At 41.9% G+C, this 288,358-nt stretch overlaps 5 long non-coding RNA genes across 12 annotated transcripts; 1 reads left to right on the top strand and 4 right to left on the bottom strand.

Annotated features, from left to right (window-relative positions):
- Nucleotides 1–58,737: 58,737 nt before the first annotated feature.
- On the bottom strand, nt 58,738–282,816 carry LOC103562241 (uncharacterized). Of its 7 annotated transcripts, none has more exons than XR_011539870.1 (13): nt 282,423–282,816; nt 277,328–277,436; nt 273,063–273,204; nt 272,563–272,716; nt 270,511–270,706; nt 269,227–269,331; nt 191,860–191,994; nt 189,957–190,058; nt 187,655–187,697; nt 76,142–76,264; nt 75,004–75,094; nt 74,057–74,143; nt 67,113–71,748 (listed from the first exon to the last, which is right to left on the bottom strand). It is a non-coding gene; the product is annotated as an uncharacterized lncRNA (long non-coding RNA). The 7 variants fall into 7 exon arrangements; XR_011539865.1 differs by lacking the exons at nt 67,113–71,748; nt 74,057–74,143; nt 75,004–75,094; nt 76,142–76,264; nt 187,655–187,697 and adding exons at nt 156,634–157,526; nt 157,866–157,957; nt 158,808–158,900; nt 161,259–161,369; nt 169,775–169,834; XR_011539853.1 differs by lacking the exons at nt 67,113–71,748; nt 187,655–187,697 and adding an exon at nt 58,738–58,858.
- LOC139083282 (uncharacterized) lies at nt 127,914–139,827 on the top strand. 2 transcript variants are annotated; one of them, XR_011539890.1, is made up of 3 exons: nt 127,914–128,024; nt 130,123–130,222; nt 131,158–133,699. It is a non-coding gene; the product is annotated as an uncharacterized lncRNA (long non-coding RNA). The 2 variants fall into 2 exon arrangements; XR_011539884.1 differs by lacking the exon at nt 131,158–133,699 and adding an exon at nt 136,939–139,827 and having other exon boundaries at nt 127,917–128,024.
- On the bottom strand, nt 148,991–150,587 carry LOC139083279 (uncharacterized). The gene is made up of 2 exons (XR_011539876.1): nt 149,805–150,587; nt 148,991–149,172 (listed from the first exon to the last, which is right to left on the bottom strand). It is a non-coding gene; the product is annotated as an uncharacterized lncRNA (long non-coding RNA).
- Nucleotides 179,431–185,843, bottom strand: LOC103562240 (uncharacterized). The gene is made up of 3 exons (XR_547644.2): nt 181,061–185,843; nt 180,317–180,420; nt 179,431–179,704 (listed from the first exon to the last, which is right to left on the bottom strand). It is a non-coding gene; the product is annotated as an uncharacterized lncRNA (long non-coding RNA).
- Nucleotides 231,212–233,266, bottom strand: LOC139076086 (uncharacterized). The gene is made up of 2 exons (XR_011527411.1): nt 233,138–233,266; nt 231,212–231,433 (listed from the first exon to the last, which is right to left on the bottom strand). It is a non-coding gene; the product is annotated as an uncharacterized lncRNA (long non-coding RNA).
- Nucleotides 282,817–288,358: the final 5,542 nt, after the last annotated feature.

The following is a 288,358-nucleotide window of genomic DNA, read 5'->3' as shown; positions in this document are numbered from 1 at the left end:
TTGTCAAGCAACGACTTCCCCCATCTCTTTTCACAGGACCCTTTTGTTCATCACTGAGGTCTGCATTTTTTACGCTGAGTTCTTGGGAACTCTCCTCCACATAGTCCTGAGCTATTCAAGATGCCTGGCAAAAAGATCTCCAAGTGTAGGTGCGCGTAATTAGGATCAGGTGAGTTCTCCTCTTTCCTCACCCCTCTTTCCGTCTGTTTAGTTCCTTTCTTGTCGTCTGTCATACCAGATAATTGATTCCAGACTGAAGCAGTTTTTTCTTGCATCTCCCAACCGTAAGCAGAAACTGAGAAACTAGCTCACACTGGCTTTATTTTCTCTCTCTCTATCTATATATATTCCTTTTTATATTATGACCACTGTGCCTCTTTAGGATAAATCAACTATAATCAAAAGTAGGATTTTTTTTGAGTGGGAATGGGGAACCTGGGACAAGGAGAGCACCTGATGGGAAATATTAGCACATATGCAGCAGACCAATTGGAGTATATTGCTTAGCGCCACTCAGACAAATTGAAGGGAATTGATGAAGGGATTCCAACTGGCCAGATCTCTCCTGGAACCCATAAAAATTCAAAGTGACATTTTATGCATGAGCGGAGAAATTCACAAGTTGGAGCAAAAAAGATAGATTTGCAAGTGCAGATTTTCATGGCTGCCGAGTTAATGCTTTCAGACTCCATGCTCTCAGAACAATTGTGCAACGTGGGTTTGTTGTGATGGAAGAAATAAAATGCACAAAGCGCTTGGAAGAAGAGTTGAGCCAGAAGAGCTTCTCAAAGCCCTTATCCCAAGTTTCTCCACATTAAATATGGAGCTCATACCTGTGCTACTAATGTAGCAGAGGATTCAGAGAATTACATAGAGCAACAAATTAAAAATATTTTAAAATAACGTCACTGTACAACTCTAAGGAATTATTACACAGGATGACAAATTATTTATTCATTATTTACACTATTATTTAATCATTAGTCCTTACTAAATTTGGAAATGTCAATACCAAGTAGCATTCATTTAAACATTACCTTTTTGCATCTATTCATTATTAAACTAAAGTCAAGTGGAACAGACCCAGTTCCTTCTCTTTAGGATAATACTATCTAAACTGACTCCAGTGGTACATGTGAACATATAATTAGAACCAATAACTATACAAATAGCTGTGGTCACATAAATAATGAAGTATTTGCAGATTTGTTTCCAGTTTAGCACTATGTTCTAAACTAAAGCAACGTGACAAGTGCCTGCTCCCCCGTCCCCCCAACCACCCTCAGGAGCCCCTCAGCTCAAGTCTTAGATGAGGAAATCTCATAAAGAGGGGTTGGTGATAAGGAACTTAGCTTCCTGGCCCTGTCATACTACGCTGACATTTTTAAAAGCACCTGTAATTAATGCATCTATGTACAAGAAGAAGATTAGCAAAGTAGAACAAATTTAGGTTTCCACTGATGTTTTATTGGTCAAAATCAGCCAGTAAATAATTTCTCATGATTGCTTCTATTATGGCCCTGTAACTTTTATATTTCATTTTCAAATTATGCAAACAGGTATGCAAGTGCCAAATCGCCTCCAAACTATTGGCCAACTGCCCATTTTCTGCCTTCTGCATTACTCAAAGTTGGGTATGGCTCGTCTCACAATTGAGGGGCAATCGTTTCTAGAGTCCCCTCAAAAGTCCTTGCCAATGAACAAGAAGGGTTCCACGGACAGACAGAGTCCAGTAGTTCAGTTGGGTAATTAAGAATTTCTTACTCCACATTATCCACCATAGTTGTCTTTAAACAAAATCGTATCATGCTGGGGCTGGCAGGTGGCAGACTGGTTAAGTTCACGTGCTCTGCTGCAGGCGGCCCATTGTTTCGTTGGTTCGAATCCTGGGCGCGGACGTGGCATGGCTCATCAAACCACGCTGAGGCAGTGTCCCACATGACACAACTAAAGGGACCCACAACGAAGAACATACAACTATGTACTGGGGGGCTTTGGGGAGAAAAAGGAAAAAAATAAAATCAAAAAAAAAATCATATCATGCTACCGTTTACCTTAATATTCCTTGCTAGTTCTAAGAAAGGGTTCAAGATATTCAGCAGAGCATTCAAAGCCCTTCTTGAGTTGGATCTTACTATGCCACCTATCTCAGCTCTCCCTATACTCTCACGCACACCCTAAGCGATGGCCCTATTAAATTGTGTTATCACCTGACTCCTCATCTATTGGCTCCCGTCTGGAGCACTTCTCCTCCACTTCATCACTTGGAGAATACCTACCCACATTTTAAGGCTCTGGTCCAGGTAGCATGCCTTGGTTCTCATAGGGATTGAAATAAGTGCCCTCACATTTGGTACCGTCTTCTCTCATAACTCTGTTTACACGTTGTAGTCATTGGTTCTTTTTTCTTCCTTTTCACTTATCTGCCTACTTCACTAGACTGAGAGGCCCCAAAGACCAGAGCTTTGTCACTAATTTTGGTATTGCTAAAGCTTGCCCTGTGCCTGATGCTGATAAATACTCAATGCATATTGATTAAAGGGCTGAATTAATGGATGGACAGATGGATGGATGGATGATTTATAGAAAAGCTACAGTATCTATTTCCAAACCAGTAACCAACTGCCTTTCATAGCAAAGTGGACATTGTCTTATGATGTGCTGTGGGAAAAGTGACTAATATCTGTCCATTCCCCCACTCCCCCTCCTCCTATCATGTTAGACACCTTAGTTAAGAGGCATGAAAAATCTGAGACCGCAAAATAAAAATCTAAATAAAAATCAAAGCAGTAATTGCTTCAGTAGTAAAAAGGGCTGCTTCTGTGGTAATACTGTCATAAGAAGCAACGACCATTGATGATTTAAAATTCAAAATACATTGTGTACTCCTTTAAATGTTTTTAAATGTTGTTTTTAATTCCCACCTCTGCTCACTTCGCTTATGTGATGAAGACGTAAAACTGTTATCACTGAGTATCTGCCTTGAAAAAGAATGCCAGGTAGCTTGGAACATCTCTACTCACTCCCTCTTTGATGGGCGAATTTACTCTATGGGAACATATATCAAAGTACAAGCCATGTTAACTTTCAGAAGCGATCAAATATTCCCTTGTCATCCAGAGGATAGTTTCATTCCAGTTAATATTTTAGAGTAGCTAACCCAATGAGAATCTTTATTATAAAAAGTGAAGTCAAAGAGTGTTAAGGCTGGAAGTTACATGAACAGTTCAGACAGTGCTTAAGGATCTGAATGCGTATTCCATCCCTTCCAAGCTATTTGACTTCTCTGAGCCTTGGTGTCCTCCTCTAAGGAACTAGAAATAATAAAAGTAACCGCTTCATACGACAATTTTGAAATTGAATGAGACAATATGTGTATGAATGTAGAGTATTTTAGTCATTCCTAGCACATACCAAGCATTTACTAAATTCTAATAGTTAAAAAAAAGGGGGGATGTTATACTTTCATTATATAGGCAAGGAATCCGAGGTCATGAGAAATGATGTGAATTACTCGAGTTTCCAATGGAATGCATCTTAAATTTCCATAGTTAACTCTAGCCTAGACTGCACTTATTTATGAGCCTACAGATTTTTAAAGCAAAACAAATAACAAAAAACTATGGTGGTAATTTAAAACTGAGGACGGGATGAATTGGAAGCCAATTTTAGGCTCTATCAGAATCAGCTTGGCTGCAAAGCCCTATCAAACGTGGAGAAAACCTCAAACAGAAAAAGCAGTTTTAGGAGGTCCTTTCCAAATTCTCAATCAGCGTGCAGGTTATAGCATTTCTGTCCAGTTCGAGAGGGAAAGAAAAAAAGAAAGGCAAATCTGAAATTTCAGAGGCAGGTTTGTAAATACAAACTTAAATGGGGTTATTGTCAGTTTCTGCTGCCCTGTTTTCCTCTGACCTCAACTCAGCCAGTAATACCCTCTCTGGCTTCTTCACGAAGAGTTATTACAAGAATCTATACTTTTTCAGGCCAGAGTCCTCACAGGTCAGCAAAATTGGAGCCTTAATGGCTTTCTTATAAGCTTTCCCACACTCTTCGCCTTGGCTCAAACCTCAATATAGTATCATTTATCATAAGTTAACTATTTGACCTTCAAATCTAAACCAGGACCTGGTAATGCAGCCAGCTACAATGGTAAGGAGAGCTGAGAACCTAGCTTTTCTCTTAAAAAGGCTCGTTTCCAATGGTGCTTAAGTTTCTTTCTAAGCAGAGACAGAAATTAGTTTTAATTTGATTGATATTGGGTATCTCCTCCAGAACAATAAATAGATTGGCTAAATTCCTGTAGCTGTGTTGTGTCCACTTAATATTTCTATATTTTGAGAAAAAGAAGGCTCACCGATTTTCCAGATGCCTGATTAGGAAAACTCTAGATATAGGGATCTGATCCCAGAATTAACACAATCATTGTAAAGGGCTCTTCCTGGGAAAAGAATGAGGAATGAATGAGGTGGCCTGAAAGTGGAGCAGGGTCTACATGCCATCGTCCTCTCATCACACATGCCATCATTAGGCCGTCTTAGCTGAGGATAGAGCCAGCAATGATAACCCAGCAGCCAGGAAGGGACAGGAGAAACTTTCTACTGAGCGGCATGTACTGCTCTGGCAGAACAACCAGGGCTGGAAATTCTGATGCTTGGGTATAAATGTTTCAAATCACAGTCATGGGTCCTAACCTCAAGAGCCTCAGGATCACCTTTGTTCTGGCAACTCATAAGATAGAGGATCTTTGCTAAATAACCCTTCCCACTGACTGCCTGCCTTCTTCCCTCCTGCAAGCATCCTGATTGACTGAGAAGGGCTCTGAAAGAGCAGAAACAGAGTCATGGAAATTGCTTCCTCAAGGGTTGTTGTGGAAATATAATCAGACACCGTCTGTTGAGTGTCTATGAGAGTACTGGCCTAGGGTACCTATGTTCCTGTCAGTTCTCTTCTTGGCAAAGATATCGTGATACATCTTCTGCTGTTTTAACATAAGATAAAATCTGAAGGATTACATTTCTGGGAGGTTGCTAAGGATGAAGTCCACATGAAGCAAACTTCAAGAAAACGTGCTGCATCTCAGACATTTTGTTTTAACTCTGACTATCCCTGCTTTCAAAGAAAGAGCTCTCATATATCTCCCTTCAGCGATACTGAATATGCATGACCTAGATGTCAGTGAATATCTTTAGTTTTTCCTTCCCATCACATTGTTGAATTTACCAGGATCTTCACATACCCGGAGTAAATAAAGCTAAAAAATAGAAGGTACAATTAAACTGAATGAAGATAAAGAAAACAACACGTTAATGAACATGTAATTTACATACTGTTCCGTATGGCATTCAGATGAATAGCAGAACAATGGACATAATAGGAAGATTATACCAAGGATTGAATTTCACATGGATCATTTGATATTCTACGTGTGCTGTGAGCAGGTCATGTTGCATTAGATCATATCCTGATTTCATTCCATTGCTGAATATCCCATTGTCACATCCTCGCCTTTTGCCTCTTCATTACAGGGATGTAATCACAGGATGAACCCCTGAGATCTTGTTGTTTAACTGCCTGTGTATGCATATTTCACAATCTGCCATTGTTACAAGACATTCTGGTTAATAAGAAGATATTGGGATATGCAAATAGCACGTACCCAACGAGGAAGGAAAAGTGTGCCTTCTCACCTTTGCATAAATTCCAGCTGACTTCTTTGTGACCATAGAAGCATCTCATTCTGAGTGATCTATGAAATGTTCTGTGCAGGCAAGAGGAACTGCCCCTTTGCTTTGGGAAATATAGGTAATAGAGTAGTTTTCTTGCAATTTACAGAATCTGGAGTATGAGCAGCTCAGAAGGTCTGAGGACAGGGGAATCTTTTTTAAATGGGCACACTAAACCATAAAATAAAACAAGCCCCACATTACAAAATGTTTACAACCAGCCATAGAAGAGTTATACAATATGATGCCAAAGGCTGAACAACTTCAGGGATGCTCACAAGAGGTCAAACTGGTACTGAAACTCGCCAGAGGCAGACACTATAGTGGTTCAGCCCCAGTACCAAAGAGAATAAAAAGGTGATTTAGAGATTTTTTTTTTTTTTAAACATCAGGAGTTATATGAGTTTCTCTCTCAGTCCTCTCTGGGGCAATGCTCCACTGGACAGGGCATTGTAACAAACCAGCCTATCAACTCACTGTTCTGAAGTAGAAAAATGAGCACAGGGTTTGGAGGGAAAAGATGTGGGTTTGATGGGTCACCAAGACATGTCTCTGGCCTGAGTTTCTTCATCTTTAAATGGAGATAATTACCATACAGCATTTTCACAGGATCACTGTAAGGTTCAAAAGTTGAAATAATTATGGAAACTGTGTGCTGGGTACTGATCCCCGCTTCCTCCTTCTCTGGCCTCGTCACTGGGAGACCCACCTGGCTAGATTTCACGGGCCCCATACCCTCTGGCTTCAGGCTGGGTTTGGCAATGGGGAGCAGAGCAGAGGAACAGAAGGAAGGAGAGTGAGTGTGGGAGTATACTCCTTTGGCTCCCTCCTAGCAAGGCCACTGCAGGCTAGTCATGTTCTTTGACTAGAGGTGGTACCTACCAAGTCACCATCTCCACCGCCCCTTGCCTGTGGGTTTCAGTAGCTGCCCCCACCCCCCCCCCCCCACCCCTTAATGCATAGCTGTCTTCCACTGTGTTTCTAGCCTAGGGTCCTGCGTTATCCTTTGTGGTTTTGCTATATCCTGCTCACGCCCCTTAAGAGGTCTTTTATTAAACTTTACTCAGATTATCTTAATTTGAATGTACTGTCTGTGTCTGCTGGGCACCTCAATAACGCACACTCTAAAAATATTTTATGGGCTAACACATGTAACAGTTCTAATTTAAAATAATAAAAAGAATTCCAAAGCCAACTGTTAAAGTCTCCATTTTCAATTCCTCATTTATAATTCCTTCATTACAGTTAAATAAAATAGCAGTGAAAATGACAAAAAAATCCTGCAGGCCAACAATAATTTGTAGGGAAAAAAATGAGATGAATCATTTCCACTTTCATCTGGTTCCTCTTTAGCAGTCTTGATGCTAAAACAGCTATTACTAAGCAAACGAAGCACACACATCTATCTATAGTTTTCCTGTCATCAAATATTGTCACAAAATATCCCTATAAGGATCAGGCTAGGACCCACAGTCTTTGTGCAGATCATTCGGGTGAAGACACTCCAACTTCTTTGGTCTCATAAGTGATTCCCATCCCCTCCACAGGCATAACAGACCCTTGAGTTACCTGCTGCCTCAATGACAACTGAGTCAAGCTCTCTGTCTAGACAGTGGCTCTCCCCAGCCCCACTGGGAGACCAGAGTGAACCTCTGAGTCTGAATCCATTTTTCCAAAGTCTACACTGGCATAGTTAATGGGACCCAGGCCAGACCTTGCTCCTCCCTCTGCCTGCCTCTGGCTGTAGGAGCAGACAGCTGCCTCATGCCTGAATCTCAAGTTATCAAACACAGCAAATTTGCCCTGTTGGCTTGAGAGCTCAGAGGCCATGGAGATGGAAATAAAAAATAGTGAAACTCAGTCGTTATACTCCACCATATGAGACACGGCATGTTGTTAGCAGTTCTTATTCACGGGCTCATTCGTAACTTGACTTTCACGCATAGACAACTTGAGAATGGAAACACCATCATTACACAGATAAAGAGAGAATATTTTAAATGAGGCAACGGTGGAACATGTCCTGCATTTGGAGGAAAGATTCCTGAGTTTGAGGCCCCAGCTCCCGCTCTGATTATCTGTCACTTTAGGCCACCTGTGTGTCTTTTGGAGTCTTGTTTTCTGAAGTGAAATTTAGAAATACCAACACTTTTCCCAACAGAATCTCCTAAAAGAGGAGTTGTAATTATTAGCAAATGTGATAATATAGGGTAACATTTTGCAAAATAAAATAGTATGCAAATATGTGGCATTGTTATTAATAAAAATGTGAAAACAAGCGTGTACAGATGCATCGAGACTGGAAGAGTCCTCAGGGGTTCACAGTTAAAAGGTTCCGGGAAGGCAGAACCCTTAGATGTTTCCAGCACGAAATACTTAGGATGGATTAGGACAGAGGGTGGTGAAGGTCAGCTCTTCTTCAGGTGGCGGGAAGGCAGCTGGAGATCACCAGGAGGGAAGAACGCAGTTGAAGAATTTAGACAAGAAGGAACCAAATGAACTGCTTCCAAAGTCCCCTATGGGGACCCTCCCTATTCCTAGGGTGACTGAGCTTCCCCACTTGCCTGGGCCTGAGGGGTTTCCTGGGCCATGAGACTTTCAGTGCTGATACCAGAAACTTTCCTGGTTTCAGCACTGAAAGTCCCAGGCAACAAAGATGACTTGGTCACCCCACCGATGCCCACCCAGCTCCAGTGCTCACATCCCTGTATCTTTGATTCTCAGGGTGTAGTGGCGTTTCTTCTGACCTGTACTTTATCTGCTCCCCTTTCAAAGCCTCATTTCACCCTTTCATTTGTCTAATCCTTCTACCAAGCACGCAGAAGAAACAGGGGCACCTGCTGACCTCTGTCCTCCAGAAGGGCAGTCTGCTGGGACCCGTAGAGATACTATTTTTATTTATCTTTTTATTTATTTAACTTTTAACACTCCCTCTCTCCAGTTAATTCCGAAGGAAAGCAGCAAAACAAGCCAGCCCACCCCCCAAACAACAATTTTACCATTCATTACACGTGTTCCCAATAGAGATACTTTTTAGGAGAAAATATGCTTTCGTGTGATTCCACAAATATTATGCAAAATGTGTTCTGGCTTCATAGCTGCTATGGCCTGGATCTGCTGGCTGACACATCTGCTTAAACAAGTACTTTTGCCTGAAGGAGAGTTTGATCGGGTACATAAAAATACTACAGATAAGCTTTGGATTCTTGAAGACTGCTGGCCGTGGCCTCTCCTTAGTTAACCAGCAGAGGACACTGGGCTCCTCCCTCCAGAGTCAACAGTGCATCTGCAGCGGCAGAAAGGAGATAACAGAGCTAAATTGTAGCAATGATCCGTTTTTACTCGAATTTAATTTAACGCCATTCACTTTCATCAGTTTCTTGGCACATACGCTGAGCCCAGGATGCTAGGCATGGATGTTAGGGAAGACCATGCCACAGCTCGTAATCCTGTGGGAGATCAGAGTCTGATGGGGGAAGAGGGGCACGATTAACTGGGTAAGGCAGGTGGTGGTGAGTGCTGTGCTCCAGAAGTAGGGTCCCCAGACACAGCCTCAGCAGCATCACTGGGATCCTGTAGATATGCAGAATCTCCAGCCCACGCCAGACCTAGTGGATCAGAATCTATGTTAACAAATTCCCCAGGTAAACTTGTTATGCACTTTAAAGCAGGAAACATACAGCATTTCTTTAAATTTCATACAAGGAAGGTAAAAGCAAAGTGCTTGGACCCAGAGGAAGGGATGTCAGCGTCGTAAGCCTCCCTGGAGGAGGAGGGAGGGAGGAACCCCCAAAGCGGAGACAAGGCTCCAGGGGAAAACCAGGAGGGTACAGAGAGCAGCAAACTGGAGCGTGGGATTGAGACCGAGAGAGTTCAGGATGGGATCATCAAAGGGCTTGAATGTCAAGCTGGGAATCTGGACTTAGTCTGAAGAAACGAAAAGAGAATGATGGTTTTGAAGAAGAAATGCTCTGATCAGGACTGTGCTTTAGAAACAAAACACTGGCCACCGTGTGGAGTGGGGAAGTGAGAGGAGGAATGAGGATCAATAAGAAAAGTGGTGGGTTTTTTTGAGAAAGATTAGCCCTGAGCTAACATCTGCCACCAATCCTCCTCTTTTGTGCTGAGGAAGAATGGCCCTGAGCTAACATCCGTGCCCGTCTTCCTCTACTTTATACATGGAACACCTGCCACAGCATGGCTTGACAGGCAGTGTGTAGGTCCGTACCTGGGATCTGAACTGGTGAACCCCGGGCCTCCAAAGCAGAATGTGTGAACTTAACCACTGCACCACCAGGCTGACCCCCAATAGGATAAATGTTTTGAAACAGAAGAGTATATTACAGCTACCCTCCATTCCCAGGGAATCTGTTAATAGTGCAAATTCTCAGGGCCCCACCAGACCTACCCTCCAAATGATTCTGTTGCCCACTTATGTCCGAGGACAACTGCCAAGGAGAATGACTCGTGGTAAGGCCAGTATATTGGCTCCTTTGAGAAAAAAAAGTATAATTTCTTTCCCCTGAGGCAACTCTGATTTGGGGAATATACTGTGTTAAATGGAAGCCCCCAAAAAGATATGTCCACATGCTAACCCCTGGAACCTCTGCATGTGACCCTACTTGGAAAAAGGGTCTTTGTAGATGTAATTATCCTGGATTTTATGGATGGACCCTGAATCCAATGACAAGTGTCCTTATAAAAGACAGAAGAGAAGACCCATGTGAAGCGGGGAGGAGGAGGAGAGGCCATGTGAAGACAGAGGCAGAGATTGGAGCCATGCAGCCTTAAGCCAAGGACTGTCTGGAGCCCCCCAGAAACTGGAAGAGGCAGAGAAGGATTCACCCCTAGAGCCTTTGGAGGGAGCATGGCCTTGCTGACACCTTGATTTTGAACTTCTGGCCTCCAGAACTATGAGAGAGTGAATTCCTGTTTTAAACCACCCAATTTGTGATAATTTGTTGTAGCAGTTCTAGTAAACTAATGCAGGGAGTAACTGGAATTTTTGGATTTACATACGCAAATGGGAAGAATACTTGAAAAGTAGGTGTGTAAAAACGTGAAATCAAAACTATCATAATGATAACAGTGGTGAACAACAACTCAAATTATCATAATGGTGTCTATATTTGGGCATAAGATCTTCCTGGATCCCCACTGATTGGCCGTCTCTATCCTGAGTTATTTTCTTGTGATTATATTTTCTATGGTTGTAGAACCATCTATATTCTCTTTCTTTGTTCCTCCCCTAACATATGACTAGTAGCGTGTACCTTTCTTTCACCTAAGTCAGTGTTTCTGACCTGATAGGCCCAGTAATGTATCCCTCCCCCAAAATATGTCCAATTCCCAGAATCTGCAAATAAATTGCCTTGCATGGCCAAGGGATGTTGCTGACGTGTATAATTAAAGATTTTGAGGGGCCAGCCCGGTGGCGCAGTGGTTAAGTTTGCACATTCCACTTCTGTGGCCCAGGGTTCTCCAGTTCGGATCCCTGGTGTGTACATGGCACTGCTTGGCAAGCCATGCTGTGGCAGGCATCCCACATATAAAGTAGAGGAAGATGGGCACGGATGTTAGCTCAGGGCCAGTCTTCCTCAGCACAAAAGAGGAGGATTGGTGGCAGATGTTAGCTCATGGCTAATCTTCCTCAAAAACAAAAAAAAGATTTTGAGATGGGGAGACTATCCTGCCTTATCCAAGTGGGACCAATGTAATCGCAGGGACCTTATAAAGGAAAAGGAAGGGAGGAAATACCATTACAGAAGCAGGGAGTAGAGTGATGTGGGGCCATGAGCCAAGGAATGTGGCAGACTCTAGAAGCTGGAAAAGACAAGGAAATGGCTTCTCCCCTACAGCTTCCAGAAGGACTGCAGCTCTGCTGACCCATTTTGGACTCCTGACCTCCAGGAATGTAAGATAATAAATGTGTGTTTTTCAAAGCCACTAAGTTTGTGGCGATTTGTTACAGCAACAATAGGAAACTAATACACCAATCTTTTTTCTATTCATTACGGTTTCCCTAAGGAAGCTTTTAGACATTTTTCCTAACTATCTTCCATCCAGTATGAAATATTATCATCACTGTTATACTATATATTCGTTTATGTCCTATGTCCCTGAGGAGAGCCACAAACTATTGTAATATCTAAGATTTTTTTCACTCCCCCAAGAACCGATTTCGCTTCTTTGGGGCAACATCATCCCTGCTGAGAATGCACCATCCAAGTCATATCCACCCTTCCCTGCACAGCTGAAGTGTTATCTCCTCCATGAAGATTCTTCAAATAACCTAAACCATTTTGGATTATAGGGGCATTTTAATGATCACCTCCTCTGTTGCCCAATTTGCATCCATTGTGTGCCTTTAATCAGTCATATAGTTTATGCTTGAAGGTCCGTCTCCTTTATCAGGCAAAGCCTTTCCGAAAATGAATGTCCAACGGCTAAGCTCTGTTGGAAGTTTTTTCCATTGGTTGAGTTGAAACCTGTCCTGATGCAGCTTCCACCCGTTGGTCTCAACCCTGTCCTTTTGGAAGAGTGTAAATGCACGTGGTTCCTTTTCTATCCAACAGCCCTTAGTGGAGGATACCCGTCTCCTCCCCAGGCATCCTTTTCTTTCACAGGATGAACGTCACAAGTTCATTAAATAAATCCTTATATGATGTAGTCATAATTTCTTTTATTACTCTGATCATACCACAAATGTATTTTTTACTGAGGATCCTTTTATAGCTTGATATTCTGAACTTGATATTCTCAGAACTGAACTGAGTTGTCTTGGGTATAGTTTGACCAGACAGACAAGAGCTATATAATATTTTTTACACAATATATTCCTATAGATGCAACTTTTGGTAACAGTGTTTTGTCAGCCACATTACACCGTTGATTCATATTAAGCTCACTGTTAGCTAAAATGTTCAACATTTGCCGATGCTAATTCTCTTGGGTTTTGGAAAAATTTCAGGACCTCATGCTTATTCCTATTAATTTTGATTACATTTGTCTCTCTAGCTTTTTGATGTTTATTTAGAGCCAGATGCTGGTATACGTCATAGGCACAGTTCCCTCCCAGCTTTTAAACATCTGCAAATATGAATTGGCCTTTACATTTTTTTCCATGTCATTAATCCCATAAATATTAAACTATCAGGAGACATCTAAGGCCAAACCCCAGAAGTGCACTGCTGGAAACCCCTCTTGAGGTAGACATTAATCATTTGCTGACTTAACTGGAGGCAGTCAACAGACATCTAATAATACAATTCATCAATCTTTTATATATCTCTGTATCTAGTTCATAAGGCTTTAAGCAGATACTGTCCCATGCTGATATCTCCTAGGGCTACTTCATTTTCCTAATCTTTAGCATAACAAATTTCAAAAAGACAGGAGACTAGTCCTATATGATCTGTTTTCAGTGTACCCAGTCTGTCTCCTTGTCATCATGGCTTCCTCTCTCAGTGCTCACAACCAGGACTTGGTATTCCATTTCACAGTCTCACCCAGTAACCAGACAGAAGTATCCTATAGCGAAGTCGTAGGCTTGAGCTCCCTGGGCCACCCCGCTCCCTTCCCCATGTGGCCCTGGGTGAAGCCCTGCCTGCTCTGAACGTGAGATCAGTAGAGCAGACACTCCAGCCCAAGGCCATGGGAGCCATCAGGTCAGCTCTGGAGGCTGAATGAATTGGGAACCAAGCAGGAGAGAAGGCAGCGTGGCCAGCCCCCGAGATGTCCCTCCAGATTTTTTAACCACAGAGCTAAGGTTTCACAGCCTTTTAAGAGCTGTGCCTAACACAGAGATATGAGGAGTTTCCCTGAGAGGCAAGGGATGCCACTGAAAAGGTATAGAATGGAGGAGACGGAGGGTTATGGGTTCCAAATAGCAGAGAGAAAGACTTAAGGTCTTCACTCATGACTTCTAAATCTCCAACCCCAAACTCCCAGACCAGCATCCGAGCTTTCACCCCTTCTCCAAGGTGGGCATTTCAGTTAGGGAACCTCCAGAAAATAAAAATGACCTCTTAGGGGGAAATTATGAGACGTTTAAATAGCCAAGAGCTACAAGAGCAACCTAACACGGAGAAGGGGGCTAACAGTATAGGAAAGGGAGTAATTCAAAATAAGCTCAATAAATATGCTAGAGGTGTTCAAGGAGTGTTCTCAGAAATATGAAGCAGGAACAAACATTAAGAAGAACCAACCAAACGTATTTGCTATGAAAAATATAATTGCTAAAATGAAGAGCTCAGAAGATGTTTTGGATAACAGAATGGATTCAACCAAAGAACTAGAGAGCTAGGGGATTTTCAGGAAACTCCGCCAAAAAGACATTAGAATAGAATTAAGGGTCATCAGAAGAAAAGCAAACTGGATGATAAAAGTAGAAACTTCACTACCCCATTAACTGGAATTCCAAGGTGGAAAGAAAAGGCAAAGTGAAGGCAGGATACACCTAAAGAAATTATGATTGAAAAAGTCCTAGACCTAAGAAAGATTTAAGAACTTGGATTGAAAGGGGAAAAGGGAGCCAGCTGGGATGGATAAGGAAACATACCTTTCGAGAAGCCACCAACAGAGCCACCTTATAGTTCATTGGCCAGAACTGCCCCATATGACATGGGGATGTGAGTCTCTGACTAACTTGGACCAATCTTACCCCATCTAGGAAGCTGGGGGAGGAGTCAACTTTCCATGGGCTCTGCATCTGCCAACGGAATAAAATCAGCTTTCTGTTAGCAAGGCAGGATGTCAAGGTGGGATGAGAATGATATTTGGCTATCGAGCAACAAGCAATGTCAGCCACGGTATTAATTGTAAAAAAAAAGATAATTTATATGTCCAAATTATCTATTTTTAAAATTATTTGCATATCAATCATGAACTAAAACTACTCCAGATGATACAAACAGAGCAAAGATGAGAAGGAGGAAGAGAAAGAAAATGTGATCCTACGCACATTCTGGTCAGTAGAAAGTTTTGAATGCTAATTAGCTTTAGATAGTACACCAGTTTTCCATTCTGCACAACAAATTACCACAAACTTAGTGGCTAAAAATAGTACCCATTTTTATGGCTCACAGTTCTGTAGGTCAGAAGCCTAAGCAGGACTCAGCTGGGTTTTCTGCCCAGGGTCTCAAAAGGCTGAAATCAAGATGTCGGCCAAACCACGTTCTCAACTGGAGGCTTGACTCAAAACCGATCTTTCTTCAAGCTCCTTCAGGTTGTTGGCAGAATTCATTTCCTTGCAGCTGTAAAATCCATGGCCTCTTGCTTCATCAAAGCCGGGCATGGAGAGAGAGAATCTCTGCTGCTTCTAGTCCCTGACCTCTAGATGCTCATTGAAAGGCTCCTCTGATTAGGTCAGACTCACCCAGGATAATCGCCCTTTCAATGAACTCAAAGCCAACTGATTAAGGACCTTAATACAGCTGTTAGATCCCTTAAAGAATCGTGGTAATCAAAACAGTATGATTGGGTTATAGGAACATTCAGAGAAAGAAACTGAACATGTTAGAGAGGCTAGGGCATCCATATATATTTGGGAACATGATAGAGGATAGAGTCTGTATCTCAAATCAGTGAGGAAAGAAAGAACTAGCTTTCAAATGGGGCTAGACTATTTGGATTACCATATGGGAGACAGCGTTTGGAAGAAGGTCTAAGGAAGAAATCTAACAGATGGAGAGAGTCAATCTGGATTAAAGTCCTAATTAGGAAACAAAATATCAAGCTCATAGAATAAAAACAATGATACCTTTTTTTGGAAGGGGTAAGGAAGATTGGCCCTGAGCTAACATCTGTACCTATCTTCCTCTATTTTTTATGTGGGAAGCCACCATAGCATGGCTTGATGAGTGGTACATTGGTCTGGGCTGGGATCCAAACCTGCAAACCCCAGGCCGTCGAAGCAGAGTGCACAAACTTAACCACTATGCCACCAGGCTGGCCCCTGATACCTTTTTGACCTCAGAGAGAAAAGATTCCATAAGGAAGAACTCTAAAATCAAATATTGTGCAAGGAATAACTGATGAGTTTGACTCTACCAAAGTTAAAAATTTCTGTTTAGTCACTAAAGGTAAATAGATGAAACAGACAAAAAAAATTGTAAAAAGTAAAACTAATACGGCAGTAATGTACTTAAAAATTCCTTCAGAATCAGCAGGAAAAATGCAAGAAACCCAGTAGGAAAATGTGCAAGGAATATGCAATTTACAGAAGGCAACAATAATGGCTAACAAAGATAAGAGATAACTTACAAATCTCTGATTATTAGTGATGTTGACACCAACGAAATAGTATTTTATATCCACGAGACTGACAAAATCACAAACTCATAAGCGACAAAGCAAAGATTCAAAAGGCTTTCTATTTCATTCCAAAGCCCAATATTTCCCCATTGTATTATGATATCTAAGAAGGAACGCTGGATTTTTTCCAGCCCAACGAGTAGAACTTGATTCTCCACAGGGGGCTGAGAGTGGGTGAGGCATTCGCCTTGGGCACAAAATTTAAGAGGCTGCCAAAAATTAGTAACCAAGATAAATATTATTCTAATGTAGTATTTTTAAAAACCAAAATTTATGGAAAAAATGTTCACGATGAACAAACTATCAAAATTTTTTAAAAACACAGAAACCAACAGCTCCTCATCAATCTATACTGGAGCCTGAGGAAAAAGGAAAAATGGGCACCACCATATACCTATGACTTTATGTATTTTCAAATGGTTCTTTTTTCCAGAACATTAAAGTCGTTGAAAAATTATTGAAAAATTGAGAAGCCAGGGTATTAAAACTCACATTATTTCATGTTCCAGTATTGATTTAGATCCAGAACAGAATTTTTTGTAACTTTACTTTCTTGGTTTTGATAGAGCAAACTCATTGATCCTATTTTCAACTGAAAACAAGATGAGCCAAGAAGTTCTTTTTTTTGAGGAAGATTAGCCCTGAGCTAACTGTTGCCAATCCTCCTCTTTTTGCTGAGAAAGACTGGCTCTGAGCTAACATCCGTTAGCATCTTCCTCTACTTTATATGTGGGACACCTACCACAGCATGGCTGGTCAAGCGGTGCCATGTCCGCACCTGGGATCCCAACGGGCGAACCCCAGGCTGCCAACGCAGAATGTGTGCACTTAACCGCTGCACCACCCGGCCAGCCCCAAGAAGTCCATTTTGAAACTGTGTGTCTGCCTCTGAGCTGATGCAGCGCTGCCCTGAGGCGAGAGGATGGCCTCACATTTGGTTCCAATCTATGCCTGATGATCTGATCTGTTTGAAATGGGAAGTACCTCCTCCTGGCACTTTTGGGGGCCCCATCAGGTTATACTGATTGCTCCTCAGTTGCTCCTTAAATGGCTTTTCAGGCGTTAAAATTCCAGCGCAGGTGTGCCTCCTTGCTCATGAACTCTGCAGTCCCTGCGCATCCACAAATCAGCATTTGCTTGCAAAACCCTCCTTTTTATTTGTTTGACGAGGGAATTCGAATGCATTGCTCAAGTGGAGGCCACGACAACTTTTGTCAAACCTCCTTTGTGAATCATTTAAATCATCTGGTTAGAAAATCACATTAACTTAACGTGGGCTTTTGACTTTGTGCACGTTCTTCTCATCAAGGAAAGCTGTCTTTATGGCAGTCTCTTGGGCATCCACCAAAGGCTGTCTTCCTGAACAAGGGGGTGGGGGGTGTTACAATTAAAAGTAAAAATCTAGGCACTGGCCAAGAGTTTGGGAGAAGGATTTTAAAAAATTATTGAACCTATAAATTTTCCAATTTCTTTTAAGACAAGAATGGAATTGATTATTACTCCTGTTCTCCCTTATTCAATTTCTCTCTGTTAAAATTCTGCCTGGTCCTTAATGACAGGACTGTCCGCTGGTTGGAGCAGTTAGGCGCTATGGTAGTGGTCTCAAACTTTACAGGCCAGAATTATCTGGAAGGCTTGTTAAACACAGATTCTGGGCTCCAGCTCCGGAGTGTCTGATTCGGTAGGTCTGGGGTGTGGTCAGAGAATTTGCTCTTCTGACCGATTCCCACGAGCTATTGATGCTGCGGGTCCAGGAACCACAGTTTGAAAAGGATTGTACTAGAGTAATCTGTATCATTAGCGATATCTTGCTAAACAGTAATATTTAGCTGAGAAGTAATGAGGATGTCGGTTCCGTACCACAGGTAAGTGGACACTTGTAAGGAAGTAAACCAAAAATGCACACACATACCTCATGCTGCTCTGGTCATTTGGAGTAATGCTTTTCAATCTGTGGTGTGCATTCAGAGCACCTGAAGGTCTTGTTAAAGCACAGAGTCTGATCCAGCAGGTGTGAGAGAAAGCCCTAGATTTCTCATTCCTCATCTGTGGTGCTGCCGGTCCATAGACCACACCTACAGTAGCAAGAGGCTAAAATAAACCCTATTTGATGGAGCTTTCCATTAGGTTCCTTACAGCTAATTCAAAAGAGAAAGTTTTTGTTCCTGTGAACCACTTGCGAAAACTACTTTAAATTTAGAAACAGGGTTTTTTCGTCACTAATATTGTTTTTATTAAAAAACAAATGTTTGTTTTATGGCTTCTGTATTAAGCAACTTCCCTGGGATGGCGGGAGGGGGAACGCATAGTCCCTTCAGAGAGGAAGATGCAGGGAAACACGTGGGACATGGGATAGGAAGAGATGTGGTCTCATTCACAGCTTTTTGGCCTCAATGTCTCCCATATGCCTGTTCTGACCTGGCCCTGAGCACTAGCAACTGTCTCAAGCTGCATCCAGATTTTATAGTTCCAAGAACAGCCTTGATTGGACAGGGTCTATGCAGTACATTACGGAGTACCCAACAACCTCGTAGGAAAGAGTTCACCCCAAGTAAGAGGCGCCATTGCCTTCAGCTGATACATCACCTGTGGTCAATGAAATGTAATTAGGTTTGGCTGCCAAGGCAACCTCATGGCAGACTCACCAGCAAGCGTTTTTACAGCTTCCTCTGTCTAGCGCTGTCCCAAATATACATATATTGGAGCTAGGGTGACCAACCTTTCTGGTTTCCCCGGGACTGTCTGGATTTTGGACCTGAAAGTTTTGCATCCTGAGAAACCCCTCAGTCCCAGCCAAACAGGGGAGGTTGGTCACCAATACGGGGCAGCACAGCATTCTTTGCTCCTCTGGCATTCTTTCTGCTTGATTCCCACCAGGGTGGCAAGACAGAACTCTGTTTGTACCTCCCCATCCTCACCCATGGGGATTTGTTAAAAATAGTTTTATTACTTGACTTTTAAATTTTTCTTTATTGCACTAATTTAGATATAGGAAGGTACAAAGACAGCTCAATGACTTTTCAAAAAACATATTCTATTGTGTAGGCAGCATTCAGATTAAGAAATAGAATGTTACCAGCACCCTAAAAGTTTCCCCATGCTCCCTTCCAATCGCTATTTCCCCAAGGGTAACAACTATCTGGCTATTTTTTAATAGCTTAGTGAATTATTACAAGGCAAACAGCCTTGCAACCACAACCCGGGTCAATAAATAGAACTCTTCTACTCCCCCCAAAAGCCTTCTGTACTAAACCCCAACATCAGCCTCCCTGCCTCCCCTCCAAAAATAACCACCATCCTGCTCTTAAAATATGTGCTTGAATTTTTTTCTTAATTTCACAAAAATTTTCTTGAATTGTAATTTTTAGTATTTGTTCTGTTACTTCGCTCTGGCTTTCTTCTTCAAGAATTTCTGTTATCCCTAAGTTGGAATTTCTTTTCCTCTCCTCTAAACGTGTTACTTTCTCTCAACTTCTTTCTATCTCCTTCATTTCTTTGTGTTTCTAAAATTTTCCTTCTTTCAATTCCAATTTCTCTTAAAGTCTTGTTTTGTTTCTGCGTTCTTCTGTCTCTTCTAGTTTAGTCTTTAGTTCCAAAATGACTTTTTCATTTATTTCCAATTCCTTCTTGAGTTCTGTCCCCTCATCTCTGAGGTTTTTCCCCTAATATCTGACTGATGTTGTTTCATGTCTTGAATTGTTCTCTATGTCTTTTAACTTATTTTCAAATAGTCGTTAGAGTTTTGCTCCTTTTATGAGTGTGTCTTTCTGATGTTCTCATTGCCTAGGGAAATTTTCTGCTTCTCATTCTCTTTTATCTTGTTGCAAGTTTGTATGGGATTTTACCTTCATACTTTTCTATAGTTGTTTTATATATTTAAATAAACTTTTATTTTAGAATAATTTTGAATTTACGGAAAAGTTGCAAAGATATTGCAGAGGTTTCCTTTTTACCTTGTACCTAGTTTCCTCTGGTTAGCATCTAACATTGTTCTGATACATTTGTCACAACTAATGAATAAACATTGATACATTAGCACAGCGTTAAGTAAATCCATACTTCATTCAGATTTGGTTAATTTCTCCCTGATGTTCTTTTCCGGTTCCGGGATTCCATCCAGGATACCACATTAAATTTAATCACCATTTAGGCTCCTCTTGACCAGGACAATTTCTCAGACTTTCTTGGTTTTTGATGACCTCAATGGTTTTGAGGAGTCCTCGTTAGAAATTTTGTAGAAAGTCCCTCAATTTGAAATTGTTTGCTGTTTTTCTCACATTAGACTGGGATTTCGGGTTTGTGGGAGGAAGACCACAGAATGTAGCGCTATTCTTAACACATCATAACAAGGGTACAAGCTATACTATGATTATGATCGATGATGTTAATCTCAATCACCTGGCTAAGAGTGTTTGTCAGATTTTTCCTCTGTAAAGTTACTTTTTCCCCTTTCCATACTGTAGGCTTGGGAAGCAAGTCACTACTTATAGTCCACACTTAAGATGTGGGATGTTATGCTTCACCTTCCCGCAGGAGGAGTACCTATATAAATTATCTGTAATTTTTCTGTATGGGAGATTTACCCATTCTCTCTCATTTGTTTATTTATCCATGCATTTATTGACATCAGTATGAACTCAATGATATTTATTTTACCCTTTGAGTTATAAACTATTACTACTTTGTTTATTTTGTTTCTCAAATTGTTCCAGGTCTGGACATGGGGAACTATTTCCGTTGCTTCCTGTGTCGCTTTCATACGCTCCCATCGCTTTGGGTTTTGAGCATTTCCTCTTTTCCTGGCACTACGTGATGCTCTAGGCTCATCCTGTGTATATTTCCTGTCCTAATCCTAGACTCAGCCATCTTCCCAAGGAGCTCTGACTTCTTGCATTGGAAAATGGTACTGGAAACCAAGATCTGGGTGCTGAGTGTTCTCATTGCTGCTGGGTGTTTGTTTTTGCTTTTGTTTTTAATGTATAGAATTAGTTTCCCTGAGATTTTAAAAGGAGGGTTTGTTCAGCTCTATTTTCCACTGCACCAGAGCTCTATTTTCTATTGTTTTTATGTAGTGCTAAAAATTTTGTCCTCTTGCTTTCTGTGATATCCTGCCTCTGTTCCCTCCCCACCCTCCCACCTTTATTTGGATGTTCTCCTTTCTTTATCTCCATTGTCTCATGGAAACTAGAATGCCCCAGCCTTTTCAAGCCTTACTGGAGTCCTGTTATACTTACCCCCAACCGAATTGGATAAAACATTTTCCAGTTTAAGATGTTCCCAAACTTGTCTGTTCTCATTCCAGAAAACACCCGTTGGCTCTTTTGCAGTTCTGCTGTACTCAAGTCCATCAGACAGCCCGTGTGTCCCTCTGCTTTCTCCCACACATGCATGTGGCTCTGTGGCCATCAGTGGTTTGTTCTACCATCTTGCATTTTGGGGTTTGTTGGGAAACCTCATCCCTATATTTGTTTTCAGTCTTATCCATGAGTTTTTCATCTTGCTATCACATTGTTCTGTCTGTTTTCAAGTGGGAATTTGGGAGAACTCACAACTGCATTGCCATCACTGACTCTTTCCAGATTCCCCATAGCTTTTTTTGAGTCTAATAACTCATCAAAATTTTGTTTTGAGAAAATGATATCAATGAGAGAGAGTTTTGTTTGTTTCGTGAGTTCTCGACTTTCACGAATATGAGTGAGAATGAGAAGGAAAGAGAATTTCCAGGGCTCCCATATGAGACAGTCTTGTCACAGATGGAAAGGCAACCCAGGGAGAATAATAAAGAAACATATCCCCAGCTTTAACTAAGTCATCAAAGCTAACTTCACTAGCCATGGGACAAACTGACATCATGCATCTCCTGATGAGAAGCATGTACCACTTCTGTGTAGTTCTGCCAAAACCTATTACCTCAATCTAATCTTGAGAAAATGCGAAACAAATCCAAATAGAGGGATATCATATAAAATAACTTCCCTGTGTTCTTAAAAAATACAAGATTACAGAACACAAAGAAACCGAAGAATCATTCCAGCTTAAAGGAGATTAGAAAAATGTGACAACTGAACACAGTGTCTGATCCTAGGATGCTTCTTGAACCAAAAACGTTCTCCTCTCTCTCTCTATTTCTCTTCCTCTGCCTCTCGCCCTCTTTTGTTTTCCTCTAAAGGTTATTAGTGGGAAAATTAAAGATGAATAATGTTCCCGGGTTATACAGTAGTATCAACATTAATTTCTTCATTTTGATAATTGCACTGTTGTTCTATAGGAAGATATCCTCATTCTTAGAATGAGTACTTACACAGTGAAGTACTTAAGAGAGAAAGGGCATCGTGTTTGCAACTTACTCTCCAATGGTTCATAAAAGTTAGTATGTACAACACGAAACTATAAGACTCCTAGAAGATAAAATAGGAGAAAACCTAGATGACCTTGGATACGGTGATGCCTTTTTAGATACACCACCAAAACCAAGCTCCATGAAAGAAATGCTTGATAAGCTGGACTTCAGTAAATTAAAAACTTCTCCTCCATGAAAGATTATGTCAAGAGAATGAGAAGACAAATCACAGATTGAGAGAGAATATTTGAAAATACACATCTGGTAAAGAACTCTTATCCAAAATATACAAAGAACTCTTAAAACTCTACAACAAGAAAACAAATAACCCAATTAAAAAATGGCCCAAAGACCTTAGCAGACATCTCACCAAAGAAGATATACAGATGGCAAATAAGCATATGAAAAGAAGCTCCACATCATATGTCATCAAGGAAATGCACATCAAAACAACAAGGAGATACCACTACACACCTATTAGAACGGCCAAACTCTAGAACACTGGCAACACCACATATTGGCAGGAACTCTCATTAATTTCTGGTGGGGATGTAAAATACAGCCACTTTGGAAGACAGTTTGTCGATTTCTCACAAAACTAAACATAGTCTTACCATACTATCCAGCAATCACGCTCTTTGGTATTTGCCCAAAGAAGTTGAAAACTTACATCTACACAATAATTTGCACACAGATGTTCATAGCAACTTTCCATCAAAATTGCCAAAACTTGTAAGCCACCAAGATGTCCTTCCAAAGGTGAATGGATAAATAAATTGTGGTACATCCAGACAATGGAATATTATTCAGTGCTAAAAAGAAATAAGCCATCAAGCCACAAAAAGGAATCTTAAATGCATATTTTAAAAAAAGTGAAAAAAGCCAGTCTGAAATGTCTACATACCGTATGATTCCAACTATATGACATTCTGGAAAAGGCAAAACTATGGAGACAGTAAAAAGATCAGTGATTGCCAAGGGCTGGTGTAGGGTAGAAGGGAAGAGCACAGAGGATTCTTAGAGCACCAAAAATATTCTGTTTAATACCATAATGTTGAGCACATGTTATTATTCATTTGTCTGAACCTATAGAATGTACAACACCGAGTGAACTGTAAGGTAAAAAGGTAAACTATGGACTTTCAGTGATTATGTTGTGTTAATGTAGGTCCATCAATTGTAACAAATGTACCACTGTATCGGAATATGTTGATAGTGGGAAAAGCTATGCATGTGTGTGTGTGGCGGGGGCAGGGGGGACAGGGGCGGGGGAGCGGGGGGGGGGAAAGGAGTGTATGGGAAATCTCTGTACCTTTCCCTCAATTTCTCTGTTGAACTAAAACTGCTCTAAAAAAAGTCTTCATAGAAGAAGAAGATGACGACACAAATACATATTTCACGCAAAAAAGGAAAAAGCAAATGTGTTAAAATTGTAACAACTGGGGAATGTAGATGAAGGATCATCGCTAATTCTTAGTACTGTTCTTGCAATTTTCCTGTAAGTCTGAAGTTATTTAAAAGTGCAAAGTAAATATTTTTAACTATGTGTCCCTTTGCCTCTAACGCCCCTTACTGCATCCTCGCTCCCTTACTCTGCTGACTCACGTTGGATAAGATTCTTCAGTTTTGATCCTCATTAATCTGTCTCAGACGCCATTGGCTCCACCTCAGGAGTTGAGGAGAAGAGGATTTCTACTACACGCCAAGAAACTGGGGAGCAGCTTCCATTTGTTGAGTAAAGTTCAAAAAATTAAGACAAAGAAGCACAAGTCTTAATTCATGACAACATTTGGAAACTTTCTAGCTCCCTGAAAAGTGATTCTTGGTGGTATTCTGTAAGCAAACTTCTTCAATCACATGCTAACATTAGTTGTTGATGGAAAGTTAAACGATCAGATCTCAGCAAAAAAGCTGGATGGGCCCATATTGAACACTCGTTACAGAAGACAAGAAGAAATGCAGATATTAGTCTGGGTTTTCTAGATAAGTTGAAATCATGATACCAGATCTTTGTAAAATGAGAGGCCATTATTTATCCATTCCCTCCAACATCCTAGCAAGCTTAATGAATATAGATGGCTCACCTGAAGTCTGAAATGGCAAACAGCAATCACCCTCCAACAAGATGAATGGACAGCATTGCGGACCTGGACTACTTCATTTGTCAAAGAGGCAATCAGCATTCATTGCAGATACCCAGAGCTTCCATCACCTCCCCGTTTTTCTAAGGTGAAACCAACTCTTCAATGATGTTTCAATTCTTACCATTCAAGAATTCTCTAGCACATTCTCTGGTTTCAGGCTTATTACCTGGATTCTTTGGTGAATTGGTAGGAGGTTGGAGAGGAGAGAAATTACTTCTATTTGTACTGGATGTGTGAAAATCCATCGGATAATCCCATTTCTCAATATATTCCATGCTTTATCTATAGATTAAGCCAGAGAATGGGAAAGCTACGTTAGTTTGTAGAAAACTGCCCAGGCTCTGAAGCACTCCTTTTACTAAGTCGCACACTCGGATCATGCCTCATTGTTCCCTGGGAATGCAACAGAATTGGGGTTATTAAAGCCAGTATCAATTTTATCATAAAGCCATTGTCTTACACACTATGGTGCCTGGCTATGATACTATATAGAGCCACAGATGGTAGCTTTCAGAACAAATGCCAAGAATATTTTACTTTTCTCAGGGACCCATACAAATGAAGATGGTTCTCTTTTGCTTTGACCACTAGGGAGCTCAAAGCCAAATTTTCAATTCAACTTTGACAACAATATATGAGTCTGTGGGGTTGTGGTATTGTGGTCTTATTTACATATTACTCTTCTGATTTGTCTTTTCATTGGTTGCAATTTTTTATTTAATCTTTGTTTGTCTAAGGGAGGGAAGGACATAAAGGAGGGAGAGACAGGGGAAGGAGGAAGAGAAGGAGGGAAGGAAGGTAGGGGACGGAGGGAGGAAATACATTTGTTGAAATAGGATTAGACCGCTCCAGGAATCAAGAAGGATCAACGGATCCTTTTCCCCTGTTTGATGTCACTTGTCAAGCAAACAGATTTGACAATTTTTATTAGCACCAAATTCTTCTTAAAGAAACAGAAAGGATTCTTTAACACAAGCCACATGGCTTGTTTTAGCCAACCAGCCACAGCAGGCTTCACCTGCACCAAAGAGAAAATGGAAAGCTAGATGACCAGGAGAGGGGACCTTGGCCAAAGGGGCAGGAGAGCTGTTCAGCTCTGAGCAGAAGTCACTGTAAAGCTCTCTATTTTGCATGCTTGAGAGACAAGTCACTGAATTGAACAAGCCTTTAAAGCCTTCTCCCAATTCTTAAGCTACCAGCTCTCACACAAGCCATGGAGAGTGAGGCAGCCACAGACAATGCTGCCAGACAGGGTACAGCTCCTTGACACTGCCCACCTCCGCCATCAGATGGGAGCCAGAACACTACAAGGGCGTCAGCTCCCAGCCTGCTGTGTCGTCGTCGTCCTGAGGCAATCCTTCTCTGCGACGTCCTCACAAGTTTAAATGAAAGCAACAGAACCCTAGCAAACATTAAAAAACATAGATTTAGAAACATATTGGGATCAATGAAACAATGAAACATTAGTAGGCTCCTGAGAGGTGTAAACGGAATAAATACTATGGTTTCTTCTTTTTTTGCAGAGATGAGGTTGAGATGGGCGTGAAAATCCCCACGGAATTTGAATAATATCCCTTTGCCTGTAGGATTTCATGGGAACATTCCCACAGTTGTTAGGCTTCTATCCGGACTAGGAACTAGCTAATAAATTAAATTTAAAAAAATAGAGAAAGAGGAGCCCCAGTCCCTGGGTACGGTTGATTGCTACCACTTTGCAAAGGCAGCCACAGCTGCAGGAGGCAAAAGCCAAGAGGAGAGTCAGACCAACAACAATGCTATTCCCCGGGGTCTGCATTTGCTTGTTCCTTCAGCTGGTGCGTTATCTCCCTCAGACAGGAACATAAATAAATGTTGCCTCAGACAGGAACTGCAACATCAAATATAAAAGCTATGTATTTGAAATTAATTGTTTTCTGGCACAATTCGGTCAAAAACTGACATGCTTTCAGTTGAAGTACTTCCATGTAAAGCCAATTAAGCAAGAGAATGAACAACTGGTCTGGGGTCAATAAAGGATGTTGGCTATTGTTCAGCAATGAGACAGGCTGTGCTGGTCACCATCTGTGGAAGCAAGTTAGGACCCCGTTTTCAATAAAGGTTGTCAGAACCTGCTGGAAGCAAGATAACAAATGGAAGGAAATTGGACCCTCAGAAGAAACCCTTCTGTCTTCTAGTTCTGTCCTCTTTCTTCATCAGTCACCTCCATTCTTATGGAATCCTCTTCTTGGGGAAGAATCAGCCATTTGATGAATAGATACACCTTGGTGTGAGGGTACCTCTGGGTTTGTTCTGCCAAGGGATAGCTACCACTAAGCCATACTTGATTTTAACAGCTTAACTAAAGTATAATTTGCATAGCACGGAATTCATTCATTTTAAATGTACAGTTCAATCATTGTAACATCACCAAAGTCTCATTTTAGAACATTTCCACCACCCCAAAAGATCCCTCATGCCCATTTGCAATTAGTCAATCCCTGTTCCCACCTCCAGCACCACTAATGTACTTCCTGTATCTAAATATTTCTACGAGATTTGGACATTTCATATAAATGGAATCACGCTGGGAAGGAAGGCAACTAACAAATATCTGGGGGCCAGGTAAAGGAAAGTCAAACTTATAAAAGAATTCACCTCTCTTGTCTCCTAGAATTGTAATGGATTTTATTTTTCACCTTAAATTCTTTGATCCACTTAAAATTGATCCAGCGTAAAGTTCCAGCTTTTCTTTTTTCCACATGGTGACCTAATTGTTTCAATTTCGTTTTTTTAAATAGCCCATATTTTTTCTTCTGGTTTGAGATGCTACCTGTACTGAATAGTAAATTCCCATGAGTTTTGGCTTTTCATTTCCTATCGTATTCTATTTTTTCTAGCCCATCTCTCACTTCATGTGCCATTGCTACACCTTAAAAAGTTTTCCATGGGGGTGGGCAAAAGGAATAAAGGGATACATATGTATGGTGATGGACAAAAGTTAGACAACTTGGGTGAGCACAATGAAGTGTATTCAAAAATTGATAAATAATAATGTACACCTGAAATTACACAATGTTATAAACCATTATGATCTCAATAAAATCACTGGGGGAAAAAAAGAGTTTTACACTCATTTGAAAATAAAACAACTTTTTTGTATCTGATAGTGCTAGTCTCTACTGTCTGTTCTTTTTAAACAATTTCCTCGCCAATTTTTGTTTTCCTATTTTTTCCCAAAGAACTTTAAGTTTATCTTTGGGGGGAAAGACCTTCATAACGCCAACTCAAAATGCAGAAACTATTAAAAGATTGATACATTTGTCTACATGATAGTAAATTTTTCTGAACAACAAGCTAAAAGAAACAAATAAAAATCACTAAGCAGAGTCAAAAGACAGATGTCAAAATGAGGAATAAATATTTGCAACTCATACTGTAGATAATGGGTTAATTTCCCTAACACACAAGAAGTTCCTAGAAATAAAAAAACCAACAGCTCAAGAGAAAAAAGCAAAAATAAGAGTAACTCACAGAAAAGGGCTGCTAATGACCCTCTGTCAAACAGCCTCACCCTCAACCATGCTCTGCTCTGTCCGTTTCATCTGGAAGTGGCCGTAACAGTGAGAAGAGTAAACAAACTCAACACGCTTTGGGGCAACACTTCTGCAAATTAAAATTGGTTTTCAAAAGATGATACTGCAAAAGGGAAAGGAAAAAAGACAATTTCTATACGGAGGGGGATCTTCGCAGTTATTGCAGCCCACATGCAAAAACCATTAGAGAAAACTACCAATCACAAAAGTACCAATAGTGTCTCAAAATAGGGAATTAGGAAAAGGAAGTGATAGACTGGTTTTAGGAGTTTCAATCAACACCTGGGCAGGGCCTGATCAGGATTTATAAACTGGGTGAATTGCTGGAACAGTCAGTGGTCATATTCAGAACACGTGGGTCCACGTAGAGTTACCGATAAAGTGTTTTTTTATGGTCTAATCTCAGAACACATACTGGTCTGAAGGAGCTGGTGTTTGAACAACTTGAGTTTTGACAGTTTTGTTGCATGTCATCGTTTGAGACATTTTGTCTGTTTGGTGAGTTATAGAACAAGATTACGACCTGTGATTTTTCTGTTTTCATTTCTCATGGTTTATATCGTCCTTCTACATCCACCATAGCTAATCCATTAGATATGTACTATAATATTCATTTTATAGATGAGGAAACTGACCCACTATGAATTTAAATATTTTGTCTAAATTCCCACAGTTATAAAATGGCAGAACTGAGTTTTTAAATCTTGTCTCTTTAGTTCCAAAGCCTGATCTTTGAACATTTCCTCTACATGCCTCCAAAGCGGAGATTCTTTACATGGTTCACATGAAATATCTTCAAGAGGATTCATAACCCCTGCATATTGTATGCTAAATTTTGGATCTCTGCATATTTACAGGGAGAGGAAAGAGAATGCATATACCCATCTGATTCTCAAGGGGGAGGTGAACCAATGAAAAAGGTTAAAAATCTTTGCCCTCAAGAAATTATCTCCCTAACCTAAGACAGTTCAGACCCACCTTAGGGTGGGGAGAAGGCATCTATTTATTTTAAAAACAAAATGGGCAGGGTGACCTCTTTCAGAGTCCTTCCACGGATCGGGTTTCCCATTTTTAGCTTCTATGGACTTAAAGAGTTAAAAGGAAGCAGACAATGATCTTGGATTGAAACTCCACGGAAAAGACAATCCATGGGTTCTATCTAGCCAGTGCAGTCACTTTGGGAAAGCCATGCAGTGCATCTGAAAGTCATCAAGTGTCTCTGGCTCGCTAAATCAAGTCCATTGACCCCAGACAGATCCAAGAGGAAAATGAGTTCAGAAGGATAGCTCTATTCTCTACGTGGTTCATGCAAACTTCAAAAAAAAGATAGAATTTCAGTTTCTTCACAAGATCTCATCTCAGAAGTTTTCCTTTTTAAAATGAAAAAAAAGAAATTTAATTCATAGCATAATAGGTAAGTTTATTTTCCCAGGAACAAGAAAACTTGCTTTAACTCATTTGTTCACGTGACTGGGTTTTTCAGGTACCGATAGCAAAGGGGTTTGGAAATTAACAAAAGAAGAGATTATAGCTAGTGCAGAAAAAAAGAAAAACAACTCCATTGAGTTTCTCCCTTATGGCTTGTTGCAAACTATGCTCTCCAAAGCAAAGTGAATAAAATTTCTTGGGAGAAAGATTTTAAGCTAACAGCAACAGCAAAAATCCCCCTACAGACATAAGGATTTAGCATCATATTTTGAAAAGGGACAGGAGACAAAACAACCAAGCAGCTCACAAGACACAGACAAAGTGAACCAGACAAAGTGAATCGTCCCCAGTTGGTGGAGCCTGACGATTCCTTCTGTTTAGAAGGCTTAACATCAGGTATTTTTTTTCATGTGCTTATCACTATTACAGCCAACCTGCAGCTGTTATGCACATTTCAGAATAAACGTTAAAATGTTAATTTATAACAATGTATTGTTTGTCACAGAAGACAAGGGGAAAATTGAACTCTCTGCATCCATCTGGAGATGCTGAGCAGCTGGTTAAAATCAAGGATTTGACGTAGTTCATTTTCTAAATATCTCACCACCTTAATACATCAGGCCAGCCTTAGCTGTTTCTCTGGAATGCATGCTGGTCTCTATCATCTAACCTTCCTCACTATTCTTCAACATCTGGCTGGAGGTTTGTCCTCACTCTTGGAAGTTTTGCCTCCTGTGAAACAAGTGTCTGAGAATTCACGAGAAGAGACTGTGCCATGCCAGAGCAGAGGTTCTGCAACAGTCAGACTCTGAAATTAACCATAACCAGACTGCATGCATGCCTGAAGTCCAATTATTCATATTATAAGGGAAACACAACAGCAATTTTGTGGTTGAAAAAGATTGCCTAGATCACGCTTGTGGCAAAACCTTTGAAACGTACAAGAAACAAACCAAAAAAAAAAAAAAAAGCAAGTACAAACGTGCTTTATATCCCTCTAGATGTTCAGCTGGTGAGGGGTGACATCCAGATTATATGCCACCGAGAAACTGAAATGGATCTTGACTAGATGCTGTCTCTGAGAGCCAGAACATGAACTAGTAACTTCAGAAATGTGCAAATGGGTATCAAATGAGAGCATTCTAAATTTTGTCAGAGGAAAAGTACTTAAATTGGAGATCTATGTTGTCCCAAAGCTTTAGCATAAACAATGAATTTATTTATTTTACTGTACTGTCACACTAATATACTTAACTTACATTTTCCCTTGATCCACCAGCCAAAGGGGAAATGAATTAGTGAATCTGGATATAAGAAGTAGTGGCCAGCTTGGTTTCTCATCATAAAAATTAGTTAGTCCATAAATTCCAAGCATTCAGAGTTTCAGAGTCATTTCTTTATGGTCATTAGGGGCTTCTAGGTTTGTTCTGTTGTTGTTGTTGTTTTAGGTATGTGGCCCATTAAGTTATAGGGCTATAAATAATTAAGAATCATAGCCTGAGAAATCATGGTGAACACAAATATAGCCAGCCTTTGCATTTCTGGGAAGAATTATTAGAGTACCATTCTAAGACTAGCTTACCAATTTCTACCAAGTCTGAAACAAAGTTAAAAAGAAATCTCAGTGCATCACCCAGGACTAAAGTCAAACCAAAAGTAGACCCAGCCCTGTGAGGCCTGAAACTCAGCCTTGATTGGATCCTGATAATTGCCCAGTACCCTAACTGCCCAACAGAGAGATATTAAATCCTCTGCAAAGGAAGATAACATCATCCAAGGCCTCTAATATAGTTCATAAACAATGCTTAGCATTCAATCGAAAATTGCCAAGCATGACAGCAGCAGGAACAAATGACCAAAAGCAGCCAACAGAAATAGACTCACAAGCGATATAGCTATTATATATCAGACAAGGATTTTTAAAAACTATAACAAATATGATTAAGAAATTAGAGAAATAGATGCAAAATTTTACCAGGGAACTGGAATATTTTAAAAAGAAATCAAAGGAAATTTCAGAAGTGAGAAAATAATTTACTGAAATTAAGAGCTCAGAAGATGGATTGAACAGCAAAATAGAGAACTAGTGAATTGGAAGATAAATCAGTAGATAAATTAGACTGAAGCACTGAGTAAAGGTACAAAGTTCAGAAAAGAGTATTAAAAAGTGAAAAGTTCTAATGTATATACAATTAAAGAACTAGAAAGATGGAGGATAATGAGGCAGTACTGGAACAGAGGACAGCTAAGAAATTTCCAAACCAGACGTGAGACATCAAGCTATAGGTTTGGAAAACTAAAATCAAAGCAAAATGAATTTAAAGACAGCCAAACCCAGGAACTTTGTAATAAAACTTCTCATACCAGAGACAAAGAGAAAGTCTTAAAAGCAGCCTGATTATGCATTTCTATCAAAAATCTACAGATATCATCAAACTAAAGGGTCAAACTTTAGAATTATCTTTAAAAAATGAGGAACAAGATTAGGGTACCCATTTTTCAAGTGTTCATATTTTCCAATCATTTCTTTCAGCCCATTATGACCTTCCAGGTTTTGGGGGTTTTTTTTTTCACATTTGAGATATGGTCTAAGAAGTTAGAATTTCTGAGTCTAGCCTCAGAATCCATGATGAATACAAATACAAATAGATATTGTTACCAATCTATACAGTAAAATAAAACAAACATTATAAGAATTTGAAAGATTGAGATTTACTCTACATATTTAGAGGTTATTGTATGCATATATATATATACATACATGTGCACACACACATACAGAAGACAATCTACTGGTAAAATAGTAGAACCAATTATAGTGAATGAGATTAATATGCCAAACTTGATAGCCTTCCTAAACACCACTAATCCAATAGCTACAAAATTTTTGTGGAAATTGACAAACTGACCCTAAAATTGATATGAAACAACAAAGGTCAAATATAACTAAGATAATTTTACAGGAGAAATACAAAGTGTAGGAACCTGATAACCTAATGTTAATTCATACTACAAAGTATAGTGATTAAAATATGGGGTATGGATAAATCGAACACGGAAGAAAATAGATAGTATTAAAATCAATCCATTCATGTATTAAAATTTGACACACAACTGAAATTAAAGTAAGAAGGCCCACCATGCTCTCTAACATGATGATAGCCTAGATATTCTAAAAACAAAAAGATTTTGGAAAAATAACCAGAAAATGTGGAGACATACTGTATATGTACACACGCACACAAACACACACACACCCATAAGGTAAACAAATCCTTTCATTGGCAAGAAGGTAAATAACTTTTCAAAACCTAATATGGAGTGAAAGCAGGAATCCAAAACAGCAAGCCCTCTTCGAATTTAGTTCTTACCCTGGATTCATTAATTTTGATGAACCATCGTTTTTACTTCCACACTTCTATGCAGCATGGAGAACAGGGAAATAAACCCAGCCTTTTGCAAAGGTTGACAGTCAACCAAGAAATGCATGCATAAAGCTAGGACCGCAAAGGCCTGTTCCCTCAGTGTTCAGGTGAACAAGGGAAAAAAGTCACAAAGCAAAAAGCAGAGCAAGAAATTTGCCAAAGTCTAACTCAGTGTTGGGTAGAGAGAGGGGAGAATTCCCCCAAGGATCTGTAACCCTAAGTCACATTTTATGAGAATATGAGGGCAGTCACACTATCTGAGTCCAGAACACCTCTGGCCAAGAATTCATATTAAAGCTGTCCTCGGTGGTTATTGCTTCATGTATCTGCAAGGAAGAAAGTGCAATTCCTCTCTGGAAGAGAGCGTGCCAGCAGAAAAATAAATATGAATGCATAAAGAACAAAATAGCAGCGTAAAGAATGACCTGAGATATTACAATTAGCAGACACAAAATATAAAATTTGTATGCTTAGTACGTTTTGAGAAATGAAAGAATGGGTTGAAGATATTAAAAAGACATGAAAATAAACACGAGACTATAAAATGTGACCAAGATGACCTCAGAAAAAATTAAATAGATCTTTTAAGAAAGAAAATATCACTTAGCCTCAAATATAAGAAATAAAAATCAATAGAACTACACAGACAACTGATAGATCCTTCAGTATAGTAGAAGAATATAATCAAAACCCTAATGAGCTATCACCTCACGCCTATCAGTATGTCTATTATCAAAAAAAAAAACAAGACAGTAAGTATTGGAGAGGATGTGGAGAAATCGAAATACTCATCTACTGTTGTTAGGAATGCAAAATGGTGCGGCCACTATGGAAAATAGTATGGAAGGTCCTCAAAAAGTTGAAAATAGAACTACCATAGGATCCAGCCATCCTACTTCTGGATATTTAACCAAAAGAACTGATATCAGCACTCCCATATTCATTACAGTGCCATTCACAATAGCTAAGATGTGGAAACAACCTAAACATCCATGCACAGATGAATGGGTAAAGAAGATGTGGTGTGTATATATATATCTATACAATGGAATACTATGCAGCCTAAAAAAGATGGAAATTCTAACAACATGGGTGAACCTTGAGGACATTATGTTACGTGAAATAAGCCAGTCACAGGGAGACAAAGACTGCATGATTCCACTAACATGAGGTTTCTAAAATAGTCAAATTCATACAATCAAAAAGTGGAATGGTATTTGTGAGGAGCTGGAAGAGAGGCAAACGTGGAGTTACTAATCAATGGGCATTGAGTTTCAGTTAACCAAGACAAATAAGCCCTAGAGATCTGATGTACGACCTTGCACCTGTAGTCAATAATACTGTATTGTGCACTTAAAAATTTGTTAAGAGGGTAGATCTCATGTTAGGAGTTCTTGGGGCCGGCCCAGTGGTACAGCGGTTAAGTTTGCATGTTCCATTTTGGCGTCCCGGGGTTCACTGGTTCAGATCCCAGGTGTGGACCTACACACCACTTGTCAAGCCATGCTGTGGCAGGCATCCCACGTATAAAGTAGAGGAAGATGGGCACAGATGTTAGCTCAGGGCCAGTCTTCCTCAGCAAAAAGAGGAGGATTGGCAGCAGATGTTAGCTCAGGGCTAATCTTCCTCAAAAAAAAAAAGAGATCTTATTACAATAAAATAAAATTTTAAAAAGAATATAACATACCTATCTCAGTACTTGTGATCAATTAAACCAAAAAATCAGTAAAGATTGAAGCAACACAATTAAAAACTTGCTTAATAAAAATGTGTAGAACATTGTACCCCACAGAGAATAAATATTGTATTAAAGCACAAATTGATAGTTTATAAGAATTGATCATATTTCAAACCATAAAATAACTCAAAAGAATTTCCTAAGATGCCATACAAACAAAATTCTCTGTCATCCAGTTAAGTTAAAATCAATAACAAGATGATAGCTAGAAAAATACATGCATAAAAAATAAATACACTTTCAAATAACTCATGGATTAAGGAAGAAATACAAATGAAATTGAGAAAGTATTTATGATTAATTAATAACAGAAACACTACATTTCAAATATATATAGTTGAGGCAGTATATATTAAGGAATATATAGTTGAGGCAGTATATATTAAGGAATCTATAGCCTTTAATGCTTAAATAGGAATGGAAGAAAGTTTGAAAATTAATGAGCTAAGCATCCAACTTAGTAAGTTCTTATAATTAAAAAACCGACACAAAGAAAAGAACTCATTTTTGTATCTTTTGCCCAATTACTATCAGAAAAATACATGTCTTAAACATAGAGCTTGATGCATTTTCACAACCCGAACACACATATATAACACTACCTGGGTTAAGAAACAATATTACCAGCACCCCAGAATTCATCTTAATTTTTAAAATCTTTTTATACCTTGGGGAAACAAACACTTTGTGATATATGTTCTTTCAACTTTGCTTAGGATCTTGATGCCATCCAAACTTTTTATGTAACCCTATTAATCAATAATTATTTTATTGCTTTTCATTGTGACACCCATTTGGAAAGCTGTCCTCACACCTCAGTTATAATATTTTTAGTATTTATCTGTAATTCTCAGATTCATTTGGAGTATGGGGTCAAATTTTTTCTTTTTCCTTAGCCACCAAGTTGTCCCAACACCGTTTATTGAAAAGTCAATATTTCTCCCGAGATTTGAGGTACCAGCTTTACCACACGCCGACTTTCCACACGTGCTTCGTCTATTTCTAGAATTCCCTTAGTGTGCCATTGGCCATTTCTGTGCGAAAGCCACACCACATAAACAGGATTTGTAGTAAGTGATAATATTTTGTAAGACCAGCCCCTCCCCAACATTACACTATTCTTTTCTAGCTTTTTTTTTCCTGGCTATTCTTGCTTAAGTATTTTTCCACATGAACCTCATTGTCATCTTCAGAAAAAAAAATTGGCGTTTTTATTGAGATTATATTAAATTTGTATGTTAACATAGAGAGAATTGACATCTTTGTGATGTCTTTCCAATTGTTCAAACCAATTTGCATTGTGATTAGAGAATATTATCTGATGCCAAGTGATTTTCTTTCCTTTGTAAGAACAGCTTTTACTCTTGGAGGCCTCATAAATTTTTTCACTTTATCTCAAAACTATGACATTTTTCACTAGGGCTGTGTCTTGGAGTTGATCATTCTGGGCCAATTTTCTCAAGTATATGGTTGATTCTTTTGGTATGTTGATCCATGGCTTTTTTTGTAAGGAAAATTTTCTTGAATTATAAATGTAAATATTAGATCTATTTCTTTGCATTATTTTTCTTCTACAAATATGCTTATTATGATCTTCTTGTCAGAGTTTTCTGTCTGTCCCTCTATGATTTTTTTAATGAAATTAAAATCAAATTCCAGCTGCAACAATTAATGTGAATTTTCAACTGTCTGTCAATCCCTCTTACCTTCAATTTGCTTTTCATTTTTCTATTTTAATTGCAGTAGAATTTACTTACTATGAAATGTACAGACCTGAAGTGTACAATTTGGTAAACACATGCACCAGAGTAACCCATAGGCATATTAACATATAGGATATTTCTTTCCCCCTGGCAGCTTTCTTTGTGCTTCTTCTCAGCCTTCCAGAAGCAATTTCTGCTCTGATTTCTATCACAGCAGAATAGTATTGACATTCCTATGACTTTGTAAATGGAATCATACAGCATGAGCTCTTATGTGTCTTTCTCTTTTCACTCAATGTGTTTTCAGATTCATCTGTGCTGTTGTATCACTAACTCATTAATTTTAATTGCTAAATAGTACTCTGGTGAATATATGACCATTTACTTACCCATTATGCTATTGAAGATCATTTGGTTATTTCCGTTTGGGATATTATGAATAAAGCTTCTATAATTATTCTAGTATAGGTCTTTTGGAATATATATGTCTCAATTCTCTTAGGTAAATACCTAGTAGTGGAATTATTAGGTCGTGAAGTAAGGGTATGTTTAACTTGATGAGAAACTATCAAAATCTTTTTCAAAGTAGTTGTACAATTTTTTGCCCTCACCAGCCATCTATGAAAGCTATGGGTCTCTGAAATCTCATCAACAGTTTGTGTCTAAGTGTTTAGTCATTCTGGTAGTTAAGAGAATATCATTGTAATTTAATTTGCATCTCCCTGATTACTAAAGATGTTAAACACTTTTTCACCTGGTTTTCAGGCTTTCATTCTGTCTTCTTTTCAAGCTTTTTGGCCATTTTTAATTGGGTTATTTGTCTTTATTATTGAGTTGTAAGGGTCATTTACATATTCTAGATACAAATCCTTTGTCAAATATATGGGCTGTGAATATTTTCTCCCAGACTGTGGCTGGCCAATTCACTTTCTTAGTGATGTCTTCTGATAAACAAAAGGCTTTAGTGTTGATGAAGTCCAATTTTCCAATTAGAATAAATTATTTTTAGTGTTTTTTGTGCTCTAAGAAAATTTTTCTTACTTCAAATTGGTCAAGATACTCTCCTGTGTTTTCTTGTAAAAGTTTGTTATCCTAGTTTTTATCTTTCAGTCTATGATCCATCTCAAATTAATATTTGCCTATGCTATAACTATTACTTGAGGTTCATTTTTTTCATATGAATGTCTACTTCTTACAGCATCATTCGCTGAAAGGTTTTTCTTTGCTGATTTTCATTGGCCACATTGCCCTTGTTGTCAAAAAAATTTTTGATCATATAGATGTGGTTCTATTTCTAGAGCCTATAATCTATTTCATTGATCTGTTCATCTATATGCCAATACTACACTGCCTTGATTGATACAGCATTAAGTAAATCTTAAAAATCGACAGTGTAAGTCTTCAACTTTCTTCTTTTTCAAGATTATTTTGACTCTTCTAGTTTCTTTGCATGTCCATATACATTTTTAAATCAGCTTGTGAATTTCTATAGAGAAGTTTTTGAGATTTTGATTTTGACCATCTTGAATCCATGCATCCATTACTGGGAAAAGATTGTGAAAACAGCTATCCAAAATTATGGATTTGTCCAGATCTCCTCAAGATGGTGGCATAAGCAGACTCTGAACTCATCTCCTCCCACGAACACAACCAGGTTACAACTATTTTTGGAAAAATTACCCTGGATAGAAAACTGAAAACTGGATAAAAAGAACCCCCACAACAAGGGACAGTCCTGACTAAGGCAGAAGAGGCAGAAATTCCTGCTGGAGAGGAAAAAAGTCACCTTTGGGAGCAGCAGAGCTTCTCAGCTGGCCAGGCAGGAGACAGCCTAAGGTACGCAGCCCTCCCTGGAGGAGTGAGGTCCGGAGCAAGTTCGGATACTGCTATAAGCATCCTTCAGACTCAGCCCAACTGAGACAGGGGTCTTACTGTCTGGCTTCGCTGGCTATTAACTGTAGCGAGGATATCCCCAGAAAAGCTATTGGCCAAAAGCTGAAAAGACCCGGGTCTTAAAGGGTCCATGCACAAACTCATTGCAGCAACCTAAAATCACCAGAGAGAAGGCTGACCATCCTTTGGCGAAACAAGACTCGCCTGGTGGGCTCTGAGGGCTTCTTGGTGAAAGGAACGACCTCTCAGGAGGCTGAGACATTGGTGGGGGCCATTGTTCTGAACTGGTCCAGGTGCACTGACACAGACCCCAGTGGGCACCATAGAGGTTATTCACTTGGCCTGTTAGCCCAGGGGTCTGCCACACCCACTAGAGCACAGCTTTAATCTAGTTCAGCCAGGGCAGGCAGCCCGCCCCAGGGACCCGCCCCACCCAACAGCAAGCCTGTAGACTACTTTTCGGCCTGCAGTAACTGGGTTCCTTGATCCTCTACAGGCAGGTGAGTGTTTCTACCTCTGTGGGGCAGGGCCTGTGTGAGGACCAGGTGAACTGTGGGGGCAGCATTGGTAGAGAGGTGGGGACCTCTGCAGTGCGGGGTCAGGGTATGCTCCAAGGGGTTGGGAAGTGTCCACAGAGCAGAACTGTGTTGATGGTGTGTGTGGTCCTGTGGGGGGTGAGGCTTATCAGCGGCAGAAGACTTGTGCTTCACAAATAGCCATAAAAAGGATCAGCCCCACCTTCCAAAGCCTGAAACAATTGAGTGCTCCCATGCCTAGGGCCAGCCCCACTCAGCTGCACTCCTAAGAGAACTGACAGCAGCCTTGTAGGCCTGAGGCCTATGCAACTGTAAGCCCCTGAGCCTAGCAACCAGCTACACTGGGTACCAACCCAATTAAAAGGAAAACTGCAACAGGAGAGTACTGATAGACTTTGTAGCCAATGGTGCTGAGGCTCGCCAAACCAGATTTACAAACAGCTGGCCGGGGAAGGAAAGACTAGGCTCCCTGGGTACCTGCAGTAAGAGCTACCCTGCCACAGCAGAAAGACACAAGTAGCCCACAAAGGGGTCATTCCTGGATCATTTGGACTGCTGACGAGAGGTAAGCACACTGCTGGGCCTCATAAGGCATCTCATACATAAAGCCGCTTCTCCAAGATCAGGAGACATAGCAGACTCACCTAATACATAGAAATAAACACAGAGAAAGAGGCATACTGAGGAGGCAAAGGAATACTTTCCAAGCAAGGGGACAGGACAAAGCCTCAGAAAAAGGACTAAATGAAACAGAAATAAGCAACCTACTCAACAAAGAGTTCAAACAAAATATCATAAGGATGCTCACAGATATTGGGAGAAGACTGGATGAACACAGTGAACTCATCAGCAAACAATTGGAAAATATAAAAAAGAACCAATCAGAAATGAAGAATACAATACTGGAAATGAAAAATTCACTAGAGGAACTCAGTAGCAGAGTAGAGGATGCAGAAGAACAGGTCAGCAAGCTAGATGAAAGACTAGAGGAAATCACCCAAGCTGAACAGAAAAAAAAAACAAAAGAATTAGACAGAATGAGAACAGTCTAAGGGAACTCTGGGACAATATCAAGTGTGCAAACGTTCGGATTATAGGTGTCCCAGAAGGAGAAGAGAAAGACAAAGGGGCAGAAAATTTATTTGAAGAAATAATAGATGAAAATTTTTCTAACCTGAGGAAGGAAACAGACATCCAAGTACAGGGAGCTCCAAACAAGATAAGACCAAAGAGGCCCACACCAAGACATATTATAATTAAAATGTCCAAAATTAAAAACAAAGAGAGAATCCTAAAAGCAGAAAGAGAAAGGCCACAAGTGACATACAAAGGAAAGCTGATAAGGCTATCAGCAGACTTCTCAGCCAAGACTCTATAGGCAAGAAGAGAATGGCACAATGTATTTAAAGTACTAAAAGGAAAAAACCTACAGCCAAGAACACTCTATCCATCAAGGCTGTCATTCAGAATGGAAGGAGAGGTAAAGACCTTCCCAGACAAGCAAAAATTAAAGGAGTTTATCACCAAGAAACCAGTTCTACAAGAAATGCTGAATGGACTTATGTAAGTGGGAAAGCGATGACCACAAATAGAGATAAAAAATTTATCCAAAAAAAAGGCAATAAAATCACTTGTAAAGGTAAAAATATAGTAAAGGTAGCAGATCAACTACCTGTGAAGATAATAGGCAGGTTAAAAGACAAATGTACTAAAATCACCTATTTCAATGATAAGAGGGTAATGGATAGACACGCACTAAACAGGAGACTATGATTTCAAAAACATAAAATGTGGGAGGAGGGGAGTGAAAAAGTAGAGCTTTTGGAAAGAGGTCAAGTGGGGCCGGCTCCGTGGCCAAGTGGTTAATTTCATGTGCTCTGCTGCAGCAGCCCAGGGTTCGGATCTTGGGCTCGGACATGGCACTGTTCGTCAGGCCACGTTGAGGCAGTGTCCCACACCCCACAACTAGAAGGACATGAAACTAAGATATACAACTGTGTATGGGGGTGGGGGGGGGTTTGGGGGGATAAAGCAGAAAAGAAAAAAAAAAGATTGGCAAGAGTTGTCAGCCCGGGTGCCAATCTTTAGGAAAAAAAAAAAAGAAAGAGGTCAAGCTAAAGAGTCTATCAACTCGATATAGACTGTTATATACATAGAATATTAAATAGGATCCTCATGGTAATCACAAATCAGAAACCTCTAATAAGTATGCAAAAAGTAAGACAAAAGAAATCAAACATATTACTAAAGAAAGCCATCAAACCACAAGGGAAGAGAGCAAGAGAAAAAGAAAGGAACTGAGAAGAACTACTAAAACACCCAGAAAAAAAAGTAACAAAATGGCAATAATACATATTTATCAATAGCTACTTTAAATGTCAATGGACTAAATGCTCCAATCAAATGCCATAAGGTGGCCAATTGGATTAAAAAACAAGATCCATGTATATGCTGCATACAAGAGACACACTTCAGAACTAAAGACACTCACTAACTGGAAGTGAAACAATGGAAAAATATATTCCATGCAAATGGCAAAGAAAAGAAAGCAGAGGTAGCAATACTTGTATCAGACAAAATAGATTTTAAAACAAAAACTGTAACAAGAGACAAAGATGGGCACTACATAATGATAAAGGGAACAATCCAACAAGAAAATATAACACTTGTAAATATCTATGCACCCAACATAGGAGCACCTAAATATATAAAGCAATTATTAACAGACATAACAGGAGAAATAGACAGTAACACAATAATAGTAGGGGACTTGAACACTCCACTTACACCAATGGATAGATCATCCAAACAGAAGATCAATAAGGAAACACTGGCCTTAAAGGACACATTAGACCAGATGGGCTTAGTAGATATATAGAGAACATTCCATCCAAAAACCACAGAATACATATCCTTTTCAAATGCACATGGAACATTCTCCAGGATTGATCACATATTGACCACAAAACAAGTCTCAATACATTTAAGAAGATCGAAATAATACCATCCATCTTTTCTGACCACAAAGGTATGAAACTAGAAATCAACTACAGGAAGAAAACCAGGAAAGCCACAAAAATGTGGAGATTAAACAAAATGCTACTGAACAACAATTGGGTCAATGAAGAAATCAAAGGAGAAATCAAAAAATTTCTGGAGACAAATGAAAATGAAAATACGACATGACAAAATCTGTGGGGTATGGCAACAGCGGTTCTAAGAAGGAAGTTTATAGCAATTCAGGCCTACCTCAACAAAGAAGAAAAATCCCAAATACACAATCTAAAAATGCATCTGAAGGAACTGGAAAAAGAAGAACAAACAAAGCCCAAAATCAGAAGAAGGAAGGAAATAATAAAAATCAGAGCAGAAATCAAGGAAATAGAAACTAAAAAAAATAGAAAAAATTAATGAAACCAAGAGCTGGTTCTCTGAAAACATAAACAAAGTCGACAAACCCTTAGCTAGACTCACCAAGAGAGAAAGAGAGAAGTCTCAAATAAATAAAATCAGAAATGAAAGAGGAGAAATTACAACAGACACCTCAGAAATACAAAAGATAATAAGAGAATACTATGAAAAGCTATACGCCAACAAATTGGATAATCTAGAAGAAATGGATAAGTTCTTAGAAACATACAACCTTCCAAAACTGGACCAAGAAGTGGAGAATTTTAATAGACCAATCACCAGTAAGGAGACCAAAACAACAATCAAAAACCTCCCCAAAAATAAAAGTCCAGGACCAGATGGCTTCCCTGGTGAATTCTACCAAACATTCAAAGAAGACTTAATACCTATCCTTCTCAAACTCTTCCAAAAATTTTAAGAGGAGGGGAGGCTTCCTAACTCCTTCTATGAAGCCAACATTATTCTGATATAAAACCAGACGAGGACACCACAAAAAAAGGAAATTACAGGGAAATAACACTGACGAACATCAATGCAAAAATCCTAAACAAAATACTAGCAAATCGAATACAGCAATACATTAAAAAGATCATACATCATGATCAAATGGGTTTCCTTCCAGGGATGCAGGATGGTTCAACATCCGCAAATCTATCAACATGATACACCACATTAACAAAATGAAGAATAAAAATCACATGATCATCTCCATAGATGCAGAGAAAGCATTTCACAAGATACAGCATCCATTTATGATAAAAACTCTAAATAAAATGGGTATAGAAGGAAAATATCTTACCATAATAAAGGCCATATATGACAAGCCCACAGCAAGTATCATTCTCAATGGAGAAAAACTGAAAGCTATCCCTCTAAGAACAGGAACCAGACAAGGATGCCCACTGTCACCACTCTTATTTAACATAGTATTGGAAGTCCTAGCCAGAGCAATCAGAGAAGAAAAAGAAATAAAAGAGATCCATATTGGAAAAGAAGAAGTGAAAGTGTCACTCTTCGCAGATGACATGATTTTATATCTAGAAAACCCTAAAGAATCCACTAAAAAAATTTTGGAAATAATAAATGAATACAGTGAACTCGCAGGATACAAAATCAACATACAAAAATCGGTTGCATTTCTATACACTAACAACCAAGTAGCAGGAAGAAAAATTAAGAATACAATCCCATTTGCAATTGCAACAAAAAGAATAAAATACCTAGGAATAAACTTAATGAAAGAGGTGAAAGATCTGTACACCAAAAACTATAAAACGTTGAAAGAAATCAAAGACACAAAGAAATGGAAAGATACTCTGTGCTCTTTGGTTGGAAGAATTAACATCATTAAAATGTCCATATTTCTTAAAGCAATCTAGATTCAACGCAATCCCTATCAAAGTTCCAACAACATTTTTCACAAAAATAGAACAAAGAATCCTAAAATTTATATGGAACAACAAAAGACCTCGAATAGCCAAAGGATTCCTGAGGAAAAAGAACAAAGCTTGAGGTACCACACTCCCTGATTTCAAAATATACTACAAAGCCATAGTAACCAAAACAGCATAATACTGGCACAAAAACAGACACACAGATCAATGCAACAGAATTGAGAGCCCAGAAAGAAACCCACACATTTATGGACAGCTGATATTGGACAAGGGAGCCAAGAGCATACAATGGAGAAAGGAGAGTCTCTTCAATAAACGGTGTTGGGAAAACTGGACAGCCACATGCAAAAGAATGAAAGTAGACCATTTCCTTACACCGTGCACCAAAATCAACTCAAAATGGATTAAAGGCTTGAATGTAAGACCCGAAACCATGAAACTTCTTGAAGAAAACGTAGGCAGTATGCTCTTTGACATTGGTCTTAGCAGCATATTTTGAAGTACCACATCTGACCAGGCAAGGGAAACAAAAGAAAAAATGAACAAATGGGACTACATCAAACTAAAAAGCTTCTGCACAGCAAGGAAACCTTCAACAAAATGAAAAGACAACCTAACAATTGGGAGAAAATATTTGCAAACCATGTATCAATCAGGTAAGGGGTTAATATCCAAAATATGAAAGAACTCATACATCTCAACAACAAAAAAACCAACTAACCAAATAAAAAAAATGGGCAAAAGATCAGAATAGAGATTTCTCCAGAGAAGATATATGGATGGCCAACAGGCATATGAAAAGATGCTCAACATCATTAGCTATCAGGGAAACGCAAATCAAAACTACAATGAGGTCTCACCTCACTCCGGTCAGAATGGCTATAATGAGCAAGACAGGAAACAACAAGTGTTGGAGAGGATGGGGAGAGATGGGAAGCCTTGTTCACTGCTGGTGGGAGTGAAAACTGGTGCGGCCACTATGGAAAGCAGTTTGGGGTATCCTAGAAAATTAAGACTAGATCTACCATATGATCCTGCTATCCCACTGCTGGGTATTTATCCAAAGAACTTGAAAACACAAAGGCATAAAGATACTTGCACCCCTTTGTTCATTGCAGCATTATTCACAATAGCCAAGACTTGGAAGCAACCTAGGTGCCCATCCAGGGACGAATTGATAAAGAAGATGTGGTATATATACACAGTGGAATACTACTTGGCCATAAGAAATGATGAAACGTGGCCATTTGTGACAATATGGATGGTCCTTGAGGGTATTATGCTGAGTGAAATAAGTCAGAGGGAGAAAGTCAAATACCGTATGATCTCACTCATAAGTAGAAGATAAACAACAAACAAACACATAACGTTGGAGATTGGATTGGTGGTTACCATAGGAGAAGGTGGGGGGAGGGCAAAATGGTTAATTAGGCTCACATGTGAGGGGATGGACTATAATTAGTTTTTGGGTGGTGAACATGATGTAATCTACACAGAATTCGAAATATATTATGATGTACATCTGAAATTATATATTGTTATAATCCAATGTTACTGCAATTAAAAAAATTAAATTAAAAATAATAAACATGTCGTTTTAAATTTTATCTGTAACTTTCACACTTAATAAATATTGAGTGTCAACTATGTGCTTGGCACAGTGGTATATTTATTTTAGCTCAAGGTACGATATGAACGTTTACTTCTCTAAATTATTAATGTTCTCCAAACCTCTTATTGACAAAATGTGTGTGTGTGTGTGTGTGTGTGTGTGTGTGTGTGTGTGTGAGTGAGAAATTGTGAACCATTCCTCTGTATTACTAAGTGACTCTCTGTTCAGTTTCTCATCTCTCTAAGTTTGTGCCAGTCCCAAACAATTTTTGGTACTATTCTTCCAATATGCATTGCTATCTGATAAGATTGCTCCCTCTTCATTACACTTTTTCAAAATTATGTTTACTCTATAAATTTTTCTTCCTGGTGACATTTAGAGCAATTTTTCAACTAAAAGAAAACATGTTGCAATTTAGATTAGATTTATATGAAACATAAATTGATTTGAGAAAATTGATGCTTTTAAAATATATTTTCTCCCACCTAGGATCATGGTGCTCTTCTTCACTTGTTCAAATCTTTATTTATAACTTTCAGTAAAATTTTGCTGAGTTATTCATTTAGATCACAGATATTTCTCATTAAAATTATTTCTCATATATGCATATTTCTGTGGATATTGTGAATGAGATTTTTTTTCCTGTTATAACATGAGGCACTCTGAGAATTGTTGTGTGTATGGAGGGGTGAATTTATCTTCTACCAGGTTGCCTATCAAACTTTTATTAATTAAAATAGTTTCTTAGCTTTATTTTCTTGGGTTACCAACTATGAAATCATACTGCCGGAAAGTTTTTATCACTATTTTCATTATCTCTAATCCTTCCTGCTATCTCATTTTTGCTTTTAGTGAGTAGAATTTCTACAATATTAGTAACAGTGAAACTGGACAAATTTATTTTACTGTGAATATGACTTTTAGATTGAAATAGATGGGCTTTATTGTGGTAAAGCAGTTTTTCACTATTCCTGCATTTTAGAATTTTATCAAAGGAAGTAATCATTTTGAACATTTTTTTCATCTTTAATCCTCTTATGCTAGGTATTATGTATCCTTAGATCATATTTTTTCTTCTTTAATCTACTCATATTAATAGATAGAATATTTTTGTATCTATTTGTATAATAACAAATATTAATAGATATCCTTATCTATTTATAGCACTTTTCCTTGAAAAGAAAAAAACTTAGAAAGAGTGCATCTTAATAAAAGATTTTCCCATACCAAGTTACCTTTGAAATCTAAGAGTCATTAACACTAGGGCACATGTCTCTAGGTCCAGCTTCTAATCACGGCTGCCCTGTTGAAAGTAAATTGTGGTTTTCAACTCCAATCAGAGTAAGAAGCTCCTTTTCAGGAGCCTATGGACTAGCCTATGGACCTCAGAGGTCCGAATTTTTCCAGGAACAACCTTCCCTCCTCAAGCCTTACCTTGTGATAGTGCTTCCAGTCTATTAAGTTGGGGCCACTGAGGGCAGCCAGTATTACTGTTCTGTGTGCTTCCACTCCTGAAAATTACCTCAGAGAAGAGAGAGAATTTGGGGATTCTTTGGCTTTGCTATAAACAGTTACCCCAGTGATCCGCTCCAACTGGCGTGATTTCCAAACTGGGCTCCAGGAGCCCCACGAGTGGTTTGTTGCGAGTATTAACACATAACTAAAGGGTTTGGGTGTTTTTCTTTCTCTCTCTCTCTCTCTCTCTCTCTCTCTCTGGTATGTATCTTTCCATATTCTTTTTTTATCCATTTCAGTGTTGTTGAACACTTGCCTACCAAGATGGCAGGATTGTCGGCCACAAAACCACGTAACACTCCAAATGCTGAAAGCTACAGAATCTATCAAATCCCCATTGCCCCTCTTGAAACATTCAATGGTGTGTCTTCAACCACGGCTGAATTTCAGAATCACCTGGTGATCCTCCCTAACATGCTGATCCCTGGGCCACTATGAATCAATTAAATTAATGTTGCATCAGCCACTCCCTCCAGGCTGGCTGCATGTAGTGAGGTCTCAAGCAGGGCCTTCAACGCTTGCTTGGTGGCCCCACAGGAGCTGTCTTTCCAAGGAGACCAGTCACCTCAGATATAACTGCTGCTTTTCTCTCTTCCCTTCTTAGGATTACTCTAACTTCTTCAGTCACTTCCTTTCAGTTGTGTAAGTGCTGGTTGTTAGTTCATTTGTTGCCTCGGGGGCAGAGGGTTGAGTTAGCCATTCTCCTCAGTTCATAGCACACTGTTATTGTGGTTAATGGCCATTCCTGCTCCTTTTTCAAACTTTTCTCTCCAAGGACACCCCTTTCGCCCTTTTTCCTTAGTTTTTACCTAATGTCCCCTTTCTGGTCCAGAATCCCATCTAGGATACCGTGTTACGTTTAGCCATCATGTCTTTTAGGCTCTTCTTGGCTGTGATGGTTTGTCAGACTTTCTTTGTTTTTGATGACTTTGACAGTTTTGAGGAGTACTGGTCAGGGATTTTGTGGAATATCCCTCAATTTGGATTTATCTGATATTTTTCTCATGATCAGACCTGGGTTACAGGTTTTAGGGAGGAAGACCGTTAGAGGTAAAGTCATTTTCATCCCATCATGTCAAGGGTACATACTATCAACATGACTTGTCACTGTTGGTGTTGACCTTGATCACCTGGCTGAGGTCACGTTCGTTAGATTTCTCCCTTTGAAGTTACTCTTTTTCCCCCCTTTCCACACCGCCCTCGTTGGAAGGATGTCACTATGCACAGCCCACTGTTAAGGAGAGGAAGTTGTACTCCACCTCCTTGAGGGGAGAGCATCTACATAAACTGTTTGGAATTCTTTCAGGGAAGATTATCTCTTTCTCCCCACCTTTAGGTATTGATTCAATTATTTACTTATATTAGTATGAACTCATGAATATTTATTTTATACTTTGGATTATAATTCAATACACTTACTTCATTTTGTTGCTCAAATTAAATTGCTTCAACTCTGGCCTCTGAAAATGCTTTCGGTTGGTTTCTGTGTCCTTTTGACATCCCACATCTCATTCTCTCTCTCTTTTACAACTTCCTTCTCTCTCTCCCTCTTTTCAACCACTTCCTTCCTTTCTGGCACTACAAGATGCTCTATGTTCATCTTGAGTATTTCTTGCTTCAGTTCAAGAATCAGCCATTTCTCCAAGGATCTCTGGTTCTTTCCTTGAAAATGTCATTGAAACCAAGATCTTGCCACAAGGCGTGCTTGTTGTCACTGGGGTGTTGTTCCTTCAGGCCCTCTCAGTTGACAGAGCAAGGAAACCCGTATGTATATACACACAGCTGTATGTACCCATCTGCATTGTACAGATTGAGCTAAATATGAGTTGATACTGATGACTCCAACTATAATCTGTTATCACATGGATCATTCGAGCCTCCTTCTCCTGTTTATCTATAACCTCTCACTCAATGGTGAGAAACCTAGCTGCCACCATCCACAATCCAATTACCTAATTGTCCTGTTCCAGTATACATGTATAGCAATATCAGAATTATTAACACCTACCCCCATGGAAAACAACTTTATCAACTAGGGTACAATGCTATGTTTAGTTTCTTTTGTCTTTAGTCTTCCAGATTTTGTTCATTTCCAAAGTTACTTAGATCAGCACCTTTTTCTCCCACCCCCTTGAGAGAGATTGTTTCATATATTTGTAATACAGTTAGACTTCATTTGTCACAGTCTGCATTCCATCCTACGATCCCCTGACCTCCTAAATTATTTTTCTTTTTTGTTTGTTTGTTTGTTTTTGTTTTTTTTGTTTTGAGGAAGATTAGCCCTGAGCTAACATCTGCTGCCAATCCTCCTCTTTTTGCTGAAGAAGACTGGCCCTGAGCTAACATCAGTGCCCATATTCCTTTATATGTGGGACGCCTACCACAGCATGGCTTGCCAAGTGGTGCCATGTCCTCACCTGGGATCTGAACCAGCGAACCCCAAGCCACCGAAACGGAATGTGGGGACTTAACCACTGCGCCACCAGGCCGGCCCCATGATTTTTCACATTTACATACATTAAGATTCACTGTTTGTGCTGTAAAGTTCTATAGGTTTTGACAAATGCATAGTGTCTCTTTCAGACACTATTGTTTTACAATAAAAATCTCATATATGTTCATCTTCACCTAAAATCTGTTATTCTGGATTCTTACAGGATTTCCCCCACAAATAATGTATTTCTTTATTTAATAAGCACATACATAGCTCTTACCATATACCAGGCACTATTTTAAGTGCATTACAAGTATTTACTCATTTAATCCTCTTAACATTCCTATGAGATGGGTGCTGTTATTGTCCTTATAATACAGATAAGCAAATTGAGGCAAAGAAAGGTTAGATACCATGCCAAGGTCACACAGGTAGTGTGTGTTTATCATCCAAGGTGAACAGCAAACATGGCCTTGTTGTTAGACGCTCATTTCACGTTGATAAGAGGCTGAAGCCGCAGAGATCACCTCAGAGGCCTCCTACACATATGACCCCCAGTGAAGCTGTGCTCTCTGGTAGAGGACTACGGGTACCAGCAAGCGTGAGCCAAGAGAAATGCTTTGAACAGTTTTCCTTCAGCAGCTGTAAAACTGATGACATAGAATAATTTATGTTTGCTTTACTGAATAATTTACCGATCATTCAGAAAAGCAGTAAGATGTGAAATGGGAAAACAGGAGAGAAATGAGTTTGGACCAGGGCAGGATCAATAAGAACTGGCAAAGCTGAACACTGCCGACCAGAGCCAGGCAGGCTGAAGAAAGGCAGGCCCCTGCTGGCCTGGCTTCTGATTCAGGAGACAAAATAGGATAGACTGCCCAGCCCCCAGTGAGGCTGCTGGAGAGCCTGCGTCCACTCTCAGTGGACTCTAAATGTCTTTTTCTCACTTGTCTGTTCTTTCTGCATGAATGTCTAGGGTGTGGAGCAGATCTTAGGTCTTAGGATTTCTATTATAGATTCCACTAGATTCTTGTTGCAAATTACATGACTTCTAAAAATGATCACTTGAGGAACACTGCAATTGATAAAGGATTTTGCATGCTGTTTCATTTAATCCGTACAACTTCTCTTAAGGTCACTGTCACTATCTTTACCTCGCAGGTGAAGAGCAATACACAAGGAGGGTAAACTCTCCTACTCAGAGTCTTAACAATTCAGACTTCTGACTCCAAAGCCCCCTTTCTTTCCACTCTTCTCCAGTTGCCTTAGTCTCCTATGCCACAGGGAAAGAAAAATCGGATCCAAAGTCAAAGAGCTGGCTCTCTGTGATAACCACTCCATTAATTTTAGTCATTTCTGCATTGTTTACCTCATCTATTATCCCACATAGACATCTGTGCAATATCACTTGGGAATCAAAGACATTTCTCTTGCAGTATAACTCCAAGATTAAATGGCCGTTTTGAACGCTCATTTTTCTAATCTTGTTTAGTGCCGGTTCCACGAGCACTTTTGCTGCTCTCTAAGCTTTTGTAGCAACTTATCATAATTAACTAAGGAGAAACTAGGGTGACCAGGCAAGGAGAAATGACGTCAGCTTTAGAATCAACTCAGACAAATAGACAGACTGAGCAGAATTTTCTGGGACGGTCTCGCAGATCATCTCATAGTCTTGTGGGGAGAATTCTAGAGAATTCTATTAGGGACAAAGTCAAGCTTAATTTTCCATTTCTCACAGTGATTTTTGTACCATAGCGGTAATAACTACTAATTTTGTATAGTAATTTACAACTCAAAAAGTGCTAGAGTCAGGATTTGAATGTTGATTAGACATCTCCGACTTCCTTCCAATCCTCATGGCGTGTGCTGAGAGCTAGACTTTCTAGCGTCCTCGTCATTTTACCTAAATAAAAGGGCCACAAGTAAGTGCATCAGATTTATTTGCCCATTTTAGCCATTGAATGGAATTTACCTCCAGTTGATCTGTGTGTTGTAGCAATATTTGAACATCATAAAACTCCCTATCCATGTTTTATGGTTGGTTTACATATATTGCAATGACCATCTAGCTGGATTTTAAACAATTTGGTTTGGGACCAATAGCTCGGAGATATTAATATTGATAAGCTAAAGAATAATCTGATGGGAGCCATTAGAAAGAAAGATTTTGTTCTAAGATAACTGGACCCACTGTGCAAACTATGGGCCATGCTGTGCTCACAGTTTCACAGTGAAGTTAGTGCTGAAAGGAACTCTGATTTCTGTTACAGACGTTCAGAATTCTGTTATCAAAGTTTCAGCAACAGTCAGAGGTCAAGTCCACTGTGGGTCGTTTTTCTCCTTTGGGATTTCCACGGATAATTGGCCATTATTATCAGCCCGCTGCCTTTAACTTTTCTCCAACGATGAGAGCTTAGCAAAGAGGGGGTTGTTCATAATTGTTCCTTTTGATTATCTGAAACCCCGTAGATGAAGCAGCAGTTTCTATATGTTTTAAATCCTTTCCCTTCACTGCTGGGAAGCTGGTCTCTATCTATTAAAGTCCCCAGAAATTAAAATGTTTGGGTGGAAATAAAATTATTGCTTATTTTATTTTAGATTAAGAAATTCTTAGGAAGTTATTCTCTTAATCTCTTAGATTGTGAATGTCCCTTATTTTTCTAAAAAGCTGTTTTATTGTAACCTTGATTGTGAGAAATTAAAATCAGAAGAGTGAATTATTACAGTAACATCCTAATATCTTCTTTTTGTTGCTCTTACTTTTAGTAAGAACTAAGTTTTTTAAATTTTGGAAGGAAAGTCTGAATACATTCTTCTGAAATATTGAGTACTATAAGAGAATAAGACATTTAAAAAGTAGCTGATCAAAGACTATTTTCTCTCTGTCTAGGCTAGATAATGTCACAATAACAACCCCAGTCTAACGGTGTAGAAATCAAAGGTATATTTCTCACTCATGCTACATATCCATCATGTGTGGGCTGGGAGTTCTGCTCCATTCTTTTTTTTTTTTTTTTTTTTTAGGAAGATTAGCCCTGAGCTAACTACTGCCAATCCTCCTCTTTTTGCTGAGGAAGACTGGCCCTGAGCTAACATCCGTGCCTATCTTCCTTCACTTTTATATGTGGGACACCTACCACAGCATGGCTTGCCAAGCGGTGCCATGTCCACACCAGAGATCCGAACCAGCGAATCCTGGGCCACTGAAGCAGAACATGTACACTTAACCACTGTGCCACCTGGCCGGCCCATCTGTTCCATTCTTGCTCAGGCCCCTGGAGTATCTGAGCTGCAGATAACAGTTATTATATCAGAGGGAAAGAAAGCATGGTGCATGATGCTTTGGATTTTAAAGCTTCCACCTGGAAATTATGTAGGCTCCTTGAACTCATTTTTCATTATCCAAAGCAAGTCCAATGACCAGGTCTAACTTCAAGTGAAGTGGGACAGTGCACTGACACTCTGGATGGTATTTGTTGGATAGCACCAACGACTATTGCATTGACTTTCATACACCATACTGCATCTCTCCTCTCTCCATTTATAGATTTTTCTATTCTTAAAACTGCCCAACCCTGTTTGAAATAGTAGGATTTTTCAGTATTCTCTGACATCTGGTGGAGGAAGGCCCTTTTCATCATTTAAAAGTGTTAGGAAGATATTTTGCATATTGATAAAAATTAGAATAATTTTCTCAAGTAACACAAAAATAATCCTCTGAGAATCATGATTAAGATTGCTTTAAATTTGGGGCTGGCCCCGTGGCCAGTGGTTAAGTTTGCGCGCTCCGCTGCAGGCAGCCCAGTGTTTCATTGGTTCAAATCCTGGGCACGGACATGGCACTGCTCGTCAAACCACGCTGAGGCAGCGTCCCACATGCCACAACTAGAAGGACCCACAACGAAGAATATACAACTATGTACTGGGGGGCTTTGGGGAGAAAAAGGAAAAAATAAAAAAATCTAAAAAAAAAAGATTGCTTTAAATTTATAGATTAATTTGTGGAGAATTGATATCTTTCTAAAATTAGGTCTTCAGGAACATGAGGTCGCTACATTTTTTCAGTTCTCATTTAAGTATGGAAGTGAATTTGTAATACTTGTAACTATAAACTTCCCTGTAATTTAGCTATGTGAGCATTTGTATTAGCATTCTGTTGTAAATATTTCTTAATTTTCTTTTTAAACACAGGAGTTGTTTTGTTACTGTTACTAAGTTACTAAACATACAGATTTTTTTGGCTCTCAGCTTATTACTTATTTTTAATTTTATTGAATAAGATCAGAGAGCATATTAGGTGTTATGTCTATTCTTTGAAATTTATTGAGGCTTCCTTTTCTGACTTTATCACATGTTCTATTTCTACTACTGTATATACACACAAAAAGAAATGTACTCCCTGTTTCTTTGCTATTAATTTATTTTTCAGGTCTTTGAAATTTCTTATTTTTCTTCTACTTGGTTTGAAGATGGATATATTAAAATCTCCAGGGTCCGGCTCTGTGGCTGAGTGGTTAAGTTTGTGCGCTCCACTGCAGCGGCCCAGGGTTCGGATCCTGGGTGCAGACATGGCACTGCTCGTCAGGCCACGTTGAGGCGGTGTCCCACATCCCACAACTAGAAGGACATGCAACTAAGATATATAACTGTGTACAGGGGAGGTTTGGGGAGATAAAGCAGAAAAGAAAAAAAAAAAAGATTGGCAACAGTTGTTAGCCCAGGTGCCAATCCTTAAAAAAAAAAAAAAGAAAAAAAAGGAAGATTGGCAACAGTTGTTAGCCCAGGTGCCAATCTTTAAAAAGAAAAAAAAGATCTCCAACTATATTTGATAATTTAACTATGTTTAGCCATACTTCTGTGAGTTTTGATTTTATATTTTAACACTATTTTGTTAAGAACATATCTAAAAAAGTAGAAGTTAATGCAAAGATATGATCTTCAAGCTCTATTGGGGTTTTTTTCCCAATAATGTTACATATTTCTTAATTAGTTGTGTTTATCTTAAAATCTAGTTCTTTTAGATATTAAGAGTGGAAACCCAGCTCCTTTTTGCTTTAGATTTGTTCAACATAGCTTCTTATAGTCTTTTTATTTTTTAACCTGTGTGTTTTTTGTTTGTAGTGTGTCTCTTGTAGACAGTATATTTTTTTATCTTGTTTTTGTCATCCAGTTCAAGAGTCTCTGTCTTTAATTAGTGAGTTTAACCTATTTACATTTATTGTAAATACCATTATATTAGGGTTTATTTCTGCCATTTTATTTTATAAACACTCTCCCCTTTTTATTCTCTCTCTCTCTCTCTTTATATACACACACACACACACACACACACACACATATATATACACACACACACACAGTCACACACCACATAATGACATTTCAGGTTTTGGTCAACAGTGGACTGCATATGTGATGGTAGTTCCATAAAAGTAGTAACATATAGCCTAGGTGTGTACTAGGCTATACCATCTATGTTTGTGTAAGTACCCTCTATGATGTTTGCACAATGACAAAATTGCCTAATGACGCATTTCTCGGAATATGTCCCTGTCATTAAGCGATACATAACTGTATATATGTGTCTCTTTCTATTGAATAGATTGAATTCTCTTCTATTTGTTTAAAGAGTATACATTCTATTTTCGTTCTTCTGATGGCTGTCCTTAGCTTAAAACTAATATCATGTATATTTACCCAAGTAATTTTCTCAAATTAGGGGTTTTCTGGGCTTATGAGTTGAGGGCCTGTTAATCCTTTAGAAAATATTCCATGCCAGCTTATATAATATTTGAAATATCTCTTGCTTAAAGATTTTGTAATATTTTTATTAAAACTCTGGTCTCAGTGTTATTCTTAAGAAGAATTTCAAATACAATTTTACTTTAAAAAATATGATTGTCAGTCTACTAAGGTTTTCTAACATCCTTAATCAGTACTGTATAACATCTGTTCCCTAGGAAATAGCTGATTTTATTTAGATTTTAAAGTTATCATTGGAATATTGGACCTGCCATTTTCTCATAATTTTTAAAATCTTCAGATGTTCTGTATCAATAGAATTTTTCTCATGTTTAGTGCTTTTATTTGGATCTTCTCCCTCTTTTACTTAACGTATGTGCCAATGATTTGTTCATGTTTTTGGAGGGAGGAAGGATACTTTCAAAGAACAAGCTCTTAGGTTTTATTAAACAAGTGTTTGTTTTGTTTCCTATATCATTAATTTTTTTTTTTTTTGAGGAAGATTAGCCCTGAGTTAACTGCTGCCAATCCTCCTCTTTTCACTGAGGAAGACTGGCCCTGAGCTAACATCCATGCCCATCTTCCTGTACTTTATGTGTGGGACGCCTATGACAGCATGGCTTGACAAGCGATGCCATGTCCACACCGGGGATCTGAACTAGCGAACCCCAGGCCGCCGAAGTGGAACATGCGAACTTAAAGACTGCGCCACCCGGCCAGCCCCCTAAGTTAAATTTTTAATAGTTGATTTATTTCTTTTACTTTCTTTGGGTGCTGATTTTCTAACTACTTAGGTTTAATATGTAATACTTATTTGAGTCTTACTTGTTTTATAAGAACTATGTTCAAGGTTACCCTAGTTATCTTGAATAACACTTTGGCCACATCTGACAAGTTGATAAATTCAATGCTTTCGCAGTTGTTCATTTTCAAATGTGTTATTTTATGCCTGTCTTCCTCTTTTACCAAAGAGCGTATTGAAAGTTCCTTTCATTTGCTTGTTTCTAATTTCTACATGGCTGGATATATTTTTGGTTATTCCTTTTTATTATCAACTTTGGATCTAGTAAATGCAGCCTTTTGGAACTTTCTAAATTCTTTTTTGTGGTTTAACAGTCAGGATTTTGGAATGTCCATTTGTATTACTAACGAGCGTATTTTATTTGTTAGATATAAAGTTTTATAAACAATTCTCTCTCTCATGCATGCACGTGCACACACACACACACACACACACTTTTAAATTAAGCTTCTTTGTTTAGTTATTAAACTCTCCTATAATTCTACTTTGTATAGTTTTTAATCTATTTTTACTGAGGGAAGAATTTTCAAATCTGAATTTGTTGATCTCTCTTTTTTCCAAAATTTTTGTCTTAAATATTTATTTCTATATTACTGAAGTTAATAAATATTATAACATTATTTTGATTTTACATTTTATCATTAGAAAATATCTCTCTTTGCCCCAGTTTTTGCTTTTGATGTTGTATAATTTTTGTCTCATATGAAGTTTTGTCTTATCTATTTTCCTTTTTAAAAATTTTACTTTGTTCCTCCTTTCCCATCTTTATATAAATTTTTAAACTTTGTGTGTTATTCTATTTTAGATATGTCTCTCAATAACACAATACTGGATTTTTATTTATTCCTTTTAAAATCTTATTCTGATAGTCACATTTTAATAAGAAAGTTTAACCATTTACATTTATTGTTACTGGCTTCGTATTTTATGCTTTTTATATACTGCGTGTTCCTGTTTCCTTTCTCTCATTTATTGGCCTTTTATGTGGTGTGTGTATGTGTGTGCATGTGTACATATAGTGAAATTGAATGAATTTTCTTAGTTGTAACTTTCTCTTCTGGTTTGGAAATATGGTTTAATGTCTATTTTTGGTACGTGGAATGTTTAAATGTTTAATGCACACTTTATTTTATTTTATTTTATTTTATTTTATTTTATTTTATTTTGAGGAAGATTAGCCCTGAGCTAACATCTACCACCAATCCTCCTCTTTTTGCTGAGGAAGATTGGCCCTGAGCTGATGTCTGTGCCAGTCTTCCTCTATTTTGTATGTGGGATGCCACCACAGCATGGCTTGATAAGTGGTGCGATACATAGGTCTGCTCCCAGGATCCGAAACAGTGAACCTCAGGCCGGTGAAGTGGAGTGTATGAACTTAACCACTATGCCATTGGGCTGGCCCCCCATTAATTCACATTTTAAAGCTCGTAATTTTCTATCATCATTTAAAGTAAGTCATTGTATTTTTCTCTGACCACTGAAAGAACGTGAGGATGCTATTTCTTTTATTCTCTCTACCACGTCATAATCTATCATAATAGTCTCATTTTTATTAATCGGTAAAGATTATGCATCAACTATTATTTAGGAAAAATCATAATTTATTTTGGTTTCATCTTCCTTATCATGGAATTAATTTTTCATTTTTCTGCAGTGTATCCTTGAGTGATTCAAAGCAGGTTTGGGTTAATAAGCCACATGCATTCTTGTAGGGCCAAAATATTTTTTCTTTTTTGATATATATAGTTTTTACCCTTGCACTCATAGGTTAGTTTGACTGTTTTTGGAATTCTAGGGTCCAAGAATTTACCCTTGAAACTTCAAACACATTGCTTCTGATTTGTCATTATTATCTAGTGATGCTGATGGAAAGCCAAATGTAAATTTTTTTAAGCGGCCTCAATTCATTTCTTTGAAAATTTTATGCTTTAGTTGTTATCCATGGAATTCCAAAATTTCACTAGGACACGCTTTATATGAGTCATTTATAAATTTGTTAACTTGTTATTCAGTATGCAGAGCCATGACTTTCTTCACATCAAGAGCATTTTTTTCTGGTATTAATTGATTAATTAATCTCTTCCTTTCATGTCTCTGTGCTTTAGAACTCTTACTAAATGGAAATTGGGCTTTCTAAATTAATCCTCCAACATTTAGCATAGTGCCTTTAATGTATCAGGTGCACTATAAAATCACCTAAATTAAAAACACCCTCAGTAAAGAACACAATGCCTAATTCCATTTTTTATTTTCATAATAGTTTACATCATTGTGAAATTTCAGTTGTACATTATTTATTGTCTGTCACCATACACATGCTCCCTTTTACCCCCTGTGCCCACCCTCCACCCCCTTCCTCTGGTAACCGCCGAACTGTTTTCTTTGTCCACATGTTTGCTTATATTCCATATATGAGTGAAATCACATGATGTTTGTCTTTCTCAGTCTGCACAATGCCTAATTCTTAATGGGTTAATTTATGAAGAGTTTGTAGCATGTTAATATGCCTTGAAGACAGAGGCAGATTGTGATAGTTGGAAAAGAATTTGATGGGAAAGTAATGGCTGGAGCTAAGGTGTGGAGCTAGAGAGGCACAAGGGAAGTTCAGGTAGCAGAAATAGCCTCGCTAGACTAAAGGGTATGGGCTGAGAAGCAGTAAAATTCACAGCTAGAAAAATGAGTGTCAGAATCTAGAGTTTTGAACACTAGGTAAAAAAATTTATATACTTCATGAAGGGGATGGTGAGAAGTCACAGGATGGACTCTGTTCATATGATGCCACAGGAAGTTTGATCTGACTGTGTTGTAAGGGTGACTGGATTTGGAAGAGAAAGCCAAAAGGAGATAGTCAGGGAAATTATAAGTGTCAGAACCAAGGCAAGGGCATTAATCAAGGAAAGGAGAGAATGAATGTGAGAAATGGGAAAGGAGAGAGAAAAAGAGTCGATGATGCCACCTATGGCTGCCAGTCAGGTTAACACAAGGAAAAGTCAGAGCTTAAGAGAAACAGAGGAAGTCAAAAAGAAGACTTTATTTTTGTCGAAAGACGATTTCAATTTTAGATGTATTGAGGTTTTGGTTCTCGTAGACTGTTCAGCTGCTGAAATACAACAGGCGTATAGAAATGGGATTCTAGAAATCAAAGCAGAGAAAAAATCCCTGATTACAGTGTGAAAGATACAGATGCCTTACAAGGTCTAGTTTTTTTCCTCAGTGGGATTAAAATCCATTTGTGAGGTCAAGGTACCATTTTATAGGCAAGGCAACAACAATGAAGACAACATAAGTTAGGGCTAAATTGGGCACGGCATGCTTCATTTGTTGTAGGGATTTAGGCAAAAAGGGAATTAAAGACTTTTTAGAGTCATTGATGACTTGAGTTGGCCTTCGACGGGTGGGGAGGTTTAGTTGGGTGCAAGAGCAGGGAAAGTTAACATTGATGTTATATTTTAGATTAATAGGTACCCGTATGATATGGTCACTATGAGTAAAAGTCTAGATAACCAATTTGTCCTGCTGAAGGGCAGACATGGGGGCCTCATGTATTTCTGGGTTTCTAGAGAAACCGCAGTTTGATGTTTTTCTGTTTCTGTGCCCCAGTTTGATGATGCACATACTGTTATCCACATACTAAATCTGAAGTCGGTCTGTATCTCCTTAGGACTGCAGCTGGCACAGTGTGGCTAGTTTGATGACAGATGCAAAATGCGACCTCGAGGGATTTACGCCCCTGTAAACAGGATGGTGCTTAATCCTTTGGAAAGCAATGCAATGCAAGATTTCACAGTCTTTAGGTGATTTTGTTTCCCAGGAAAATCTCATATAAATTATGCAGCTGTACACCCTCAGGACGGGCATCAACAGATCAAAAAAATGTCCTTTTTTTTTTTTTCAAAGAACAGACTGTAATCCTACCTTACTTTTCCCACAGTATTCTCTCTCTGTTTTCTAGGAAGAGAGAACAAAACACATAATTGATGGATGTGTGTGTGATGTGACATCCGCTAATCATTCTACAGAGTGACCTTGGGAAGCCAGGTTTCTTCCGGTGTTCTCACTGATTCCTGTGTGAAACATTTGGCCTATCATTCCCGCCCCTACTCCCTCTGGAGATCCTGTAAAGGGATATTATGGAACCACTTATTCTGCAGATGGGGAATTGCCCCCATCTAGTTGGACAGCTCCTGCTCATCGTTCATGACTCAGCTCTTGTGTCTCGAATTCAAGGGAGCTTAGACTCTCTGGCCCTCCTTGCCCCGACCCAGGATCTGCCTAGTGCCTCCTTGCTCTGTTCCTTTAGCTGCATTTAAAGCACTGATCTCTCTATCTGTTAATTGTTGGTTGAATTGTCTGTAGACTCTGAGCTTTTTTTTCTTTTAAGGAAGATTAGCCCTAAGCTAACTGCTGCCAATCCTCCTCTTTTCGCCGGGGAAGACTGGCCCTGAGCTAACATCGTGCCCATCTTCCTCTACTGTCAGTGCCATGTCCGCAACCGGGATCTGAACCAGCGTACCCTGGGCCACCGAAGCAGAACGTGCGCAATTAACCGCTGCGCCCCCGGGCCGGCCCCCATCTCTGAGCTTCTTGAGTGTGCAGGATCTGATATAGACATCTCCAGATTCCCAACTCTAAGACCCATGCTCAGCCACTGCAGGCTCTCAACACATGCTTGCAGAGTGCATGGATGGATGGCATTTACACGTGTGCTCTGACACATTTCGTGTCCACACTTTGTTTATCCTCATTCCTGAATGAGCTGATTACTGTTACTCTATGAAGTCTAAATCAGTCTTTGAAACAATTCCACAAAGGGAAAAATAGTGTTCCAACCTGTCAACAAGTTCCCTGCATTTAATCAAATGATCTTACCCTCTCAACCTGATCATAATGTTCCTAGCCCCAGTCCTATCGTGGGGATGAGTCCAGCTTTAGCGATGGTGTAGCATCTGCGCCTCCCTGGACACGGCCCCAGGACAGTGCCAGGAGGGAGGTGTGGCATGATCTGCCATCTGGGTCTCTGTAATAGCTATGCAGCCTTCTGACATTCAGAAAGACTTAGTCCAGAAGCCACATGGAGTGCTCCAGATGAACAATTTGCCTCAAGGCATCGGAGCTGCTTCCCTCCTGCCCAGTGGAGGCTTGGATGATGGAGATGCAAATTTTGAGGACATTTGTCACTCCTATTCCTCATGCAGAAGGATAACGAAGTCACTGGGCCATAAAAGCAAGAAGTGAGTTCCCTGTGTATTTGAATAACCTTCCAGCTTTTCACTCCGTTATAGTCAGAGAAAATTTCACTGCACAAACAGGGGCAGTTAACAGTCCTTACTGCCATTTTCCTTTCTCCCTTCCTTGGAGAAAATACTTTGTGGAACTGTGAGGTGCCATTGGCAACACTGCTTTAAATAGGTGGAGCTTAGACTTCAATATCAAAGGTTTGGCACATGTGCAATATCTTTGTCTGCAAATTACCTCATTGCTGCTGTTTTGTTGTCCTTGAGAAATTCCTGTTTTGCTTTCCTGGGAATGGATGTTTGTGAAGTGGAAATGTGGAGGCCTTTGAAAAAGTCTGCTGTGCCCCTGAGACAGACGCTGTAACCAGCTCCTCTCTGCCGGGTTCCATCAGAAACACGGAGGCACAGTGTGCTTATTATTATCATCAGCAGCTTTGCAATGTGTCTATTCACACTCTGAAAATGACAACCAAGGTTATATTTATCTACGTAACCATCCAGAGAAATATTATGGAGTATTAATTTTGCAGTAGAGGGAGGTGGTATAAGGGGTAAAGAAATTGAAGCTGTATTAAAAGACTTTTCATGGAAGGGTAGAAACAACCAAGACCTTGAATGGATTGAGGCTTTGGACAAGAAACAGAGAGCGTGTGTCGATTTGCACATCTCTCGTTCTCCTCGGCCTAGGATTTCAGACAATTTTTTCTCTTTCTTTTTTTCCAGTTTTATTGAAAATAATTGACATGCATCACTGTATAAGTTTAAGGTGTACAGCATGATGGTTTGAGTTACATATATTGTGAAATGATGACCACAGGTTTGGATAACATCCGTCTTCTCATAGAGATACAATAAAAAGAACGAAGAAGAGAAAAAGGGGAAAAAAAAGTTCTCCTTGTGATGAGAACTCTTTGGATTTACTCTCTTCAGACAGGTTTTTCCTTGACTTGCATGGATTTGTTAGCAAATTTTATGCTATAGAACTATGTATTTTATGCTACAAATCTAACCTTTCGAAAAAGATAGTGTGTCCTTAGCTTATTTATTACGTGGCAGTGCAGTGAGATGATGACACGCAGTAAATGTCAAGTGCTCTGCAACACGTGGGAATGATGATGACGATGATGACGACGATGATGATGACGACGATGATGATGACGACGATAACGACAATGATGATGGTGATGATGATGATGATGATGATGATTTATCAGGAGAAATTCTGGCCCAGAGATATTTTTCTCTCCCTGGACCAGGAGAAAAGAACACATTCAGGACATCAGTCCCATGGAGGAAATGAAGGTCTATAGTCGCATAAATCATAGCAAATCAGTCCTCTGAGTCCCAGCAAAGGAGAAACAGTGTAGAATTCCAACTGTAGCTCGGATTCAGAAGCAGTTCCCGGGGACTGACTAGTGAGAGCACACAGGGACATCTTTGTGAAAGGACACTCTGCAGTCTGCAGTGGGGCCCAGGGCAGGGCAGCTGAAGCAAAGGAAGGCTTGGTTTGCTTTTCAGAGGGTCCCATACATCACTTTCATTGCACAGACACGCCACCCTGCTCTTATCCACCGTACCCACCTTCAGTCTCTATTCATATACCCCACCTTAAACATGTACCCCAGAGGCATACACGTAGCTTGTGCACACACCTCCCACCTGATGTACACACACCCACACCCACCACCCTACAAACATAACCCTCCATATGTGTAGTCTATGCATATCACCTGCATACTCCCACACACATTCTCTTTTCTGATTTCTGCCCATGCCCACAGCCCCACACCCCTTATTCATTCACCCATACATACATCCTTCATAGGTGCATACCCTACACACCCATACGCACTCCCAAATACCCCACATCTAATGCACTCTGACCTGTTCACCCTCCCCCAACATGCATACCCCAAACACACAGACTCATACAGACACACTCGTGTTCATAGTCACACCTACCAACAGTCACCAGTGTGTTTGGGGGTGGAGTGGAGGTCAGGGTTAAAGGGACAAATTAATCCGTGTGTATTTATTACACTTAATCTGTCTTTCTCTTCCCTCCTTTTGCCCTTCCCTCCCACTCCACCTCCTTCCCTGACTTTGTGGAGCAATTATTTTCAGTTTTCATCTACATCATTTGCTTTGCCTAAAAGGCAGGTGTATGGCCTGAATTACCATCTATCTACCTTTTGATTAACTCAGATGAACAGAGAGCTTCTTAAGAAAAAACAATTTGGGGATATTTTTGTATTTATCCAGCTGCTCTCATTACCAGATCATCCAACCATTCTAGAATCTTCAAATCCATTGAGATGAGATTAATGGTCTTTGGATAGTCAAGCGGAGGATGGAATGACTACAGCAAGTAGTGTCCTGTAACCTGCCCATCAGCCTTTTCTTTGGTACCTTCCTCTCCTAGATGGAAAGGCAAAGCCAGGCCCAAGCATGCTGGAACTAATGGACCATGGTCAGGAATGGGTCCCAGCTGCACACGGAGCCAGGCAATCGAAAATATTTCATTTTCTCTTAGCTGAAAAAACAAATTGCTTCAAAGATATTGACTGTATCTCTTTAAGTGTCATAAGGCACATACATTTTGCAATTTCTCTTTAGCAGCTCAGCCACATGAGATGATATTTAAAAACCTTGTGGCAGCCCTCCTGTCATCTAGAATAGTCCTTTGATTTTTACACAGTCATGCAATGTTTAGTTGCTTGCCTCCTTACAATAACCAGATCTGAAGTGCTTTGAGAATACAAAAGGGCCCCCAGTGTCTCGTGAATTTTACAATAGAGAGCTTAAGCCTGCATTGACTATAGAGGATGCCCACAGAACCATTCTGGGTTTCATGCCATAAATGTGAACTCACACCTCTTGAAGACAGAAAAGGCTTGGAAATAAAGCCACTCACTGAGAAAAGAAACCTCTGATTTAGTTTCCTAGGGTATTTACAAGGAGGAACATTTTCTCAGAATCATGGCCTCAGTATTTCACACCAGGAACATGGACATTCTCCTGTGTCGACTGGCCTGGCCTTGCCAGACACACAAGGACGTCAGAGATGGAAGGAGAGGAAAAGGGTGATCAGGCTACACGTGGGGCTGGGAAAGGCAAGTGGACACACCTCCAGTGCGTAATCTCTTGGCTCCTGATTTTTTTCCTTCTAATTTCGTACTGTTATTCCAGTTTTCCCATTAAGCTGGAGAGGCTAACGTATACAGAGGCCACTCTTTGAGTGTCACCGGGATGCTCTCACACCCTCCTCCCTTTCGTATCCCAAAGTTGGCTGCACATCTCATGGTGCAGGAGTCGAGGGCCCTTTTCGATATCTCCACAGATTTGGTTTGTTTTGTTTGGGTGGTGGTGGTTCTTCTCCTAACTCAGTCACTTGCAGCTCTGATATTATCTATCTTTTTACTCCAGCTATTTCTCTTTTTCTTTCTCTTTCTGAACCTAGTTGATAACAATTATTTCCCATTTCTTGAGCTGCTGTCTTTTTCCATGACATTTCACCCCATGGTGGCCACCACCTACCTTCTTGTAATCCCTGCAGCCCTGCTAACACATAGTCCACTGTGAGCGGCACATATTTACTGGAGGTGTAAGGAGTACGGAAGGGAGGAATGTAGGAAGAGGACAGCACACAAATTTGAAATACCTTCAAATTTGACGTTTGATTTGATTGGGAATTGTCATATGGCTGTGTCTCTTTGTAGGCCCCTGCCCAGGGCTGTGGCTACCTTAGGTGGCATTGCCTGAAGGAGAAGGCAGTCATTCATTCAGGGCATATAATTGGCTTGACTTGAACAGAACTCCAGGCCCCCTTGTCTAACCTGCCCCCACTTGCTGGCCATCTTTGTGCAGGACCCCATGTGCATAAGCTTCCCCATTGGGCCTGCCCCTGCCTCCCATACATCTTGGGGGTGCCCCTTATTGACTCTCTCCATCCCTCTCTTCTGTTTATGGAACCCTTCCCCCTGATCGAGAGTAACCTGCAGAGCCACAGTATTCCTCATGCGTTGTTGGGCATAGAAATCTGGTTTTTCCAACGTCTCAGTTCACGCAGCTCTGCCAAAGTGGTATCATCTTCATCAAGCCCAGCTGACTCATCAAGACCAAATGAAGGCAGTTCCTAAACACCGCAGAGACTTATTCTGCCAGCCACACAAATTAGAAATGTCTGCAGTTAGGTTTTTGTATTTAAAGCAATGTCTTTTTTTGGTTAGTCTTTCTAGTTATATAGGAACAGCCCATTTTAGAAAACAAGAAAACAGAAGCTGAATGTATCTAAATAGCCTTCCCAGCTAATTAGGATACTAATTACTACCAAACGATAGAACTGGAATTGAAATTCAAGGCTGAGGGTCCAAGCCCCATTATTTTCCCATTTGCTGCATGGTCTGTTGAAAGACACCAGCTTTGGGCCAGCTGATATCCTAGGCTTGTGCCCACTAGACTTCATCAGCAAAGAGTACTGCTGGGATGACACTGCCCTTGGCAGATGGACACTTTGGGGACATTGGGCTGGGCTTTAAGGGCTGCCTGTTTTCTATAGGAGAAAGGATGAGAGCAAGACTTACCTCAATTCAAACCAACAGCTACCTCTGACGTGGCTTGCCCCCAAGTTTGGGGTACCTACCAGTAGGGCAGCGATGCTCAGGGTAGCTTCCAAGTCAGCAATATGCCTTAAATCTTAGTGGCCAAGTGGCCTTCATGGCTAAACATGGTCCCAGGGAAACACTCGTGTCAATAACTAGGGGCAAAGAAATATGTCTAAGGAATGCTGAGCCCAAAACACATTTGCAAAAGGAACCTGAGAAAGGAACAAAATGAAAAGCAAACAATCTGCCTAGCATTTTCAAGACTCTGCTATTTGGCGCTAGTAGTAAAAAGAAAAAAAATAAGATTGAAGTACTTGGGACTCATAATGAAAGCGGGTGAGCCAGGATGAAATTCCAGCTGCTTTTATTAAAAGATTTTGTAGAAATCCACCGGGACGCTGTTGAGACCATTTTAATTTTGGTTCTCCTCAGATGGCCTCTCATCTCGTCATTCAGTGATTAGTAGATTTCTTGAGCTGTGGAAATGACTTCTTCTCATTGATCTAATACCCGGAGGATGACACTCTCCAAAGGAAAGGACAAGGAATCTATATAGTTCCTTTTGTGAGTGACACAGAAAAGCATGTGAAAACTGTCACTTAATAAATGCTCTTTGATAAAGATGGCTGATAATATTGGGACACACACGTGCTTAAGACTCTAACATAATGCGAAAGTCGTTTTTTGTTTTGTGTATTCACATATATAATTTTAATTGATTTTTATCCTCCTTCTAAACTTTAATTCCCTTACCCACTTTGAAATATTTAAAAATTTCTATTAATGCTAAGATTTTTCCTTTGGGTGATCCATATAGAGTTGTAATCATCCATGATGGAAAAGGAAAAAAGTTGAGTTGTAGGATCAGACGCCCATGGTTTGGGCCATCATGTAACTGATCTGTTTAGTTACTGTGCTAACTTGAACCTTTGTTTTCTCAATTGTAAGATGAGGGTAACAATATCTAATAGGACTGTTTTGAGGATTAAAATAGAAAGCTTATATAAAGGGCCTCGAATACTACCTGGCACATAGTAAACGTTGAAATGGGCATTGTCTTCTCTCTTTGCTACATTGAAGTGCTTATAGGCTATCATTGCCAATTTATTCTTCAACACAACTTTCAGAGAAGATCAGACGCAACCAGATGTATTTTTCATGAAATTAATTTATCTCCTCATTTATTTATTCAATAAATAATAATTCCAGACACAGTGACTGGAGTGAGCCAAAGTAAAACGTATTCACTTGCAATAGTAATTTCTTTAGTCCTGGGATTTAAGTGCCCTTAACTTTAAGTGAAAAAATGCCAGTGTCTTCTGAACATCCAGGACTATTTTTGAGAGTCAACTGATTCAAATGTATGGAGGGAAAAAAGGCTAACATAAGATTCAGTTGTCAGTTGACTGATGCATTTTATTTCTACCTTTGGTGAACACATATCTATGTAGGATGCAAGGTGCTTATCTCTGTAGGAAAAGCTTGCTGGCTTACCTTTGAAATTACATTGATAAGAGTTAGAATGAACATACGTCCTGGGTTTTCTCATTTAGATTTGATTTATGTTTATTGACGACATAATTATTAACAAAACCTTCTTTTACTTTCAAAAGTGTTCCAGGATATGACAGAAGTGTTTGGATGATAAATTACACGGTCAGGAACAGTGGCTTTGTGGCTCCTTTGGAAAGATTCTGGGAAGTAGTTTCATTGACCACTTACTGTCCAGGGTGTGGGATTCCATTGTGAAGGCTTCTGGAACAGCAGAGCCGAACTATCCAAGACATCACCATGATGAATGGAAACTTATGGGGCAGCTATGGCCAGAAGGGTCAGATAATGAATGTCCACGTTTGCAGGATGCACCAATGTTAACAGTTCCATCGCTAACTAATTAAAAGTCAGCCTTGTGAAAAATGTCTTCCCATTTCCAAGCTATTATGAGAGCAAAATCGTGCGAAGACGGATGAGACAATGCTTTTGAGTAATCCTTGATGATGCTGGTTTGAGAAATAAAACCATTTGTCTCTCCCATGCGGCTGGCTCTTATTATATAAAATAGCTATGTAATCATCTTAAACCAGAACGGACTGAAGGGGCCAAGGGACAGAAACTCCTGAGTCTTACGTTTCTGTCATCCACAGCTGTTCATCAATAAGAAAGAAGCAAATGTTCCAACATGCACTTTCTCATAACAATACTGGGCATTCAGGCATAACCTAACCAAAAAAATCCTTCCACGGATTTGTGAGCACTTGTGGGGTGAATCTGGCTCTGTGATTTGCTTGATCAAAAAAATCAGGAGGCAAGTCTTTGCCAGAAGCATGTTGTTATGAATAAGCTAACCCTGGAGCCCAGCTCCTCTCCAATCATTTGACTGTTTACCCTTCAGATCCTTAGTGGTCTAACGCCTAGAATCTACCCTGCCTTCTGTTGAATTTGCCATGTTGATAGTTCAATAGGTTATTAACATAGTCTAAACAACAGAAGGCTTTTTCAGGAGAAAGTGTGGTCAATTGGTAAGGAGTGGGGTGACCTTATTTTCTAGTTTTCTTTGTGACCTTGGGAAAGTCACCTTGCTTCCTTATGCCTCCTTTATATCACCTGTAAACAGGACTCACCTGGCTCACAGAAGGGCTGTGATCCCAAACACCAACAGTTCTTTCCACAGAGCCTTAACCCACCCAGGCACGTGACTATCTATCTGAACTCTCCTGACCGCTGTCCTTTGTACAGAAAGGAACAGTATTTCAAGATGCGGCACAAACATCAGCTTTGCAATGGGACAATCCCTATTCTTCTCCCACGTTCTTTGAAGGAAATGATGTCTGACTCCTCTGAGCCTATTAGTATGTCATCTCTACTCTTTCACGGCAACATCCGTGTTATCACTTTTAAAGTTTTACCATCATTCTCAAGAGCGTGTTGGATGTCCTCACCGGCTGGCTCTGCTGCAGCTTGATTTGCCTGGTTGTCAGAGGCGGACACTTGCAAGGTTTCCTGGCTGTCCCATCCCTGTTCCTCAGCTCTCCTCCCCAGTCACCACTCTCAGCACAATTAGGATAGTGCTTCCTAACTCCTTAATTTTCTCTCGGACCCTTCTGCAGCTCTCCAACACTTCTACTTCTGGCGAGTTTGTTCAGGTCCTCCTAATCTTTCTTGGCTAGTGCGGTTTTCTTCCAAGTTTCCCCAGGCCTCCTGCTAACAACTGTCTACAATGCACCTGCAGGGATCTTTCAGCTTGCCTCTGCTTAAAATCCATCAAGGACTCTTGACTGCCTTTAGTCAGGGCCAGCTTCATAGGTGTGTGATGGTGCACTTGCACAGGGCCCCACGCTTGGTTTAATGCTCTGCAGTCGCCATCTTGAACTTCTCAATAATTTTTAAACAAGAGACGCTGAAATGTTATTTTGCACTAGATTCTGCAAATTATGGAGCTGATGCTGGCTTTGGTGTCAAATCTGAGTCCGGCAAACACCTTTCACAGCTCCTGTGACCACCTCTCCTCGCAGTGAACACCCTGGTCATGGTTCTCTGGCCCTTAACCCTTGTATTTCTCTGCTTCTTCCCATGCATCCTCCCACAACCTTGTCATTTGGTCTGGTTGGTGTCATTTATGCAACAACAATTCATCTTATGCCTAAGGCGTGCCAGAGATTGTAGTTGTGTACCGGGAGTACACAGATGAGGGTAGAGACCTGTTCTCATGGAAAAGACCAACTCTTCACAGACGATGACAATACAATGTGGGAAGTACAGTAAAAGAGAAATGAATAGCTGGTAAGCCAGTTACACAAACACACATATAGGACTTCTGTTTCCTTGATTTTACCAAAATAGAATTGTATTTTACATATTATCCTGAACTCGTACCTATCTTTCACAATTTTCTCCATATTTATATAAGGGTTTTCTCGTTGCTTTTCAAAAATGGCACATGCTTTCTTCTCTGCTCCTTACTTTTCTCATTCAATGCTTCCTTGTGTAAATCACTCCTAAGACAATGATTAAAACAAAGTTTGAATTGTTTTAAGATCCCCTTTTGATCATTTGTTTGTTTTTATCATTAGAATGGCTAGCTTAGAGTTCATTTCATTCCGCTACTTTGGGAAGGAACCTTGGTTAGTGGCTGTTTTCCAACTTGACCTATTTGCTTATTAAAATTAGACATTGAGGTCCACCCTTGTGTTTATTCTTTTTATTAGGCAAACTAGCATATTATTTGGAAATTTTGTTATAAGTGCTGGCTTTCCCTTACGATTTTGTTCTTGAAACATCTGTTTAGGGAGGAAGTCATAAAATAATTCCATAAATAATGTTCAGATGAAAACTCTGCCAGCGCGGTCTAATTTTAGAGCCGCATTACAGATATTCTATTTAATTAATTTCACTTGCATTTGGTCTCCTTTCTCCTGTCACCGTGCTCTTTCCCGGGAGAAATGGGTTTTTCATAATGCTCCTCTTCCTTCCTCCACGTAGCCACGAGTCACTGCGTTCTCTATATGTCACGTGGTTCTCTATATGTGGTCCCCGAGATTCGTTCACACAGGTGCTGCCTGCCTTTCTTCCTCAGCCAGGGGGCAGTTAGCAAATTGAGCTGGACTTTTTCCACTAGATGTGCAAAGGATGGCAGTTTTAATTTAATTTAAATTTTAGGAATTGAAAGTTCTCATGTTTCCTAGTCTCAATTATCTTGGGTAAAACCTGATTTGGATTGGGAGCCTGAGGATGCAGCAGGGAGCAGGATAGATCAGAAAGCAGAACCTATTTGGGCTTGAAAACATAAAGCAGAGGCAGAGCAGCCTGGAGACATTCTGGAATGCCATCCTCCTACTGCTCTCGCCCCTTCTCTCCCTCTGTACATTTAACACCCTTGTCCCCGCTCCACCATGCCCTGTGCCACAGGAACACACTTTCTAGTGGGAAACCATTTTCTCCACACATTCTTTAGGCCTCCACTTAGACCTCGCTCACATTGGACTCTCTCCAAGCACCCAGCATCTTCCTTTGGTAGCACGATCACAAACTGTTACTGCTGATCCATTTGAGAGAATCCTTGCTTACTGTCTGTTTCCCTACTGGGCTGTAGGCTCCCAGAAGGCAGGACCCACCATACAGAACAAAATATGTAAGGACTGATAGAAAGTCCCATAGACACTTCTGCAGTAATGGAGATGTTCTATATCTGTGCTGCCCATTATGGTAGCCACAGGCCACGTGCGTCTATTGAGTATTTGAAATGCAACCAGTGTACCTGAGGAATAGAGTTTTTAATTCTATTTAATTCACATCCATTTAAACTTAAGTTCGAATAGCCTCACGTGGCTTCTGTATTGGGCAGCCCTGACTGTGAACTAGGCTAGTGGGTGGGTGGATGTAACACCACCAATCCAAGGAGATGAATGATTGGATGTGGGAGTAAAGGAGAGCAAAAGTCACTACAGGTAATATTTTTGCACTTTTCTTACTCAACATACACACCCACCCACACACGGACACACACCTGCATGCTCCGCTGGCTGGACTGGCCTGAATGCAGAAGGAAATTTGTGGCCTCCCAAATTGGCTCTGATGTCTTCCTTCGCACCGAGTGAAACCCTACTGCAATTGAACATGGTCTGCTCATACTCAGCCCCGTTTCACCCTTGCACATGGTCCTGTCTTCCCCTAGGCACCAGGAGACCATCAACAGTCCAAATATGCTGGTGTGGTCCCCTGAGTCACCAGGAAGCGGCAAATCCTCTCTGGACGTGTTCCCTGAAGGGGGAGGATATCCTGAACGTGCTATAACCTGAAAAAGCACATGTTTATCTTGTAACATAAAAGCCCTCTGTTGGCCATACAGCACTCGTTAATCCAGGACTCCCTTTAAGCCTGACTCAGTAGGTGGTAAGCAAGGAACCGAATTTATGCTCTCTGTTCCTGGAACACACGTTGACTGCGTGTGTCCTGACTGGAGGCTGGTTTTTGCTTTTCCAGGGGGTATGTTTCCAATGGTACATTGATCTGTGCCTGTCAAAGAATTCCTTACCTTGATGGCATAGAAGGTTACAACCCAGTCATCTCAATTCTTTATTGAGAAGAGCCAAATCTGAGAGGACTGGTTTAGAAAGTCCTCGCTTTTAAAAGTCACGTTCATGAGCCAGCTCAGCGCACTGTTCTGAGTGCCGGCCTCAGCACGTACCTGCAGACCCAGAACGTAAAGGTTGACTCTCAAATATGCCTCCTCAGCCAATGAAATGCTGGTCTCCAGCCCACCTGAGCTAGAAAAGGCTTTCTGGCCTTACTAAACCCAATGAAAATATTTCACCAGCTTTTCTCAGATGTCTGTGTACATGTTCCTGTGCTCTTCGTTCAATCTCGGGGGCTTTAAGCAGTTGGGACATTACAGCCGAATTGTCTCCAGGAAATCTGCCATTTCTATGGCTGGTCTAAGTTATTCAAAGGATGTTTAATTTATTTAGTCAGGGGAAAGAGAGAATTCCAAGAGATGGAGCATACACTATTTTTGTTTTTAATAATGTTGTGGAATAAAGTAATCGCTAAATGCTGTTTTAGTCCATTGAATTTCTTTACCCTTTCAAGTTGCTCCAGCTCTCTGCAATGGGGCCCTGGAATAAATCCATGTGTCGATGTGAATTTCATGTACAAGAAGAATTGCAGGCGCCAGCCCCGTGGCCAATTGGTTAAGTTCACGTGCTCCGCTTCAGTGGCCCAGCGTTCGAATCCTGGGCACGGACATGGCACTGCTCGTTAGGCCATGTTGAGGGGGCATCCCACATACCACAACTAGAAGGACCCACAACTAAAATATACCACTATGTACTGGGGGGATTTGGGGAGAAAAAAGCAGGAAAAAAAAAAGAAGATTGGCAACAGCTGTTAGCTCAGGTGCCAATCTTAAAAAAAAATGAATTGCATTTTGCCTTAGAAGGAAAAATAATGGATTGATATAAATATTTTGGGGGCAATTGGTTATCTCTGTGAAAGAATACGTCACACCACACACAAAAATAATCTAGACTGATTTCAATACAAGCTTTAAAAAAGTAAGCAAGCAAAACACAGTAGCAATTCTAGAAGGAAAAAAAAGATTTTTGCTTGAAATAATTTTGAATAGGAAAGGCTTTCCTAAAAAAATACAACAATTGAATTTCATAAAGAAAAAGATAAAAAGATCTTACCACACAAAACCTCAAAACATTTATACAATGAAAAACATTATAAATAAAAGATAAGCAAATGGCTGAGATATTTTTATCAGCAACAAAAAGCACAAAGATTAATATTCAGAATAAAGAATTCCTATAGATTTATAAGAAAAAGACAGACAAAGAAACAAGCAGATACCGTGAGGGAGCAATTCACAGTTGACGAAATACAATTGGCCAATAAATATGGAAAAAAAAATCAAACTCTGCTAATCAACTCTGCTAATAATTAAACAAATGCAACTTAAAGTAACACTGCTTATTACATTAGCAAAATATTTTAAAGCAATATACAGAGCTGGTGAGGATGTGGAAAATGGGCACTCCCGTGTGACTTGTGGGAATCTGTATTAAAACAATCTATTTGGACAGAAAATCAACGTTATCTATTAAAATTCTAAGTGGACTTGCCCTTTGATCCAGCAATGCACTTCTAATAATTTATCCTGCAGAAATACTTGCACATGTATGAATATATATGGTTATTTTTTGATGTGAAAAATTTGAACCAAGAAAAACGCTATAAATAGGATCATGGTATAATAAATTCAGGTGCACCTAGAAATGGCAGGAAGAGGTCTTCTGCCCATTTGGTCTCCCTTTCATTTCTTTCTGCCTTCTTATCTGCTTTCTCATCTTAATCCTTTGATACTCATGAAAAAATATGACTTTATTCTAATATAGAGTCGAGAGGCATTGTGGCATATAATATCAACAATATTTAACCAAATATTAATCAAATTTAGTTTTCATGTGTGCATATAAAGGCTCCAAATTAGGGACCAGGTTAAGAGAATAACTGTTACTAGTAAGAGTCAAGGCAGGGATTAATTAGTAAAGTGAGATGAGTGAGCTCCCCAAGAGGAATAAGATATATTTTCTGGACCAAAAGACCAAATCAAGAGTGGGAGATGGAGAGAATTTATAACAAACCAAGTTGGTCCTTCTTCTCTCTTTTTTTTTTTTTTTTTTGCTGAGGAAGATTAGCCCTGAGTTAACATCTGTTGCCAATCTTCCTCTTTTTTTGCTTGAGGAAGTTTAGCCCTGAGCTAATGTCTGTGCCAATCTTGCTCTGTTTTATATGTGGGTCATGGCCACAGCATGGCTGATGAGTGGTATAAGTCCATGCTTGGGATCTGAACCCTTGAACCCTAGCCACCAATGTGGAGTGTGCCGAACTTACCCACAGATCAAGTTTTAAACTTGAATTTGACTTAGTGATTAGAAATAATTACAAAGAATGAAAAGAGATTGTTCTAAATCAGAAAGGGACTGAATTACCTTTCATGGTTGAGTAGGGAGGATTTGATTTTGATTTTGATTTTGCTCTCAGCAAAACTGAGGGTCCAGGGCTAGTTGAGTTCGGTTCTGGAAAAAGAAAGGTACATGTCACATGTTCAGTACTTACCATCGTGGAGTGATAGCAAGGCTGGGGAGAACATCTATGCAGTGGCCCCCTAGGTCATTCCAGAAGATCTGCTTGGTCACCATGAGATTGGGCCTTCTCACGTTCTCAGCCGGAGTCCCTCCAGGCATTGAGACCACTGGTTACAGCAGGCAGGAGCGTGCGGACAGGCAGACAGAGGATTCATTATACTCCTGTGCCCATGAAAACTGAAGAGTAAAGAGCAGGTCTGCTACTAGCCACGTGTAACTTCAATTTAAGAATTTTCTGCAAAACATAGAAACCTTGCAACCTCATATTTTGTCTGGCATAATTTCCAGACTCCTATGAGGTAGAACCAGCCGTGTGACAAGTGGCTCTGCCATTCAGTGCTGTTTCTTCCATTTCCATGAAGGAAATGTTTCATGTTTCCTCCATTTTACCCCCCTCTTATTATATATATTGTTATCAGAAGGGTAAGATGATAATGTCTAGGCCACTGAGAAACCTTCATGCTACTTGATTAAGATCCCACTGTGTTCGAGGGCCCCCTCCTCTGCCAGCAGTTGAAACTGCGCGATTCATTCCACACTTCTGTGGCTTCATCCATGTCTTTTGACTTGTACATTTGCCTACATTTTATTTCTATTAACATACCTTTACACGCGCCCTCCCTCCTTTTCTACAGATGCCCCCTTCTGAACAGTCCTGCCAACTCAATACTGTATGTTTGTGCTGACTAAAGTTTGTGGCTCGCTTACATTCAGAACAAATGGAAAGACCTAGTTAGTTGATTGAGGGTAACAACAAGGATCAAAGTTCTTAGAAGTACTTGGCCTCTCACCTCTGCCAGGCCTGTTTCTCTTCCCATGACCCTCCCTTCCCTTCCTCTGAGCTTGTAGAACTGTCGAGCTTGGGGTGACCTAAGGGTGGAGCTGAGAAAAAGCAAATGGAGAAATGACATTTACAATCAAGATGATTTATGGGGTTTCAGGATCATAAGAATGAATGCTGGAAAGGACCTGACAGATTACCTGCTCCCATTCCCACATTTTCATTTGAATAAATTAAGAAACTTAAGTGACCTTCCTAATATCACATACCTAGAGTTGAAACTCAAGTAAAATCAACTGAACCCACTTCCAGAAAGTTCCAATAAGATGTATGCAGTAATCTCTGGAATCAACCAAAAAATAAGTCTCTGAACCGAAGTTTGAAATGAAGGCAGGGCATTGTGCTTCTTTGCATATTATTCTTTATGCAAAATAACAAAATTAATTTATGCAAAATAATAGTGTTATTTTAATTTTATAAGCTGATTTATAGGCATCCAAGCATTTGGTGTAAATCCTTATTTAATATTCATGACAACTCTGTGAAGTCTGAATTATTATTCTGATTTTGCAGTTTAATTATTATAGGTGCATAGAGGTGAAGCGGTTTTCACATTAACACAGAGCTGTTAAATGTTAAAACAAGAACTCAAATATGAGTCACACCACTCTAAGGGTAGCCCCAACCAGAGCCCAAACGGCAAGGGCAATTCTAATTCATACTAAAGATGCATCGCCTAAGGTTTCCAGAAGAATTCAGTGAGGCTCCCTTCTCCTGCTCCGGTGAGCCTCGTTTCAGGGTCCCCCAGCCCTCCTCACTGGTGTGAGCCCAGTTATTAAGGAGAACAGAGAGGATCATGACAGAGCATGTTTCCTTCAACAGCTATAGCTTCAAATATCGAAAATGACAACAGAAGCCAAGAATGAAGTTATACTATTAGTAACTTTTTTTTCAAATGAAAGAGTCCTCCTTCCTGGCATTTTTACTTACAGTAATTAAATTTGAATCAGGTTTGACTGTTAGTTCAGCCAAAATTATAGAATTGATTATGCATTTGAGAAGGGAAAATGTAAACAAAACAAAAATTATTTTCTGTCTAATTATGGGCAATTGTGAAGTTTTCAGGGGATGTGTTGAAGGCTCCTTACCCAGCATCCAGAAGCATCCAGCTCCCCTTTTTTTCTCCTCTTGGGCTAGTCCTTCCCATGCTAGAATGATTCAATTTCGCACGTATTTTTTGCCTGTGATGTCGCGAGGATAATGCCAACCATCTATGTCAAAGACAAAAAGAAACACACTTCTTTTGCTGGAATTTTACAGGTTGTTCCACACAAAAGTTAAATTCCTGCAAAATTGGGGACTTAAGGTGATTTGTTGTGGTTTATAGTTTAAAGTGATCGTAGAGCCGTTCACTTGCACCGTTTTAAGCTGAAGTGGATGGAACAAAGACTCTGAGGGATTAACCGAGATAGCCAGGATTTTCCTGGCAATTTCCTTGAGAAATAATAACACTTAGTGGCAGAACTGAGTCGAAAATACGTTTGTCCAAATCATGTGGTTTTCCCACTATACCTCACTGCCTCTAGTTCCAACGTTAGTTTGTCCCCCACTCCTGATATGTTGTGATATCCAGACAAGCTCATCTTTCTCTGCCTCTCTCTCCTTATCTACGAATTCTGCTACATGGTTTCTCTTTCTAAGAGTGTCACTAAAGGAGAACTTTCTTCCAAGATCCTACTTTTGTACACTGATTTTTAAAATGCAACTTCTTGACTTCAGCTCCTCTTGCAAATAGTTGTTGCTCGTGGGGACAGACTTGTCAATCGCTCCTGAAATGATTACTGACTGACACGTTTTCTCCTCTTCCAGAGCACACATTGCAGGGGACTGTATTGTAGTTTCACATTTTCTGGTCTCTGTCCTTGACTTTGCTGTGTCCACCCACACAAGAACCTCATGGAATATCTGCCGAATCTTCCCACCGTTGTCTGAACCTGCACAGTGCTGATGAAGGATGGCTTCACAGACTCATCATTAGTTTCTAAATAGTAGTTGCAGAGAACATTTGGTGGTGACAGTGCTCGGCTCAAAGTAAACATGTGACATTTACCATCTCATTTAAAGAGGCTCATGACTCTGTGAGATGGGTACTATCATTAGCTCCATTAAATAGACGAAGAAACTGAGGCAGAAAGTAATCTCATTTCCTGAGGTCTTAGGCTGAGCAGTGGACCCAGGATTTGAACAAGCTGATTTTACTCACTGATATTCTGCCTCTGAAATGAAGTCATGGAATCCCAATAAAAGTGAAAGATTCTTTAGAATCTAGATCTTATTCCATTTTTCAATTCCTTCTCCAACATTTCCACCAAGTGGCCATTTTATTTCGGAACGTCTCCTGGTTTCATTTATGCTGTTCCATCTTTACCTGTTAGAAGGGCCATTGTTAGGTTGAGGCCAGACCTGTCTCGTGATCCTTTGTAAATACAGGCTCTGTGTTATGGGGTCACGGAGTACAATCTAACTTTTCTTTCTGAGCACAGATTTCAAAACCCATGAGACTTATTTTTTCCATAATTCATCCCGTTAGTCTATCTAGTCTGTGTATATCAGAATTTTAAGCTCCTTTACAAACCTGCACACCTGACTCTGACATCCCCCATTTGCCTGTGTGCCTCATAATGAAAGCATTGACACCACCTCCCCGACAGTTGAGTATGGACCCTTCCAAAGGCTAACCATGCTTCCTTCATCATAGCACATAGCTTCCTTCATCACAGCACATAGCGCTCCTTAGTTCAAGGATGGACTGTGCTCTGGGAGGTCAGAGTCACTGGTTTTCCTGGAAAAAGAGAAGAATAAGGAGCTTCTTGTCTGAGGTGGATGTTGTCTGCACTTCCAGGCTCGCTTTGTCTCTCCTCGGGCGTACCCACTGCCCCTCCCCAGACCTCTCCTGGCCCTCTCATACCATCCAGTTCCTCCTCTGGCTCTGGCTCTGTGTGGTCCCTGCCTACTGATGCTTGTCTAGTTTGGCCCCTGTGCTCTCGGGTTACCTAAAATTTCAACATTCTTCTATTCCAGTGTTTCTCTTCTTGATAACGGCAGTGGTTGAGAGTTTTCCAGAAACACCCAGAGAGTACTTTCCTTCCTCCCTCTTCTCCCTCTTCCTTTTGCCTCCCTCTCTTTCTTTCTTTCCAAATATGCATACTACCTTCTACAATCAATTTACATTATGATATTTTCTTCATAGAGGTGAAGATAAGGAGCAAGAACACATAGTTAGAAAAATCTCCCCAAGTACTTATGCTATATAATACTCCATGTCATTTCCTTATTTATACTCATTGTCTTGCATTTGAAGGGGGGATATATTTTAACAATGGGAAATCTGGACGTCTCTTAAAATTATATAGTACAATATTCCTATTTTTTAAAAATGGAAACAAAAACTGCTTAAGAGGTTTGAAACTATTTCAAACAATCAAAGCTTTACTGAACTCTAAGCTAGTGGATTTGGGAATGTCATATAAGAATTGCCAATATTCAAGAAGAAGAAATAAAAGATAGCCAAATTGGAAAGGAAGAAGTAAAACTTCCACTGTTTGCAGATGACATGATTCTATATATAGAAAACCCTAAAGAACCCGCCAGAAAACTGTTAGAAAATAATCAACAACTACAGCAAAATTGCAGGGTACAAAATCAGCTTACAAAAATCATTTGCATTTCTATACACTAACAACAAACAAGCAGAGAGAGAAGTCGAAGAATACAATCCCATTTACAATTGCAACAAAACGAATAAAATGTCTAGGGATAAATTTAACCAAGGAGGTAAAGGACCCATACACTGAAAACTATAAGACATTATTGAAAGCAATCAAGGAAAACATAAAGAAATGGAAAGAGATTCCATGCACATGGATTGGAAGAATAAACATAGTTGAAATGGCCATATTACCTAAAGCAATCTACAGATTCAATGCAATCCCAATCAGAATCCCAATGACATTCTTCATGGAATAGAAGAAAAAATCTTAAACTTTATGTGGAACAACAAAAGACTCAGAATAACAAAAACAATCCTGAGAAAAAAGAACAAAGCTGGAGGCATCACAATCCCTAACTTCAAAATATAGTACAAAGTCATAGTAATCAAAACAGCATAGTACTGGCACAAAACCAGACACATAGATCAATGAAACAGAATTGAAAGCCCAGAAATAAACCCACACATTTATGGACAGCTTATCTTTGACAAAAGAGCCAAGAACATACAATGGAGATAGGAAAGTCTCTTCTATAAATGATGTTGGGAAAACTGGACAGCCACATGCAAAACAGTGAAAGTAGACCATTATCTTGCACTATACACAAAAATTAACCCAAAATGGATTAAAGACTTGAATGTAAGACCTGAAACCAAAAAACTCCTAGAAGAAAATACAGGCAGAACACTCTTTGACATCAGTCTTAGAAGCATCTTTTCGAACAGCATGTCTACTCAGGCAAGGGGAACAAAATAAAAAATAAACAAATGGGACTACATCAGACTAAAGAGCTTCTGCAAGGCAAAGAAAACCATGAAAAAAACGAAAGACAACCCAACAACTGGGAGAAAATATTTGCAAATCGTATATCTGACAAGGGGTTAAATCGCAAAATATATAAAGAACTCATACAACTCAGCAATAAAAAAACCAACAACTTGATCAAAAAATGGGCAGAGGACATGAACAGACATTTTTCCAAAGAAAATATATGAATGGCCAACAGGCACATGAAAAGATGTTCAACATGACTAATTATCAGGGAAATGCAAATCAAAACTACGATGAGATAATACCTCACACCTGTCAGAACGGCTATAATTAACACCACAAGAAATAACAAGTGCTGGAGAGGATACAGAGGAAAGAGAACACTCATACACTGCTGATGGGAAAGCAAACTGGTACAGCCACTATGGAAAACAGTATGGAGAGTTCTCAAAAAATTAAAAATAGAAATACCGTATGATCCAGCTATCCCACTACTGGGTATTTATCCAAAGAACATGAAACCCACGATCCAAAGAGATTTCTGCACCCCTATGTTCATCGAAGTATTATTCACAATAGCCAAGATGTGGAAGCACCCCAAGTGCCCATCAACTGATGAATAGATAAAGAAGATGTGGTGTACATTCACAATGGAATACTAGTCAGCCATAAACAAAGATAAAATAGTGCCATTTGCAACAACATGGATGGACCTTGAGGGTATTATGTTAAGCGAAATAAGCCAGACAGAAAAAGATAGGCACCATATGATTTCGCTCGTATGTGGAAGATAAACAAACACATGGATAAGGAGAATAGATAAGTAGTTACCAGAGGGAAAGGGGGTGGGGGAGGAGGGCAAAAAGGAGTAAAGGGGCACATGAGGAGAAAGAGGAAAATGTGAGCCACAGCCAAAAGAAAAAACAGGCAAGTAGAAATAGGCTTGGGTATAAAAGATACCTTGGACTTAGCGAGCAAAGACCTTAAAACAATAATAATATGCTTAAAATTTAAAGGAAAAGGCAATGAATTAACAAATGGGGAATATTGGCAGAAAAATGGAATCTGTAAGAGAGAACCAAGTGGAAATTTTAGAACTGAAATATACAATATCCATTTGTAGATGGAATTAACAGCAGATTGGATAATGTACAATAAAAGTCAGTGAATTTGAATAAAAGGAAGCAAAAACTATATAAAGTGTAGTACGGACAGAAAATGCTGAAAAAAGATGAGAAGGTGTATTGGTGACCCACAGGACAATAACAAGCAGTCTAATAGAGATGTAATTGGTGTCTAGGAACAAGAGACAAATTGGGGAAGAAATAATATTTTAAGAGATAATAGCTAAAATTTTTCCAAATTTGAAGAAAAATATTAACCTACAAATCCCCAAAACTCAACAAACACCAAGGAGGCTAAAAATCTAAGAAAACTATTTCTAGGTACAATCGAGTCAAAATGCTCAAAACCATAGATAAAGAGAAATTCTTAAAAGGAGCCAGGGTGGGGAGTGATGTGGTGTGGAAAATATGGGAAAATCAATCAGAAATACTAAAAACGTCTCTTAAAAGAAATAATAGGGTCCTAAAGCAGTGGAATGACATCCTCAAGATTCTGGGAGTGAGGATGGGGACTATCAACGTAGAATCCAATCAACATGAAAGAAAGACAATCTCAGATTTATAAAACACTGAGAATTTATCAGCAGCAGGCTTACACTGTAGAGAAAACTGACGGAAGTTCATCAGGCTTAGTAGAAATAATATCAAATATAACCTCAGCTCTGCATGAAGAAATGAAGAGAGTGAGGAAGTTAATATTTAAATTTTTTTGTTAGCTTCTTAGTATCTTTAAAGGTATTTTACTATTTTAAATAAAATTAATCATTTATTATGATGTTTATAACATGCAGCAGAAAAAATGTAGGACAAAAATAGTACAAAAGACAGAAGATGATAAATGAAAGTCTGTTATAAGATTCCCACATTATACATGAAGTGATAGAATGTTAATCCAAGGTGGAACATGATAGGTCAATGACGCAACTGTAATCCTGAGAAAAACCGCAAAACAAACAAACAAGTAAAAACAAAGTGATGTAGCTAAAAACCAATAGAAGAGGTGAAATGGAATTATATAAACTTTCAGTAACAGAGCTTCAAAATACAAGAAGCAATAAGTGACAGAACTGAAGGGAGGAATAGACAAATCCATAATTTATTTTATTTTTTATTATTTTTTTAATTGCAATAACATTGGATTATAACAATATATAGCTCTCAGATGTACTTCGTAATATATTTCGAATTCTGTGTAGATTACATCCTGTTCACCACCCAAAAACTAATTATAGTCCATCACCTCACATGTGAGCCTAATCACCCCTTTTACCCTCTCCCCCCTTCCCCTATGGTAACCACCAATCCAACCTCCATTGCTATGTGTTTGTTTGTCGTTCTCTTTCTTTTTTTTTTGAGGAAGATTAGCCCTGAGCTAACTGCCAATACTCCTCTATTTTTTTTGCTGAGGAAGGCTGGCCCTGAGCTAACATCCATGCCCATCTTCCTCTACTCTATATGTGGGACACCTTTGCCAAGTGGTGCCATGTCTGCACCTGGCACCGAACTGGCAAAGCCCAGGCCAGCAAAGCAGAACGTGTGAACTCAACTGCTGTGCCACCGGGCTGGCCCCTATTTGTTGTTGTTTTTATCTTCTACTTATGAGTGAGATCATAAGGTGTTTGACTTTCTCCCTCTGACTTATTTCACTCAGCATAATACCCTCAAGGTCCATCCATGTTGTCACAAATGGCCAGATTTCATCATTTCTTATGGCTGAGTAGTACTCCATTGTGTATATATATCAGATCCTCTTTATCCATTCGTCCCTTGATGGGCACCTAGGTTGCTTCCATGTCTTGGCTATTGTGTACAATGTTGCAATGAACATAGGGGTGCAAGTATCTTTATGCCTTTGCGTTTTCAAGTTCTTTGGATAAATACCCAGCAGTGGGATAGCTGGATCATATGGTAGATCTAGTCTTAATTTTCTGAGGATACCCCAAACTGCTTTCCATAGTGGCCGCACCAGTTTTCACTCCCACCAGCAATGAACAAGGGTTCCCATCTCTCCACATCCTCTCCAACATTTGTTTTCTGTCTTGTTAATTATAGCCAATCTGACCAGAGTGAGGTGAGACCACATTGTACTTTTGATTTGCATTTCCCTGATAGCTAATGATGTTGAGCATGTTTTCATATGCCTGGTAGCCATCCATATATCTTCTTTGGAGAAATCTCTGTTCAGATGTTTTGCCCATTTTTTTAATTGGGTTGTTGGTTTTTTTGTTGTTGAGCTGTATCAGTTCTTTTATATTTTGGATATTAACCCCTTATCTGATATACAGTTTGCAAATATCTTCTCCCAATTGTTAGGTTGTCTTTTCATTGTTGACGGTTTCCTTTGCTGTGCAGAAGCTTTTTAGTTTGATGTAGTCCCATTGGTTCATTCTTTCTTTTGTTTCTCTTGCCCGGTCAGACGTGGTACTTGAAAATATGCTGCTGAGACCGATGTCAAAGAACATACCGCCTATGTTTTCTTCTAGAAGTTTCATGATTTCCGGTCTTACATTCAAGTCTTTAATCCTTTTTGAGTTGATTTTGGTGCACAGTGTAAGGAAATGGTCTACTTTCATTCTTTTGCATGTGGCTGTGCAGTTTTCCCAACACCATTTATTGAAGACACTCTCTTTTCTCCATTGTATGCTCTTGGCTCCCTTGTCAAATATTAGCTGTCCACAGATGTGTGGGTTTCTTTCTGGGCTCTCGATTCTGTTCCATTGATCTGTGTGTCTGTTTTTATGCCAGTATCATGCTGTTTTGGTTCCTATGGCTTTGTAGTATACTTTGAAATCAGGGAGTGTGACAGCTCCAGCTTTCTTCTTTTTTCTCAGGAATCTTTTGGCTATTCGGGGTCTTTTGTTGTTCCATATAAATTTTAGGATTCTTTGTTCTATTTCTATGAAAAATGTTGTTGGAACTTTGATAGTGATTGCATTGAATCTATAGATTGCTTTAGGAAGAATGGACATTATAACGATGGTAATTCTTCCAACCCAAGAGCACGGAATATCTTTCCATTTCTCTGTGTCTTCGATTTCTTTCAACAATGTTTTATAGTTTTCAGTGTACAGATCTTTCACTTCTTTGGTTAACTTTATTCCTAGGTATTTTAATCTTTTTGTTGAAATTGTAAATGGGATTGTGTTCTTAATTACTTTTTCTGCTACTTGGTTGTTAGTGTATAGAAACGCAACCGATTTTGTATGTTGATTTTATATCCTGCGACTTGACTGTATTCGATTATTATTTCTAAAAGTTTTTTAGTGGATTCTTTAGGGCTTTCTAGATATAAAATTACACTGTCTGCAAAGAGTGACAGTTTCACTTCTTCTTTTCCAGTATGGATCCCTTTTACTTCTTTTTCTTCTCTGATTGCTCTGGCTAGGACTTCCAATACTATGTTAAATAAGAGTGGTGACAGTGGGCATCCTTGTCTGGTTCCTGTTCTTAGAGGGATAGCTTTCAGTTTTTCTCCACTGAGAATGATATTTGCTGTGGGTTTGTCATATATGGTCTTTATTATGGTAAGCTATTTTCCTTCTATACCCATTTTATTTATTTTTTGTCATAAATGGATGCTGTATCTTGTCAAATGCTTTCTCTGCATCTATGGAGATGATCATGTGATTTTTATTCTTCGTTTTGTTAATGTGGTGTATCACATTGATAGATTTGCGCATGTTGAACCATCCCTGCATCCCTGGAATAAAACCCACTTGACCATGATGTATGATCTTTTTAATGTATTGCTGTATTCGATTTGCTAGTATTTTGTTCAGGATTTTTGCATTGATACTCATCAGTGATATTGGCCTGCAATTTTCTTTTTTTGTGGTGTCCTTGTCTGGTTTTGGTATCAGGATAGTGTTGGCTTCGTAGAAGGAGTTAGGAAGCCTCCCCTCCTCTTCAATTTTTTGGAAGAGTTTGAGAAGGATCGGTGTTAAGTCTTCTTTGAATGTTTGGTAGAATTCACCAGGGAAGCCGTCTGGTCCTGGACTTTTATTTTTGGGGAGGTTTTTGATTGTTGTTTCGATCCCCTTACTGGTGATTGGTCTATCAAAATTCTCTACTTCTTGGCCCAGTTTTAGAAGGTTGTATGTTTCTAAGAATTTATCCATTTCTTCTAGATTATCCAATTTGTTGGCGTATAGCTTTTCATAGTATCCTCTTATTATCTTTTGTATTTCTGAGGTGTCTGTTGTAATCTCTCCTCTTTCATTTCTGATTTTATTTACTCGAGCCTTCTCTCTTTCTCTCTTGGTGAGTCTAGCTAAGGGTTTGTCAACTTTGTTTATGTTTTCAGAGAACCAGCTCTTGGTTTCATTAATTTTTTCTATTGTTTTTTTTTGTCCCTATTTCCTTGATTTCTGCTCTGATTTTTATTATTTCCTTCCTTCTGCTGATTTTGTGCTTTGTTTGTTCTTCTTTTTCCAGTTCCTTCAGATGCTCTTTTAGATTGTTTATTTGGGATTTTTCTTCTTTGTTGAGGTAGGCCTGAACTGCTATAAACTTCCCTCTTAGAACCACTTTTGCTGTGTCCCACAGATTTTGGTGTGTCGTATTTTCATTTTCATTTCTGTCCAGGAATTTTTTCATTTCTCCTTTGATTTCTTCATTGACTCAATCATTGCTCAGTAGCATTTTGTTTAATCTCCACATTTTTATGGGTTTTCCTCCTGTAGTTGATTTCTAGTTTCATACCTTTGTGGTCAGAAAAGATGCATGGCATGATTTTGATCTTCTTAAAGGTATTGAGACTTGTTTTGTGGCCTAATATGTGATCAGTCCTGGAGAATGTTCCATGTGTATTTGAAAATAATGTGTATTCTGTCGTTTTTGAATGGAATTTTCTATATATATCTACTAAGCCCATCTGGTCTAATGTGTCCTTTAAGGCCAGTGTTTCCTTATTGATCTTCTGTTTGGATGATCTATCCATTGGTGTAAGTGGAGTGTTCAAGTGCCCTACTGTTATTGTGTTACTGTCTATTTCTGCTTTTATGTCTGTTAATAATTGCTTTATATACTTAGGTGCTCCTATGTTGGGTGCATAGATACTTACAAGTGTTATATTTTCTTGTTGGATTGTTCCCTTTATCATTATGTAGTGCCCATCTTTGTCTCTTGTTACAGTTTTTGTTTTAAAGTCTATTTTGTCTGATAGAAGTATTGCTACCCCCGCTTTCTTTTCTTTGCCATTTGCATGGAATATCTTTTTCCATCCTTTCACTTTCAGTTAGTGAGTGTCTTTAGGTCTGAAGTGTGTCTCTTGTATGCAGCATATACATGGTCTTGTTTTTTAATCCAGTTGGCCACCCTATGCCTTTTGCTTGGAGCATTTAGTCCATTGATGTTTAAAGTAGCTATTGATAAATATGTATTTATTGCCATTTTGTTACTTTTTTCTGGGTGTTTTAGTAGTTCTTCTCAGTTCCTTTCTTTTTCTCTTGCTCTCTTCCCTTGTGGTTTGATGGCTTTCTTTAGTAATACGTTTGATTTCTTTTGTCTTACTTTTTTGCTTACTTATTATGGGTTTCTGATTTGTGATTACCATGAGGATCCTATTTAATATTCTATGTATATAACAGTCTATATCGAGTTGATAGACTCTTTAGCTTGACCTCTTTCTAAAACCTCTAATTTTTCACTCCCCTCCTCCCACATTTTACGTTTTTGAAATCATAGTCTGCTGTTTAGTGTGTGTGTATCCATTACCCTCCTATCACTGAAATAGGTGATTTTCACTATCTTCATGATGTCCCTTGAAACACAAAAGTTTTTAATTTTGATGATGCCCAATTTGAATATATTTTTCTTTGCTGCTTGTACTTTTGGTGTCATATCTAAGAAACCATTTCATAATCCATGTAATAATCTTTTGAAATGGATTGTATATCAGTTGGCATATTCAAGTAACTTTCCAGAAAGATTGACTTCCTGGCACAGCTGGATGGTTTCACCAACCATCCTGTTTGTCCTTTTGCAGGTAAATGTTTAGTTTCCCTAGCAAGGCAGTCTTGGGCAGCATCTCGGAATGTAGCAGAAGACAGAATCTTCAGAGATCACAGAGAGGTAGATAAAACCTGACCAAACAAGTACCATTGCAGCGCCTATCAGGAAGGTGGCACTCCTTGTTTTCTAGATGTACCTGTGGTACAAGTTCTAATAAATGTAATCTGAACCCACTGAGCATCTCTTTGTCTCTGTGTGTTCTACCATGGAATATCAGAGTGATTGACTCCTTCAAACACATTTCATCACCAGCCTCACCAAGCCTTCATCTTGGGAACACTGAGCCTGACCTATATATCCAATACTAGGTGGAATTTTTTATAAATATGCTGATGATGAAGAGGATGGAGCCACATGTAATAACACTGATTAGATAACATTAGGTAAGGAAAGGAGATAATCTGTAAAAGTGATTACAATTGTGTCGTGTAAAATATAACTACATAGGGAAAAAAAAGTCTAAAAAGAAATATGCCAAAACCCTAATAGTCATCGCACTAATGCTGGGAGAATAGATGCCTTTTAAATTTTATTTGTACTTTATAAATTACTTCTAGCTAAATAAAACCTGAATTTCAGTAACTTGTACTGAAAACCAGTTACAATCTGGTCTCGAGCTCTATTCAGTATATTTTCCAAATGCTTCCACCAATGATCAAACCACCATTCTCAGGCCTCAGGGAAGTCTTCCCTATTTCTTGCCTTCGTTCATGATGTTCCCCCAGCTTCTAATGCTCTTCCCTCTCATCTCAGCCTGACAAAAGACTGCTCATCTTTCAATGCCTAGATCTGAAATCTTCCCTTATCTCCTTGAGCCCTCCAGCTACAAACGATTATTCTCTCCCCTAAGGTTGTTTATAACTTCACTCTTATCATACTCGCCTTTTTCTACCTTGGTCTGTTATAGATAAAACTGTGATTTATTTCCCCTCCTAGGAATGGAAGGAACAGTGGTAGTGTTTAGGTCATAAATATTTCTGACTTTCTCCCAGTCCTTAGTAAACGTTTGTGAAACAGAATTGGCCACAGAGTAGCAAAGACAATATGGAAAAATAGCAAAGGGAACACAGAAGGTGAAGTGGGTATCACAGGAATATTACGACCATGTGAACTTCTGCATTGGATCATGCCTTCTGCCGAGGAGCTGCTGGTCTCTGCTATAAAGGGCAAGCATGGGCCTCAATTAGGTGGCTGTTAGGGTAAAGGACCACCACTGGCTAGCCTCAGCTTAGTCTGTTGGCCAAAAGGACGCTGTGGCGCAAGCTTATCACCTCCCTCTCTCTGACAGCTGGTCAGAAGCCTTTCCTCAGCGATTCTCAGCAGTTCCTCCTAGTGGAAATTTTTCTGCTGATAACAATAAAATTCATAGTGTTAGTCTTCAGATCAGATAACGCTTTGCAATTTATAATGTGCTTTCATATATAAAGGCTTCTTTATTATTCATCTTAACATTACCATCACTCATGCTTGATAAGACTGAGGGTACTGGGAGCTGTGCATTCCTGAAAGCCATATGTCTCGTCTTTGGTGTGGTCAGGACTCAAGGCCCTGTCATCGGACTCCAGGCACAGCGTTTTCTCTGCTCTCTTGTTCCCGCTTTTAAAAGTATCTTGGGTAATAGAGACTGGTCAGCCTAGCCACATGTGTCATTCAGAGAACCAGTGAGCGATGGGATAAGGAAGAGCCTAGGCAGAGACAGTAAGACATTGTTCTATCTCTCCTCATTCAAGATATATCTATAATCACAGCATCTGACAATGAGGAAAAAGCAGTCTCTGCCAGTTTAAGCAGAATCTCCTCCTAGATTTCAATTCCTGGTGTGTGGGATAGTCTGAGTAACAAAAATGAAAATAATAACACGTCATCAGGCACTGGATCACAGGAAGGAGATACGTCTACAAAAGTACATGAACGTATTTTCTGAAGTGATACTGACCCATTGTCTCTTTTTTTTTTTTTAAAGATTTTATTTCTTCCTTTTTCTCCCAAAAGCCCCCCAGTACATAGTTGTATGTTCTTCGTTGTGGGTCCCTGTAGTTGTGGCATGTGGGACGCTGCCTCAGCGTGGTTTTATGAGCAGTGCCATGTCCGCGCCCAGGATTCGAACCAACGAAACACTGGGCCGCCTGCAGTGGAGCACGCGAACGTAACCACTCGGCCACGAGTTGTCTCTTGACAAAATGAGCTTTCATTGATTCATGCCCTCATTCCTTTAACGAAGATCTATTGACAACATCTACAATGTGCCAGACACTGGACAGCATCTCAGTTGTGTATATAGCTGCAAGAAATTCATGGACCCCAGGTTAAGGACCCTTATCTAGAAAGTGCAAGTATCTTGTCTTCATGGAAGCAGAGAGTAGAGAGGATTCATAAGCACTGATATTGAGTAACAGCTTCATAAATTAACAAGTGGGCTTCTTGCTGGACAGTCTAATCATCCCCAATCGGTTTATTTACATAAGTGATTCTGAACTGAATTAGCTAAAAAGCCACCTTGCAGAGCAGTGATGGGATTGGCTGCAGGACAGGCACATTTTGTTGAAGGAAGGAGTTCGTTCAGGCACTGGTGCTGTGGCTCGGGGCTGATTTATAGCTACCAAACTGGATCGCTAATATACACCCCCGCCAGTAGAATTTCTATTCGCTGTAAGTTGTCCCAAGTACCACCATCTGAAATCACAGCCTGACACTATACAGAGCCAGAGTACAAAACAGCTTATTGGCAAACATTTGGTCCCCAATCTGCAATCACTGACAGGCACAAAATAGTCATTTTTACAAAATGGAATAGTCTACTCCTGTATCTTATCTTGAAGACTTGTCATTGTCATGTTGAAAAACAAAAGATTCATTGCAGACTTCCTCCAAAAGCTTCCTTACCACACCACCACCACACCCCTACCCTCCAAAATTTTCCCCAAATTGATGGACCTGTGGTGCAAATTTGGAAGGAGTAAGCAAGGGGATTGGCTGACTAGAAGTTAAATAAGGGAAAAAAAGAATCATGTGGGAACCTAAGAGTTAGAGTGCAGGTGGGAGCTGGGAAATTCCCAGGATTGACTTGCATGGAAGAGGACAGACCAGAGATCCCATAAGGATGGATTAGGAGAACAGCTCAGGAGAAGGGCTGAGTCCAGGAGTCCTTTGGAGAACTGGGAATAGAAGCCTGGTTCATCATCTATGAACTGTCCATTCAGGGTGTGGTCCAGCCTGAGCTAGGAAGAGCTGGGCAAGGTGGAAGGGACACTGCGATAAAGGATTAGGAAGAATATCTTCCATTTAAGATAATTTGGTCGAAAGAGACAGGAGTTGGATTAAAGAGAAGTAGATTTAGAAGGTAAATAAGGTGCTCTGACATGAAAAAAGATCTAGCCCAAACTGGACATAGTTGGCTTTTGAATCTAGTTGAATACAATTTATATCTTGACAAATATTACATTGGGTTAAAGGGGCGTTGTTCATTCAAGACAGATGGCCAGAGAGAATGGCTGCCAGTGCTTCACGCAAGCACTGGATTTGGTACAGAAATATACCAAGGGTTCATAAAATAGTCATTGATTAATTTTGTATCTGCTAAAAAGGACATATCCGTACAAATGATTCTTATCTTGTGATCTAACGTTCTCCTATTCAAGTATCAAACAAGGACGGAATAAAAATAAAATCAATGTCCCTTTTGATTTTAACCTAGATATTTTAGAATTTGGTTAGCTCTTCTTGCTCCAATTCCTTCCTTGGTAACGCGGCAGATATTTTATGGTGCCTCACTTACGACATATCCAAATTCCCCTTTTCTAGAAGTTAAAAGCTAAATAGTCAAATTCCCAGCCTCCCTTGCAGGTTAGAATGTTCATGTAATTCAGGTATTGCCAATAAAATGCCTCTAGGTGCAGGGGTAAGGCTGCTGTGTCCTTCCTGGGCCCTGGACTGCCACCCATCTCCAGATTTCTTGCAACATGAGAAACAGTAACTCATTTGTTAATTTGGCTCATTGTCAGGTTTTCTATACCTTGCAGCTCAATGTGTTCCGAACTGTTACAGTTAGTGTCTCGGTCAGCTCAGGCCGCCATAACAAAATCCTGCAGACTAAGTGGCTTCAACAACAGAAATTTATTTCCTCACAGTTGCGTACACTGGAAGTTCAAGACCGCGATGCCACCACGTTGCAGTTCTGGTGTGGGCCCTCTCCCTGGCTTTCAGATAGCTGCCTTCTTGCTGTGAACTTCCTTGGTGGAGAGAGAAAAAGAGAGACACAGAGAGAGTGCCCTGGTATCTCTTCTTACAGTGCAATAATCCCATCACAAAGGCCCCACCCTCACGATGTCATTTAAACCTTGCTACCTCTCAAAGGCCTCATCTCCAATGGGATCACACTGGGGATTAGGACTTCAACATATGAATCTGAGGGAGACACAGGCATTCAGTCCATAACATTCACACCTCATGGTTAATTTTATGTGTCAACTGAACTGGGCCACGGGATGCCCAGACATTTGTAAAACATTATTTTGAGTGTTGGCTGTGAGAGTGTTTCCGGAAGAGAATAACATTTGAATCAGTAGACTGAGTAAAGCGGATGGCCATCCCTAATGTGGGTGGCCTTCACCCAATCAGTTGAAGACTGGAATAAAACAAAAAGGCTGAGTAAGAGGGAGAGCGTCTGCCTAACTGATTAAGTTGGGATATTTGCTGTTTTTCTTGCCCAAGACAAGTGAGAATTTTACTGTACTACTATTGTCAGAGAAAAACTGCCTGAGGTAGTGGTGTGCTGGCTTACTGTATAGTCATAAGCTTGATCTCTGAAACCAGATACGGGCTTGCTTTAATACCCTGCCACCTAAAGTGTAACCAATATTGGCATTGTTATTTCCCTCTCTGTGAATAATTTTCCTTGTCTGTAAAGTGGAGAACAACTATCCTCATGAGCTACCAAGAAGCTTGGAGGGAATTCTTCACATGATAATGACCATATTCACACCAATATATGAGGTTTTTTGTTTTCTTGACTCTGATTTTTTATAGTACTTTTCAATTGACCCTATTCTTCAGTTCATTCAAGAAAACGTAAGAAATGATTGAATAGGTAAATATGCCTTTCTATAAATGCAGTTTTTTAATGATCTAGAATTCCAAGGAAAGTCCCCAATTACCTTTTCATATTATTTGGCACAAGAGCAAGTTTTGATTTTGCTCAAAATGTCCTGTTTGTACAACTTAGTACTCATAGCAGCCAATAGGCCAATATGACCACGAGGATGCGTTACGCTTTACATGTCTTGTAGCTCTTTGCCTTCTCACTAAATTGAAACCCCAAGTCTTTCTTCCAGGGTACAAAAACAGAAGAAGTGATTCACTCAAAATCCCAAATGCACCCCCATGCAATTTTTTTCTAGACATTTCTAAGTCAGTTCTGAAAAAAAAAATGCCTTTTGAAACAGCTCGGTTTCAATACTGTTTACATAACAAAGGTTTTGTTCAGGACTGTTGCCCCTTGAAGTCAGAGGAAGTTGCCGGAGAGTGTGTGGGGCGTGTGGGAGAGGGGAAAAGAGAGACAGGTAGAGTAAAACAAACTCTAACGACCTCACTCAGGGACTGTAATCACGTGAGCTTTCAAATTACAGCAAGGTATGGAAGAGGCAGTCCCAAAAGCAGTTTGTCAACATTTCTGTGCTAAACTAATGTGCCCGGGGATTTTTCTTCTTGATTGCAAAGAGATCAAACTTAGTTCAAACAGTGGGTAATTCTAGCATTTTCAAATACACAGGACATTTTCTTGCCTCCCACAATAATATCTAAAGTAGATACACCACAGGTAGAAATGGCCCTGGCACGCAGGAGGTATTAGTGTTAGAAATTACCAGCCATCCCTCTGAACACGGTATTTCAAAGGGACAACTCCAAACCACGCAGTAGGTTTCCAGCTCTGCTTTGAAGTTACTTCTATTTGTTGCTATCATTGAAGCAGAAAGCCTGCAATGAATCACTTTTGTTATTTATCTGACTTCTGTTCAGGAGAGAAAAGATGTACGGCCAGTTACTCTGAATACCACGTTGTTGGCATTCAACGTGAAATCTCAGGTAAACCCTCAAGCAGGTGAGGAAGACGAATCAGGAGAGAGAATAAAGAAACCAGCATCTTTCAGGACCTGCCTGTTCAGACAGCTTGGAGCCACGCTCCCACATCCCCATGCATGATAACCCCACAGGTGCAGGGTCTTCTGTCTTCCATAGCACCTTCTGGGGGTTGTCTCACCACCCCTAGAACCGCCATGCTCCCCACTGCTACAAAAATCCAGAGAAGGAGACGGACCCAAGGAATAATTCCCTTCCAACTCATAACACACGAGGAAGAGCCTCTCTTCTCTTTAAAGATGAGACACAATGAGGATGCCTCGCCATCAGCCCGCCTCCACCCTCGTGGGAGAGAGTAGCGCTGCACATCTCATGTAAGGAGGGACGATGAATAATAACCGGGGGTCCAAAGGCCACATATATAGCGCTGGCTCTGCCACTTGTTACCTTGGTGTTTTTTAGCAGGTTGCTTCCCCTCTCTGAGGCTCAGGTTCATTACATCCAAATTCACACTAATAATAAAAAGAATAGTAAGAGACCTTGTATGTGTTGGGCAATGTACAAAGCACATTCTTTAAGTATGTCCTCTAACTTTCAAAACGATGTTGGGAAGAAACTGCTATTGTTGCTAATTCACAGATGTGGAAATTGAGGCTCAAAAAGACGGAACAATTTGTCCACATCATATACGAGGTACATGTGGAAAAAGGGTTTGAATCCGCATATGTCTCTCCAACTCACATACTCTCCAAGAGTAACATTAGCCTTCCAAGGTATCATTCTTCCTCCATCCCCCAGGTTGTCACGAGAATTACATGAGAGAAAGTGTACAAACTGCTCTAAATGCACCATCTGAGTGTAACATAGCACTGTGGAAGGCCTTTCATGTAACAGGTTTATCAGTAATTGTAGGAAAAAAGAAGGAAGAGGGGAGAGAGGGCAACACATTCCAATACATAGAAAGAGATCTATAAGCTATAGATACATATATGTATAGACATATGAGCAAAGGTAACTTAGGCCAGAGTTGTCCTTGATTCCAAGGATGAGTAAACAATCACAGCTATGGGGTTTGGTAAGGGGTGGTTTATGATCATAGAAACCAAAATCTCGGAAGAGGAGGAGAAATTCAAAGAGACAGTCGTGGAGAGGAGATGCTGAGCGTCGCTGTGGGAAATTGTTTCCAAGGCACAGTGTTCCGTGGGTAACCTCACGGGATCCCCTGAGAGCTCCCTGGAGAACACTGTTTTCAGCTACCCCAGGATGTGACTCCCTAATTGTAGTGAGCCAGTGCCAGAAGGGAAACCCTTCTTTTATGCAAAATTGGCCCAGACTCACGCCCAAAAGGAAAGCTCCCCAACCGCGATAATTGACCTGCGGCTTCTGTTCCCAAGAAGAATGTGGCCTTCAGGAGCCAAATTATAGGGTTACAGTAATTCCCAGCCATAAACATCCAGTCAACAGCTCATGATGAGGGTTTTCCCCGCTCCTGCAAGAGAACTGTTACAAGTCTTTAGTGTTTAGCTCATTGTCCAAGCCTCTGTTTCTAGGAGCTCGTACAAATCTACACCATGTGCCCAATGAGGGAGGGGAGACTGCGGATGGGGGCGGGGCGGGGGGGGCCAGGGGGTGGTCTTCTCTGCATAGTTGGCTTTTTGTTTTAATCTGATGACCTTCCAGGAGGATTTACTGTGAAAAAATGTCTTTGTCATTTTGATGTCATTGCCCCTTTCTTTCTCCGGCTTTGGAATGGTAGTGGGCACTGAATTTGTTACCAATTTCTCACCTGCACTTGAAACATATAGTCACCCAATCACCCAAACAAGAGCCTTTTCTTGGGAATTGACCAAAGAGGCAAGACATTTGTATACCCACCAAACTCTCTCTTGAAAGTCACATGAGAGCAGGAGCTTCTGTTTCCCTTCCTCACTGTGATCCTTCTTGCCTAGAATCCTCTCTGGCACAGAGGAGATGTATAATCAACATTTGTTGAAAGAAGAAAGGACCCAGCTACTAAGGGATGTACTTCCGTAAGAGGAAAACTGAATCCAGGAAGATGGAGTCAGTTCCAAGTAGCAGTGGTGAGCAAAGAAATTGGTATACATATTGGTAAATCTAAATTAGCAACGACTGCAAAATAATAATAACAACAATAGTAATAAAACAACAAATGGGAAGGGTTAAAAAGAAACAATTTCAACCCATGAGTTATTGGACGAAAATGGCATAGAAGCTGTGAAAGGATGATAAGAACTGAGGCAGCCTAAAGTTCTTGTGAATTTAGGAATATGATAGAGACACGGATAACTTGGTATCCCGTCAGTCAGGTATGCATGGTAAAAATCAAAGAGGAAGCACTGAAAAAATAGAACAGAAAGCATAACTTTCAAACCAGCAGAAAAGGCGAAAAAAGAATGAGGAACACTCAAGCAACTCGACAGAAACCAGAAAGAGAGGGAAAAAAGAAGTATAAGGGACAAAAAAGCATAGCAAGTAGACAAGAGATAACCAGATGGAACCAAATCCAAATATACTGTGAATCAGAATGTGAGGAGACAAGAGAGTGGCAGAATATTCTGAGAATGCTCTGGTGTTTACAGGGTGTAGCAGATAATTAATGTCCCTGTTCCAAAATAATGTTAGTGCTTCGGGTCTCTCTTTATCATTTTTAGGCACCCCTTGACTCTGGTGTATTTTCTCTTCCAACAGCTGGCACATTTAGCTCTTTCTCAGAGGAGCCCACTCTGCTCCTGTGGGTGGAAAGCATGCATGCTTGGAGATGACAGACAGGAGCAGGAGTCTGCAAGGTCACCAGCTCCCAGGTTGAGTCCTGGATAACTCTGAGGTGAAGCTTACACCCCAAATTTCCCCTCAAAGCTTAGGCTGAAGTGGACTCTGCCTAAGATTGTATCCTTTGCTGGCTTTCTTGTCCTGCCTCCCTGCCCCTGCTCCTGTGCCTTAGGGGGTTTCCCTGGTGGGTACTTCCTGAGTTAAACACTTGCATATGAAGCCTCAACTCTGGATTCCACTTCTGGCAAATCTAAGATTCAAAGTTCTAACCTCACACACTTATTAAATACAGAATTTCATATTTCTCCCGAAATTAGTCAACATCACAGTGTTGAATGTAAACAAAACTTAGAAAAAAGTGTGAGTGATTTCAACGCACAAGAAAACATACTTAATTGTGAAGGGAGAAAATTTTGGATTATTTTCACTGCTATCTTACCTAACAGGCATTGGGTTTTTCTAAAGACTTTCCTTCTCATATTCTTATGGAAAAACAAATTCTACAGTATGATTTTGGTAGAGAAGACAGTCTACTACTGGCTTTAGTCTTTCTTAGTCCTAACCAGAACTCTCTTGCTCTATGGAAGAAAATTCTAGAGCCTTAGGAGGCAGTGTACAAACCCTGGAACATAAGTATATTCCCACATTGAGTTACTTAGCTATTGAAACATTCTTTTCTTTTGTTCAATATCTTATTTTTAGAATCTGACTTGACTTCCATACTCAGTTTAGGAGTGGATTGTAAAACTGTCAACATGTTTTTAAGGGTGATCAGATGATAGGTTATTTTTCTTTATACCTTTCTGTATTTTGAAGTCTCCTTATATGATCTTTGATAATAATTGCTATTTTTTGGAATCCACAAATTATTTTAATAAATCTGATCGTGCCTATATTCGTTATCTTCTTTTACATTAAAAGAGAATTCACCTTCTACAACATAAAGTGTAGGTACTTATCAGAATGATTGTTTTTCATTATACTTAAGGTATCATTTACATACAGTGAAATGTACAGGTCTAAAGTATACAGTTTAATATATTTTGACAAGTTCATATACTTGTGCAACCAATATAAGATATGGGATGTTTCCATTACTCTAGAAAATGGCTTCATTTTACCCATAGATAATTTACCCAAGTGAATGCCTTCAATTTACCCATAGGTAAACATAGTTCTCCTTTCTTTCTTCATAGTGTAGTTTTTCTGTTCTAGAATTTCATTAATGAAACCAAACACTATGTACCGTTCTGTGTGTGACTTGTTTTTTATTTGGCATACTGTTTTCAAGATTCATCTGTGTCAGTTTGCATGTCAGTAGTCCATTCTTTTTTATTACTGAGTAGTATTTATCAAATGAGTATACCACACTTTGTTTATCCATTCTCTTGTGGATGGACATTTTGGTTGCTTCCAGTTTGGGACTATTATGAATAATGCTGCTCTGAATAATTTTGTACAAGTCCATTTGTGGACATCGTTTTTATTTCTCTTGGGAAAGTAACGTGAATTATAGTGGAGCTATACATTAAACTTGATAAGAAATTACCAAACAGTATTACAAAGTGTGCTTTGTAGCATTTTACAGTCCCTCTGGCAGTACACAAGAGGTCTAGTGACGCCACTTCCTCACTAACACTTGGTATCATCAGTCGTTTAAATTCTAACCTTTATAGTGGGTATGTAGTGCTATTTCATAGGGGTTTTTTCACTTGACATAGAATTGAAATATAACATTATATTAGTTTCAAGTGTACAACATAGTGATTCAATATCTGTAGATTTTGCAAAATGATCACCACAATAAGTCTAGTTAACATCCGTCACCATACATAGCTACAAATTTGTGTGTGTGTGTGATGAGAACTTTTAAGATATACTCTTAGCAGCTTTCAAACATATAATACAGTATTATCAACTATAGTCACCACACTGTACGTTACATCTCAAGACATTTATTTTATAACTGGAAGTTTGTATCTCTTGCCCCCTTCACACATTTCACCTACCCCCAACCCCCATCTCATAGGGTGTTAAATTGCATTTCCCTGGTGACTACTGATATTGACCTCTTTTTCTTGTGCTTAATGGCCTTTTTTGTGAAATGTCTGTTCAAGTCTTTTTCCCATTTTTAATTGGGTTTTCTATCTTTTTATTGTTGCACTGTAGAAATTCTTTATATATTCTGGACATGTCTTTTGTCAGATACGTGATCTGCAAATATTTTCTCCCACTCTGTGAATTGTCTTTTCATTCTTGTAACAGTGTTTCACAGAGCAAAATTTTCGGTTTTGATGAAGTCCAAATTCCATTTTTTTTTCTTTTACAGTAGTTGCTTTCTGTCTTGCGTAAGAATCTGTATCCACCTCAAGGTCAAAGTCAAGGTTTTGTGTTTTCTTCTAGAAAATGTGTAGTTTTAGCCTATATATTTAGATCTGTCATCCATCTAAATTTATCTTCGTTTATGTCGTGAAGTGGAGGTCAAACCTCATTTCTTTTCCATGTGGAGATCCAGTTATTCTTGCATCATTTGTTGAAAATAATTTCCTTTCCTCAAGAAATTGCTTTGGCATAGCACCTTTGTCAAAAATCAATTGACTGTAGAAGCTTGGATCTATTTCTGGGCTTTCTATTCTGTTCCATAGATCTGTCTATCTTTATTCCAATACTACAGTCTTGATGTCTATAGTTTTATAATAAGTCTTGAAATGAGGTAGTGTAAATCCTTCAACATTGTCCTTCTTTTTCAAAATTGTTTTGGCTGTTACAGGTCCTTTGACTTTCATAAAAATTTTAGAATCAAGTAGTAAATTTCTAGAAAATTCTTTATTGGAGCGTGGAAAACCTATAAGCAGTTTAGGGAAAATGACATTTGCACAGTACTAAGTCTTCCTTTTTTCTTAATACTACTCTAAAAATAAATAAAACACTTGGACTTTAAAACTTGAAATAGGAAGGAGATGCGGGGAAAACCTTTCCTAATTTTTAGTGGAAATTTTATTACCTGTTTAAAAACTCATTTCCTAAGAGCAAGGGTTTTGCATTAAAGGCAACCAATTAGAACTCATTGCCAAGAGACTTTCAAATAAATGTCTTAGACTTTCTCTCTGGGTTCGTGCCTTATCCTGCCCTTTTCATTTAAAAAATATTTATTGAGTGCCTGCTCTGTATCAGGCACCACTCTAGGCACAGAAAACACCACTGTGACCAAAACAGACAAAAATCCTGCCTTCAGGGAGCTCACATTTTTTGGTGAGGGCTGTCTGACACCTTTGGAAGAGGTCTCAAGTAATCTACACTGTCCCAAATGCTGTCCAATTTGAAATATTGCATTTGTGAACATGTAAAACATAAGCCTGAAAATAAGTCGTGTGTGTAAGATACACACAGAAGATATATTAGGGTATGTATAAAATTCCCACACTGCTCCCTTATGATTTTAGAATAGGAAAGCTTTGACCTTGGCTCCTTGTAGAAGAGAAAAGCTCCAGTTCATGAAAGAATAGAGGTAATTTCCAGAAACCAACAACATTGGTTCTTTTGCTGTTTTTATGTAGAGAAGGCATATTTATTAGAGTTATTTGCATACAAACATTGCTTTTTGCTACTGGACAATGCTGTTCTGACAACTATTTCTGGTATTCTGTGTACATTAAAAGGAATATAAAATACGAAGGAGCTTTTCACAAGGGCACTAAATCAAAAGAGAAACTCAGCAAGGGGGTAAAAACGGAAGGATGCAGGGCCAAGAGAGTAAATTATCGGCAGGAATCACAACTACTCTGACTCCAAATATCTTCCAGGTCCAAGCCTTCTGCTGAACCACATAAATAGTTCCCAAACTCTTATACACTCACTTTTCTTCCTTTTCTTCTTCAAAGAATATTGTTCTGTTTATTAGCCAAGTGCGAAACAACTATTTAGTCATTATTTATTCATTTCAGGGTGTCTGATCTTCAAACCTTTGAAGAAGATACATTTACTTTACAAACATGTTTGTTCTTTTCTGATAGAGAGAGGACGGCAGGAAGAATGGAAATAAAGGAAAGATTATCTTAGGGGAAAACAACCACCATAGGTTTGCGTACCCCTGCTACTAATAAACTCAACATTAAATATAGGTAATCCATTCTGTGCTTTTGGAAATGAAAAGGAAAAAAATGCCCATGTGTATGTGTAAATTTTCCATAAATCATACACTGATGGGCGTATATTTATAAACTAGACAAGATATGATGATCCAAATCTCAGTCCTCTCTAGCACAAGAAACTGGTATATGCTTTCAATGGAAAATAGTAATACATTTCTAATAAATTGGCTTTAAGCTCACTAATTTTAATTAGACTGTAAGCTCAGGCTGATTGATTTAGTAATATAATGTACTTGGGCTCCCATTTTTAATAATTAATAGTCCATTGTGAGGGATTGCTTTTGGGTCATCCCATCCCATTTTGGTCATCACTTCATTACTGCTGGATCCCTCACATCAATTCCTCATTCATTCCACATGCAGAAATTAACGAACAACTCAGAACATCTTTTATTTTCTTTGGGGGAAATAGTTACTTTGGCAGGAAATGGGTATGAGCAAATGGAACAACAGTCTAGAGCAAAGTAGCCCTTCTCTGTGTGGGATAAAAGACCAGAGATGAATCATGAAATGCCTTGGACTGGAACTTCCGGGGTAAGGCAGCCTTCCAAGGGCCAACGGGGAGGAAACTTTTGACCCTTCTCCTATTGCCAAAATGTAGAAGTTGGAGAAGACAACTAGACCAGAGACCGGAGCATCTTAGGAGCTTGATGCACGCTTGCAGTAACTCTGAGGTGTAGACCATAAGACAACGACACAGGGACTATTTTGGTGTAAAGAAAAAGACGGCACATAGTTACATAAAAGCATTTGAGTGCCAGGGATGACAAAGCATATGGCAAGACAAGCTGAATAGATTTTGCTGAGGCAATGTCTGTCTCTATCTCTAGTTCACTTCAACGATCCACTGGGAAATCAAGGCGGAAGATGGAAACACATCCAGTACACTGCAAGCTACAAAATTAGCATGGACTTTCTTGGAAAAAAAACTTGAAGTCATCTGGTCCAACCTTCTAATTTTACATATTTGTTGAACAAATGAGACACAGAAGAGAGAAGTGACCTGCTTACTATCAGACTAAGTCCATGGCAAAATTGTATCTAGAAACAACACAGATCTCCCCACTATCCTACCCAGGCTATGTGGCCCACTGTAGCAAAGATGAACATGAGCTTCTCAAAATAATCAAGTTATTGAGATAGAATTCACACGCCAGAAAGTGCACATATTGAAAGTGTACAACTCAATGGTTTTTAGGAGACTCTAGTCCCCCCTTATCCATAGTTGCACTTTCTGCAGTTTCCGTTAACCATGGTCAGCCACAATCTGAAAATATTAAGTGGAAAATTCCAGAACTAAACAATTCATCAGTTTTAAATCGCATGCTGTTCTGAGTAGTGTGATGAGATCTCAAGCCATTCCGCTCCATCCCACCTGAGACATGGATCATCCCTTTGTCCAGCTTAACCATGCTGTACACCCTCCCCGCTCGCTAGTCACTTGGTAGCCATCTAGGTTGTCAGATCAGCTGTCCCAATATCACAGTGCTTGTGTCCAAGTAATCTTTATTTCACTTTATAATGGCTCCAAAGCGCAAGAGGAGTGATGCTGGCCAAAGAGAAGCCATAAAGTGCTTCCTTTAAGGAAAAAGGTGAAAGTTCTGACTTCATGAGAAAAGGAAACAAATTGTGTGCTGAGGTTGCTAAGATCTACAGCAACTTTTATTATAGTGTGTTCTTATAATTGTTCTATTTTATTATTAGTTATTGTTGTTAATCTCCTACTGCGCCTAATCTACCAATTAAACTTTATCAGAATTATATACGTATAGGAAAAAACATAGTATGTATAGAATTTGGTATTATCCACGGTTTCAAACATCCACTGGGGACTTGGAACGTATGCCTGGCAAATAAGGGGGGACTACTGTATTCACAGAATTGTGCAACTGCCACCACAATACATTTTAGAATATTTTCATCACCCCAAAAGGAAATCGCATACCTATTCGCAACCACTCCAAAGACTCCCCCTCCCCAAACACCCGGCCTTGGGCAACCACTAACCTACTTTCCTCTGTATAGATTTGCCTATTCTGGACATTTCATATAAATGAAATGATATGGTGTGTGATTTTTGTGACTGGCTTCTTTCACTTAACACGTTTTTCGAGGTTCCTTTATGTTGTCGCATGAATCAGTACTTCATTCTTTTAATGGCTGAATAATATTCCATTGTGTGGATATGCTACATTTGGTTTTTCCATTCATGAGTTGACAAATATTTGGGATGTTTCCCTTTTGAGCTATTATGAATAATACTTCCATGAACATTGTCTACAAGTTTTTACATATGTTTTCCTTTCTCTTGGGTATATACTTAGGAGAGGAATTACTAAATCATGTGGTAACTCTATATTGAACTTTTTGAGGAACGGCCATGCTTTTTTCCAAAGGGGCTGGGTCATTTTCCCTCCCCACCCAGAATGTATGAGGGTTCCAATTTCAACATGTCTGTTTCAACACTCGTTTTTATCTGTCTCTTTATTACAACCACCTTAGTGACTGTGAAGTGGTGTCTCGGTGTGGTTTCCATTTTTATTTCCCTGGTGGCTAATGATGCTAAGCATATTTCATGTGATTATTCGCCATTTTTCTATTTTCTGTGGAGAAATATCTATTCAGATCTTTTGCACATTTTTTAATCAGGTTATTTGTCTTTTTACTTTTGAGTTGTAAAAGTTTTTTTATATATTCTGGATACTAGACACTTATCAGATATAGCATTTGCAAATATTTTCTCCCAATCTGTGGATCATCTTTCCACTTTCATGATAGTGTCCTTTGATTCATAAAAGTTTTAAATTTTGATCAAACACAATTTATTTATTTTTGTTGTTTTGTTGTTGCTTGTACTAGGGGATCATATCTGAGAAACTGTTGCTTAAGCCAAGGTCACAAAGATGTACTTCTATGATTTTCTTAAGAATTTAATAATATGAGCTCTTAAAGCTTAGGTCTGTGATTCATTTTGAGTTAATTTTTGTAAACGGTGTGAAGTAGGAGTCCAAATTCATTCTTTTGCATATGTATGCCCAGTTGTTCAAAGACCATTTGTTGAAAAGACCATTTATTCTTTCCCATTAGATGGTCTTGGCATCCTGGTCAAAAATCAGTTGGTCACAGATGTATGGGCTTATTTCTGGACTCTCAATTCTATTTCATTTGTCTATATGTTTATCCTTATGCCAGAAGTACAGAGTCTTGATTGCTGTAGCTTTGGAGTAAGTTTTGAATTAGGGAAGGATGAGTCCTCCAACTTTGTTTTCTTTTTCAAGATTGTTTTGGCTATTCTGGGTGCCTTGAATTTCCATATGAATTTTAGGATCAGCTGGTCAATTTCTGCAAAGAATCCACTTGAGAATTTGCTAGGGATTCTGTGGACTCTAAACCATGAGCATTTGAAAAAACACTATTAAGATGAAATCAAAAAATCAATAATCCATAATTATTTTCCAGGTTATCCTCCCTTTCATAGCTTATTGGGAAAATTTCAGGATTTTCAAGCTAGTAAAAAAGGGAAATAGAGCTAACAGTCATGGAACTCCCACTTCCTTCTTGTTCCATGGTAAATATTTTTTGATAAGTTTCGTCTCACTGAATTCTCATGATGATCCCATGAGACAGGTGGTGCTATCTCCATTTTGCCTACAAGGCATCAAAAGTCAGGCAAGTTAGGAAACATGCTCAAATCTCCATAGCTGGCAAAAGGAGAAGCCACTTTTCAACCCAACCAAAGCTGTATTAACATGCCCAAGGGCTCCAAGAGCCTTATATGACTTCTAAGAAGAGCCGTGTCTTTCCTGAAAGCACCCCCATGGCTCTCCATGATCAGGCTATTGAGTGGCCTTCCTTCTGGGAAAGAATATGTATCAAGGTTGTGAATTTTCTCAAGAGATTATCAGTTAAACGGCTGATAGATCTGGTTCCTAACGTATATGTTTTACACTTTAATCAATTACGTGACATTCAGGAACCCCTCAGAAAATTCAACCATGAATGTTCACATCTTGCATTTGCATTTTGCATTTGCAACCAGCAGTGGTTGTTTCTGACAAGTTTTTAAGCATTCTTGAAGTTGGAAAGGCTAATTATTTATCCCTCTAGGGTCTTCAAAAGAAACCTATGATCAGAATATCTTAATTAAGATAAATAATACTTTTAAAGAATGTTTCATCAACAAGAGAGTTTGGAAAACAGCAGGCTAAGCAAAATCAGTCAAGTTTCTTTGTTCCAGGGCTTCTCAGTTAACTTAAGGCTCATGTGTATTCTAGATACACATACACACACAGTTTCTCAAACATTAAATGCTTGTTAATGGGCTTCTCATGGAAATAGCATCTCATAGAATACAAGTTAGCCTCAGAAAGTGCCATGGATGTCCTGCATTTCCTTAGATTTCTGAAGCAGTACTTTCTCTGAATAAAGTTAATGTCACCACTACCCTTCCCCCAATCCCTGCTACCACCATCACTATCTAGATTTTTAAATAGACACATGTAACAAAAATGAATTGAAAAAGTTTCTAAATATCTAGAAAATTATATTTAAAAATTCAGTCTGTTATATTATCAAATGTCTCACATATAAGAATCCACATAACAACCATGACCTGAAAATGAACACCAAGAGAAGGTTCACCCCTTCATGCACATGTGCATACTGTGTATACTTCCTTTGCTACTGTAAGTTACATAACACAGCACATTTTTTCATTTTTGCCCATCTTCCAGGAACTTACCTAATCTGGGTGCCTACTCACAGTATCTAACAGCTGTATAATATACTGGTCTCTGAAGCATTTATATCCACTGGTTTTTTAAATTTTATTTGTACATCTATTTTTGCCTTGACTTATATGTTCTGATATTATTCTGCTCAATTCTTTCTCACAATTGGGGCAAAAGGGTATGATAGATAAATCAATAAATATTTATTCATTGAACAAATAATTTATATAGAAGCAAAATTAGATTTTCATCTATTTTTTAATTGCCATGTCAGATGAAAACTCCTGTACATGTTCTTAAAATTAGTTGAATGTGGGATTGAAACTCTGTGTATTAAAGCAAAGAGTATAGCATATACATAAAAATTCATTTTGCAGTCTTGGGAGGGGATGTTGTTTTAAGCATACCCCAGAGTAGTTGAAATTTAATGACAATGACAGACTCGTGTGGCTGTACATCTGTAGAAACTCACCATACGTATTAAGAAACTTTGGTCAAAGCAAAAAACAAACCAAAAATTCTCAATGGTTTTAAACAGGAGTTCCCAATCAAAGTCACAAGGACATGCCAAACTGCAGGCGTGATTTGTGATGGTGTTTACTTGTCACATGGGCAACTTTAAGTGCTGTGTTGCAGAATGAGTCATGCTTTATTTATTGAACAACAGCTAGTGCCTCTCCAGCGCAAATCTAAAGAAGATACGAAATAAGTAAATTAATCACTAGGCAAACAAATAAGTTCTATATGAAACCAATGCATGTTTTCCCTTGCTCCTCAAAGTAAAGCTTAAAACTAGACCTTTCGAGGAATCCTGAGTGGAAAGATTTATGAATACATAAAAGCAAAATTTGCTCTAGAGGTTTTCAAAGTTGTCTTTGAAGAGTGAATTATTTTTCAATCCTAATCTCAAGATTTAGAGACATTCTCAGGGCATTAATGATGTCCATAGTGAAGAAGCAGAGAAGTAGAAACAGTCTTGAGAAATCACGTTCACATTAATAAAAAAAAACCTCACAGGAGGGAAGGTGCCCTGAAAGACCCAATTTTTAATGTTCCTATAGTTATAAATGGTTGCCTTGACCCCATTCCACCATTGTCATTCCCAATGCTAAAGCCCCTTGGAATTCACAGAGGCATTTTTAAAACAGACATAGCTTTATAGTGTGTGAGAACCCACACTTTCTTCCCAAAGAACTGATCAAAAGCTTGTGTTGTACCATATGACCCTTGGACCAAGGGGCAAGCACCCCCTGAAGACTGAATGGAGATGCCTGGTTTGCAAAGATTGGTCTACGAGCATTCCGCTAGGATCTGTGAAACTGTAAACTGAGTGGGAGAGCAGTTTTAAGAGCAAAAACAAAAACACTTTGAAAGATTCCAGACATAGACAGGACCTGAGCACTTATGACAGTCTTTATTATAAGGAAACAAGATAAATCACGAGTAGGCAAATGTGCCCTGGAGAAGGATCAGAGATGACATGGAAAGGATTGGAAGGATTTAACAAGTAGGCTTGATCACAATTCGTGACTATTGTTTAAGACTGTCCTTGGAGACTTTTGATTGGCTGCTCACGTTTAGAACCATTGGTGGAGGAAGAGGTTGTTTGGTTTTGCTCTGAGAGAGAAGAAGTAAAACCAAGCCAACTGTGAGAGAGGCCACAGTCCGTTCTTTGGCAGTTTCTGTCCTGGAGTCCATTAGATTCCTGTTGCACCCACTACAGTGCTCCTTCAGCCCACTCCTCACTCTACCTCCCGCTCCCAAGCATCTCTTCCTCTGCTACACTTATTCACAGTGTCGTCTAGCTTTATTCTCCCAGTTTCTTCATGTCTTGCTCATCACTTTATCCCTCCAATCTGTGTTCCATCCCAACTTTTCCACCGAAATGACACTTGCTGAAATCACAAATAACCTCATGTTGCTAAATCCATTTAATTCTCATTTAATTCTCTTCTTACTTGATCTCTCAGTAGCATTCAACAATTTTGACAATCTCTTCCTTCTTAAGTTTTCTTTTCCTTTGGCACCCTTACCTCTTAGTTTTCCTCCTACCTCTCTCTCGCTCATTTTCTTTCTCCCTTGCAGGGCAAACTTCTCTAAATAGCATCAAAGGTTGGAGTTCTTTGTGTTTTTTTCTATATATCTTCCAGCCCACTTTTGCCCAGGACTTGGATTACCAACAATTACCATCTAAATTTCAATGACTCCTAAATTTACATCTCCATGTAAACACTCTCTCCTGAGCTCCAGACCAACTACCAACCGAACATGTCCACTTAGCTATTTCAGTGGCACTTCTGAGTCAATATGTCTAAACCCCAAGACTTTCCACCACAAACCAGATCCTCCTCCAGGGTTCTCAGTCTCTGACAACTGCTTCATCATCCACACAGCTTGAACAGGAAACAGGCTGTCATCCTTGTCACCTGCTGCTCTGCTCTCCTTCGTATCCAATCAAACAAGACCAAGGCCTGTCCATTATACTTCTGACATTTTATGTTAAATCTGTCTGGGGGCTCCATTGACACCATTGTCTCCCTAGCCCAAGCCACTCATTTAGATTACTCCAGTAGCACCTATCTTTCCTCCTACTTCCAATTCTTGCCCACCCAACTCTCACTATTCAAAACAATGCAAATGAAGGGGTTCTTTAAAACATGACTTTGATCATGCCACTTTCCTGCTTAAGCCATGCTACTCTCTGTTCCTAAAACCAAAATCAAATTCTCAACGTAATCTCTAAGGCTCCATGTGATTATTCAACACAAGAAATATGATCTTTCAAGATATTAAGTGGTAATGTTAGTACATCAGGCAAAAATTTTATATAACAAAATTAATCTTGAAAATTCCTTTACCTAACCATAAAGTGTTAAATTATTTTGTGTACATAAACTTACATATTAATATGTGCACATGTATTCAAACATGCATACATATTTTATTTGCAGTACGAATAGAAAATATGTTTAATTACATAATAATTACGAGAGAGAGAGAGAGAGAGAGAGAGCAAGTCTCTTGGGAATTGCATAGTGATTAATATCAACGATTCTAGAGTCTGATTATCTTGTTCGAAACCTCACGCTATCACTTAGAAACTCTGTTACTAGGGCCAGTTATTTAATCTTTCTAAGCCTCTGAAAAGGAAGGCAATAATAGAACCTAGCCCATAGGTTTTATTTTTAGTTTTCAATTAATTAATTTATAAAACAAAGCTAAAATTATGCAAGATGGATCTCTAAAGGGGAACGCAAATATAGCATACCCGAAATCATGAGTGTAATGCACTTGCTTAGATTCATAGTAACTAGGAAATGAGGTCTTCCATCATCAATAGAACTTCATGTTACATATTTTGAAAGTTAACTCTCCTAAACAAACCCCATGACCCCTTTATATAGGGTAATTCTGGCTTTCTCCTGTCATTCTGGCATAATTATTAACAGTGATTCCTTCCATTCTCAAAAGTTTGCCTGATAAATTATTTGGTAACTCAGACCTTACCAATCTTCAGTGTCAGTCTTCTGTCTTTTTTTCTGGGCAAACACTATGACTGCTTTTGTTTTCAAAGGTCTATGTAACAGCTTTTCAATATATATGTATGTTTTTCTCTTTCCAAATGTGTGCCATTAGTTTTTCCTCTCAAATAGCTCTTTGATGTCTTTTTTTACTTGTGAGCACCAGGTCCCAACTCCTGTGTATCACAAGGAACTCCAAAAGGAGTGTAGGTATTGATACCGAGGCGTAGGGGGGGAGGCTAGTACTCACGTATAAAAGTGCAAAACCAGTTTTCTAAGAACTGGAGTGTGCACTAAGTCCACTTCTGGCTGATGGGTGCACTCTATCTGCTCCCTGCATGAAGATTTTGCATAAGCCCCAAAAGCTATATTTCCAAATACTGAGTCTCTGATCCTTTTGCCACAAGAACAATTAATATCTACAAAAGAGACATGCATAGGACACAATTTGGGGGGTGATAATAGGTCTGCCTTAAAGACTCTGAACATTCGTACAGTGAAGAAACCTGTTGGCTTTGATTTCAACCAGAATTTCCCAGGCTGACTTGTGCACAGACAGGTGTTTTTTTGACCCTTTTTTTTTTTTTTTTTTTTTTAGCATTCTTTGTGCTTTAACTGAGAGGCAGTAGTGTGGTGGCATAGAAACAGCTTACAGCTGAGCTATTAAAAGCACGTGACCTGGAAACCGACTCTAGCTCCAATCATAGCTGCATCATTTATTAGCTGGGTGGCCTTGGGGAGGTTATTTAATCTATCAGCTTCCTCACTAATAAAATGGAAAAAAGCACAGCACCTATGTTGTATGTTGTGGTAACAACTGAGTAGAAATGGAAAGATTTATTTAATAAATAGTATTGGAATAATTACTTACTCATTAGAAGGAAAACATACTGGCCTCCTCATCTCATGCCACATACAAAATATGAATTTCCAATGGATTAAAGATTAAATAAATGACAAGAATAACCACTACAGTAACAAAACTTTACAAGAAAATTCAGGAGGCTGCCCATACAATTTATGGATGAGTGGAACCTGTTAATCAAAGAAAGAAACCTAGAAACTAGAGAATTTTTGACCATATCAAAAGTTGCAAACTTTTGTCTGTCATAAATATATATCAATATGTAAATGATAGAGTTGGGAAAAATATTTTCATGCAAACGACAGATAAAGAGGAAACATCTAGACAGTGCAAAAAGCTTTTACAAACTGACAAGCAAAAAAACAACTGAATAGAAAAACTAACAAAGAATATGAACAGCATGGCACAGAAGGGTGACTGCAAATAGTAATTACAAAAAAAAGATGCATAAACTCATTAAAGATCAAGAAAATGCTACTTAAAGTAACAGTAGGATAACAGTTATACTCATTAAACTCAAAAGATTTATTTTTAAAAAGTTAACATTTATTGCTGGTGAATATATGGAGGGGGCCATGCTCTCACACTTCACTGATTGAAATACAAATTACATAGACTTTTTGGAAAAGCAACCAAGAAAAATCTACTCAAACTAAAAATATGTTTATCTTTTGATGCAGAAATCCCACTCCTGGTTGTCTGTTCTATGGAAATCAAACACTGATATGTTTATATAAATAAACACACATAGTGGCAAAGAAATAAAAACGAAGTCAAGGTTCATCAATAAGAAAACAGTGAAATTAATTATGGTACCTCTGTATCATAGACTATTACACAGCCATTACAAAGAATGAATTAGAGCCTAACCAATTGATCTAGAAGGATTTCTACAAGACGACGCTGAATGAGACAGATGTAGTGAGAAAGGTTTTTTCAGCAAATTACTAATATTTTTTAGTTAAGATAACAGTAAGTGACACTCACGCTCTACCCACACTAGTTTCTTGGCATTCTGTTGGCAAGCATCTTCCTTCTTGAACTATTTTCATCAGCATTCACAATCTGTGCCCACCCCATTGATCTTAGGAGTAGACAAATTGCTATCCACCCATGATCAACTCTTTAGACACAAGTTGGTCTTGCTGTTCTCCCAGAGGAGAGCATCGTGCTTCTCCAATAACCAAGATAACGGACAGTGATCAAATTCCATTTGGATTGTTCTTTTTATTTGAGACACTACAAAGTTGGCTTCTTTGTTTCCCTTGCGAGAGGTGTTTAAAATAGTGGCCATTGCGGCTTATATCACAGAAAAATAAAGCATTATTATCCCAAATATATTAAGAGCTTCTAAAATGGAGAAGAAAAAACAGCAGCTTTATTTTTAAAAAATGGTTTAGAGATAAGAGAGATAGTCCGTGGGTAAAAAATGCAAAACGTCCTGAATCGTACAGACAGATGCTCAACTTTGCTTGTGATGGATTTGTCTCATGCTAACTTAAAGTGGAACTGTGTTTCCCAGAATTCCCCTCACCACATAGCTCCCGGTTAGTGTGCACCAAAAGGGACAGGGTACATGAGCTTTGAAGGATGGAAGACAAGCAGGAGCCATATTCCTTTTATAATCAGGTCAGCGCAAGGCACGTGGTACTGCTGCCGCTCACATACATCGTCTCTTATCTGCTGACTTACCTTCTGCTGGGTCTCCAGCCAGGCTGCAGCAACTCCCACTCCTGCCAGTCTCCACCTTTGGCTTCTCACTCTCCTGGGCCAGATGCAACTTAACTCTGTGTCAAAATTAAACAGTTTCTCCTGCAGCTAACCTGCCACCTCACCACCGCCACCATTCAAGTCAGAGACTTGGAAGAACTGAGAGAGTAACTCTGTTTCCAGTCCAACCTCATGGATTCTGGCTCATCTTCCCAGGTTCCTGCTTATCTTTGCTTCCTCTACTTCATGCTCTTTATTTTCTAAACTGCCTGTCCTGCTGACTTCAGACTCCAGCACTACACACACCAGCAACAGCCATATATAAATTGTTTAACCAGCTCTCACAATGGCATAAGGTCAACTACATAACCATTGCTTATCATATATATTTCCTAACGGTTCGGATTTTTAGATTGAACTCTGATTGATGCCTTGCTCAATAAGATAAGAGAAAGGCAAATTAAAATTTCACTGAGACAGAATATCCAAGAGTTTGATCAATATTTTTGTTTTGGATGAAAGCTGTGGGAAAACAGGCCCAATCACATATTGTTAAGGTAATTAAAAAATACCATTGGGACTGGCTTGGGGGCATAGTGGTTAAGTTCACTCGCGCTGCTTCAGCGGTCCAGGGTTCGCTGGTTCGGACCCCGGGTGCAGACTTATGCACCACTTATCAAGCCATGCTGTGGCAGGTGTCCCACATATAAAGTAGAGGAAGATGGGCATGGATGTTAGCCCAGGGCTAATCTTCCTCAAAAACTGAAAAAATAAAAAAATACTGTGATACCTATGGAGAGGAATTGGATTAACATCTAGTGAAACTGTATATAAATTTCCTCTCAGATCCTAAGGCACTGCTTCTGGAATTTATCCCAAAGAGACACTGGCAAAAATATAAAATGAGGCATGCACAAAGCTATTCATTAAAGCACAAATTTAATAACAGAAGACTGGCAAGAACCCAAATGTACATCAACAGGGAACTGGTTGAAATATTATGATAAATCCAAACAATGAAATAGTATGAAGCTGTCAAAGGGAATGAGGTGTACCTCCATACATTACTATGGGTTAATTCCAGGATATAGTAAATATAGTAGAAAGTGAAATACGCAAAGTGGAAAAAAGTGTGAGTAGTGGGTGTCTACCATTTACCTAAGAATGGGGAATGCATATATTTTCAAATATATATGTGTGTACATATATTTATATGTATATATCCACTCACTGGTGGGAAGAACATAAAAATTGTTAAATATTACCTATGGGAGAAGGAGGAGGTAAGGGATAGAGATAAAAGCTTCAGTTCTCAGAATACTTTTTGATTTCATTTTGAAACCATGATAACATTTTATATTATTGTAAAACCAAATTAAATTCAAAAAGCAATTCCTGGAAATTGAAAGTAAAATGAAATAAATGTACCTAACTGTATATTGAGTAGAGGACATAACCACGCAGAGAAGAATTATTTCAATTGACATTAAAACACAGCAATTTAAGTGTTCAGATCTGCTGTGATACTCTAAGGACAAGAAGAATTATTTTTAAAAAATCTTTAACTGTTTTCTGCAAGCATATTTTTGTTGGTATTATTGGCATTCTGAAATTCTTTTACACATACTGTGGAATAAAGTTACAACTGCTTTTGTGTCATTGAGAATCAGATTTTCTTTCTTTCTTTCTTTCTTTCTTTCTTTTTTTTTTTTTTTTTTTTTGCTGAGGAAGATTAGCCCTGGGCTAACATCTGTTGCCAATCTTCCTCCTTTTTTTGCTTGAGGAAGATTAGCCTTGAGCTAACATCCATGCCAATCTTCCTCCACTTCATACGTGGATCACCACCACAGCATGACTGACGAGTGGTGTAGGTCCACACCCAGGATCCAAACCTCTGAATCTAGGCCACCAAAGCAGAGTGTGCTGAACTTAACCACTATGCCATGGGACCAGCCCGTGCATCAGGATTTTTGACATGGAAAAAAGAGATACAGATGTAAGATTGATGAAACTAAGTTAAAAAATTCTATTTCTAAATTTGAATAGAAGTACTAGAATGAATTTATAATTTATTTTATCTTTAAAAGTAGATTTCCTAGCTCTAGCCTAGAAATAATAACCAACTTAGCAATGAGCACATCTGTACCCAGATTGTGGTACCTGTAGCAACACTGCCATCAGTTGAGAGCCAGCACTCCAGCCAGATGATGAGGAATGGAAGAGAGGACACACAAACTGCCAGTCTCACGAGTGAGAAGGTTGGCATAAATACAGATCATAAAGATATTAAAAAGGTAATAAGAAAATATTATGAACAACTATATAACAATAAATTCAACAACTTAGATGAAAATGAAAAAAAAAATCTTTGAAAGACACAAACTATACAAACTCACTTCAAAAAGAAATAAATAACCTGAACAAGCCTACATCAGTGGTTCTCAACCAGGGGCGATTTTGTCTAACAAGGGACCTTTGGCCATTTCTGGATACATTTTTGGTTGTCATAACTGGTTGGGGGACTACTGTCATTTAGTGAGTAGAGGCTAGCGATGCTGCTAGCCGTGCTACAATGCATGGGACAGTCCCCCCAAGACTCAATGCTTTAGCCTAACATCTGAAATAAGGCAAGTATGTCCACTCTCACCACTCTATTTAACAATATAGTAGAGATTACAGCCTATGCAATCAGGCTACATAAGTAAATTAACAAATTCATACATATGTGAATACATAAACTACATCAGTGCTGGAAAGGAAAACATAAAACTGTCTTCATTCAGAGATGACATGATTCTCTGTGAATAAAATCCTACAGAACCTACAAAAAAGCTTCTAAAACTAACAAGTGAGTTTAGTAAGTTTGTAGGATACAAAGTCAACGCATAAAAATCAGTTGCATTTCTCTATACTGGCAACAAATAATCAAAAATTGAAAATATTTTTTAAATTACCATTTTTACAGCATTAGAATATAAGAAATACTTAGAGATAAATTTAACAAAACATATAAATGGCTTCTATACTGCAAACCTCAAAACACTACTGAGCGGAATTGGAAAACATGTAAATAAATGGAGAGATGGGTCAGGAAACATTTTTAAAGAAAATGACAAGCTGACTCTAAAATGTACATGGTATACGACCAATTCATAGGCAATTTATTAAACAAAAGGCCTATAACAGCCAAAACAGTTTTGAACAAGAACATATTTGAAGAACTGTCACAATCTAACTGAAAGACTTTCTAAAAACACGCACTGTCAGATATTGAAATAAACATAGACAAATAGATCAGTGAAACAGACTAGAGAATGCAGAGCTAAATTCACACCTAAGTGGTTAACTGGTTTTCAACAAAGTTGCAAAGGCAATTTCGTTGGAGAAACAATAGTCTTTTCAACAAGTGATGCTTTACCCACTGGATACAAAAAGAGAGAAAAGGAGCTTCTATTTGCTCTTCATCCCTAAAGAAAAATTAGCTCAAAATAGAGATAGACCTCAATGTAAAACGTAAAAATATAAAGCTTTTAGAAGACAGGGGAGAGCACTCAGAATCCTGGGCTAGGCAAAGATGTCTTAGATACGACATCAAAAGCACGATTGAAAAAAAATTGGGCCCCATAAAAACTCAGAGCTTCTACTCTTCAAAAGATACTATTAAGAAATAAAAATAAGCTGGAGAATGGCAGAAAATATTTGCAAATCACACATCTGATAAAGACAGGTCCAGAATATACAAAGAACTCTCAACATGTCATTGTAAGAAAAGATTTAAAATGTACAGAAGATTTGAATAGGCCCTTCCCCAAAGAAGGCATCCAGGTGACAAATCAGCACATGAAAAGATACTCCACATCACTAATTATTAAAGAAAAGCAAATTAAAACCACAATGTGATGTCACTTAGAACATGTCGAGTTAAAATTGCTGAACATATAAAGTGTTTGCAAGGATATGGTGCGACTGGAACTTTTAGTCTATACACTGCAGTTGGGAATAGAAAACGTCACAACCACTTCTGAACAGTCTAAACATAAACCTACCATAAGACCCAGCCATTCTGCTTGTAGGTATGTACCCAAGAAAAATGAAAGCGTGTGTCTACACAAAGGTTTGTAGATAACTGCTCATGGCAGCTTCGTTTTTCATACCCCAAAACTAGAAACAAACCAAATGTCCGTGAACAGATGAATGGATAAACAAATTGTGATATATCCGTACAATAGAATGCTGCTCAGCAATAAGAAAGAACTATTTATACATCCAACTCGGATGAACCTCAATATAATCATGCTGAGTGAAAGAAAAAAGACAAAAAGAGTGCACAGATACAATGCAATCTCTGTCAAAATTCCAGCAAACTTTTTTTGCAGAAGTAGAAAAACTCACACTAAAATTCATTGAAATTGCAAGGGATCTCCAAATAGGCAAGAAAACCTTGAAAAAGGAAAACAAAGTTTGAGAATTCACACTTCCTGACTTCAAATATTGCTGCAAAGACTGGAAAATAATCCAAACAGTGTGGTATTAGCATAAGGATAGACAAGCAGATTAATGGAATAGAATTGAGAGTTCAGAAATAAACCCATGCGTCTATGTTCAACTGATTTTTGGCAAGAGTGCCAAGAGTGTTCAGTGGGGGAAGGACAGTCTTTTCAACAAATAGTGCTAGGACAACTGGATAGCCACGTGCAAAAGAATGAAGTTGAACCCCTACCTCACTCCACAAGATAAACTCAAAATGAATCAAAGACCTAAATTTAAGAGATAAATCTATAACATTTTTAGAAGAAAACATAGGGGTCAAGCTTCACAACCTTGGATTATGCAATAGATTCTTAGAAATGATATCAAAAGCACAAGCAACAAAAGAAAAAGTAGATAAACTGTACTTGATCCAAATTAAACACTTTTGTTCATCAAAGGACACTATCAAGGAAGTGAAAAGACAACCTGCAGAATGGGAGAAAATATTTGCAAGCCATATATCTGATAAGGGTCTAAAATCCACAATATAGAGAGAACACAAAATTAAACAACAAAATGCCAACCCAATTGGAAAATGGGCAAAGGACTTGAATAGACATTTCTCTGAAGATATTCAAATGGCCAACAACATGTGAAAAGATGCTAAACATCATTAGTCATTAGGGAAATGGACATCAAGACCACATTGAAATAGCAATTCACACTCCTAGGATGGCTATAATTTTTTAAAAATGGAAAATAACAGGTGTTGACAAGGGTGTGGAGAAATTGGAACTCTCACACATTGCTAGTGGTAATGTAAAATGATGCAGCCACTATGGAAAATAGTTAAACATAGAATCATGACATGACCCAGCAATTCCACTTCTAAGTATATGCCCAAAAATATTGAAGACAGGCATTCAAAGAAAACCTTGTTCACAAATGTTCGTAGCAGAACTATTCACAAGAGCCAAAAGGTGGACACAACCCAAATGTCCATCAACAGATAAATGGATAAACAAAATGTGGTATATCCACACAGTGGAATATTATTCGGACGTGAAAAGGAATGTAGTACTTGTACCTACTACAACATGGATATACCCCAAAAACACTCTGCTAAGTGAAAGAAGCCAGACACAAAAGGCCACATGGTGTATGATTCCTTGTCTATGAAATACCCAGAATAGGTAACTCCGTAGAGACACAAAGCAGATTAGCTGTTGCCAGGAGCTGAGAAAAGGAGGAAAAGGAGAAGTCACTGCTTACTGAGTACAGGGTTTCTTTTGGGGGCAATCAAAATGTTTTGTAACTAGATAAATGTGATGGTTACACAACATTGTAAATGTGTTCAATGCCACTGAATTGTCCACTTTAAAATGGTTCATTTTCTGTTACGTGAACTTTACCTCTAGAAAAGAAAAAAACTGTGATTTCACTCGTATAAAATTACAGAGAATGCAAATTCATCTGTAAGGACAGAAAGCAGATCAGCGGTTATCCTGGGATGGGGTGGAGAGTGTGCGGGAGAGAGGGATCGCCAAGAGACACAAGGAGACTTTAAGGAGTGATGAACGGGCCTGCCCAGTGGCGCAGGGGTTACGTGCACACGTTCCGCTTTGGTGGCCCGGGGTTCGCCAGTTCGGATCCCAGGTGCGGACATGGCACTGCTCATCAAGCCATGCTGTGGTAGGCATCCCACATAGAAAGTAGAGGAAGGTGGGCACGGATGTTAGCTCAGGGTCAGTCTTCCCCAGCAGCAAAAGAGGACGATTGGCAGCAGATGTTAGCTCAGAGCTGATCTTCCTCAAAAATAAAGGAAAAGGAGTAATGGATGTGTTCATTATTTTGATGGTGGTGATGGTTTCACAGTGGTATACATCTGTCAAAATACGCAAAAATGCAGTTTAGTGTATGTTATATACAATTTGCAATTAGTCATACGTCAACAAAGCTGAAAAACATAAAAAATAAAGGATGAAGTTCACTATAGATTAAAAGATACTTTGAACAGACATTAACAATTGTACTGTGTGAACATTATTTATATCCTTATTATAAAAAGAAATGATAATACATAAAAGGTACAAGGGAAAATATGAATGGCGACAAATAATTGATGACACGAAGGAATTGCTGTTAATTTTGTGAGTGTGATAATTTTATGTGGTTATGTATTTTAAAGTCTTTATCTTTTGGTGATACACACTGAGACATTTCTAGATAAAATTATATGAAGTCTCATATTTGCTTTAAAATGATCCAGATAGGGTAATGGGAGAGTGGGTAGGTAAGGTGTAGACAAAGCAGGATTGACCAAGACTTGATCGTGGATGGAGTTTTGTGATGGGTACCTGGTGGATTTGGGAGAGAAAGTTATTCTCTTTACCTTTACATACATTTGAAATTTTCTACAAAAAAAGTTTAAAAACAGATAAGCATACAGATGTATTCTCCTCACATAGTACAAGATGTAAGAGAATATCTCATACTTTTATTCCCTTTCCAAGCCAGAAAGGATATCATGGTAGTGGATTTTACTCAGTAGAGTGACTCAAGCCTTGTTCTATCGTGCTATCTTAGTGACAGTTTTACTAAGCCCATATGTTAACAGATAAAGGAGGAATTGACACAAAGCCAATGACCAAGGTCTTGGCCTGCTGAGGTAAGACTGTCTGGGAGTCTCCCAGAATCATATGGAGATAGAGGGTTATCATTACACTTCATTGAGATTTTTCAGTCTCTGAATTTCTATGTTTTCAATACCGGTCATCTCTCTCTTAGCCATCATGGCAAAACACCAAAGCCCCGCTCTGGGGTTAATCTGAGAAATTTCTTTAACACATGATTTCTACTTTTATTTCTGAATGATCAGAAATAACCAGATACCTCCAGGGATAATACAAACAATTTGCCCCCTGTTCTGGGCAGAATATTGGCACTTTTGATGGATGGGAGAAAGTTAAATCCATTTTTGGAGAGAGAAGGGAACTGGAGAAATCAGTGTCTCTAAATGTTCTGGATTGTGCTTTCAAAAGTTTAAGAATTTTTAAAAACTGTTAACTCCTCTAAGGTTTTAGTTATAAATAGAGGTGTGCCTCCCTTCCATTAAAAAATTCTTTAAATATTTCTCATGCTATTCTTAATCTACCCTGTGCAATTGTGATAAACGGATACCTTTACTGAGGACACCATAGACCAAAAATTACATTAAAAGTTTCCAGCTCAAACACACCCAGATGTAAAACTGGAATATACCACAAAACATTGGAATATCCCAAGGAAAATTCTAATTTATATGGATTTGGAACAGAGGTCTCTGTTACAAATGGCAGATGGAAACTGATTTCCAACATATTCTGTCACTTAAAGCATTATCCTAGAAGCAGGTAAGCCAAAGGTTTTGGTTTAGAAATCTACTTCTACTTGGAAGATCGAAAACACATTACTTCAAATCACTATGTACGGTGTCATTTTTACTCATTCTGGTTTATCAAAGTACATAACTTACTAAACCAGGACTATTAATAAACCGAGGAAAGGAACCATATGTACATTATCCAGTCATATTATTCTTATTGGTCTTTGCCAGTCTGACACTGACCAAATTCATGTTAATGATAATATCTCCCTAAAGAAAGATCTGAGATTCTTCCTCCTACCTCCCACTCCTCTTAGCTCTGCACAGAGACATTCTTAATAGCTGATAAATGGACTCTCTCGTTGGTGATGACACCTGTGAAGTTATTCAAACACAAAGATATGAATTCATTTCTTCCAATTTATCCTTTAAGTCACTTTTTTCTACTAGGTCCTTGTCATTTCAATTGTGAATAATAGATCTATTTTTATCATGCCCTCCAAGCCTGTGACAACGACTACCCCTTCTTGAATCCCTTCTTTGGTCCTGACACTTGCTAGATGTGTGTCTATACTAGGCCAATCCTTACAATAATCATGCAAAGTGGATATTACTTTTTAAAGTGAAGAAACTGATGCCCAGAGAGATTAAGCCCAAGCTCACTCAGCAATAAGTGATAGAGCTAAAATTTGAACCTTAGCCCATCTGTCTTTACATCCTGTGTTCTATCTACTACATCTTTATGTACTTCCTTTCCACTCTCTACATATCTCGATGGAACTGTGTTACTGCTTTCCAGGACTTTCACTTTCCTTGATAACTTCAGCATCTAGTTCCCAATATGTAGACGTCTGCCCCATCCAACACAACCTGTGCCTCGAATGGGGAGGTCTGTAACTCCAGTGGTTTATTACTGAGAAGTCCATTTGGCTCTCATTCTTAAGCCAGAGACTGTTTTTGTCACTAATAAGGGTAATGTTTTCTTTTCCTCCTCCCTTATTCCTTTATCTTATTTCTCAGTTGGTTCAAAACCCGAGTGGGGAGAAGAGGTGCTATTTTTTGGGTGCCCTCTATGATCTGACATCCCTATTTTAGAACATGTGCTCCTAAGCCAAGATTTTTCCTTCGCTTATTGAAAAAGAGGGTTCCCCATGCAAATCGATACTGTAAGCGAATACAGTAGTTGTTTAACCTGCCCACGTGCACACACACACGTGCACACGCAGAGAGAAATTAAGTTAAGGACATATGTGTTAATTTGCCTCCGAGGAACAATTTTAATTATAAATGAACCTTTTCTATTCCTTAACTAGGCCCGGTAGGACTTCTGTTTGGCAATACTTACTTTTTTAATTTTTAGCAGTTGGTGAGAAAAGTTCTTTGTAATTGAAAGCAATAAAACTATTTTCATTAAAAAGGGGAGGATTCTATAAATCAGATGGATATTCTCCCCCATAACAATGAATCATTAAGGTTTTATTTAGGCTTCTCTAATTTCTTCCCCTGTTTAATTAATATTGAGACACCTCTCAACTTGCAAGTAGAAAGCAACACATTTGCTGTGCCACTAAAATCAAGAAGCCTTACAACACAAATACAGCTCACAGAATACAGAGCCAAGGAAAGTCTGCCCGGCTCCTCCTGGGTTCCCTTGAGTATGAGTCCCCAGCCAGCAGCCAGCATATTTTCTTAGCAAGAGGAAAAATAGTTCACAGCATGTTCAGTTAGTTGCTCTTTTTCAGCTCTTAAATAATAAAAGTCAACAATCAGCAAAGCCAAAATAGTGACTTTAGACTCATGCAGAAACCACCAGGCTAAGACCCACTGGACCAGGTTACCCATTACTGCAAAAACGGAGAGCAGGTTTGTGATCAGATGGTCCATGGCATTAATTAATAGCTGGAAATGCAATAATCAAGGATTCATTTCAGTGCTTTATGACTCACATGTACATATTAATGATCATATGGAGAATTGGAATAATTGTTGAGAATAGAGACACTGTCCTATAGGAGATTCTCAAGCTTCTGGGGTTTCGCAGACAGCAAATGGGTCATCAGGGACCATTACTACACGCTTCACAGCTCATTTTAAGGTGCATCCTGTGTGTCATGGCCCCAAACTCAAATGCCTGCAGGCTCAAATAGGTAACAAAAATAAGTGAAATGGCCCCCAGGTAGCCAGTTCACACAATTTGCCCTCTAAATTCTCATCATGACTGGCTACATAATTTGCGGGGTCCAGTGCCGAATGAAAATGCAAAGCCTTTTGTTCATAAAGCAGGAAAAGAACACCACAGTATTAAAGGTGCTGAAATATAAAGGTTTTTCCTTCCTCCCCAGTCTCTCGCTTTCTCTGTCTCTCCACTTCCCCAACTCCCTCTACATGTCAAGATGTTTTTTATTTTGTATTTAATGTTACATTTCCTCAGGCACGGGGATGCTAATGATGTGAGTATGAGATCTAAAGTGAAGCGTCCATATTCTGTGCCGCCTTGATATCTGAAGCCAGGAGGGCCTCAAATGGCCTAACCACAAGTTCCCCACCCCTCTCTGCTCCTGCAGATAAGGTCCCCTGGCCAAACAACCCTCCCTACCATGGGGGCCAGGCACAGCGCCTGCTAATTCCTGAGTAGCAGGTTCCAGTTCCCTGGCAGCTCACAGAATTATTCAAACAAGCCAATCCCATCTTCCCATGGTAACTGGGGGACACCTCTCCCTCTTGTTACTACAAAACCTGCCTCCTTGCACTCTGTTCCCAAGGGCAACCCCTTGTGGCCCTGCATGGCATGTGATTTCTTCCTCCCTGGAGCTGGGAGTATATGTGACCAATAAACCACTGTCAACCTGACATGTCTAGTGTTGAGTGCCATGTGTTCGGCCGTCCCCATAATCCCAGGGCAGGACTTTTTCCCTCACCAACAGAAGCGAGAGGAGGCAATCAAAATGGACTCTCATGGACCTCTCCTTGCAACTCCAAGTGCATGTATGTGCACATGCTGGTGCATGATTCCCCATCTTCCAGGATCCCCCTCCAGCAAGCTGCTAGACCAGCACTCCATGCCTCAACCACCAACGAGGAAGACTGAGCCAGGCATCTTCTCTTACCATGAGCTCACCACCTCAACTCACGGCAGATGGGCAATGCCCACGGGTATTGCAATCTCTGAGCCAGGACATGCTAGGTATGCAGACTGGGGGTAGATGAGAAGTTCAACCCTGCCAAGTGACCCACCAACAGCACCCTGGCACTGCTGGCCCATGGGGAAGGTAGTCACTTCCATGCCCTGCTCCAAGGTGCAATAGGACGTGCACGTTCAACCCTGACTCTCCCACATCCATGCCTAGGCCACCGCTAGGGGCAGAGGGTGGCAGTATTCATGACGTGGGGATGGGGTGGGGAGGGTGCCAGGCAGGGCCTGGGGCACCAGGAGGTGGGGAAATAGATGGCCAAGAATCCTTCCCAGGAACAGGGGCAGTGAGGTGCTGGAGATGGACTGAACGTGAGTTGATGCTCCAAACCTGGTGCCTTCTCTATTGTCCCATCAGACCTCACTTACAGAACACAATTCAAAGATAAAATTATTAAAAATTTTCAAACACCAACCATAGAGCATTAAACCCTAAGCACAGAGCTGTGCCTGTGAAGTTGGTTCTGGTTCTCAAACATTCAACACACTAAGTAGCAATGTTTCTAGTTGTTTTATGTTTCTAGTTTATGTCTGTTCATGACACGTGATTTCTGATGCACCTGGGAAATCCTCTTTTGTAAACCTGCTGTTTCTGAAAAACTTTAATGCTCAGAAGACATTTTCATTCTTACTGAATATTACAGCCTCATAATTTATTTTAGATCAAATGTAAAGCCTGTTGAAATTTCAGTAATTTTATTTTCACTTTCGCCCACAGTTCTCAACATTGTTATCTCATAAGGTTGTCTTAAATTATGTCACTTTGTACAGATACAATTGGTTTGCCCATTAGGCACCTAGGAATGTGTTTCGTATCTACAAAGAAGTTTGCTTTCCCCCTTTCTTGCTTGAAACATAGCGCCCTTTCAATGTATCTTTTGTTATTCCAGTTTTGATAGAGATGGTACATGGAAATACTTCAACTCCCCCTTAATTCTATGACATGCAAACAGCGCTGCAAAGACGATTGTTAGTGGCCGCCAACATCAGCCTCGGTGTTGAGGGGCCAGTAGGGTATGGATTGGGGACCACACGCCTGGTCTGAATGGAGCCTCCATCCCCCAGCTCCCAAATCACTGCCACATGGAAGTGTGGGTCCAGGGTTGCCAGAGCTTCCGAATTTTCAAGAAAAGGCAGTGATGCAGGAAAAGGAAACTTATTTATAAATGCTGATAACAGATTTAAAATTGTTTTTAATGCTGACTTGGCCAAAACTGGGAGGATCAAATAAAAGAATGTGTGCAGGTAGCATTATCTGCATCCCGCGTCACACAGCCATTATCTGCTTGTTTGCCCGTCTCCTCCACTAGACTCTAAGCCCCCTGTTGAAGGGAGTGTGTCTGCACCGGGCACAATGGCCCAGCACACACCAGCTGCTACAGAATTATCATCTATCAAATGATTTAAATTCAGTTAATACTTATGGAGAACCTACCATTATCCAGGCACTAACCTGCACCAAACAAACAACAATGGAACTCATGTTCCGTGAATGAATCTTTCATTTTAAAGACTTCCTTCTTCTATCCTCAGTGAGACTTTAAAATCTCTAAGTTCTTTTTAAAATTTCATCTATCAGCAGTGGGTCAGATGTTAGGGTTTTATTCTGCAGAACTGAGCCCTCTACCAAGAAATACATTAAAGATCACCCCTAAGTTTTGGTGGAGATTTCCCCAACATTCCTCAATTTCCTTATTCACGTAATACATTCACGGTACATCACCTGGTGACAAAGGGCTGGAGCCTATATTTGGTCTCCTGACTCTTGTTTTAAAGTTGAAATCCTCTGGGTGTTCCCTATTCCATACGGTTGGGGCAACCACCACTGCTAAGATTACCAAACCACCCTCTGGCCTGCTCCGTTAGTTGGGCTCCCTTCACCGTTATCTACAGCCATTCTTTCAACAATCATTAATTGAGGGCCTAATATGTACCAGGCACTGCATGAGTTTTGGGGGCTACAATACTGAATAAATGTGGTCGCTCCCCTCAAGTTGTTCTCAGACTATAGAAAGACAATTTTACCTTTACTTCATCCAACTTTACTTGCTTCCCTCTTTGCAGGAGAATCAGCTCCATCTGTCCGTCCCCCTCAGTCCTTTTTCCAGTGTGCAGTCCACCAATTTCGAGCATACCATAACATGACAACCGGGGACAAGCCAGGGTGTCCTATGTCCATGAGTTTATAGTGGCCTGTTCTGTCTCGGGATGTGATGTCACGTTTACCCTCGTGGATGCGCCCATGAAGACATCACTACAGGCCCTCCCTCAGACTCCCACCTCTTATTGCACCTGTGACCGACAAAGCCAGACCTGCTCTTAATCTGAGACATTTTTCAACTTTTTTGGATGAAGCTCCCAGAGTAACTACACTGGTACTCTCCAAATCAACCACCGCCTGCAAGCCAATGACCATTCTGCGTTAGTAACAATAATAGTAGATACCATTTATTGACTACTTGTTCTATTTTAGACCTGTCCTGACCACAATGCATACAATATCTAAAGTAGTCCTTACACATACACATAGACTGTCTAAGGTAATCTTTATAATAACCTGGAAAGAAGTCCATTCAGGGAATCTAGGTTATGGCACCAACACTCGTTTGGAACTCACACTGCTTATATTTACATAGAACACAAAATCTTAATTCTCAACTACCTTACAGGCCTCCTGACCCAGAGGGTCTCAGATATGGTCTCTTATATACCACATACGAGTCATGGGAACTGGTTCAGATTCTCTCAGCCTAACTTTCAGAAACCCATTTCTATTTATCCACGGCCACATTATCGTCTTGGTCTGGAGCCTTCCTACCAGGTGGTCCCACCAGAATTCAAACAGGAGGAAGGGCACAGCTAGTAGGGCATCAGTGTCCTCTTTTCCTCCAATCCTTTACTTATGACGTCCTTCCTCAGTCTATCTGCCCCACCTTCCTCCAGGTGGTAGAGCCATCAGTCCCTCTGAGTGACCCCATAGCATTTCCACCCTAGATTTCACTCTCTGATTCTTGCCTCCATTGGCTAGACTCCTCCTTCCCATGATAGAAGAACTTTCTCCCACTTTCTATCTAATGGGACATGCCCTTAAATCTTGTATTTGTTTCTCTCTATACTTTGTCTTGGCTTTTGTTATGTTATGTTAAGTGGTATGAAAGGAATTTAGGCAATCATTTTCTCTTTCAACAAAGCCTAGGTTTCAATGAAGACTCAAGAAAATCTGTCCTGAAACTCTAAAATGAACACTGGTCCCTTTGGTCTAAGCATACCCTGAAGAAATTAATGTTTTAGGTAAATGAGTTGCCGCTTGGACAACTTAATTTATGGAGAATAATATATATTGGTATAATATATTTTTAAAATATTATCCCAGGGTCACTAACACCCATAGTAGAAGGAGTTTGAAGCTATGTTCATTATTTTCTGTCTCAAAAAAGGTTCAAAGGGAAACAATCTTCAGACTGACTAAGATGCAATTTGTCGCTTTCCATCTGCATCTACCTTCCTGGATGCCAACAAGTTGGAGAAGATGCATATAGGTCCTCTACTGAGCTGCCTTCCCCTCCACTCCCACCCCTAATTCGTTCCTTTCTCTGTATTGTACTTTATCTAGGTTGCCTGAGCTCCATTATTCTTGCATCAGGCCATTAGTTAACATTTTTAAGTTAAGAGTGATTGACAAAGCCTCTTATTGTCTCTTTATGACTAATGTCATGCTTATTAAATGACATGTAATCATTTCTGGGCAGTGTTGATGAATCAAATTCTTGGATAATGGGTGTCTGGAAATGTATCTACACTTTCTAGCATTAACTCGTGTCAAAACTAGCCATTATGAGTGCTTTCCCTCAAAAGTATGTTTTCATGGAACTTTATGTTAAGGTATAACATGGAAAGCTCTCTATCTTTGAGACAATGAAATTAACCATCTTACCCCAGGTGACTCAGCTGGTGAGTAGTACAGCCATGATTCAACCTGTCTTACTTCACTTATAATCTATGTTCCTAACCACTAGGATAGACTACCTCCTTATAAATAGGACCCTGGTTCATGCCAAAAGTGCCATGCTTTGGGACAGCAGGAGAGTTTTCTTCTGACCCAGAGTCCTGATACAGCAGTACAACTTATGCCTGCCCCAGAACACCCTGCATTTATGCTTTCTTAGTTGTCACTCTCCTTCAACACATCCTCCAATGTGAAGCCATTTGGAAATGATGATCTGGCCGAATTCTGCAAAGCCCAACCTCCAGACCATTTATCAGCAGAAAAAGAATAACCTGTCACAAGGATGTCATAAGCAGGTAAAGAATCTCTAGGTCAGAGCCTCATCTAGTACCACCTTTAATCCCAAGAATCTCAACAACAAGTCTCTAGGATCCTTCTATGCCAACATTCATGGTATTCAATGATGAGGCTTTGAGGTATGCATTTTGTGTGTTGACTTACTCCTGCCTTCATTTCATTTTCCCATTATCTCCATTTAATATGCTATTATTGCAATTATTATCTTCCCAAAACTGCCTAAATCCTTTTTTTAGAAGGAAGCACCATTTAAACAGTAACCAGACAAACCTAGATTGCTCATAGAAAACTCCAATAGCTACAAAATGAATGTTAGAGTTAGGAACCAGCAACCCACTTGTGTAATGTCCCTACCTTGGTGACGGAGTGCTATGACCCACCCCATAAAACCCAGACCCTTCCTCAGCTGGGAACAGAGCAGGGCCAGGGAGCCCTGGTGGATACAATGGGGACAATGGGCACAAAGATATTGGAAACTGAGCGGAACTCCTGGGGATGACAAGAAGAGCCTTTCAGAAGACCTAGATTGAACACCCCATGGCTGAATCTATCCTCCTTTCTATTGACACAGTCAATGTAGACAGCCTTCCTTCTGGGAGCCAGGATATCAAAATTCCTACATGTTTTTCAGTATCCACAGTGGACTCCTTTTCAGTCCCCAGGAAGCAGCAAGTAACATTGGAAAGACAGGAGATTTGAAACAAAACCCAATATCAATCTTTACTGACCATGTGATCTTCGAAAGTTACTTAGCTTCTCAGAGCTTGTGTTACTTCATCCATAAATTGAATTAGTAAAATCTCCTTGCAGGGAGGTCATAAGCAACAAATATAATAGAACTTGGTTCTGTGTAGAGATGGGTGTTAATAGAATATATTAGAATATGTCTGTCCACTCTTCCAGTGTCCCTTCCTCACAACCTGGCCCCAACCCTGCCTTGTACACCATGGATTGAACGACTTATTATTAACTCTGAGTCTCTGGGTTCCATGTCTACCCAATTTCCACGTATAAAAAGACCAAAATTGGAGAATATATGTATCTTTATGACCACATTGTGCCAGATTGACTGACTAGTTTAAATTCTTTGTGCATTAAGAGGGGATGAGGGCAGTTATGTGGTTAGGTGTTCCTTGAACATAAGCCAGACCTCGAGCCAGAACCTCCAACTTTTGTTGAAGGACCTACAACATGCTGATACTTTCAATATACACTCTCCTTTCATACTCACAGAAACCCCGGGATGCTAATTTTATAAACTGAGGCATAGAGAAGTTAAGTATCTTGCAACAAGAAAATGGTGAACTGGAAAGTGAAACCCACATCTCATTGGCCTATGTGCTTTCCCAGATAATGCTGTTCATTTGGAAATATGCTACAAGAAACTTCCTGATTTTAAACAGGAATGCATTCTCAAATGCATTCTGTTATACTGAGCCATGCCTAAGTAGGAGCTGTTCAGCAAATAAAATCAGAATCGTCCTACATTTAAGGAATTCACTATGTATGTTCCCTTTAAAATAAATGTTTAGAAAATCTACTGGCACCATCAAACATAAAAATGAGAAGACAGTAAGAGCTGCTATGCTCTATTTCCTGAAAGACTCGGAAACGTAAATCTAACAACAAATCTGGTCTTTGCAGAGTTTGTTGTTTGGTTTTCTTTTTGCTGTGCAGGCTAAAGTTAATTTCATACCCAAAAATGTCCTAGATCGGTGTGTTAATAACAAGAATGGTTCTCAAAACTTAACTTGGTAGAAATAAACATATTAATAAATTTAATATTATGGCTACTCTGTTACAATTCACTTTCCCTTGGTAGTTGGAATGTAAAAAGACTGCCAGCTTTATCATCAAAATGATGAAAAGATTCACTCATCTCTTCTTGCATGTGATGTGCTTGGGCAATGAGTTTGGTGCGGGCCAGAAGAGCAAGTAGGTAGGTTGTCACCAGAGTCTAGAGATCAGGCAACAGTTTAAGTCTGTGATTAAAGTTGGGAGTGGTGGACCAGAAAGGCAAAGAGACTATGAGGTCACAAGAGATGCCAAAACCAAGCAAGATGGATCAGAAGCCAGTAGCCAAGGTCTCTGGAGACAAAGCACAGAAGGCAATCACCATGAGGGCCAGCAAATCTTCAGACCAATATCTTCAAACCAGAGGACTGTTTATTCTTCACATCTAAAGGTACTACCTCAAATACTACATTGTGAAAGTTAGACGTGCTGGGAATACTCTGCGTACACTATGAATGATGGCACCTCCAACTACCCCTTATCTCACTCTTCAATTTCTTTTATTTATCAAGTTTTATTAGATTGCCTACCAAATATTTCTAGAATCCCTCCTCTTGCCTTCTTTCTTTCTGCTGTGGTCCTTATCACGACTTGCCCAGCTCTCATTTCCTTATGACCAGACTTCCTACTTCTGTTCCTGTCTACCCTCGCCCAGTACCTCCAACTCTAACCAATTGTTTCTCTGCTTAGAGACTTGGTGCGTACAATCTACAGTCCCTTGTTGGCGTTGATGTTGATGCTGATGCTGATGAGAGGCTATGTGCCTGGTACTGTCACAGGCACTGGGGATATAAAGAAGAATAGGGCAGAGCTCCTTCCCCTAAAGAACTCACCATATTTTGGAGGACAAAATCCAGCTTCATCTCCTGCCATCCATCCCTATTCACACCATATTCCTGCCATAGCATATCAATCCATGATCTTTAATATCTTCTTGCCTCTGTCTGTCACTCCTCTGCCTGGAAAACTCCTACGCCTTCTTCCATACCCAGTTCATTTATAACCTTGTCCATAAAATTTTTCTCAATTCCCTAAACAGAATTTGTCCTGTGTGTGTTGCCGGGGTGCTTTGCATTTCTCTTTGTATAGCCCCAATCCCATTAATTGTAAATATTTGCTTAAAAATCTTTCTCTCTACTAGGCTTCATCAGTTTCTCAAGTGCAAGAATCACATTCTGTTCACATTTGCATTTCTCAAGAGCTAACAGAGTGCTGAAATATGTTAGGCCTAAAAAACATGGTTTTAAAAATTAATTTGTTAATGAATGCATGAATGCCGACAAGGTTTGGGAAGTCAGTTTGAAATCTGACACGAGATAACCACACAGCATCTGTATTTCACTTAGTGTACTGAAGACGGAAGATGGAGTGCCAGGAGAAACACCCAGAAGGTTTGGCAGGTAGATGGGGGATGCTTAGTCTCAGGAATGTAACACTCAGATTTTAAATGACTTGAGAGGAATCTAGTCAACACATAAATAATTTCCTCCAAAATACTCAAGTCATATTTCTAATTCTTATCAGCGAGATCGTCTATTCCTGTCTGTTTAATCTCTTCATTGGCCTGGAGTAAAATTGATTTTAATAGAAAATTTTTCTCTATCAAATTAAAGGCACATTTCAGGGAGGTGGTACATGGTTCAAGCTCTCCTTCATCTCTTGCAGCATTCTGTGAGCATCTCTCAGCAACAAGAGCTCCCATACCAGAGATTGAGAAAAAGTCAATAACTGACAACAAGTAAAAAATCCAAGGCATTGATCAGCTCCTCAGGCTTGGGAGTTGAGACAAAGCCACAGACTTTAACACCATACTAACTCTGCTTGTGCTACAAGAGAGAAATATTTTTAAATGGGTTCAGATTAGAAATGTCAAAGAGATTTTAAGGCAATTTAATTTAACCCAGGGTTTATCCGCACTACTGACGTTTTAGACTGGATAAATTTCTGTTGGGAGTGTGGGTGGCATTGTCCTGCATGCTGTAGGATGTTTAGGAGAACCCCTGGCCTCTACACACTAGATGCCAGTAGCAACTCCCAGTTGTGACAACCAAAAGTGTCTCCAGACATTGTCAAATGTCCCCTGGGGGGCTAAATTGAGCCCTGGTTAAAAACCATTGCTCTAACCCACCACACACAAATAAAAATGCTTCTAACTTGGGCTGGCCCCGTGGCCGAGTGGTTAAGTTCGCGCGCTCCGCTGCAGGTGGCCCAGTGTTTCGTCGGTTCGAATCCTGGGTGCGGACATTGCACTGCTCGTCAGACCACGCTGAGGCAGCGTCCCACATGCCACAACTAGAGGAACCCACAACGAAGAATACACAACTATGTACCAGGGGGGCTTTGGGGAGAAAAAGGAAAAAAAATTTAAAAAAAAAAATGCTTCTAACTCCTTTACAGAAAGCTCCTTTTTCGAATGCGTTAATAATGACAAAGCGTAGAATAGTGTCCTCTTAATATTTAGGCAAATGATGTTGTTTATTACCCCACAGAGATCATCTGTAAACTCCACCAAAGGAACATGGAACAGACTTTGACGTAACCTCAGTCAAGGTCTATTTTGGACAAGAAGTAGAGGCAATTTGCCATGCGGTAAGCTTCTTCCTCCTTGACATTTCTGGAGGGCATGTTGTTGCTTGCTCTGCAGCCAAATCAGAAGCATTTAACGTGATGATTTCTGTTTTAAACAAAAAGCAGAATTCAAGGGAATGTTTTTCCTGACAGAGTAGGCTGTAAAAATCCCCATATTCAAATGAGAGAACTCATCTATCATGTCAGTGACTCAGCCCTCCCTCAATCCAGTTTGCCCGAAATCAGTAAAACCAGACAAAAGGCTGCATTAATATTAATTCAACAGAAAAAGTATCTTTTTAAAATATAATCTTTTCATAACTTCTCCAGGCCTTAATTTCCTCGTGTCTAAAATCAAGTAATTAGAACTGTCTCACAGATTTATGAAAATTAAGTGAGACAATATATTCAAAGGCAGTGGGGGCACATGGTACATAGTCAAAACTATTTAAATAATCAATTCAAATATATTTCTTCAGTCAGTTTCTCTGATATCATATGAGAACTAAGATTAGAATTTGCTTTCATCTCCTGTTGCCTACTGAACAATCAAAAAAGTAAAGAAAAACTGAAAGAATGGGACACTAATCACTTACCAACATAGGTAGTTACCTTTGTGCTTTAAGAAAATACAAAAGATATTGAACAAATGTTTCACATAAAACAACCTTCTGATCCTAATTTCTTAAAATTTAACAAGCATCAGTCTCTAAGTTGGTGGTTGGCCTTTTTTCCTCCTGATATTTCATCTCCTAAAATCATTTGATTTATAGGATGTGTGTTATTTTAAAGTATGGCAATTTTAAACATTGCAAATCACAACCTTCTCTTCCACCAATTATTAACACTTATCAAATGGGTGAAAAATAAATCAAGACCAAGTCTAGAAGAGATGACTGCTAATGCAAAGAGCATCAAATAAAAGTAATCATGCTAAATGGCTCATTTTTTTCAAGCTGTACCAGGCACCAAGCCAAGATTTCTACATAGATCTTTTGATGTTCTATGATGTGGCATACTGTGATCTTATCCCCCATGGCCATTTGTATTACTGCCACTTTACAGATGAGGAAGCTGAAGCTGAAAGAGAGTAAGTAACTTGTTCAAGGTCACACCCCTTAGTGGAGCCAGGACTGGAACCCCGACACTCTGACTCCAGAGCCTGTGCTCCTGTCCATCAGGAATTATGCCTCAGCACCGGTGGAGAATGGAGATGAAGAGACTGAAGGTTTCTCTTGCAGCCAAGTTAACATGGAAGCAATGACTTAGATCAGTCTTATGAAATCCTGCAACTACCCGAGGATCATGCTGATTTCAGTGCCTGACAAGTTAGTCTCAGGCTGGTCCCAGGTAATGAAAAGACAAATCATCAGAACTAGCTTTTCCATAGATAAGCCTATCTGCCCTATGGATAAGTCATCAAGCAAAAAAATCAAGATGGAGTCCTCTTTCTGAAAATTTCTTTTCCATTAGAGATTTCTAAGTGAGTCTACCTCTTGGATAGACTTCAGGAAGTCCATGGACACTTTATGAATATACGCAGAATTTTGCATGCATCAGGGCCCAGAATTTTTGGCAACAAAAAAATTTAAGAAGCACCATTCCAAATCAAAAGAAGTACATTGATCAGAAGCATGTTAAGAAACTTTTAATGCCAGAATCCAATGGGACCTGATTTTAAGATGGCATAATATCTATAGCCAACCTCCAAAGTGGCAGCAGTAACCAATAAATATCAATATGTTATATTCATGGATGGTCAAACCCAAGGGACCTACGTGCCTCAAATTTGAAGATTCATTCCAGACTTTTATCAAAGCACCCACTAGACAGCTAGCAGGCACCATGATGGGCACAAGAAATTCAAGTATAAGTTAAGGTAGAATTCCTGCCTTCACAGCTTATTGTAGAAGATTTTATGAAAATGACTATTAATAATAAAATCACACTGGTAAATATTACTATAAAGGTATATGAAACATTATGAGGGATCAGAAAGGGGTAGAATGATTAATTATTCATGTCAGAGAAGCGTGAAGAGTTACAGAAATGAAATGGCCTTTGAGCAGAGTTTTGACAGATGGAGAAGAGCTTGCCATGCAAGTGACTTAACAGTCCAGTGATGTCTGAGATGGGACAAATAGTCCTACATTCTTAGAAAAGAAATCTATGAAAAGGGCAGGCCAGAGACAGGGCTTGGTATGTGGGCTGAGGCAAAGAAGCAATGACTCAATTCAAATATTTTTGGAAATACTCTATAAATAATAATGAGAAGCATTGGAAAGTATAACTGGGAATGAGGATGATCCTGTCTGAGTTATAATGAGCACTCTGAAAGCAGAAGAGGGACTTAGTTAGAGGCAGAAGAATTTGGGGACAGAAAGACCAATTAGGATGCCCTGTTATGTAATTCAGGAGAGAGATGAGTCTCAGGATACATTCGATAAATAATTGGGGCTGCTGGGAGTTGCAGTAAAAAAAGGGATCAGAGAGAAAAGCGGGTTCCCCACAAGGGAAACTGGATGCTAACTGGCCCAATGAGAAGTGCCAAACATAGCTCCCTACCTCATAAACATACATGGGCCTCATGTATGTCTTCCTTCAAATGGGGACACACCTATTTTAATTCCAATTGAAGACTTTGATGTGACATTGAAGAAGGGCTCTAACACTTGGAAGCATCAACACTACACCAGACACTGTGCCGGACTCTGCACATGCTATCTCAAGGAACATACAAGAGGAGCTCATTGGTGTCCTTGCCCATGGGCATCCTTGCCCACCAGGGAGGCCAGACATCCACCTCTTGCATGGGTCAGCCCTACAGATCTGCCAAGAAAGGCCGGTTTTGCTTCATTTCTCTTGCCCAGCAGCAAGATGAATCACTCTTTTTATGACATCAGCTCTACAAATCAATTTGATGAATTAAAACAGGCCCTGCTAGAAGAAAACACAAGCCAAGGGTGTCAGATCTTCTTTTTTCCCCACTGGCTTTCACAGATCGAAACCGCCTCCAGGATTTCTGAAGCAACCAGCTCAGGCTCTCCCCACCCCCAGCACCACATTGGGCTTGAATGAAGCCAGACCACCCTTGGGGACAGCCAGGATGCTCTTGAAATGTCAGAGGCAGCCCTTCAAGCCTGCGGTCCTCTACCACGTTCTGAGCGATGGGTATTGATTTCAGACACTGTTTCAGAGCAAAACTGAAAGCGTATGCCTTTGCAGCTTGTCAAGCACTCAGGCCTGTCTTTCACAAGGGGCTTTGCACCAGCAGCCTTGTGCCTGGTGCCTTTGAAAGCAGAGCCAGGCCCTCCGAGGCTTGTTTCCTCACTCCCTGAGATTTGACAGTGACGCCGCTAGTCAACATTTTCATTCTTTTAACAAGCGTACACAGAGTGCTCAGACCAGGAGAAAAGGAAGGTTGAAGGGAGGGCAAAACGCAAGGCCTCCAGTCATTGGTGTGAACAAGATGCAAGCAGAATAAAAATGTCAACACACTTGGATGCCTCTGTCTTTGGTACCTTTTTAGGGTCTATTATCCTTTTGAGAAAGTCTGTGTTTATTCAACAGACATTTATTACACATTATGGTGGGCTTTGGGGTGGGAAGAAGAAGATAAATAAGGAAGTCCTTGCCTCAAAGAAACTTGCAATCCAGAAAGGAAAACAGGTATGGATGCAAATGCTATGAGGAAGCAAATCAAAATGGGCGAGGAAATAAAAAGCAGGGGATGTGGTCTGAGCTGCATTGATGCTGGGGTGAGCAAGGACTTTCAGTCCAGCCCCAGATGGATTATTAAAGGGAGAGATTATTAGGATCAGAGAAGAGACTGTTGTTCCGCTGTCTAGTTGATGTCGAAATGCTAATACCAATAAAAGGCTTGAATTAGAACTCATCATCAGATAGACCATCTACCTGAATATTCTCTCCGCATTTTAAATCCAAACACTTGAGTGGTTCTGTTAATCTCAGAGTCTCAAGGTTTAGAATCCTAAGTTTTAAGTATCAGATATGGTTTTGCAAACAATCTTTTCATGAACAGGTGCATAATGTGAGAAGAAAGTAACCTACAAATAGGAATGGGGGCCCTGAGCAGTGAAACTGATGCCGAAAGTGACCTTGAGGTTTCTCTCTTCAACCTCAGAGAACCGCAGGAAGAAAAAGCAAAATTAATGGTGGAAATAAAGTAAGATAGGTGTTTAAAATGGCCTAAAATGCTATCTATTTTTAATGATCTCGGATGCTAGAAACCCGAGGAAGGAAAGTCAGATTTAAAAATAGCCAGTGAGCCTTTACCTGACACCATATTTCACAAAGTTTCTAAACTTCCCTATATCATCTTTCACAATATCTTAAGGGTATTAGTATCCCCAGTGCTCAGGGATCAGACAGGGACAGGGAAAAGAAATGCATGGAGGAAGGCATATAATAAAAGACTGCTAAACGTCAGCTAAGTGAGTAAATAAATGAAGCCAAAGGTCAACCTGCGTGTTTGCAGGACAATCTCAGACCATTTGTTCATGCATTTATTTCATCCAGTCAACAGAACTTTAACAAACCCCTAATATTTGCCAGGAACTGAGCTGGGTGGCTGGTATTCCAGAAGCTTGTCACCTGGTAGATCATTCGAGGAACGTCTATTGATCTAAAATTGTGGATAAAACATCTCATCTTTTTTCATAAATTAAAAATATGTAATAGTCATTCTACTTCTGTTTCTCTCTCATTCATTCAGACAGTCAGTCAATTGCTTATCCAACAGAGATTTAAGCATTTAATCTGTACCAGGCATTTTCCTTGCCTTCGGAGGATACCAAAATTAATAGAATACAGCTCCTGCCCTTAAAGAGATCCAGGCAAAGATTTATAATAATTCCAATAAACTGTGATCAATACAAAATTATTACGTAAATAAAATGCTATCAAAGTTACCAGCAAGAGGTGGGAATGGTGGGGAGGAATTTTAAACATTTTGAGAAAAAAGGGAGATGGCATTTGATCTGGGTCACCAAATATGCATAGGAGTTTCTCAGGCAAAAAGGTAGAGGAAGGACATTCCTGATGGAGAGCAAGACGTGCTAAGGAGCAGAGGGACAGGAGTGCATGGAGAACAATGTGCTTTGGGCAGATGACCTGACTCCACACCACAGAGTTAGGCATCAACAGGAAGATCTTGGCAGCTCCACAAGGAGTTTGACTTATTTCAGTCCACAGTGAGGGTGCTTTCAAACTTTATCAAGCAAAGTTCAGAACATTTAAATCTGCTCCAAGAGCAAGTCCATCAACAAGGAAAGAGCTATTCCATTTTGCTTAGAGAAATAAACACTATAGTCCTCCAGGTTGGGCTGAGTTTTGATTGAATGTTGGAATGTTCGACCTACGGGGATACACAGGCCATCACTATAACGCCATGTTTCAGGTTTGCTTGTCATTCCTCCAAGCATTTATTCAACAGCATCACATCAGTTCCTTCCAAATGCCAGGCACTGTGTTAGACCCTCAGCATATAAATCATGATGCAAACAGACATATAAAGCTTTGACAAAAGAGATGGAAGGCCAGACAATATAAGTGGCGGGTGTTAGAGAAGCTCCAGCACAGGGACCCTCGACCTGGCCTGGGGAGGAAGGGTCTGCGCCTTAGAAATGAGTTGCCCTTGGTATTTCATTCAGCAAGGGCACTTGGATGCGGTCCAAGCAAATCTAATAGCCGCATTCTGCCAAGCAGGTCTCGTCACATGGAGTTGCTGCATCTCCCGTACATGTGCTTCTCCGTCTGAATGCACACTGACAGCAACGGATGCGAGTCCTTCTGCATGTGACAGAACTAATTCCCGAGTCACCATTTTCTCTGTCAGTCTAGAGCAGCCCTTGAATCTTGTCCATAAAACTCTAACTGAAAAGAAAAACAAAGGCATTTCATCAAAAGGCTGTGACTGACTCCATCACTTCTGTGGGTAGATGGGAAATTCAAGTGCAACTCCCGTATATAATTACCCATCATATTTTGAATCCAAATTACTGCTTTCACAGGGTAGACATATTCTACACACAAATATTATAATAACATAAAGGGATAGTTGGACGGTAGATTCCATAAATGGAACAGAGGAGCAGTAGAGACTTTTTTTGGCCGCTATTTTATTTTATGCCTAATGATATTATATACACACTACAAATTTGTAACCACCACTAGGATAGAATTTATATAATGGGTTTATTTTCCTATGATCACAAACTCTCTCTTACCATCACAAATCCCCCCTCACAGCTTCCTGGGGACCTGGAAAGAAGATTGGACTAGGGGTAGGAAAACGTAGGTTATTTCTTGGACTCCGTCACAAACTACTTTTTGTGGGCAAAGTCGTTTAACCTCTGGTCAATGTTCTCATCTACAACACATGAATGATGGCACCTACCCCATTGATCTCTCAGCCTGCTGGGGAAAGCACGAGATTTAGAGTTAAAATGTCGAAGTTTGAGTTTGGTTTTGCCACCGACTGGCAAATTACTTTGTGTAAATCGCATAAACTCACTGAGACCAAGTTAATTCGCCTGTAAAGGGGCCTAATTCCACCTGCCTAGTAAATTTGTCCTGAATAAAGTAAGCCAGAGTGTTTCATAAACCACAACTACTTATGGTAGCATAAGATATTATTAATTAGGATCAAATAAGATCTTATAACCACAGTGCTTTGAGGAGCACACAGCACATATGACATCGACTTTCTTTTGCAGCCAGCCATGCGGTGTATATTTGCCACAATCAATCTTTAACTTCTAGGACGTTTTAAAGCTGCCTCCTTTTATCATCAGCTGGGGAAACACTGGAGGATCTGATGCAGCAGGATGCCCAGGCAGCCCAAGCTGCCTCGCACTGGGCATATCCTAGGAAGACTGGATGATGCTAAGACTCAGAAACTAAGGAGCGATGGCCTGATGCTACTTCAGTACAGGGGAAGGTGGGATGGAAGAATGCGGAGCTCCTTTCTGCCCCAGGAATTCTGAAGTTTAATACCAAAAGGGTCCTCATGTAATCTTCCCCCTGCTATGGTCAAGCCAGTTCAGCCCTCGGACCAACACTTGCTCAACAAGAACCAGCTGGAAACTTCCTAGGCTAATGACATATGAGATTGAACTTCAGAGTGGCTTTTGAAGGAGACTCAGTTCCTAAACCTAAGTTCATTCACTTCACTGCCTCCCTCAATCTGTCAGACATTCTAGAAGCACTCAGCCTTCTCCAAACGGACTCACTGGTACACAGCATGCTTGGCCAAAAAGAGAGAGAACATGCCATCCAAATACCCACAAGTGTCCCCAACATGCTGGACATCTTGACCAGGAACAGTAGAAACAGCATTGGCACCTTTACGCCCTGGCCTGGGTTTGGAGTACTGTGTGAGCAGCGCCCACGGCACCCCATGCCAAGCCAGAGCGAGGACACGGGCATGAATTGTGCAGCCTGAGTTCCCTGGTAAATTTTATAGCTCTGCTATAGTAGTTACTTTTTTAAAGGTCAAGATTTACATGTTTATTTTGACTGGTGTTTCTTGGCCTACTCCAGATTGGGGGGAAAAAAAGAAATTGACACAAATAGATTAATAGTTTGCAAGCGAAACCCACAGCTCATTTTGGGAAATCTCCCACGAGAACCTTGCTCTATTTCATTAAAAGGGCAAGAAAGAGTGACATTTCTGTTCAGCTCGGGATGCCCAGGGGGCCTAAAAGCAAGTCCCAGAGAAGAACATCTGGTTGGCGAACACAAAGGAACACAGCACCTGCAAACTCCTCATGTGTTTACTCTGTGACGGGCTGTCCATTATCCACACAAAATATGTTTTGGGGCTGGAAATGGGCTGTTCGTGCCAAGAAAGTCTGGAGTGATAATGCAGCCTGTTTATCTTGGAATTCTCCCCATCCTAGCATGGGCGGGCCCTGCTAAGCCAAGACAGCCTTGGAACATTTTTCCGCCTAGCGCCTCTTTGCTGAAACCTCTACAAGTTTGGAGTGGGAGACCAGAGAAGCGGTGTTGGGGGCGAGAGTATGGAGAAGCACGGCTGGGCTTCAGATGCGGTTATGATATTATTTATTCCTCTGTGAAGATTTTCTGGCAGGGCTTTTCGTTTCTTAGCCTCTGGAAGGAGTTGTGCATATCAAAAACAACACCAAAACAAACCATTTTAACACCCACACTTACAGGAAACTTTACCCCGGGGGCTCAGAGTGCTTCTAAAGGAACAAGAAGGCCTGCTGTGCACAACGCTGCCTTGGCAGCCATGGTGGTCAGCCCCAAGTGCAATAATGTGTCCTTTGAAGGACTCTTGGTCTAGAATGAAGCATCTCTCAAAGAGATCTCGCGGAAAGCAGCTAATGGTACCCACAGCAGAAGAGTTCCCACCATAAGGCAAACTCCTCCACTACCAGAGGGGCCCCCAAACCCAGCATCGTCCCCTGTCGCCACCCTGAGTCAAAATGGCAGCAGGAGTCTGATGAGTACAATGAACACTGTTGGCTTGGGGACAATTTGAAGCCTCAAATGAAGAGATGAGAGGAAGTATGTGGAAAACAACAGAACTCACATTTGTTTGAGACTCAGCTTAGGGCCAGTCTACACAATTAGCACTTTGAATGCCTTTTCTCATATAATTCTCCCAACTCTATTCCCCTTATTTCATAAGCTAGGGAAAGGCTGCTTAGGGAGGTCAAGCAAATCGCCCAGTGTCATGTGACTCAGCCAAATGGAAATGCTGGGGTTTCAACCCAGGTCTATCTGGCTTTTCTCCATTACGTCTTATGGCCTGCAAAAGATTGACATGCACTGATATTCCTTTGCCTCCAAAATTCTTCCAAAGAGCCAGGGTGGTGCTGAGCAGCTTGTTTGTTTCTAATGGCTGAGCCTGGTCTACACTCTTTCCCTCAAGCCTCCTTATCTCAATCTGAGAACAGGAGGAAGGTGAGGGAATAGCGGAAGGTGTGCAGGACTAAGAGCAGGAAGAGCTGTGTCTAGTCCTGCCTCTCCCACTCTGAGCTTGGGTCCTCAGCCCAGGCTTGTTTCACACAAGAATCGCAGTACATGATGCGATGTTGCGATATATGTCCGCTGTATTGTTTAAGGATGTTCAATTTGACTCTAGAAAACAAGAAAAACAGACCAATGAGGATAGAGGAAATAAAGTAGAGACACAAGTAGCTGGTGGGACACGTTAAAGATAGGTGAAGTAGGTGGAGCACAAGCACTGCCAGTAGGGGGGAAGGATGGAATATTCAAAATTACACCAAGTATATTGGGACACTCAAAATTCACTAGGCCTTAAGTTGGCCACTCATTGGGAACACTGATTTGGGATCTACCTGTCCTCTGCCTAAGACACAAAGATAAATTCCAGCAGGCCAACTGGTAAGCTACAGCTGTGACCAAGCAAACTTGTCTCTATGTCTCACAAAAACAAAGTGTGTTTGCCTCGGGCACCTTCCATATGTTGGCCCCCTCGTTCATTATCAACTCTGGGTCTCCTCATAACCTGTTTGTACCCACGCTAGGTGTGTTAATCCTCCACCTCTTTCCCCTTGCTTCTCACTGTGTGTTTTAAACCAGTTTATTAAAACCACGTGATTCAAACGTCTAAATTCAGCACTCGAGTCTTTATGTTCCCAACCTCTGCAGAGGGTTGCATGATAATGTACTTGGAGGCAGCATTGCATCAAGGTGATTTCCTACTTCACACATGATCTCCAAGATTCAGCCCACCTGTAGCATTTTGTGGTTCTTGGCTTTCAAAACATAGGAATTCCTGGTGGAATGATTCAATGGCAGAGAAAAGCAAGTAAACCCAGGAAGATTAACAAGATTTTTTTAAAAGACAATACATATGAATTACTTCCTGAATATAATCATACCACTGGAATTTGTATTCATTTATTTAAAATCCATTCTGTGTACCTTGGACTCAGCCCGTCAGCAGTCACTTTTACCATTCACAGAGGAGCCCTCTCATCCATGTGGAACCTATGTGAGGATTACACTGACCTTGTAAGGGTCTCACAACAGATACAATTATTCCTATTTTACAAATGAATAAGCTGTGTTCAAGCAGGTAGAGAGAATTGCCTAAGACTAGATAGCTACTAAAAGACGAGTCCAGACCTAAAATCCTAAACAAATATTCAGTCTACTATACTATGTATATCTTGAAACATATACGGATTCCTACCTACATATAGTAGGAATTGAAAGATAAGGAAGATAAGGATAAGGGGGGAGGGAGAGACAGAGAAAGAGAAATAAGATGGATGGTAATGAAAGATATAATATTTATATTCTACATATAAGGCATATACAGTACCGTTTACTGAAGTCCTATTTTAAGTCCAGCAATGTTATATGTGTCTTATCTACGGTATCTCTTTTCTTCAAAGTGCCAGGTGATGTTATCTTCCTCAATTCATGATTAATGAAAGGGAGACTTACAGACGTTCCTTTGGTAACATGCCTGATCACAAACAGAAAACCCAGATTTCCAACTTAGGACTGCTCACCCTAAGACTTGCTTTCTGAGATACAATAGTCATAATTATCATCATTACCAATTATGAATCCATAACCTTTTCAAGATTTTCTGTGCTGAGCAGTATTAAGCATTCTGCATGCACCATCTTAATTCTCCTCACAATGATCCTCAGAGAGTGGCTTTAAAAGGATGTCTCTTTCCCAAAAGAATGAAAGCTTTACATGTTAAATTATAAATGCAGAGCTTTAGACTTACAAATATGCAGTGCAAAGTGATCAAAATATCCTGCCAAGATGGGGATTGTCTTTAATCTCTGACTTTGCCTTCTGATCTCTTCCCAAATGGGGAAAAGAAGAGGAGACTATAAACCTAGTGGTCAGGTTTTGTCTTGGCAGAAGGAATTTGGGAAGGGGGTACGAGTGATCGTGAGGACCAAACGCAACATGTCAACCTTATTTGGATTCGGATACTAACAAACCAAACACTAAAAGACATTGCATGTGGACTGGGCAGTAGATTACATTAAGTAATTACGTGGTTTTTGTTTTGTAAGGTGTGATAATGTCACTATGAATATATAATAAAATATTTTTATTTTTTAGTGATGCATATGTTCGAAGAGAACTATTTTTGGACAAAAGTCATGATTTCTTGGGTATGCTGTAAAATATTTCAGCAAAAAAATTAAGATGGTGAGGCCGGCCCCACAGCATAGTGGTGAAGTTCAGCGCACTCCACTTTGGCAGCCCAGGTTTGCAGGTTCATATCTCAGTGCAGACCTCCACCACCCATCAGCCATGCTGTGGCAGCAACTCATATACAAAACAGAGGAAGATTGGCACAGGTGTTAGCTTGGAACAAATGTTCCTCAAGCAAAAAGAGGAAGATTGGCAACAGATGTTAGCTCAGGGTGAAACTTCCTCAATTGAAAAAAATAAAAATAAGATGAAGAAAATATGGCAAAATGTTAATTCTAGTTCATGGGTATCTAGGTATCCATTATAATATTCTCTTATACCATCCCACTTTTACGTGTTTGAAATTTTTCATATTAAAAAGGAAAAAAGTTATGTTGGTGGCTGAGGGAGTTTGGAGAGGAGGGGTGGAAAAGAGATCCCAGAAGGAAATGATCTGGAATGACAGTGTTGGGGGTGCCTAAAAAGACAGGGAAAAGGATAAAAACAAGAAATGAACACCCTGGGGTGAAGGGGGTTAGTCTGGAGTGGCATCAGGGAATGGAAAGGGCGTGAGCAGATCTTCAGCCCCGGGAATCCAAGGATCGGCTTAAGCAGTGGTGTTGACCAAAAAATAAAAATGGTGCAATTAGAGCCCAAATAAGGATGAGTCAGGGAAGGGAAGGCTAATTGAACATCTAGCATGCAAGTCACTGTGTATACCTGTGATATTGTGATTTATAATAAATATATATTTGGTCTTCATCCCCACTCTTAGAACGGAGCTCCCAAAACCCTTAGAATTTATGTTAATCAGGTGACTTTTGGAAAGCCCCTAGGTAACCTAAGGATGAGGGCTGGTTACCAGGTGAACCAATCACATGATTAGAGGGTTGGAACTTTCAGCCCCACCTCCCAACCAGGGCGGGCAGGGCTGGAGGTTGAGTTCTATCACCAATGGCCAATGATTTAACCAACCATGGCTTTATAACGAAGCCATCACAAAAAAATGGAAAGGATGGGCTTCGGAGAGCTTCCAGGTTGGTGAATGAATGGAGGTGCTGGTGAGTGGCCTGCTTGGGGAGAGCACAGAAGCTCCTTGCCCTTTCCCCATACCTTGCCCTGTCCATCTCTTCGATTTGGTTGTTCCTGAGTTATATCATTTTACAATAAACTGGTACTCTAGTAAGTAAAATGTTTCTCTGAGTTCTGTAAGCCGCTATAGCAAATTAATTGAACCCAAGGAGGAGGTCATGGGAACCTCTGGTCTATCTCTGGTCAGACGCCCAGATGACAACCTATACTTGCAACTGGCATCTGAAGGGAAGGGAGCAGTGCTGTAATATTGAGCCCTTAAGCTGTGGAATCTGAGGCTGTCTCCAGACAGATAATGTCAGGATTGAATTGAATTGTAGGATACCCAGCTGATGTTGGAGAATTGTTTGGTACTGTGGGCAAAAAAACACACATATTGTAGTGCATCATTTCATGAAAACTCATCGTCATGGATCCCGTGAGGTACATGTAATTGTGTCCAAATGACAGATGAGAATGCTGAGGCTCACAGAGCTGAAGGCCATTGCCTAAGGTCCCATCCTGAGTCACTAAGGGGTGCTGATGGGTGGGGAGGAGAATGTAGAGGTCTACAGGGCAGAGATCCAATGGAACGTCTATGAAAGCAACACCAAGTTTTTGCATTAATCTTCATTTGAAGATAGGGTTCTGTAGCTTAAAAAGATAGTCAAAGCTGAATGTATTAGCTTGAAAAACTTAACCTGAAGGTTAATGCAAACATAAAGGAGAGTCACAAATGAGAATGCCCAAAAGGCGCTTTTCAAATTTTCTAAACTAATGTCAAGCTCAACCTCACAGCAATTAGCACTAAGATTTCACCCGCAACTGCGTGCACTTTGTACCCATAAATTCCCTTGCACTGTAATAGTTTGGTTATGAACTTGAAAGTGCTGGGGGATGGGGAAGGGGATAAGAAGAAGGGGGCAGGAAGAGAAAAGATCATTTAATTGTGGAAGGCTGAGAGCCTGCAGTGAGATCTCAAGATGCCAACCCAAAATGCTGCTGCCCCGGAACCATGACCTCTGATTGGGGGATCCTTCAAGTCATGTGCAAAATGATCTTTTAATTGGGACGCATTCTCCTGCTTTGTCTTCTGCACTAGGAAAACCAATTCATACATATTCCTTGAGCCAGATGCGGAGTTCTTCACTGAGGCTCCTTGTGTAAGTTTTCAGTGAATGTGACTAGCATTCCATCTGCCACAACTACAGAGTTCCTATAAACTGTGCAACTTAAAAAAATAATAATAATAAGGTTGCGTTTATATTTGGCTGAACTCTTTGCTCACTGTGTGGCCTTGGGCCAGTCCGGTGACCTGCTTGTGTCCTGATAAGTCAAACCAGCTGGAAAATTGAGTAATGACCAAGGGCCTCGCTGGAAAACAGATTCCACAGCTGAGCTGAACATTTTCTTTTTCAGTAAATAAATTGGGGCCCTTAAGAAGGGAGTGGTGAGTTGTTTTGAACATTCAGGAGCAGTCCAAGCTGAGAAAGAGAGAGTGCTTGTTAGAACCTCTTTCAGCCTGGTCACCAGAGGTAGGCCTTCTATGGTCAACTTGGCTGCTCACTCTGGAGACACTGAGCAGAGCCTCTTGGCACCATTAGGGCCCAGGGAACCGCTGCAAACACGACTGGATCACAGGTGGCCTCCCTTTACAGCTTAACCCTTGAAGTGAAGGTCCTCAGGGATCAAGTGTCTTAAAATATCACCTCATTGAAGCCGTACTGGTGCCTATTGAAAATTGCAAGCCCACTTCACCCCGGCACTCCCTAGTCTCCTCCCATGTTTATTTTTGACCAACACCTTCATTGCTCCCTAGCATCATGTGGATTACTTGCTTCTGCTCTGTCCCCCTCAACTAGAATGTAAGCTCCTCCAGGAAAGGGACTTTGGCCCATTTCATTCTCTGCTGTGTCCCCATCACGGGAGATGTTGCAACAACCATGCAATAACCGTAACTTAAAGGATAAGTTAGGATACCCAAGCGAGCCACTAGTATGCTTACGAAACAATTGGTCTGGTCAATCTTGAAGTAAGTGGAGTGCATCCCATTAGATGTTCTCAGTGTAAGAGGGTGAGATTACAGCAGGAATACACCTGACATCACAGTAACAGACCTAGCAGAGGCCACATCACTTCCACCCAGGTTGCTGGAACCAGACTGGACTTTTACAGCCTTGTTCCTACCTCCAGGCTCATGGTGCTCTAATCCACCTCCAACCTGCCACCAGCAGGCTCTTTCTAAAACACAAACCCTACCCTATGGTTACCCCTAATGCTGCTCATTGCCTGCGTGATGAACTCCAGACTCTACATAAGGCTCTTTTTGATCTGTGCCCAATCCACCTTTTCTGCCCTCTATCCTGCCCCTACCTCCATCATACCCTACCTGCTGGCTTCACTCTCCCCCGCCTTGCACTTTGCTGGACACGCCATGCTCTCCACATCTTCAAACATTTTCTCTGCTCTTTCCTGCCTAAAACTCCTTTCTCAACTGGCCAACAATGGCTGGCCTACTCACTGAGCTCCAACACCAGCTCCTCTCTGAATCCCTCTGTTTATTGCTCCCTGTCCCCTGCAGAGGTCCCTCCTTCCTCTTGGGAGAACCCCTATGATACAGGGCTGCACAGTACTGTAATCACTTGGATGTTTCTCTCCCGTACTACATGGTTAAGGTCTCAGGACAGGAATGGAGTCTCATTTACCTCCACATCTAGCCCAGGGCTGGGGACATGTACAGGCTTCTACAGCTACGTAAGGAATGAAAAATCAAGTCAGTTTCCTTTCTCAGGTTTAAAGTTCTCTGGTTTCCTTCACCTTTATAGATCATTTTAATATATCCAATGGGTAATGAAAAGCTGCTCTAATACTGAAAAACAGATCTTTTTGTGTTTTGTTTTTGTTTTCGTTTTTTTTTTAGGAAGATTAGCCCTAAGCTAACTGCCAGTCCTCTTCTTTTTTTGCTGAGGAAGCCTGGCCCTGAGCCAACATCGTGCCCACCTTCCTCCACTTTATACATGGGACGCCTACCACAGCATGGAGTGCCAAGCGGTGCCATGTTGGCACCCGGGATCCGAACCGGCGAACCCCGGGCCACCGAGAAGCAGAACACGCGAACTTAACTGCTGCGCCACCGGGCTGGCCCTGAAAAACAGATCTTCTGTCAGAGATTCCATCCAGTGTGATATTCTGGAATTCTCAAATTCCCAGATAGGAAGATTAGGAGTGTTAAAAGATAAACCAACCAATAAAATTTTTAGAGTTTATTTGAGCAAAAATCAATTCCAATTAGGCAGTGTCAAACCGGAAATGGTTAGGAGTGTTCCCTGGACAAGAGCCAGAGAAAAGTCTCATATAGAGAAAGTACAGAAGCAAAGAAAGGAAATTATTTGATTGGCTATAGGTTAAAGCCTAATTGACTGTTTATGATTTGATTGTCCTTAGTGTTTTGAGTTTGTAACCTAGAGGCATTTACAGGCTTAGGTTTTGGTTTGCTTACGTGGGCCCCCATAACATTAGCGCCACATCTGTCTAAAGGCCTCCTTGTTGAATTAACTTAACAGGGGTCTGAATTCCTTCAGCTTAAAGGGCTGAATCAAGCAGGTGCTTACAACCAAGGGGTGTTGCTGGAAAGCCCAAATATACAGGTAGGAGAAGAGGGAAAAGGGTCGGGTAGAGAAAGAGAGAGAAGGAAATGGACTGGGTATAACACCCCAGGGGAAAACCAACGCCTGCAGTGGGATGTAGATTTAGCCCCTCCCAGCTTCATGCCTTCTCAAAGTGCCCGAGGGCTATTGGGCCTCCTGGCAGCTTCTGAAGATTTTCCCAGCAATCCTCAGGAGGGTAAAAGCCCACTGTCTGGAAGCAGGAGAAATCTGAGGGTAGTTGCATGCTTATAGCCTATCTACATGGTGAGCTCTCCATTGAGAATTGGCCCCTTTGCGGTCTCATAGAGCATGAGGTAATGCTGAGCCAGGCTTTCATGAATCTCATAAGTATCTACAAGATTCTTCAAGACTCCATTTTCAGGCCTAAGAGGGTACATATTGCAACACATTTTTAAGGGCTGGTCTTTGTTTCAAGATAAATACCTGCTGAGGGGAAATACACTTTCAAAAATTAATTTTCGTCAAGGTGGGAGGAAAGAACCATCTAGAAACAAATGAATGAACATTCCTTTTCAAATGAAATATGCCAAAGAAATGCTTTTCCTCCAGTCTTGGGGCTCACTCACTTCCTTCTCATGCCCAGGGTAGAATCAGCAGTGGGAATACAGACATTGCTATTCAAAGCCCATCTCTTTTTTTGAGAGCTCACCTTTGACAGGAGACCAGGCAAGTGTCTGAGTGGGGAAAGCTAACAATGGCTGCGTGTGAATTCAGAAAAGTACCAGCCAACTCAAAGACGTGGGTTGGGGGTCTTTGTCTCGCCAGCACCCCAAACATTCCCCATTCCTCATCCTCACTGTTTCCTCCCCAGCCTGCTGCCGCTCAAATTACTAAAACATTGTCTTTTCCTGCCTCTGCAAATCTAAGCTTTCCCCCGTGCAGCTCAGGTCTAAGCTTGCTTCTTAAACAATGGGTCCAAGTACATGTGGGCAGGGACTGTGTGTTTTTTAGTCAACCGTGCATGGGCCCCAGCACCCAGCCAGCACCTGGAACACAGCAGACACTCAGGGAATGTTTGTTGAAGAATAAAAGCTAAGCTGTATGGTTTTCTTTGTGATTCCTGATCCCTTTGCCATACTTTCAGGCCAAGAAAGGGTAGTCCAACACCCCATGTGTATTCTTCAAAATGCCTTTGCAACTGTTTTTATCCAATTGACCCTGAAAAAGAATAAACTCCCATGACCAATAAGAAAGAAAGAGAGAACTTGCTTACATGGCTCCAGGGTCAGCAAACCCACTGGCGGAGATGGAGCAACTCACAAATGCCCATCCCAGAACCTGGTGGCGGAGGGATTACTGTTACCTTAGTCATTCTCTTTATTCAGGTGGTAGTTTTCCTTGGGCTGGTTTTGACTCATTCATCTTCCCTGCAGATCATATCTCTTACTTAAAAAACAATCAGAGTTTCCAAGCTTCTTTGACCTGTTCACCTCCTTCTTTCTAAAGGCCTTAATTTGTACCAAAGTTTTCAATATTCACCAGCCTACTTTAGGTCCTGTAATCAAAATCCTTCATAAGTCTTTGTTTGAGTTTTCTTGAGCTGCTGTAACAAAGTGTCACCAATTGGGTGACTTAAACAACAGAAATTGTATCATCACAGTTCTGGAGGCTGGAAGGCTGAAATCAAGGTGTTGGCAGGGCTGGTTCCTTCTGAGGACTCTCTCCTGGCCTGGAGAGAGCTGCCTTCTCTCCACGTCTCTTCACATCATCTTCTCTCTCTCTAAGTGTCTGTCTCTGTGTCCACATGTTCCCTTTTCAGAAGGACACCAGTCATACCACATTACGGCCCAGCCTAAAGACCTTCTCTTAATGTGATTCTCTCTATAAAGACTTTACCTCCAAACACGGTCATATTCCACGTTACCAAGGGTGAGGACTCCAACATATTTTGGGGGGGACACAATTCAACCTATAACAGCCTTTCTGTAGTCTTTGAAGCACCCATATTGAGAGTGAGATGGACAACATGAAGAAGCTGCTTAAAAAAAAAATCCCTATTATGCTGAAAATTAACTCATTGTAGAGACCACCAATTCCTTCAGCTCCAATCTCCAAACTAAACAAACAATAAATACATAAGGACCACATCCCCAAATGCCTAAGTGCCCTATGAAGCAATGCAAGCCTGCCTGCTAAACTTCCCCTCTCCTGAAGGGTCAATAACCCTTTCTCCTTGCTTCTACGTTGTTGGACCAAATTTCTCTAATTTAAGCCTGTGAGGTTAAAGTAAACCAGCAGGCTTGACTATTATTTGGTAAATCCAAGCAAAGAGGAGTGCTTTCCTGACTGAGGTCAGTAAATTAGGCATGAATTGAAGCAGGCAGCTCAAGAAGCCAGAAAGCAGACCCACTCCAAAGAGTTCACACAGAGAGTAGCCAGCACATTGCCTCTGGGCTGAGACACCAGATCCAAGCTAAGAGGGTAAGCTAAGTTCAGTTGTCATAGAATGACATCAACCAATGATAGTCAGCATTTCGAGATCAGAGTCAAGCTCCAACCTTTGCTGGGAGAGAAGTTTGAAGAGGAGCTGTGGGGACATCCAACTCCATCCTGCTAGACAGAGTTCTGCCAGCTTGGGCTGCTCTAAAAGGCCAGTGGGATGTGTCTTTCAGTGGGTGCCAGAGGTCCTCATAAAGGCTCCATCTAGTTCTGTCGTAAGTAGGATAGACAAAAGCTTCTCTGAATTCCTAGAAAAATGGAACCGATGCCTTCCTCTTAGACTTGGAAAACGAAAGACGTTTTCCTAGGAGTCAGACTTTACAAATTTCTTGTTTTCTATTATTCTCCCTCCACAAGATCTTTTTAAAATATTTTTACAGATTGATCATAATGGGAGAATAAGGGAAATATAGGACACGACAAGCAGTTAGGAGCAAATGAACCATGTTCATTGTGAGCTGTGTTCATGCTGACCGATATATATATATATTTATCTATTTGCATTTTACAATTGTTAATTACAAAAACGTGACAAAAGATGAGGTTCAGAACCACACGAGTTTCACAAATTCATTAACTCTTCGTGGAGCCAGTACTGGGTGCCAGGCCCTGTAGAAACAAAAACAAGGAAACAACATCCTGCCCTTGAGAGTTCCCAGTCCAGCGAGCCAGACACACAAGAAGTAGATAGTGACAGCAGGATGGGCCAAGGACTAATAATGTTCTGGACTGCCCAGGTGCATTATTCCTGGACTGTCCAGGAACTTTGGGGTGGGGCATTAAGAACCTAGGGATGAGAAGAGGTCATCTGGAAGACCTAGGACAATAGCAAAAGCCATTCAGGAGCTCAATCTGCCCCAATCCAATAATTTTGTGTGATGCAAACCCAAACTTGATAAACACTTTCCTTGTTCCTTGAGAAACTATCCTATTCCTTCCTTTCCTGGTGCAGCCCAAAGAGGCTGGAATACCAAGCAATTGGCTCTCACAAACATCTGTCAGTGAGGAATAGTCTTCCTTATTTTTAATTGAATTATAACATGTATATATACATAAAGTAAACAAATCTCAAGTGTAAAGCTCAATGAATTTTTTCATAAGTTAATGCCAAGTAAGCACTACCTACATCATGACACAGACATTCCCAGCACCCACAAGGCTGCTTCATGCCTGTCCCAGTGACTACCCACTACCCAGAAATAACCATCATTCTTATTCCCATTGCCATTTATTGGTCTTACCTGTTCTTGAACTTCACATAAACGGAATTACACAGAATATAGTCTTTTGATTCTGGCTTCTTTTGCTCATTTTCAGGTCTGTGAGATTCACCTAACGTTTCTTCATACAATAGCTTGTTGCTTTTATTTTTGTGATGTATTCCATTGTATGCAAATACCACAGTTTGCTGGTCAGCTGTACTGTTGATGGATATTTGGGTGTTTTCTATTGGAGATATCATGCATAATGTCAATTTGAACGTTCTTATGCTTGTCACATATGTACTCATTTCTCTTAGGTAGAATTATCTGATGAAAGGATACAAGTATAGGTAGTTCTAGTAGGTGCCGCCAGCCGGTTTACAAAGCAGTGGTACCCATTGACATTCCCATCCATGGTGTCTGAGAGTCCCAGTTTGAGCATTATCCTGAATGCATGTTCCCCTCAGCATCTCTGTGTATAAACTGGGGGTCTAACCCAGAGAACAGAGAAATTTGCAATACATCAAACAGATTCAACATGCAGCTATTTTCTGACTGACATGCTATGCCCTCCTGCAAGAGGATTGAATGAAAGAAAGTTAGTTGAATATGCAAATAGGGAAGCACAAGCTAAGAAAACAACAAATGGGTATAAAGCTGGGTTCTGCCAGCTGGTCAGCCTGTTGGACCTGGGCTGACAGCATCTACTGTGATGGTCCCTCCGCAGGTTTCTTCTTAACATTGGCTGAGCATCCTCGTTACCACTCCACTAATGGGCTTAAGGACCAGAAGAGCTGACCTGGAATCAACTGGGTGCTGTGCACAAGTACTGGTGGCTTTGGATACCTTCTCTTGGGGAAGTCCTTCTGCGTTATCAGTACTTGGCCCTTCAGCAGCCAGCCACAAGTAAATTGCATGTGTTTGGTGACCCCACAGCTCCGTGGAGGAAGTACCAGGGAAATAGTAAGGGTGCTCTCGAATCTCTCTAGCAACCAATGCGTCAGCACACACTGGGGGAAGGTGTGCCTTTCACATCTATTACAATAACAAAGGTAAAAAGCAAGACGGAAGCCACTAGTCTAACTATCCTTACTGAACCTTCAAAGACTGCTCAGAAAACATTTGAAGATATTGCAAATGACTATTCTTCCGAAATACTAAAGTTTCCTTAAAACAGGGCAGCAGAACACATTTTACAGTGTGTCCTTTAACAGTGTAAAAGATTAATAACAGACAGGAGGAAAAACTGACTGTAGCCTAACACTTTTCACAAATGCTACCCTTTGCTCTTCAGAATGGCATTTTGAATCGAGCAGAGCCAATATCATTACTATCAAGCTACTTGATATATTCCATCACCAAAAGGACTATTTCCTGATCAAAATAAACCCTAAAACAGAACATGCAGACTTCATAAAATTGAAACGATGGCATTATTAAAGAAATTCTAGATGCTAATTTTTTTAAATTTATTTTTACAGTCATAATGAAAATTAAACAAAGGGATACGAGCATGCACATAAATGCAGGCGTTCTTGTATACAGGCAACAATAAGAGTACTTTGAAATTTCACGTGATCTTTCCAGAAATTCAAGATGTTTACCTTAAATTTGACCAACAAGCATGAATAGAAGTCTAACTTAAAAGAGAGAGTCTTGACCTTCTAGAGAGGTGGTGAAATTCTCCAGTGCTCTAGAAACTTCTAGATGACTTGAACAGAGACATTTTCCTTTGACAAGAGCTATTTTTCCTGAAGAATTCCTAAAAAACTGCCTGGCTTTCAAAACTCCGCATTTCTATTTTGAGACTGGGAAAGATGTTTCTATCAAAATTTTCAAGGGTTCTAACGTGGGTTCAAGTTCAAGTGAGGAATCTGTAAGAGAGCAGGAAGGTTTCTGCTTTCCCTGTCATAGAAAGAATTACAGGCAGGCAACAGCTGGGTCTTCAACAAGATGTGTGTGGGTGTCCTGAGCTGGCCTAAAAGGTCTCTCCAGCTTCGCTTACATTATGGAAATAGCTATAGCTTCAAGCTCTATTGCAGTCCTCTCGTTAGAATTATTTACTGCTGCAAATAATTTTTGCAAACATCAGCAAAGCTTGTGTCACCAGGAGCCCAACTCAATCACTGAATACAAATAAGCAGCCTTCTCCCCAAGGGCCAGAGGGGAAGCCCTCTTCCCCATTTACAGAGGAGCGGAGTCACAGACGGACTGAAGTTTTGATGCTCAGCTTTGATTTATGTCTCCTGATTCGGGAAAATGGACTGACCTAAGAAATCCTTGTCTCATTCAGTTGACCACCAACGCCAAATGTATCGGGAAGAAACAGCAGTCATAATGACCACCCTCCCTGTATTAAAGGAAAAAAAAGTGCTTTCTCTGCAAGGGTCAAGCCAAGACCCATTCCAACTATTATTTCCTCATTATTGCCTGTGTCTAAGAGTAACCTTCCAGCTAAACAAAACCAGCAGGGCAATTACATTTCGAACTTCTCTTGGAATCTAGACTCCATGGTAACCCTATGCTTTGAGCTACTGACCTCCTGGGGAGGAAATTGGTGTCCCCTGTTTATGGAGGAAGTGAATTATGCCCCAGAGGCCCTGGGTCACAAGCTGACATTCCATTCTGTTTGTGGGCAAAATGGTTCCATTTTGCTATTGACACCAGTAGGCAGTGATTTCATTGACCTAAAAGTGAAGCCACTAGAATTGCCTCTTTAAGCGGAAAAGATTATCAAAAATATCTCTAAATTATGGTTAGTAAAGAGATGCCTGGCATATTGCTGCTCAACCACAACTCTTTTTCAGCAGGTGGCCTAACCTTCTGTTTAAGAATTCGTCAAGATGCTTGTCAGAATATGCGCCACATATTTGAAACATATACCCTTAGTTTTTTTTTTAATCCCTCCACTCCCAAGTGTGAAGAAAACAGAACTAAACGGATTGTCCTTAAAGTGAGGTCCAACATCCCATCTATGCATCTCATTTTTAGGCCATGAACACTGGCATTGGCTTCAGAGAGTTAACTTTTATTCCTGCATCCAATGACAACTTTTTGATAGTGTTGGACAAGTTATTCTCTCTCTCCATATCTGTAACCAGATCACAAAAAATGATGTAGGAAAACTGTCACAGGAGTCCACAAAAAGGAGGTATTTGTGGTGATTTCTTTTTAGAATAAAGGAATCAAATCACACTGCAAATGGGTGCAGAGTTCCTTTTTAGGATGACGAAATGTTCCACAATTATGTTCACCATCCTGTGAATGTGCTAAGAACCACTCAGTTTGCGTACTTTGAATGAATTGCATGGTATATGAATTACATCTCAATAAAGCTGTGATATTAACAAAAAGAATTAAGTCATGATGATAATTTAATTATCATACCACTATTTTTATGCATTAAGCAATATAAACAGCCACTTTCATAATATGACTACAGTGTGGGAATAAAATATTTGAAAAGACAATAATAGCAGTTGGACTACCTCAGCGATAATCTTTTAAAAGTGGTTCACTGAAACAAAGAATAAAATTTCTATCTGTAGAGGGTTATAGAACACCATATTGTTGTATTATTGTGGTGACTTTATTTAGCCAAGCCTACATGCTTGGCTAACACAAAGTGACCCTTTGTGTCAACAAGGTCAGTTTCTGCGCATGAGACCTGGGTAGTGAAAGGAGCAGCCAGTGCTCATTTGAATGAAAGGAGTCATTGTACATCATGTACATCTCTGCTCCACTTAAAATCTGATTTCTAACTGTTGCAGTGGATCCATTACATGTCAAATGGGACAGGATATCAGCCCAACACTTTAAAGAAGGAAAATACCAATAGGTATAACAAATCCTAGAATATATCCATATCCTTAACCCTGTTGTCACACTTGTAGAAATCTATCCCAATGAAATGAAGCAAAGAACTATGACCAAAATTTTCACACAGCATCACTTCTAGCAATAGACTTTAGAAAATGACCTAGGTATATACATACGGATGTATGTGTAGACATGTATTTCAGAATATTGTGAAAATCCACTTTATGGCATATTATCCAGCTATGAAAAAATTTTTATTATGTTAAAAAAAGATAAATGTTTAAAAATAAAGATACAAAAATTATTCTCTCCTTGAGTATGAGTGAAACAGTGACTTGCTTCTAGTGAACGGAATATGGTAGAAGTGATGGAATGTTAGTTCTTAGATTGCCTGTAGTTTCCTCGTGGGGGTTTAGTGTCTCTCTCCCTCAATTTCTCTCTTCTCTCATCACTCAGTCTGGAGGAAACTGTGCACAAAGTCAGCCCTGCTAAGTGGGAAGGCACCTGCCACGTGAGGACCCTGGGGCAGCCTGTGGAGAGACCACGTGGTGAGAAATCGAGGCCAGCCAGCAACCGCACATGAGTGAGTTCACAAGTGGGTCCTTCCCCAGTCAAGCCTTGCGCCGACTGCAGCCCCAGCCAAAAACTTGATGGCGACATCATGAGAGATCCTGTCAAAATCATTGAGCTAATCAGCTTGGGGAGGCTTGTCCCAGAGAAACTCTGTGAAATAATAGTGTTTGTTGTTCTAAGCCACTAAGTTAAGGACACTCACTTACACAGAGTAGATCACTGACACTCATAACAGAAAAAAATTATGGGAAAATATACCAAAATGCAAACAGAGGAAAATTGGATGACAAAACATTTTCCCTCGTTTTGTCTCTCTTTTCAAAGAATCTATAATTAAAAGTATTCATGACAGCCTGCTTGAAAAATGTTTTCGTTCCTTTATTCCACAAACAGTAGCTTAACTTTTTCCCAAACCCTAAGTATCTGAAGGATGTGAGCTTTACTCTTTTTTCAAATTTATTTATTTTCGATGTAAATCATAATATATTTCAAATTGTGTGTAGATTACATCATGTTCACCACCCAAAAACTAATTATAGTCCATCCTCTCACATGTGAGCCTAATCACCCCTTTTGCCCTCCCTGCCCCTTCCCCTATGGTAACCACCAATCCAATCTCCGTTGCTATGTGTTTGTTTGTCATTGTTTTTATCTTCTACCTATGAGTGAGATCATATGATATTTGACTTTCTCCCTCTGACTTATTTCACTCAGCATAATACCCTCAAGGACCATCCATGTTGTCACAAATGGCCGGATGTCATCATTTCTTATGGCTGAGTAGTAGTCATTATGTATAAATACCACATCCTCTTTATCCATTCATCCCTTGATGGACACCTACGTTGCTTCCAAGTCTTGGCTATTGTGTATAATTCTGCGATGAACATAGGGGTGCATGTATCTTTACACCTTTGTGTTTTCAAGTTCTTTGGATAAATACCCAGCAGTGGGATAGCTGGATCATACGGTAGATCTAGTCTTAACTTTCTGAGGATACTCCATACTGCTTTCCATAGTGGCTGCACCAGTCTGCACTCCCACCAGCAGTGAACAAGTTTCCCTTCTCTCCACATCCTCTCCAACATTTGTTGTTTCCTGTCTTGTTAATGATAGCCATTCTGACCGGAGTGAGGTGATACCTCATTGTACTTTTGATTTGCATTTCCCTGATAGTGAGCTTTATTCTTGTTCAGAGATACATGTGGAGTCGGGGAGGGGAACGCTGTCCCTTTAAGACAGGGGTCGATGTATACGCTGCTAGATACTGCTAATGACTAAAACAACAGCAGGCAATCGTTGAACTGTGTTCTTGCTCATTTTGGAGTTTATCCTGATGCAACCATATTCTCTTATGCAGCACTTTTTTTTTGACAAATGCTATGGATTTGTAAGAAGGCCATTTATTAGCTTTGTAATCTCAGGTACTTAATCTCTCTGTACCTCCATTTCCTCATCCGTAAGATGGTGATAATTGTCCCTTTCTCATAGAGTGGTTGTGAGAATTAAGTGAAACAAAACATGCAAAGCATCTCATATGGGGCCTGACACATAACAGCTTTGCAGAGGTAGCTATTATTGTTAAGAATATTAAGAGGACCACAAACAACAGGTGATCTGAGCGGTTCGTTTGATGGGTGAGTTCTGGGCTAAGGAATCAGAGAGGATTGGTAATAACAGGCCCAACCAAGCCAGGTTCACTGAGTCTTCAGATCCTCAACCCTTATCACGATGCCTTTTTCAGGAAAAATTATTCTGCTGACTTGCGCCTAGAGCTAATTTGTCACTGCTGGAAAATGATCACAGGGACCCAAAGCTTGTGTCCCCTTCCATCTGTCTCAATAGGATTTTATCTTTTTTTAACCCTCAAATTACGGATGTGTATTTTGACCCTAGGTAAAACCGACCTCTGAACTTAGGAGGCTGTGTGTGATTCCAGCTCTTCCAAAACCCAAGAAGTGTGATTGATCCGGCACTCAATAGGCAGTCAAGAAGGAATTGGAGGCCAGTGCTGACTGGGCTTCCAGGCCACCTGGGCTAATGAGCCTCAAGCACCAATTTCCATTTGATCACAGCTTGAAACCTTTCACTCCAAAGGTGGTGTGTCTAATAACAGGGCAGTTAGCCCAATTCATCTTTCAGGGCAAAGGACCTTTCCAGTTTTTAATTAAAGACATAAAAAAGGTGAAAGTGTGTGAACCTGGCTAAATCGGGCAGTGAAATTACCAGAAGCACGTGGACCTGGCTAAAACAGGGCGGCGTTACCAGGAGGGTGAGCTGCAATTTCCACCCAGGCGTAACTGAGAAAGACATCTAATAACCAAAGTAGGGATGCAATCTCACCAGCTGCTTTGGAAATCTCTGCCTTCCATTCCCCAGAAAACTGGTGGACTGAGAGAAGTGGGGGTTAAATTTTAACCCTCCCTAAGAAGGGAAAATGAAAACAAATCTAAACTTCTAAACAAAGTAAACATTATTTTCAGAGGTATAATCAAATAAGCTGCTTGTTGAGAGAGACAGTATCAATTCAGTTCATTGACTAGACTTAGCTCTAAGCAGAACAGAAGACAAGAGAGCATACTGGAAAGAAAAACTGCTTCAGGCGTCAGGTAATTCAGATTCTGGTCCTGTTTGCATTACTGACTAGATGTGTGACTATGGTTACACTGGGCCCAAAGCTTGTGACTATTTCCTTCGGCCTTGATAGGATTGTGTTATTTTAAAAATCCTCAAATTTGGGATATTTATTTTGTCCCTACCTAAAATCGATCTCTGAACTTAGGAGGGTATGATTCCAGCTCTTAACTTCCTTCCATGTAAAATGAAAACATTGGAATAGTCCCATGGTACTTAACTAAGAATATGAATCAGAATCTCTTGAAATATTGTCAAATTCTCAAGGCAGATGTTATTCTGGATGCCACGATCTAACACTTCTAGGGCTAGGGTCTTGGCCCTGTTGTTTGAAAATGCTCTCCGGATGATTCTGATACGTGTTAAGAGTCAAAGGCAAGATGAGCTCTGGATGCATCCATTTCCAGCATCCTGTGGATCTATCCCTCCCGCCTATAAAGGTCCTCGATGCCTCACTTCACTTCTCCCAAGGTTGGTCCTGGGGCCCTCATATCAGCATGAACTTCACCATTTACCTAGAAGATGGCTTGCTCATAGGCAAGTGTCTGGCATCACCCTGAAAATGTTAAGTCTGAATGAGAGTAAATTGGTGTCGTGAAGAATTCTTTCCACGTGTGTACACATGCACACACGCAGAGCTGGCAGGCAAAATCACACCATTCCTCAACACTGTTCTGATGCTCAGCTCCTGGTCAATTATAAGATCCAATGTCCTGTTCCACTGCGACTAGGAACCTAGGGCCAGATGACGGGAAGGCAAGTTGTGAACAATTACTGAGCATCCAAACATTACAAGAGCTATTTCTTTCCATCAATGATACAACCCATTTGACACACAAGGAATACATGTTAAATACAGCCCTATATAACAGCCAGGAAAGTGACGAGAGGATAATTGTGCCATTTAACCTAGGGAAATAGCTACTTCTATGAAGACAACACAGACATGAAATGTTGAACCACAGCTCTCCTCGTTAATACGAAAGGTCTTCATACAGGAACAAATGTGAAGGACAGACCAGCAGAGAGAAGCCTGGAACTCTCACAGCTCGGTTCATAACACAGCAACCTTACCTGTTCACTTTTGAATGATTATTAACCAAGCACCATCCATGTGGAAGAGACCTGAGCTCACCAAATAACCAAACTTGGAGACACCATTATATCTGAAAACGAAGAGAGTGACAGTATTTGTTCAGGATCACAGAGAGGCATATGACCTTGAAATCCTATAAACGAGTCATGACAGAGTAGACGCCATAGGCATGTGACATGTTCAATCACTCAGGGGCCACACTTAGAAGGTGCCACACTTGGCCTAATGCTCTGCTGTCACTGTCTTGAAATTCTTAATACTTTTTAAGCATGGGGCCCCACATTTTTATTTGCACCGGGCCCCACAAATTATGTAAGCCAGTTCCAGTCATAGCAATTGTTCAAAAGAATAGAATGTGAGTGATCTTTTCCATTAGCACTTTCAGAGCACGTGGCACAAGTTGTGTTGCCTGTGGAGGAGCTGATGTCATCACCACCGGCGGGTTGAAGGGCTAGGATGTGGACTCGAGGCTGACTGAATCCAAAGCCTGCAACTCCAAGGCAGAGAGGAAATGTGACGTCCTGAGACATAGAAGGACCAGCCACCAAGACCCGGGGGCTCGCGCTCTCTCCTGGTATGAACTGGATGTGCCCAAGCAGCAGGCGCTGGCCTTAGAAAATGACCCTGGCAGCTAGAAGGGAAACTGCTAATGTTCCACCCCGAATGGAACCAGGCAAAGAACCACAATCAGACAAGGGTGATTTTCTTCTCGGCCAGACTAACTTCAATAAGTCCAAGCATTAGCCAGTGTGTCTTTCTCCAAAAAGCCCCCACAGCACTAGAGGAGTAACCGTAGGAAAATCTGTGAGTGCAAAGGTGATTTAGTGGGAAAGTTGTGGAGAGCACGGACGAGAACAGCAAATGCCAGGCTCAGCGTTGGGATGAAGGTGACCAAGCCAGGAACTCTGAGAAAGTCTCACCTTACACTCGCTCCTTCCCCAAGATGCCCTTGCTTATCCCACAGAAGTGGAAGGTGGGCTCATTTCTGTTCCTCATCTCCACTTAGGAAAAATCTAAATATGAAACACAAACCTCGAGTCAGATATCTGAGGTCGATTCTGAGAAGAAGGGAAATGGACGGATGACTATGAGAAAGATGGATTCCGAGAGAACCAGGGTTTCAAGGGGAGGGACAGGGGGCAGGTCAACACAGCAAGAAAGAGCAAGAATGAGGTGGTCACCTGCCCCGGGGAAGAGTGGAGGGGGGATTGAAATAACACCCTGACTGGGCAATCCCAGGAAGAAAGCTGTAGACTAGCTCAGCTCCCAGACGGCACTCCCCCTCACAGCTAGCCACTTTGTTGACTCTGTCTCGGGGCCTGTCACAGGAGCTGCATGCCCAACAGAAGGCCCTGTGGCTACTGTCCTTGCTGTGGCCCAAAGGAGCAGCCCTGTTCAGTGCAGTTGAACAAGAGGCCACTGGATCATTTTGTGAGGTTCCTCAATAGGGTTGCCAGATAAAATACAGGATGCTAAGTGAAATTTGAATTTCAGATAAACAGTGAATAGTTTTTAGTATAAGTATACCCCAGGCAGTAATTGGGACATACTTAATGCTAAAAAATGATTTGTTATTTTTCTGGAATTTGAATTTAACTGAGCAGCCTGTATCTCATTTGCTACGTGGGCCACTCAACTCAGAGAAGGCATCCTTACTTGGGCCATCCACTCTATCCTCTCGTTGGCCTGTCTCCGTCCTCAAATCAGAGAACAGACTTGAGCTCGGGTGCAGCAGGACATTGAGCCTCTTGGATGGAGGCAGGGGAGAAATACACATAACTCTCCCCCTCCCCCATCTCAGTTATTTTCACACACACCCCAGTATCCAGCAGACACCCCCTCTGAACTGCCACACTACCCTCCTTGCTTCTCTCCTAAGGAAGACGGAAACCAGCTCCCACGGTGGGAGTCATTCAACAGCCAAGGCCTTACAAGCCATCAGCTACAAAATTCATCCTTTCTTTCATTCATTTCTTCAACAATGGCATTGGAGACAAAGGTATGGATAGAACAGACAAGAGCCCAGCTCACATGGAGCTTAAAACCTAGTTGCGGTAGAAGTCGAATGAATAAATAAACAAGACATTTCCAAAGGAATGAGTGATACAGAAAATACAGGAGAACAATGCAATAAAGTGATCTGGGTGTCGGGGAGTTGCCGGGCTGGGTGAGAGTGGGGGCTACTCTAAAATCTGTTATGAGAAGGACACCCCCAGGAGGTGGTAGGATGAAGCCTAAGTGTCAAATATATGAGCAGATCGGAAGCAGTGTGCTTCAGGCAGAGAGGATCCTAAGTGCAAAGACCCTGGGGCAAGAACAAGCTTAATTCCTGTGTCCCCAGAAGAATGAAGACCAGCATGGCTCAGCGGGGAGAGAAGGGAGCCATTTATGGATGCGAGCAGAGGCCAGATAAAGCAGGGTCTTGAGTCCTCAGTACATCAGAAACAACGGTTTTCCTATACCTGAAAGCCCATCTCCTAGAGGACCCTTTACCTACCCCTTTCCCAGGACCAAATAAGTAACAACCGTAAAGCGCTGTGCACATTGCCCCCAAGGGAAGTAAAGAGCCGGCAGTATTGAGGCCTCCACCACATCCTGAGCTGCTATAATCCTCACTTACTAACCGCACCTGCTTCCAGCCAGGCACTCTCCCAGTCACTTAACAGATGCTATCTCTCTTCATTCTTCCAGCAGGCCTAGGAGACAAGTGGTGCTTTCCCCTTTGACAGATGAGAGCACTGAGGCTCAAAGAGGTCAAGTTATAGACCAAAGCCACACAGCCATCCAAGTAGCAGAGTCAAAGTTGTATAACCCAAGCAAGTTTGTAGGTACGCAGCTCTCATTCCTCCTGCCAGACTCCGTAATTATCCTTTTGCCCAACTGCAGGCTTTGAACCCACATCCTAAAGATCCCACTCGCCTCCCCCACTACTGTCAGGTCATACCACTTCCTGAAATTGGGCCTCTGGCAATCACAGAGTTCCCCCTGAACCCCAGTGCCTTTTCAGAACCAAGTGCCTTAAAGCAACTGAAGAGTTCTTGGAGACAAAATAGTAGTTTTCAACCCACTTTGAAACTCACTTTCTCTAACCCTTTCATTATGCAAGGTGGATCAATAATTTAATATGATTAACAATGTGGTTTTCAGAATACATAGTTCTTTCTTAGCATTCACCAGCTACCACATGCACCATTTATCTGTCAATCAATTTGCCTTGATGAGGGCTCTTATCTCCCTCACCACTGTGGTCCCAATGTGAGTATGCTTCCTGAAGGATGATGGAAGAAACAGTTACCATCCTCCATATGAGGCCATACCTGACCAGGTGCTTATGATCTGTAATAAAGTAAGCTACCAGCAGAGATACATACATGTAACGGATAGGGATGCAGGAGGCCCAGTCTAATACGTAATTCCTCATTCTCATCACGATAGTCCAATTTGCTTGGTGTCACTGTGCCTTAAAGTTTGGCAGCTGCAATCTGAGGGAAAGAGCACAGTTCTTGGAACCAGCCCACACGCGCTCGTGTCCCTTCCCTGCCACTCCCTGGCTCGGTGACGACATCCAGTCGCTTCAATGCATGAGCTTTAGTTCTCACTTGCAAATAATAACACCAGCTTCCATCACTGGGCCAACGCTAGGAGGCACATGCTGGGCTAGACTCCAGATACGTTACATCTAATCCTGATAAAAACTCTCACAGGTAAACATGTTCTTTTGCCCCCATTTTAAAGATTAAGAAACTGAGTCTCCAAGAGATGAAGTAACTTGCAGAGGGTCACATATTTAAAAGGTAAATGAGCCAAGTTTCAAGGTGGAGTCAATTTGCATCCAAAGTCCAATCTCTTTCCACTGAAATTCACAACCTCCCTTATAATCGCCTGCCAGTGGCTGTTCCTCGAGAAACACAAGCACACACAGGGTGGAAGGGAAAGGAACAGTGGTAAAGGAACCAGAGGAGCCCTTGTGGTCCTCTGGGGCCAGGTCCTGTGAAAATGATCCCCAGGCATGGGCTCGGCCTGCATATGGCCCCCGTCCGTGTGTGGCCCACCATCCGACAGATGCCTAAGCCCACAGTGTCAGCACCCCCATCATGCAGGCTCCTTAAATGGTCTTTTTCTGCAAGATACACAAACATCCTGCCTCAACGTAGCCAGGTCGGACAGACAGTCCCAGGACTCAGTGCAGGCGAGACAGCAGTCAGTACTTCTGGAGTGCCAGCTTGTGCTGTCGCAACCTTGCTGGACCCCTAAACCATTCTGCCTCTAGTTCCTCTTAATTTAGAATTCATTACATCTCCCTTTCCATGAAAGATAAACCAATAGCTGCCCTTGACAGCTGTTTTCTCCGGGGTCATTCCTTCTGTCTGCCCAGCTACTCTTTCTTGGGGGATTTGAGCGATGTAATGTTAGTACTATCAATTTCATTCAATCCTTCCAGTGTAGTCTACCGGGACTGGGGAGGCAGTCAAGCCGAATGCCCTTAACTGTTTGCGCACTGTGTAAGCCAGAGATGGAGGGAAGGAAGGACATAGAGAACAAGGTTCCAAAAAAAAGAAAAAAAGGTCTAGTACTGAGTCTGTGGAAAGTAGACAAAGAAGAATGAGGAGAGCAGCAACCTGGAGTGGTCATATCAACTCAGCCCAGACCCTGCTCCATTGCTGGGTCCAGTGGGCAGCTCACAGCTGCATACCTTGAATGGGATGCTCAGCTACAGAAGCACAAAGAGCTAATGCACCCAGCAAATTATTTACCAGTCAAGGAAAGAATCCACCTCTTTGCACCTTTATGTAGCTCTATTTGGCAATTGCATTGTGGATAGGCCTCGCAGGAAATCCAGACCCAAATGAATGGTGGAAAGGATTCCTACACCATGGGGCCCTGGGTTGCTGGTGGGGAAGGTGGACTTGGGGTTTCTGAGAACTCAGCGAAGTGGTCAGCGTTTGACAAGCATTGTGTCACAGCAACCCTGAAAGGGAGACACAATGATCACCAGTTGTTGTTGTTGTTTTTCCTTCTTCTTCTCCCCAAAGCCCCTCAGTGCATGGTTGTATATTCCAGTTGTAGGTCCTTCTAGTTGTGGCGTGTGGGATGCCTCAGCATGGCTTGATGAGCGGTGCCATGACCTTGCCCAGGATATGAATCGGCGAAACCCTGGGCCGCCGAAGCGGAGTGCGGGAACTTGGCCACACGGCCGGCTCCCTGATCACCAACTTTTAAGTGAGTAAACTGGGGCTCTCAGACTTTCTGTAACTTGCCAAAACCCATGCAACTCAGAAGTAAAGACGCTATGGTAAGAATATAGGTGAGACTAGCCATTCTCAACCCAGGGCGATTTCGTCTGCCGGGGGAATTTGGTGATGCCTGGAGAGATTTTTGGTTGTCATAGCTGGGCTGCTGCTACTGGTATCTAGTGGGTAGAGGCCAGGGATGCTGTTAAACATCCTACAGCAAACAGGACAGCTGCCCATAACAAAGAATTATCAAGGCCCACGTGTCAATAGCGTCTTGGTTGAGAAACCCTGGATTAGGCTGACTCAGAGCCCACGTGGCTGTGAGGGTTGGGGAGGCAAGTGAGGGGATGATACGTATTATTCAAAAAAATGGTTAAAATTGCACATGATGTTTTATAATTTTCATATCTGATCAAGGTCTGGGTGCCTCCCATACTTAATGGGACACACGGAGGAGAGAATTTCCAAGGCTCTATAAATGAGTTCTATGCATAAGAATAATGGTTTGTCTAGCAGAAATCACCTGGCTACATCCCCAGGCATGGTGTTGAGATTTCATCTCCACATTCTTCCTGTGCCTGAACCAGGTTTTCTAAACATGGAGGAAGCACCTTTTAAATGTGACCAAAAAAAAGAAGCTCCCTACAAGGGAAATGAAACATAGTTCAGGTGTGGGAGGGAGACATCCAGAACCCTTCAGAAACATGTGTTTCATCAGACTTGCAGTCTGGAGTCAGCCTGACGGTTATCCAGGCTCTTGTTCCTCCATGCCCCTGGCCTAGGTCTTGGAGCTACCAGGGACTTCCTTCTATCCTTGGAGAAAAGAGTTCTTGCAAGTAGGGCCCTTCCTGATTTGGCTGCAGGCAGCCCATCCCAGATCCCCCCCAAGCAGACCCCCAGTGCCCCACCAGGTCTTTGGCCATGCTGTGCCTTCTCTCTGGAAGGTTCCTTGTGGCCACCCCGAGCCACCTTCCTGGGCACTCAGCGTCCCTTCATTGGTATTCGTACAGCCCTGGGGTTTTCTTCTGTGGTGGCACTGGATTCAGCTCCCTGCCTGAAGCTTCAGTTCCTCAAGCACAGAGCTCTCCTCTGACACATTTTTTGTCCCCAGCACTGGTGGACGGCAGACCTTTTTCAGCAAGATGAGAGAATGAAGAAAAGGCAACGATGAGTTGTCCCAAGTGGGGACAGATATGGTATACCAACTAGATGACACCTTTCTGTTGCGTCAGGAGGCCGGGCAGTCAGAAAGCTTAGGCAACCTCACACCTCGGGTATGTCATTAACTTAAGCCTGTGACTTCACCTCTCGAGACCTCAGTTTCCTTATCTGTAGGATGGGAGGATGAAAAACAATGCCCGACTGGTGGGATTATGGTGGGAGGGTCAGCGAGATAACACACACAAAGCATTTAATTAGCACCGGTCCTGAAGAAAACCCTCCATTAAAAGAAAAATGGCATCCTTTTGTGGGAAAGATGACCCTGTGGCCAGTAATAGGCACTTTGCGTTAGTTCCACGTTACTGAACAGAGAATTAAACTGATTCCTCCAGAATTCTATAGCCCCCATCTCCTCTGCTGCCAAGGGGAGGATGGTGTGGAACAGGGTTCCGAGCCCTGTCTGTGGCCAGAGCTCAGCTACAAGTTGCCCTCCGAAGCCAACTGTTGATTGAAGGAAAGAGAAGGCCCCACACATTTTCTAGCAACTGCAAGCCAAATAGTAGCAACAATTGGTGCAGGTGAGAAGGGCAGAGTGCCACAAAAATTGGCATGATCTGTGCTGGAAGAAACAACTTTGTCTTTTTAAAGGAGAGTGCTCTTTTCTCAGGTGCTACCAATTTCCCGAGAAGAAAGCCATCTCCATCCCTGTTTAAGGGAAACATGTGAGGCAAAACTACAAAACACTTTTGCCGCAGGAGCTGCTTCCCTCCTCCTCCCTCTTCCCCACCCCCGCCCCCCCCCCACCCCTGTCCCGCTCACTCACTCACTCGAGGACTGCCTTCTCTGGTATCCACTGCTGGCTTCTCATAGCGCTCCAGGGAGGCAGGGAGATGTAACCAGACCGGGTGGGAGATGGTATCAGCTGCCCCCGGTGACTGGCACTTTGACTAAAAGCCTCCTCCCTACTCCTGCTCTGTGATTGAGTTTCCCTCTCGGGCCCGGACCCCCTCCCTCTTAGAGGCAGTGTTGGTGCCCAAGGGCCAGGCGCTTAGCCCCCAGGCTGCAGCACAAGCCAGCGTGAACCAGTCTGCTTGTCTAAATCAGAAAATCCCTCCCAGGTGGGCAGACAGCTCTGTTAGCTCTGGGCAGGCTGGGAGCAGGAGGCAGAGAGACCTGTGGGCAAGGCCATCTCCTTGGTCCCTGGGATTCTGGGGTTGAAGTGCCCAGGGAGGAGAGATAAGAGGTAGCACTGACATTTGCCCCACCGATAGAGATCTGGGCAGTGTTAAAGGAGGTCCTCAGAGCTGGGAATCTGAACAAAGCTGGAGGCTGAGCAAATGCAGAGCCCTTACCCTGCCCCTGAAGGATGGTGATGGGGGTGGGGGGGTAGATGAGTGCTATCAGAGGAGGGCCGGCCCTAAATGCCATCTGCGTGTAGTTAAGGAGCCCATCATGCTCATAATCAACAGGCAAAGTGACCCTGAGGGAGAGAGAGGGTCACTAGAGAAAACCAAAGGCTCTGCTTGCAAACTTTAGACCAAAGTCAAAAGAAGTTCCATCTTCTGAAGTCAGGTTGCTTCCAGGCTCCTTATGCTAATGGACTTGTCAGTCAGCCAATGTGGTCACTTCAAAAAGATGGTTTACCAGAGCCAAGTCCCTGCCACCAACCACTTCAGCATGACCCCGCTTTATTAGCCAAAGGCAGCTCAGCTCCAATCCAGCCAAATTTCAACAGTACACTTGGCCATTTCATAAACCTGCATGTCTTCATTTTTCTTCCAAACAATATAAAGTTAGAACTTATTCACACCTCCAGGAGGAAGGGACGACTAACACTTATTAAGACCCTACCATGAGCCTGGCCTTTCCCATATGTCACCTCATAGAATCCACACATTGCCTATGGGGTAGTTCCTCTCTTCCCATTTACTCAAAAATCTCAAACAGGGAACCTGGCAATTGCCTGGCAATCTCCCTCTCTCACTACCGCAGTCAGGGGTCGCCAAGCACTATCAATCTTACCTCCAAATAGTTCTTCATTTGATTCCACTCTTGCTCAACCATCTAACTGCTACTGATCTTTCAAAACCCAGCGTAATTACCACTTCCTCCAAGCGGCCCAGAGAGAGCTAAACTCTCTCCTCTGTGCTCCCCTTGATCATGTTTCCTTTTTCTTCTCTTAGCCATATGCTATAATTTTTTTAAGTATCAGTCCCCGCTGTAGACGGTCCGCAGCTTGCGGGCCCAGCCTGTGTCTCATGACCTGGAGTCGAGGCCTCTCTGTCCGGCTCAGGTGGAATGTATGAGGAAACTGATTGAAAGAAGTGAACAAGTATGTCCACAATCCCTGGTCCCGGATTCTCAGCCAGGCTGACCACTCAAAACCTCCATGATCCTGTCCAATGGCAGGCCCAGCGGAATTCTGACCCTCCACTTTCCGTTGGCTACTGGAGGGAGTTTGCGATTCTGCCGTCCATGGGATGTAGGAATGTCCCCATGGCGGCACATTGCAACCTCAAGCACATACTCCCCTAGAAACGATATGGTGGATTGATGGTTAAGTTTTATTCGACAACAGGTGCTGCACTCCAGTAACATGATAGATTAGGAAAGTTTTCATAGATTATCCTAGAAAGTTGATCTTGCTTGTTTCTGAGTTCCAAATGCTTAATTCTTAGAATTTTAGACCCCAAAATGCTCTAAGTGTTTGATTTAGACTAGCTTATCTAATCTTCATAACCATCCTATGAAGTCATGAGTAGCAGCATCACTTCCACTTTAGAGGTGAAGCACAGAGTAAGGTAAGTAATTTGCCCAAATTCACAGGATTTGAACCCAGGCAGTCTAGCTCCAGAGGTCCCTTAATTTAACATCTATGCAAAATTGCACTTTAGATATAATATAGTTTATTCAGAAGAAGCCTAGAAAATGTTATCTGGAAAAGATGTGACAGAAAATCTAATAGAATCCCCTTACTTTGGGATGGAAAAAGCGGGCCCTCCTTCACAACCTGCTTATTCTTAGTTTATAAATAATCCTAGCAAGTTACCTTGTTTCCCAATCAAAACACACGAAATGCAGTAAACTATAAAGAGACAGAAAACATGTTATATGTTAGCTAATAACCTAGTATAACAGGGGAAGAGAAAAAATGACCTATATCATGGTAGATTGAAAATGCACGGGGGACGGCCCCATGGCTGAGTGGTTAAGTTCGCACGCTCCACTTCAGCGGCCCAGGGTTTTGCCGGTTCAGATCATGGGCGCAGACATGGCACCACTCATCAGGCCATGCTGAGGTGGCGTCCCACATAGCACAACCAGAGGCACTCACAACTAGAATATACAACTATTTACTGAGAGACTTTGGGGAGAGGAAGAAAAAAAAGGAAAAAAAGAAAAGATTGGCAACAGATGTTAGCTCAGGTGCCAATCTTTAAAAAGAAAAAAGGGATAAAAAAAGAAAAGACAATGCACAGGAACCTGGGGACATTGGTAGAAGTGCAAAAACTCTAGAATCACTAAGTTTCAGCGCAAGACCTTGACTGATGTCCATCGTAATGACCTTGAATTATCAAGGAAATATTAAATTATGTTATATTCTATTTAAGAAGGCAGGAATGTAGAAAACACATTTGCGAAAGAGTTCCACTAACAGAGTTAAGATAAAAAGAGCTTTCACTTTTAAGGAAGAGAATTAGGTTACTAAGAAATCCACTTATGTGGAATATTCTAGCAATGCTGTGTTAAAACACAAATGAAAAAAAGTTAGTGTACAAGATGAATCTAGGCAACCATTATTATTAGACATAAAGAAATTAAAAGAGGAAGCATTCCCGTTACCAGTTAATGGCGGGGTCCAGGCAAAGCCAAGCAATCTCACCTCCAACAGACAGTCTCTGTTTTCTGCCCAGCGTGACAGGCACAGCAACCAAAGCTGCCAGACCCAATTTTCAGCTAGTAACATGGGTGTCTGGGGACACCTGTGGACCCAGCTGCAGAGCCCTGAGGCTGGGGCAGAAGTGTCACCCTTAGAAACAGCCTTTCCTCCAACAGGACAATGGTGCTCTTGACCTTCTCAGATCTAATCCAGGTTTGATGAATGAAAAGATCAAGAGAGGGAAATATTGTAAACATTAGCTTCTTGGGCATTGTTGGCAAAGGGAATAAGCAGAACCTTGGTTTTTGAGATCTATTCTTTCTGCAATCGTAGAAAGGCTCCAAACCAACCAAAAAATGGCAAGCAATTCCTTCAGAGGCAGAAAGTATGGAAAAATGTGAAAAGATTAGGACATGAAATGAACTTAAAAAAACACAGCTGCAAAATGTTGAGCACATTGGGAGGAGACAAACACCAAGACGATGACTCCCTGATCTATAGTAGCACACCAACAAGATAAATTCAAACCAGCAATTATTATTTGAGCACATAGTTAGGGTTAACTCCTTGCTAAATCCCAAAGAAAAAGAAGGCACAAAGTCCAAACCATAGGCAGGTCATCCTTTGCATAGCACTGTGTTAAGTGAAATTTGTGCTTATTGGAACTATGCAAAGCAAGGACATTGTTCTGATATGCACAAGTTTCCCTTATCTCAATGCCAGGCAAAGCAAGCATTGCTCATACGTATTTAATAAAGCACAAGGCCTTATTTAACCCCTCAGTATATTAAAATAACAAAGTGGTAATAAATAAATAGGGTTTATCCTAGAAATATAAGAAAGGTTCAACTCTAGGAAATTTATCAGTGTAACACTACATATTAACACAATTAAATTTATTGAAATAATTAAGGACAAAAATCATGTGATCATCTAAAACTAGCAGAAAAGCATTTGATAAGGTATAACGCCCACTTCTGATATATATGTGTATTTTTTAAAGCAACTGATGCTTTGCCAACTAGAGATAAAAGGAGCCCTTTGAAACTTGATACAGGCATCAGCCTATTGACAGTATTGCAAATTAAACAGACTCTGAAGTAAGCATTCCTGGACTCAAATGTCTAATAGCTGTAAGGCCATGGTCAAGTTCTTTAACCACCCTGTACTTCAGTTTCATCATCTGGGAAATGGTATCATGAAAAATAGATAATGCATATAAAGTGCCTAGAATACTGTCATTTAGTAATAATACTATAATATATATATATATATTATATATATATATATATATAATATATATATATAATAAATACTATTATTACCATAAACCTGTGGCAGGCAACATACATAATGCTAAAATCTTTGAAACAGTTTCATTGAAGTCGGAGATAAGACAATTATATCTGTTATCACTTATTGCTCCTATATATTGGAGGTCCCAGCCACTGCAATAAAACAGGAAAAAAAAGTGAGAGCTATAAACAATGGAAAGGAGTAGACAAAACTGACAAAAGAGACTCAGAGGGCTTGGGAAATGGACAGTGTATGCCTAGTCAAGCAGAAGTGACTTTCTTAGAGCTTGCTATCACATTGAAAATGATTTGCTTACCCAAATTGGAATTGCAAACAGAGTTCTCTTCAGGTAAACTGGCCACAGCTGGCAGCTGGCCTGGAAAATCAATAAAGCAGTTTGCAAATAGACTGAATGACCAAATTAACGGGCTACAACATTGTGAGAGGGCATGTATCCTCCCTCAGAAAGGACTTATGGATATATTAATTTCATCAAACATGGCAGAGTGTACCAAAGGCCCAGGTTAAAGCGATGATTTCTCGGGACCACTGCAGCAAACCTGAACTGTAGTCCTTATTGCTGTTTTCTCACTGCCACATGCTATGGATAAGGGGAGCATTCATTGTTCCCAAGATACAATTGTTCAGAATGGGACAGATTAATGGCCAGCATTATTACATACACAGGGAAGTAAGTAGGTGATGCTCCACAATGATATCTTAAAGCCTCTGTCAGGGGAAACTGATTTCCTGGTGGCTGGGCTACGATTAAGGCCAGAAACTAGATGGAACCTGGAATTTCTAAAAGATGAACTCTAAACTCCAGTTACAGGAAATATGCCTTGCATAGCAAAGGGATACAAATGGAAAGTGACTCAGTAATATTTACTGATCTGTGATTTGCTAAACATTAGTCTTTTTACTATAATTATATAATAAAGGGTTTATAAGTTCTATAATTATATAACTATAATCATGTAATTCAATAAATGCCATACAACCTATGTCAAATAGAATTAAATAAAAATAAAACTTATGAGGATGATGATCTTCTGGACAAAAAAAAAGTATTTAGGGAAGATGACCTAAAGCCCTCAATTGACCTAATATTAATGGAGAGCGCTTAGCCAAAGAGAAAGTAAAGTTTATTCTAAAGAAATGATATACACAGCTCAGTGCATCTCTCAGTACCTATAAAAGGCTATAAGAGGTAGTGGATAAAAAAGGAAACAGAATTTGCCTTAGATAAGGGATTTCAAAAGGCTTGTGGAGGGGAACACCACAGAGTGTGTGTGGAGGGAATTTTCTCCCCTTATTGGATGATTCTGGTGTCTTAGTATGTTCATTTCTTGTATCAAATTTTATTGAAAATTTTTGATAGAAATTATAATAAAATACCTGGGAAATATGCGACAGGGAAGCTATGCAAGGGGGATGATCTTCCACCCTGAAGATGGATGAGGCTTTTTCAGGGCCTCCATGTACCGATTTCTAATCCAAGAATGTACTGGGCTCACTGTACTTGGCCTTCAGGATGGTCCATTGTATCACTTCTATCTTAGGATTTTTAGCTCCATTACAGAGTAGAAACTAGTCACTTAGTCTTACAGGGATTGTAGGACAGAACAGTATTTAAACTGAGAAGTCCCTACCCACCCTTTCCCCTCACTCCCCCATCACTTCCACCTCATCCCAGTGGTTTGTCATGTGCTAATGTGCCCTATACTCACATTGTCCTTTCAATCAACCTCAAACCAAAACACATCCTATGTGGTAATTGGGGACCTTGGAAATAGCACCTGAGTGTTCAAGATCCCCAGGTGCTTTTTTAATAAAATGGTTTAATTATAAACGTATTAAAATAATACATTAAAAAATACTCGTAAGATACAAAGAATCCTAAAATAATGAACACCCATGTACCCACCTCCTAGTGTAAAAAAATGAGCAATAAAATTGTCTCTGAAGTCCCTTTTTGTCCTTCTGAGATACTGTCTATTTCTTCCTCATCAAAGGTAACTCCTATGCTAAATTTTGCTTTTCTGTATAGTTTTACTGCATTGTTTCTAAGCATAGATATATTGTTTTATTTTGCATGTTTTTGCCTTTTAATAACGTGAATGATACAGTATGTTTTCTTCTATTACTTGCTTTTTTTTTTTTTTTTAAAGATTTTATTTTTTCCCTTTTTCTCCCCAAAGCCCCCCGGTACATAGTTGTATATTTTGAGTTGTGGGTCCTTCTAGTTGTGGCATGCGGGACGCTGCCTCAGCGTGGTCTGATGAGCAGTGCCATGTCCGCGCCCAGGATTCGAACCAACGAAACACTGGGCCGCCTGCAGCGGAGCGCGCGAACTCAACCACTCGGCCACGGGGCCAGCCCCCTATCACTTGCTTTTTTTAACTCATTATTATTTTCTTAGAGTTCAACCAGTTTGTTGCATATAGCTATAATTCCTGCTGTAACATATGCCATTGTATGACTTACAGGATCCTAGTTACACCTATTTCAGACCACTTGGCATTTCCCACATATCATTAAGCACATTTTGGGGGTGTTGCCTTTTTTTCTCTGTGTTTCATTTTGAATAATTTCTAATGCTAGTATTCAGGTTCACTGTTCTTTTCTTCCATAGTGTCTAATCTGTTAATCTCATCCTGAGTATTATTTTTGCTTGTGGATATTTATTTCTTAAAGTTCCATATGAGCCTGTAGTCTAGGGTTAATTTAGACCCATTATTAAGGTGAATCCTTTTGAGGATTTTATCTGATGTCTCATGTATTATGAGGATTTTCCACTCTGGGCTATGGGAACCAAATTATTCCAATCTTTGTTGAGCCCCGGGTGTCCTTGTCTACCTATTGTCTGGTGTTTAAAAACGGTTATTTCATGTATTTTGCATTCATTTTCTAGTTGTTCAAGGCAAAAGTATAAAAATCTGGTCTCTATCACTCAATTTTAACTGGAAGCAGGAATATCTAACCATCAAATTTCAATCATTTTTAATTTCTGGAATATGTTTAGTTCTTTTATAAATCTTGTCCTTTACTCAATTTCAGATTGTTCCTGTATATTTTGAAATTTGTTTAACAGGCTTTTTTTCCACATCCCATAATCTCAGTGCCTGAAATCTGATGTTTTTCTGTGTCTCCTGGCTTTCACTCAAGGTAGCTTCTTTCTTTGTGAGTTTTTAAATTGTTTTGCTATTGTGAGCTGCTACTTTTTATCTGGAATTTAATTCTTTGAGAATGAGAATAAATTCTTCCAAATGAAATCAGTGTTTGCTTCTGCCACACATCTATGGAAACTACCAGTCCAGAATCACTTAAACTAAATTCTCAAATTCAGATTTTTGTAGACCTCTCAGGTTTGGGGGCAGCAAACAGATGAAAGGGCTCGTATGTTAACAGTTTCTCAGGAGGTATTCCCATCTCCTCAGTTCAATTCCAAATTTAAGTCCAACAATTATGTTTGCAGTCCCCTGCAGATGTGGGAATGGAGTTTTTCTAGTTTGCCATTAAAACGATATATTTCTTTAGAGTCCCAGTTGTATGGGTGTATCTCCTATTCAAATCTCCAATGCGAGAGAGCCTTGGGTCCTACGACCCATGACATTTGAAACCATGCAAGCAATGGCCTAAGAAAATACCTAGGTTGAAAGCCAGATAATGAGATCTAATTACGTCTCAGAGGTCCCATATTCATTTTTGCCTTAATGTTCTTTAATATCTTGTTTCATCATGCATGCATTTGGAAATTTTTAAAGATAATTGACCCAATATTTCTAGCTGTTTTCAGTGACAGAGTCAGTCTAGGTGCCTCATTCATCACACTGGCAGAAACTGAAATATCACCATATTCTTGTTTTGATTGCAGTACGTTTGACAAAGACATTTTAATTAACCCAACTTTAACATCCTTTTCCTTTGTATCTGCTATCATTGCTTCACATTAAGTGATCTTAATGTGATCACTGAAAAGAGCATTCACTTGGGTTGTTTTCCTTCTAGTATTTTAGAGCTTCATTATTTACATTTATCTATTTAACCATTTGGAATTTATTTTATGAAAGATCCAAATTTATGTTTTTCAAAATAGTTAGCCACTTATCTTGGCACTCTACATCTGTTTCTGGTTTGTGCTATTATCTTTATATGTTGAATTGCCGTGTAAACTGTTACTATTGCTGTTCTATCCATATTGGTTCATTGATCTGTCATTGGATTCTTACAGTAGTCCTACACTCCAGCGTTTTAGTTACCGTAAATATTTAGGATGTTTATTTACCTTTTGGAGGGTAAGTTATACCTACTTATTCTTTTCTGCAATTTCTTATTCTTCTTAGATGAACTTTGAATGGTATTTCTAAGCTCACAAACAATAGGATTTAGACTGAGAAGTCACCAAAATATTTAAATTAATTTGGCAAGAATTGATATTGGCCTCAATCACAAAGCAACTTTATTTCATTCTCACACTCGTCCTTTTATGAGAGGTAATATTTCACTGTCCCATCAAGAAAAGTCAGCACTCTCATGACTTCTGCAGACACTCTTAAATAACAGAGAATCCTGTGATCACTTGGTCTCAAAATAGCCTCATTTCAGAAATTAAAATGTTGTTTCATATAATAATTCACAGTTCTATCTTCATTCATTGTGACCCCTGTCCTGTCACCCCTAAGCAGGACCTACAGGGCCAGCTGTGAGGAGAAGCCAGCAGACAGGAGAATGGTGTATGTTCTGCTAATTCCCTCTTTGCCTAGTCACCTGCCCCTCCGCAAGTAGATGCAGTGCTGACCCTCCCAGTTGCCTGGATGAAACAGAGGGATAAATAAGGAAAGTTCTTACTTACCTGGCACTCTTAGAAGCTGGCTTTGTGTTCTGAGCTTGGCAGATGTGTTTTTGTTTTTGTCTTTGATTTTTTTGAGGAAGATTAGCCCTGAGCTAACATCTGCTGCCAATCGTCGTCTTTTTGCTGAGGAAGCCTGGCCCTGAGCTAACATCCGTACCCATCTTCCTCTACTTTATATGTGGGACACCTGCCACAGCATGGCGTGCCAAGCGGTGCTTAGGTCCGCACCTGGGATGCAAACCGACAAACCCCGGGCCGCCGGAGTGGAACATGTGAACTTAACTGCTGTGCCACCAGGCCAGTCTCTTGGCAGATGTTTTCACCTGATGCTTTCTCTGATGAGATACTTTATGGTCCTTTAGGATCCATCCTTCAACCATTACTAGGGGTCTCTCACTTTCTTTTCTGTGTTCAGATCCGCTTGGCTTTTCCAGATGACCACTTACTCATTCTGTAGGCCCTGAGAATCCAGCAATACCTTGAGCTTCTCTCTGCTGGGTTCCAGTTGCCTTCACAGCAAGGCAAGTCCTTAGATAATCTCACATTTGATTTCACATAGGGTCCATCTCTGGTCCACAGAAACACTTTCTTGGCCCCAGTACACTATGGGAGAGCTAGTCACACACAGCAGCCACCTTGCCATCAGTTCATCCATCCATGCCTGCCTAGCTCATTTCTTGCCCTTTACTCAAGTAGGAATCAGGCACCAGACCACTGTGCTCCTTACTGAAAGTCACATATATAAAATTTTCTACATAGTTTTGTTGACTTGAAGGAAGAAGAGCCAACACACAGCACCACCCACCCCCCCAACACACACATGCTCCTTGCTCTGTATGAGGAAGTAAAGAGTTCACAACAAAGTTCTTTTAAAGAGACTCCTTCTCGGGGCTGGTCCGGTGGTGTAGTGGTTAAATTCATGTGCTCCACTTCGGCAGCCTGGGGTTCGCAGGCTTGGATCCTGGGCACAGACCTACACACTGCTCATCAAGCCATGCTATAGAGGCAGCCCACATGCAAAACAGAGGAAGATTGGCTCAGATGTTAGCTCAGCCACAATCTTTCTCACCAGAAACAGAACTCCTCAAAAACATTCCCTCCAAATTCTCTGTGCTGACTCATTTGTACACTTGATGTAGGTGAGAGGTTTAAGAGTCATCTAACCAGTTGTAGATCAGCCACTTCAAACTTTTTCATGGCGGCCTCTTTGGCATGTAGAACCTATTGTCTTTACACTTCAAACCAGAAATAGGAGGTGTCCCCTTTGAAAATTGTGTTAGGTCAGGACAGGAAGTAAGGTGATGGATGGATATATAGGCCCTTTGAGAGTGATGTGTTTGATGCTCAGACTGAGGCACAAATCACTTAAAAGTGTAACTATGCCTGTTCCAAGAAAGTCCAGGCTCTTGATGCAATGGCCTGAAACATTTCCCTCTGAAGCTCCTTACTACAGAGCCTGCCATCATTCCACACTCCTCCAGTCTACTCTATTATGTCCTTTCTATGTCCCCCCCACCCGCCCCTGTTTTTACAGAGCATTTCCCCTTTACCCTCATATTTGTAGGACTGTCAGGTAACCCTGCCTCTGGAATTCCTGCATTCCTCATGAAAGAGGCTCAAAAGTTTTTTAGGAGCTTCTCCCAGGGGAAGAGAATATTCAGCTTCATCACCAAATGACCTTCCTTTCACTGGTAGTTTCCTCCCACATCACCAGATAAGTGGCCTCTCCCACAGAGGACATTCATGACCATATCTTGTCAAATGTCAAAGCTGTCTGAATGGCTGCCTGGGCTTCCAGGGACCTGAGACTTCCATGTTCCATGTGACTTCACACAGTTCCATGGACCCGGGGATGGACAGAAATATGGCAACACACAGACTCTGCCTCCAGGCCCAGGTAGGAGAATTCACCAGCAGAGAAAATAAGGACTTTGTTTTATTTTTAACTTTTCTTCAGCCCATATTTTTTTTAGTAGAATGGTTTTTAAAGACCCAGAGAGTTCTGATCCTAGCCCCACATATCCCTGGCATGAAAAAAAGAAACTGCTGTCCTTTACAACGAGGCGCATTTCCTAAACATTATCTTTAGACTAACTGATCACTTACAAGACACAGGAGTGTCATGGGGATGACTAGGCTTCAGATTTGACTATGAAAAATGAGATATTGGATGGGATGATTTCTTTGGTTCTTTCCCAATCTAGGATCCATCATTCTAATCCCAAGTACTTTAATTTTCCTTTTGTTTCTTTAGGTAAGCGATGAGACTCAATGAGCATTGGCATGGAGCTGAAAGAGAAGGCAAGTGGGCATTTAAAGCAGAGGCTTGAGTTCTAGACTCTGCTCCAGAATCTTGGGGTTGGAAGTTCCATATCATGCTGTTCATCTATCTCCTATCAATTTTGGAGACTTGATTGGAAATTCTGAAGAGCTATCTGGTCTTCAGAGTTCCTTTCACTTCTCTGATCATTTGTAGAGTCCTTGGTGCTGGGAGAAAGTGAGCAAAACAACAGAGCAGCAGACCGGGGAAATCTCTTCCCCAGCTGTGCTTATCAGAGGCCTCTTCACTTCCCTAAACAGCACCAGATGGAGTTCCACTAGGATCTGAAAAAGTAAATAATGCATACCCAAGTTGGTGTTTTTCCTATCACCCAATGGACAAGAGGTTGTGAGTTAAAAATAAAGGATACTAAACAAGACTGCTTTCCCTAAGACTGACAGAGAAGCTGAGGGTGACCCAGCTGGGCAGAGGCGAAGCTCTTCAGTCAAGACTTATTCACACCGCAGCCCTATCTAAGACCCCAGAATAGAGTGGCCTCCATTGGCTACTGAAGTCTCCTTTTCAGAACACAACGTTTATAAACACGAGTTTCCAGAGCAAAAACATTTTCTAAATAGCCTAGGTTTTCTTGACACCCTGTGGTCAGAGACCCATGAGACTTAAGATTATTTTCGCAGTATACACACACCTGGTAGCTCAAGGATCTGCCTAGAAGGTAAGTTCTGTCAGCCCAGTGGGCTTATCCCAAAGCATATGATGTTCAACTTTTAAACAAACAGACCCCTTATATATAAACCCTTCATTTAAAATCCAACAATTAGACCTTATAGAAAGAGAGCAATCACAGCCATCTCAAGGTACAGGTTGCCATTCCTTAGGGTCACCAATACCAGTCATATTCCTGGGAAAAGCTACTCCTTAAAGGAACTGATTCACTGGACTGGAGCCACGCTGCCTCCTGTGAGCGAGCTGGGAGGGATAACATCCCTGAGGGCCATCTTCTCTGACAACTGCAAAGCCGTAAAGAGACAATAAGGTCCCTCTTACCCTCACCCCTCCTAGCTTCTCCCCAGAAGAAGCACCAACATAAATTATGATTCAAGAAAACAATTTGATTAGGAATCCCAGAACTTCTGTTTAAAATGGCAAAGGCATACTCTTCCATTTTCCTACTAAATTCCCAAATAGGTAAAGTTGAACACGCAGACACACACAAACTATGACTGAAAGCAAGCTTTTGGTAAATTAAGTGGCATTTAGAAATTTCAGCCAACTTATAAGGTTAATTTAGTGAAAACAACCAAAGCTGCTGAATTTTTTAACCATATGAAATAAGGCTGCTTTACCTTCTTTAAAGAAAGTAGGAACACACTTTATCCCCCACCCACGGAGGGCTCCCCCATCAGACCTGGGATCCATCCAAACAGAACACTAGATGGCTGCCTCTCTACTGCACAACTGACGCCCTTGAAATGGCCACAGTGGCACTTTAACCCCATCACCGCTGTCCATCTTGCTACCTCCATCCGAGTACTGAAACTCCCAGTAAACAAGAGCCCGGGGTGGGTGAGTGGCTGGAGGATGTGACATGGAAATAGATTTCCCACCAGTATAATTCCATACAAACACCCAGGTAGCTACTGACGATGAAGACTAGCTCCTCATTCATCTAATCGGAGCAATAGAAATACAAGTCTGAGAGGTCCCCTTACAGCAGCATCAAAGAACCTGCCACAAACTAGGAAACGAGCTGGAAGCTACCTGACTTAACCTAATTTCAGCTACAGAAGTGATAGAAGAACATCTAGACACTGTTTTGAGGAGGAGGAAGCAGAGCCAGAGAAAGAAATGGCAAGTGCTGGGACTAAGTACATTTTTGGGAGGAGGGCACATAGACACACACACACAGACTCATGTGTGCACACACAAACACAAACATCAGGTGTATGTGAACACAGACTCATCTACATGTGTTTTGCGAGTTTAGTTCATAATGGTTCAGTTCACTTGAGCTTGCTCCTATCCTTATAACACTGCAGACCCCCAGGTTTGAGTTTTAAGTAGCAGATTCAAAATACACAATGAGATCACAATGATTGTGAAGTCAAAGAATCAAAACTTGAGTCACTTCCTTCTGTCATTTTCTCTGACCTCTCGGAATTATTTGTGTTTAAAATTTAAACAGTGAACACAGTGTGATTCTGTAAAGCGTAGTGTTTTTTCCAAGGGCAAATAAATACAAGTTCATGATGCAATATTTTACTGAAATTGATTATTCTCTTTAAAATTCAAATGTATACTCTTTAAATTGTTTTAAAACCAAAGAGTGAATACAGAAAGGGATTCCTAAATTCCTTAATTATTCCAGGATTCCTGACAATAATTTTTCTGTGTAGAGAAGAAGGTGTCAAAATGGACCCACTTTGCGTAGCCAACCCACCAGTTGCACCTCTCTAGCTGTTGCACCCACCTCCTAGAACTTTCTTCCCCAGATAGCCCCATGGCATGGACCTGTGCATCTTTAGGCCTCTGCCCAAAAGCCACCTTATCCAAGAAGTCTCCCATGGCTATCATCCACATCCATCAGTTTCTGTCTTCCTAGCCAGATTCACTTGTCTTCATGTCACCAGCCACCTGTCAAGTTAAATATTGGCTGGTTCATTGCTCACTGTGTCTCCTCTTCCCCAGGAACTCCCTGCTCCCTGGGACAGCAAAGACTTCATTTGTTTTGTTCACATGCTGGTTTTCAGTACCCAGAACAATGCCTGGCCTGTCCCCAAGCAGGCACTGGATAATTATTCACCAAAAAAAATAATAATTAGGTGATTTCTGGATCTATTACTGCATGATTTACACTTTACTCGCTGACCTAGATTGCCACTTCTATTCGGTAAAATCACTTACTCAATACACTCAAAGACAAAAGCTTACATTTGTAATCTACAGGGTAACCAGGTTGGTGGTGGGAGGGAGAGAAAGTGGATGAATTTCAGGAAACAGCAAGGCCATTCACATCCGCTGAGAATGAATTTGGAGACGCTGCATTTTCTCCCCCGCTCTGCTGGATGGCTGAGGTGTCACCCAACCCTGCTTCGCCTTCTCCTTCACACCTTTAAAGAAAATCAAGAGCACTGACTAGTAAGCATGCACGGAACTCTAACAGATCTCAGGGTTCCAGCTATAAGAAGCATCACATGCCAAAAGGAAGATTGCCAGGCAGCTGAACACAATACGACAGGACATGAAACATCAGGGAACTTGTAGGGGATGAAGAGCAATGCCGCTCTGGGCTGGTGACACCCTCATCCCAGCCTTGGCACTATGGTGGCAATGAATGGGACACTGACTTCACTTTGCTCCGAACGGTGATGGGTCTATATTGCTCAAAGTTCTAAATGGAAACACCCGCTCCTCTAAAAGCAGATGAGGCAAAAATAAACCCATGTCTGGGCTTTCTATTCTTTGTCATAGATCTATTTGGCCACCGGCTTCAGACCGTTTAAATGATTTCAGATTTAAAATATGCTTTAAAATCTAATAGCGCAAGCTTTCACTTGCTAATTTTACTTATTTTTCTTTTTTCCCTGGGTAAGTTTCACTTGTTCTTGCAAAATAAATTCTTATAAATAAATAGTAGAAATACCACTCCAAGTTCAAAAACTCCTATTGCGGTTTTGATTGGAACTGTATCAAATGCATCAACTCTTTTGGGGAGAACTGACCACTTGGCAACATGGGGTCTTCCTCCCGTGAGCGGTGGTGGGACCTTCCATTGACAGAAGTTCCTGCTGAGTCCGGAGCCTCCCAACAAACTGCTGACAGGTGACTGCTAGTGGGAAAGGAAAGATATGAAAAACAGGACATGGCCAACCCTCTTCCGTCCTGGCCGACTGTCCCTGCATGGGCTCCCCCACGAGCCCAAGCCGCTCTCAGTTGGCCTCCTAGCTTCCCCTCACCTCTGCACAAGGCAGACATAAGCTAATCCCTGAACCTCTTCATGATTGCTATTGCCAATCTAAGTCATCTCCACTAACTCTGAATCAATTTGGCTTCCTCATGATGTTAGGTATCTGCTCCACAAGACTCTTGACCTCTCTTGACCCAACTCCCCCTCTTGTTCAGAGCCATTTGCTTCTCTTGCTCCTTTCTACACTTTTCTATCCCAAATGCCTTCCTCCTTTTGCTTCCTCTTCACCTACACAAAGTCACTCTTAATAACTAACATTGACAATTTCAAAAGTCATAGGCTCACTTTGCTGGAGAAGGTACCGTCCATGGACCGCCTCAGAAGCACCTTTGAACATGAGGCCCAGGCTCAGCAGGGAAAGAGCCCCAACAGGCCATGGAAAACCTGAACCCCATGGAAGCATCTCCAAAGCCAGTCGCTTCTCCTTCTGACCTTCCCCTCCTAGATGAAACCGACCCTCCCTCTTCCCACCTTCCCTTTGAATGGGTCCCTCTCTCACCTGAAGGCCACCTGAGAGCCCCTTTGCTAGAATACTTGCTTCAGTGTTTCAGTCTTTTGAGATGAACATGTAGCTGAGAAAATGTCATCAGGATGTGACATTGCTACGTCCTGCTGTAGGCAACTTCTTCACCAACCGGCTCATACTTCTTTCTGGCTAAATTTTCTCAACATCACCAATACAACAAGACTCACATGGAGAACACCATTCAGAAGCTGTGGGCAATGGCTGAGTGGTCACCAAGGTTCTCAGTGACCCTATGACATAATCAGCAGAGTGGCACAGTCCATGAGTTTCAGACCAAATGGAGGAAATGTAGCTGTGGCTGATGCCCCACTGTCCAACTGTCCAGCCCAAGGAGATTGGCCTTCTCCCCAGAGGGCCGTTCCTGGATTCGTTCATTTTTAGTACTTGTCTTGCTTCACTGTGCACATGAAATGAGTTGTTTTTGCAAACCCGCAGAAAGTTTTGATCCTGATCTGACGTACTCCTTTATAGCCAAGGGATTGCAGGACAGCCTGGCAGTGACTTCCTCGGCTGCCTCCCATCTTTGGAGTGTCCTTCAATTCATCAAACACCTGTTGATGATCTACTGGATGGAAGTCACATTTCTGAGCAGCCAGGGAAAATCCTATCTGCCTGTTTGCAGCATTTAATGGGAGCTTGTGAAGATTAACTATTGTTAACCACGCCCTTCCCCCAGGACAGGTCCTAGAAGCGTTTGTGTCTACAGAATACTGAAATATGTACCAACTGCTCTACCCTCAATTTTTCTCCAGCTCTTCAGCTTTACAAAAACCTAGAATCTCCTCCTCATCGTTTAAGACTCAGCTCAGCCATCCCCTGTCCAGAGAATCACCTTTGTCTACCTCCAACAACGTCATCTCCTTGCACGGCTATTCATGACTCTATGGTCATTTCTTCTCAACATGACCTTTAGCCACTGTCCCTCTCAGAGAGAGCTCCCCAAGTTACAGTCATGTTATACATGGGAACCAAATTTAATGAACAGAAAAAGTGAAAGAAAATTATCAGTGAGTTCTTTCCTCACAGACTTGTGGTCTTTACATCAGTCTGTGGTTAACAAAATTCGTTCATATCATTTCATCCTCACACCAGCCCTGTGTGGTCAGCTGGATAAGTAGAATTATCCTCATTTCACAAATGTAGAAACTGGTGCTCACAGAGATACCCAAGATCAGCTAATTGAGAAAGGAAATCCTTTTCTACCCAGAATGCTCTTATCACCTCCTAAACACCCCCACCCCTGCTTTTGGGTGGCCAATAGTTGGTTTCAGGTTACCTTATCAGAGAAGCTTTCCATGACCTAAAGTTAGGTAACATCCATCCTACTGTTCCCACTGGGTTTTTTCCCCCTTCATAGCATTAGTCATAATTTGTAATTATTTTCTAACTCATCTTTTTTGTCTGTCTCCCCAACAGAGTCACCAGCTCTGTTACTGCAGGTACCATCTCTATCTTGACGGCCATTGAAGTCCCAGCCCCCAGCACTGGTTGCACCACGTGGAAATACTCAAATTATTTCTGGTCTTCTGACTCCTAATTCTGTATCCCTTCTGCTCTAATAAGCATTCTTGGAAAAAAATTTCTCCAAACTGACCCTAATTATGTAACCCTAAAAGCGAATCTTATCGTCATTACTATTCACTCATGAACTTGGAATGCCTACTTTTTGAGCAGCATAGGGGGCCACATCAATAGGAGATGTGGTTTGTACCCACAAAGTCCAAGAATTTCACATAAATGGACAATGCCTTAGGAAATTGTGATGTTAACCAACATCGGTGGTGTGTCTGGCTGTTCTAAGATTCTGTTTAAAAATTCACGGACAACAACAACAACCCTATGAGGTGAGGAACTTAGGGCTGTAAGTGCAGCACTGACCCCCCATCCTTGGGAGAATCACTCCAAAATTGTCCCTTCAAAGTCATGGCATCCTCCTCTGGTGCCCATGCTGAGCCTCCTGCCTCCTCTTGAAAATCTATTTCTTTATGCCAACATATGTCTTGTCTTGGAGGGCAAAATGAAGCCACACCCCAAAGGGGGTCTGCAAGTGCTCTTTTTGCCCCATTTCCCCACCCCCTACTGCTCCCACCTCCTCATGCAGCCATGGCCTCAAGCCTGCACCTTGGCAGGACTGTCCTGCCTTCATGTGATGGGGCTTCACCCTGAGGGACTCCAGATAGATCTGTCTGGAATGGCCAGGCATAAGATGGCGATTGGACCCAGGGCTTCGAGGGGGACCAGCCTGCCCCAAGCTGTGGCTTGCTGGCCCAGGGAGTGGTGGAGGGGATCTGACAGGCTGCCTCTATCTGCTGAGGTCATCTTTACCTGGGGCCCGCATTGACCCTTCCCAGCTTCTCTCAGCCTGCCTCTCCACAGCCCCTTTTCTCTGCACCCCACAGATGCTCTGAGCAGCTCTAAAAAGGCTGGGGAAGGCAGAGGGGCTGGATGGGCTTCAGAGATTTTCTCAGAGCCCACATAAATATGGAATAACAGTCCTGCATTCCCAGCCTGTTCCCTTCGGGGACCTCACTGGTTTCCCTTATTCCATCCTCTCTGCCCCTCTGACTTTTCTCTTACCTTTATAGTGACAAACTCCTCTGCTTCTTGCTTCTCTAAGAAACATGGCTAAGCCAGGAAAAAAAGAGCTTCTGCCTATCTCACAACCCAACAGGACGTGGAAGCTGGCACTTCTTGGATGCCAGTGGTCAGAGCTGGTCTTGCTCTCCCCTCTGACTACCCTCCCTAAATCAGGCTTCTCAATGCCCACAACCACTCTGAAGAGCCTCCTCATCTCCTGCCCCCTGTCTTCCTTGTTCCCGTTCTTCATAACATCCCTGGCTTATAGCCCATGGACACGTAGACAGAGAAAATGCTGCCATCCAGTCTTGAATTTCCAAAAGTTTCTTCATGCCTGCCCCACAACTCTGGGATATGCCTCTCCCTGCCACCAAATCTAATGGAATTTGCCAGAGCATTCCTTGGTCTCCTGCTCAGACTATGAGAACACCGTCATGCCTTTCCCAGATGACAGTGGTTTCCTACCCATCTCCCTACATTTCACCTTCAAGATGAAGGAGATGTGTCTGTGACAAAATCATCTCCCCAGGCGAATGGCTGGGGAGAGAAGCAAACATACTCTTTCAAGCCTGTAGTGACAGTACAATTTCCTGGCATTCCTGCTATATCTCTGGCCATTCCTCCTCAGCCTCCTTTGAGAAATCCTCCTCCATTCCCCTAAGGCACCCTCGCTTTTCCAGTCTTTCTCCTAGGCAAGCTCCCCCATGCCCATGGAGTAATTACATATAAGCAGATAATCCACCAACCTCTGTCTACAGGTCAGGTCTCTCCCATGAGCTCCATCCTTGAATACCTCCTCCTTTCAAAGGCACCTCATCTCAACATGTCCCAAACCTAACTTAGAATTGTGTCCCTCTGATGAGCCCTCCTCCAGTGTTTTCTTTCACAGTAAACCATCCCTGTGCTTCAGCCCACGTGCAATCCATTCCATGGCCTGTCAATGTCTTCCACCCGGGTTACATTTCCAACCATTTCTCCCCAAGCCCCTCCGATCGTCGCTGCCAGCATTGCCCAAGGGGATCCTGACTCATCTCTACTCCTGCCTTCTTCTAACTTGTGTTTCCCACAGCAGCTAGAGTCTTCTTTTTTAAAAAACCCAAATGTGATTATTTCTTTCCTTGTCTTAAAAGACTTCAATGGCTCCCCAAGCCTTCGAGGCTAAAAGCTTAAATTGTAAACTTGGTCTGCAAGTTCTCATAACATCTTGGCTTCCCTTCCCAGCCTCAGCTTACACCCTTAACCCCTACACCTCCTTCCAGCCAGGGGCCCCTCACAACCTGCTCCCTTCACACAAGGGGGTCCATTAGACCAGGAGCTCTCTGAAGCTGAAGTCTGTTTCTGTTTGTCTGACATTTTTTGTACCCCTTGTACCTATCTAATGCCTGGCATATAGGGTGTTCAACAGATATGAAATGAATGAATGAATGAGGAAAGAATGAACTGTGCCTTGTTCCAGAAGTAGCAAGAGTGAGGCCCAAAGCCAGCTCTGATTGAATGGGTGTCTCCTTGGTACAAAACATCAGGGCTTTATTAAGGATACAATCAAGTAAGAGAGGGATCCCTAAATTTCCCAGCTGAGACAGAAGCCCAGAGGAGAGTTGGCTATGCCTGAGGCCTTTGTGGGGGTAGGGAAGGCACAAGTTCCTATTTCTTAGATCTAAATGCAGTGACACCAGGGGAAGCCACTATAAGCGACACCTTTTCACTATCTCTTTGAGCCACCGGCATGGGCTGCCCTCTTCCTCCAAGGCCTGGCCCAGCCCTGAGGGTGGAGAAGCAGAAGTCGCTGCAATCTTGAGGGAAGAAAGCTTTGGGGCAGTTTCAACCAGGGGCAGTTACTGCCTAGAGTCACAGTTGCCTTGGGGCCTGGGCCAAGTGAAAAGGCAAGAAGTCCTTTGGACACCAACTTTCCTCAGCTGGGTCTGCCAATGTACCCACAAGAGGATTCTTCGCAGGCAGGGAGAGTCCAGTGAGGTGGTGAAACCATAGCAGAGGAGTCAGGCAGGCGGCCATGACTGCCTTGAAAATTTGAGTAAGAGTTCAATTAAAGAATTGAATCACGATGCGTTGCTGTATAGTTACTGTATACTGAAGGCTGAGCCTACTCAGAAGATGAAAGCCTGGACCCTGTGCTCGAGGCTTGTCATCCACCCAGCTACAGAACCAGGGTGCCAACCCCTGAGAATTTTAAGGAGAGAACATTCTGATGGCAGTTGAAAGTAACGGTTGAAGCAAAGCCCCAGAGCAGGGCAGAATTCACAGTCCAGGGAAGAATACAGACACCCCAAAAAGGAGCTCAGAGATGGAGGGACTCTTTAGGCCCTACAGCCAGGGCTGGAAAGGTTGCCAGAGACAGAGGAGAGCAGGGATGCAGGCATAGGGGCCTTCAAGGATATGAAAGAAGAGCTGAGGGTCCAGGACACCCAAGAGGGTGAGGACCCAAAGGGGCCAATGAGCCAGAAGGCAAAGCGACCACTCCGTGGCTCTGCTGGGGGTCTGCCCTGGAAAAAGGAAGCCCAACTTCTTCCCCAGCCGCTGAGCTGACAGACTCTTTGCTCATTGGGTGGGAGTCATGGCTGCCTCTGTCTCCAGAGCTGAGCTAGTGCTTGCAAAGGGTTTTCACTGGGAATCAGGACAACATCAAGTCCCGATGCTTTCCCTCTATAGGCACAAACTGGTAACAAGTTTCAAACACTAAACTCACTCATTTATTGATTCATTCAACAAATACTTATTGAGCATCTCTTGCATGCTGGACATTAGGAACATAATCGTGAGCAGAAGGATAGCTCCTGCCTGATGAAGATCACAAGTAACTCTATGAAACTTCTCTGAGATAGAGGTTTTAGAGGATCAGTACATGGCACTGTGAGAGCATAAAGCCCTGATCTAGGAGAGGGGCTTCTCTAAGAACCATGGAGCCGAAATCTGAAAGATGAGCAAGAATCACCTAGTTGAAATGGGTAGGAGGAGAGTGAGGGCAATTGTGTTCTAGGTAGAAGGAACTGCAGGAGTAATGCCTAAGTGCAGAGAAGAAATGTGGCATACTTAAGATGCCAACAGTAGAGAGAGTGGCCTGGGAGAAATAAAGCTGGAGAGGCAGGCATGGACTAAACCACGCATGCTCTTGGAGGTCGTGTCAAATGTTTTTTTTTAGAGTTCATTGAATATGAACTCCAGTTCAACTGAACATTGTTCTGGTGATGCTGAAGGTAAAAGCACAGGCAGCCAACGGCAAGACCATAGCAGGAGCCAAATAGACAATGTCTGATATGCACATCATAGGAAAAGATGAGCGATATCTATTCACAGGCAATACCAAGCCCCGAGGGGGTCATGTGCCATGACCCATCAATATTAAGAAATCCCCATTCTTTCCCTCAGCATCAACTATGGAGAAGAAAAGACCAAGCATCTCAGGCATGGAATCTTACCAAACGCTAAATCATGGTTTCACCAATGACAGAGGGACCTTGGCACAGTTTGGTTGCGTATATGTGCGTAGTTCTCCAAATCAAATCTGCATAGTGAGGTAGAAGAGATGGATTGCTGTCTCATTTCCCAAATAGTGACCAAAGGCTCAGAACAGTTAAACGGCTTATCACAAGTCACAAAGGAAGAAAAAGATAAGAATGGAGACTAGAAACTATCTTCCAGCTCAGCTCGCAACATGCTTTTTCTCAGTAACATAGGCCCAACAATGCTTGGGACTGATATTTGAGAAGAAAGTCAAATAAGATAAATTTACAAGAAAAAAATTGTATTTCTATACGTTTATGAAATAGTTGGATAATATATTGACCGAATTCCACTCTAAGATCACAACTAAGGATATTAAATACTAGATAAGTTACACATCCCCGAACTAAAAGAGATTTTCTTAAAGCAAAGAAAGTCTCAAAACCATAAAAAGAAAAAACAAAAGGAGCAGGAACAACTGGAGAGAGAAAAAGTAAATGGTTTGGATATGTGGTACTAATTAATACTCACACTTGTCCATTCTAGAACTTGAAAAATTCGTGGTGAAATTCATCTGGAAGACAAAGTTGTCACATCCATCAGAGAACAGATGCCCTGCCCACTCCCGATTACAACAGGACAACCACCATTAAAGCCATATTTAAATGGGTTAAAGAGGGAGGGAAGGGGGTTACCAACAGTTTGGAAAAGAGAATCAGGAATGCAAACATGGCAGCTTGTGAATGAGAACACAAGTGCCAGACAGAGCCCTTGACTCCTGCCCCTGAGTCCTGCTGCTTGCTGCTACCTATCAGTTGGGTCTGACTTCCCAAAAATAGTTCAACCCTGTCCCTTGCCAGAGTTTCTCAGGATAAGCTCTCCAGTGGCTCCCGTATCCGGGCCCCACACAGCCCAAGGTTATGCACATCACTGAGATTCTGACAGCATTACTTCATCCACCCCTAAATCCAACCAGTTGCACCTCTCTCCTCTTCCTCCAAACACCCAGCTCACTTCCTCCTACACATACGAGAAGATGCAATACCTCAAGGAAACAGAGACTCCACGTACAATGTGTCCTTGCACAGCTAAACTCTGAGGTCCCCTAAGCACCCAGGGCATAGCCTTTCCCAACCCAGGCTCTGTGCAAGGGTTCATGACGGGCTCTCAGTCCTCAAAAGTGGGAACAAGAGAAACAGGATAGAGCCTGAAACGGCTTAGCTGTTCCACAAGGAGACAGAGACGCTCTGTTCCTTTGTCCCATCTCCTTCCCAAACTGGGATTGGCCCCACTCTGTGTTACTCCAAAATGAGCTGGACTCAGCTGTGATGCTCAAGGAAGGTGCATATCCCCCAGGCTCCTTTTAAGGAATATAGAGTCTGAGCTGATCCGAGAGGCCCTCTCCACCCACCACGTCCCCCTGGGGAGGCTGTAAGAAGTCTGGCTGCTCTGCTGCCTAGGGAGTTTCTGCTCCCGGCAACGTCTCACAGAGGCCAGGCTGGGTGCAGGGCGGGACTCGGCCCCCATCTCTCTCCATGACTGTTTTCCCTGAACCTCCCCACCCTCCTCATCTCTCTTCCCATCATTTACAAGAGTATGGGGTAAACAGTGGCTGCCACCCAGAGGCACTGGTGGGAGGGGAATGGGCAGGGAGAAGTGAGTGCAAGTGGAGAAAAGGAAGGGTAGATCCCACTCCTGGGGGTGCAGACAGGCACTGCAGCCCACGCAGGCCTGGGCACCAGACTTTGCCCACCTTTCCTCTGCTGGGCAGAGGACCCCATCTTTCAAATCTCAATCCATTTTCTCTACCCAAAAAACCCTTTTCATAACAGAGAACATCCCTGACCCTGAGAATCCAGCAGAGGGTGAGTTGTTACCCACACCCAAAATGGCTGGATTTTTCTCTCTCCCAGCATGCTCACTGCTCCTTTGAGCCTTCTTCCCTCAACCAAGGACTGCTTAGAAATCTTCCTATGCAGCTGCATGTTCCATTCCTCACTCCTTTGGCTAAATCTCTCCCCTTCCTTCTCCTCCCCTCCCTTTTCTCTCCTCCCCTCTCCTCTGCTTTCTTCTTTCTTGAGATGCTGTGAAGTAAAAAGGATGATACTGACCCTGCTCCTCACTGATATACTCTTATTTTCCTTGACATACATGCACACCCCACCCAGACCACACTGCCCTAAGAAATACTCAGTGTTGGGCAGGGGACCACTCCTGAGGGCATTATGACAGTTCCCGCCGTGGCTAGAGCCCTGGACCAACCATTCCCTCTAGAACGCTGCAGGCTCTTGCCCTTGATATTCCTCTCTTCTCAATCTTCTTTAAAAACCCATTTATGTGTTTGCAACCCAGGGCACAATGAAAATTTTAGTAATCAGATGGAGTCCCTCATATAATTTCTCTTACATATCTAAATTTCACATTCTTCTATACGTCAAGTTGAAATAAATCCCCTAGGCACTCCAGAAGAATCTCTTTAATTCCTCACACTGTCATCCACAAATATTGACTAAGCATCATGCCCAGTTGTGAGAATTCACAGAAGGGCCTCTCCGAGAGCTCAAATTGCTCTTCACATCAGTAGAGAAACTCTGGAATTACTGAGGAGCAAAGTTGGGGGCTGTATTCACCTTTTAAGTCCATCATCAGTAGTTAAAAACCTTAACTGGGCTTAGTTTAGCACATCAAGTGCTTGTATTCCAAACATGCACTCTGGACTAAGTACCATTTTATATTTTGAAAAGTATGAGGCCTTTAACATCGGAGTGAGTGTGTGTATATGTACGTGTGAGGACAGAGTCATAATTGCAAAATTAAATATATACTACTTTACCTGCTATCTAGAAATGTTCCAGCAGGGGGAGGGTGTAGACAGGGCTCTCCTCGACTTGTTTCAGAGTCCTCTTCTCATGGTCTATTAGTGCTCCATTTTTACCTTAAGGATGATGGGAATAAAGAGGAACTGTTCAGTCCTTTGATATTTCAGGCCGGTGAACAAAGGCCCAGCCATGTCTCACAGAGCTGATCAACTGGCAACTAATCAATGTCAACATCAGGGCTCCTTCTGGGAAGGCAGAGGGCCCTCTCTCCCCAGGAAGCCAGCCCTCCCTCTTCCTGGCTGGTCCTGGCTCTCTGGTCACCCAACTCTGGGATGGCCTCCAGGTCCAGGGAACCCTGTGACCCAGGCCATTGATGGAGATGCTTTTGGCATAAAGGTGTAGTAGGAATAGAACAGAGGGAGGTGGAGTCAGAATGAAGAGTCCTGGAAGAAGGTACTCTTTTGGATGAGTCCCAACTCCCCAAGGCTGATGCACCCCACTCCCTACACCTCTGTTCGTGACCTGCTCTTTCCAAGGCAAAATGTCATGGAAGTGGGACCTTAAGTGTCTTGTCCTATGAACTTGACTTTGAGGATGAGTGTAGGTCCTCTTATCAACCTTGGGCCTCTGTGGTCTGACGCTGGGTGTCTCACCCCATCATAAAACACTCAGTAGCCAGAGCCTTCCTCCTGCCCACTTGGGTGAAAGGTTCTGTAGAAGTTCTTCCAAGCAAATGGTAAGGAGTCCTCAAAGCGAGCAGCAGAAGCTGCTGCTGGTTATGAGCAGATAAGATAATCAGCGCTCAGCTCAAGGCCTCCCATGCTGAGGCCTGGGGGAGGAGGTCCAGCTTTCAGATTCTGGGTCCTCTCGAGTCAGACACCTGCAGCAGCCTTTCTAGAAGAGAACTCACGCAGCTTTCTCCCAAGCGCACTGCCATACGCATCTCTCAGGATTGTTTCTATATCCAGATGAGCCAAAGGAAGGAATCAGCTCAACCCCTAATGGCCTGATAACACTAACTCAGAGATCCTGTGCCTCCTCATCTTCTTCTGAACAAGGAAGGTGATGAAACCTTAGGTGTACACAAAAGAGTTTGAAAAAGAAGGAACTCTCCAGCCTGGATCTTCCTTTGCACAATATGTAGGGCTTAGCATGCAAAATACTCCAAGGTGTGTTGGAAATTTTATTTTTGCCATAGTATCTAAGAAAAAAAAATGAAAATCACCAACTCTGGGTCCCCTTTCCTCTAATGTAGAGGGCTTGGGATCTTGATGATCTCTGGGTTCCCCTACAACCCAGCACCCAGACTCTGAGAACACTTCCCTGTGGGGCCTCAGCCTGGCCTCCCTCCCTCCACTTGGGGATTCTCAGAGCCGCCACTGCAGCACAGCGCACCAGCACCACGCCCCACGGTCAGGGCCAAATGCTGCTCTTCACTTTAAAACTTTATATTTAAAAATGTACGTGGTCTGAAGCAAGAAACTGGAGTTTCAAGCCTAAAACTTATGGAATTTTCAAAGCATTTTCATTCCACCAACATTTATTGAGGACTCATTATGGGCCAGGTACGGGGATGGGAAGTGGGTCTGACCCTGCCCCCAAGGAGTTCACAGTCTAATCGTGAAGAGGCAGGAACAGGAAGATCTAAGGAAAATCTATCCACCTCATAGGGACCAACCCAAGCCAGGGAGCAGCCTCCCCATCTCCGAATTAGCAGGTGATGGAGAGAAGCTGGGATCCCAAAGGGGAGGTTTTGGGAATGACCATTCCTTTCATAAATCTCTCTGATATTTGCTATGAGCTACATAAACGTATATACTGAAGTCTTAAGGTTTTGTTGATTAGAATATTTTCAGTAAAGAAAAAGAGAATTTAGATTTAATAGTGAAAGATATTTGAATAGCTTGATTCAATTACCTTTTGCTTTTCCCGGAGTACAAACAGTGCCCAAGCAGCAACTGTCTCTTTGCACCAAGGATAGGAACAAAAAAGTTGGAGGAGGAGCAGCCGTAGTGTTGGAAGCAGGTCCCTCAGCAGTGTTACGAATGAACCCTGTTGGAAGAGGGGCAAGACTGTGTATGCAGAAACTTACAAGAAATTGATTCCCCTGCTCTGACAACAGGGCTGAGGAAGTAAGTTCCTATGAAATGAGGGAAAAGTTGGCATCTTAAAAAGGCAAAGGCTTTCCTTGCTTCTTTTGGATTAAAACCTTAAGATGCCAGTTACAAATGATTCTGGTACGTAGTGACAGCTTCTGCCCCAGGTTCAAGGATGCCTATCACGACAGAGATCACAGATCTTAAGAGTTATAAATGTTTTGGGGTTTTTTTTTTTATTATTTTTGTTCAAATCCATGCAAAGAAATTGTCAGTCAGACTTGATATGTTCCAGAATCCTGCAGATAGAACCAGAAAGTTCGAAGACCTGGCCCGCCTCCCACCCCCGCCCGCCACGCTGCACGTCTTCTGCTGCCTCACGGTCTCCACCTTTGCACTTTCAGCTCAGGGTTTGCCTCTGATCTGCTCCATCAAAGCCTCCAAGAAGGTTTAGGGTTCTGCCCTCCTCACCACGACAGAGACGTTTGTTGTCAACCCTTCCTGGGATATTTTCCGCGCAGAACTTTTTCCCAATTTCCTGTCCTGGCTGCGCTGTCAATCTTTTTCCAGGGTCTTCCTCCCTCTACCCTCTTCTTTCCTCCAATTTCCTGACAACCAGAGGCCAGCATGCTGCTGCCTCTTGTGCCAACTCGGCCCCTCATCTCTGCCCCTCCCACAGCCTGAGTTCCAAGAGCCTTTCTCCTCTCCTCTCCCACACGTAGCCATCAGTCACAAGAAGGCTGCCACCTGGGAGGCCTCTGGTGGTGCCCCTGAGCACAGGGCAGAGCCTCAAGAGTTGGTCTTACGAAAAATGTAAGGCGCCTTCTTCTGGAAGCCATCTCTCTCCCCACCTTGATTTCCAAATGATACAAAACATCCCCCACAGGTCCTAATTTGCCCACCCTCCTGGCTCTGCAACCAGTGCCTGTTCTGACTGCCCTCTCTGTCTGGCCAAGCCCCCCAAGCCAGGCCTACCCCTGCTAAGCTGCGCAAACTTGGGAAAAGCACCTCTCTGGCCATCCAAGTGGAAGACCTCCTGACAGCCCAAACCCATGGGAGTCTTACGCATGCGCCTCCTTTTTCTAGAATGAAGGGGAAAAAGACGGCCCCATCTGAGACACTATTGCCTTCTCTTGGCAACATGTAATGGTCAGGCTGGGTAACCATCAGCTGATAATAGTTCCCTGATGGAACTGGGTCTCAATAGGCAAAAATGCTCTCCCACGGGGAGGACCCAGCAGCCACCAGTCAAAAGCCGCCACTGAGGACCTACAAATGCCTGAGGATCCGGGATGAATAACATGCCCCCACCCAGGGGCATACAGAGAATTCAGTGTGCTAGGATAAATGACAAAGCAGGGAAAACACGGGGCCTTGGGGAGGGTTTAATGCAGTAATAGAAAAAGAAACCAGAAAAACAGCTTGCAAAGAAGGCTTCCTTTTAGGCAGAAAGGAGACTATCACAGAACAGAGAGTAGAAACCATAAGAGCAGTCTCATCCTCTCCATCTCTCTCCCTCTGGGCTTGCAGGTCTTCTCCGAGGCCCCCTTTGCCTGCAACTTCAGCTGCCTTCTGTGCAGAGGATCTGCCTTCTTTCACGGCTGCTGCTTTCCATGTGGGCAGCCTTGGGGAGGTCCGGGTGCAATCTCTGCCCTCGCAGACCGCAGCGCATGGCAACCTCTAACCACGCTCTCTGTATTTCTCAAGTCCAATTCTCCAGGGAGAGGCTCTGAGCACCTGTGGCCACCTGACAGATTCCGTACCCCCTTTGGGATCCAATGCCCACCACAGCCCAATCTGTTGAGGACAGGAGAACAGGATCATCACCTGGTAGGAATGTGGACCAAATGGTGAAACCACGAAGGGAGTTTGGAGACAAGAGTTCACAATTGACGTGACGGAGGCAGAAGTATCATGTAAATTGCCGAGTGCCCTGTGCACATAAGGGCTGAGCAGAGCAGCATGGCAGAAGTCACAGGCAGGGCCTCAAAAAGGGAGGACCCAACAGGATGAACTACCATTGGAAAATCAAGAGCCTGAGGACAAGGAAAAGGCCTCAAAGACTTGGCCCAGAGACAGTCTCGGTGTCCCTGATTGTTGCAGGCAGAGGCATCAAAGGGAAAGAGAAACAGAGTGGCCAGCCACCTGGCAGAAACCGCATGAAGACAGGAAGGAAGGGATGAGTTGAGAGGACGAGTGAGAACTTTCTCGAGAAAGAGGGACTAGGAGTGAAGATGGGAGGTGTAGCAGGCCAGGCCCTCTGGTGCTCCCTCTGTCCGAGAGGGCAAAGTGTCTGCGGGTGAGAGACAAGTTTTAGATTTGAACCTCAGTTCTGAAACTGACTAACTACACAGCTCCACTCTGTGCCTCAGTTTCCTCTTCTGTAAAGCAAATGTGGTCCACCTTTCACAGGGGTGGTATAAGGATTATATATGTCCCTTGCTTGGCCTACACTGAGTTCATGATAAGGGCTCAATAAATGGGGTCTGTTAATAGTCCAGAAGCTTCCCCTATGTGAGGAGAAGCGATTTCCTTCTCTGAGTACACATCACCCGCGCTGATCTTTTCTCAGACCTTTTCTCAGACCAAACTCTGCCTCCGGTTTTAGTTAGTTAGGTGTTCTCCCAGCTTCCAGTCTAGCTGGACGGGGCAGAAGGGCCCCATCCCGTCAGCCATCCCACGTACAGCCAGTGGTACAGGGTCAACACACAGCATATGCTTAGCGCCCCTAGTCACTGGCCCAGCCATAAAAAGTAATCTGGATGGGGATGGAGGGAGCTGCCTTCTGAGCCCCAGCTTTGCCCAGTCACTGGCCATGTGCCTGATCCAAGCAAGGGACACCATGTTCGTGGGCCTCAATGTCCTTGTCTGTAAAATGGGAGGCTTGGTCTTCAAGTCCTCCAGAGACCTCTCTTGGAAAAGAAGTTGAATTTTTTTTTTAAGAAAAAACAGACTCATTTTCTTCTGCATTCACTAAACTGAGAAGTGTGGGAAAGGTATGCCCACAGAAATAGCCATTTCAAAGGTGTCATTAGGTTGCCAGAAGTGGTAAATTTGACCCCAAGCAGCTCCCTCAGAGCTGAGAGTAGCTCTACAGTTAAAAAAAAGAAAAAACCTATCCTCCTGAAGCAGGACTTGGGACCCTAGATCCAGACGGGGAAACGGCAGAAGCGAAACTGCCTCTTTCTTTCTCTCCACTCTCCACTCCTGACTTTCTTGGTGAGCCAAACCACAGCACCCCGGCCTCACCCATCAGGCAAACCTCTGCACGGGAAGGAACACTTCAATTCCCATACAGCCCAGGCCAATGCTGAAAATTGCATTTGCAAATTTCATCTCGACTAACTGCTATGCCCCCTCGTTGAAGAGGCCTCGCCCGGACGGCGAATGTTTGCTCTCCTTGCCTCCCCTTTTCCGGCCACGTTCTGGTCCACCATGCAGGTCCTGGTGTTCTGGCCACACGGGCTGGCATGTCTGCTGCCCCTGCTAGACTGTGAGCTTCTTGAGGGCAGGGACAGTGTCTTCCTCTCTCCCTCCAGCGAGGATGCACATTTTCAGACAGCTGACCTATAGATTTGCTATAGACTAGCAAATATTTGAAAGATATTTTGATTTGGTAATTGGCTTTGGGAAATGGTAGACAGTTGTTCCACTTGTGGAACTAAAGGACGCAGACAGAAGAGAAGATCTGAGGAGTGCATGCCATGAGTTAATTTGGGGGTGCTGAGTTTGTCCAACCAGGTGAAAGCACCTGGAGATACAGGGCTTGAACTCACGCAAGCAGGAAGGAACACGTTGGGGGGAACTGACGTAATTCAAAGAGCACCATGGGCATGTGTGAGATGAGCCTAGGAGAGAAGGGTGGCTAGGGCACGGAGGCAGTCATTCTGGAGAAGTCCATCTCTTAGAGGACAAGGATGTTGGCTTAGAAGAGCAGAGCAGGACAGGGAGAACAAGAAGGACCACAGAAGAAGAGAGAGGAGGGAGTTCCAAGAAAGAAAGGTTGGAAATTGAGTCAAGGCCTTTAACAGAGTGGCTTTGAGAGATGTCGTGGGCAAAGGCGGGACAGAAGCAAATAAGCGAGAGGTGCTAGTGGTAAAGTTCTCCTTGCGAACTGAAGAGTGAGGAAATGCATTGAGGAAGGACAAGGATACAATGAGGAAAATGGATGCAGCAAGGATTTCTTGTAAATAAGAAAAAGAAAGTTCATGAGCCTTAGCAAGCTCTCTGTTATTTTTCTTTTTTAGAGTGAAAGTAAGATTTGCCACACTCTAAACAAGTTTTAACCAGGAGACAAGGGGTCAAGGTCTTCCAAGGTTGCTTTACACTCCTCCTTGGCCAGCCCCTCTCCTTTAAGCGTGCTATTTATCTTATGGAAGGATGGCAAGAGTGAGAAATTTCAGTATGAAAAGTCTCTTCATAAGGACAGGTTGGAACCCAAACGGCCCCCTGGGCTTCATGCCTGTTGCGTGGAGCACAAGAAGTGTGGGGTCTACATGAGGCTAAAATGGAAGTTTCCTTCCCCAAATCACAAGTATAAACTACGTATACAGACCAAAAGATAACCTCCCATGCCCTCAGGGCCCTGCTTCCTCTTATCTGGTCTGCCCAGAGGATTGGGCAAGGAGCAACAGAGGACACACAGAGGGCAGCAAAGCACCTGACCTCCAGGAGTTTGCAGCCTAGGGTGCATGTGGGCCCTACAACTCCAAGCAAAGGCTCCAAGGTGCTCTTCATTCTTTGGACTCATCTAGAGCTGAGCCTGGGGACACTGGACTTACCAATTGCTAGCCTTGAGTAAGAAACATTAATGTATTCAAAGCACATGGCACCATGGCTGGCATATACGCTGAATGAGGAGTTGCCCTTATCACTATGGATGCAATGTGGTGATGGGCTTCACACCAAATCTAGCAAGGTTGGCAGGGAAAACGGAAATGGCTTCTTGGAGAAAGTGGAAATTAAAATTAGCCTTAAAAGATAAACGGGGTTTTACCTAAACAAAATGCTGCTTGTAAAGCTTCATCTGTTTATCCATCCATCCATCCATTCATTCATTCATTCATTCAACAAACATTTTTGGAGTGCCTAGAATGCGCCAGGCACACTAGGAACTTTCACAGGGACTCTTTCTTTTAATCTCATGCGTTATGCAACTGTTCACACTAAGGCTTGGGTACGTGGTCCAGGTAATACAGCTAAGTAACCACAGTTTTCCAGTGAGGGATTAAAAAACAAGCCAAAGCCTCAAGCCTGGGTAATTCCTATTTCCCTTTTGCTTACCCATATCAGAAATACCACAGAGAAAGGATCTGTGGCATGAATCTCTAGAGCCAGCCACAGCTTTTCTTAGGTGGACTTCTCCTTTTCAGCTATCTGGCTTTTGATACAGAATCAAATTCCTACACATCAGAGAATTTCTGCTTAAAATAAACCTCTTTCCTTCTCATATGTGAATGCCTTTTAACACAATGCTTGAGATGTTCCTTTGTTGAGCATCCACTGGAGAGGCACTCTTCACACTCCACAGGGAGCTTATTCTTCACAGAGAGGGACGAGCTGATGCGTTTGGGGATGAGGATGATTTGGTGGGGGAGGGAAAAAGAGGGGGTTAGATTAGAGCCTTTATTTTTTGCTGGCCATACCCTCACTTTTGAGAATAAAATTTAAGTACTTACAAAGTTTACCTGACTGATTTGTTCTTTGTGATCCAGTCTCATTTGCCCATTTTTCTAATTTCTCTGCATAATTCAAGCACATGCATTTTCACCCCTGGTCCTCCTTACTCTTAACAGAAAGCTAGCAAGCGTAGCCCGTCCCACCTCCATTGGAAGTTGCAGCTAAAATTCCTGCAAAGCAAAAGGGTAGAAGCAGCTCAAGGTCCTTGATCTGTTGAGTCCAAACCCAAGAGTTTGAAGGGTCCTCAACCGTCAACCCATCTCTTCCTAGAGTTCTTTGCATGTGAAAACCCCACGTCCGACACAGAGAGGAAAGACTAGGTCCCGTCTCCTAACTTCATGGAGGGCCTGGAAGAGCTGGAGTGATACTTTTGTTAATTGTGGAGCTACTTTCCCTGTGGCTGAATTGTATCACCCATCGTTGTCGGTGGCTTGGATTCCCTCTCCAAAAGGGAGCCACACTAACAGCTCCAGGTAGCTGGCCAGAAGGGAAGTCTATGTACTGAGTAATTATCTTTAGAGAACTTTCTAGTGGATAAAGCACTCGTAAAGCAAACACTGAGACATATTTTTAGTCTTCCTTGTGAATCATAATAATGGCTACTTATTATTATCCCAGATGCTACTCTTGGTGTCTCTTGATGTGTTTACTCATATAATCTTCAAAACAACCATTAAAAGCCTTGCCACTCACAGTATGGTCTGTGAATTTGCAGCATCACCATCATCTGGGGGTTTATGAGAGATGCAGAATCTCAAGCTCCACGATAGGCCAACTAAATGAGAATCTGCATCTTAACAAGCATATTTCAGTTTGAGAAGTGATGCTCCAGTTGCTGCTATTCTGCCCATTTTGTAGATAATGAAATCAAGGCACATAGAGGCTAGATAACTTGCACAAGAATATGCAGATAGTAAGTAACAGAGCCAACATTCAAACCCAAGAAGTCAGGGGTCAGAACCCATGTTCTTCACACCACCCAACACTGAAGAACGTCTAATGACCACTTAAATATATTCCCAGAGTAATTTCTTATTCCCAGCCCCTGCCATGAGCCCCAGCCCCTATTCTCTGCTGCCAGTGTCTATCCAAAACACTGATCTCATTATATTTCCCTGCATAGCATATTCAATGTCTCCCCAAGACTTGCAAGATTGGGCCTAACTCCTTTTTCACAGAGGACAAGACCTCTGCCAATATGGCCCTAGGCAACCTTACCAACTTCATCTTTCAGTTCTCCCTGCCTCCTGACTCACATCCCCTAAACTCAGGACACTCTGTATCCTCTCACAGGCTGGGTGTGCCCTCTACCTGGAATGCTCCTCCTTCATCTAACAAAAACCAGGTCTTGCTCTGAATCCAAGCTCAGCTGTCAAAATTTCAACATGGAGGCATTTCCCAGCTCTCTTGGCCAAATTTCATCATCTCAGGCCCTCTGCTCTCGCAGCATCTAGTTCCTACCACTTTGGTAAATGTCATATGTGGTTATGGATGCATGTCTCTCCTACAACTCCAAAATGTGATCTCCATGGTAAGAGGTCTCCACGTTAAGAGGTATGTGTTCTTGAGCCCACCGAGCCCACTACAGTGGTGAGAGCTTCTACTGTGAGCCAATGAAGTGTGTGGGCTGCCTAGCTCTCCGGATGAATGGGGAGAACAGAGCATTTTACACAATGAGCCCTCTGCTTCGGTAGAGAGAAAGTGCCACCTTCCAGACTGTGTTTTCACTCTGACGGTCCTTGGAAGAAGTAGCCCAGATGACTTAATGAAGAGCCTCATCTTAAAGGGCACCAACTTCTCCAGCGAGCTGTAGAGTGGAGGTTGGAGAATACAGGTTTGCCACCATAGCCATTCTCTGTGTATCATGATACTTGAGGGAATTCTCACAATGTCCCTTTAGATTGCAATGTTCTGTGAGCTGAAAATGATACCTTGTATGAGGCTGACACCCAGGCCATTTGGCATGGCACATGCTGGCCCTTTAGGACAGGGAGGGAACTATTTCAGCTGTTCATAATTTTGAGTCACCAGTTACTCCAAGGCACATTTCATTTTACTAAATTACAACATCTTATGCAGAATCAACTTGCCCTTCAAGATGATAGGATTTTGGGAAGTATGGGCCCTTTTGGAAGCTGTCCTGAACACAAAACCCAATTCCTGGACCATTCCACTTGCATGGCAGTGTTTGTTTTTTGAAAAATCTCAGATGCCAACACTTTCTCCAAAATATTGAATGAAAAGTCAAAACATAAGCCAAAAGTCAAAAAAAGACCATGTCAGAAGAAGGAAGCTGAGGAACTTCTCCATGTTTTTCTTTATAACTAGAGAATATGCCTATTTGGAGAGGATCTCCATTGTAAGTATTGTAAATGGCATGTTAATTACCTTTGAATTTTCAAGACTTTGTAATATTCACATGAGGCCTCGAAAAAAGGTGATCCTGGAGGATATGCAAGACCTAGTTCTACTTCTCATCTCCTACTGTCTGGAGATGGTAGGAATGGTCTCTGAATGTCTACCATGGAATAGTCCTCTGTCCAGTGACACTCAGGGCCCTCCACGCTGTCAGCCCCAGTCCTGTATCTCACGAGCTCTCAACTTGTGTGAAAACAAACTGGACAACTTGCTCCAGGCTTTTAACTGTGCTCTCCCACGTACCTGTGTCACTGCCTCATGCCTGCCTATTTGCCATTATTCTAAATCCAACAAGTGCCTTGAAATTCCCCTGCAGCACAGAGTGTCCAGCTGGAGGTCTGCATCATGAAGGGCTATTCCCACCACACCCACGGTGAAGCTCTCCCTGCTACCTCCCTCACCGGTAAAGAACTTTTGAAACTCTATCGTAATTGACATTTAACGTATCTGACCACGTTTCCACCTTCTTGATGACAGGAGCTAAATTATGCTCCATTGGTTTCTCCCCACAGTGCCTGGTACCTAGCAAATACTCACAAATGTCTGTTGAATTAATTGGATGGATAAAGTTCCCTGCACTTGTATGAATACTACAAACATATTATACACAAACATATGTTTATTTATATAAATATATACATAATCTTTCCTAAGTGCAAATTTAAATATTGCTGTATTAAAATGAGGGAAATTCAAAAGAGTAAGAATATAGATAAGAGTCTTACTCATAAAATCTTTTTCTGTTAATATTAGGAAAGTCCCAGTAGTTTCAAATAAAGTGGTGTTTATGTCACCCATGCAATGGGTCTGGAAAAATGAGCCAGTATTCTGTGGACAAAGGTAGGTTTTAACTTCCTCTACTCCTGCTGACACAATGTGTATGTGGTGGGGCCGGTAGATGGGGAGATTTATAGGGATATTGGAAATGCCATGGAGGAAAGGTCTTGAGTTAGAGTGAACAAATCTTTTCCAGGCAGCTCTCAGAGCAGAGGGTCTCCTCTTTTTTCCTTTTTCTTTTTTTCCTAAAAGATGACTAGAAACCCTTTTTCAGTACCACAAGAAGCACCACAGTTAGAAGGGACTTGAAAAACACCTTCCCTCTCACTGGGGCATCAAAGTCCCAACTTCCAAGGTACCACCATGATGAAAATTTGCAAAACAGCAATCAGTAATAGAAACAGCTATGAAAATAGATCCTGCATTCTGGGTATCTGAACCCAATGCCCCTGTACTTGTAAAATTTTGAAATTTCATTTCGAAAAATTTCAGCAGGGAGATTGAGATCCCTTATAGCATTCACCTCGTAATGAGAAGCACAGAGAATGGTTAAGAGCTTGAAGCCAGGCTGCCTGGGCTAGAATTTGGATTCTCCATTGACCAGCTGATTTTTAGCAAGTACACCGGCCTCACTATGTTTGTTTCCTCCTCTGTAAAATGGGGATAATAATGCCTTATAAGGTTGTTTTGAGAATTAAATAGGTTAATATTGAGGAATAAGTGAGTTAACATTGTCAAGTGTTTAGAAATATGCTTGGCACGTATTACGCTCTGTTGTTAAAGATCAAAGTCCAGTGCAGAAGTGACAAGTGTGAATCAGAAAAAGATACCAAAACAAAGATACGATATTCATATTATCTTCTTTTGTGAAGTGTCTGTTCGTCTTTTGCCCATTTTCATTAGGTTGTCTTTTAATTATTGATTTCTAAGAGTTCTTTATATATTCTAGACGCAATCTTTCATCAGATATACGTATTTGAAATAAACACATTAAAAGACACTCAATATCATTAGTCATCAGGAAAATGCAAATTAGAACCACAATGATGACACTTCTACCCCCACTAGAATGGTAACATTAAAAAGATGACATCAAGAGTTGGGGAGAATGTGGAGCAAATGCGACTCTCGGTGCACTGCTGGTGGGAGTGTAAAATGATACATTTTTTGAAAATGGTTTGGCAGTTTCTTATGGAGTTAAACATTCACCTACCATATGACTTAGATATGTTCCCAAGAAAAATGAAAACACATGTTTACACAAGGACTTGTACAAGAATGTTCACTGCTGCTCTGTGCATAATACCCAAACACTGGAAACAACCCAAATGTCCATCAACAGGAGAATGGATAACAACTTGTGGTGTATTGATTCAATGGAACTGATAGGCACGATGACAAAGATGAATCTCACAGACATGTTGAGCAAAAGATACCAGACACAAAAGAGTACATACTGTGCGCTTTGAATTATGTAAAGTTCAAGGACAGGCAAAACAAATCTACAGAGATAGAAATCAGAAAGTAGTTACCTCTGGGAGGGAGGCGGGGTGATTAGAAAGGACTAGAAAGGAACATTCTATGGCATTCAGTGGTGCATTCAATGGTTCATGAATGGAACATTCAATGGTTCTAAGTGAGGGTGATTTTGTCCCCCAGGGAACATTTAGCAACATCTAGAGACACTTTGATTGTCGTGCTTCTGGAATCTAGTCCACAGATGCTGTTAACTATCCTACAATGCACAGAAGAGCTCCCCACAGCAAAGAATGGTCCAGCCCCACATGTCAATAGCACAGAGGTTAAGAAATCCTGGTCTAGGGTGATGGAAATGCTCCATATCTTGATTGCTTACATGGGTATCAAACACATCTGACAAAATTCATCAAACTGTGTATTTTGCTATTTGTAATTGTATCCCAATTTGAAAAGGCACTGAACAAAATGACAAAAGGAAATGAACCAGACTAAGAAAGAGATGTTCCCTTGGGCACATCTGGCTTCATTATTAACTTCCAGAGGAAGAATTGTCAGTTTTACTACACCCATGCTGTACCTGTATCAACATTTTATGTATTTTGCTTCAGTTAACCATTAGTAAATGTGTATAACTCATCCAGAGTGTGAGTTCACTTATTTTCCACCAGTCCTTTTGCATGACCCTACAAAATCCTGAGTTGACCACAGTTCCCTTGGGGGTTAAGAAGAGATCTTAACCAGGAAGAGCCCATCAACATCCTGGTGACAGAAACCTTATGATGAATGAATAACCAACGTATAGAAATCATCCCCCCAAATGGTTTGGAAGATACTGAAAGATCCACTTTTTAGTGGTTTTTTAAAATGTTTCAGAAATAGAGCTATAGAAGAGCATAGAAAGCTAGGAAAATTGTCTTGCCTTTTGAGAGAACATCAGGCCATGAGCAAATCCTACAACAGACCGTTCCTTGGTGCAACAACCAGGGAAGTGCCCATAAAGGATAACAATCCCATCAGATCGTATAGAGCTGGAACATTTCACAAATGTTGTCATATACAATGAGTTTATTGATCATCACAGTAACTCTGACAGGTAAGACAGGTACTAATCTTCCCACAAATAAGCTGAATCTTAGAGATCAGAAGACTTGCCAAAGTCATAATGGAGGCTCAGAACACAAATCCATAATTCTGCGGAAGGGCATGGATGGAGAAAGCACACTGCAAGGAGTCTATAGGGACAAGGCAACATGCAGCCTGGAGCCTGAGTCCCCTTTCCACTTCTGGACCACACTCTGGGTAAAGTGTCTCCAAGCCCACTTCCATGGCCAACGTGAACATCTTCCCCAGTTCCGCTGTCCTAAGGATAGACCACACTGCCAGTGTGAACACACCTGGGCCCAAGGGGTGTCCACAGGACAAGAGAGGAAGGTATGGCTAAAGCTTGGGTTCATCGGCTGGGTCATCTACACGTGGGCATGCAGGCTCCTTGCAGCATAGGATGAAGATTGGGGTGAGAAGAAAAGGGGCAGTTACACCAGGGGCCATCTCTCCCTGTGCCCCCATGTCCTGACATGCAAAGATCAAGAGTCTGAGAACTCTAAATTTGAAACTAGCCTTCCAGGTCAACATGAAGATATATATATTAAACTAAGACAGAGCATTAATAAATAGTTTGTTAGTTTGGTTCATAATTTACATTTTGTCAAATAATATGTGGGCCTTCTTTTATACTCATGTCTTAGCCCCTACAAATGTTTGGACTGGTCTGAAGTCAAGGACAAATGGGAAATTCAAGGACACACAGTTGGGCTGTAGTACCAGGGGCTCTAGCTGTAGTGAGAGTAGTAGAGAGAGAGTAAAGTCTCGTTCCTCCTGGCTTGGAATTTTTTTGGATTATTATTGTTTCTCTTCCCCTACACCCCGCTCCATTCCCCTAGTAAAGTAATTGCTTCATACTCACTATTTTCAAAACACTTTCTTATGTTACCGAATTCAATGGGAATATTACTAATGCTCCACTGACAAGCTTCAATGCAGGATATTTCATGGGAAAACTCTTTATCACGTAAGTATCCATTCCTAATTTTCTAAAATTTATAAGATAAGGATGCTCAATTTTATCAAACAATTTTTGGCATCTATTGAAATGACTACTTTTTGCTATTGTGTGCTCTGTTGATATGAACATTAAATCATTATGCATTTCCTAGTAAAAATCCTCTTTAGTCATTTCAAAATATTGAAATGTCGGTATTTTGTTTAAGATTGTGTATCTTTGTTTATAAGCAATATTTTTCTATAACATTATTTTTCCCCAATTTTTGTCTGATTTTTTTAAAGACAAGAATAGTTAACAGAAGAATGATGTGTTTTTTGAAATTTGTAAGAATTTATTCATATATCTATCTAGTTTTGAAGATTTAAATACCTTGAAAATTTTTAATTCTTTGCCTTAGAGTCTGTATTTATTGAATTCCTTGAGATCATTTCAGTCATATTATATTTGTCTCAAAATAATACATTTTATTAAGATGCCAAAAATATTATCACAATTGTACATGTTTCTTATAATCATTTTAAAGCCCCTTTTCTATCTGAGGAGCATTTCCTTTCTTATTCCTACCTTGGTATGTTTGTGCTGTCTCTCCTGTTTGTGAGATTAGCCAATAGATTTTCTAGTTCAACAGTTTTCAGTTCTGGCTACATATTACAGTCTTAGGGGAGATTTTTTTTTTAATTTAAAATTTCTTCTGTTGTGTTTTCATTCCATTCATCTCAAAGCATTTGCTAATTTCATTTGTAATTTCTTCTTTGACCCATTGGTTGTTTGAGTGTGTTAATTTCCACGATTTTTTTAATTTTCCAGTTTTCTTCTGTTACTGATTTCTAAGTTTCATTCCGTTGTGGTTGGAGAGGATACTTTGTATTATTTCAATTTTTTTTTAAATTTATTGAGTCTTGTTTTGTGGCCTAACATACAGTCTCTCCTGGAGAACGTTCCTTGTGCACTTGAGACGAGTGTATTCCAGTGTTATTGAGTGGAGTGTTTTGTATATGTCTGTTAGGTCTAGTTGGTTTACAATGTTGTTCAATTCTTCTATTCCTTACTAATCTTCCATCTAGATATTCTGCTTATTATTGAAAGTAAGGTATTTAAGTATCCAACTATTATTGTACAACTGTCTGTGTGTCTCAGCAATTCTGTCCATTTTTGCTTCATATGTTGTAGGGCTCTGTTTTGGGGTGCATATACATTTATAATTGTCATATCTTCCTGATAGGTTGACCCTTTAATCAATATATATTGTCCTGCTTTGTCTGTTGTAACAATTTTTTGCTTAGTCTATTTTGTCTGATATTAGTATAAACACCCCAACTCTCCTTTGGTTACCATTTGCATGGAATATCTTTCATCCTCCCACTTTTAAACTATTTACGTCTTTGTAGCTAAAGTGAATCTCTTGTAAGCAACATTAGATCCATTCTTCTATTTTCTACATTTTAATTTGAGAGTTTAACCCATTTTAATTTAAAGTAATTGCTGATAATGATTTACTTCTGCCACTTTACTATTTGTTTTCTATATGTCATACCTTCTTGTCCTTCAGTTCCTTCATTACTGCCTTCTTTCACTTTGATTTTCATTCCCTCATTTTTTATGTATAATTTTTTAGTTATTTTCCCCTATTTTACCCTATAGATTACAATTAATATCCTAAATTTATAACACTCTGGTTTGAATCAATGCTAAGTTATTTTCACTAACATAGAAAAAAGCTACTCCTACACAGTTCTGTTCCACCCCCCTCCCCATTATGTTGTTATTGTTACAAATTACAAATTTACACATTGTGTGCCCTTGGGTCTCTGACTTTATCCCACTTGAAGTTTCTTGAATGTGTAGATTCATATCTTTCACTAAATTTGAGAAGTTTCTGGCCTTTATTTGTTCTAACATTCTGCTTCTTTCTCTCCTCTCCTCTGGGACTCCCATAGTACATACGTCATTATGTCTGACGGTATCTCACAGATCTCTTAGTCTCCATCCATTTTTCTTTATTCTGTTTTCTTTTGCTCCTCAGACTGGATAATTCTAATTAACTTATCTTCAAGTTAGCGGATTCTTTCTCCCACCCCTCAAATCTGTTGTTGAAACCTTCTAGTGAATTTTCATTTCAGTTATAGTACTTTAAAACTGCAGAATTTCTATTTAGTTTCTTTTTATAATTTCTATTTCTTTATTGATATCCTCTGTTCAGAGAAGCATCATTCTCCTGGTTTCTATTAGGTCTTTCAGCATTCTTAAGACAGTTGATTTAAGTTTAAAATCTTTGTCCAGTAAGGCCCTTCTCTGGGCTTCCTCAGGGACAGTGTCTGAATTTTTTTTTCCTGGCATGGGCCATACTTTCTTGTTTCTTTGCATATCTCATCGTTTTTTGTTGAAAACTGGACATTTTGAATATTAGAATGTGGTAATTAGATTCTGCCCACTCCCCAACGTTTATTGTTATTGCTTGTAATAGTGTATAGTTGGTTGTTTAGTGATTTTTTTAAACTATTGTTGTAAAAACTGTATTTTTTGCTGGGTATTGTCGTTGAAGTTTCTATTCTATTAGATTAGTAGTCAGCTAGTGATTTGACAGAGATTTTCCTAAACACCTGAAGTCAAAAAGAAAAAACTAAATACTCTCCCAGGCTTTTCCCAGCCATCTCCCAGCAGATGGCTTCAGAGTTGTCGTAGTCCTTCAATGCTTAGCCAGACTGTTTACGAGTCTGCGTTAACTTTCACTTCCTGCTTCACAGAGCCTAAAGATCAGCCAGATGTGCATGCTTAGGGGTCTCCTTAGGTCTTTTCTGAGCATACCTCTAGCCCTGGGCATGCACAGTGCCTTCTGGTTCCCCAAGTATACCCAGGAGCTTTCCAAAGCCCTTATCCACCCAATGTATCTCCTTCTTCAGTCTCTTACTTCTCTGACTTTTCAGGTTGTCAGCTGCTTGCCCACCCATTGTCCCTAGTCCAAGGTGGCTTCAGGTAGTATATGCCAGTAAATGCTTTTGACAACCACCATCCAGGAGGCAAGTGCAGTCCTGAGAGATGCTTCATCCCAAGAGGATGAAACAAAGGCAAGACCCTGAGCTGATCCCTGAGGGTGCCACCAGACGGGTCAAAATGCACAGCCACTATTCTTTAAGAACAAACAAAGCCCATGCTGTCCATTCTGACATCAGCAAGCCACACCAGATATCTATGCTGGTGGAACCTTCATGGCAGCTGCTGAGATGGGGAACGGGGGATTTACGTGGGTAAGTAAGAACACCATAATGGTCTCACCAAAACTGAGCTGCTTCCTTCTTCATTAAGCACTCCCCCGATTGTCCTAAGTTTTTTATTAGATTCCAGAGTTCTGACAAAGTTGATTCTGCCAGTTTGGGGCAGCTAGTTCCATCTTCAGTGGAAGGAGGGATCCTCAGAGCTCCCTACTCTACCATTTTCAATGACGACACTTTTAAAAGTTATTTAATTTCTAATTTTTTCAGTGGAATCACTGAAAAGCCCATTTTTAACATACTGAAGTTTCATTTGTTGCCTGGAATAATATCAATTTTTCTTAAAATTTTGATGGCAGTTTGCAAAAATATGTTTTTTTTTAAATATATATAGAGATTTTATTTTTTCCTTTTTCTCCCCAAAGCCCCCCGGTACATAGTTGTATATTCTTCGTTGTGGATCCTTCTAGTTGCGGCATGTGGGACGCTGCCTCAGCGTGGTTTGATGAGCAGTGCCATGTCCGCGCCCAGGATTCGAACCAACGAAACACTGGGCCGCCTGCAGCGGAGCGCGCGAACTTAACCACTCGGCCACGGGGCCAGCCCCTGCAAAAATATGTTTTTATCCTGTAGGAGATAAAATTTAATTTATATCTGTTAAATCAACCTTATTAATTTATTAATTTTATTTTTTATATTAATTTTATTAACTAATCTTATTAATTTATAATTAAATAAATCATTTATTCAAATATTTTGTATATAATTTTTTCTTGCTTATTAGAGATGAATGATGCATTTAGATCTCTTATTGCTACTAAATATTTGCCTTTTTCTTATATCTTTATTATTATTTTATATTTTTATATTGGTATTCATCATAGCAAAGTAAATGATTTCTAAATGTTTATTGTGGCTTGTACTTTTTAGTTCCTTGTTCCACTTAATGTTTTTTGTCCAAAATCTATTTTGTCTAATATTAAAAATGCCATCTGTGCTTTTTTTCTTTGTATTTTTCACATCTATTTTTGTCATTTGTTCCAATTTTAACTTTAATATGTAATTTTTAGGTGTGTCTCTAAAGTAACACATAGCTTCATTGGATTTTGTTTTATGACCAATTTATTATCATAAAATATGACTGCACTTCTGTCATTTTGCCTCATGCTTTTTTTTTTCGTCCTTCTGCTTTTCCATTTTTTTTCTATGCCAAATGGTATGTTTTCTTCTCTCTACTGATTTTAAAGTTACATCTGTTTCTGTTCTACAAATGATTTAATTTTTAAAAATTGTGTATCTTCTTTGGAAAAATGTCTGTTCATATCTTCTGCCCATTTTTTGACCAGGTTGTTCTTTTTCTGTTTTTGAGTTGTATGAGTTCTTTACATATTTTGGAAATTAACTCCTTATCAGATATGTGATCATATCTGATCACATATGCAAATATTTTCTCCCAGTTGATATGTCATCTTTTCATTTTGTTGATAGGTTCCTTCGCCTTGCAGAAGCCTTTTAGTCTGGTGTAGTCCATTTGTTTATTTTTTTCTTTCGTTTCTTTTGCCTAAGGAGACACGATATTCAAAAAGACACTGCTAAGACTGATGTCAAAGAGCATACTGCCTATGTTTTAGGAGTTTTATAGTTTCAGGTCTTACATTCAAATCTTTAATCCACTTTGAGTTAATTTTTGTGCATGGTGTAAAATAATGGTCCACTTTCATTCTTTTGCATGTGGCTATCCAGTTTTCTCAACACCATTTATTGAAGAGACTTTCCTTTCTCCATTGTATGTTCTTGGCTCCTTTGTCAAAGATTAGCTGTTCATAGATATGTGGTTTTATTTCTGGGCTCTCAGTTCTGTTCCATTGATCCGTGTGTCTTATTTTCTGCCAGCACCATGCTGTTTTGATTACTATAGCTTTGTTGTATATTTTGAATTCAGGGAGTGTGACACCTCTGGCTTTGTTCTTTTTTCTCAGATTGCTTTGGCTATTCCAGAAGACAAAATATGATGACATACACCTGAAATTTATACAACATTATAAACCAATGTGACCCCCCCAAAATAATTTAAATATATATATGTATTTGAATTCCTTTTTCTCTAATTGTCAATGTCAAAAATTAAACTGCATCCATCTATAAGTCCTACCTTGTGAGCAATGATAGTTAGGCTGCCTTTTCTTTTTTCTTGCTTGCTTTCATAATTTTCCAGGTTTTGTTTCAATAGTCTAGAATTTTAGATGCATACTCTTTAACATATTTAACATTATCTATTCTTTTGTTTGTTTGTTTGTTTTGGGGGGTTTTTTGGTGAGGAAGACATGCTCTGAGCTAACATCCGTTGCTGACACTCCTCTTTTTATTTTTGCTTGAGGAAGACTAGCCCTGAGTTAACATCCCTGCCAATCTTCCTCCACTTTGTATGTGGGATGCCTCCAAAGCATGGCTGATGAGTGGAGTAGGTCTGCACCCACCATCCGAACCCATAAACCCAGGCCACCAAAGTAGAGTGCACAGAACTTCAACCAGTCAGCTATAGGGCCAGCCCCAATATATTTAACATTATCTATTCTTTAAGGATAATTTGTGTTGTTTGAGCAGTTTTATAATTATATTGATAATAATTGTTTAACCTTATTTATATGTCTTCTATGCATCGTTGCTCACTGCCAATTCTGTGAAACCACAATCCCCTCATTCCTGAGATGATTCTATATCTAAGACAGCTAGAAAACATTCCAGTTTTTCAGGAAGAGTTCACAGATAATCTTTGGTATTTCTGGGTCCTCAAGGCCAGCCTGAGACTTTCTGTTGCAGGCTGGGTGCTCCAGAAACTCTTGTCTGTATTTTGGCAGCAACCAGGAATCAGCCAGGTCAGAGCATCCACTCATCATCTGGAAAAGTTGTCCCCAATAGTTGTCAGCCATTCCCTGTATGGCCATCCACATCCAGTACTGACTGGAAACACACACCTCCTGTGGCTCCCAGGCCGTGTGGCTGGTAAACTTCCAGGCAGTAAGAGTGAGATCAAGATGAGTCTCCTTCAAAGGCTCGGTGGCCTACAGTCTGCTAGCCCTAGTCCCTCCAAGGAAGAGGACACAGATCTTCGATCCCTTTTCTGCCTCCCTTGGGGCCAGCCGTGTTTCAGAATCCAGAATTTAGAAGGGTAGAGGCAGGAGAAGGGAGGTTGTCATAACAGGAAATTATCATGCAGGGCGACGGTGGAGTGCAAGTTCCACCTCCAAGATGTGCCACCTGAGACAAGGAAGCTGGAGCATCCAGTCAGTCCCTGGTTAAGGACGAGGGAGAGGGAAGATAAGGCATAAACTCCCAGGTATTTTCAGCACTTCCAACTATGCAGGCACAAAGTGGACTCCAGGAGCCTGAAGGCAGTCCTCCAAGAAAGGGCCTGCGGTGCTGGCCTTGGGGTGTGAAAGCATACGAAAATGAAACTATAAAAACAGATCCCTGGGTTCTGAGCAGAGCACTGAGCATGCCCACTGCATACGCATCACGGAACACCCCAGGCAGGTTTCAGGCAGCACCTTGAAATCAAGTACATAGGAAGTGAGTCCCAGTAAGTGGGGTAAAGTAGAAAATAATACAGAGTTTTTTCATAGTTAATGTATATTATAACAGATTGGTTGTTGAAATAATGTGATATAGACCATAAATACTGTAGTGTTTTTTAAAGACCTCATTGAGGTGTGATTAACATATAAAAAGCTGTATACATTTTATGTACACAATGCCATGAATTTGGGGATAAGTACACACCCTCTAGTACTTTTTCTAAGGAATCGCTCAGTAGAACTTCAAACTCATACTGACTCACACTAGGCTAAATGCCTCTAGCTCTGCACCAAGAAGTGTACGTGTCATCTGGGGGTTCTTGTCATGACCAGGGTGGAGTTGGACATCAATGATGAGTTGGGGACAAATGCTCAGGTGAAGAACCAGCACCATGAAAGATAACTATTCAAACTTCTTCCTGGGTCCTTGCTCTGGGTTAGCATGAGCTTCTGTCTAAACAGCCTCTAATTGAGTAAACAGCCATCACCTCCTGCTCACAGAGAAGTGCATGTTGTCCACGGCAACAATTAAGCCATCATTTTCACCATTTCTTCTGTGGGAATTGTTTCTCGTGTGTTCATTATATCATAACTATTATCCATCACAGTTCAGATTAGATTAGATTTTGTGGCCAAATCCATTTTGGTACCAATTTTGAAAAGAACTGTTTTTTCAACACATTGTGGACTTGCAGATATGGCGTCTCGGGCTTGTACTAAGAGAGTTTCATTGAGATCTCTCACCTCCCACTCTCCTCCCAAGCAAGCTGTTTCTTTCAGCAAGGGGAATCCCAGACGACGACTCAGTCCAGGAATAGCAATCCAGCAGAAATTCCTCAAAGTTTCCAGAATGTGTATGACACACTACAGCACTGAGGCAGCTTCCATTGTATTTTCCAGTGGAAGTCAGGGAGGGGAGAAATTAAATATGTGTTCTCAGATTGCCCTCTTACCCAAAAGTCCTGCTTATGGCATACAACCCTGGAAGTGTGGGAGGGGTTCAAGAGCTGTGCACTTTCTGGTAAGATGTCCTACTTTGCTAATCAAGATCTTATTATTACTATAGGTTTCCCCCACTATTTGAAAGCACAGCGCTCCTATGAAAGCTTTCGTAAACCAAAATGCCATAGAATGAAGACGACATTACCATTAATTTAGGTGGGAAAAGTTTTTGAGTATTCCAAGACCCAAAAAATAAACTACCAAATCATCCCAAGTAACACAAAAAACCTAAAATATCACTACCATATAGTGAAAGCAGGAATGATATAATATACAGCCTATATAAAGTAGAAATCATATAGATACAGTGTTGTTTCACTTACCAGAACGGGTAAGACAGCGAGCACACTGGAAGGCTGAGAGGTGGTGATGTTGATGATGGTGGGTTAGGCTGAGTCGTTGGAGGTTGGGGTGGTGGGAGGTACAGGAAACCAGGGTGGAGGAGAAAGAGGAAGAGGGTCATCCAGTAACATCATCGTCTGAATCCATCAGGGGAGGCAGATCACTAACATCTACCCCTATGTCTGCCTGCCTTGATGTCGAAGGTCGAGGTTCATTGTCTGCTGTGGCTGATGTAGCTTATGTGGAAGGCTTGAAATGTGACAATATCCTTGACTGCTTAGCCTCTATAACAGCTCACTGTAAAACAAATGCTGAACGCTATTTTGGCTTTTCACCTTTTTTCATAAAAGCAAAAATCCTCTTTGGATTTCAAGTTAGCAAAAATAGGTAATTTCGTAAAAGTAAGTCTTTCGTAAAAGCAAAGCAGTGTAAAGCGAATTTTTGGAGAGCGGGAGAAACCTGTACCAGTAAGTACTAAGTAGTTACTGCAGTGTCTGCCAGTGTGTGTACACATGTTGGTTGTTTCATGTTTCTTGGCTTTATTTCAGTCAAACACATCAATATGCAACTCCCCTGAAGCTACTATTGTGTGCTTTACTATGAAGCTGGAATTGTTTATGTGTCAGGAACATTTATCCATGAATTTATACCAACCAATTATTCGTAGACCCGAGTATAAGCACCTGCTTTGGCAGTTTGGAAATCACACATCAGTTTTTTCTGGATTTAGAGGACAAAACACTCTAGTACATTGCTGTGTCCATCAGATGGGAAATGACTCCTTCACCTATAACAGCAAAATCATCAAAGAACTTTTAAGAGGGAAAACATAAGCTTAGAAAAAATAGAAAATGTTTGCTTCCTTGCCTATCATACAAACCAAACTTTGAATATTTGTTAGTACGTCCAACAGAAATGATAGTCTGGGGCACAACTGGACTCAACGAGTTGTGGAAAGTTTCATTCTTTGTAGGCCAGGGTTAAAGAGGTGACCAGGAACCCAGGTTGGAATGAGCTCCCATCCGTGCACAAAACTCTAACCCAAATCTCACACATCATTAAAAAAATCAATAGATCATCAATGGACCTTTGATCTTAAGCTTCCACATCACTTGGAACCCAAATTCTAGACAAGCAAGCGTTTTAGAACTGGAAGCCAGGACAGCAAGGGCTCTGCTGTCAGGCAGCCCTGACCTCGCCAGTTCAGAGTCCAGCTTTGGAAATTAATTTCACCTCTGTAACCTGATTGCTCAGCACTGAAGAGTGCCTCTTCCCACCTACCCCATAGGTTTGTCTAGAAAATTCAATGAGAGAAGATTCTTGTTAGCACTGACAACTATACTTGATACAGAGGAGGCACTCAGAACAGATTGCTATTGTCATTGTCGTGAGTGAAAAATTCTCACTCCAGGCCACTGCCTTTGTCATGCCACCAACCTGTAAGAGGTGCATCACTTGCCACAGGTGTGACCAACAGAAGCACACAGACCAGCTGCTGTCCCAACCTGCTGGAGGCAAGCGTGGGCGAGAGATGGCCACTCAGAGCCTGGGGTGGAGGGCTTTGCCTCCGTGTGCATGACACTGATCAAGGAGCTTGGGACCCAACTCAAAGAGAGTCCATGTCTTCAAAATAGCAAAAGCAATGGGACAAGGCAGCCAACACCAAGTATCGTAAGAGAAATACAAAAACAAGAGCCTTAGGCTTGCTAAGTCCAGCATTTGGGCCAAGCCTTGGAAATGGGCAAAAACTCGAAGCATCACTGGAGGGGAGCACACTGCAGACTGAAGATAGGGTGTCACTTCCCTGCCCACCAGCAGAATTATGAGGAAAAGACAGAGCTGACCAGAGCCCAGTGGGGCCAGGCGATGCTGCACAGGTGTGCTATGTGGGGCAGAGTAAGGATGCATGGGCACAAACATTTCTATGTCTGTTCCCTCTATGGAACTTCAGCTTTGCTTTCTGTCTCTTTACAATTTAAACTTAGGGACACATTCAAAAGGAATTTTTCTCTGCCCACCGAGGGCTGAAAGTCGAGAGAATAAAGATGCTCCAAAATGATGCTTCAGCTCTTGCAATTTTCATGCAGTTTCTGTAACTTGAAACACAGGACACAGAATCTTAATATTCTGCCTCCTAAGCTATTGATTGAGGAATAATCATTAGACCACGGGTAATCTTCTCCTCCACCACTGGCAGAGTCTCCTGGAGAGGTCATTCCAGAAAGTGCCCCCGAGCTGGAACATCTGTGGCTCTCAGAAATTTCATTCCGGGCTCAGCCTTCCTGTCTGTGCCAACCACTGTGATTAAAAATGCATCCAAAATAAACCTCAGACAACTGAACGTTCTTCAGCAACGTGGGGGGCAACTGGTGTTACCGGGTGGTCACCCTGAGTCTCTGCAAACGTTGCCCCAGGTGCTCGGCAGCTGGCTGGAATGGCTCCTGAAATTCTATCCTTCCAGCTCCCAACACGCTGAGAAGTAACCCAGGGAGGCCACCAGCCCTGTCCCACCTGTGGAAATTAATGGTGCCAGCTCAGCATATTGGCAGAGAAAAGAAATTTACACAGCAAACAAACCTGCTGAAAAATTGGAAATATTTGCTTAACAGAAGCACATTCATTCAAGTCACTCCGAGATCAAATTACTCTCCCAGCCCAGGCAATTTCACCCCGGAGGGCAGCAGACTTGTATTGGCAGAATATTGATGAAAAGTTCGCGCTATGTCTAAATGGTCCATAGTGGGGGGTGTTAATTTCAGAAGTGGCTCATAATTTTTCTCCTACACCCAGCGTTTTCATTTAGAAGAGTTTAATTCCAATCCAAACAGTAATAAGGAAATAAAATCATTGATGTATGTCTTTCCAATATCCGGCTTTGGTAGGAACTTTTCATTTCTATGGTCAATTAAAGCTCATCTTAAATAAAAAGTTAAGCTCATTTCAAATAGAATTCCAAGGCTGCTTGGTTCTCAAATCCTCCACAATTTCAAAGGAAAATAAAGGGCAGGGCCAAAGCCACCTCTTAACTACAAAAGCAAGCAATCACCAAATAAATACCTTTAACAAGAGAGTTATAACAAAGGAGAGAAATTAGCAATTCCAAGAAGGGTCCCTCACCTGGTACCTGAAGAGAAGGGCATTTAAGGGCTGGGCCAAGAACAGCAGCTACTTATGACAGTTCTTTAGCTGTTTAAAGAGGCTGGTTAAGGTCTTTCTGGGCCTCTGCAGCTACCCAGCTGAGATACAGATGCCTTACAACCCTGAAAATAACCCACGTTCAATTTGCCGCAGTATTTTCAATAATCCTTAGAAGGGGCAGCCTTTGCTTTGTCTGCCTCTACTTCCAAGGGCAGCTGTGATGGAACAAGGCCATCTCAAACTCTGGCTCAGGTGGGCTTCTCTTGTGGCCATCGCAGAACTGGAGGAGCCCAAGACACACTGGAAGAGAAGGACGGGCCTTCTCACCCTGTGAGCCCAAACATGCAATAGCTACAAGGCCAAGGGCCTCACGGTAGCAAGAGAAGGGTAGCAAGATAACAGGCCAAATGCTATGCTCAGGCCTGGAACTGCCCTCCCTTCTTCACTCCCAAGTGTGAATCCCCAGGCCACGGGAGCATGCAACTCTCTGCCTACTGAGGCCACCAGTCTCCAGCCTGGGACAGCCCGCACTTGCAGACCAGACACACAAGTTACAGTGACAGTGAGTTCTCTAAGAAGATATTCTTGTGGTAAAGGCCAAGCTCCCCAGACCCTGCCAGAAATCATACACTCGGAGCCCACCCTGCACATACACATGGACGCACAGGAGGGCGACAGGCTCTGAGGGTTTGTGAAGGTTTTTGCTTCTATTAGCTCATCAGGAGCCCTGATGAGCAAGGCATGGGAACGATGGGATGTAAGAGGTTGAAGATATAGGGGTCGGGGCAGAAAAGGGACACCTGAGGAGGCAAGGTGGGGTCGGGGGAGGGGGGGGGGAAGGCCTCAAGTTTGAGCACCTGGGTTCCAGGTACTGTTCTGCGTGTGTTTTTCTTAATCTCCTTTAATCCCTGGGTTACTCCTCTGTGAGAAGCCAGGGTTCCAACCATGGTTGCTCCAATCCCAGAATCACCTGGGGAGCTTTTAAATAATCCAGGTGCTGAGCTCCAACCTGTATCAAGGAGTCAGATTGAATCTCTAGAGGCAGGCATCCACGGTTTTTTGAAAAGTCCCAGGAGATTCTGCTGTGCAGCCAGGATTGAGAGCCACAAAGCTCCTTTTCTGCACCTGTATTATGAAATATCCCCCACAGAAGCAGGGAAGAGCAGCCAGCACAGGGAGCCTGGAGACGGAGACGGTCCCCACGAGGCCAGCCTCACTGTCTGCCACCGTCTGAAGCTCTTCCCCAGACCTGCTGCGATTGCAATATAGTGTCACCCAGAAGAACTTGGGATTTTTGCTGTGCATGACTGAATAAAAGCCTGAATTGGAGTTGAATTTTGCTTTCTTAAACTCCTGTAATTCCTAAGATTGTTTCAGCCTTGAAAATACAGACTGACATATCTTAGAAGATTTCCAGCCTTCAGATGAGACCTTTTTCACCAAGCTGTTGAGCCACCACACAGGAGCTCACTCCTGGTTTGACGAGGACATGTGGTAAGCAGCTGAATGTCATTTTGAAGAAAAATTTTTTTAGCTTAGGAGAAAATGCGTGTTCTAGTTCCTGATCATTGATCTGCAATGTTCCAATTTAAGTACCAAACTGTTCCTGTTACGCAGGTATCTCATATCTTATATGAGCACTTAGATAGAAAACTCAATATTCCTTATGCTGACCAGGAAATGATGGGAAGAATTGCAGTTTAAATTTTGGATCATTTCTCTACTCTTTTTATTTTTTTAATATCGTTCTAAGAGGCCCTGGTTACAAATAGATCAGGGTAATTAAAAAAATAATAATAATGTTAATAGTGTCTTTTAATGCCTTTTACCCTAAGAAAAAGCTCGGTGCTCTCCCCAGCCCTGTAATCCATCCGATAACAATGCTCCCTGAGCCTGGGAGTATGCCAAGATGGAGGATGCCCATTTACACCCGAGGAAATGGAGAGCCTGAGGTTTGCTCAGCTATCGAGGATGGAACCAGGGCAAGAAACCAGCCTCCTCAGCACCCAAACAAGAGAGAAAGAGCTGTGGACCTGTCAGGATTCAGGGCCTTCAAATCCCAGCTCTGACACTTGTTCAAATATAAGACTTTGAGAAAAGCCATGTATTTCCCTCTGTGCACCACCGTTCTCTCTTTCGTAAAAAGAACAGGTTGGGAGAGAGGCTCTCAAGTGTCTTTTCCAGCTTGAACACCCTGTGGCCTGAGGACCTCAGGTCTGAAGAGTGATGGGGGCACCAGCCTCAGGGTCAGGCTGACCTGAGCTGGACGCCCAGCTCAGCCACTTAGTGGCTGAGTGACTCTGACATCATTTTCATCCTCCCTGCCTCTCAGTTTCATCAACTGTAAAATTAAAACTAAACCAGTTGCCATCTCACAACGTTGTGGCCATTAACAAGTTAATGTGCAGGAAATGCTCTGCACAGAGCCTGGCGAGGTGAGTAAGTGCCCCATGGAGCTCTGCTCTCATCAACCACCTGCTGGGAAATGGGTCCAGCCAGCAGTCTTCCTCTGTTGTCCTAAACTACCTGGACCTTGTCTTTGAGAGTTCACCTCTAAGTTATCCATAAATACTCTTGATTGCTCCTCAGTCACTCCCTGGGCAGGACAGAAAACTATCCAAACAGGCCATCCCCCCCTGATGGGTTCACTCTAGCTTCCAAGTGCAATCCCCTGTCTGGCGACCACAGCCCCAGAACACAGCAGCCGCGGGTTGCCCCCAAGCCTGCTAGTGCCCCTGCTGCTGCTCAGAGGTCCTGTCTTCCTTCCCTCTCCCCGTCCCTCCCTTCCTTTCTCTCTCCCCCTCCACTTGCCCAAACCCTTCATTTTTACCCAACTGACACCTCATTTTCTTCCTGGCCCTTCCTTTATAGCTTCTGACCTTTTGTCTCCATTTCCTACAAAGGGCCTCCCTTGCTCCCAGGACTTGAGCTTAGCCCTCAGATGAGCCTAATTCCAGCTTTTCCAAGGAAATACTTTGCCCCAACCTCCAGAGCATCACACCCCAAACCAGACTGTCACGCTCAGTGTCTCCTCCAAGTTTATCACAGTTCCTTCAATAGGATTCAGCCAAAGCCATCCCACAAAGACTGAAAAGAGGGATGGGCAGTCCAGAATGGAGAGAGATCCCTAGAGTCACTGCCTCTCAGACTCGATAGGAGGTATAAAACTACCTGGCCTGGCATCTCACCTGAGGATTGGGACCCTCCTACCACAAACCCTGTCAAGTTGTCCCTATAGTGTTTTTGTTCATATCCAATAATGAGGAAATTTTTACCCATCAGTGGCAGTCCTTGCATCTTTAGGGAGCTCTGATCATTACAGGTCCTTAGACCATCTTCCTGTGGCTCCCTCCTCTGTAGAGTTAGTTGTTGGATGAAGGATCTCAATGTATTTCCTGGGGAGCCTGACCCCTCTTCATGTCAGCCCTTCATGTGGAAACCCTGTCTCTCACCCATGGGTATCACCCCAATTGTCTCTTGACGCTTCACCACCATTGTTGCTGTCAGGCCCTCCTGCAGCGAGATAAGAACTCTAGATCCAGAGGCACCAGCCTAGGCTCAAAGGGAGGCCGTTGCATCAAGAGAAATGTCTGATTCTGGGAAGAGGGTAGAACAAGCATGATAGGGAAGGTGATATTGAAGGCTCAAATACCCCAAGATATTACGATATCACACCGACCAAAGGAAAACAATAAAATAGCAGTAAAAAAAAAGAAGAGTTTCTTCAAACAATCCCAGATGCTTCCAGCTCAAGAGAGGGAACACCCCAGGGTTAGGAGGAAGCAGTATGACACCCCAGGGGTGTATGTTTCAGTAACTTCTTCCCATGACTCACCCCTCCCTCCCTCCCTCCCTGCGCCTACTTCTCTTGCTCTCACACGCAGAAAGGGGAATGGATCACTTCAACCACCTAGGACCCAGATTCTAGGCTGTTGCCAAGAGAAACTGCTGCCAACAAATGGGAAAGGGGAAGATGGAGGTGTCAAGGATTCCATATCCCAGAATGTGAGCGTGGGCAAGTGTGGTCTAAAACAATGATGAAAACAACTCGCTTATGGGCAATATCCCTTCTGTTATCATAGTGACTATCTGATACTATTCAGATGCAGTGTACAAGGTATAGAAGAGACATACAGTCACGCAGACATAAGCACATGTTTACACACACACACCCTTTTGCTCTATTCAAGGCCTAGAAAAGGGAAGGGAAGGCGATGCATTGAGCAAAAATCTCAGCCCTCTGCTATGGACTTCACAGGTGTTACACACAACCCTGCCTAGAGGCATCATCGATCTTATTTTACAAATAGGGAAACTGAGGCTCAGAGACGTTAAGTAACACAGGTCTTACAGCTGGGCTACTTAGAACCAAAATTCAAATCCTTGTCTGTGAAATCCCAAGCCTGGGGGCCTGCACCTTCTGCTCCTCTCTTTCTGTAACCACGAAGCACTGTCCTGTGAAGAGGGAGCCCAGTGCACACCCATAATTCTGTGTGTCAGTACGTTTAGTCACCTCAGCTGATAAGTAATCACTGTTCTGACTGAGCACAACACACATCCACGGAGGAAAAGAGATGAGCAGAGTCAGCAGAAGTTGATCTGGTTCCATTTGTCACAACCCAAACTATTTTAGCATCACGGTAACAGGATATTAAACGCAACTCTTCCTTTTGTCTTGGCTTTTCAGTTTTGGCAGAGATCCCAAAGGCTGAGAACATCAGTAGGTACCGTGTGCCCCTGTTATGAAGTCACGTGGTGGTGAGCTATGCACGCAGGGGCACAAAGAGACTTCTGCTGGGCTGGGCTGGTCCCCGCCTCCTCGACTTTTCAAAAGGCAGCAAGAGAGAGGGAGAGAGAGGATTTCTTTGGAGGAGTTGAGCAAGGCTGTAAAGGTTCCCACCCACCCCCACAGGAGAGGGGTCTGCAGGGTCTGTCCCTTCACCTCAAGCTGAATGGAAGAACTTCAAGAGTGTTAACACAGAGAATTCAGGGGTCACAGAGACTGGCATCTGCTCCCACCTGGGGCACCCTAAGAGTGAGAGGCTGTGCTTCATGCTCCCCGCCCGGTGGTTCAGCACTGGGAGCAAGCTTTCCTTCCACAGGTGGCTGGAAAAGGGATTTATGTACACATAAATAACATTTTTATGAGCAATAACTACCTTCTCTAAAACGAGTAATTTGATGAGGGAAGAAACAATGTTTTTTATTTTTCCAAATTTTCTTAACATCTTAATAAAGAAAGTTGGGTACTCATATCAGCTTCTGCCTCCTGTCTGCTGTCATGTAATATTTTGGCTGAAGTATATGAAGATATGTAGTTGGGAAAGGAAGGAGTATTTTAATAGCCTTTGAAGATAGTTTTAGATATTATTCTTTGATAATATATTAAAACTCAATAAGTGGTAGTTTCTTTTTTTTTGTTTTTAGAGATTGGCACCTGAGCTAACATCTGTTGCCAATCATTTTTTTTCTTCTTTTTCCCAAAGCCCCCCAGTACATAGTTGTATATTCTACTTGTAGGTCCTTCTGGCTCTGCTATGTGTGATGCTGCCTCAGCATGGCTCGATGAGTGGCACTAGGTCCACGCCCAGGATTCAAAGCAGTGAAACCCTGGGCCACCGAAGCAGAGCACACAACCTTAACCATTCAGCCATGGGGCCAGCTCCATAAGTGGTAGTTTCTTAAAGGTTATTTTTGATGTGGAATCCAAAATTATATCAATGAGCTTTTTCAGCACTGTTCTGTAAGAATCCACTGGTCTCTCTTGCACTTTCAGTAGCTCTTTATCCATGCATGATTTTGTGGCATCATTCATTGGTCATTTAGGAAATATTAGTTCCCAGAGTGAAATAGATCTTCCAAATGTGGACATATTTCATTCTACAACATCAAAAAAGTCACATTTGTTAATATCTCAGAAAAGTCTTTAAGTATTAGGAAGCTATCAAGCTCACGATAGTGGTTATGTTTTCCGAAATTCTAATTTTTGCCTGAAAGCTTGAATGTGATGGTTGCCAACACGTGCTGTCAGTCCTTCTCTTTGACGTGACAAGCTTACCTTATCCATTTCTGAGAAAGCAAGGTGGGAGGTGCTGAGATGAGAGGTAGGTAGTTAACTTCTACCCTCACAGACTTTATCCAGAAAATCTAGCAAGTCCAGCAGCCGAGACAGCCGGGCTGCAGCTCTCAGAGCTAGAGCCGGAGTGAAGCCCTGATTCAGACCCTGGCTCAGCAGCAGAGGGCAAGCTCAGCCCATCCTGTGACCACCGGCCTGGGAGGCCGAGAGAAGACGCTGGACTTCAGCCCCGCAGACCCAGGAGCTGCCTGCACCGACCACTCCCCAGACAGGTGAACTTGTCTGAGCCTCAATTGTCTTATCTGAGAAACAGAACAACAGTCAGCTTCAACCACAATATATTGAGCACCTGTTATCTTCCAGGCTCCGGCTCCCAGGAGTGAACCAGCAAGACAAGTCTCAGCCTGGAAAAGATTATGTCCTGGTGGTGAACACACATGGGGCCCTGCGGTGAGGATAAAGGTGGGAGACGAGAGAACAAATGCAAACCTGGCTCCCAGGGGCGACCTCTTAGTATTAAGAGACTCGGGGCATCACCTAATCTCCTGGCCTCCATCTAAATGAGAATTTGCAGTCCCCAGAATCCCAAATAATCCTCAAATGACAATCACATTGACTTGATGCCTGACATTTCAGTTAGCTGACACAGAATTGTTATAGCTACATAAAATATTTAAAATAGTTCCTGTGCATCTCACCATGAGTACCCCTAGGATCTGAGCATCACGGATGATTCATAAAATCCTCATCCTTCAATATAGCAGATTTAAGAGTGGAGGATTTTTAAACAAAACCCTCTTTCTGTCTTTCTCTCTTTCTCTCTTTCACACCCACACACCCTTTCTGTCACCGTTAAGGCTCCATTCTTTGAGTGTCTTCAAGGAATTTTGGTCTCCTAGGAGTGCATTATAAAATGCAAATAACCCAGGAGGAGGTCACACCTAATGCCATCAACAGTTTACACTTGAGTTAACAATTAACTCTTTAGGAGAGGTTTACAGCAGACCTCAGAGATCAACCACCAACTCTCTCACTCAGGAAATGGGGCCCTCAAACAAATTAAGAAACTTGGGCCTAGAAAAAGGAAGCGCTTCTCCCAGCACACAGCCCACTGGCAGGAAAGTCATCGGTGACGAAGCCGGTCCCTGACTCTCACTCCAGGCCTCCAAGGCTTCCTGATCCTTTGGGCATCATCAAAGGCTTCCAGAGCAGCACATGAGTAGCTCCTGTCCGGAAGGGCCCCCTCTCCAGGCCACAGACACCCTGCACAAGGTCCCTGCAGCTCCGAGAATTGTTCTAGAATCTTCCTCAAGTCCACGCACTGCTGGTTCTCCAGAGTTCATGCCGTGGCCTCCACTCTGGCTGCTGCCCCCATGCCCCGCCCTTCAGCCTGCTTCTCTCCGACCATCTACTGAGCTCCCCATCCTACTTCCCCTCGGAGGCTGCCTTTCAGCTCCCCTTTTGCCAGTGTTGTGCCCAGCCTGCTCAGGCCCAACTTCAGAGGTGCTTTTTGTCCAGCGAGGAATTCAATAGCTATTGTGATAAATGCACCTCACAAAGTACATGGGATGTGCCCAAGTGGGTGGTAAAATAGAAAAAAGAAAAGACATCTAGAAATCAAGGAAAGAGAAAGATGAATGTTCTTGGGGCAGACCCTGAAGCAGGCCCTGTCTGCAGGACAGCTGTTTGTGTGGCCTCTTTAACCCAAGATCATCTGGTCTTACATCCTGCTCCTCTGAGTCCCTCAAAGTAACTTTGGGGAGGGCAGGGAGGGCCAGCAAAACCAGCTGAAAACACACAGAAGGAGTCACACTGAAGACCAGACCTTCCATTGTCACAAGTCACTGAAAAACCCTTCAGTATTGACTTCAGTCATTCATCATCCCAATAATTCCCTCACTGGCTATGATACCTCAGTTTTGTATTTTCAACTTAAATGGTCACTTAAGAAAAATGAATCACATGGAAAGTAAATATTAATGTGTTTATAAGAGCATAGACCAATACTCCATTCTTAAGATGAACTAGGGCTTAGCCATTACAGCCGCGGACCTGGTCCCTTATGTGTATTAGCTCATTGAATCTTCAAAACCCCTACGTTGCAAATGTGCATGCCAATCAGAACACATCAATGGGCAGATAAGCCCACTGGCCACCTACTCAAGCATTACTAACATGCACAAAATTAATGCAATATAAAAAATGGGAATCCTAACATTGTCAGGGCTGGGAGAGACCTTCAAGAGCATCTAATCCAAATCACTTTTTCCGATGTGGAAACTGCAGCCACGGGTGGTTTGCCTAGGATCACACAAGGTGGTGGGAACAGAGCCGGGACCGGAGCCGGCCCTCCGTCCTGCCCAGGCTGCCATCCTGAATGGCCAGGACTCTCCAGCTCTGTCCACTTGGGCAAAGCTGCTGCATTTTGCCAGATTCCTGGCATCCTAGCAATGCTCAACACCACTAAGGCCACTGTTCTTAATTTGGGGAAGGGAAAGAAACCTGTCACAGACTTACTTAAGGAACCCATGACTGCCATGGCTCCTCTTAACTGACAAATGCATATGCGCATCCTCAAAGTTTCAGACACAATTTCCCGTGGTTCTTAGTGTCTCCTTCCCATGCCAGGCAGTCCCTGGACTCCCTATGGATCCTCATCCATGAACCCCAGGGTAAGAACTCTCGCAGGGCAGTCCTTCCAATTCGCTTACATGAAAGCATGAGGGACTCAGGAGGTACACCCCACCACTGCCTTCAATCTCAAAAGTTCCACACATTCTCCACTTCCCCCATACCTCCACTAGCCATCAAAATTTCAGTCTCCAGCAGCCATTTAGTAAACACCTTGCCTGCTGTATGAGAAAATCTGGGAATGACTATAAAATGGCAGGGAAATTACAAATGCACAACTTACTTGCTTCGTTCAGCTCACCCTGCCCTGACACAGAAGTCTTGCTTACATTCTGTACTGGGTTGAATAGTGTCCCCTGAAATTTATATCCACCTGGAATTTCAAAATGTGATCTTATTTAGAAATAGGGTCTTTGTAGATGTCATCAAGTTAAGATGAGGTCATACTACATTTAGGGTGAACCCTAATCCAATGACTGGTGTCCTTATAAGAGGAGGGAAATCTGGACAGAGACCTGCAGAGAAGGAAGACAGTGTGAACACACACACAGAGAAAATGGCCATGTGAAGATACAGGCAGAGACTGGAGTTATGCCGTCGCAAGCCAAGGAACACCAAGGATAGCTGGTAACCACCAGAAGCTAGAAGAGAAGAGTAAGAATTCCCTAGACCCTTCTGAGGGAGCATGGCCCTGCCGACACCTTGATTCTGGATTTCTAGTCTACAGTACTGTGTAAGGATAAATTTTTGTTGTTTTAAGCCACCAGTATGTAGCAATTTGTTATGACAGCCCTAGGAAACTTATACGCATTCCTAACCTGTTTCTACCCTAGTCTGCCCGCCTCCCATGTAACTGCCTTCTTTGAGAAAAGTTGGTGCTTTCCAAGGGGGATCCAGGCACAACCCTACAGTATCAGAAATTTCCTTTTCATAAGGAATTAGATCTAAATCTAGTCATAGACCTCCCATCCCTGAATTCAGCCAAATATCTCATTAACATATCTCTTCAACAAATGTCCTTCCTTTTGGTCCTACTCTAAGATCCATGAGTCGGGAAACATGGGGGTTTCAGGAAAATTTCCAAGCATAGCCTCTTTCTCAGGTCATTGTCTCTTCACTGACTGAGGACTCATCACTCCCTCCCCTTTGCCTGCTCTCTGCCCCTCCACCAGCCTCTGCCAAGACAACTCACCGCCCTTCTGAACCAAACCTTGGTCTGCTTCTTCATGTTTCCCCAGTCCTGTCTGCTGAGCAATCAATTCTCTCTGATAAAAATTTGCATCTGTGGAACCCATTTTTCCTTATTTATCTTTCACTTACTTTTGGTCTTCTAGGAAGCAGGGGTGCCTGCTCCAAACACGCACGTATTCTGGGGGAAAAGAATGGTTCATCAAGTAAGTCAGCCACTTAAGCAGTTCAAGCAAAGGTGGGATGACCTTTTATCTGTGTGGTTGACACAAGGAATGATAGGAAGCATGGCTAACTGTCTCCCCAGCACCCTTTCCCTGATGTAAAAGCCCCTCGGTGTGGGTGGGATTGACCCCAGCCCCAGGTCTACGAGCAGGCCCTGATTGCTCTAAACCATAACTTACCAATCAGCATAACCTCGCCCCCTGAGCACAATACTTAGTTCATAAATGGCGTGTGACCTAAGTTTGTCCAGTCACAATGAAGTCTAGGATTTAGGTTCTATGGTTAAGAGAAAGAAATAATCCCTCTCTTCTGCTGGATGTTAACCAGAAAGCACACATTCCCCTTTCCATTTGCTCCTGGCCACCACCGTGAGACCACGTGGGGAGCCAACCTTAAGATGTAGCTAATGCCTGGAAAGTAGAGGGGAGAGAAGGAAAAATATTCAGTCCTTGGTGTCACCCCAAGCTTGTGGCTCAAGCTTGGCGGGGCATCAACCGTATCTCTGGACTTTCCAGTTACATGAAAGTCTCCATTATCTTTTCAGCTACTTTGATTTGGATTTTCGGTAGCTTACAGCAAAAAGTGTCTTAACTGATACAGAACTTCGTGAATCCAGTGGGGATTCTGGATGGTCTTAGGTGACACCTAAGAACGCCACAAATCCTGAAATTTAAAACACATTTCTGGGGAGAAGAGGCATTGGGGAAAATACACCTGAGCCGGAAAAAGTCCCTCTCTGTAACTCAGCGTTGCTCTCGCTACTCATAGCTCTTCTTGTGTGGACATTAAAGATCAGCCAGCATCAGAGCATCCCAGTTTGTTGCTATTTACAACAGAACAAGTTTGGAATATTCTGATTTTTCCAGCCACCACTGTACCTCTCAGGTTTGGCTCACTCTGGCCTGAAGACATGGTGGGAGAAACGTGCGCGCTCTCCCTTCCCCTTTTCCTCCTCCCAAACCCCCCTCCCATCCCCCACCCCAACTGACCCTGTGAGCCTTCAAAGGGTTAAAGGCTAGAGAAGTGGCTTTTAAGAACAGCTGGAAACAAAGTGTTGCCCCAGGCTGACAGCAACCAATAAAAGGTCAGGAGGTTGAAAGAATCATTTTCCATGGGAATAATTTTCTAAGGGAAATGGTAAAGTTATTTAAGTCACCAGGTGGGACACATAAAGGACAGTCTTTCTTGGCTCTCAAGAAATGGATGATGTTTGACCTCAGATTTCGCCTGTCTCTGATTTACATAATGAACCCAAAACCTTGGTAATGTTAAATGACTTTTTATGTATAATTTTATATATACATACATACATATATATACACCATATTTTTATTTTATAAAATAGTGTCACCTCTTTGGGAATAAACATATGAGAAGGGAGAAGGAACATAAAACGTTCATGCTCTTTGACCCCCGTAATCCCACTCCTGGGAAAGCAACCCCGAGAAATGTATTCAACAGGGAAAATAAGCTTTATGTGCAAAGCTGTTGGCTGCAACGTTATTTATGATAGGAAAAAAACCCTAACGGTTTAGCAAAAGGGAGTGAGTTAGTAAATTACTGCACATCAACACGAGAGAATATCATGGACCATTAAAAATGCAAAGTAACAACACGGGCAATGTCACCTTAAAACAAGCAGACGTAAAACAACATGCACAGGACGATTGTAACTATGTTACTCTGTATCTTTACTATACAAAGACCGCAAAGTGTGACAATAATGAAAAAAGTTCAATTGAGGCAGAAGAATCATGAAAGATCCTCTTCTTCTCAATTTTGTTTAATGCTAATTTCCTTTCTCTGGTTAAAAGTGTAATTTTGTTGGGAAAATGAAAATGTTCATAAATTGTGGAAATGGTTTAGTGTATTCACAGACGTGACAGCACACCTCTGTGTAGATACTAAAAACCATTGACTTGTACACTTTCAATGGGAGAATTGTATGGTATGTGAATTACACCTTAATAAAGCTGTTATAAAATACGTAATTTTGTTTTTAAAAATGTGAGCCACTTTCAATGAAGAGAGAAAATGCCTTGTTTCCTATTTAGGTAAGCACGCCATTCAACAGCTACATTATCACAGGCTTTTTAGTAAATTTTCAACAGAATTTACTAAGTTGGTGACAAATATGGTCTTGGGTCCTGTTTTAACCAAAACACACCCAATGTGCTTAAGGAGACAGGATCCTACCTGGTCCCTCTTGAGATGGGACAGACACAAGTGGGAAAAAAGTTCTGCAATCACACAGATGGAGTCCGGATCTTGAATCAAAAACTGAATCATACTATTGCTTTGGCCAGTTTAATCATCTTCTCCAAGCCTCTGTTTTTTCTTCCATAAAATGCACCCAATTCCACCTTCTTAACAGGGTTGTCATGAAAATTCAAATGCATCATGCATGTAAGGCATCTGAGACATGGAAGATGGTCAGTAGCTGCTATGTTTTTATTGGAATATAATATAGAGATGCAACTGAACCAAGTTTTAAAATTACTTTGGATTTTGTTCAGGGGAAGCAGTCACCCCACAACACTGCCAGCTGGTTCTCCTTCCCATGACAAGCCTGGGGAGTGGTCTGCACTGGTCTGTCTCAGAGCTGAGTCTGTCTGAACGACCCCCTGAGGAGGCTGAGGTCACTGGTCACTCATCCCCAACCCCTGACCCAACAGCAACCATGTTTGTCCATGTGGCCCATCTCACACCACCCAAGCGTGGAGAGGAGAAAGGAAAGCTTTAGCCACAGGCTCCTGCCACAACTGTTCAGTAGAATGAAATCAGCTAAACCAGTTTCCAATAGCCATCGAAGTTCCACTTGGAGGTTTTCACTCACCACGGAACTGATGTCCTCCTAATGTGCGAATCCTGCAGCATGATGCCAATGATCATGGCTTTGGGGTCATAAAGTCTTGGGGCTGAATATTGTCTCTATCCCCTTATAGCCCTGAGTCAAGTCTCAGATACTCCCTATATCTGAGACATGGTTTTCTCCATTAGAAAATGGGACTTAACTCTCTCCAACTCACGTTGTACAGAAGGTTAAATGAGACAAAACATAAACATTATCCAACACATGGCGGATGCCCAATAATTGGTAGTATTATCCCCACTTTTCCATTATACTTTAATTGATGGGCTTCTCTTTGCTAAGATAGGCTCATTCATCCTCTTCCTCATTCTCCTTATCCTACTTCCCCAGCCCCACTCCCACCTTCTGATTTCTTCTGCCCCCCAACCAATAAGCCCCAGAACCTAAACCTCCAAATGTCAGTCAGCACCAGCTCGGCCTGTGGCATATGGCCCCACACAATCTCCCCATGATCTCATCCAGTTGGACTGTTATTTTTATAGACTGGTATTAAGAAGCATAAGCCTAGGATTTTATATACATTGTCACGCTGGGTTTCTCAGGCCTGCAGTGCAGATGGAGCGTTCCTAGAATTTTATGGTACAACACATGGGCCTCTACCCTCCTCTTTAGAGCCCAGCACTCTCCAGAGCCCAGAGGGAAGCACGGGAGGCCTTCTTGCTCCATTCTGCACTCTCTCCTGCTTATTTGCCAACCAAACATCCTCCACCCTAGCCACAGTCAGCAACAGCAGCCCTTGCTCTGAGAGAGAGAGCAGATAGCCAGGGGAAACGATGCACCTACCATAGGAGCGTCATGGGTTGAACAACCCATAAACTAGGAAGCGGAGCTGCTTGTCCGTGACAAGCCATTCTGTTCCTCTCTGCCAGGGACTGTGAGCACAGCATGGAGGAGGTCATGAAGGCAAGTGCTCCTATCCCCCAACTTCCCATTGAGGGGAGAAGCAAGAATTTCACAACTGTTGGACATGTAATAGAATGGTCAAAACTGCAGTAAATCATCTGTGTAAATTATGAGACATAAGCCATGGTTTGTTGCTCTGTAATTATGTGATATATATTTCATATATTTTATTATATATTTTATATACATTTTATTATATACTTATTTTTTTTTTTAAAGTAGATGAGAAAAGTAAAGAAAAAGTAAAAGCTCTTTGGTCTAACACAAGGGAGGATGGACACTTTGGTAGCTCCACCATCTCCCTACCCGCATTTTCTGTCTCTCTCTCCCTTTCTCTCCCTCTCTCCCTTTCTCTCTCTCTCTCCCTTTCTCTCTCTCTCACTCTTGCAGACTCACGCTTCTTTTCTTTATATATCACACGCATTTCTGACTCTCTGTTGCTCAAAAATTTGCTATCATCAGTTGTGGCTTCTTGCTCGGTCGCTGCAATGATTGGCAAACAATGTCAGCGTGGTCATCTCTCTTTCTCCTCCCCTGGACCTCCTGTGGCTTCGCGGCTCCCGTGCCATCTTGCCCCCTCTCCCACGTTGCTCCTTTGTTTCTCTCTCTCCTCCACCTGCCTCACCCCTCACCTGGTTGGGAATGTCCCTGGAATAGAAGGGATAGTGTCACAGTGTCTGTACATAAGGAGCAACTACTGTGCCCTCACACACAGTAAATGGGTTCACGGCCAGGACCGACAAACCTGTCACTCATCCCTCCAAATATTGTGGTGATGACACGTGTACATGAGGGACGCACCCCACCATCATGGGCCCCAGAGGGGACACACAGATCTCCCTCAACTCTTTGCCTTTTCCCTCTCAGACCACACACAGCAGAACTACTTCAAAAAAGTAAAGGGTGTTCCCAGCCTGAGGTTTCAAGGCCTCAGAGCACCTCAGAAAAAGGGAAGATGAATGTTCACAACTACGTTCAGCATTTCAAAAATGCTGATAAAATCCCTGCCTTGGCCCATAGGAGGACTGCTCGGGCTGGCTAAACTGTCATGTTTCTCTGCTTTGAGTCAACATGGTATTGACTCAATCTGAGATGACTGGCAAGCTAACACAGATCAGAGCCCTGGAGAGGACAAATGTATCTCTTATTAAGACAAAGAGTGAGGAAAATAATGACTACTTAGCAAAATCACATGTTGAGTGGAAAAAAAGTCTTTCTCAATACAAGACCAGTAGGCAAAGGATCTTGAATGAAATGGTCCTCAATAGAAAGATAATCGGGAATCTCTGAATTCAACCTCATCCCAAAAGAAAAACTCCTTGGTAGCTGTCTTGGTCAAGGCCACTCTAAAAGTGACCCTAAAGTGACAGACAACAGCCGCTATCAACCTGAAACTCCTCCGTGGCTTCCCAGGAAATGATGCAGTGAGGATATCTTCATGATTCACTATCCCGAGCACTGGGGAATGGAAGAGTGACCATGTCTGCCTCTTGACCCAAGTCCTCATAGGCCAAGGATGGCCGTTGAGGATTTCCTCGTGTTGGATGAATCACCTCTAACAGGCTCCAAAATGAACAACACAGAAAAATACACAGTCTGGAGCAGAGTATAGCTTTAGACTGCAGAGGTCTGGCTGAAAAGGGAACACTCTCTAGGACAGTGCTTGGAGTCCGGAATTACATTTCTTCTGCTAACCCACATAACTTCGCCATCTTCCAAAATGTCCTGAAATCTCGGCTCCTCCAAACATCCCAGGTAAGTGATGATCATGGCAAGAAATTCTTTTGTACCTATCTCTTCTGGGGGATCACCTGGAGCCCTGCATATAAAATATATCCTTGTCAATAATAATAAGCCATATTTAGCGATTATTTCCTACTCACAGCTGATGTGCCAAGGCCCCCAGCTCCTCCCAACTATTCTAGAGAGACCCAAGAAGTGGATCATATGTGCCCCCCAAAAAAGGCATATGACTGACCATGTCCTCACCTCTTCTGGAATGTCCAAGGGTGAGGCCACCACGGCCTGCCAGGCTGTGCCCTGTGTCAATGTATCTTGCCCTGTGTCCATTGCCCACATATGAGCCACTCCCGCCCAGTGCTATTGCTTCCTGTTTCATCACCTTGAATGCCATCCCTACTGGGGACCACTGATAGCCATCACTGTCACTCCCATTGGGTAGAACCATCTCTACTCGACCACTTCACCTGGTCAGCAAATTAAAAGAAAATGTCCTTTCCTCTTTTTGTGTAAATGCTGCTGGAGGCACATCAAAGCAATACAGTTGTGCTCCAAAGCTTACTGAGATTTTTAGTGAAAATACTTATTTCATTCTTTATTCACAGCCCTCTGTCTCCAGAAGACCCAAGCCTGGGTCCTTGGGGATGCTGGACCGCAGACGAACCCAAATGAGAGCCGTCAGACCATGTACAATGTATTGGCTTTCTTCCAATGGCTGAAGCTTGGTAATGATGCCAAGCCCATTTCTCTGTTCCCTTGAACCCTTAGAAAGAGCTCTTTTCTGGGAAGCTCCTTAGTCTCTCATTAAAAATTCTCCAGGAGGACCCTCAGGTGTGCTCAGACACTGCCATCTACTATTACCCTCATTTCAATTAAGGAAGGATACATTCTGCCCAAAAAAAGTAAACTAAGATACTGCCCTTACCAAGAAAGGAGTGTGTGTGTGTGGGTGGGTGGGAGTGTGCACGCACATGCTCGTGTGTGTGTTCCCTCCCTTCCTACAGTCTAAGGTATGAGGGAGGCAAGGGTGAGGGGACATGGCAAGGGATTTGGCAGGCCTGGGTGGTTTGAATCTTGGTGTGTCCAGGAGATTTGAATTTTGGCAGGAAAAATGCATCAGAGGAAGTGTGTCATCAGAAATGGAAGCGTAGGAAGAGGTTAGGGTTAGTTCACCTCATTGGGTAATGGGCCAACCACTATTCTGCTCATTTTGTCACAAACTAGAGAAAATATTATCACATACTGGAGAAACATTCATGCTGACAATCTTTTGGGAGTCACTGAACTGTGGGACTCCTCTTTCTTTATGTAACTCTAGGAACTGAGCCCACCATTTTTGTCCCATTAACATGAATGAGAACATGTTGGCAACAAGTTGTCAGAGCTGATGCAGAATCCAGACCTCCGTCCTTGGAGGAAAGAGCTGTTTCTGTGACATGGCCCTGTATGTATTCAATACCCCCACGGCAATCCCTAGCCAGTTCCACATCATTTGTATAAATATCTTTGCCCCTCCACCCTAAAATGCACTAACCCTTGAAAGCCCGTTGGTTAAAGATGGTGCAAAGAAGAGTAAATTCAGAAGTTAGGTCCCTCGTGCGGGCCAGCTCGGTGATTCCAATGGCTTCACGCCTATCTCCCCATTACTCTATGATGACGGATAATTTCTGCCCCACTCTCTTCTCCCCGTCATCTGCTCCCTCACTCCTGGGTCTGTGGCAGACGACAGGTAAGTTTGCCGTTCCACTTTAGAGCTTGGTTTGGTAATCCCGGGATTGCTCACCTATGTCCCACATCCCAGAGAGTGCTGGTAGGAGAATCATGTAGAGACCATGGTATGGGCTGGGTGTCTGTGTCCCCCCAAAATTCACCTACTGAAACCCTAATTCCCAATGTCATGGAATTAGGAGTGGGGCCTTTGGGAGGTACTTAGAGTTAGATGAGGTCATAAAGGTGGGGCCCTCGGGATGGGATCAGTGCCTTTATAAGACGAGGAAGAGACCAGAGCTCTCTCTCTACCATGTGACGACACAGCAAGAAGGCCGTCTGCAAGCCAAGAAGAGAGCCCTCACCTGGAACCTGCCCGTGCTGGGCCTCTGATCTCAGGCTTCCAGCCTCCAGGACTGTGAGAAAATAAAGTCTGCTGTTTCAGTCCCTCAGTCGATAGTATTTTGTTACAGCAGCCAGAGCTGTCTAAGACACCATATGACAGTGAGCGCAAATCCATTGCCATTCCTAGACAAACAGCCAAAACCCAGATTAACTTCAAGTTTAAAGGACCACAACAACGGCATCAACACTTTATAGCCGCATTTTTTACCAGCCTGGTCCATTTTTAGCATGGTCCCAAAAACGGCTGAATAGCTCAGAAGCCTCTACTTAAAGGCTTTCAAAATCTTATTGTAAATTGTTAGAGTCAATTGATATAAAAATAAAAATAGGCTTTTCCTGTAGACCATTCTACTGATTGTAACAAATAACAGCCTGAGTTTACTAGATCTTATTGACACAAATACTTCTTAGTCAGACGTACCTACTTAGAGACAGCGAGAGAAATGTTGTGGTGGCATCGCCATGGCTGCCCTCCATGATTCCTCCACTCCAGAGGCCTCTGAGGCTCTGCATTGATACTGTTGCTTCAGAATTCACCAAAACTATTTGTTTTGTTGACTGCTTGTCCTCAGGAATGCAGAATTTAAATTTAGTCTATTTGTTGAATTATTTATAGCCCATGTCAATTTACTTCATGTTTCAATTATTGACAAAGCTGGTTCTCTTTATGCCATCGAGAACTTTCAGTGGTGATATCTATATTTTACTTCTTCCTCTACTATAAGTAGCATTTCTCGACTGTCTCCTGTGTACCCTCATGCCAGGCAATTTCCCTTCTGTTACTTCATTTAGTCTTCACAGCAACCCTGAGGAATCATCCTTCTTGTTTCCCAGATAAGGAAATGGAAGATAGAGAAGTAAAGTGAATTTCCTAAGGCTCCCCAGTTGGCAAAGGAGTGAAATTCTTCCAAATTCTCTGTTGCCTTCACAGCACCGTACAGCCACTCTGAATATTGTTTTAGAAAACTAGATCATTTGGGAGGCAAAGTATTGACAAAATTGCTAAGTTGTTGCTGTTGTTTATTTAGGGTAAGGACCATTACTGTGTCCTGCGTGGTTCATTTAGGCAAGAGCATCATATAATGCCACGTGCTATCAAGCTCTGAGAACGGATTTCCAGATAGAAGATTGTCCTTACCACTCCCACACCCAATGCTGGTTAGAGGCTCTCCTTGTTGAAACCAATGACATAATTTTCACATCCTCTCTGTCTGCTCATCTCTCATTCCCTTTAGTAGGCTTGCACCTTTGAGGGCGGGACCCAAGTTTACTCATCTCTCTCCCTCCAGGTTCTTAGGATGGTATTTAGCATATGGTAGGCACTCAAGACATGTTTGATGAAAAAAAGGAATTAAGCAAGTAATCAACTAGTTAATAGAAATAACATTATTGTATTTGTTTCTAATGACAAAGCAAAGTATCTTGACTTCCTGTACCAGATCCATACTTAAATTCATCTGTGTCAGCCTCTGTGGATCAGTCCTTTTATTACTGAAACGAGCAGCCAAACCAGCCTGTGTTTAAAGTTCTCAAAGAAGGTAACACACAGGGACTTTCAGATTATAGTGCTTTATACTAACACACATGTGACCTAAGGTTCAAGATAAACCCTGAAAATAAGAAGGCAACTCTTTTCTGCCTGCTTTGTAGGAAAACCCAGATGCATGCCAGCCCACTTCAGAGGCCATTCCCATTGTGTCACTTTCCATACCCACCCAGGGGCCTGGCCAGCTGTCTTTATAGAGGTCAGACTGGTGAGAGCTGAGTGGAAATTCACACGTGAGGGTTCTGACCTCCAGATGTGGAGGGGGGTCAGGCGTGTTTCATATCACTAATGTGGTGGGGCAGGTAGTCAGGAAGATGGACAGCTAAACAGACTCGGAACCAGAGACAAAAAGGAAGAAACCATGAAAGTGGGAAAAGGTTCAGAGAAGGGAAGAGGGAGCAATGAAAAGGGGAGAGGATAGGGAACAGGCTGAAGGACCGTGCACACTCAAGATAAGTGGCAGCAGTTCTAAACTCTGAGGGCATCTCAGATGGTGAGCATCCACGAAGAACTCTACCAGATGGTGCTCTCGTTCAAAATCTGGTACCATCAGGATCTCAGAGTAGAAGGGAATTTAGCACAACACTTCTTGGGAGATATACCAGGGGAGGTTTATAACAATGCAAATTCCCAGGCCCCACCTTCACAGATGTTGATTCCTTGTGGGTCTTGTGGTCTAGGAGTAGCGAGATCACCAACAAGCTCCCAAGGTCTTTGGATGAGTCACTGGATTTGGGAACCCCGACCTGGGTCTGTCTAGCCTCCTGAGAAGACAGGAGTTCCAGCTCTACTCTCACTAATATGTCCCCTTCAACTCGAACCCTTCCAAGAGCAGGAAGCTCATTATTTTGAGATAGCTCTGGTTATTAGAAAATTCTGGTTTTTACATAGGGCTCACATCTCTCTCAGGAAGTGAATTCTACCAATTTAGAAAGAAAAGATAAGGCAAGGAATTGAAGATGTATATCCCCTGGGCCCCAAAAGGAGGGACGTAATTGGAAAACCAAGCTGTTCCTGCTACTCTAACATCCTTCATTCCCTCTGCCAAGATGTCCACACCTAATTACTATGAAATCCAAGGTTCCACCAGGACAAGTTTCGTGTTCATCTCTCTGATAATGTGAACATGTAGCCTCCCCAAATGAGCTAAAAATTCCAATCACCCTGAAATCCTCCTTTACTGGGTAACTGGGAAAGTAGGGCATAGTTGCTACTTCTTGGCAGTCCTTGTCAGAAAAACATAGATTCTATTTGACTTTCCGAGGAGAGACAAGGACGACCAATGCCTGCCAGCCTGCATGTGCTATAGAAATTCTTCCTTGACCAGCAAACCAGAACGAGGCTCTGATCTCTGAATTAACAGTCTCCTAAAAAGCTCTGCTGGTCATGCACTCTTTGAAACCCTCGGGAAATTTTTCCATCCACTAACTTGACAGCCCCATATGTGCCTGTTTTGAATAAGACTTGGTAATCTTTTCAAAGTTGTCTCCCAGTTCCTCGAGAAAGGGCTCCCCAACCCCTCTCCACCCATCCCCACCATCCAGCCACCCCCTGTTAATCCACAGCTGAGTTAACCAAGCATCCCAACACACTGTCTGTGCCCCAGATCTGAGAACGTCATGTCAATCAGTAAGACAGGGAGGCACAGGGAGTTTCATTCTGGACTGTCAGTTCCTGCCATGAAAATCAATGGATGAGAAACCAGGAAGAGATCCTGGCTGAATCGCTGAACACAGTAAATATAAACTGAAATACTCAAACACTCACAGAGGAGTTGTGCACAAAACGAAACAATCCAAAGTCTATGTATGGACAGTCTTGGCCAGCGCCCCTCCTTTCCTGGAGAAAAACACTGTCCTGCAACTCAGTGAATATGGACGTGGCAGGAATGCAAACTCCTTCCAGGACTCTGCTAATCTTGGGGGTGAGTCTGGATCCTCTGCCAGTCAGGAAACTCCCACAGAGAAGCCAGAGCACAGGTTGCCAAGGATCTGGAGGGAAAGATGAAAATGGGGTGACTGCCCCCTGCACTCACCAGCAGAGAGCCAAAGGGAGTGCAGAGTCGGTGCCTGGGGCACGCTTTGTCAGTGACTCACTTTAAGTCCAAGGGCAAAAACCTACAGCACTGTGGGGCGCCTGCCCGGAAGGTAAACCAAGCAGAGGAGAGATGAGCGATCCCTGGACTGACACCTCTGAGGGCATCTATATGCACTGGATCCAGTGTTACCTAATTTCATTGTCACCATCTTTAGGTAATACTTTCCCCCTTTTTACAAATGAGCAGATGAGGATAAAGGAATGTGCCTAAGGTCGCAAGACTAGTAACTGAAGGATTGGAGATTAGAATAAGCATCTGTCTAAATCCAGAGAGCATTCACTACCACAGCTCACCATTTTGTTCCAAGAGAAATACGTCTTGCTTAGAATATAAGAAGTAAGGACTATTTCTTCTCCTCTTCAGTCAGCAAGCCCAGCCCCCACCCAGCCTGCGCTGTCAGGCTGACCCTGGCCCATCCCAGGCAGACCACCAGGCCATCTTTTACTAGATCCCATCCCAAACCCAATGCAGGAACCCCCAATCTGGAAGAATAATCACTGTTAATATACTATTGTTCACCAGTAATTGCTTTCCTTTGGGCTCTATCTTTTCTAAAGCCATGGGCAATTTCTCCCAGCTTCTACCTGCTTGAAGCTTTTGTTTAAAGTCTTTAAAAGACATGACTTTCTAAAGAAATAATTAAGGCTTTCATGCCCCACACTTTTAACAAATATATTTTGACCTCGTTTCATCCTTTCGGGATGGAAGCAGTTTTCTGGCACCTTAAAGGGATTTCCATTCAATTATCCTCCAGAATCCTCTTTTCTCCTCTTCTTTCTTTCAACACAAAAAGCTTCCCATTTGCCTCCAAAGGTGAAATTAGGTGCTTGTCCATTCAACACCAGGCAGAGTTTTAAATTGGATGAAATAATAATGCTTCTTTGAATTTCAGGGCAGCCTTCAGAGAAGGAAATTAGAATCTGACCCACGAAACAGCTCCATCCTTTGCCGCCCTTCTATTCTCTCTGTGCTCTGGAGAAAGAGGCAAAGGCAGAGCCAGGATTCACACAAACAGACAAAGACTCTTTTTAAAAAGTTTGTTCAGGAGTCAGGATAAAGGCAGGACCATTGACCCTCATCCCTCGATGCTTCCGGCCCCTGAGTCGCTGCTGGTCCTTACACTTTTTCTCATCCTCAGGCCCTGCATGTGGCCTGGAGGCAAACCTTCCTGAGTAGGACTGAAGAGTTGTGAGTGCCGCTAAGTTGTGAGCATTTTCTCTTCAATAGAGCAGAATGAATTGAAAAGGAATGATGATTAAAATGGAACAGAATGTGCTGGAGGGAAAATGAAACAGAATGATTGGGATTAGCTTGACCTCAGCCTTTACCCTTTAACTTGAAATAGACAACTGCCCCCAAACATTGCACCTGAAGATGAACAGTCTCCTCATATTCTGCATAAAGCATCTAGACGCCTCCCCTCCATTCAGGATCACCCCACTCCACACACACACACAGACACACACACACAAATCTTAGACATCCAAAAGAGCTATTTACAAGAGAAACCTGACCAATGGGCACCCTCTAGTAATTGGAGCTATTTTAAATAATTCCTAGGGGAAGAATAGCATCCATCTGCCTCCTGCAGCATGCCCGAAACACCTGCCATTTACTGTCATGCAGTGATGTCCTCATTCCTAAAGTAAAGTAGGGATGATATGTAACAGAGTGACAGCACATCTTCAGGACAACCTGCCAAATTTATAACAAAATTGAGGGATTCACTTGTCTAATTAATCCAGTGTCACCTGGCAGAGGAAAGAGCCCAAACGACTTGCACAGAAAAGAGCAAGTTTTGACGAAGCTCTGGGAAAGGTGAGGCAAGGCAGGAGCCAGGGAGCAGAAAGCTCACAGGAATCCTACAAGAGGTCAGGGGACCCGGAGAACCCAAAAGAAAAGACAAGCTAACAAAGGCAGCTTTTCCTGCTTCTCAATTGTGCCCAAGACCAGAAAGGGTTCGTTAAATCTCCTAAACCTGGCACATCTAATGCTCTAAAACCCATCTACATAAGAGCCTTTTGTGTTTCGGGAGCACATCTATTCAAATGAGAAATACCCACTGATCTAAATGGGCCTCTCCATGAGCTTCATCCTTTGATGGACACATCCCCATCGTGCCTCTGAAGTTACGTGACTCTCCCCACATTGTCTGAATAGGGAAACGGAAACATTTAAAACACAGGTTGCTCTAAAATATACCAGCGTATTTGGACCCACCAGGTACTCTCTGCCAAACAAAAAGGAGGGGGAGAATTCAGACCACAGTCCATGGAGCCCAGAGGGAATTCTCTGGAATCAGGCCACGCATATCAGCCTCCCCATGGTGAAAACATGAAGTCTTTCAGCTGTTACCTTAATCAATCATCCTCAGAAAGTTAAAGCACAGATTGCCGGCCAAACCCAGAGTTTCAGGCTGGGACCTGAAATCTGACATTTCTAACCAGTCGCCAGGTGATACTGGTGCTGCTGGACCAGGAGCCGTCTATAAGAGCCACTGATCTGAATGATAAATTTCTTCACTGGTCAGATGTCTGACCCATGCAGTCAATCGAATTTCAGTAACATGTCCCAAATTGGGGAATCAACAGTTTGCAGCCTGTGTTTTTTTTTTCTTTTGTCCCTGCCATACGGATAAAGACTGTTACTAAGAGTTATGGCAGGAAAACAATTTTTAAAACCTAGCCTACAGCATTGCAAAATGATTAAAAGTGGATTTGGAATGTCTATAGCACCTTATTTGTAGGGAGTGCCAAAAACTGAAAACAAGCCACCTGGCTTTCCATGGGTCATTGGTGAAACAGAGTCTGGTACATCCTCACCGTGGAATCCTAGTCAGCAATAAAAGGACACGGATTATGGACACATGCAAGAGCTTGGACGACTCTGGGGCCTTGAGCTCATGAAAGAAGCCAGTCTCGCAAGGTTGTCTGCTGTATCCTTTCCTTTATATAACATTCTCAAAAGGGCGAAATGATAGTGATGGGGAACAGATTAGTGTAGGGACTTAAATTAGGAGGAGGCTATGACCATAAAGATGTCAAAGAGGTTTTCTGAGGGTTGATCAAACAGTTCTCTATGCTGATTGTGGTGATGGTTATACAAATCTAGTAAAATTTCATAGAACGCACACTGAACTAAAAAAAGAAGTGCATGTAAGAACTGGTGGAATCTGAGTAAGATCTGTGGTTAGCGTTACATCATGTCAATTTCCTGGTTTCAATGATTAGACCACGGTTATGTTAGATGTTATCACTGGGAAGCTGGGTGATGGATATGGAACTACTATTTTTGTAAACTTCTATGTATGTCTAAAATCCTTTCAAAAGAAAAAGTTTAATGTTAAGAAAATACCTCATGAGCTGGGGGAGCATGGAATTTATTTGAATAAGCTCTAAGTCAATACAGGAGGCAGCAGTTCGAGGGGGAAACACTTGATGAGCCAGGAGAACAGGTTATGGTCCTGAATCTGTTGCGAACACTGCACACACTTGGGCAAGCCGTGTAACCTCTCTAGACTTTAGTTTTCTCATCTGTAAAATGGGCAGAGGGGCTAGACTATGTGACTTTTCTAACATTTCTTGTTCTCAGAATAAAACCCTGGGTTTCAAAACCAAAGTGTTTTTACTCATGCCAGCCTACTGCATCTGAAAAAAACAAAATCTCCTGAAACAACTTCCTTGTGAAATTTCTATTGGTTTCTGATTTTGACAACTCTGCGAAAATTCCCCCCTCTGGCTTTACTGGAATCCCCAGCTGTAGTCAACAAAGGTGGCTTAAGTCTGCCCATTCAAACTTGAGAATTCCCATCTCTCATTTGTCTGCGCTATTCCTATCACCCAGAAATGTGCTGAGCTGGGCTCGTGGCAGGGGCTTGTAAGCAAGGAACTACTGCATCTGGAAAAGGGGCAAGCCATGACTTAGCAGTCAGACAATAACATCTGAGACCAAAGGACTCAAGAAAACACAAAGAGAAGCAAGTATGGCTCCTGGACTTCATGAGTCTGCAAGCACTAGGCAGGCAGGTAGATGCCCCTATTCCTTAGCACGAGCAATTCCTTAACAGCTCACAAGACTAAAACCCATGAATGGTCAATGCCTGCATAACAAGGAAGAAATACTCGCAAAGATATCTTAATTTTCCTAATACTTTAATTCTCAGGAAGAGCCATATGAACTTGCATTAGGATATTTTCAGCCAGGAGGAACAGAAAATCTCACCCAAATAGGCCTTTTTTAGAAAAAGAAAATTTAATGACTCAATTAACTAAAAGTCCAAAGGTAAGGCAAATTCTTGTGTCAGTGGCTTCAGGACTGTGCTGTCTGCATTTGGCTGCTGAGCACTTAAAATGTGGCTAGTGAGAACTGAAATAAGTTTTAAGTGGATAATACTCACTGGATTTCAGGGACTAAAAAGTATATAAAATGTCATTGATAGCTTTATATTATTATATATTGAAATTATATTTTGGATGAACTAGGTTAAATAAAATATATTATTTAAATTAATTTCACCTATCCTTTTTTTTTTAATGTAACTCCAAGAACATTTAAAATTACATAGGCGATTCACATTATATTTCTACTGGACAGCCCTGCTTTAGAGCAATTCTGCCCATCCAGGAGATACTTGGCAATGTCTGGAGACATTTTTGATTGTCATGACTGGGGCTGGGGTTGAGGGTGCTACTGGCATCTAGTGGATAGAGACCAGGATGCTGCTGAGCATCCTGCAATGCACAGGATACACTGCACAGCAAAGAATTATCTGGCCTAAAATGTCAACCGTGTCGAAGTTGACAAACTGGCTGCCGGGGATTGTCCTCTCTGCTGTTGACACTACTGGCTTCCTGTTAAGGCCGGTTCCCCTCATGGTGAAAAGATGGCTGCCTACAGCCATCTTCCTTGTTCTTGTCTGGGAAGAGAAAGACTGGCTTCCTTTTGCTCTCTCTTAAGATCAGAGAAGAACTTTCTCTCCCCGAGATGAGTCAAAATTTAAGAGATTTATTTCTGTGATCAATGGAGAAAGTACTATTTTCATTAACCAATTAACTATATAGTAGAAAATAGACTTCGATTATGTAGTTTATCCATTATTCTCTGAAATAGACCTGGTGTTGGAACTTAACTGTTACAAGGAGTAATGGCCACCCACAAAAAACATGTAGATCTCACGCAGTTACTTCCACAGCCTGCTCTTAGCAATCCACAATATTTTCCATTATCGAATGAAGATGTGTTCTTTCCCACCGCTCCACCCACAAAACAGAGTGTTCTCATTAAGTGATGTTTAAACAATTAGTTTTATTTCTCCCCAAACTGGGTATCCAAATATCTATTTGCTTGGTTGTAGGACCAAACAATTTTTCTTGTTAGTATTTATTCTTTAGATCAAATTCAATAAACCATACACGGCATTTTTAATTCAATTGATTTTTGGAAAATGTAATAGAAACATGTGGAGAGCCGGAGCGAGGATGAACTGTGGTGTTTAAGCAGAGAGAGCCGTTCTCCATTTTTAACCAAATCAATATTCAATCACCTTAGTGCCCAGAAAAGCTCATCCTTACTTAATGAGGGAAGTGACGTGAGTTGATGTTACAGAGGGGGGAAAAACATGAGCTTTTAATCTTTTTCTTCACAGAAGAAGACCCAAAGTTTTGAAAACAGAAAGGCAAATGGCCTTTGTCTGGTCAGAGCGATCACACATAAGGTAAAGCCCTTTGAAAAGTCAACCATTTAGCGAAGCTCTGCTCCTTCATTTTAAAGACATCCACTTTTGCTCCCTTTTCTCTTTATCTAAGGATATCTTCTCCCTGTCTCCTGAGAGTCTCATATAATTGAAAATGTGCTCAATGGGCCACAGAGAAAAGAGAAGAATCCAGACCTCACTCCCCTCTACTGAGGCCTCACCCCAACCCCAACGGCCCGTTCTCCATCTCCTCTCATCTCAAAATAAGTCTGGCCACCCACATAGCTCTTATTAACTAGATAAGTGGAAAATTCCCTTTGGGGAAGTGAAGAGGCACACCACCCCTCTTTCCAGCTGTTCTATCAGCTTCATTTCAGTTAGCAATGAACCCTTGCCTCCTAAAAGTTAGTACCTTTGCCTCCTAAAAGAAACTCAAAGAAAGGTATATTTTTTCGTTAGGGTAACATTAACTGCTGTGACAAAGAAAACCCCCAGTTGCAATGGCTTAACAATTATAAGATAGTTCTCACTCACTTAACGCTTCAATGCATTTGCTCCTGGTTGGGGTGGAGCGGGGAGGTCTGCTCAGGGACCTAGGCAGAGGAGGCTCAGCCAGCTCCCACGCAGACTTTCCAAGCTTGCCGTGGGGTCACCTTCCTCCAGGTAGGTGGAAGACACACATGCTGCTTAACCACTTCAGCCCAGGTATTACCAACATCATTTCCACTCATACACGAAACTAAGTAACATCTCTGCCCAGGCAGCCCCTTCCCAGGGAGCACCCTGTACTGGTGAAGAGCCCAGGAATTGGGGTCAAGGCTGGCTTTCTCAGCCACAGATGCCATACCAGCATGATTTCATGGACCTGACACGAGGACAGAGAAGCACAGGTCTAAAACTTACAGTTATTCTAAAACCCTGGTGCCTATTTCTTAAACTGCATATTTATCGCTTGCAATAGGATACATTTTCCAAAGACTGTTAACTGAAATTTGGGGAGTTAATAGGAGTCAAAAGAATGGGCTTTGAGTTCCTTCAAGTTGGTTACAAACCCCAGAGCTGCTGCTACTTTCTAAGTGACTTTAGGTAAGTTACTTACCCTCTCAGACCAATTGCTTATCTCTAACAAGAGGATATTAATATCTACTTATTCAAGTTATTGGGAATATGGAATGAAACCACGCAGTTGAAGTGTTTAACCGGTGTCTACCACGTAGTAATGCCAATAAATGCTGTCTGTTGCTAGTAAATGCTCCAGTTTATATGAGGAAATTGTTATTTTAATCAGCAAAACCCTTTTGAACACTGGTTCAAATAAATAATAATAAATCCAGTCTCCTTAAAGATCCATGGAACAATTAAGATTCTAACAAGCCTTAAATTAGAATCGGTTGGTGGTTTAAAAGACAAGACTCTTCTTTGAAAGCTCACATTTTAAACATCCTGTCTTCTTTTTAATTCTACAAACCTCAAATTGAAAGAACTTCAAAGTTGGAAACAAAACACATTTGTTTGGCTTGGTTTACTTTGTTGACATTATTTATTTTTTATGTCCGTGTGTGTGTGTGTGCGTGTGTGTGTAAATTACCGTCTTCCTATGCAGAGTTGTACATGCATAGTTGTAATGCATCCAGAGAGATCTGTAATTCCTGAGATTTCTATAAACTTAAAATCTAAAGCCGTGATGATAGATGATGGTAGTATAAATGGAGCCAGATTCCCATCTCTCAAAGTTCCAGAAGGATTCCATCAGCTCCTGGACATTCTCAGCCTGGTTGGATGCAAAACCGTTGCCTCCTTTAGAGACAAATACCAAAGTGGGGAGTTCCAACCTAAAACTTAGAACAATCCTATGGCCATTTATTAGTTTTAACCTTACTTTGAGATCTGCTTCCACATTGATATTATCTCAGGTTCCCATTCAAACAAAGCAACTCAACAAGATTAAGTTTTTTGTCATGATAGAGAAGGATAAAAGAAAATTATTAAAGAAAAATAAGAGAACTGAATCTGGAGCACCCAGTAGCCATCACCTTGATTCTGGCCCTGCATCACTGCTCTTCCCCTGGGTAAGCCACTTAACACAGCCACCAGCGGACTTTGCCCTAAACAATTCATCACCAAATCACACAGGTCAGGGGACCAAGAGGGATGGGGAATGGGATGGTGTGGGGACAGAGGACAGAGCCAGCGTCCTGTTGCTGGAAGTCCCGTGTGAGCAGGAGTCAGATGGCAGGTCGTTGGTGAGGGCCATGACCTGAGTCATGATGCCAAACTCAGGCTAGAAGTTCAAAGAACTTAAAGTCAAGAGTTGGCAGAAACTGTGGCAGAATCGAAGTTGGGTGAGGATCAGAGTTAAAAGAGTTCCGATTACCATGACTTGCTCCAAAATATCCACAGCTTGACTTGGTGGGCCATCCGCTGCATAGCAAGACGGTCCATTGGGAAAGCTTCAAGGGTCAAGGCTCTGTCTGCCACTAAAAGTTTTCTATAATGTGAACAAATGGTTCCATTTGTCCATTGACCACCATCTTTCTGAAAGTTTCTGTTCTGTGCCCTGGAAATACTACACTGAAAATGAAACAGCTAGTGCCCTTAAGGTGCTCAAGCCAAAGAGAGAAACAAACAAACAAACAAACAAATGCAGTATAATGAGCAATGGGCACAGAGCATTCCAGGAGCACAGAAGAAGAGCATATAAATCATTGCAAATAAAGAGGAGCTGACAGGGGAGAGGATAGCAGAGGCCTGAGCTGATTTTCCCAGTCCTCCAGATCTCATGAGCAAATGGCTGAATAGCAATCAGCTCTAATATCAGTTATTGATTTCCTTGTAACAAACCACCCAAAACATTTATTATTGCTCCTATTTTTGTGGATTGGCAATCTGGGCTGCTCAGCAGGGCTGTTCTTTTGTGGTCTTTCCTGGGGTCATTCACATCTACAGTCATCTGGAGGCTCAGCTGGGGCAGAATGGTCTAGAATGGCTGGACTCACATGTCTGACTGTTGACACTGTCTGTTTCCTGGGTTTCTCTCTTTGCATGGTCTCAGAAAACAAGTCCCAAATATGAAAGATTATCAAACTTCTGCTTGTATTATATCTACTAATGGCCAGTTGACCAGGGCAAGTCATTTGGCCTAGCCCAGAGCAATGTGGGAGAAAACCACACAGGGCATGGATATCAAGAGTTGTGGTTCACAGAGGAATTATCGTAACAATGTGCCATAGCCCTCTTCTCTGAATTCTCCCAGACCCAGTGTTAGATGCAGTTGAGGCTCTCCCCCTCCACCCATCTCTGTCCTTCACAGAAGAACCAAGCTCAGCTAGGGGCACAGGGCAGGAGTCATCTCTGACAGCCGAAGCCTCTAAACCCACCCCCAGCTCCTGGGATGAGGATCTATCGGATGAAGATGGGGCCTGGGTGCCCTCCCAGTCTAGAGAAGCAGGGACCTGGGCCCCAGTCACCCACTCATTCACAGCCCAGGTACTGGGAGAACAAAGGAAGAGAGAAGATGCTTAGGAAGGCAGATCCATGGGGACTTGGCATATATTTGGGAAGAGCAAAAGGGGAAATTGACAGCTTTGAGGTGTCTCCAAATTCCAGAGATCTAACTCCTAGGGGTCACAGGCACCGAGCATGTTCATGTCTTGAGAAGACTCTACATAGTGACCTCACTCGAAATATGTCTCCCCTAAACCCAGCTAAACATACACACCATGATTCTTCAGAAAATCTCAGAATCCCAGTGTCAAGAGGAACCAGGAAGGTTGCTTGTCTGACTCCTAATTTTTCTGATGAGTAAACTAAAGCCCAACATGGTTAAGTGAACAGCGAAGTAATAAGTGCAGAACCATAAGGAGGTATGGCAAAAGGATTAAGACACAGAATCTTAATTGGTGCTAGATATTAAAGATTTGCAATCCCCTGAACAGGATGACAGCTATGGGTTTTATTCCCATACCTGATTAAATCAAAATGAGATTTCTGTTTGTTTGTTTAATCCAATGATTAGAAGAGATATGAGGAATTTGAATAATCTTGTTGGAAATAAGTTTTATTCCTAGGACTCATTTGACCATAACTTTTCACTTAAAAAATAGTCAGAGACAAATCACACTCTCCACTGATCATTTTTCTATTCACATTAGACTTTTTTTAAAATAGACTTCTAGAGCAGTTTTAGGTTTGCAGCAAACACGTTAGACTTTTCAGCAATAAGTTTTTTTATTAAAGCCTAAAGACAGTCACTCTGTCATCGTTGTAATAAAAAATGCTGAGATCAAAGACATTTTTGTGAAGCTCTGTATATTTTTGAGAGAGATCATGGGTAGATACACTTGCAAAACCTAGGACTTGTAATCACTGGTCTAATTTGCTGAAGAAGCAAGATCTTTCCCCTCATACACAGAGCCTAACGGGATTAGGATCCAGCTAAGACAGATTTCTTCACCCCAGCACTATTGACATTTGGACCAGAGAATTCTCTGCGAGGGCTGTCCTGCTCATTGAAGGATGTTTAACAGCATCCCTGGCCTCTACCAACTAGATGCCAGCAGTGCACAGACACACAAACACACATACACACACACACCCCTCTCCTTCGTGCCCCCTCCACCCCAGGTGATGACAATGAAATTCTCCAGACATTGCCAAATATCTCTTGGGGGAAAAAATCATTCTCAGTTGATGGTTGATGACTGCTCATCTAACGAAATCAACGCAAGTCAGAATCTAACATACATTTAACATTCTCTACCTCTGCTTGTGTCACCTTCTACAACAAGGTGCAGAAATAATTAGAGCCAGATTTGTTGATGACTTCTATATGCCGCTAAGTGTCTGCCATTATCGCATTTAATCCTCACAACAATTTTCTAACTTAGGTATATTATTACCAAGATCTTTGATAGAGAACCAAGACTGGACGTGAGAAGGGAAGAATATAGACGCAGGAAAATATTGACTAAAGTAAGATGAAGGTCTGTCTGACCCCTGAGCACAACAATGCAAATATTATGTATCGAATCTTGATATTTAATTCAAGCTGGCCTTTTGCTTGAAAATGTGGATCACATATTTTCTTCAATACTTAATATAAGGTCCTTCATTTATTTTATAAAGACTCGGGTCGGACAACAGTGATCTCAGCCGGGTTTTTAGCAAATAAATCAATGGGTTTGCATTTTATCCTTATGTAAAATGTGCTGAGTCCCTACACTATTGGTTTCAATGTGTTTCTAGCCCAAACCTAAACAGATTTTTGGGGGTGTTAGGCATTTAGCAAGTTTGTTCCTTCAAAGGAAACAGAGGAACTCAAATTGCCTAGGACTTTGTACACAGCAGAAACAGCCTCCATGATCTTTACCTGATCCTTTCAACGCTGCCATGAGGAAGGACCAGCATCTTCCATTTTCTGATGGGGCACCTGAGGCTCCAAGAGCTTTCGTCCCACAGCTCTGTGGTGGCAGAGCTCAGATCTGAAGCCGGGTCTGGGCAATGACAAAACGCATGCTCCTGGCATTTAGCACTTTTCTCAGAGTTCCACACTACACCAGTCAGTGATAGGACTGATGAAGTGGGAAATTGCGTTATACTTAGACGAGAGGGAAATTTTAGGTGAAATACGATGTGTGAGAAGATCTTCTAAAGGGCACTGGAGGTAGACATGCACATTTAGAAATATCTTTTATGTGATATTTTGGGTAGGAATGAAGTGGGCTGAGGGAGAAAAAGTTAAAGAACATAGTCAGCAAGAGAAATTTGTCACCATGAAGAAGCAGGAATTATAGAGGAAGCAAGAAGGAGGAACTGAGTCTGGAAAGTAGTTTATCTTCCTATGAGGAAGGTTTGAATTGTGGAAAAAAAAGGATTGCATTGAGTGGCTTGGTCAAGATTTCCTGGCAAGATGCCTTTCTCCCTCTCGTTTCACGGTGACCCCAGTAAGTCAACCAAGTGTCATGAGTCCATGATGACGCCCCCTCTCCAACTCATCACATTACTGCGGGGAAGGAAACCTCAGAGGGAAGAGGAGAGGGGAGTCAACGTTGACTGTATTTTCATTCCAGCTTTCTGGATTGAAAGAGATTTAGGGAGTGCACACACGGGCAACTTACACTTACAAGTCTATGACGATCCTCCATTTTCCCGTAGAGGACTTACGTCAACACCAGACATCTAGGTTTCCTTGACAAGCTAGCATCAGGGGCATGCTGCGTCTGGCCTTACCTGTTCAGTGGTATTAGCTGGGGGTTCTTCAGTTTCAAGAATGCTGTTCCAAGACTCCAAGAGTGACATAAGAAGGACAAAGCAAACCCACAGCGAGGCAGGCTGAGTCCCCACTGTGAAGCCAGGTGGTCACAGAACCATCTCCTATGTCTGTGGAAGGAGGGTCTATGGGACCCAGGGTTCATGGCAAGGCAGGAGCCCCACCAAAAACTGTCCTCTGGAAACTGGACATCAGAAGGGGAGCATCTGAGGCAGCCATCACCCCAAGGGCTGCCGGAAAGTTCTTCAGCCCCTTCCATGATGCAGCTCAAATCTGCCAATAATTCAGACTCTTTTGTTTTATTCCCTCAGCTGATATTCGTCAGCTGCTCTTTGTCAGCTCCACTCTCCCACCTATTTCAAGGTCTTGGGAGACATACGCACCATCTGCACGGGAGCATTGATTTTAATCAAAATTCTGGTGGTGAAAAGGTCATTTTTACCCCTAAAACCAAAATAGATAGATATATCATGGAGTAGAATACCAAACTCACAAAAATTTTTTAAATTTAAAAAAAAAGGACCCAATCAATGTCATACCTTAGCTGAACCACATCAAACACTGTTGCCCCCGCGGATCCGGGGTTGGGGTGGGGGGTAGACATTTTCTTGTTTTGGATGTTCACAGTACTTCTGGGAATGAATGTGGACTTCCAAGTCCTCACCAGACAGACCACAGGGCCTGAGATGGGAGGCCCTGGATATACTCTTACTGTTTTCAGGGATGTCAAATTCCAGCTACTAGTTACAGATCCAACCCAGGAAGGGCATCTCAAACTCCTCTTGGTCCCTTGAAGTCAGCCCCCTCATTGGTCCAAAATTTAAAGCCATCGAATTAAAGGTACAGGAGGAAAAGAAGTCAAGAGTGAAAAAGCAGAACAGCAAACCACAACTTGAAACTCTCTCGCTTCTTCCCAGAAGCTCGACTTCTGGTGACAATGGATCACAAACACAGCTTCCCTTTTCCTCCATGCCGATCTGGTGGATAAAATCATGCAGCGACTATTTCCAGTTGGAGAGTCTCACTTGGGTTTTATTTCAAGTCTGTAAGGATTTAGGGGGTGGGGGTGCAGATGGAAAATCTTAGGACAATTCATAGGTTTTTGGCTTTGGGATTTTTTGGGGTTTTTTTTTAACTTTTGTTTTGACAAGAGATACAGGTGTTCCCATTTGGAACATAAACTATATTTTTCCTGAAAGTCTCTTTGGCCCAAAAAAGGAAAAAAAGCAGACAGACAATCTTTGGGGAGACAATCCCTTTCTGGCAGCAATTGAATTGTCTGGGATAACACTGTCCAGATTCCAGCATGGAAATGTGCACAGAGGGGCCTGCAGGAGATCTGGGAGATATTAAGAGCAAGGACAGCCCTCCACGCTTTTCAGTTCTGCTTGTGCTGCGAGAAAGAACTCCAAAGCAGGATGCAAGGTGCCATTGTTAGCAGAATGCCGCCTCTGCCACGAATCATGTGCAGCCGTGACTCGCCTCCAGCCCCCACCAGCCAAGTGTAGGATTTTAAGGGAATACAGGCAATAGCTCTTAAAGCGAGAAAAGAGAAACATCCTTCTAATCTAAAGGTGTTTCTAATTACAGCAGCCAATTACGAAACCTCCACTACATTTAACTGCTACAAAAAAAATCACAAAAGAATGATTAACAAGCAAAGGCAGGCACTAACAATGGAGCCTAGAAAGAAAGAAGAGGAAGGAAGTAGAGGAAGAAGGGAGGAACGAAGGAAGGAAGGAACGAAGGAAGGAGGGGAGAAAGGAAGGGACTCGGTCCTGTACGATGTGGCAGGAGCAAGCACATGTTTTAATCATCTCTATGCTTCTCAGTCCTCCTGTGCATGTTCACTTGTGAAATCTCAGGGCATTAAGTCTGCCAAAAGCATCAGCAGTGAATTAAGGCAGTGAAAGCAGACAGCAAGTGAGAGAACCACCAAGACCAATTATTTATGGATTGTTCACCTGAATTTCCCAAGCTTCCTCTCGCCTCTCGCCTCGTATTGATCTCCACTCAGCTAGAGACACCTGTTTTTCCAGTTTTGTCAACATCCCCGAAGTTCCTTTGCATAAGTTATGATTTTGCCCAAAGCTTAGAAACTAGAGTGTTGATTTCACAGCAAAACTTTGGTTTATCTCTAAAAGGAGGAAAGAAAAATTCCTGAAGTTCAAGTCCTTGCACGTGGCACGGTTCACAAAAGAATTTTTATACCTCTTGTTAGGAGTTGATCATGCCCACCCCCTACACACACAAACTCATATCTCCAGTATCTCAGAATTTGATCTTATTTGGAAATAGGGTTGTTGCAGCTATAACTAGTTAAGATGAGGTCCTACTGGAGTGTGAGAGCCCTCTACCCAATGTGACTAGTGTCCTTACAAAAAGGGGAAATTTGGACACAGACACACACACGAGGAGAACACCACATGAAGATGAAGGCAGAGCCGGACCACGTGATGTGCTACAAGGTAAGGAACACCAAAGATTGCCAGGAAACCACCAGAAGTTGGGAGAAAAGCATGGAACAAATTCTTCCTGATAGCCTTCATCTTGATGTCGGAATAGCAGACACCTTGATCTCGGAATTCTAGCCTCCAGAACTGTGAGACAATACATTTCTGTTTTTTAGTCACGGGAGCCCAGCAAACTAATATACCTACTGATTCTACCTCATGATGCCCTTCCCAATGGGCCCCTTCCCTGTGTCCTCATTTGCCACCACCCTCATTCAGTCATTCATCACTTGCCATCTGGACCATCGCAACAGTCTCCTAGTTACCCTCCTGCCTGAACTTGCTCCTTCTTGAACATCCGCTGCTCTGGGGTGAGCTTTCCTTACCACGGCTCTGACCATAGAATGTCAGGATTGGAATAATAATAGAAACAATAATAATAACCTCTCAAGTACATTTTCTATGACAGGCATTGTGAGAAGCACAAGGAACACAAAGAAAAATAAAGCAGTTCTTACTCTCCAGGAGCTCCCAGCCTAATCGTGTGGGTGAAGACAGACACATAATAGATTATTAGATAGAGATGGTGCAGGCATGCCCAGGGCATCATGGGAAATCTGAGAATGCATGCCTGATGCATCCTTGGGAGAGAGGACATTTTATGAGGGGCCTCCAAGAGGGAGAGACCCCTGAGCTGAGCCCGGAAGCACTGAATCTCCATCCTGGCTGCACTCTGCGCTCACCTGGGAAGCTCCACAAATCAGAGGCCTGTGTCTGACAGTCCCCAGGCCCCCTGGTTTAATTGGTCTGGGGCTGGCTCAGTTTTAGGAAGTTGCACAAGATCTCCATGTGGGTCTAATGTGCAGCCAATTTTAAGACCCTCTGTCCTAAAGCACTGATTCTCTGCACCTCAAAATCACCTGAAGAGTTTTAATAAACTCCAATGTCTGGGTGCCACCCCCTAGAGATCTGATTTGTTTGGTCTGGGTGCAGCCAGGAATTAAAGAATTTTTTAATGCTCCCCAAGTGACTGTAATGTGCAGGCAAGATCAAGAACCACCACCTTGTAAGAATACTTCTCAAAATTGAATGTGCATAGAATCACCCGGAGATTTTGTTAATATGCAGATTCCTAATTAGTAGGTCTGGGGTGGGGCCTGAGACCCTCCCGGCCTAACGAAGGCTCCACGTGCTAATGTTGCTGGTGTTGCAGCCACAGTGTCAGTTTTCCAAATCCTCATAAAGAGACTCCCACTAATAATCGAGTTCCTCTAGCTCGTCCTCTCATTCGGGCTAACAGTTGTCCCAAATGTGGGCTCCGTAGAAGCAGAAGCAATGAGCAAGAGTTCCAGCCACAGGGACACCGACTCTAGCTGCCTCCTTATATGGCAGAACACTCACACATCACCAGCTGGGAGACCAGTCCCTCCCAGCGCAAGCTTTGGGGGCCTTTTTAAGTAAGTCAAATTTCTACAAAGTGAGACACATTTTCAAGTAGAGCCAAAGATGAGCCTTCTATCTCTCTTCATGGAGGGGACAGCTCAAACCCAGATTCCTCACTCACACATGCACACAGTTCTTTCCCTTCCCCCCTTTTCCCTTCCCTCTCCTTTATCCCTGACTCCTGCTGAACCCAGACATTACGATCAAGAACTGGATTCAAATTCTGACACTTCCTGAGTAACCTTTGTCGGATTGCTCAAGCTCTCTAAACCTCAAATTCCTGTTCTCGAAATTGGTGGTTTTATCCCCATCTTTACAGGCTTGAGGAAACAGACAGGAGTGTGCCAGGCTGGGCTGTGGGTCTCCAGAGCCTGCTGACCCTGTGCTGTACTGCAGCAGCATCATGCTGTGAAGGGGCCATGTGGTCTGGGCAAGCCACTTGCTGACGCAGGTCCCTGGATGCTCACCTTTCAAGCCTGTACACTGACCAGTCTGGTCAGCTACCATCGGATACCTCTTTTCTTGCCCCAGCCCCTCTCCACTGGGCAGTGCCCTCTCCACCAGGCAACGATGGATGACCCAAGCTGCTGTGTCCACTGGCCACCCATCACTGAGAGACCTGTGGGTACCCCACTACTTCTGCTGGTTACTGCACTGCCGCTGGGCACCACAGCCTTCACCAATACTGAGCTAGAACATTCAAATCATCAAAGGGGCAGTGGCCAAGTAGGGAAATGTCAGGATGTACGATCCTGGAATGACCAAAGTATGGTCCCCATCAGGTGGCAGAATCAATGCCAGCGTGTCCTTGTTCTAAATCACTCATTCATTTGGTAAACATTTCTCAAGCATCCACGATGTGCCAGACATTGTGGTAAGCACCAAGAATACAAGTTAACAAACACACTGTGTTTTTGAGGAATTCACAACATGGTGAGAGAGAAAGAGTAGCTGACAGATGCACAGGTGAAGAGACAAATTTAGCACGCTGCCACCACAACAGCAGTAATAGCTGGCCATGCAGATTGGGTACCTACAATGGGTCACATACCACACTAAACACTTATATCAGTTTCCTGGGGCTGTTGTGATAAATTACTACACTTCGTGGCTTAACACAACAGAAATTCACTGTCTCACAGTTCCAGAGGCCACGAATCCAAAATCCAGGTGTCAGCAGGGCCAAGCTCCCTCCAAAGGCTCTACGAAGGATCACTCCTCTTGCCTCTTCCAGCTTCTGGTGGCTCCAGGCGTTCCTTGACTTGTGGCTGCATCACTCAAATCTCTACCTCCAACTTCATACGGCATCTCCTCTCTGTGTCTCACGTCTCCCTCTGCCTTTCTCTTATAAGGAAACTGCCATTGGATTTAAGCCCTGACCTAAATCCAAGATGATCTCATCTTGAGATCCTTAACTTAGTTACATCTGCAAAGATCTTTATTCCAAACGAGGTCAGATGCTGAGGTTCCAGGTGGACATATCTTTGGAGGGTCACAATTCAACCTACTATAGCACTGTATATACATCAGCTTACCTCCTCCTCAAAACAATCCTCTAAGGCTAGTTCTGCTGACATCCTCAGTTTACACGTGGTGAAACTGAGGCCCGGAGAAGTTAATAACTTGCTCAAGATGACATGATTAGCGATGAGACAGCTGGGATGTGAACCCCCGTCCGTCTGATGTCTTAACACTACTTTCTACAGCCTCCCATCTCTGTGAGTCCCACGATAGCCAGAAGGAGAGTGGGCCCATCCAGCCTGCAAGGTCAGAGATGGATCCTCGGATGGAGGGAAAGCTGAGGCCAGCCCCAAGGGGGAGGGTGTGTGAACCAGAACAAGAAGCCAGGAAGAGCATCCAAGCAGGGGAAGCCCATTTGTGGAACCCAGGGGCATCCAATTCACTGTCAAGGAACAGTACATTATTCAGTGCGGCTGGACCAAGGGGTGCAAGAGGAAGAGAAGTGAGGCCTAGAGAAGAGGGCTCAGGAAGGCCAGGGCACAGAGGGGCACGGATGGCCAGGTGGGAGGCTGCCCTTGTCCTACAGGCTGTGGAGAGCCATTGGCCAGGGTTAAGCAAAGGGTAGAAGCGTGCTGATGCTAGACTCTTGGATCACCGACCAACGCGGAAAAGTTGTCCACCTCCTGTTGGCCAACCCTGCTGAGTGCCCAGCCATAAACGTGCAGGTGTGAGAACTAGGGGAGCTGTTACCACTCAGGGCCCTGGGCATCCAGGCACAGCTCCAACACGTCTGTGTATGGTGTGCCTTCTGGGCTCAGAATCCAAGTCTAACTCTCAAGCCAGCTTTTTGAAGAAGGCATTTCTGATACTAATGACAGTAGGATGGTCACCTCAGGCAAGCAATTATAATGCAAGAGTAAGAAGTGGTCGGCTCACTGTTGGGAAGGCGTGAGCCCACCTCTCTCCTTGAGGCCCAGGAAGACAGAGCTGGTCATAGTCAGCGCACACACAGGCTAAGCACCCGCAGAATGTATCAGGAAGGGGAAAGTAAACAGGAACACAGCTCACGGCGTAAAGCAAACGGAGAGACGGCTCATCCCAAGTTTTGGCTGCCCAGACTGCGCCTGGACCATGGCCTAGAGGGTGGAGACGGGTGACATTGAGAGAATAGATGATTTTAACCTCGTTAGCAGCAGCCACCATCCTGAACGCCTGTGAGCCCAGCTCCCGAGTTCCTGCCGGCATACCTGTGGCCGAGGTTGGTGAGACTCTGGGCGGGCTATTTGCTCACTGGAATCCTGTGTATTCTGTGGGCAGGAAGAGTGTCACAGTTAGACCCACACTTCACTGTGAAAATATTCATGCTTCACCAGGAGACAGCGAGAGGGGGTCGGGATAGGAGGGGCAACGGCGGAGAAGTGCCCCTTCAATGAGCTCTAAAGACCAGCAGTGGTGCCCAGCTTCAGCCTCTGAGGAGCATCTCGGGATTTTCAGTTTAACACCAAGATTGCTTCTCACGTCTAGTTGTAGTTTTCCACGATCTCAATATTTGTAAGGAAAACACAGTTTCTGTGGTTTACCCCGTTGGAGAAAATCAAAGAATTAAGAAAAATTCTGGTGAGCTGGGGAGACAGAGCTAACCACTCATGTAATTATACTTGATTCCAGTTCAACGTTAATGGGGAATCTGCCGTGTGCAGGTACCAGGCAACATAATCTGTGCCCTAGCAGCCTGGGCCCCTGTGTTCTCAGGGGCCATTCAGGGCCCTGTGGCCATTTCACACGAGAGAGTTTAACAGAAATTCAGACCCAACTTTTCTCCTCTGTTGCTTGCCTACCTTCCAGCTACTAGGTATTGAAGGGCAAAGAGTGTTTTAGGGGACGGAGTCAGGCTGCCTGGTTGCAATCTTGGCTCCGTGGGGCTCAGTTTCCTCATCTGTAAAATGGGTGACAGCACCTTCCTTATAAGGCTGTCCTGAGGACACGTGAACAGCCCCCTAGAAAGTGCTTAGGCCAGCGCCTGGCGCGTGGGAGCCCTGGGCAGCTCCATCCGTATTATGACTCAAGGAACCTCAATTCCTCCAGTTTCGTATTCTCTCTGCTGGACTTCCTTAGCCATATGATCTAAGGGAATTTCTGCCTCACATAAAATAAATTCTTTTTTAGCCCCACGCTTCTCCCAAAGGAGCCCTTCTCCTGGTTAAACAGTTCTAGTTACCAATGACCACAGTATTGCTTCACTGGCCATAACTTTTCATAAGTTATTGGATCCATTGAAAGTGTTTTTAACTACAAATGCTCTAGTTCTGTTTGATACAAAGTTAATGCAGGCAAGTAATTGCATCTTCTCCATCTATTATTTGCAGAAAGAAATGAGAGTCGCTTAGCACATCCTTATTGTCAAAGGGTTTCTCAGCCCACGCGATTCTGTAGGAAAGGAACTTTCCATTCTTTGCTGAAGATGTCAGCCCCTGGTGAGATGAGGGGGTTGGGCAGAGAGTGGATCAGACGCCATCAACCTCGCAGGGATGACAGACAGCAGACATTTGTCTCCTCGTTCTGCAGTTCAAGCTTCGGGAACACTAGTCCATTCTCCTGCCCAGCCCTTGAATTTTCCTAGGGCTTCCCTGAGAAGTGGCCTCCTTCTCCTTCTCAGCACTCCCACTGCCTCCCGAGGCAGCTCAGCTGGAGAAACAGGAGGAAGAGGAAGGGTGGGCTTGCTGGACCTTGGCTTAGGGGACCCCGAGTATGAGTTTGTTTGTGACAGACGCCGCTGTGGGTAGGAAGTCATTGGTTATTTTGTGGCTGGGAGAAGACTTATAGGTAACAGGAAAGTTCTTTCGATGGCAAACTTGTTAGGGTTATGAGATCATTTAAGGAAAAGAACTTTGAAAGTGGGTGAGTGTCATAGAAATGGAACACTCTCAAACGAGAGCACAGTCAAGTTGGTAAGCTTTCCACGTCAGGACCTTCCCACATAAGCCCTTTTCTAATTTGGTAATAGAATGTTGAATAAAAACCACAGGCTGGTGGAATGATTTGACTTATTCTCACTCTTCACTACTTTCAAATAAATATTAGGTCTGAAGGCAGGAGTTCTGGAAACAGAACCCATGCACACGCTGTTTTTAGCCCCGTTTGACATGGGAGGAAATTGGGGTTACAGAAATTTGTAGCCGAGGGTGCATGGCTACAAGGCGACAAAGCCAGCACCAGACCAGGTCTGTCCGCCACCTGAGGCTCAGTCAGAGGTAGGCTGGGTAGCTATAGCCCTTTATGTTGCCCAACATAAGGATGAAGGCAGATCCTAAGCTTTTCCTTCACCAGGACACTTTCTTCTTAGGGCCGATATTGACAGAACGCAGCATTTTGCTTTAAAGGGTAGCACCTCTTCTGCCAGGATGTCCCACAGCATCTTGCCTTCTCTCCCCTCTGCCCCTGGGCTAGGGCAGCCTTGGGAGGGCAGGAGAGGTCCTGGTCAGGTTGGGTTCCAGCATCCAGCTCACTGCAGGCATATGCCCTCTGCCGCTGGGGGACGCTCTGTGAAGTTCACTGTGCATCCTTTGGGAGAGGCAGGCTGTGCTTCAAACAAGCCTGTGGGCTCCGCCCCGAGGATGGTTCCAGGGCACAGTTTGTGCTCACTTTCTGCCCAGGCTCTAGATTTAATGCCTCGCTTCCCCAAGTGTGTCACACACTAGATGACTTGGGGTGGTACAATGGAAACATTTTTATGGCAGTTATGTATTATTGTAATGCATATTAGTTCTGCATATCCTCGATAACCTGTGATTTCACAGATATTGCTTAGGACAAGAATAATTTTATAGATATCTCTAACACGTTATCTGCTGTACAACAGCTGATGTATCTGCCACCCCCACGTCCCCAGTGAGGTGCACACTGCAGCAAGAATATACGATTCAGATTACCCTCCTAGGTATGAGAAAGCGGGGGAAGAAATAACATTTCGGAGGTGACTTAGCGTGTAGGATGATAACGTAGGAGGGAGGTGAGGAGCAGGTATTCTGGAGTCAAACTGCCTGGACTGGAAATGCTGTGTGACCTTGGGCACGTTACTAAACTTGTCTGTATTACTTGAAAGGTTGAGCCACTAAAATCTGAGGGGTCCTTTGTCACTGCAGCTCACATTACCCTCATACAGCTGCAGCAAAGGATTTTCTTCTCCACTGTGAATTTACTCATTTGAAGGACATAAAGTTATCAAAACTAAAATCATGTGTTTATAACATTGAATATCTTACTGTTATTGCAAAGAATAAAATAATGTAGCATGTTCAAACCAGGACAATTTTGAAAGAATTTTCTTCCTAATCAAAATCTTCAGAGTTATCAAAGAGGCCACTGGTGGACTCAAAAGGTGGCTCTCCGAGCGGGCACAGGACTGCTGCCCTCGGGCTGTGCTGCCTCCTCAGCCGGTGACCAGATCTGCACCGGAAGCCAAGATTTCACGGTCACGGACCTACCGACAGAGAAGGTGTAATTTCAGGTCATAAGGATGTCACCTTAAAATGAACATGGCTTCTACTATTCTGCCTTACACTAAGGACATTTCTTGTCAACAAACAGTTTACTGTATTCTTGTTTTAAGCTAGAAAAAAGTTTAATAGTAATTTTTCAAGTTAATAACATACAGTCTCCTCTTAAGAAAACGAATGAAAGCAAAAGGTTATATAACCTTTTCAAAAATAGTTATTTTTCTGATTGCAGAAGCAATATATGTTTATTTTAGTAAATTTGGAAAATACAGAAAAGTACAAAGTAAAGAATTTTAAATTGCTTATTGTCCAACGAATCAGGAAGTGCGTGTGTAGAGACATACACGTGTGTGTGTTACCATTTTATTTTTTCTGTCCAAAATTGAAGTCATACATACGTTCTATTTTGTAACTCTCTGGTTTTCACTTGCCATATTGCAAATGTTTCCCATTTCACGATTCTCCTACATTATTTTCAAACCTTCGCTGCCAATCCCGCACCTGCCTTCCCCCCTCCTCACTTGAAGCAGACGGCTTCACCTCTTCCTTCTCGGAAAAAATAGAAACAGCAGAAAGCAGTAACTCCTTCATTTTCCTGTTACTAAACCTGCAAACCTCCCACACCCGCACACACGCTTTTGTGTTTCCCTTTGAGATGACAGAGAAGGCAATTCTTTGCTAGCTCAACTGGGCTCTCCTGAATCTGCTTTGGGTCCCCCCTTCCCCCACCTGGCCAAGGTCCCCGCTAAGCTCTAGGTGGGCAGATCCAGCAGCCTTCCAGCCTCTTCTCACGAATGCTTCAAATGCACCTCAAAACCCATATTTCCTAAGCAAACCCACGACTCCTCCCCAAGCCTGATTCTCGTTCAGTGTTCTCTGCCGTACAGTTGTAGATGCAAGAAACCCAGACGTCATCCTCGATGTCTCCCTCTCACTCACTCAATATCCAATTGGTCCGTCCAAATTCATTTTCCAGGTATCTCTTAAATTCATCTGCTTAGGTCCATCTCCATCACCCACTGCCTCCCTGTCTCTCACCTGCACCCTTAAATGGCCGATTACTGGTCTACCCTCATCCACTATGCCCTCCTCCTAGCCATTCTCCAAACTACAGAGAGGCTAAGAGATCCTTTTTCATATGTTAACTAATGCCACTCCCTGGCTCAGAGGCTTCCCATTACTCTTAGCATAAAGGTTTTCAACCCGGCTTCCTTGAGTCTGCATGACCTGGCTGGTGCACTCCTCTCTAGGCTCATCTCACCCTGTACTGCTTCGAGCTCTCTGCATCCCAGCCACCCATCCTAGTCATCTTTCCATTCCTCATACTGTTTCTGCTCTGGCTCACCACCAGACCTTTGCATACACTGTTTCCCCTGTCTAGAAGGTTCTTTTTCTCCTTTTTTCTAGCAACCTCTTTTTAAGTACCTCTTCTTCAAGGAAACCTTTCTTGACCTCTTTTACTAGGTCAAATCCTGCTACTGTTGGCTCTCAAGTTACCTCCCACTCATAGCACATGTTACACCTATACTTTATGCTTGTTTGTGAGTTCGAGGTTCATCCCCACTAGATTCGGAGCTCCTCAGGGGCAGGAATCATGTCTGATTTGTGCATGTTTATATCCCCAGCATTTAGTTCAAGGTCAACCACATGATGTCACTTAGTAAACGTTTGAGGATAAATGAATGAAAGATACATTGAACTCTAAGACTGAACTCAACATCTTCTCCCTGACCTGTGGTTTTCATCCAGCATTTCCACTCCCAGAGAATGACACCACCACCCATCCAGTAGTATAGTCAGATGCCTGAAACTAGTCTGTTAGGGTTGAATTGTGTCTTCCATGCCAAAAAGATATGCTGAAGTGCTAACCCCCAATATCTCAGAATGTGACCTTATTTGGAGACAGGGTCATTGCAGATGTAATTAGTTAGGTTAAGATGAGGTCATACTGGAGTAGGTCATACTAGGTGGGCCCTTAATCCAATATGACTGGTATCATCATAGAAAGGGGAAATTTGGACACAGAGACACACACAGGGAGAAGGCCATGTGAACACAAAGACAGGGATCAGGGTGATGCTTCCACAAGCCAAGAAATGCCAAAGATTGCCAGAAATCACCAGAACCTAGGGGAGAAGCCTGGAACAGATTCTCCTCAGAACCCTCAGAAGGAACCAGCTCTGCCGACACCTTGATTTTGGACTTCTAGCCTTCAGATTTGTGAGACAGTAAATTTCTGTTGTTTTATGCCACTTAGTTTGTGGTATTTTGTTACTGAGCCCTAGGAAATGATTACATAGTCCTTGACCCTTCAATCCCTCTTATACCATCCCCTACCCCAACAATATCCAATCCATAACCATGTCTCATCACTTTAGCCTCCTAAATATCTCTCCAGTTCACTTACTTCTTGTAATCTTCACTCTACCACTGGTTTCAGACGCCCCTCATCCCTCCTGAACTACTGCACTGGTGTCCTAGCTGCTCTCTCCACACTGCTCTGCCCACTGGAAACTTTTTTCCATGCTGCAGCCACAGAGATCTTTCTGCAAATCTGATTTTGTTACACAGCCCTTACTCCCCTTGCCCCCTACTCCTGGCCACATTGAACCTGCCTGTTCCTCTTGGAATACAGACCAGACTCTTGACATTACCCAGAAGGCCTCAGGCCTGGGCCCTGCTGTCCTTTCAGCCGTCTGCAGCCCTCCCCCTCTGCACTCTAGCTGTCGCCTGCCTCCTTTGTTTTCCTGGACAAGCCATGCTCTGGGCCTTTGCAATGAGCATGGCAGCCCCTCTGCCTGCCTGCATTTTCCTCACTCCATTCATTCCTCATGTTTCTCTGGTTCATCCTTCAGATCACAGTCCAAAGACTGTTGTTTTTTAGAGAAAGCTTCCCCCATCCCTGGATGAGGTTAAGTGCCACCGATACACCCTCTCTTCATATCCCATCATTTTCCATTGTGCCACTTGCCATGATTTGAGACTCGCACTTATTTCTGCCTTATCTGACTATATCTTTAAGCTTCCTTAGGGCACAGATCATGTCTGTTTTGCTCACCCTTGATCTCCACCAGTCAGCATAGGACCCACAGACAACTATAGAAAGAAGAATGAAGAAAGATTAGTTTGTTAAAGTGCAAATAAGCCATAATGTATTTGACCAATCTTAAGTCCGGCTGTTTAGACTTTTTCCATTGTTTCACAAATGTAGCAACACTGTGAGGAATCGCAGAGGATTCCTTGTGCAAATATCTAATCATTTCCTTAGGACAGATTATTGAGAGGAACTGATTGCTCAAAGATCTTGAAGCTCTTACCTAATTGTTTAGAATTTCTCCAAGTGGGAAAGTGTTAACCAGAAGCATACGAAAGAGAGAGAGGGAAAGAAGGAGAGGGGCAGAGAGAGAGAGAGAGAGAAGGAAGGAAGGAAGGGAGGGAGGGAGGGAGGGAAGGAGGGAGGGAGGAAAGAGGAAGGAGAGAGAAGAAAAAAGGGGAGAAAGAAGGAAAGAAGAGAAAGACCACCACCTAAATTAACGAGCCTTTGTCTCCTGAAGAAGGTCTTTGCTGAGATTGCTGCCCAACCAGTTTCCTAGACCCACTCTCTCTGTATCCCTGCCAAGCCATCCCTGGGAAAGGCAAAGTTAGACACTCTCAAATCCCGAGGTTTAAGATGATAAAGACCCTCAGAGGCAGGGGCAAAGCAGTTCAGGGCTTTTTGTTCCCCTGCCCCTTTGTTCCAGCGACTTCTCCCATCTCAAAGGATTTTCAACCGCACCGAGGCCTGACACTTTGCCCATCCTGGTTCTCACAGCCTTCTCCAAGGACAGACAAAGCAATGTTGGCACTGAGGAGGGCCCGCAATAAAGGGGACTGAGAAAGAAGAAAGCACCGGGCGAGTCTGGCCGGGCCCAGTATGTTCAGTTGCTGCAGCAACTGAAAGTTAAACAATGAAGAGGGGAGGGGACAGCCATTTTCCTCACTCGGTCCAGTTGTCATGGATACTGGGATTTTAGAAGTAAAGGGGTGAAGGGTTTTCTTTACAAACAGTGCCTTTTTTCGCTTCCTTGGCCTGTGTCCTTGCTCTGGGTTATGGACCTTTCATTCTGAGTCTCGCTGTAAGGAGGCTAGGAAAGAGGGGTAACGGCAGAATACTTTCAGTAAAGGTGACCTCCAGCCAGCAGCTCTAAGGTCCATTCCTGCCTAAAGTGAGGCAGAAAGGACTAGACATTAATGGAAATTTCCATCCGCTGAGCTCTCCCCACCCACCTTGTAGGAAGGCTGTCTCTCCCCTTGACCTCTTTCCTCCCAACGTTCTGACTCTCCCAGGAGTGTTCACACATGGCAGCAGCCTAAGGTTTCGGCTTTGATTCCCAACCCCCAGAGACCCCTAGTCACTTCCCTCCCTGCTTCCCCCTCCAGGACTTTGCAGGAGGAACACAGCCCAGCCCTCCTAAGATGTTGCACGTTGTCTCCCAGCCTCTGGACCCCGAGACAGCGTCAGACCTGGCCATGTCCTGCTGAGCTGTTCAGCAGAGTACAGTGAGGTCACCAACTTTAGTGACCGCAAGTCAAGGCTCAGCTCGGCCATGTACCAGAATGACCTTGGACAGGGTACTGAATCTCTCTGAGTCTTATTTCTACATCTGGTAAAACACAGATTATAATATTTACCCCGTGGCATTGCTGAAGGTATTAAGTGAGAGACTGTATGCCATCCTGGGACTCATCGCAGACACTGTGAACATGCTGGTGGCCTTGCCCACATCCTCACCACCCACTCCCTCCTCGTCTACGCATACACTCACACGCTCTCACACACTTTCACACACTCTCTCACACTCAGACATTCACACTTACACAATCACACATACTTACACAATCACATTCACAAATATATGTACTCACTCTCACACACATTCTCTCACATACACACTTATACACTCTCACACACTCAAATGCTCTCACACATTCATTTACACATAGCTTTCCATTTTCGACCTAAAGTGAAAGATGCCGCAATGTTTTATTTTAGTCTTTATCAAGCAAGAGGGAGTACAGCTGTGTGGTATAAGCAATTCCATCTGTCCATCTGTCCATCCGTCCATTCAGCCAACAACACTTACTGAGGGTCTAACATGTGCCAAACACTGAAGTCATAAAGGGCCACCAGGCAAAGCCACCGGCCACCAGCTCGTGTCTGCCAGGCTGCTCTGCTGATGGGACTCAGGGTGTCCCCGAGACACTCCCTCGGCATCCGTGCGCCTTCTCTCCCAATACCTGGCAACACAGGCTGAAGCACAGGTCACAAGGACTGCTCGCGTTTGGACCAGGGCAAGGATGGGCTCATGGCACTGTGCTTGCTTCGGGCATCCTACAGGCTGGAGCTCGCCTGCTCTTCAGCAGAGTCAGGTAAGTCAAATCGACCCCAGTATCTCACAAACGTTTGGAACGAATGCGGGAAACCCTTCCAGGCTATGATCTGACCTCCAAGGACAGTCTGGTTTTTCCTCTGCCTGTCCTGCACTGCGTGGGGACCAACGGGCTCCACTCCTCACCCTCCGTGCCTGGGAAGTGGGTCCAGGGACTGCCAGCGTGGAGCAGAGGTCCCTCACCGCTTGTCTGTATGGGATTTGAGCCACCAGCCATGTCAATGTTGCTTCCCAGCCTGGCTGGTCCTGTTTAACACAGTAAGATGAAGGAGTCAAATATGTCACCCCAACTCACATGGTGTGTGACTCGGAGTGGGTCAACCTCCCTAACACTTAGCTTCCTCATCTTTAAAATGGGAATAATAACTTACCTATCTCGTAGAGTTGGTGTGAGGATTCAAAAACACATGTGAACCGTTTTTGCCTGACGAATGTTAAGTACTCATAAACAATGGCTTTACTTTTTATTAGAATTACTATTCTGGCTCTAGCTATGCAAAAAATCATATATATGCATACTAAAAGGAACTAGAATGAGTCACAGAAAATTGAAAGCTGTAGATTTGTTTAGAGTAACAGGATTGCACGTTTTTTACCTTAATGTCCATTTTAACATTGTTCCAATATTTCCACAAGAAATAAAAATTAAAATCATAAACACAGGTATGTGAAGTCTGATTTACAGTAACCTCATAAACAAAATATTTTACTTCAAATTCTTCTATTTGTGTGCATGACACACAGCATTAACATCTCCTAAAAGGACAGAAGGCAGCTCCTAGAAGCATCCATTGAACATCAGACGAAAACATCGGACGACAACATCAGAAGCTTATCCAGACCCCCAAATCCAAAGAATTAATTCCATAGTAATGGAAAATTCATCCATAAACTTAGCAATAATTTCACCTGTATACCTCGCTATGTCCTGAACAGAGCCTGCCAGATGCTTGCCGTCAAGCATAAGGGCCATCCCAGATTATCCTAGGGCTACAGGTAGGCAGCCATTAAGTTCTCAACTGGGTCGTCCTAACTATGAGCTGTACAAGCAAGCAGGACAGTTGGAGATGGAGTTATTGGGCAAGAAGGAAAACTTTTGTTCCATCTTGAAGAATGAACAGAAGCCATTGTTCTCATCCTGGAGAGCATCCGAGCATTCACATTTAACTTTCAGCCATTCACACAGTGCACTGAGCATGGAAGAAAACACAAAATAAATATTAATGAAATGAACTGAATTGTCAAATTAATTCCCAGGATTTCAGAATGAAAGAGATCTGCACAGCCATTGTCTACCTGCATCCATTTAGAGAAAATATGCTTGCATCTATTGACAAACAAAGGCAGAAATCAGGGGCAGATCTTCTTTTCAAAAAAAGTTGCAGAGATGTTGGGAATAACTTTTAACACATACAAGGGGGTGTTTACCATGAGCCAGACACTGTCCTGAGCACTTCCCGTGGATTATCCCATTTAATCATCATAAACTATGATGCGTAGATGAGGGCACAGAGATATAGAGAAGGGAAAAAGAAAATATTAGGTATTATTATGAGGGCAACAGCCGGAATTTGTTTCCCTGATGGCGTGATTCCATAGCAGAGAAATAAGAAATAGAGCCAGGAGAGCAGTTTGGGCTAAAGTCAGGAGGCTCCTGGTTGTAGGTCATGGGAATCTGAAGTTCTGTTGGGAGTAATCGAGGTCTTAGAGTAGGTAAGCAAAGCAATATGCTAAGATTTCTTTCAGATCTTAAGAAAGCAAGTAGAACTGGAAATGAAGAGAGTAGAAGCCCCTTAAGAAAACACTAAGGAAAGAGCCAGCATCACCATCCCCATCTTCATGGATCTCCATCCCCAGATCCACTGCCCTCTGACCCTCACAGCACCCACAAGGAAGGAATTACTATCTCCATCTGATGCCTTATTATCTGTCGTGGGGGTGTTTTTAAACTAGCACCCCAGATAAACTATTGCTCCAAACAATTCTGACACAGGGAGCTGCTAGTATCTGAAGAACACTGGCTCTCAGAGAGATGGTGGTTCCTGTATCCCCAGCCAAGACCTTGCTTTTCTTTCTCTCCACTTGTTCATTCCCCCTGCCCTCAGAGTCTCAGCAGAAGCCCCAGCCCCCTGGCAGCACGTTTCCTTCGACCCGGCAGTATTTACCATAGCAGTCACCATGATCCCTTCTGTACCTCTAGACTGATGAGGCCTTGGGATAAAAATAATTCACCCAAGCTTATCAATAGAGAAACTGCGACTTGGCTAAGTTCAATGCTTTAACAACATCTCAACTTTCGCAAGTTTCCCAGCTTGGCACCAGTCCTGCTTCTGCATGGTGGTGCCTCGTATCCACCTGGCTGTCAGCTTGATGCAAGCCCACCATTCCGAGTGTCTGACTGTGCGTTCAGCTTCTGGGTGACTGGCCTCAAATCAGGGTGGAACAATAGGCAGGGTGTGTGCGGCTCGGTCCCCAGGGACTGTCCCTCAGCACCCGCTCCAAAGACCCCCCATTAGTCACAGAATGCCCGCCCACTGCTGTGCACGGTAATCCAAATTGGGTTCAAGCCCCCGGCCTCCATGCTGCATTGTAATGCTATATTTTTTATTCAGCACAGGATCAGAGAGCCGCTAAGACCTCACGTTGCCAACATAAAAGAAGAAGAAAGATTTCGCTAATCCCGATGAAAATGAATTCTTCTTATTTTTTCCTAAAAAAGGAAAACACGAGGGTATTACATTGGCCTCTCAAACAAACAGAAAAATCCCTGCCATCCTGAGATGGTTAAAACAGGCAGCTCCACGAGTCCACACAAAGAACGGCAATGACACACCCCTTCACCTCTCCCCGGCTTGTTTTCTTTTCCTGGATATTCCAGCTGTTTTTTCCTGGGGTGCTTTTGGGTATGATAATCCCACTAGCCTTGAAATAGAGTATCAGAGAGGAAGCAGGGTCAGAGGGGGGAAGATGTTCACAGGACTGGAGTGAAGAGAAGAGAGCTAAGGGAAAGAGTCTGCAAGGAAAACCGTGCCCTAAAATCGGCCAGGTTTTTATGAAAGAATCTGAGAGTTTCAGAGCCAGGAGTGACCGTGAAGATAACTAGTCAGACCTTCTCATTAAACATACACATACACGCATACCCATACACACACACACACACGTACATACACATATACACACGTGTGCATATATACACATACATGCACACGTATATGCACACACGTACACATACACACACCCATACACACACAAGGCAAGTGAGGCCGAGAGGGCTTTGACTTGTCCAAGGAAACGGATGCTGCGTTTAGGGCTATAGGTTAAGAGGAGCGGGGACTGTAACCCACCAATCTGTCTCGGAAGAGCCTCCTGTAAGTTTCAGCAAACATCTCCTGGTGAGCAAAGACCCTGAGGACCCCGCTTGATCCCGCCAACACTCACCACTCCTCTGCCCTCTACAAAGCTCTCTCGCTGACTCATTTGTTCACTTACGCACATCCGAGCAACAACTGAACCAGGTACTGTAGGGGGCCGCACACTCTGGTCCAGGGGCCAAATCCAACCTGCTGCCTGGTTTTGTACGGCTCACGAGCTAAGAATGGTTTCACACTTTTTAAGAGTTGGAAAAATAGGTGCTTTTTAAGACTAATATTTCATAACACATGAAAATTATATAAAATTCAAATTTGGGTGCCCACAAATAAAGTTTGACTAGAACACAGGCACACAGTGCATTTCTGTATGGTCTAAGGCTGCTCCCACAACATAGCAGCAGAGTTGAGTACGTGCAGCAAACATGGCACGGTCTGCAAAGCCTAAAACATTTACTCTCTGGCCCTTCACAGAAGAAGTTTGCCTTTGCCGACCCCTGGTAGTGAGAGGAGTCTTTGACACTGTGGGTTTGTAGATCTACAAAGTCCTCCACTTTGCCGACACTACAATTGGAGCTCCAGCCCAAGGCCACCTCTTAGGGGCTATGCAACCTGGGCTAATTTATGAGCATCTCTATGCTTTGGTTCCTTCATCTGTAAAATGGAAATCATGTTTATTCCAAAAGTATAATTGAAACCCAACTGATGTCAAACAAGGTCACCCCGCCCTCTGAGATTTAAATAGCATTGGTTCAAGTTCAACCACATGTCCTCTTCAACATTCCCAGGGCCTTGCATTCTCTTGGTCACTTCGGCTCCAAATTCCAGCTCTTCTCAAACTTTGATCTCACTCATCTCCCCACTTCCTTTTCATTTCCATATTATACAGGAACAATCTAGTTTACCACCTTGATGCCTACATTTCCATGGTCATAGATTCCATGTTTTTGCTAAAGAAAAGGCCCCTCGCTCTGTATCTCGCCCTTAGAAGCCCAGAACAACTATCAGAGCTTAAACATACTTTCTCCCTACCCCAGCAACCTCTACATGTATATTCAGTGTCCCACTGATACGAATTCTGTCACCACCTCCCCATTAGATGATAGAAGCACTATCAGTAGGCTTGGGGTTTACTTGCTTTTTCTCTCTATTAAAGTATATAAAGTAGCTATCATACTGCTTGAGACATAAAAAGAACTAATAAATGCTTTCCTTTCTATGGTTTTCCCCCTTAAAAAACACAGACAAAATACAAAACGTGTAACAATATATATTGCACACGTGGATTGTGAACACAGACTTGCCCACAGTGAAATTCTCCATCTGAAGTATGTATAAGGGGAAGGGGGGACAAGACTGTGCTAGGGAACACCACCTAGGACAAGGTGGCAGATTTCTCTTTCTTAGGGTCTCTTGTGAGGTTATAGTCAAAACATCGGCCTAGGCTACAGTCATCTGAAGGCTCGACTGGGGCTGAAGGACTTACTTCCAAGATGGCACACTCACATTGGTATTGGCAGGAGGCCTCAGTTCCTCACACAGTCTTCTCCAGGGGGTTGCTGATGACATGGCTTCCCTTCAGGTGGGTGATCCAAGAGAAAGAGAGAGAACCTAAAACAAAAGCTGTGGTATTTTATGACCTAATCTTAGAATGACATACCATACCATCCATTCTGCCATGTTCCATTGGTCACACAGACCAATCCTGGTACAACACAGGAGACTACACAAGGATGTGAGAGACAGACTGACGACCTGCTTTTGGGACGCTTGAGACTCTTTGAGTCCTTCCAATACATTCTTGTTTCTTACTTAAGCTAGTTTGCATGTTTTACTATAACTTGCAACCCAAAGAGCCTCGAATAAGATGGAATTCTGAGACTAATGCTCTGTATTTCTACCTCTGAGAAAGAGAAAAGAAATCCTTTCCACATAATTATTGTGAAGCTAATAGTACAAACCAAAAGCAAACAATGAACAACTTGGCATTATGGTTACTTTTGCTGTAACGAATTATCTCACAATTTAGTGGCTTAAAATAACCATTTTATTTCGTTCACAGTTTTCTGGAATTCAGGAAAAACTCAGCTAGGCAGTTCTCGTTTGGGGTCTGTCATGCTGTTGCAGCCAGACGTGTGTTGGGGCTTCAATCATCTGACTTCAGTCTGGCTTCACTGGGCTGAATATGTAAGATGGCTCACTCCCGTGGCTAGCAATTGATGCAGGCTGTCCACTGGGAGCTCAGTTGGGGCTGTCAAACAAAGCGACTACCTGTGGCTTCTCCAGCATGGCAAGCTCAGGTAACTGGACTTCTTACATGTTGGCTGCTTCCCCCCAGAGCAAGCATCCCAAGAACCAGGTGGAAGCTGCATAGCCTTTTCTGACCTAACCTTAGAAGTCATACAGCATCATTTCTACTGCGTACTGTTGGTTAAAACCAAGTCAATAAAGTCAACCCAGATTCAAAGAGAAGGAACATAGACCCCATTTCTCAATGGATATGGCCAGAGACAGCTGATTATCCCAAACATTAGACCTATCCATGCCAAGCTCTCATGGGAGAAACGATGCCTCCGACATAAAAGTGATTAGGGAGTGATCTCCTCAGTTAGAGTGTAAACAGCCTTAACTAGAAGAAACTGTCCATCTGCTGGCCCAGGACATCTTTCCTTCTGGAAACTTAAAGAGATCTCCCAAACCACTTTTATCAGGACACCTTTTCAGATTCAAGTAACAGAAAACTCAAGTCAAACTACCATAAACAATAAAGAAATTTATTGACTCATATACCTGGAAATTCCAACAGAATGGCGGTTTTTAGAGTTGGCTTAATTCAGCGGTTCTGCATACATTTCTCAATCCTTCTCTGGCCCGTCCCTCTTTCATCCTAGCTGGATAGCAAGAAAGTTGCAGCCGGTCTGGCTCTCCTCCATTGTTGCATGACCATTTCCAGAGATAAAGAGACCGAGTTCCTTCTAGACATTGTCTGGAAGAATGCAGATAAATTTTTTAAATGCCCATAGTTAGCCTCTCTCCATATATTATTAGACCAAATTGGGTTATATGGCCAACCCTAGGCAGTCACTGGGGAGAGGAATGGAGTAACTCTTTAACCAACCAGGCTCACCCCTAATCCCTACGAATGGGCTTATCTTCCATGCATGGAGGAAGAGAGGATACCCCATCAAAATTAGGATTTTGTTAGAATTGAGGAAATGGGAAATGGGTGCTAAGGAAACAATCAACAATGTCTACTACGCTGCACTACAGAAAAGGAATTCCTAAAACATCTAAATCAAGTGTAATCTGTCTTTTGCTGTCTTTTTTCCCCATGTGCAAATACAGAATCATTTCTCTGAAAATCTGTCCCCAAATAATTCTAGAAGTCTCCAGAAAGCAACTCACATGAGATTATAAACTAGTTCAGTGAGTTACCAGTGCCATCTGCAACTTTCTCCTGCTGGGTTCCACGGGTCTGCCAGCCATTGCCACCAGTTCTGCGCCTGCCAGGCATGTCTACCTCCCTCCAGAGCCCATGTTCAGTGGCCACTTGCAATGCTGGAAGAATGTTCTCTGCCCTACTGGGAAGACAGCAAAGCAGTGCTGCTTGGCCCCCAGTATGGCATCAGGATTTGCTAAGAGATAAGTTTCATATTTTATTTATCATATCCCCTTGCCCCTGACCCAACCCAGGTCCTCCATGTTCATCGAACACAGCATTCCTTGCAGGTCTAGCCCAGGAGATAATCGGAATGACAAACTCTACACTGTGCTCAGCATCGCCTCCTCCTGAATTCAATAACTGAATTTTTTTTCTAATCACATTTGTCATTTCTGCCTCCCTCGTCCTTTAAGGTAAGTTCTCTCCTAGGAGGCCCCTTAACCCTCTTGCAAATATCCTTCTAATGGACCAACTCACCAGCTTGCCAGGCATCCCAGGCATTTGTGACCCCAGTTATCCAGCTTCATCTAGAGCAGAAACTCCTAACTTGAAATCCAGCCAACAACATCAACTGAGAGTGATTTCTTCTCTCTTCATCTCCCCTTTTGCAATCTATGATCCAGTCATACCTAAGCACTCCATCCATGGGGATGGAGAATGCCATGCTCGTAGGTGCCACCTTATCCTCATATGTGTCACCTCATATGTCTCAAACTTCTGAATTTCTCATATGCTACTCTCTTTACCAATTACACTCTCTTTAGCTGGCTCTTTCACCTTGCAAATTCCTGCACATCCATCAAGACTTGGCTCTGTACCTCCCATGAGTGACATCAGAAATAGACGTGAAGGGTTTATAAAATTTACTTCAGTGGCTCTCAAAGCATTCAAATTGGAAGATATCAGGCTACCAAGAGTTAAGAGGAACAAAAAACAGCACTGCCCTTGGGTCTATTCTAGAACAGGCTTTCTGAGCATTTCCCTGGACAGACCACATCACCAGGGCACTGACACTGGCCAGCTTCTGCTAATCACAGGCAAAACGCTACCCTTCCACATCTCTTAGCATCCTCAAGATCCTTCTACCCACTGAGCTGCCCAGCTCACCATGCACTCCCAGGACTGCCAGGTAGTCTCTCTCCCATGGCTTGGTGCAGAGAATCAGATTTGGAGTATCTCCCAAATGAATTGGGGTTTTGTTCCTTCCAACCTGTGTTGAAATTTACAAGACTAAAACAAAGGCACTCACTGTGCCCTGGACTTGGCTCTGCTCGGGACACTAATTACCCAATGACAGCTCACGTGGGAGAAAGTGGCCAACTCTGATTAAGGAGCCCCATGGGAGGGCGCTGAGGACAATCTTTGCTTTTTCTTTCTAAAGTTGCCTTTGTCTCTATTACCAGTGGCCACTCTGCTTCCGTGCTGCTGGGCATTTGTAGGTACAAGTGAGTTGCGGGATGGACACCACGCTGGAGCAAGAGACCTTGATGCACTACCACGTGCTGAGGCTGTGCAAGATCCTCTTTGTACACGAGCACTGTTCTTCCAACAGTTCTGCAAAATAAGCATTATTATTATCCCCACATGAAAGATGAAGGATCAAGAGCCTAAAGCTGCAAAATCAGAGGGAGACTAAGTTGGATTACAACCCAGTTCTGCTAAAAAGCCATTGCCCATGCTTCCAGAAGAAACTAGAAAGTATGGCTCTTTCCAAATCATAGAATCATGGCATTTTACAGCTGGAAAGGATCTTTCTAAAGACCACATTCAGCCTAGGCCCAAAGCAGTGAAGGGACCTGACCAAAAACACACTTCTAACAGGTTGACTGGCACAGACCTGGAGCCGGGATCCCCGACTTTGAGGCCAGCGCTCTTGGCTCTTTCCCATCTACTTGCTCACCTGTCATTGTCATGGACTTCTCAAGGGCCTCTCCTCACTGATCGCTGACCAGACTGGTCTGTGCTGAACTGGCAGATTTAATCCATTCTGGGGTAGCTATCATCTCGGTGACAGCAGCCAAAAACAAGTAGCAATTTTCCAGCTGCAGAAGGAAGAATCTATAAATAAGTTGCAACTGGGGATATTTGCAAGATGGAAAAATAGCCATCTCTTTTTTTGCCAGCTGGAGTAACTTTGGAGTAACCCCTGGAGATCGTAACTTACTCCCACTGAATACAAGGCACTCGGCAATGTGCTGCAGGAGCTCAGAAAGCTAGCGTGCCCAAGGCCTCGTGGTCACTTAGTGAGGTGCCTTCCTCAGTGCTCACCATCAGCGCAGCAGTGTGGCGAGTTGGGGTTCATACAGAGAGCTCAGGTACATGGAAACACAACCAAGGGTCTTGCGATTGGAGGGAAAACCAAAACCACAATGAAATGAACAAGGACTAGCCCCCTTCCCCAAGGCTGAGGAAATCAGATTGAACCAGACGAAAATCAGGCAGCAAGCCAAACCCTCTCTACCTTGCTGGGGAATCCCTCTTTGTTGCATTTCCATGGGGATGGGTACCCTAGGTACCAAGCAAGTAGATTGACTCCTGGGAGATATTTCTCCTCTGAAAGTAATGAACGATGGGGAGGCAGGCAAGGTAACCAGGAGTGGAGAAAGGTACCACTTCCAAGACTGGAGGCAGAGAATTAAAACCCTCTGTACCAGAAGCAGGAAATATTGAGGTCAAACTTTACTAAATTCTCCAAGAGAATAAAATACAGGATGGAAAAATAGCCATCCTAAAGAGACTTCCTTTTTTTAATCCACAAGGGGCGAGATAAGCAACAAAGGTCTTAATTTGTAGTAAGAAACACTGAGTTTCAACATCAATCATAATGGAAAGAGTGACAAAATTTAAATCAGTTCAATTCAGTCAAACCAGAGAGCACTGGGGCTTAAAGTTCACGCAGCATTCGATCGCTTGGGTTTAAATTTTGATTCAAGCCCCTGGAAGAAACCTGACTATATCAGGGAATAAGCACCCCACAACTCAGCTTCACCCACTGCATGAGAGTCACGGCACTGGTGTCCCCACATATTGTTGCTAGAATGAGGCACTAGGACATTTAGTGTTTACAGCACCGTGGTCAGTATTCTGAGCATTCTCCATGTTTATCTCAGTTAAGCCTCATGACAACTCTGTGAGGTAGTTACTCCTATCACACACACACACACACACACACACACACACGTTGCACAGAAAAGGAAACAGAGGCATGACATGCCCACCATCACCCAATGGTAAACAGGATTTGAACCCAGGCAGCCTGAGACTGAATTCTGTGTCGCCACCACGCTGTCTGTCATTCACGTAAATGTTCACTAGCACCTAGCAAGCTCTTGGTGGCCCTCAGCTTCAGTATTGTTCTGATAGGCCCTGAGATGTTAGAAATCACTGCCAAGAGAGGCCTCTCTGCAAATTTGGCTGGGACACTGAGAACAGGGCTGTCCAGAAACCAACAGACTCACTTATGGCAGCACAGGGTCCTATCCAGCCACCAGATGCAGAGTCATCTCTCTTTAAGCCGAGTCTCTGAAGCAAGGTAGACACAACACACAGAATGCAGGGGGGCCAACCAGAGCTACAGAGATGATTCTTTACTTTGAAGTCTTGGCATGAGTTTGCAACTTCATCTTAAAGATCAAGTTAGATTCCACCCAAAGCATTGACCACGTGTGTTCCTAGGAGAGTGACGTGTCTTTTGATGTTTAAACCAACAAGTGACTTCCTGATGGAACACCAGCTGTGCCCTCCCACAGACTCTCCCTTCTTTACATTCGTAGGGTCTCAGCTGGTGGCAATGACTTAGGTGGGCATGTGCCATGGTCTGTGCCTTTTGCACCCCTGGGTAGCTTCGGATGGTTCCAGGCAATGACTCACATCTGGCAAGGAAGAGCACACCATGCGTGCACACCACAGCTGCTGCTTCTCACAGCACACCACCACCCACACGGGCTTACACAATAAGCGTGTTTCACCAGGAGGCCCAGGTGCCTACCAGCACTGTTTATCAGCCCGTGTTATAAAAACCCATGGGAACCTGGCTTCCCTGCCAGCCAACTAGGCCTGGTTCTTGCTCTTCTTGACTTTCCGACTGAACGTCACAGCAGGACTTTACAAGCAGAATTTCGAAACCCACAAGACTGCAGAAATAGACAAGCAGCAACGTTCACCTCCTGTAACTCATCCCTTATCAGCAGCACTCCTTATTCAGTAGGTATCAGTAACAGAGAGTAATACCAAGACACTGGGTAAATATGATTTCTCCTAGACTTACCTGCCCTGGGCCCAGAAGCTGTGATCCTTTGAGAGGAAACTTACCTGTGAATGTCTGAGAGGCAGCCTAGGGTCCAAGACTGAGGCCATGGGAAGACGTGTCACCAGAGGAGGGACCATCTAAGGCCTCCCCCATACACAGACCCTTAGTGACAGAGACAATTAACATGGTCTCCAAGAAGCCATGACTCTCCCCATAGATGGTTAGAGCAAGCATTTTGCCTCATTCTCCATTAGAAGTCTATGCAGCAAGGAGAAACCATACCAGCCAACGAGTGCTGAGCTTTCTCCAGTACAACTCCCCGAGCTTAGCACTTTACAGTTAGTATCAATCTTCCCAACAGCCCTATGACGTAAGTTTGGAGTTTGGAGTAGATCTGTAACCCGTTATAACGTTTCACACTTAAAATAATAAGAGGGACCGGCCCAGTGGCACAGCGGTTAAGTTTGCAAGTTCCACTTCTCGGCGGCCCGGGGTTCTCCGGTTCAGATCCCAGATGCGGACACGGCACCGCTTGGCAAGCCATGCTGTGATAGGCGTCCCACATATAAAGCAGAGGAAGATGGGCACAGATGTTAGCTCAGGGCCAATCTTCCTCAAAAATAAATAAATAATGAGAAATATACTCCTCATTAGCATTTTTGTGTAGAACTTCAGGTTTTCACTGAGAGAACTGAAGGTTAGTGGGAGAAGTCTATATATTGTCAAGTGAAATACAATTTAAAAAGAAACATGCTCAGCATTACTTTATTTTGTTTTTTGAAAAGTGTGTGTGGAACTGCACAGAGAATGGGCATTAAAGAGTGCACACTGAGAGACGCTAACATGAGTAATATTTAGACGGCTGAATTCCAAGGGGTTTTTATTTTCTTCCTTGCATTTATCTGTACTTTCTATAACACAAAGGTTGTAATAGGAAAAAGGAGAAGGATTAGGTTTGTTCTGTGGGTTCCCATAGGCCAGGTCTGATGTATGGAGATAGCAGGGAGTAGTCAGCTCACGTGAGAAAGAACTTTCCACCAGTAGAGCTGTAGAATAACAGAGTGGGGAGAAGTGGGTCCACTTTCAGAAGAAGTGGCCAAACAGGGTGGACATCCACATAGTGGGGAGATTTTGAATTCTTGCCAAGGAAAAACATAGTGGGGGTTTTAGCTCCAGATCCTGTCTTTAAAAGCTCAGGAACCCAATTTTTTTTTTTAAGTTAAAGGTAGAAAAATGAAGTAAAAAAAAGTGAAAGAAGGAGAAATAGCTTACACCACTTTTTTTTCTTTTTTCTTTTTTTTTTCTTCGCTGAGGAAGATTCTCCCTGAGCTAACATCTGTGCCAATCTTCCTTTATTTTGTATGGGGGTTGCCACCATAGCATGGCTGCCAACAAGTGGTGCAGGTCCCTGCCCGGGATCCAAACCCAGGCCACCAAAGCAGAGCACACCAAACTTAACCACTAGGCCACAGGGCCAGCCCCACCTTGAACTTTTTTTTTTTTCATTAGATGGTGTGGATTTTTTTGGATGGTTTTTCTTAATAATTCTTTTTCTATTCATTCCATTCATTACTGCATTTTCCATTTAGAAAATTTGAAAAATAAAAAATATAAACATAATAAAATTCTCTATAATCTCACACACAAAAAGCCACTGCTAACATTTTCCTGTATTTCTTTGAAATTTTTTATACTTTTATATGGTTTGAATAAAATTGAGTCTGTTTTATAAATGTATACTCATACATACACATATATATGGACATATAGTGTGTATCATCCTTTTCATTTAACATTATATCATAAGTATCTTACTATGTCATTAAATAGTCTTCAAAATTTTTATTTGTTTACTGTATAATGTTTTATCATAGGGACTATATGGTATTTAACAAATTCCCAATTATTGGACTTACCTTATTATAAACATGACTCAAATACTTATAGTAGGTAAATCTTCATCTCCATCATTCTCTCCCTCTCTGTCTCATCTTCCCCTGGGACAGATGCCAAGACGTGGAATCTCTAGGTCAAAGAGTTTGGACTTTTTAGAGGTCTTTAATAAACATTGCTGTTCAGAAGAGCTGAATTCTTTTAAATTCAGAAGTCTGAAGGGCTTCTCACCAAACTCTCCCAAAATCAAGAGTGTTGTTTTTTAAACTTTGCCAATATAACAGAAAAAGAAAGTGACATTTCATTTTCGTCTGCATTGCCTGATTACTAGTGCAAAGGAATATTTTTGCGTTGAAATCTTGACGCCGCCTGGAATTTATTTTAGTGTTTGAAGTAAGGAGTGGCTCTGACTTGATTTTCCCCCACAGAACCAACATCATTTGGTAAGGTTCCATCATTCCCCACTGTATGGTGTGCCCTTGTTTATACCCTAAGCTCTTACGTAGACCCAAGTCTAAGGACTAACCACTCAGTCTGTCACTAACAGGTCTACTGGTTTGATGATTGCAGCTTTATACATTTTATATATCTGGTCATCATTCTTCTTTTAGTTCTGTCTCCCCCACAGCCCATGTACGTTAAACTTCTTTGGTCAAATTCTTCCCCAAAAACTACCTTGGAAATTTTGACCGAGATTTATGAAGCCTGTCTGTTTAACTTAGGACAAATTAACATTTTTACATCATGAAGTCATACAGAATGATGGATCTCCCCATCACTTGAATCTTCTTAATATCCCTTAATAAAATTTGGGGGTTATCATAAAGTTTCCACACACTTCTTGGTAGCATTACTACTAGGCATGACATGATTTTTGTTGCTAGTTTAATATAATCTTTTTCCCCCATCATATCTTCCAACTATTGTTTTGCTGCTTATATATGGCAAAGTTATTAATTTTAGTATATTTTACTTATACAAATATAATTTATATTTTATGGGAATCAGCTTTTAAAATCATAAGTGTGCATGTGTTGAGTTTTATCAATTATATTTTATTTTGTGTGTGTGAGGAAGATTGGCCCTGAGCTAACAACTGTGCCAATCTTCCTCTGTTTTATGTGGGATGCCACCACAGTGTGGCTTGACGAGCCGTGCTAGGTCCATGCCTGGGATCCAGGCACGTGAACCCCAGGCCATGGAAGCAGAGAGTGCAAACTTAACCACTATGCCATCAGGCCGGCCCTATCAATTATATTTTAGCATCAGTTGATATTATCAAGTTGTTTGGGGCTCTCATGGCATGACCAATCAGAAAAATTTCCTCATGTAAAACTGTCCTTAAATTCTTTATATGAATCCCAGTTTTGAATTTAGCCTTCACGATTTTAAATTTTGCATCCATATCATGCAGCATGTGCATTTATAATTTTCCTATTTGTGCTATCAATGAGAAATTTTAAGATCAGAATTAAGCCAGCTTTACAAAATTTTTTCAGCATAGAAATGAGCTCTTCATCAAAAGTTTATGATAACTCAACAGAAATTTGTCTGGCCCTGGGATAAATTTTAGAATAAATTCTTTAATATTTTTATATTTCTTCCATGTACATTGACTTGTTTCACGTTTTTATTCTTAAATCAATTTTGAATTTGCCCAGGAAAACATCTTTTCATTGCAATTTTCCATTTTTCCATAGTATTTATTCCCATAATTTTAAAATCTACTCCAAATCTATGATTATAGCTGCTTATTTTTCTAAATTTCTATTTTTTTCTTAAGTTTTCCAGAAATTCAATGAGAAAAGCAGCTCTTAGATTTAGTAGTCAGTTACACTAGAGGGTTCTCTCTTTTCTAAATCAGAATTTCTGGTTCAATTATAATTTCTTTTCCATGTTTGACTTGCACTCTTCTTGCTCCCTTACCTGTTTTCTTGAGATAAGTATGTCATCCACTTATTTTTATTCTTTCCTTAAAAAAGTGAATCATTCGTTGTTATCACTTGCCTCTGAGTATAACTTAAACTACATTTCATGTAGTTAATATAAGTATTTTCTTTTTATTATTTTCTAAATAAACTATTAAGAAAACGGGTTTGACTTTTAGAGAGGTTTGGGGATTATATTGTTTTATTTCTTAAGTGATTAGATAGATATTTTTGTTTAATTTTTATTTTTCGTTTCAATTTTAAAGCATCGGGGTTAGAGAACATGGGTTGTACAGTTTCTACAATAAATTTGGAATCTGTTGATATTTTCTTTGTGGCACTATGTCTTTTAATCACTTCTGACAAAGGTTGATAAAGATTGTTAAAAACATTACACAACTTTACCATTTTCTCCTTGTTATTTTTTTCGGGTTTTTTTTTTTTTTTTTGAGGAAGATTAGCCCTGAGCTAACTGCCACCAATCCTCCTCTTTTTGCCGAGGAAGACTAGCCCTGAGCTAACACCCATGACAATCTTCCTCTACTTTATATGTGGGACGCCTACCACAGCATGGCTTGACAAGCAGTGCCATGTCCGCACCCAGGATCTGAACCAGCAAACCCCGGGCCACCGAAGCAGAACCTGCACACTTAACTGCTGTGCCACCGGGCTGGCCCATTCTTGTACTTTAAACAATGTTCGATTGACACGTATTTCGTTTGGCTGTTGAGTGCGTGACGGGGGTGTGGTGGTGAAGCCTCAGGCTCTGGGTTCAATTCTTCGTCTGTCCCTGATCAGTTGTGAGATTCTCTAACCCTCAGCTACCCTTCCTCCAAAATCGAGGTGATAACAACACATACCTCAAAGCACTTCCCAGAAATAATTCCTGACAAATGCCAGGTATTGTAACCGGGACATCGCACACACTCAAAAAGCACGTATATTCTAGAATATACAACTTATCAATATAAAATGACTCCTTGTTTTCCACTTAATTCTTTTTGCCTTGAAGATCACTTTTTTATTTTGAAATTAACATGTTCTCCCAGCTTTCCTTGAATCTATGTTGCTTATCTAGTCTTATTTTATTTACTTTATTTTCAATCTCACCACATATAATTTTGGGTGTATTCCTTGTTAGAATATAACTCGCTGATTTTTAAACACAATTTAAAAGCTTTCGTAAAAGAGCTTAAATCATTTCTATTCATTGCCTTGACTCACCGTCATCTCTTGTCTATTATATCACTTTGTGCGTTTGGGCTGTAAGGTTTTCATGCTGTATCTCTTTCCTCTCATTTGCTTTTATGGGCTATATTTTTTAATCTCCTCTAGAGTTGTAAACTTTGTATTCATCATTTTAAAAATTCTACCAGAGGCTGCCTTTAACTTTTACTTTTCCTGGGTTTTGTTTTCCTATTGAGGTGAATTCACGAAACATAAAATTAACCATTTTAAAGTGAACAATGCAGTGGCATTTAGTGCATTTGAAACATTGTCCAACCATCACCTCTATTCCTTTAAGTTTTATAGAGGATTTTCACTTTATTAATCTAATTATCAAAGGTTGCATTTTCCTGAGTGAGATGAGAACTACCTCAGGCTACTTCTCTCTCCAGTGTTTCTCTCACATAGTTGGGGTTTGCAACCCATTCATAAAAATTAATAGTGGGTAGGATTCACTTTTTATAGGATTAAACTCCATAACCTCTCTCTCGAATTATGTTTGCTATCAGTATACAATTTAGAATCTTGGAAATTTGTATTCAATTTCTTCATGTTATGGGTGTTATGGGTGGAATTGTGCCCACCCCAGAATTCATATGTTGAAATCCTAACCCCAAGTACCTCAGAATGCAACTGTTTCTGGAGATAAGATCTCTCAAAAGGTTGTTAAGATAAAACGAGGTCATGAGGTGGACCCGAATCCAATGTAATTGATATTCTTACAAGAAGATGACATTTGGACACAGACATGTCCAGAGGAAAGACCATATGAAGACACATGAAGAAGGTTCAGCAAGCCAAAGAGAGAGGCCTGAGAAGACCCCCAACTCTGCCGACACCTTCTTCTCAGGTTCTCAGCCCCTCGAACAGTAGGACCAGAAATAGCTGTTTAAGCCACTCAGTCTACAGTACTTGGTTATGGCAGCCTTAGCAAACTAACACACGTAATAATCACCTTTCCACCTCAGGATCTCAATACACTATTGCCACTCCATCAAGACCAGCACCACCATCATGCACACACACGCACACACATGAGCACGGACACACACGAGCGCGCACACACAAACACTTTCTCTAGTTAATTCCCACTCATTAAAAGACCCCCCTTCTGACCACCTCCACCGGTCTGTTTTAGACCTCCTTTCATTGCACTCTGCACGCTAGCTTCCTATCCCTTCATACAATTGTACTTATCTAGCTGTTTGTGTGACAATAGTTTACTCCATATTCTCAGGACCTAGCTCATAGTTTAGCCCGTTAGGTGCCACCAACAATTTACCAAATAATCGAATTAAGCACTGAATAAATTAAGGACATTCTGATTTTGCTACCTGCACTGTTTTCACTAGAACACACCACTTTCATAGTCAGCCCAAATGGTTTTCATTTTCACAGAATAGATTAATTTTCCTCTTTGCTTTGTTTTGGCCCTTCGCCTCTATCTTGAAATGTCTTGCTAATGCCGATTATTTCAACAATGCCCGCAAAAACCTGGCTTGCAAGCAGCAAGTGCGGTTTAAGGAAGGCTGAATTTTTTTTCCTATCACTCAGACAAATAAAGACAAAACCCGCATATCATGAAGGTAAATATCCCTTGCTGGAGCCCCAAGCCCCAAATCTCTATCTGGCCACCACGATTTGCTTAAAATAAGTGAATCCAGCTGGGAAAGATTAATAGGTATTTTTACATATATACAAACGTAGATATTTCATAAAAACATATCCCACATAGCCCCCATCTTCAGATCCCGTAGATAATTAAAAGCACACCAATGCACTGCGCTGAATTTGCTGCCACTAATTTGCAGGGGAGAAAATAATTATTCTGACAATTAGACCCAGAGCAGCGTGCTCCTTGTCAGAGGAGGCCAAAGATCCTTGCACGTGCGTCTGCATCACCTTTTAACAGCTTAATTAATTTGCACACTGATAAAATCTCCAAGCCGGTCTAGGAACCCACCTGTTAATAAAATGATGAATGAGATTCATGGGATTCTTTTATCCTGGGGGTTTCATACCCGGCTTCATTTGCATATTAGAAACCCTTTACGTCTCTTCCCCAGGAGCCGCTGGCTTCCAACAGCCATTCACAGCGCACAGCTATTGCTCTAAATTCAATTACTCTTATTAGCATAAACCCCATGTGATTCCACCTGGCATCGGGTCGTCATTTTTATGTAGACCATTCTCTACCCTGGAGCAACTGCCCTTCACTAGAGACGTAGATATTTTTCCATCCCTTATGAAAGAAGCACTTCCTTCCAATACAAGAATGAAATCTATCTGAAACCAATAGTGCCTCTCAAAACCGACGCGTGGGGACCTGTCTCCAGCTTTAGGGCTCCTTCCCTCACATTGTGCCTTCCTCCCAGCTCCCTGCTTAGAATCTGCCCTCCTGTCAGTCAGGATTTCTCACAGCTGTCAGGCAGCCAGATAAAACTCTTCACTTTGGCAAGGGTCCTTTAACCCCACACCCCACGGCTCAGCCGAGCAAAACAACAGACCAGCAGGGCGGTTCCATCAGAGGCTGGCTTCAGGCAAGGAAAGGCAGTAACCAGTCACAGCTGTGCATCTTCAGCCCAATAACCTATGCAAAGTGTAAACAAGTTTTGGGGGGCAGGTAAAGGGGGGAGGATGGAATTACTTTCTTCCTCCTTGTTTTCACCCCTCATTCCCCAGCTTCAACTATCGTTTCAAAAATCATATCTAAACACCACTAGTTATGGATTTTACCCCTCCAGGGAAAGAGGAAGGGAGACATGCAGGTAGGGAGTCATATTTAAGGAGCACCAGCTAAGTGCCCGGCAGATTACGACACCCCACTTAAATTTCACAATCATCACAGTAGTCTGATCATTCTCTGTTGACATGTCAAGAACCGGAAGTCCAGTGATTTGCAGAAAGCTATCCACCGTGCAACAGAAAGAGGGAGAGGGACCCCAGCAAATATCCCAGAGCCCAGTGGCTTTCTCTGCTCCTCTGAGCACCTTTTTCCCTCCTCTCTCCCCGCTGATTTCCAGGATCAGCAGACCCAGGCAAGCAAAGGCTGCACTTGGGCAGCCTCGAAATTCTGACCAAGGCGCCAGCGGGAACAAAAGATACAAAGCGAGCCGGTGGCCTTTGTAATAACTATTTCTGCTAGGAAACCGCTTCTTGCCTCACTAGTGTTTCTCTGAGGCTGATTGATACTCTTGGAGCGGGAAACCCATGAGAAAGTCCCTTTCCTTCTCAAAATTGAGGGCTTCCAGTGGGCTCGGCAAATGTGCCAAGATGCACCCCCCTCTCCCGCCCCCCAGCTTTCCATGGTGAATGCCTGCATGGGGCAGGAAGGAAGGCTGCCAAGCGCTGTTCTCAGCAAAACGCTCCCCAGGCAGCCACCAGGTTCCCATGTCACTGCCGGGCTCCTCAGTGCTCTCTGAAGGCCGTGGGCCGTGATGAATATGTGAGAAAAACAAACATTTGTCCCAGGGTTTGGGAAAGAAAGGAAGGGAAGCTTGGAGAGAGACTCCCTCAGGCAGGCCTGGGAAACCCCAGGGGTCTAATTGAAAGGGTTTAAAATAGTAAATATGAAATCTAAACCCAGATGGTGCTTTTTCAAAGGAAGCAAACCACTCATTAAGCCGATTCCTTCGTACAGGATCACCTTAAAAACACAACATGAAGCAAAGCTTCCCCCTTCCCCTGACGCTAGTTTGCTGCCAAATCCCATTTTGATCACACAGCTGAGCAGACGAGAGCAGTGAGCAAGGTGGGGATGGTTGGGAGGAGGGTGGCAGAGTTCTTCCTGATTTGCTATCTTGGGTAAAGTGGTATTAGAGACGTTGTTGATTCCTTCTGAGCCCTGGGTTCAGTCTCAAAATCTTCTCCTGATCAAGGGACCCAAAGGAAAAGAAAAGTGAAAGCGGTCGAAGCTGAGTGGCCCCCAGAAATCCAACCAGGCAAGTTTGGAAATGGGGAAAGAGAAGGCGGTAAGCAATGTCTACGCCCCACATGCCTCACCCAGTCCAAGCTGCCCTGGCTTGAAATCTCCCAACAAGAAACATGAGCAGGGCCCAAAAAAGGAAGACCGAGCAAGCACACCTGGAATCATGGAGACCCTTCCAGAGAGGGTCTTCCCCAATAAATCCACCTTGTTTATTCAGCTTTCATTTGACTTACTCCTGTGTGTGCAGGGGGCACTGGGAAGATGGACACAGCTTAAACAGACCTGAGATTCCCAAAATTCCAGCACCCCTCTGGGATGTCTTATGATCCACAACACAGCGCCCCAGGAACCCTCACATCATACACCATATTTCACCAAGTCTAAGACACCATCTATTGTAAGATACACCATTGTTTTAGAGACCACTAAGGAGGAAAAAATGCCACCATTGAGACCATGACATGCCATCAATTTTAAGAAGCAGACTGATTTCAAAGATGTTAATATGAAAAAAAAAAAAAAAGAGCATCTTAGAATCAATGAAATGTATTAATAGCTGACACTTACTGGGAACATAGCCGGTGCCAGGCCTGATGCCAAATGCTTCCCATGGATTATATCAGTCACTCCTCACAACTATAATTATCTCCATTTTTCAAATGAGGAAAGCAGGTCTTCAAGAGCTGAATTGACTTGCCCAACATCACACAGTGTGGCCAGTATGCACATTCAGGCATGTCTGAATCCAGAGCCCAAGCATTTATACTTGTGGGGTCCCCAAAATCCCCTAGGATGGATCTTGAAAATATACATTTTCAGCCCTCACCACCTCGAGTTTCTGATTCATTAAGTTACTTGAGTGGTGTTGCCAAAATTGCCTTTTATTCAAGCAACCGAGCTATTCCAATGAAGGTAGTCCAGGGCACACGCCTGGAGAACCTGAAGGAAGATTCTGTATGGAGGTTCATAAATGTCAGTCCTGGGGTATCACCAAGGCATAGTGAGTGCCGGAAACACTGGCTGATTTCTTTGGCGGGTGGGCAGTAGCCTATTGCTGATGAGGTGCAGTAAATTCATCAGCCTGTGGTATTTTAAGAATACTCTTAGGGGCCGGCTCCATGGCCAAGTGGTAAGTTCGCGCGCTCCGCTGCAGCAGCCTGGGGTTCAGATCCTGGGCACTGACAAGGCGCTGCTCATCAGGCCACGTTGAGGCAGTGTCTCACATCCCACAACTAGAAGGACCTGCAACTAAGATATACAACTATGTACGGGGGGGGGGTTGAGGAGATAAAGCAGAAAAAAAAAGAAGATTGGCAACAGTTGTTAGCTCAGGTGCCAATCTTTAAGAAAAAAAAAAGAATACTCTTAATAACCTGAGAGAGTTACTCTGTCCTGGTAAACCAGCCAGTGCACAGCTAAAAACGAGCAGTTCCATTCCACAATCAAGGTTCTACTCAACATCTGAGGACTGTCATGAGCCAAGGGCTGGGCCCAGAGTGTATGTCACTCTGGAGCTGCCACATGCAGACAAATTTTGGTCCACTGAGCACAGAGGGCAAAAAAAAAAAACATTGTTTCTTTTCAATGCTATCTTCTTTGGCACCATTCCCCAGTCCTCAGCACAACTCTGCACCCCCACAGCAAATGGTACAGCCTCCAGAAGGTAGGAACAATGCAAATTCTTTCTGCTAGGCTAATGACTGGCTCATCAGCTGGAAGGGATGGGCCTTGCACAGGAGAGACAGGGTTGAATCACAGCTCTGCTACACTAGCCTTGCAACTTTGAGCATCTCTCTAAACCTAAGCGCTCATTTGTAAAATGGGGATTACTAATACCTCCCTTATATGGTTGTTAAGATAAAATGAGACCTTGGGTTTCAAGCATTTGAGACAATACCTGGCACTTATTAAGAACTCAATAAATGTGAGTTCCTGTCGTTTCCTAAAGCTTAATCATATGCTGTGCAGTGTTTTGACATGGACAAACAATATGCGCCTAGAGAAATCAAACAATAGCAGAAAAGCATCCAAAAAGGGGTTGATCTCTCTTTTGGTTGGTAGTTCTTAAACTTTTCTAGCAACAGAGCAGTTGTTAGGGACACTGGGCTCTGGATTGCCAGGCTTTGCATCCTGACTGTGTGACCTTAAACTAATCCTTTACCTTTTCTAATCCCATGAAAAACTGGGAAAGACTTAGAAGTTGGCAAAAAAGACAACTGAATGTTCTGGCTAGTATATCCTCTGGGTTACCGCCACCTTCCACTGGCTGAAGGTTATTTTCCAATTCTGTATGTTGGAGGAAACGAAGTATGACAAGTCGTTGCTGTCCATAGACGTGCAGATATGTCCTGTGGAAAGGCAATTGGTTACTGCCTGTGGACAGTCACGAGTTCACATTTGATGCAGCGTCCTGAGGCCGGTGTGCATGCTCCGGTCTTCGGATTCTCCTTTGAACTGGCTGTAACAACTTACTAGTTCTCCCATTAATTAATGAGTTCAATGAAATCTTTGACACATGTTCATTTTATATTTGTATGAGAGTCATGATTTTACTTCTTGAAAAAGTTTATCCTTTAACACGAAGCCTCCGTGTCTTCATCAGTAGGATAAAAATAATTAAAATGTCCACTTCCTAGGGTGAGAGTGAGGATAAATAGGATAACCCATGCAAAATCCTTAGCACTGTGTCTGACACATCATAAGTATTCAATTAACATTACTGGGGCCAGCCCGGTGGTGCAGCAGTTAAGTTCGCACGTTCTGCTTCTCGGTGGCCCAGGGTTCACCAGTTCAGATCCCAGGTGCACACATGGCACTGCTTGGCATGCCATGCTGTGGTAGGTGTCCCACATATAAAGTAGAGGAAGATGGGCACAATGTTATCTCAGGGCCAGTCTTCCTCAGCAAAAAAGAGGAGGACTGGTAGTAGTTAGCTCAGGGCTAATCTTCCTCAAAAAAAAATTACTAAGCAAGACTATGAAGCTGTCAAAATTGAGTAATGATTGGACAGCTAATCTTTGACAAAGGAGCTGAGGGCCTACAATGGAGGAAAGAAAGGCTCTTCAACAAATGGTGCTGGGAAAACTGGACAGCCACATGTAAAAGAATGAAAATCAACCACTCTTTTTCAGCATTCACTAAAATAAACTCAAAATGGATCAAAGACCTAAAGATTAGGCCTGAAACAATAAGTCTTCTAGAAGAGAATATCGGCAGTACACTCTTTGACATCAGCTTCAAAAGAATCTTTTCGGACACCATAACCCCTCACATGAGGGAAACAATAGAAAGAATAAACAAATGGGACTTCATCAGACTAAAGAGCTTCTTCAAGGCAAGGGAAAACAGGATTGAAACAAAAAAACAGCCCACTAATTGGGAAAAAATATTCACAAGTTATTTATCCGACAAAGGGTTAATCTCCATAATATACAAAGAACTCACACAACTCAACAATAAAAAATCAAACAACCCAATTACAAAATAGGCAGGGGACATGAGCAGACATTTCTCCAAAGAAGATATACGGATGGCCAATAGACACATGAAAAGATGCTCATCATCACTAATCATCAGGGAAATGCAAATCAAAACTACTCTAAGATATCACCTTACACCTGTTAGAATGGCAAAAATATCCAAAACCAAGAGTGACAAATGTTGGAGAGGCTGTGGAGAAAAGGGAACCCTCATACACTGTTGGTGGGAATGCAAACTGGTGCAGCCACTATGGAAAACAGTACAGAGATTCCTCAAAAAGTTAAGAATAGAAATACCTTATGACCCAGCCATCCCACTACTGGGTATCTATCCTAAGAACCTGAAATCAGGAATTCCAAAAGTTCCATGCACCCCTATGTTCATCGCAGCATTATTCACAATAGCCAAGTCATGGAACCAACCTAAGTGCCCAGCAACTGATGATTGGATAAAGAAGATGTGGTATATATATATATATACAATGGAATACT

The sequence above is a fragment of the Equus przewalskii genome, chromosome 1, assembly GCF_037783145.1.
Source record: "Equus przewalskii isolate Varuska chromosome 1, EquPr2, whole genome shotgun sequence".
Classification (NCBI taxonomy): domain Eukaryota; kingdom Metazoa; phylum Chordata; class Mammalia; order Perissodactyla; family Equidae; genus Equus; species Equus przewalskii.
The sequence above is the reverse complement of the archived record's forward strand: the minus strand, read 5'-3'. Positions and strand labels throughout refer to the sequence as shown.